Genomic DNA, 283762 nt, shown 5'->3' with positions numbered 1-283762 from the left:
TTGATATATAAGACCTTGCATCATGTGGTGTGGGAGGTATTGCTATAGAATAGCCTTGCCCAACCAAGTTCCTTCCAGAGGTGTTGGACTGCCTCTTGGTATTTCCTAGCCAGCTCATATCTCACATGGGGGATACTGGAAGTTGCAGTCCCACATAACAGGGTGGGCAAGGCAGTCCTAGAGGGATAAATGAAAGAATACACTCCAGAGGACTCATTCTTTAGCACAGGGTACACAAACTATGGACACTGACTGTCAGCATGGTATAGTGTTTTGGGTTGTTGACTACAACTCTGGAGACCAGGGTTCGAATCCCAGCTCAGCCATGACCTTGGGCAAGTCACATGCTCTCAGCCTGAAGAGGTGATGGCAAACCTTCTCTGAACAAATCTTGCCAAGAAAACCCCATGATAGGTCTACATAAGTCGGGAAGGCATACATCAAACACAAACTACAGCTTCCAAGGCACATTGTGTGGCTCAACTCCTCCAACCTTCCCTCCCCTTCTTCTTTATTATATAAAACCAAAAGAGTAATTCATATCCAGAGCACTAATTCATCATTTTAGGTTTTTTCCTGCCTCTGTCTCACTCACATACCTCATTGTTTGACATTAAATAATAATAATAATGATAATAATGATAATAATGATAATGATAATAATAATAATAATAATAATAATAATAATAATAATAATAATGGGAGAGGACTATTAGCTAGTTCCATCAGTTTCATTTGGAAATGGATTGACATTTTTGGTGGCTCTTGGCCGAAGCTACAGATATACATGTTGTGCATCCCTGCTCTTTTGAGTTTTTCAAAGGCTGGGGTAAGTCACACTGTTTCTTGGCTGATTTTATTGCTGAAACATTGCAAAGGCAATATAGTGTTGTAAATGCATGGCAGGATAGGATATTTCAAGGGCCCTGATCTACGGAAAGTTGTCAGAATAATACCTCCAGCCAGAAATAAAGATGTAGCTTGGTTTCTTTTTACACATTCCACTACCATGCTAAATAAACTATGACAAATTGCAGTTTGTTACCATATTTTAAGTAGTTAGCAAACAGAACAGATTTTACACAATTACTGTTTCAGCAAATGCCCTTTCCCAGCTTGGATGGACATTAGATCCTTTATAAATTAACTTCATTAAATTTCAGGGGACAGTAGATTGTTAGTCTGTTGCAGCAAAAACAACGGAGAACAATGGCACAATAGAGACACAGATATTACTTGACATAATTTTTTGCAGAATGCAACACTCTGCCTGACATATACTGCAGTAATGTTTCCACTAACTAAACTTTGTTAATCTTTAAGGTGTCACTACTCTATTGTTTATGATTTAAGTGACATTACATTTGCGATAGAATATGTTCCTCATTACTTTGTTTCAGTGGCCCTACCTCTAAAGAGGCAAACATTGAAAAGCTCTCATCTAGTTCCGTAAGAGAAAAAACAAACAAATCCTAAAACAAATTAGAACCTTAGAAGGAACTGCTTAAGAGTGATTCAGCAATGGAGGTGCGGAGGGTTCTTTCTTTGGACATCTTCAAAAAGAGGCTGGACAGTCCCTGCTTAGGAAGCTTTAGCTGGAGATCCTGCATTGAGCAGTAAGTTCGATTTGATGGCCCATGAGGCCCCTTCCAACTCTGTTTCTGTGAGTCTATGCTTTTTATGTTTTGGAAATCTGTTTCAAAGTCAGAAGCCACAGTTAGAGAAATTTCTGAGTCAACCCTTTGCAAGACAAGGGAGCATGCTAATCCTTTGCATTTTTATTGTTTAATCTTTATTCTATTGTGTTATGACTTGAAGTCACGCATGAAATGGGGGTAGGTTTATGACAACCCTGCAGACATGAAAGAGCAGTCACTGTAAAATATTGGCAGAATGGGGAGAGCTGCAGCTCCTGTTAATCCTGCCCTACTGTCGCAGCAATCTGTTGGAACAAGCGAGAAGCCACATCTGGCTGCGCCTCCTCCAGCTGCCTCACAAACTCGTTGCGCTCCTCCTGCGACCATCCGCGGAACCACTGGTCCCAGAGGCGCATCTGGCACTCAAAGATGGATGGGGGCTTCCCAGGTTCCATGCTGAGTCCTGCCAGCCCTTCCAAGAGGGGAAGCACCTTCCAGGGCACAGCTTTGTCCGCAAGGTCATGAACGAAACACTCGCGTTGCGCTGGGGACCAGCCTGAGAGCCAGTGGAGGAGGCAGCGCATTTCCTGTGAAGTCACATAAGACAGGGGTAGTGGCTCAGACATCCTGCAACAAAAGAAACATGCATGAGAGACCAGTGACAGGCTCCAGACAGACAGAAGAGCCTTCTGCCTTGGTCAAAGGGACAAGGAAAGGAACTGGAACTGAGACCAAGGTGCACAGGGTAGCATTTGAATTCAGAGCATCCTTTGACGGGGAGGACAAAAGATTGTCTGAAAAAAGGGAGGATATTACAGTCAGCCCTCCACATTTGTAGCTTTGACATTTGCAGCTTTGATTAATATGTTCTCTCTAGGTCCTCCAGCACCATTTTGTCAGAAGCTGACCACAGAGCTGCAAAGGAGGACCTAGAGATTTCTAGAGAAAACACTTCTCTGGGCATTTGTAGGTCTGCCGGCATGATTCTGTGGTCAATGTCTGGCAGAAATTGACTGCAGAGTTGCACTGGAGAACCTAAAGATTCCTAGAGAGGTCTTCTCTCAGTAAAAAAATAAAACATTAATTTAAAAATAGTGGTTGTTGTGTGTGCAGTTTTTTCACTTTCATGGGGGTCCTGTGCCCCTAACCTTAGGAAACATGGAGGGCCCACTGCATTTTCTGTCAAGCTCATTACTTTCTACTTTCCCAAATCTAGAAGCCAACCCTCAATCCTAACCTGCAACCTATAGGATTTTCTACCATCTAGATCTTCCTTCCCTCCCTCTCATTTTACTTCTTTCTAGACCCTGAAAACAGAATTTTTCTACGTATATTCTATGCAGTTATCAAGCCTATGGATATGTGTGTGTGTGTTTTAGAACAAAAATGATGGACAAATAACTAACAATGTGATTAATTACCCTTTGCAACATTGTTATGGCAGTGAATTATTTTACATATACTTGGAATATTAAAGGGATATTCCAAGTTCAACATCTACTTTTCTTTATAATACAAAAAACAGAAACAGGCAACAGATTATGTCTCAAGGAGTTGACACGATAGCTGGAAACCACTCATCTATTTCCAAAGTTTTCAAGCACAGCCATAGTCTCTATGATCTTTTATTGGGAGGCACCAATACTCTATACTTGCAAAGCATTTGTGCCATCCGTTACTGGGCCACAGCTATGGAAAAGACAGAACCTATTAAAAATCTTTGGAAATCTTTAAACTGAGGCTAGGAGGGCATCTTTTAGGGATGCTTTAGTTGTATATTCCAGCATGGATGGGGTTGAACTTTTGTTTGTTGTTGTTGTGTGCCTTCAAGTCATTTCCAATTTATGGCAAGAGCTTGGGATTACTTAATTAATAAGACAAGAGCACTTCCTTCACGCCTTATAAGTAAATAATGTCTGATCAAACGGAATACAGCGTTTAGTAATAGCAAAATGACAAATTGATATCCTCCAGTAAGAACATGATAATTCAAAACATGCAAATACATTAAAAAATTGCTTACACTAACTAAGGGGTGAGGCAGAAGTGAGAATGTGTTTGAATTCTATCTGAGCACCTCCAAGCTATATTTGTGCTACTGACTGGGGGAGCATCTACACTGTTTTAGATGTAGATTGTTTTAATCTGTGTACATCTTATTTGTCCTTGGCTGGGGCTTCTGCGAGTTGAAGTCCAACACTTCAAGTTTAGGAACTGCTGCTTTAAATTTATGTGTGCTTTAACTGATGTGTTTTAACTTACGCTGTTTGCTGTTTAATTATGGTTGTCCCCCCACCTTGATCCATGGGGAGAGGCGGGTAAGAAATAAATATTATTATTATTATTAGAAATAATGCAGTATGACACTACTTTAAGTACTGCAGCTCCTATGGCATCTTGGGATTTGCGTTTAGACAAGCTCTTTTGCTTTCTCTGCCAAAAGAGTGTTTGGTGGTGCCTCACAAAACTACAAATCACAGGAATTTTGTAATATATAGGATATTCTGTTCCAGTATCATATGCACAGAATATTAGCCTGGAGAAGAGACAGTTAAGGGTTGATATGATAGCCTTGTTTAAGTATTTGAAGATGGAGCAAGCTTGTTTTCTGCTGCTCCAGAGAATAGGACCTGGAATAACAACAACAACAATAACATTTTATGTATATGCCGCCTCTCCTTGTAGGATCGAAGCAGCTTACAACATCGGGTAAAACACAGTAATGGATGCAAGCTAAAACACACAATGGGTGCAAGCTACAGGAAAAGAGATTCCACCTTAACATTAGGAGGAACCTCTTGATAGTAAGAGCTGTTCAACAGTGTTTGGAATATGCTGCATATGATGGAGTCTCCACCTTTGGAGGTTTTTAAAGACAGGCTGGATGGCCATCTGTCAGAGGTGCTTTGATTGTGAGTTCCTGCATGGCAGAATGGGGATGGACTGGATCAGGACCCTTGCGGTCTCTTCCAACTCTATGGTTCTATAGAGCCATGGCAGTTCAAGTGGTGTCAAACTTCACTATTTCTACAGCGTAGACTGTACCCAATGTCTCTTTCTTTAATGTACTATCTTTGTTGTGAGCTGCCTTGAGTCCCGGTTTTGGGAAAAGGATGGGGATATAAATATAATCATAATTTAAAAGATCTATGGAGTCATCCAAGAGGGCACCCCAGAGCATGCACAGAGTGCCCTTCCAACAGCAAGGAGTCTATAGAATCATAGAGTTGGAAGATACCCCAAGGGGCCATCCAGTCCAACCCCATTCTGCCATGCAGGAACTCTCAATCAAAGCACCTACGATGGATGGCCATCCAGCCTCTGTTTAAAAACCTCCAAAGAAGGAGACTCCATCATATGCAGCATATTCCACTGTTGAATAGCCCTTACTGTCAGGAAGTTCTTCCTAACGTTGAGCTGGAATCTCTTTTCCTGGAGCTTGCATCCATTGCTCCATTGTGCCCTATTCTCTGGAGCAGCAGAAAACAAGCTTGCTTCCTCCTCAATATGACACCCCTTCAAGTATTTAAACAGGGCTATCATATCCCTTCTTGACCTAATCTTCTCCAGGCTAAACATCCCCAGCTCCCTAAGTCTCTCTTCATAAAGCATGGTTTTGCGGACCCTTCACCATTTTAGTCGCCCTCCTTTGGACATGATCCAGTTTCTCCACATCCTTTTTGAATTGTGGTGCCCAGAACTGGACACAGTATTCCTCATGAGGCCTGACCAGAGCAGAATAGAGTGGGACTATTACTTCCCTTGATCTAGAAACTATACTTCGATTGATGCAGCCTGGAATCGTATTAGCCTTTTTAGCTGCCGCATCACACTCTTGACTCATGTTCAACTGGTGACCTACTGGCCCGGAAACCCCACAAAGTGGAGAAACCCCATTTTAGTCCAATGCAGACAGAGAGAGAAGAGCTGCCTCTCCCCCCTCCCTTTTTCTTCCTACATATAAATTCTACAATGGGCTACTATTATTACCAATTATTGGTGTTATTACCAGACCTGGGCCACCTATTTAACAGTCGCAACAAGCTCCCAAGAGCCAAAATAAATAAAAACAAATTAAACATTTAAAAACCTATGGAGGCTGTTTGTGAGTCCTCACCTGGGTCCGCTCAGTGAGCGCTGCCTCCATTTCCAGACACAGAATTGCTGGAAGCTGGCTGGGAGGGGAGTTTATATAAGGAGAGGCGGAAAGAGCCGAAGAGATCCGGAAAGACCCGAACTTGGAGCGCTCCAATGGCCACAGCCAGGAAGACGCGTTCCTTCCGCTCGGCGGAAATGGACGAAGGCTGCCAAGTTTTCATTTTTTCCGAACGTTTCCGGAAATTGCCGAACCTTGGTCGGAATTTACTTCCGGTTTCCGAAGTAGGCCGGAGACTGGAGACGACTGGCGCCTCGGCCATAGTCCCTCGTTTCCGGAAATTACCGAGTGTTGACGGAGATTGTCGAGCATCCCCGAACGCCGTGTCGGAGGTCTCCTCAGAGCGCCGAATCCGTCTCCGGAAGTTCCCGAGCGTTGGGGAGGGCAGGCAGCGGCGCCACACAAGATGGCGGACGGGGAGGAGGTTACTCTGGACGGGAGGCCGCTCCAGGAGCTGAGGGTCGCCGACTTGAAGGCGGCTCTGGAGCAACGCGGCCTGGCGAAGAGCGGGCAGAAGAGCGCTTTAATTAAGCGCCTCCGCGGGGTGAGAAGGAAAGGGTCCCGTTGAAATGGGGGGGCAGGGCCCCCGGCCTCCGCCGCACGCATGCGCAGACGAAGGCGGGCAGTTTTGGCCTCTCGGCCAAGGGGCCCTTGGCCCTGGGGTGCGGGTCGGCAGTGCGCATGCGCAGGGGCAGTGGCCCACTGCTGCCACCAAGTGGAAGGGGAGGGAAGGACTATATGGGGCTTCACTAGTTGAACAGGGAGACGTCCTCCTATTCATCCCATTGGCCTCCACTTTGGCCCCACTTTTGGGTTAAGAGAGAGGAGGAAAAGGGGGGGAGGCCTCATGGGAGTTGGGGCTCTGGTTGCTGCACCATGGGTAGTGTGGCCTCTGGAGAGGGCCCCCACTTTGGCCCCACTTTTGGGTAAAGTAAGAGGAGTAGAAAGGGAGGATTCCCTTCTTTGAAGTAAGAAACTAAGCCTGATGGGAGATGGGATTGTAGTTGCTGCACCATGGGTAGTGTGGTCTCTGGAGAGGGCCTCCACTTTGGCCCCACTTTTGGGTAAAGTAAGAGGAGGGAAATGGGGGGATTCTCTTCTTTTGACTCATGGGAGTCAGGACTCTGGTTTCTGCACCATGCGCAATGTGATCTCCTTGCTCATGCTAGTTTATGGGCTAGAATCATAGAGTTGGAAGAGACCCCAAGAATGGCCATCCAGTCCAACCCCATTCTGCCATGCAGGAAATCTCAATCAAAGCATCCCTGATGAAATCCATGATCTTGTGAATCTGCTTCACTACCACTTTGGGTCTCACTTTTCAGTTTCCAGGGAGGATGTTTTTTGCCCTGTTTAACTTTTCCATGAGTATTTATTTATTTATTTGTCACCACATGAAATGGAGAGAACTAGTTGCAAGTGGGGTTGGGAGGAGAGGAGAGATCCTATCCATACCATTATGCAAAGAGATCTTGTAGCACCTTTGAGTCTAACTGAAAGGTAGAAGTTGGTAGTATGAGTTTTCTTAGACTTGAGTCTACTTCCTTAGATGCATTTGGCTCAAGTCTACATATTTATTTTTATTTATTTACTACTAACTTATGTCTTTTTTAGTTAGACCCAAAGGCACTGCAAGATCCCTTTGCGTACTGATTTTCTAAACTAACACGGCTATGTCTTTGAATTCTGTCCATATCATTGGTGGGGAGAGGGCCTCCATTTTGACGCCACTTTTGGGTTAACTAAGAGGAGAAGAAACAGGAGGAAAGGGATTTAAAATGCTTTTCAATAAGAAGGTAAACATCATGGGAGTTGGGACTTTGGTTGCTGCACCATGGGTAATGTCATCTCTTTGCTCATGCCAGTTTATTGGATGAAACCAGTGATCTGATGAATCTACTTCACTACCACTTTGGGGTTTCGCTTTTCAACTTTTGTGGGAGGTGTTTTGCCTTGTTTAACATTTCCATAAGTGTTTATTTCTCCTGTCAGCACTTCCTTGTACCCACTATAGGCATTTAAGACATATGGGATCAGCATGGCAAGAGATGGGGTGCCGTGTCAGAGAGCTCTGCTGTTCCAGTTTAACACCTATCTATTGCTGTTAAAAGTATCTGGAAGATCTCTTAGCCTGCAAAGTGCTTTGCAGCCCTTTCTCTGACCAGCTTTGTGACTTACCTTGGACAAATAAGTCAAGATTAGAATTGTACACAGCGAGGAGAATGGGTAGTTCTGTTCTCTGACCAGATATCAAAGCATTAAACAGCAGCGTCTTTGCTTTTTAAAATAGTTAAAGGGTTTGAGAACAAGTCAGAAATGTAACAGGGGAGTTTGAAGGCCTAGTACCATGGAGTGATTGAGGTTGGTGCCTCATAATGGTGTCGTGAGGTGAGTAGTTGAAAAGGAAATTGCAGCCTTTGGTGGCAAAAAGTTTATTATATTTTTTGGAACAGAGATGTATGGATAAGGAGTGGCATGATGTTATCTGTTTCTATATCCTGCTGTTATGTCTGAACACAGAGTGCCTACGTGTGCATATTGGATGTTCAGAGCATACTTCAATTACTTTTTGGATTGCATCTCACAGACTCCCCAAGCCATTGTGGCCACTGGGAAATGTAGTCCACAAAAGCACCTTTTCTGCAGACTGCTCCACATCTTTCTTCTTCAATAACTTGTGGCTTGGCTTAAAATACTATGAGCATTGTAATACGGCTTAGCATTTATGGTGTGCCAAGTGTGACACGTGACCCAGTAATCCTTATACAAGTTCCTGTCAGGTAAGTCAGTGTTAATTTCTGCAAACGGCAGGCGGGCTGAAATTGTCAGTGCGTCTTTCTCCTCAGGACACTTTGCTTGTTACATGACAGGAAGGTGCTCAGGACTTGCTGTTTCAGTCACTTCTTAGGCTTCTGTAGGTCTCAGTGATCTTGGTGTTAATGCTTTGCTGTGCATGTTGTCTCTGAAATAATATTTGTCTTTGCATCTTGCACGTTGGTCGGTTTGAACAGTTAGTGTTTGTGTCTCTAAAAAACCTTTAAATTGAAATAAAAAAAATTCCTACTTCACTCAGTTGGGCACAATCCCTAATAAGTATATTGCCAAAGTATATTATATAATAAGTATATTTCATGGTGTGTTGCTTTTTGCTGATGACATACAGATTTGGATTATTGAGTAGCTGGAATGCCTAGAGCAGGAAAAACAGCCTAGTCCCTTCCAGATGTTGTTAGTTTACAGGTTTTATCATCTTTAATTATTAACTGTTTTGTCAGTGGTTTGAGGTGTTGCACCTTCCAGGAAACTGGGAGACTGGGGTTCGAATCCCTGCTCAGCCACAGAAACCTACTGGGTGACCCTGGGCAAAGCACGCTCTCGGCCTCCGAGGAAGGCAAAAGCAATCACCCTCTGAACAAATATTGCCAGGATGACCCTGTAATAGGCTCATCGTAAGTCAGAATACACAACAATACACCATCACTCATACACATACATCAACAACTCTAGAATGCCAATCCTTGGCCTCAGATCTCAGACTAAGGTTGCATCTCCACTGTAGAAATAGTGCTTCCTGACACCACTTTTAAGTGCTGTAGTTCCATCTTGTGGAATCTTGGGATTTGTACAAAGCCTTCTTTGCCAAAGAGTTCTGGTGCCTCGCAAAACTACAAAACCTAGCATTCTATAGGATTGAGCCATGGCAGTTAAAGTGGTGTCAAACTGCATTACTTCTACTGTGTAGATGCACCCTAAGACCAGGAGATTCAGGTTCCAGTGTGTTTATCCTTAAACATGCTCTAGGTAAACTTGGACCTTTGGCACTCTCTGCCTAGTTCATGGGGTTGTTGTGAAGGCAAAGTAGGTGAGAGCCATTTACGTTCTCCTAAAGGACAGAATAGTACTGTACAACATTACTAATTTGGGGCTGACAGGATTGGGTTAGTTTTGTGGAGGATTTTCCTTGGAGCAAGGAAAGTGGAATGTGGCCACTTAATTCCTTGTATAGCTGTGGTTCAGCCTACATAAATAGCATAGATTTGGGTGGGAACACTGTCTCGATTGAAGGTGCCATTCACCCGGAATCACACCTGGACACCAAAAGAGGGGATCTCTTGCCAGTGACAGCCAGCTCCCCAACTTTCTGATTCTGGTTCCAGCCTGAGCCATGGAGTCTCCTGTTGTAGAAATCAACCATCAGTGGAAATGTCAGTTAAGAGACAGTGTGTGGAAAAGGTACTTTTGCTACATATGCTACATAAAAATTAAGTGCTTGGATAGACATATGGTGACTAGCATTTGTGTTTTGTTCCATGCTACATCCCTGGCTGCTACCACAAACCTTACATTCAAGGGGGAACTTCCATTTTCCTCTGTTCTGTTGTGTATTTTCTGTTGCTCTACTCACATTTGGCAATCTTCGAGCTAGATTTGGGCACTGATTTTTTTTAAAGATTTAGCCAGTTGCCCAGTCCAATATTTTTGAAGCACTTCCATTATGCAATTAACCAGGAAGATCATCATCAGGAAGCTTGGTGCTACTGCTGACAACCAATTTAAAAAACCCTAACTGAAACGCTTGTTATTAATGAGCTAACATCATTTTAAAAGTTACAGAGCATTTATTTCAGTAGCCTTTATCCTTGCAGCAACCCTGTGAGTTAGGTTCAGGCTGTGTGACTGACACTGCCTTGTGGAATTTGCTTTGTGATTCAAAGAGAATTTTGACCTGTGTCTTTCTTCTCTAGTCCAGCCTTCCCCAGCCAGGTGTCCTTAAAATCTGTTGGCTACGTTTGCTATCATTGGTGTCAACATTGACCATCCAGCTACTCAAAGGGTACAGAATTGGGAAGCATTCCCAGAATTTATCATCTTATTCCTCAAAATATTCCTCAAATAGGCTCTGAGGTAACCATCTTGCCAATGTTTTACTCACAGCAAATCTGCCTGGGAGGTTCTAGAGTTATTATCCAAATAAATAACTTTTCCAAGATCTGACCAGGTATTAATTTTTAATGCTGATGACTTCTTCCATCCTTGTTTGGAAATGAGACAAACCTAGTCCTCTTTGAACCAAGAGCTAGTAGGTGGAAGTCCATTAGAGACACTTTGCTGCACCCCAATCCAGGGCTAGGGAGCAAGCCACCTCATTAGCTCAAAATGCCCTACTGGAATGAAAATGGTAGACTATCACCCACACAGTTGTTTTCTAGGCTTCCTGGAATATTTGAATAAGTGGTCAGCTGTCCATTGACCAGTCTTCTAACCCCAGCCTTCATGGCACTGAGGTAGATGTCACATTCTGTGTTTTAAACACATGTATAAATATTTCTTCCTTTTTAGACATATCTATCAATGTGGCATCATGAAATTATGTTGATAACTGACTTTGGCTTTTTATGTATGCATAATACATTATCATTGCTTTGGACTGGATACATATCAGGGCACAGTTGCTTTGGGCAAGTAGAATTTTTTATTATTGATCTGTTGGGTGAGATCAAGTGTGGCCATACTGATGCTTTGAGGCTACAGCTTCCATGATCTTTTTACCATTGACTGTCCTGGTGAGGACTGTAGGCAAAAAACATCTGGACAGCCATTGCTGTCTGCCTTTCAGCTAAAGTACACCATGATCCTGGGAGAGGCCATTGCATGGGAGCTTGGCATTCAGTCAGAGTTGAGTACCATATAGATCATAAAGCTATGGATCAGTGACTAATAAATAAATTGGCTGTATGATATTTGATTTGTTCAGCAGACACATAAATCCCTTAAATTACTGGTAACTGCAACATCTTTGCTTTTGTTTCTTTTCATTCAAATACAATTATTGCCACATGCCCAGGTGGGATGTACAGGATAAAAAATGTCATCATCTTTTGTTATAAAGGCTAAGCTGTCGCAGAGGCTTTTTCTACGGTGCATTGGGCAGAGTGCTGTATTGAGAGAAAGCGTGTTTGTTTGATCTCACACAGATGTGTGGTTCACTTTGCTGTCACCAGATTGTTTGGTGGACAACATATTGAGAGATCTAATGAGATTTCTTTATGAAGAGTGCATAAGCAAACTATTCACCTAGGGTTCCAGGTTTCCGTTGTGGAATGGGGGGAAGTCAATTCAGGGAAATACAATGGAACAATCAAGCTAATATCCACATGTTGGCTTTAATTGTTTCAGCGGGATAAGATTAGGTGATGAAGTCATAGTGAGAGGTGAAAAAAATACATTAAGTAACAGCCTTTAGCCATTGCATGTTAACATGCAACTGTATAATAGGTATTATATAATAGACCCATGTATTAAAAAGATAAAGCCAAGTCAGAGCCATCATGGAAGATGTGAAAGACAATCTGTCATAAATTATGGACCAGAATGATTTGGATTTCTGTTCTTGGGTGAGATGGCCATTGAAGAATTTGGTTAAAGATTTTGGGGGAAATAGAGGTAGGTTAAATGGTTCATCTTCCCTTGGAGATGAGAAAAGGAGGGTTTGATTTGATCACTGTTTTTACCTTAAGGACCTAAGTGTGGATTGAGAGGCTCGTGCTGAATTGTAGAGACGTTATCTTGACTTTTTAATTTCATTGACCAACCTGGGCACTAAATGTCAATTTTATTCACCAGACAACCTTTGGACCTCTGGATTCAGTCATTAGCAGATGAGCCACCACAAAATCCAAACTGCCAAAATGGAAATCCAGTTACCATTTTGATACCAGAGTGATTCCAGGAAGTTTGTATTGTAATGGTGAATGTATTTCTCCATTACTCTGCTTGTTCATCAGCAGAGGGAGGCATGTATTGATGGACTTTGTGTTGGGGTTTCTACCATGATTGGTCAATGGATTGGGAGCGTGATCTTTCCATGTGTTGTGGGATCCTCTCATTTGATCTCCTTTTTTGTTGCAGGCCCTGATGCTTGAAAACCTCCAGAAGCATTCAACCCCCCACACCACCTTCCAACCCAATTCCCAGGTAAGAGGTGCCTGCCCCCCTGCTAAGGTGTGATTGAGGCTACAAGGAGCATAGTCAAGGCTGCAATAGGCCCCCAGAATCATTTCAAGAATGTGTGTACTCTGATGCATTCCTGTCCTTCAACTGGGACCTGAACTCAGGAACCCTCAACTTCCTCTTTCCTGGCTCCCTTCCCAGAATTCTGTTTAGAATCCTGGAGAATCCTAATCCCTGTTCTAAGTATTCCTGCAGGTTGCTTTGTGTCAGGTTTAAAACCATGGTGTGTTGCTCCTCGAGACACACTTTTCTTTCTCGTGTTCTGTCAGATTGGTGAGGAGATGAGCCAAAACAGCTTCATCAAGCAGTACCTGGAAAAGCAGCAGGAACTGCTGAGGCAGCGTATGGAACGAGAGGCACGAGAAGCTGCAGACCCAGAGAGTGAGTAGGATAATGTTCTTTCTTGTGTTTATTTTCAATCTCCCCCCCCCCTCTCTCTCTCACACACACACACACACAAATCTTTTTCTCCTGTCCTCACCCATAAGCTTTTGGGAAAGTTTGTCTTTCAGAAAGAATTAATTAAATCACATTCCAATTTGCTGGCTTGGGGTAGGATGGCAGAATCTTGGAGTTGTAGTCCAAAAATCAGTTTTTTCAAGTTCTGATTCCACTTGGGCAGCCTGGATTCTGTAACTCAAGCACTGGCAAGAACAGCTCACTTCTGAAGAAGAACAAGACAAACCTATAGCCCAAAGTGTTTGCTTTATACTGGACTGTGTGGCAATTTTCCATGGAAAAATAAAAATGGTACCAATTTTTCACCCTCTTAGAAGAAATGAAGGTTCTATCCATTCAGCCAGGGGTAAGGAAAGACTCTGAAGGTACAGATAATGCTGATGATTTGAGAGATCAAAGAGCTAAAAAACAATCTGTTAACTGCAGAATTCAAAGAATTGGTGGGGGAAAAACATTGTTAGGAACTGTGAAATTATACGCAGAAAAATGAAGGAACGGATACTGTTGTTTTTGTCAGCTGGTACTACTGTTTGCACCCTCCTGGTTTTATTGCTGTTTTTTGGCTACTTGTATTCTTCTACTTTTATTGATTGCTGTAGGTTGCCTGAAGGGTGTTTTGAATCAGAAGGCAGGGTATAAATTCCATAAATAAAACAAATAAATGTCTAGCTCAGAAGAGAAAGTAGATAACTTGGCAAATAAAACGAGCATTTGCCCAAAAATAAAATAATTAAAAAACAGTGCTCAACAGGAATGAGTAGGAAAGGAAGGGATCCTGAGTAAAAGATGAGCTAGAGAATAGAGTGTAAGGAAAAATAATTTACAGATGCAGTCCTATAGCTTGTTTGCTCAGAAACGAGTCCCATTGGATTCAGTAATGTTTGTTCTGAAAGAAAGGTAATTAAGATGCAGTTGGGCAGAGCAATCCTAACTCCCAGATTTGCACTTTGGAAGGGAATCGTAGGATAGGATGGAACAGAGGACCCTTGCTGTGAGAGAGGAGCTCTGACCACCCTTTTGGCCTACGTCTGGAAGGCTATCTCTGGCTGAGAATCTGCCTCTTCCCACCCACCATCCCACTTTAGGATTCCTTTTCCAATCTTGGAGAGAATACCTGAGAAAACTGAGGGGTAGATTGCTTGGTGAACAAGGGTGAAATTATAACTCTGACAAGGTACTGGAGCAATGATGACAGACCCTATGAGGCTTCTGGATATTTTTTTATGATGCTAATGTGAGCAATAGAGGTTGAGGTTTTGTATCTTGATACTCAGGTTTCAGATACATTGTGAAAAGAAATCTGTGAAAATGTGTTCTTCTGGTTTTGCAACAAGATACCATCAGTCATTAGTCACTGCTTGTTTTCTAGAAAATGATTATTTATTAACAAGTTTATGAAGCTGGATAACATTGTGTGTTTGTTTATGAAAAACCTCTGTAAAATATGCTTTGCCGGGGTGCACTGGCCCTCAAAAGGTTTGGTCTTTACATGGTCTAAAACACATCAAAGTGTGATAATCTACCATTTCAATAATTAACCCCTAATCTGAAAAGAGCTGCATCTGTTCTCCCTTGCCTGCACCCGTGTACAATCCAGTTCAAATGCAGATGAGAAGGAAAACCCTTTAAATCTTTTTTTAAAAGACAGTGGTAAGGTTCTATGTATTCCTCCCAAGAATGGGAGTTCCAGAGCTGTGTGGTCACCAATGAGATAGCTCCGTTCTTTGTACCTGATAGCTTTACTCAATAAGCATGGCATCCTGGTGCAGAACTTAACACTCAGGTAACCTCGTGGTCCTTCAAATTACCTGATCCCAAACAACTGACAGTTTTAAAGTCTACAATCAGTGTCTTGAAATAAGCCGGGAAATGAATATGGAGCTCATACAATTTACAGAATAAGTACCTGGTTCCCACAAGCTTCCGGCTGCTGAATTCTGTACCAGTCCTCCTGGGATATAACTGTGTAGAAACTTTGATCAAATTCAGTTAGTAGGTGAAGTCAGCTTTCCATACCTGTGATAGGTGCTGTGAAATTTTCATTCACTAATTTGGGGGATACATGGGTTGTGATAAAAGGCATATAAAGAGTACCTGAATGGTTTTGAGCTGATCATCTTTAATTCTTCTGCAACTATTGAGAGTCCAGTAGGCCTGATGATTGTGTGTTCCTAATTCTGCTGGGTGAAAACTGCCTTTATACATCTTTTTAGACATATGATTTAAAGATAGGGATATTGTATGTTCGGTTGGAAAAACATGCTTGCTGAGGGATTCAGGGAATTTAAATCTATAAGAATAATTTCTCCAAGCTTTGGTTTGAACATAGCTATACAATCCCACAGTGGTGATAACGGCCCATTATGCAGGGCCTCCTTGTGCAGAACCTAATACTAAGGTACCAAACACACTGCAGAAATAATCCAGTTTGAGACTGCTTTAACTACCCTGGTTCGATGCTGGGGAATTCTGAGGACTATAGTTTTCTCAGACATTTCATTTTCTCTGTCAGAGAGATCTGGTGCTCTGATAAACAATTCCCAGGATTCGCTAGCACTGAGCCAGGGCAGTTAAAGCAGTCTCAAACTGGATTATTTCCATAGTGTGTTTTGGACCAAAGTAAACCTTTTGGTCCTTTAGATTACTGGTGTTATTCAGCCTTGGTCACCTTTCCACAGCAGGGATAGCCCAAGACATACTACCTGAGGTACAACCACAAATGGTGTCCTTATCTCACCCAGGTTAAGGTGTGTAATGTTCAAAATCAGGCAGATTATTTTGGCACATGAGCCAGGAAAGCCATAATTCCTCTTCCCATCCCTGGTGATAAAAATAAAAATAACAAACTATCTGCTGTCCTTTCCTGATATCTGAAATGTACTGCATGAGGCCTTCACCTCCTGTTGCCTAATAGTGGAGCTGGTGCCATTCTGTGTTGGTAAGAAACATAAACATGTGAACCTCCCACATTTGAAACCAGAATCCCTTTGCTGCCCTCTCAGAAACAGGTGTACGTCTTACCTAGCATGCTACCTACCTGAATTGCAAAAAATAGAGGGAAGGTGTTCCAAATGAGCAGGCACCATGGTTGGCTGGTTTAAACCAAATGACTTTTAAAAACCTACACACACACTAATAGATTTATAAATCAATTATTCATTTACAAAAAGTCTGGCCATTATTACTATTTTCCAACCTTCTTACTGGAACAACAGTATGACAGTTTAAATTTAAACATTTTAATTTTTAACAGTTCATTGGTAGTTGTTTGTTGTTAGACCAATATCCAGTGTTGGTTGCTTCTTTTTAATCACTTTATTTCATAGAGCAAGAAATGCTGTTCAGAAACAAATCTTTCAGTGAACATAAGTTCAACTTGCTTTAAAAGAGCATATTAATAAGAACAATTGTTATTTAAGCTAGTGGCCGTAACATTTGACCTGCATGTTGCTGCTTAATTTTCTGAATTAGTCCTGTATTTGTCTAGACCTACATATTAATGCAAAAAAGAGGTGGGGGGGGGGGCTGGTGTTTTGTTTTTTTAAAAAACAACCCTTGGCTTTTTTTAAAAACTTGGCTTTTTTCCAATCCTGGCAGACACATTTGCATCCCTCCTGATACTCATCTAGCTTCTTCATTCAGAAGACATATTTACCCACAGTTCTACTGCTGAGATGTTTTGTTGACTGGGAGAGGGGAGGTGTTTCCACAGAATACCCAGGAGGCATTCCAGATGCTATATTGCTGTGAATAGGGCTAAGATGCTAGCTTGTTAACTACTGCTGTTCATATGTGCTGATTTTTGTGGCTTTGTGAAGATCAAAGCTTGCGTGACCACAGCTTTCTGTGACCTGTTGGGCTGTTACTTCTAGAATCCCCCAGCCAGCTGTCCTTTCTGGCCATCATCCCTATCATCCCAGGACAACTTAGATGCAAGCCTGCATCTGAATCTGAATGATAAGTCAGGGTGTTAGCATGCACACCATGCACACGCTCCCTAACCCAAGGAGGAAGCACACACTGGAGAGGAGGAGATCCTCTACTGGGTCTCTAACAGATTGGAGTTCATCCGTCTTCTGTCTCCTCCTCCCACTAGTCAGACAGCAAAGTGAGAGGAACAAGGATGATGTCAAATCCATTGGCAGGATTGTATGCTTCAGGCCCCCATTAGGTATCTTACGCCTGATTCTTTCAAACGTCATTTGCTTGCTTCTGTATACAAGGGACCTTGTAATACTTGTGTCTCCACTTGAGTTTCCCTTACAGCAGCCTGCTGCCATGTAAATTGAGAAATAATGTCTACCCCCCTCCTGATGGCTGTCCTATTCCTTTGCTAGGCAAAAGGTGTATCACGTCGCGGGAGAGGGAAGAGTCTGATGAAGAAGAGCCCAGGAGACAAGAGCAACATCCCTCTCGGGTTAGGCAGGTAAATAGCAGCAGAGGTGTAGGGGGAGTTGGGTTAGGGTAAGGTACTCTAAAGTGGAGACCCAAATATGTGGGCTTTGCCCCATGAAATCTGGAGGTGTTTGGAGAGCCACTCAGAGCAGGCTATGTGATTCACTTATTCCTTTAGGCCAGAGTCATAAAGCCCCCTCCACTGGGCAGTGAAGAACAGGAAACATCTCTTAAGAGTCGGCGGGCTGCCCAACGGGCACCTATAAAAGATGAAGAGGAGGAGGAGGAGGAAGAGGAGGAGGAGGAAGAAGAAGAGGAAGCTTTGCCTGTGCTGCCAAAAGTGTCTTTGCCAGCTGAGCCGGTAGCACCAGCTCCCTTGGATGAAGCTCCACCACCTGTTACCCCAGAAGCACAGAAAAAGGAGGTCTCGGCCAAGAATCCAGATACCCAAGGCTGCGAAGCGGCTATGCCGCTTCTTTCCCCCTTGAAGGGGTCTGCTGAAGGAGAGATTGAGCCCATGGTGCCAGCAGACAGGGAAGAGCAGCAAACAGATGTACTGCAAGAACCGCAGGAGGAGAAAGAGGAACCCAGAGAATCAGGCCCTCAGGAAAAGGAGCCAGTTGATGCCATGGAATCGGAGGCCACAGCCCAGTTACCAGAAACCGTTAAGGAGGAGAGGGCAGATGGAGACCTGGGGTGTCAGGAGCAGCAAGGGGTGACTGGCATCCATGCGATACCTGAAGTGCAGGTGGCCAGCCTGGGTGAAGCTAGTCCTGCTCCTCTTCAGCCTGACCAGACAATGGAGGAGCCACCAAGAGATGAAGATCAGGAGGAAGCAGCAGATACCCTACGGTCCTTGGAGGAAGCTGCAACGGCAGCAGCTGCGGCCCTGATCCAGGCGTCCCCCTCACCCCCACAGCTGACCGAAGCACAGCAAGCCCAACAGGATCACGGGGGAGAGGAGCCCCCTCTGCCCCTGTTGACAAAGGAGGCCCCAGCTGGGCCCAGTCCTTTGGAAGAAGAGGCCCCACCTCACCTCTCCTGCCCCTCTCCCCCCACTCAGGAACCACCGGGCACAGTGAGTCCCAGTATCCCTGAGGACAGGCCCAGCCACTTGCCATCTCCCTTGCCTCTCCCCCAGCAGCAGCAGGAAAGGCCCAGGGGCGCCGGCTCATCCCGCTCCTCTTCCTCAGCATCCAGTTCCTCCAGATCTCGATCGCGCTCCCGGGGCAGCTCACAAACCCAGACCCACACCAGAAGGCCCCGCTCTGGCTCATCAGAGTCACCTGTGAGGAAGCGGCGGGCTTCCGGCTCCCCATCCCGTTCTGGCTCTGAGCGGCACTCCAGTTCGTGCTCCAGGTCTCGTTCCAGATCTCGTTCAAGATCACGCTCCAGCAGCGAGAGCAGCAGAAAGGTGAGTGGGAACTCTGCATTGCTTGGCTCCTTCCAGGGCCTCTGGGCAGCTGCTGCCATCATGGCAAAAACTTTTTTAAAAAACAATTTAGCTAATCTCAAGATCCTTGTATTGGAATCTTGAGTCAGTTTACTCTTACTGGGAATTATCCCATTCCCCAAACAGCCTAAACTTTTCTAGATGTATTTCCAACACTTTTCTTCTTCCTGGTGCCACCAGTGTAGTTGCTGTTCATTCCAGTTCCTTCCCTGACTTGTGGACAGCAAACCTATTCAAGCAAAGCTCAGAAGAACCCACGGCTAGTAATACACTGCTTGAACTTGGTGTTTCTGTCAAGATGGCAGGAGTCTTGTTTGAAGCAGCAGCAGGGGGCTGAAAGAATTTCTGGCCCAAGGCAAGTTCCACCTTCAAAAGCAAACAGGCGTTTCCAACTGGGGCAAATCAATCTCAGGCCGATCAGGAGGGAACTTAGCCCTTTAGATTCTTCTAGGCCTCAGAGGTTCCTCACTTGCCTCTGGCCAAACTTTTCAACTCCTGATGTGTGGAAGGGAACAAGGAATGCTTTCTTTGAGCAACATAAAAAAATAAGCATCCCAAGGGCTGTATTAGAAAGGAAATTATATTTAAACAGGATTAGTAGGGTGGGAGCAGAAGTCATTTTAAAGCAGGGCTGGACATAGGGCAACCCTGGGACTCCCGTTAAGGTATTTTCATGGCCCCAACTCACTCATACTCAGTCTGATCATCCTTTTTCTGATTAAAAAGGTGGGTGAATTGCCTTTCCTAGAAACCTCCAGGAATTGTTGATTTCCTGTTAAAACAGAATGCAACACACACACATAATAATTTTTATTTAGACCCCGCCTCTCTGTCAGTGACAATTGAGGCAGCTTACAGTCAAAACATCCATACAAACCCCATGTCCCAATAATTCCCACCCTCCCCATAAACATTAAACAAGTAACTATTAAAATCATACATTAAAATATACAAAAAATAAGCAAATACAGTTACAGCATATTCAATGAGGGAGTAATTCAGTTGGTGGCCAGGTTGCTATTCAGGACACACAGAACACACACAAAGTTTAAGGTAAAAATAGGCATTTGTCAAAGCCAGAAGTGGACTTACAGCACAATCTGGGTTCTGTTCTGTGTTTATTTTTAAATTTTGTGTAGTCCATGGAAAATTTCTGGAAAATTCCAAGGAAGAAAACGGTACCCGGAGTTACCCACCTTTTGTAGTTGTTGTTCCTGTTGTTATGTGCCTTCAAATCAACTCCTTATGGTGACTCTGTGCTAGGGTTTTCTTGGCAAGATTTTTCCAGAGGAGGTTTGCCACTGCCTTTCTCTGAGACTGAGAGAATGTGATTTGCCCAGTCTCTCATGGGGTTCCACAACTGAGCAGGAATTTGAACCCACTGTTTTCCAGAGTCCTACTCCAACACTTACACCACTACACCACACTGGAATGCCTTTTTAAAAAGTGCCTGTTCTATTGCATAGACATTAAAGTTCCTATGCAGACTTTTAGATGTCATTCTTTAGATAGGGAGTAGGAATTATTAAGCCCTCCAGAGGTGGTTGAACTACCCAGTTACCTTAACCAGTGAAGCCTGAGGTGAGGAATGTTGGGAATCGCAATAATGTCATCTGAATGGCACACAGTTCCAACACCTGCTGGAAATGAACATATCACGGGTAAATACCAACGTTCGTATTTCCAAATTAATCAGGTTTTTAAAAAAAGTTCAAGTGTATATAAAATTGCAGATGGTGAAACCAACGCAAGAGGTACATTCCATCCTGCATGAGAAAATCAGGGAGAAAGGGAATACAGTACCTTTTCAAGAATCATGATTGGTCTATATCAGCAAACCTTTTGAAAACAAACAAAATAAGCTTTCCCCCCAGCTTTGGAGTCTTTTCTTGGACACACACTTATGTAGATTTAATCATCCAGTTGATTGACAAGCTCACTTAGTTAATGAACTAAAATAGATTTATTTTGATGCCTTCCCCACATCTTGCTTCCACCCATTTCCGGTTTCTGATTTCTTGAGTGGCCATCCCCAAGCAGGTATGCTTGAGCTTTCTGTCTCTAAGATTCTCTCCTTCTGATTCCAGTCTCGCAGCCCTGAAGTATCAAGAGACAGTACCAGCTATGCTCACACCAAAGAGCCCTCTCCGCTGCAGGAGACTCTCTCTCGTAGCAGCCCCCCGGCCCAGCAAGACAAGTCATCAAGTCCCCAGGAAGAGGAAAAAGTAGCCACTCATTCTCCACTTTCGGACCCCCTGAAACACCCCAGCCATGTCCAAGAGCAGCAGCACCATGACATGGAGTTGGAGAGCACAGTTCCAGAGCGAGTACGGAATAGAGGGGATGGAAATGGGGGAGGGTTTCTTCTGTCAGGGTGTCATCTCCACTTTAGCTCCTCTTTGGAGTAGGAGGAGGTCAGAGATAGAATATTTATTTATTTATTTATGGTATTTATACCCCGCCCTTCAGCCCTTATGGCTATCAGAGCGGCTTACAATTATTATTTTTAATTATACGGTTCCCTGCCCTCAGGCTTACAATTTAAAATACATGACACAAAAGGAGAAGGGAATGGTGGTGGGAAAGGGGATGAGGTCCAGTGGTTCTTTTCTCCCTGTGAGGCCTGGACCAAGGCAGATGGACTAGAGGGCGGACTCTTCTTCTTCAGGCTAGCCCTGATGGAGCTGGGCCTGCCTGGTCACTCCCTCATAGGCCGAAGGATGACAGTTATGGAGGGAGGAGTCTCTTCCTTCAGGCTAGCCCTGATGGAGGGAACTTGCTTTGGGCTTTAGCTTCCCAAATCCCCAGCCAGCATGGCCAGTGGAGGATTCAGGGAGTTGTAATTCCTCCAGACCTTTTTCAGAGCTCTTGGTGGGTGCTTGCAGGGGAGTTGCCTACAAAAAGTGGAGATTGTGAAACCCTGTGTGGTCTCTTCCTGCTAAACTAGGCCTTTCCCTCCACAGGACAGTCCAGAGCCTCCCTCTCCCATGGAGGTTTCTGGCCCAGACAGCGAGGTGCCAGCCTGGGAGCCCCAGCACCCTCCTGAGCAACAGCAGCCCAGCAAAAGGTAAGTATCAAGGCTAAGAAGAGGTCTGGGTGGTAGGTGCAAGTGAGAGTCTGGGCAAGTCTCGACACCGTACACTACTTTTGAACAAAGCACCCGACAAGTGAGTGGAGGTCAGCTCCAGACCCAGACGTGACAGAGATGTTAAATAACACCACAGTACTCAACACACAAAGCCTTTTTTGAAAACTAGTTTAAATTGGCCATTGGACAAAGATCCAAAACACAGTGCAAAAATAATCTAGTTTGAGACCGCTTTAACTGCCCTGGCTCAATGCTAGGGAATTCTGAGAACTAGTTTTGTTAGACACTGAACCTTCTCTGTCAGAGAGCTCTGGTGCCACAACAAACTACAGTTCCCAGGATTTCCTAGCACTGAGCCAGGGTAGTTAAAGCAGTCTCAAACTGGATTATTTCTGCAGTGTGTTTTGGACCAGTGGCAGCATGGCTTAAATTACAGTATCTGAAGTGAGGGACTGGCTGGGCTCCCCTCCCTCATATGCCAAGTACTGATACCATATTTATGCTCATAGACAACTGTCCTGACAACTTGCTGTGAACCGTGGCACCAGTGCACAGGCCACCATTTTGGACAACAAAGGCATGTGCACAGTGCGCTGTGTAAGAGTTTCTGTGACCAAAGACTGATGATGTTCAGATTAACATGAACTCCTGCATCACTTGATTTAGAAATTTAACACTGCATGTTACTCCTTGAACCAAACTACAGTGAGGTTCCCCCCCCCCCCCCCACGCCTTGAATTGTATCTGATCTTTTTTAATGTAATCAGAGTGGACCTTTCTCCATTTCTACTGTCACATCCAGGATCCCAAAATGATTCCGTTTTGGTGACGGCATCCTATTATTAACAGGTTCTTTTAAGAAGATAGTGTCCTGAATAGCCCAAGATACTTAACTAAGGTGTAGTTGGAAATAGGTAGATGAACAGCTTTGTCTTAAAGGTCCCCGCATGAGGAAGGGGGATAGCAGCTCTGGATCTTCTGGAGTAACCCCTTTGGTCAAACTAGCCAGTTCCAATAGGAAAATATGGTGTTTACACAGTGCTTACTCTGTGCTTGGTGTTCTAATCTGTCTAGGAGATAGGGCTTTGCCCCAACTTGCCTGCAGGGACCTACTTTAACAACTCCTTTTGCTTGGACATATTTCATTTCCAGGGGGCTAATTTGACGGGGAGGGTAGTTTCAAGGCAGAAGGGACCTGATTTGGTTGAGAATCATCTACTCCAGCGTACACTAGGATGGGCATGGGGAAAGGAATGGAAATTTCCAATTGCAGGGCAAAAAAATAATTTAGTGTGGTCTTAGGGTGCATCTGCACTGCAGAAAAGAAGTGGAAACTTTGAAAGGGGAAATCCTTTGCACACCAAAGGCTGCATCTGCACTGCAGAAATAATGTAGTTTGACACCACTATAGCGAAGTGCTGTGGAATTCTGGGATTTGTGGTTTTCTGAGATATTTAGCCCAGTGATTCTGAAACAGTGAGGTGGGAGAGTTGCTCAGGGGGGGGGGGGTGAAACTTGGAGGCCCTTCCTCTTCCCTCCTTCCCAAACTTTTCTGTGTGTAAAATGTACACAAACGTTGTTAAATATTGAATCTCCTTAAATAAATCTGCTCTAATTTTATTGTTATTTTCTTACAAAATATTAAAATGTGAATATACATAAACATGGGAATGAAAGTACACACACTAAAGAAAGCAAATATTTTAATTCATATGCAACAGTGAATGGGTTTGTGTGTGACATCCCCATGTAGAGGAGGGGTCCCAGGGGTAAATAATTTGAGTGCCACTGATTTAGCTGTGCCAGAGAACTCTGATACCTCAACAAACTACAAGTCCCAGGCTCCCATAGCACAGAGCTGTAGCAGTTAAAAGTGGTGTCAAGACTGCATTATTTTTGGTTTCTAGTGGTTTTTTCGGGCTATGTGGCCATGTTCTAGCAGATTTTCTTCTAGAACATGGCCACATAGCCCAAAAAACCCACTAAAAACCATGGATGCCGGCCATGAAAGCCTTCGACTTCACATTGCATTATTTTTGTAGTGCAGGCGCTACCCTAGAACAGTTGTCATCCTGAAATGAACAGTGACCAGTAGCCTTCACAGCAAAGGAGGAGGAGGCACTGCAAAACGTAGGGCATTCAAAGAAAATGTTGGACATGACCGAATAAAAGCTAAAAATACTCATATAAAGATAAATCCATACTTCTTAGCCATTTGGCTCAAAATGGAGATTGTTATGGAATTCAGGAGGGATTCCAAAGCATTCTTCACTTTGAGCTAAATGGAAGGATGAAAGAGAGGACATGTCCTGGAAAAAGGAGGACATCCAATCACCCTGGGAATGAATGAATTAATCCACTGCTGAAAGTAGTTGCTTGGGGCTCTGCTGATGTATATAAACTGGGCCACCCTGCTTTTTCAGAGCCTGAAAAGCCCCCTTTCCCCTCCATAGGGGCTGCTCCTGTTGGATTTCTGCCTGCCCCCCCCCCCATCCCTCCATTTCACCTATCTGACCAGGAGGAATGTCCAAAGTATCCTCCATTCCAAGCATGACTCAGGCTGCATCCACACTGCAGAAACAATCTGGTTTGAGACCATTTTAACTGCCATGGCTCAGTGCTGTGGAATTCTGTGGATTCCATAGCATTGAGCCAAGGCAGTTAAAGTGGTCTCAAACTGGATTATAATTTCTGCAGTTGTGGTGCAGTTTAAGAAGCGTGGCTTTATCTCTGTGATCCAAAACATATTGCAGAAATAGTCCAGTTTGAGACCACTTTAACTGCCCAGACTCAGTGCTAGGGAATCCTGGGAACTTGAGCTCTAGGACAGAGAAGGCTTAATGTTTCCCAAAGGTCCAAAACACTTGTAGAAATAATCCAGTTTGAGACTGCTTTAACTGCCCTGGTTCAGTGCAGGGGAATTGTGGGAACTACTCTTGTGAGACATTTTTATATATACATACATACATACATGGGCTACCTCTTCCAGAGGATCGAGGCGGGTTACAATCACAAAATACATTAGCAACAATAACCATATAAAATGTACAAAAGATAAAACAACACAATCCCCTTAAACTCCATAGCATTGAGCCAAGGCAGTTAAAGTGCTCTCAAACGGGGTTCTTTCTGCAGTGTGTACAGTTCCCAGGATGCCTTAGCACTGAGCCAGGGCCGTAGTTCTCCAAAGTGGACCATTGCAGCCTAAGGAGCATGGCTGTGTCTCCAGATGAGTGGCTTTTCTTGGGCCATGCCCTCCATTTCCCTGAGAGTCCAGGTGGGGCTGGGATGCTGCTGCAGAGGGCCCTTCTTCCTCCCTCCATCCCTCCTCTTTGGCGCCTTCTTCCTCTCCTCCTCCTCCTCCCCCCAAAGTCCATCCTCCCGGGGGCTGCTGGGAAGGAAGGCAGGCAGCGGCAAGATGGCTCCGCCGCCCCTCGGTGGCTCTGGAGCTGTGTCCTCGGCGCCTCTCCTTCGTCCTCCTCCTGGCGGCCCTTGGTCCTCTGCTCCCTGCGGCGCTTCCTAGGCGAGAGGAGGAGGAGGAGGAGGAGGAGGAAGAAGCCAGGCCCGGCCATGCTGCTCTCCGAGAGCAAGGGAGGGTGAGACCGGGAGGCCAGGCCTGGACGCCTCCGTCCCTCCATTCATTCATTCCTCTTTCCTTCCCTTCCTTTGCGCCATCCTCACTTTCTCCCCCCTCCTCCTTCCATACTGGTATTTTTCCTCCCATCCCCCCTTTCTCTTTCCCTCCTTTCTCTCCATCCATTCATTCGCCTGCTCCACCCCTCCCCCGGTTGCTCGCTTGCCTGCTGCTTTCTTTCCTTCCTTCCTTCCTCTCCCTGCCTCGCTGCTCCCTTCCTCCCCCTTTCTTTCTGCCTCCTCCACCATCACCTCCTCCTCCAGGAGCCCCTCTGCCATCCATTTTCTTTCCCAGCCCTTGCTTTCCTTCTCTTCCCCATCCATCCCCTGCTGTGACAGGGTCACTCTCCTTCTTCACCTTGCTTCCCTTCCCTCTTCTCTCTCTCTCTCTCTCTCTTTTTCTTTCCATTCTTCCAGACCTGAATTTGCTGCATTTTTGGTTCATTTTCCCTCACCCCTCCCCTATCTGTATGCCCTCCAATGTTCAGCATCAGCATCTTCCCCCCCCCCCCCACATCCTTCTGCAGATATTTCTCTGATGGTTGTGTCTTTCCTGCTCCTCTTTCTCTTTCCCATTCTTCCAGGTTCTCTCCCCTGCATTTTCCTGGGTCAGGACCCCACATGTCTTCTCCCCTCTTTCCCGCATGCGTCTCTTCTGCCTTTCTAGCCTGCCTCAGTTGTCCATCTTTTTTCTCCTTGCCCGACAGGGTTAACTTCCCCTGGGTTTTGTCGGCCATTCTGTGGCCTTTGGTAGGCTGGTGCCCCGGCCGACCCTGGGGCAACCCTGGGTGGCACCTATGAGTGCAGCCTTGTGGTGTGGAAGATGCAGCCTGAGGCAACATTTTGGGGAAGGGAATATCCAGATCTTGAAGCATTCTTTTTGTTTTTTACTACAGCTCCCAGAATTCCCAACCAGCATGACTAGTAGCCTTTTGACTGGGGATTCTGGGAACTGTAGTAAAACACACAAGAATGGGGAAATGACCAGTGGTAGTGAAGTCAAGAGGAGGGTTTCTGTAGTTCTAGAAACCTGCTGTTATTTTAGAAGCTGTGGCTGTTGCCTTAAAAGTAGGATGAGTGGAGATAGACCCAGTTTAGGTCTCTTATGCCAGCTGCAGTTTTCTGATTCCACCCCCCTCCCCCCCAACGCAGCCGCCCCCAACTCCAGATGTGTGGAAACAGGCTGTGATTGACACTTTGGATAACAGAAAAACACTTTTCACATGTTTAAGAGCACTGTTTGGAGCGGGTTAAGCTTGGCTGAGGTGCAGGTGGAAGGATCCCAGATGGAGTTTGTGGAAGGCAAAGATGGCAGTGGGGGAAAGTGGGTTGGAAGAAATATTTTTCTTTGGAGGGGTAGAAGAGGAGGCAAGGAGACAGAAATGCTGTTTAACTGAAAAGGAGCACTTCCACAGGGTGGAGATTTAGTGTGTGAATATGGGGACCAGTTTCATAGGGTGGTCTAAAGTGGGGAGGGAGGCTGAGTTGCCTTAGCCCTGGGGATCACCTGCCCACCTGACTAGAGAAGGGGGGGGCAATCCTTGAAAGCCCCCTCCCACCAGCCAGCAGTGACTGCCTCTCCCTCTCTCCATACAGTGAGGAGAAGCAAGAGGTGTCCATGGAGCCATCTGATCCCCGTCCTGAGAGCGAGGGCCCCGAGCCCGGCCCCGACGAACACCCATCTGCAGAGCCCCCTGGCCCTGACGCAGGCCCTGAAGATGAGGAAAAGAAAGAGGTAGTGTGTTGGGGCTCTCCTTGGCACATGCGTGAGGGGACCCCAGGGTGCAGAGGGGTAGCCAGTAGCAGGAAATGGGGGAAGTGAAAAGGTGCATAAGGGCATGCCTGGGGAGGGCACCCTTAGGAGCAGTGGGCCGTGAACCTTTCCAGTCCTGCTGTGGGAATAGGAGGAGTTTGTGAGTCATAGATTTCCTCAAATGAGGGCTGGATGCTTGGCTAGCCCATAGTTTCCTTACAAACTGAAAGTGAGAAAGAGCTGCCCTGTTGTCTGACACCCTCCCCAAAGCCTCCCCTCATCTTTTATCCCCTTTAGCACCAGGAAGTGTTAAGCCAGGGCTCTGTGTGTTTGTGTGTGCTGCAATTTTGCAATGAATTGGGGAGGGGGTGTGAGAGTCCACTGGTGATGGCTTCTGAAGAAGCTCAGCTTTTGTTTTTGTTTGGAAAACAGAAGCAAGTTTCTAGCTCTGTCTTGGCTGTGACAAGAAATGTGTGAATGTGTGTGGGTAATAAATGCCAGAGAAATGGCTGAGCAAACCTTCTGGCCAGGTGGAGGGATGGGGCAAGATTTAAGTACTCTGCAACATTTCTGGCCCCTTCCTGTGGCTAATAAAAGGCAGAACAAATTATGCACAGGAGAATGGACTGAGTTGTACAAAGTAAAAAAAAATTGTGCAGACTTGCTCAGCTTGCATAATTTATATTCAGAGTTTGCTTTGGAGATCAGCTTTACTTGGTGGACAGTTTGGTTTTCTTGGGCACAGAATTCTGAATTTGAGCACTTCCCTCTGCCTTAAGCCAAGGGTTGGTATAAATGTAAATTATGTTGGCTGCATGAATTTACAAGATAGTGATAACCCAAGCCCATCCTACCCTTAAGCCTGGCTCTTGGTGTTAATGAGCAAACCCCTGAATTTTGGGAGGTTTAGATACTTGTTTGCTGAAAGTCACTTTATGGACAATTTTCTTCTGCCCACACTCCTCCCAGCCCTATATTTCCCACCAAATAACTTTTCTCACCCTGAGCTAGGGTGAAAAGCTGGTCCTTTCCATCTGTTCCATCAAAGGGAGGGCTCATGACCAGGGTATGGGCAGGGCTGTTTGGGGAGTCATATGTGGGGGCACGCGCACACACAAGCACACACACACCCCTATGAGACCCTGCTTTCCTTGCCGCTGAGAAGAGGGGAGGGTGGGGACAGACCTTGCTTCCTCCTCACCCTAAAGCTAGCTTCCCCCCACAATCCCGTTGACATTCTCCTCTGGACTCGTTTGTTCTGATCCCCGTTTTAAAGAGGCACCAATCCACCGGGAGTGCGAAAGACAGAGAGAGAGAGAGAGAGAACCGGAGAGAGAGAGCGCGAACATACTTGAACAGGCTGCATGCAGGTACACACAGAGGTGGATGAGAAATTTGGAGACTCGTCTTTTTGTCTGCCCAGCTTAGGCCTTTCCTGCCACTGATTTTTGCTCTACGGCAAACTCCTTGGCTCCAGAACTAGAGAGCTCTGCAAAGGAACATGCCTCTGAGAGACCCATACGCCCTGTGGGTCTCTCACGCTCCATGATCCTGCTTCCAGTTACCAAGTGGAGTTCTGTTGACCCACAGAACAGTGCTTGCATTCATTTCATTCCTAGTTGATCTCCAGAGCAGAAGAGTGCTGCTATAAACCCTTTCTGGCTGAAAATTTCACAGGCCTAAGTGTCCAAGAACCAGAGAACTTGGCCTAGTACTTCTCAACCTCCTACTGTCTACTTGATGCTGATCTCTGTCTCTGCCATGTGTTTGAAATACCTGTATCTCCTGTCAACAAGGTTTCCACAAGAGCATCTGTAAAGTCTTCATGCATTCTAAACTATTGTCTGAGAAAGCCAAGTCTCCTCCCATGAAATGGTTGCTGTGATTTTTCTGGTCCATTCCGCAGCAAGCAGAAGACTTGGAGAACTTCCCTTGCTACCTTGGGAGCTTGAGACAGCATTTGGAGGCCACAGCATTCGTAGGACTTCTCCATCGTGTTCAGTCCCACATGAAGGAGGGTCCCATTCAGTGATCTCCAACTCCTGGGAGCCTGATTTCTCCAACAGTTCCTTCGCTGATTATGGGACTGGACTCTGGCGGCTTTCTGAAGGAGGGATTGGCCATCTCCTCTGTCCTGGTGAGCAGAATGGCAAGTTTTTGTGGACTTTGTTGCCCAACTGCAGGGTTTTCTTTCACAAGTCCTGGGTTTTCTCTGCCAGATGTTGAGAACTTGCACGTCCACCGAGTTCTCTGGAACTGCAAAGTATTGCCTAAGAGGACTTAGTTTGCCTGGGGTCCTCCGAATATGGAACTCTCCCAGTCGTTGGCTTCTGTTGTTGCCTTACCTGGACTCTCAGTTTTCAGTTATCCCGCTTCCACCTGTTGTTCGGACTCTGCCCAATTTGTGATTCATTCCTCCACTGTGCTTGCTGGCGTTTTCCATTGGTTGTAGCCCCCCACCATGTATGGGACTTCTGCCATGTGGCGGTGCTTCACTCTCCATTGGTCCCAGTCTCTGCCTGCCAAGAACTGCTGCCTTGAGCCTCCCCTTCCACCTTGCCAGTTGCGGGAGGTGCTTCTGTCTCGCCCTCTCTCTTCCGGGACACTTGACTCCGACCACCAGCCAAGCGCTAGGTTCCTACCTACCACCAACCAGCCAACCACCACCTCCTCTCTTGTCACCCAACCCAACCAAGCACGCACCTTTCAGGCCAGGGAGGGCTCATTCCGATTGGACCAGCCGTTGCCTAGATACAGCGCACACACTGAGGTGCGATTGGCTGAACAGAAGACCCTGCCCCAGGTGTGAGAGGGTACCTGGAGCGCTTGTCCTAAGTTGTTATCTATATCTATTTTTCTGTTGTTTTAATATAATTTTTAAAGGAAAAAAATCAGTTGCACTATCTCCTGGGGGTGGGTGGTTCTTGCTGTAGCTTAAACAGAGGGGTTTCTCCCTACATTTTCATTTATTGATGAGAGGGGCATGGAATCTGTTGGGGGGGGGGAAACCTAGTTTGTGTACAAACCTGGTTCAGTCCAGCCCCCAGCCTTGCTCAGACTGAGGGGTACGTTGATATAGGGGTTTGGGAGTCTACCCCACCTGCCCCCTCATTTCCAGTGGAACCTGCTGTTCAGGAATAAAGTGGATCTATTGGGACTGAGTCATTGAACACCATGGAGAAAAGAGAGAGGGTTCTTAGGCTCTTAGAGAGAACATCTTAGGCTCACCTAGCAGGGGGTTCTTCCCAGATCAGCTTACCTCAACCTAAGGGATGGGGAAAGTGCAGCATGCAAACCTCAAATGATTCCTCCCTGGCTTTTGCAAAATAAAAATAAGTTTTTAAAAGAAATCTCATCGTGCCCCCATATGTCCTCAAGAGAAGACCTTCACGACTTGGCAATAGGAAGGGGCCAAAATTCAAATAGGGTAACTTCTTCAGGCTGCAGATAGGTTTAAATTAAATATTAATAATTATTCATTATTTTCCTAAAAGAGAAGGCCGAGCAGCTAAGGAGCATTGCAAGTGTCCACCCATCATCACTCACCCGGCCTTCTACTCAGGAGAAAGCCTGACAACTGAGGACCCTTGTAAGGCAGGTATTTGTCCATCTTCCTCCGCTGCCAGCACCCGGCCTCCTTCTCAGGAAAAAGCCAGATGGTGGAAGAGCCTTGCTCGCAACCATTTGCCCATCCTCCTCCTCTGCTGCCTGGCCTTCTCCTCAGGAGAAGGCCAAGCAGTGGAGCAGCCTTGAAGTCATTCCACATCCTTGCGGGCCACCTGAAATCCTTTGGTGGGCCACATGCGGCCTCTGGCCCATATGTTGTGCAAGCCTGCTCTACACAATCCAGGAAGGACCTTTTTAGGTCTTTGAGAGGCCCTTTTCCCCCCAACAGGAAGTGACCTGCAATTAATTTCCTGGTCACTTCCTGTTGGAGAGAATATTTCTCCTGGCCCTAACTTTTCCCAAAGGTGGCTGAAAACACTGCAGGTGCTTCCCTGGAAGCACGTATATGTGTGTGTGTGTGTGTGTGTGTGTGTGTGTGTGTGTGTACACACACACATGCTATTAGTGTGGTGAAGTGGTTTCAGCATTGGACTAGGAACTGGGAGACCAGGGTTTGAATCCCATCTCGGCCATGAAAATCCACACTCTTTCACCCTCTGCCTCAGAGGATGGCAATGGGAAACCTCCTCTGAAGAAACTTGCCAAGAAAATCCCGTGATAGGCTTGCCTTACAATCACCATTAGTTGGAAACAACTTGAAGGCACACAACAACAACAACACACAGTGTGCCCACGCCAACTGCAGGCTTGCTATCAGCAGTTTGAGCTTCCGCAGATGGCAAACCCCAGCTTTTTTAATGGACGGTTGTGCACATGGCGTTGTGAATGGGCACACATGCCCAATGACTTAAGGTCTCACTTTTTTGCTATGCATGGGGGATTCTGGAACAGATCCCCCACAGATAGCAAGGGATAACTGTGTGTGTGTACTTTTCAAGGGGGTACAGCCCTCCAGAGTCTCCTGGGAGGCAATGCAACCCCATAACCCCTGATAATTGTTCATCCCTGTTTAATCTGATGTGCTCTGCATGTGACTCAACTCCCAGCATCTCCAGATGATATAGTCAGTGACCACACTGGCTGAGGATCATGGAATTTGTAGTCTGATGCATCTGGAGGGCCCCATGTTGAACAAGGGTAACTTAAGCCTTGGAACAGTTTAATGTCCTCTTAACTGATAAAATCCTATTTGCTCCCCTTGAGTACTAATTAATTTATCACTGAAGTCAAGAAGGATCCCTCAGTTGCCTCAAGTGACTTAGCATGGTCCCACATTGCTTCTGTAACCTGTGGCTCTCCTCACAGAGTGAGGCTAATGGTGGAGTTCCTTTCTGCACCAGCATCAGCAGTCAAATGGGAGAGAGTCATGCTGGCCTGGGCGGGAACTATGCAGTCAGTGTTCCTGGAGCAATGTATTACTGCGGATCCAAGAATGAAGCAAAATTCTGTGTAGCAGGGAAGCATGGCTCCCACATTGCTAGCAAAATAGAGGTCCTTGCTTCTGAACTCCTCGCTCATGCAAATGTTGCCAGAGTCTGGTCTGAGTTGTTTCCTTCCAGCCTTGCCTTCTTTTAACTGTGGAATGGAGAGCTGTTTCCTGACTAGAAAGCAAAGCCATAGAGCGATGAAGTGTGCTCCTCCCAATCTGACACAGTAGGATCCTTTTTGGAGAAAAGGAATATCTGCAAGAAGTCAGGCATTTTAAGATATTTCACAGTGATACCTAACACTTCTGGCCTTTCTTCTTGTAAACACAGGCTTGTAATGCTGATTTTCCTATTTGAGTAGTGGTTAAAAACACATAAACACACTTGCCTGAGCCATGCAGCCTGATGGTGGTGGTGCTGATTAACTTTATTTTTATCCCTTCTTTTCCCCACCACCGAGACTCAAGGCAACCTAACAATTACAGTGATAACAGTATAGTTAAAGGCTCAACTTTAAAATAGGGTTTAAACTGTTAAAGAAAGTTAAAACAATTTGAAAGAGTTAACAGGCAATGTAAAAATAATACAAAGATGTCACTTTGGCTGAAAGTCCTTACAGTTGGATTAGTCACCACTGTCACACCAACAGTGATCTGTTGTTGTGTGCCTTCACGTTGTTTAATAATAATAATAATTAATAAAGTTTATTTCTATCCCGCTTTTCCAATTTGATCAAAGCGGCGTACAAATTCATATAAAATACATAATCAGTACAGTCAATAAAACAATATATAAAAACAGCATATAAAAAACTAATACTCAGCCAGCTGAGTTGGGGAATCCAGAAATATGTCACAGTCGATACCAAGATAGAGGGGAAAATAACCAAAGTTACATCTCATGGGGGGAAAGCTTGGGAAAAGAAGAAGGTTTTGAGATTCTTGTTAAAAAGATCTAAAGACGTGGTGGAGCGGAGCTCATCAAGGAGATTGTTCCATATTCTTGGGGCTGAGATGGAAAAGGCCAGTTGCAAGGTCCTCACATATCGCACAGTTGGGACCTCCAGCAAATTTTTCCCTGCTGAACTGAGTGTGTGGGGTGGATTATATGGGGAGAGGCGGTCCTCTAAGTACCCTGGGCCCAAGCCATTTAGGGCTTTGTAGGTGATTGCCAACACCTTGTATTGAGCCCGGAAGCAAATAGCCAGCCAATGAAGGTCTTTTAAGATAGGTGATATATGGTCTGACCTGGAACCACCAGCGACCAATCTCGCTGCCATATTTTGCACTAACTGAAGCTTCCGGGTTTGGTACAAGGGTTGCCCCATGTAGAGCGCATTACAGAAATCCAATCGAGAGGTTACCAGAGCATGTACTACAGTTTCAAGGTCCCCCTGGTCCAGGTAGGGTCGCAGCTGTCGTATCAGCCGAAGCTGATAACAAGCGCCTCTGACCATCGCATCCACCTGAGATGTCAGTTGGAGCGATGAGTCCAGAAGCACTCCCAAGCTGCGAACTGAGTCCTTCAGGGGGAGCGTGACCCCATTCAGGACAGGTGGACAAATTCCACTATCCGGACCCGGGGAGCCTATCACCAGTACTTCCATTTTCTCTGGATTCAGGCTGAGTTTGCTTTCCCTCATCCAGCCCATTACCAACTCCAAGCAGGCATTTAGAGGAGAGATGTCATCCCTAGTCACTAGTCACTGCATCAGTTGGAGACATAGAGAAATATATTTGGGTGTCATCAGCGTACTGATAACACCGCGCCTCGTGTCTCCGGATGTTCTCTCCCAGTGGTTTCATGTAAATGTTGAATAGCATGGGGGATAGAATAGCTCCTTGAGGGACACCAGATGTAAGTTCCCTCTTATCGGAGCAAACGTCCCCCAGCTGCACCATCTGGAATCTACCCGAGAGGTAGGAACGGAATCACTGAAGCGCAGTGCCCCCGATACCTAACTCCCTCAGGCGATCCAGAAGGATACCATGGTCTATGGTATCGAAAGCCGCTGAGATGTCCAAAAGCACTAACAGGGACACGCTACCCCTGTCCTTGCCCAGATGGAGATCATCGACTAAGGCGACCATGGCAGTCTCAACTCCATAGCCCGCCCGGAAGCCAGTTTGAAATGGGTCTAGAAAATCCGTTTCATCCAAGAGCCCCTGGAACTGGATGGCAACCGCTCTCTCGATCACCTTCCCCAAAAAAGGCAGCAGTGACACAGGCCAATAGTTGTTATGAATCAGGGGGTCTAAGAAGGGTTTTTTCAGCAGAGGTTTCACAACTGCTAATTTCAACTTACGGTAACCCTAAGGCAAACTTATCACCAGGGTTTTCTTAACAAGTTTGAGGGGGTTTGCCATCACCATCCTCTGAGGCTGAGAGGATGTGACTTGCCTAAGGCCATCCAGTGGGTTTACATGGCTGAGCTGGGATTGAAACCCTTGTCTCCAGAGTATAGTCCAGTATGCAAACCACTACACTATGCTGGCTCACCACTCTAATCTTTTACTTGTTTGGATACCTGCCTCTCAATAAATGCTGATTGCTCTTGGGGGTCAGTTGTGTTTTCGAAACTTACAGGCGTACTAGGTCCCTGCTAGCTGGACTCACTGCTGTGGCTGAGCCCAAATAAGTTGAAAAATGTGTGTGGCTATGCCGTCACATTACCTGTTGACATATGACAATCCTATGGCTTTCCTAGGGTTTCCTTTGTCAAGGAATCCTCAGATCTCCTTTTGCCAGTTCTTTCCTCTGAAATATAGCCTAGATCACCTTGCGATTTGTTGGCAGTCTCCCATGTAAGTACTAACCATTGGTGACCCTACTTAGCTGCCAAGATCAGATAGGATCTGGTGTGGAAAAAATGACTTCATAAAAAAACCTACCCATTGAGGATTTGAAGCATTCTTAGTGCTGTGATAGCTAAAATTCACAAGTGCAACCTGAAATGTTCTCCACCCCTTAATAAATGCTGATTCTTCGTGGCTTTTAACATTAACAATCTAACAGATAATCAAGATCATTATAAGACAGTCGCCCCTCCCTTTTTGTAGTTATCTGTTCTGAACCCCTCTGCAAAAATGAAAATCCGCCAATATTCAAGCCCTATTGCTTTGAATGGTGGTGCACCTCTGTGGGCAGCTGCAGGGACGCATCCCATTTTAAGTCCCTCCGTTTACCCCTGGCGAATAAGCAAGGGACATGGATTCGAAGTCCACACAAATGGAGGGGCGATGCATATATTCAGAAAATACAGTTTAAATACATTTAATACATTTAAAGTGTACTTTCAAAAATAAAGAGACAAAGAAAAGAGAGAAAATAAAATAAAGGAAAAAAGAACATATAATGAAGAGATAATAGGACGTTGAGCCTCCAATCCTAATTCTAATGAAAAGGAAAATAAAAAGGGGAGAATCTATTATTCTATCATTACAGATCCAACTGACTTAATCCTACAGTAAAGAAAGGTTTCTCACTATTTATCTTTTTGTACTATACTTTAGTCCTTGGATTGAAGAGTATGTTGTTTTTGTATGCTGTTTACTAGTGCAATGATAATTACTTGCTTTTTCATTTAAAAGACAACCTAAAGCTACTTTCATAATATAAAAATAATCAAATGCAAAACCAGTCAGTTAGAAACAAAGCAATAAAACAACACAATAAAAACAGCAATATTAAGGCATCATAGCAATATTTTGTAAAAAGAAGATTTAAAAGTATCAGATATTAACAGTTTTCATAAAGCCAGAACACTACATGTTAAAAAGTCATCTTAAAAAAAACATTCATCTTCAGAAAGGAAGATGTGGCCAGTTGTGACTCCATGGGGTGGGTGTTTGATAATCTGGCACAGCCCAAGAAAGGCTCTGGCTCCCTTATCAATGTACCTGATGTCATATAGAGACCAGATAGAGAGGGACAGGCCATTCAGGACAAATTTTAGAGGGAAGGCAAGTTCATAACAGAGCAAAGTTTTCACATCCTCCAAATGTTTGTGGTACAGTTGGCCTGCCATATCTGTAAAATCTGCCTCCACAGATTCAACCAATATTTTTTAAGAAAAATAAATTCCAAAAAGCAAACCTTGATTTTACCATTTTCTATAAGGGACACTAATTTTTCTGTGCCATAATGGGACTAGAACATCCACAGATTTTGATATCCAAGCTGGAACAAACCCCAACAGATACCAAGGGCCTACTGTACTTTATGCTCATGAGGACTCGAAACTTCATTCAGGATTCCACTCTTAAATTTATTTAGATCTGAGAGATTCAAGTACTTTCTCTTAAAAGTAAATTGCTGGGAAGAAGGAAATAAGGCCTGAGGAACATAGAGAGGGCGTGAGCTGGGGAAGATATTAGATGCCCTGAAGTCAGGCTGTGCTTTCTGTACCATAAGCCAGGAGGCAGGGAGACGAAACTGGGATTCTGCCATCTTCACTTTATTCCTGAACCAGCAGAGAAACCCATGCCCAACTTCCTATCTCCTCATCTGGGCCCCTGCATCCTTGTATATATATGCCCTCTCCTCTTTCCCTGGCCCCCAACTTTCCTCAGGTGTGGCAGCCAATTTCCAAGCCATAGGTGCTGACTTAACTATCCCTCCATGCGGGGCTTTTTTTCCCCCCTTTTCTTTTTCTCTTTCATCCCTTCCCCTCTTTTCTTCCTGCCATTCCTTCTTCCCTTTCTCTGTAGGGTTCAACTCAGCCCAAGGCCTTCAAAAGGAAGATATCTGTTGTATGTAAGTAAAAGAGACATTTTTGCATCTGCTAAGTTTGAATACTCCTGAACATGTTTGGGAAGGGAGGGGAGTTATGTACCTTAAATTGCCATGTTGGCATTGTTATGTGTGTGTTTTAGGGGCCTATCATGGGATTTGCTTAACAAGATTTGTTCCAAGAGGAGTTGGCTTTGTCTTCTGACTCTAAAGAGAGTAATTTGCTCAGGGTCACTCAGTGGTTTTTTGTGTCCAAACAGATTTAATTAATGGTCTCCCAGAGTTGTAATACAACAGTCAAACTCTTTACTTTTGTGGCCAAAAAAGTGGGGTTTTCCCCCCCAAGATCTGGTACAGGCAACAAGTGAGGTAGGCCCCTCTCTTGCCTGGGTTTTAGGAAGAAGTGTTCCAAGCCAGGTTTCAACTACCAACATCTCTTTGCAAGATGAATCGCTCAAGGGTTGATGAACTTGGAAGAGATTTTACTAACCTCTGATGTATGAACTGGGGCAGAGGCGAGGAGTAGAGACTTTGTCTCTCTTTCTTTGAGGCAGCCCCATACCTATAAGACTGGTCTCAGCACAGGGTCTGCTCTCTGTTGCAGCTTCATCTGTGGCCAAGAGCCCCGCAGCAACAAACAGTGATACAGAGGGAAGCCAGCCGGGAGGCCGGAAACGGCGCTGGGGAGCTAGCACGGCTGCTACGCAGAAGAAGCCTTCCATCAGCATCACCACAGAGTCCCTCAAGGTAGTGGGGTGGGCTCTTAACAGTAGCAGTGGGAGAAGAGTAGATTTTGGCCATCATTGCTGCCTGACCCACAATCTCTGCTTTGTATCCCAGAGCCTAATCCCTGAGATCAAGCCACCACCAGGAGGGCAAGAAGCGGTGGTGGATCTCCATGCAGATGATTCACGCATCTCTGAAGATGAAGCTGAGCGCCACACGGAAGAGCCCCCCCATGAGAAAGCTCTCAAGATCTGCCGCACTGTTACACAGGTTAGTGTCTGTGTCTGTCATGGGTGACATTCTTAATGGGTTCAGCAGTAAACATAATGTTACAATGAGTGTTCAGAGGAAACCATACCTATAAGAAGTGTGAGAATCGGTTGTGAGCATTTTTAGTGATTTCCATAGATACAGTTCCATACAGGCCTTCCTCAGTTAACAAAGTTTGATAATGAAGGTCCTTTTTATAGAGGATCTTCTCTGTAAGGTCCTTCTTTACACCCCCAGCCCCCTCCCCCATTTTATTCCTTTGTCCTCTGAGTAACTGGAAGTTCTTCGTGGTCTCTGTGAAGCACACAAATGGGTTGTTTTGCACCTGCGCAGCATTTCTGGATCCTGGAATTCCGGCTTCCCAAAAGCCTTCCACTCAGCGCTCCTACGCCCTCAGATGGACTAAATGTTTGGCTTCCTTGTCCTCAGCAGGACTCACCTCCTCGGAGGTCAATGTCTCTGTTGTTGGTTTTTTTTTCTCCATTACCTGTCAGCATCTGGACTCTATTTCATCCTTAAAATGCTACCTCGCAGCCATCTGTGCCCACTTCCAATTTTCCGGCCGCCCATCCTTCACTGACCCGCTCGTGAATAAATTTTTCAAGGGCCTAGCCAACTTAAGACTGGCGACAGTGATCCCAATCCCCGTTTGGGACCTCCAGCTCATCTTGGCAGCACTCGCTACCTTATCATTTGAACCTCTGGCTTCCTGTGACCTCAGGCTCCTCACCTGCAAGACATCCTTCTTGGTAGCCATCACCTCAGCACGCCGGGCCAGTGAACTTTGTGCCCTCTGTACGGACTCTCTGTACTTGAAATTTTTCAGGGACAAGGTCTTCCTCCGTCTAGACATTTCCTTTCTACCAAAGGTTGTGTCCACCTTTCATTTTAGTTAAGATGTCATTCTCCCAACACTAGCCCCGAACCCGACCACTGACACCGAGCGCAGGCTCCATCCTCTTGATGTCAGGAGGGCGCTAGCCTTCTACCTTGACAGGACTGCATCCTCTTGTCGTTCTCCCAGACTTTTTGTCTGCTACTCAAACCCCAAAATAGGGCTTCCAGTCACAACTCAACATTTCTCCAAATGGGTGACTTCCACAATCCTCTTCTCTTATGAGATTTTTGGGAAGACCCCACCTGCTCGAATTCGAGCCCATTCCACCAGGGCGGTAGCTTCATTTTCAGCCTTCCTCTCCGGAATTCCCTTGGAGGACATTTGCAAGGCTGCAGTATGGTCACAACCTCTGACCTTTATCAAGCACTACAGACTTGATACCAGACACCGATGTAAAGCAGCCTTTGGCAGAGCTGTTCTCCTTTCTGGAATGCACTAAGGTTATTGGCACCTTTCAGATAACTGACACTCACACTGTTTTTCTGGTTTAATAATTTAATTATTGCCAGGACACTCCCTCCTCCACAGAGGAACAAGCTTGCTAGTCTAACCCATTTGTGTGCTTCGCAGAGACCACGAAGAAGAAGGACAGGTTGCTTACCTGAGCTGTAGTTCTTCGCGTGGTTATCTTCGAGTCCACACAAATCCCACCCATCCTCCCCTCCGTCATGTCCTTCTCTCTTCCTTGTCTTCTCTTACGGGGGGACCTTTTGGAACCGAGAAAGGGCGGGAAGACATCCTGCCTATATAGAGGGTGGGCGGAGCTACCACCAAGTCTTCTCTAGCGCTTCCAGTAGGATCCGGAAATGCTGCGCAGGCGCAGAATAACCCATTTATGTGGATTCGCAGATGACCACTCAACTACAGTTACAGGTAAGCAACCTGTCCTTTTTTAGCAGCAGCGTCACTGGAAGGATGGTGAAAATTATTGTTGTTTTCCTTCAAGTCGTTTTTGACTTATAGCAACCCTAAGGGGAACCTTTCATGGGGTTTCTATGCATCTTTTTTGTGGTGAAGAAAACTATTCCTGTTGTTTCCACGTTATTTCTGCTTCTGCTACTTTTCCACTACAGAAGTAATATCCGGGAACTCATCTACTTTGTTAACTGCGATACACCTGTACATAGATTGTAGTTCCATGAATAGCATAAAGTAAAATATAAAGCCACATAATTTTTACTAAAGTAAGGCACTACCTGAAAAACAGGCTCAGATTCTCAAATTAAAAACCTGGGAAAATAAAAATGCCTTAAAAAGGCATGGAAAAGAATGTCATATAAGAAAGATGTTCTTTATGTAGAGTGCCCCCACTGCAGAAACCCTGTATTCCCTTTTGCTTTGCCTCTTTCTGGCCAGGACGATCTTGGATCTTTTAGATGTCTTATCTGAGATTTAAAATAATAATTTATTAAGCAGAAATTGAGCATAGCTACACAGATACACACACACACCTCCTGCCTGACATTCATTCATATCCTAACTAACTCTTACCATGACTCTCTCTTCTATCTCTGACCCTAACTCATTTAACTACCCAAACTCCTAAACCCCACTAACTCTGACAGACTCCCTCTCATCCCTGACCATCTGTCATATACCAGCCTTATTTAAATCCCTCAGATGTTTCACCAATCACCAGTCACTCCCAACATACCATTCTCTTGCCCTCTCCCCACAAATCCTTACCTTATAACATCTAATACACAGCACATACATAACTATGCTTTACCATGCTTTGTCTGATAAATGCAACAAGACTCTTCCCCCTCCCCCAGCCCATCACATCACAGATCTAACCGCTTTGTATATGGAGGCAGAATTGCAAGGGAAGCTTCCTTGCAGCCTCCATATTTGGCTGTTCAGGATGGGAGGAAGCTAGCTGCAAAAAGGAAGCTTTCTAAAGAAAGGAAATAGAACAGCTTAACCTGTGGCTAAATGCATTTCAGTGGGACCAAATGCCATTTTTGCAGCTGTTTCATTTGATTGAGACCCTCTGTGTTTCTTGTTTCCCTCACTACAAAAAAACACCCACTGTCCTCCATGATCCTATTTTCTGCAGGTAGTGCCAGCTGAAGGCCAGGAGAATGGCCAGGAAGAGGAAGAGGAGGAAGAGGAGAAGATCCGTGAGGAAGAGCAGCCTGAGCCTCCTCCAGTTGTTGCTGTGGAGGCTGTGGTGTTACCACCCCCTGTGGAGCACGAAGTGAAAAAGGGTGCGGTGGGGGGCCAGGAAGGTGGACTTTGGAAACACAGGAAGGGGTGAGATTTTCAGGGTGCATATATTTGGAGAGGTCACTTTGGCATTTATTTTCTTCCTTCATCCCACAGTCACATTGAGCGATACACTGACCCGACGCTCCATAAGCCAGCAACGTTCTGGTGTCTCCATCACCATTGATGATCCTGTCCGCATTGCCCAGGTTCCCTCCCCACCACGTGGTAAGGTCAGCAACATCGTCCACATCTGCAACCTGGTAAGTCCTGAGGGGGTGCAGCAGTCATTTAACAAGCGACTGGGGATGGTACCAGTGCCTTCCTAAACCCAGAGTGTCTTTCAACACAGGTGAGACCCTTCACTTTGGGGCAGCTGAAGGAGTTGCTGGGTCGGACAGGCACATTGGTGGAAGAGGCATTCTGGATTGACAAGATCAAGTCACACTGCTATGTCACAGTGAGTCACTGTTTGGGTGTTTTGTTTTTCCTCCTCCCTGTTGAGAGAAGTGAGTCCTTGTTTCAAATGTGCTTGTGTCTACTGTCACATCAGAACAAGGGAACATTGGTGGGTGGTTATGGAAACCTGACCTCTCTGTGTATGCATGAGAGCGTCTTTTCTCTCACAGAAAATCCTGTTTGTTCCTTCTCCTGGAAGGCAGAATAGCAGCCTTAATATCTTGACCCCTTGTTTTTGTTTTGTTTTTTTCAAACATAAAATGTCTAGGAAAAGTACTTGGGATACCAAACTGTCCAGAATTTTGTGTTCTGTGGCTATATACAGTATAAAACCCAGAGTATGGTGTGAAAGTCACCACTGAGTCTTGTTGGCAGAACATTTCATGACAATCCTCAGCTCCACGCATGATAGAAAATGGAGCTTCTAAAATTCAGCATTTTAAAAAGGTGTTTGTCAATCTCTTCTTCCTTTTTTTCCTCAGTATTCCACAGTGGAAGAAGCTGTAGCAACTCGTAATGCCCTCCATGGGGTCAGGTGGCCACAGTCGAACCCTAAATTCTTATCAGCAGACTTTGCTGAGCAGGATGAGGTATGAACATTGACATTTGAAGGATGGGAGGGTTACCCTTCTGTGTCAAGCCAGGGTGGCAATGCTGTCTTCAGCAGACAAAAGAGATAGGAGGATGTTTTATTTACTGTTTACGAATAGAATCTTCTTCTGGGTGCTCCATGTAGTATAACTAATGTTAAGAAAAAGAAAAGGGTAGAAGATCTCCCTGTTAGAGAGGACTTGAACACACCAAAAAAGGGAGGGGGGGCAAAGGTGCTGGAAAAGAAATGTCTGACAGTTCAAAATGGATGAAAGAGAAATGTGTTTCTCAGCGGAACACATTTTCTTGTGGAACTCTGTGACATTGGATGTCGTAATGGTTGGTAGTTATAATGAATGCTGTTATGGTTCATACTTTGTATGAAAATCCACTGGTAACCATGGGCAAATCCCATTCTCTCAGCCTTAGGAGGATGGCAGTAGCAAGTCTTTACATCTTGCCAAGAAAACCACATGATAGTCACCATGAGTCAGAGTCAACTTGGAGACATTTAATAACAACAACAAAATCTACCTTCAGCTATTACCCATTTTGGACAGAGTAGGAAGCTTTCTATTTGTTCAGGATGCTTCTGATTGCCCAGTGCATAGAGGCATCTAATGAACATCACCTGGCTTGCTTGGTAATCTTTCCAAGGCATGTATGTGACTCTCAGAGAGAGAGAAAGAGAAAAATAGTAAGGTAGAAGACTGTTGGGTTGAGGCCATAAGGTCATTTATCTGTATTTTCTTGTTTGATTATTGAGGAACCCCCAGGTGATTGAAAGCAGTAGCAAGACCAAGGATATATCTATATTGCTAATCAGTGAACTAACACTCCCTAAGCATTTATGTTCGGATTTTACCAACCTATGAAAGGATGGAAGGCTGAATGGACCCTGGAGCCCTGCCTGGGATCGAACTCACAACCTTGCGGCTGCAGTACAATTAAAACAATTAAAACCAATCATTAAAATCCAGTGAAACAAGTCAGAAAAACACCCTCATGGGAAATGTTTCAGCTGGTAGGCTGCATAGTAAGGAAAGCTACAGAGATATGCCAAATCTTCTTGTCCTCCTTTCCCAGTTGGATTTCCATCGGGGTCTGTTGGCCGAGCGCCCCGCAGAGGCCAAGGCAAATGAATCGCTGACTCTCCCAGGGGCGGGCCCAGCGGCACGAGGGGAGCGTGAATTGTCCCGGCGCTCGGAGGCACGGGAGCGAGAAGCAGCTGTGCGGGAGCAGTGGGCTGAGCGGGAGCGGGAGATGGAGCGCCGGGAGCGGACACGGGCTGAGCGAGAGTGGGACCGGGACAAAGTACGCGAGGGGCCTCGTTCTCGCTCCCGTTCCCGAGAGAGACGCCGCAAGGAGCGGCCCAAGTCCAAGGAGAAGAAAGCAGAGAAGAAAGGTAGGTTTTGCTGGTTTAAGACAAGAGTGAGGAGCCATAGTGGCAACAGCGAATGCTATTTTCCACCCTTTTGGGCCAGATGTGGCCTTTGCCAGGCACTTCTGGTGAAAGCGAAAGGTCACTCTCACTTTTATAAGATGGCCTTGCAGAAGTAAAACAAAGCTCTGTGAGGGTGGCTTGCTTTAGAGCAGTGGTTCTGAGTCTTTGAGCTCTCAGATATTTTGGACTTCAGCTCCCACAATCCCACAATTTTGACTCTGGGAATTGGAAGTCCAGAAGAACTGGACCTGTGTTTGAGAATCTTGGGACTTGCTCTAGAAGAGAAGTGTGCCCCACAGTGAGACATTTCTCCACACATACATCATGTGCATACATTCAGCAATGTAGAGGGGCTCTGGAGGCTTCAGAAGTACGATTCCCACCACTGGCATCAAAGGGGGTGAGGGAAGTCCCTTCTAGTTGTGTTGGAAGGGAAGCTGATCAGTTGTCCTTGAAGTTGTCCCTGTTCAGATGTAATCAACTCTTTTTCTTTGAAAGTCTTGAAACAGAGGCTGGATGGTCCTCTTTCAGGAGTGGTTTAGCGATGGATTCCTGCATGGCAGAATGAAGTTGGATTAGGTTGCATTCGTGGTCCGTTTCACTTGTAAGATATTCTCCTCTTTTGTGGGAGGGTCTGCAAAGAACTCCACACCCTTCCAACCCATCTGGCCCTGCAGTTCATCAGGCTAACACAGATGTGAGCATCCATGCAACAGAGAAAGTGTGTATTTTCAAAAACATCTCTCCATTCTTCCAGAAGCTCTCATTTTGATCAGCCAGGTCCATTTGAAGGAGGGGGTAGGCTTGGCCCTCCAAGGTTGAACATGGGTTGAGCAAGAAAAGAGTATGAGGCTCGCACTTAACACTCTAGTTTTGACAACCAAAATCCTGATTAGGCTTTAGAATGCAGCTGCCCTGTTGACATTTTCCCTCCTTTCTTTTGCTCCCCAATAGAGAAGGCTCAAGAGGAGCCACCAGCTAAACTACTGGACGATTTGTTCCGCAAAACCAAGGCAGCCCCCTGCATTTACTGGCTGCCCCTCACGGACACACAGGTGAGATAATCTACTCCCTCAAAGGCTCTGGGAACAGGTTCCAGTGTCAGTTGGCATAACCTAGGTAGACAGGGAGTTCCTCTGATTTGTTGGACAGTCATGTTCAGTGCTTGAGTAGACTCACCTCCAGACTACCAGTTCAGCAACTTGTCATCTCTGTTCCTTAGGATTTTTATTGTTGGGTGAAATGGTGAGAAGATAGAGGGTGCAGAAGTTACATTTCTCTCTTCTTTTTTGCCCCACCCCAGCTCTCTTTGTCCACGAGGGTCGGAAACCTATTTTCCTGTTTGTTTTGCCCTCCTGTCTGTTTGTCACGGAGAGCAGTGAGCCATACAGTTAGCCTTATACATCCACAGATTGTTTATCAAGTATGAACACATTTTAAGCATACATAAATCCTCAAAAGTAACCTTTGATTTTGCCATTTTCTATAAGGGACACCATATTACTCTGCCATTGTGTTTAGTGGGACTTGAGCATCCACAGATTTTGATATCCATGAGGGGTCCTGGAACCCAACCCCACTAGATACCAAGGACCCACTGTACATGCTAATGACAGTGGATAGCATTTTTAAATTAAAACTTGTGAAGAAAACTCACTTAAAACATGCCTGGATTCATTCTGCCTTCATTTTAGGCTCAGTCCACAGTTCTAGGTGTATACCTGGCTCCTCCTTTTCTCAAGTCAGTGAGGTGCTTTGTCTATTTAGCTTTCTAACAGCCCTCCAACTCTTTTTATGTTTTTCTCTTGGTTTCCAGTATGTTCAGAAGCAAGCCGAGCGGGCTGCCCGAGCCCGGGAACGGGAGCGCCGGCGCAAGGAACAGGAAGCAGAGGAAGCCCGCCAACGGGAGCGCAGCCGTCAAGCTGAACGGGAGAAGAGGCGGGAGCACAGCCGAGAACGGGAGCGGGAGCGCCCCAGCGCCACAGGAGGTGGGGCCAGCAGGGGAGGCGAGCGCAGCAGTGGCAGGGAGCGGGAACGGGAGCGGCGTGAGGCGAAGACCCGACACAGCAGAAGTCGGAGTCGCAGTACGCCTGTACAGGACAGAGGGGGGCGCCGTTGAACTATTCCAACTTCTTTACTTTGACCTTCTAGGGAAGGGGGAGGACGGTGGCGGTGATGGCCCTTTCCCCTTCTCTCTAACCCCCTAACCCTCATTTGTGGGGGAAAGGAACAAGACAGCCGTGGGTTGGCTTTCCTTTATCAGCAGCTACAAGAGGAGAAGGAGTAGGAGGTGAGCACCAAGATGAAGTAGCTGCAAGACCCTTCTTCCTTTTTGGGATAATTGTATCCCTGGCCCCTCCGCTCTTCTCCTCTCCCCAGGGCCATTTCCCTCCCCATTAATTTGTATTTTATTTTGGGAAGATTTTTTTTATTATTATTCTTGATGATACAGGAAAAGAGAGCATAATAAAGAGATGGCGTTAGTTTTATACCTGCTGTGCGTCTTTCTTGGAGGCTGAATGGGACAACCGCTAGGGCTTATTGCAAGTGGTACAGTCGGCCCTTCTTATACACAGATTTTTTATACACGGATTCAAGCATCCACGGTTTGAAAAGTTCAAAAAATGTATACATTTCAAATATCAAACCTTGATTTTCCATTTTTTATAAGGGACACCATTTTGCTATGTCATATTTGATGGGACTTGAGCATCCACGGTTTTTTTATCCACGGGGGATCTTGGAACCAAACCCCAGTGTATAACAAGGGTCCACTGTATACAGTTGGCCCTCCGCATTTACATCTTTGAGTTTTGCAGATATGATTACGGTATTTGTGGTTTTGATTAATATGTTCTCTCTAAGAATCCTTAGGTCCTCCAGCACAAGTCTGCCAGAAGTTGAACATATGGAGAACCTAGAAGTTCCTAGAGAAAACACTTCTCTAGGCATTTGTAGGTCCTCCAGCATGAACAACTTTTGGCAGATGTTAACCATCGAGTTGCACTGGACGACTTGGAGATTCCTAGAGAGGTGTTGTCTCAGGTAAAAAGAATACTGTGGTTTTTTAATGGTTTTTCAACATTCACAGGGGTCCTTCACCCTTAACCCCAGTGAATGTGGAGGGACCTCTGTATTTTTGTATTTCTTTGGGTGATTTGAATTCTCTTATGACGCCCAGGCATCCACATCTGAGCAATCTTGTTATTTTACAGCAGTGGCTTCTTTGGAAGGAGTAGAGCTTGAGCTTTCTCATCTTCAGTGACTCTAGCCACCTGTTAGAGAAAATGTACTTCTGGCAAAGGGGGGAAAGAATCCCAAGAATTTTGCACCAGGAACCTTATTAAAAGTACTAGAGAGAGAGATACTCTTTGGTTCAATGTACCATTCCCTGCAGAGCAAGTGTGGCATAATGGTTTGAGCGTTGGACTATGACTCTGGAGACAGGGTTTCAATCTTGGCTCAGCCGTGGAAGCCCCTTGGGTGACCTTGGGCAAGTCACACTCTCTCAGTCTCAGAAAGGCAATGGCAACCCCCCTCTGAACAAATCTTGCCAAGAAAACCCCATGATAGGGTCGCCATAAGTCGGAAACTACACCACAACAACAGCTGATTCACTGCACAGCCACTATGGGGCAGACTGACGAAAAACAGCAAGCTTTCAGAATCCAGTAACAGCTCTCCATAATGGGCATGGATCTTCTGTCATATCATTGAATGTCTCATTTAATTTGGAAGTCCTCAAATGGCTTCTTACTCAGGTATTAAGTGTCCCCACATGCTGGGATTTTGCAAGAAGCGATGCATCAGAGAGAGAGAGAACTGGTCAGCAAAAACCTAGCTCTGTTTTGCTTTGTTAAATTACCAGATGTACTTTTATGCATGTATAAGCGCAAGCATGCGAGAGGCGTCACTTGGTTCTCCAATTAGTTCTGCCCCTGCCCAAGAATTGAACGTGATGCAGAAACTTATATTCTTAGAATATCAAGCTTAAATGTGTGTGCGCCATCATAAATTGCCTGTTAACTTACAGTGACCCTATATATTTCATAGGGTTTTAGCAAGCAAGGGCTGTTCAAAGATGGTTTGCCATTGCTGTCCTCCGAAATGCAGCCGACAGCACATAGTATTCCTTGATGGTCTCTCATCCAAGTACTAACAGGCTGCAGACCTTGCTTAGCTTCCAAAATCAGAGGATCTGGAGCCTTCAGGCTGAGGTGGTGAAAATAGACGTGAAAATAGAAAATGTACAGACGGCGTATGTTTATACACTGTACAGTGCACATTTCTGTTTTCACAATGAGGTGAAAATAGAAAATGTACAAACAGTCTCTACCTAGCAGTGTCTTAGAAAGAGGCAGCACCTGCTCTTTTTTTACACAGTTGAAAAATCCCTGTAAAATGGTGCTTGGTATCCGTAGTTCAGTCACTTTCAGAAACTGGCAAATGCATTGTGTAGAGGTGATAAGATTAAATCGCCTGCTGTTGTGCAAAGTGTGTTACAGAGTTTTCTCATTGATGGAGGATAGAGTTACTATTTCTTTCTTAGCATGGTTATTCCATAGAGCTTGTAGTTCTATCGCTTGTTTTAGGCTTAATCTTATCAAGCAGGGCTAGGCTGAGACAAGGACTTTCTCAAGATTGCCCAAACAGCGTCATGACAATGGGTTAAGGAGCAGCTTGTTAGACTATGATTCTGGAGGCCTGGGTTCAATTTATCACTCGGTCCTGAAACCCAGTGGATAACCTTGGGCAAGTCACATGCTCTCAGCCTCAGTGTAAAGCAATGGTAAACCTCTTCAGACCAAATCTTGCAGATAAAACCATAAGTCCCCATTAGCCGGAAACAACTTGAAGGCACACAACAACAAAAACCCTTTAAAAGGTTTGGATGGATGATCCCAGGATTTGTAGGTTTGTATGTCCCACCTTAGGACCTTTTGTTATTTGGCAGGAGTGCAGTTGCCTTCTTGGTCGATAGGTGGAGACAGTATTCCACAGCTAAATCACAGGTCAAAAGAAGGACCTAAGTCAACCATAACAGGAGCTCTCTCTGTGTTGTCTGTGTTGTGTTCCTTCAAGTCTTTTTCGACAAATGACAACCCTAAGGCAAGCCTATCGGGGTTTTCTTGGCAGGTTTCATCAGAGGGAGTTTGCCATTGCCATCCTCTGAGGCTAAGAGAATGTGACCTGCTCAAGGACGCCCAGTGGGTCTTCATGGCTGAGCAGGGATTCGAACCCTGGTGTCCAGAGTCATAATCCCACACTCAAACCATTATATCACACTGGCTGTCATACAGTTTGGGTAACTTAGGGCAGTTATACATTAGAACTGACTTGAAGGCTCACAACAACAGTGTTAAGTAGTGAGTCCTTTAACCCTGGTCCAAACTGAACAACAACTTCTCCCCTATCAAACCATAAGGAGCTTAAAAATACTTTGTTTATTGTTGCAGATCCTTGCATTTACAGTAGCTGTCTCTCTTGTCTCCTCTGTTAACATTATGGTTCACATCCTTACCTTCCCACCAGAAGACGCTGATTGCACTTCTTGGAGCATACATGGTTGAACTTTGAGGGATATGGTTTCTTCTAGCCAGCCATGGGGCTGACAGTGCTCCCCTTTGCTTCTCTGGTTCCTTGTTGCTGCTTTTAATTTCTTGCCTGCTGTGAATTGTTCCCACTCTTCTCCACTCTTGCTCTCCCACGCGTCATTTCCCTGCCACTTTTCTCCATTTCCCTTTACAGTGGTCCCTCCACATTTGCTGGGGTTAGGGGTGATGGACCACTGTGAATGTGGAAAAGCCACAAATAAAAAATCCCACTATTCTTTTAACCTGCGCAAACACCTCTCTAGGAATCGCCAAGTCCTCCAGTCAACATCTGCCAGAGGTTGATCATCGAATCAACCATGTTGGAGTACCTACAAATGCCTAGTGAAGTGTTTTCTCTGGGAACTTCTAGGTTCTCCAGCACAACTCTATGGTCAACATCTGCCAGAAGTTGATCATAGAATTATGTTGGAGGATCTAAAAATGCCTAGGGAAGTGTTTTCTCTAGGGACATCTAGGTTCTCCACCGCAACTCTGTGGTTAACCTCTGGCAGAGTTGCGCTGGAGGACCTAGAGATTCCTAGAGAGAACATACTGTATTAATAAAAGCTGCAAGTAAAGCTAAAAAGTCAAAGCCGCAAATGTGGGGGGCCAGCTGTATATCATTTCTTCTAGATTCCCCTACAGCATTCCCAACCTCCTTTTCCTTTACCTGTTTGCAGCAAAACTATTCCACATCTGAGCAATAAATGTTTAGCTTGTGGCGATGCTCAGTGTGCTAAAATGAGCCTTCGTTGCCCCGCAGGGATCCCATCTTATGTGCCTGTCTACCAGGTGCATAGAGTCGTCTTTTTCTGGCCGGAAACCCAGGAGCTCAGCAATTTGTGTGCATGTGTGGTGGGGGTGGGAGTAGACATTGCAAACAGCTTTTAAAACACTCTGCACACACATTCCCACACCCACGCAGCCCTCTCTGCCTCCGTCTCCTATCTGTGGCAGATTTCACGGCTTGATCTACCAGATTTCCTCTTTCGATCCTCCTAACTCAGGGGCTCAAACTAGAGGGATTACAGCACCTAACTGGATTGTGAAGTGGTGAAGGGGAAGGAAAGGGCCCAGCTGGAAAAGCAGCTAATCCCCACTCCGGGACACTAGTTGCTTTCCCTCTGTGGCTGGTGTCAAAGGTTTTCCTCTGCTTCTTCTCCAGGGAGAGAGCACATAGGAACCCCACATGAGGCTTGGAGGTTTTTCACTGTTTTTCCTCCAGATAGCATCACTTGCCTTTGATTTCCTGGCCCAATATCCTTTGTGTAGACAGCTTCATCTCTTGCAGAAGCCAGTTTGGAAATGTGATTTCTTTTGGACCACACATCCCAGGATGATGATGATGATGATGATGATGATGATGATGATGATGATGATGATGATGATGATGATAGCAACAACAACATATTTCTTACCCACCTGTCCCAATGGATTGAGGTGAGGAACGACAACAACGAACAGCGTCACTGAAAACACATCAGTTAAAGAGATAAATGAGACAAATTGACAGCAAGGTTGACTGATCAAGATACGAATATTCCAGATAAAGAATGAACTCCAATCGCAGGATATTATAAAAAGGGATAGGAAGTTTAAACATTCAATAATATTGACCACTACACTTGGTTCAAGAAATACTGTCTGAGATCAATAAAATATTTGCATATCTGAAGTCTAGAACAATGAGCTGAAAAAAGTATTTTTCACACCTAAATCAGAGGAATGTAAGTGTGCATAGATGGTTTAGTAATGGGTTTCATTGTCTGCCCACATTGTCTGTTTCCAGTCCCTGATCAAAAACAGGTGAGATGGAGACATAAAATGGCAAAGCATCGACTCTTTCTCAGATAAAATCAATTAATTTAACTTAATTTATATGAAATATGTACATTGCCTTTCTCCCAGCAAGGAAGGGCTCGATGCATCTTTCTTGCTCTGTGCCTTTGAGACATTTACTTTCAGCAACCCTAAGGTGAACACTTTCTTTGCGAGGATTGTTCAGGGAGGGTTTGACATTGCCTTCCTCTGAGGCTGAGAGTATGTGACTTGCTGTCGCTAGAAACGTGGACTACAACGCTGGAGATCAGGGTTCTCCAGGACATTGAACAACATTTAAAACAAAACATTGAAAGGTATTTTCACACTCTCTCAGCCTCAAAGGATGGCAATGGCAACCACCCTCTGAAGAAACTTGCCAAGAAAACCCCATGATAGGGTGGCCATAAGCTGGAAGGCACACAACAACAACAATAATAACAAGGTATTTTCAAAGGCAAAACTGCATCTGAATATGGAGGCTCCCCATGGGGTATCTCAAACCTTCCCCAACTTGGTCTCCTCCACCAGAGTTGGACTATACCTTCCATCGTCCTAACCAGAATGGCTTTGGTCTTTGCAATCCTGACTGGAGGGATGATGTGTGTTGTAGTTAAACCCTTCTGCAGGGCACCAAACTAGGACATTTGTCAATAGGCCACAAAGGTATCCAAAGCTAGTCTTTAAACCCACTGAAACAATATTGATTCCGTGTCCTGTAAGGGGCTATAATAATTACAGCTACCGCTTAGCTTTATTATCCGTTATTAGTTAAATGCCATCTTGTTTTATTTATTTTGGGGGGCTCATGGTATAGTGGTTCGAATGTTAGACTGCGACTCTGAAGACCAGGGTTCAAATCCCCACTCGGCCATGAAACCCATTGGGTGACTTTGGGCAAGTCACACTCTCTCAGCCTCAGGGGAAGGCAATGGCAAACCTCCTCTGAACAAATCTTGCCAAGAAAACCCCATTATAGGTGCATTTTAGGGTCGCTATAAATCAAAAACAACCTGAAGGTGCACAAGTGGATGCTGTTTTTTTGTGAATAAAACCACAGAATTTAGTATCGGATGAGGCAGAAGTCAGTCGGGAAATTCAGCTTTGCTTTGAAGAAATTTCTAGTCCTCATATTAGCAAACTAAAACACCAGCAAGAAAATGGCAAAATCTAGGAGCTGCAAGTTGAGGAAAGGCTTCCTTTTGGCTTCTCCGGTTGGCAAATTCAGATTTATTTATTTTTAACCATATGTGTATGTGTATGTATATGTATATATTTGCCTCCATCCCGGGAGGCTTCTAGCTATAAAAACACTCCCATAAAACAAAACTCACTATAAAAACACTATTAGAAATCAATAGCTGTCTTGTTAAGATATACCTTATACCACAACTCACTTCTGGAGTTGATGCTCAATTTGTTTTGGGTTTATGCTTGTCTGTTTCTCCTTTGCTTAACAAGTGTGTGGGGAGGGGATAGGCTTGAGCTTGTCCTAAATGCAGTGGTGATTGGATCCAACCCCACCTTTGGACCCCAAGAGGTCTGTGTGCGAATGTTGACACTGGACTCGATGCAATAGGTGCCCAGGTCAAGACTGGGGGTTATGGCTTTGCTATGGGCTGCATCAAGACATTGAGAGAGAGACCTTGCTACAAATCAGCCTGAACATGGGTTTGTATGGGTTTGTTGTGCATCTGGCTGTGTGTGTGTATGTGTTTATGTGTGTGTGTGTGTTTTGAAAGGGCGGGAGAAATGGTGAATGACAGCCAAAAGGATGGATGGGGCGAGGATTCTGCCTTTCCCACGCGAATCCCCCGGGTCTTCTTTCTCCTCGCGGGTCTATTTTTATCTCTCCTCTGCTTTTGCCTTTCTCCTTCACCTCTTTCTCTGGTTGTGTTGTTGTGTATAAGGCAGCTCTAAAAGGAGGAGGGATCCGGGAGTGGATTATGTTTTGCCACAAGAGCCAGGACACAGCCTGGCACTGACCTTTGACCCTTCACTCCAGTGGTCACTCAAGAAGAGCATCTCTGTCCAACTTTGCCTTCGGCCAACTGCAAATCCTGGCTGAGGTCTAATCCCACTCTGTGTTGTTGCCCTTTGCATAGGAGAGTGGTCAGTGGTCCCTTGAACCTTGACCTTAGACCTGACCTATGGTTGCCACACTTTCTTATTGTGATCCACATTTTTTGCTCAAGCATCCTTTCCCATTCTGTTCTATATTACCTAGTCTTGCTCCTACAAGTCATCCACTAATGCCTCTTTTTTTGTGGAGGTTGTGACTTTTAAGCCCAGCGTCCTGGGGTAGTATTGAGCAAGCATTGCATTGTGATTTCAATGTTCGACTAGGACTCTGGAGACCAGGGTTCAAATCACGGTTCAGCCATGGAAACCCAATGGGTGACCATGAGTAAGTCACACTCTCTCAGCCTCAGAGGATGACCATGGTAAACTCCCCCCCAAACAAATCTTGCCAAGAAAACTCCTTGATAGGGTCTCCATAAGTTAAACATGAACTGAAGGCACACAACAACAATCACAACCTGGTGTAGTGGTTTGAGTACTGGACTATAAATCTGGAACTCAAGGTTCAAATTCCCACTCAGTCATGGAAACCCACTCGGTGCTTTGGAGAGTCACATTCTCTCAGCTTCAGAGGAGCCTCAGAGGAGAGCAAAAGCAATGCCCCTCTGAGCAAATCTTGCCAACCATGATAGGATCTCCATGGGTCTAAAGCAAGGCACACAACAACAATCTTTGTGCACCAATCACAACCATGGTTAAGAAATGCTCATCACCAACACCATGTTTAAGTTCCGGCCTTTAAATGAACATGGTTGACTTCTCATTCCCCCTTTCTCCTGGATCCACTTATGAGGAAGGGAGACCTAGATCATAACCCCCCTCTCCCCCCCCCCCCCCCACACACACAAAATAGATGATCTGGCACTGAAATGGGAGGCGAATGTGAATGACCCTCGTTCTTGCACAAGAAATGGCTTGACCCTACAAGGCCCTGTCCAGTTCCCCTTCTCTAAGCCCCACAAATCTCCCCCTTCCACCCCCAGATCCAAAATGCTGCCTCCTCTTCTTCCCTCCTCCGCAGCAGAGAGGCTTCCTTCTCCCGCCGGGTTAATTACGCTATTTAAATTCCTTCAAATAATCGCAGCCAGTTAATTAAACCTCAATCGATCGTTAAAAGCAGACCAATAATGAATATGCCAGCAGCCTCGCTGGGCCTTTGCGAGAGAGCGTGACTCACTAACTGTCCTCCCCTCCCAGCTAGTGTGGGACCCCCAAATCCCCAGATGCTTGCGGGACTGACCCACAGCATTGCCACCTCCAGAGAGACCCCTTAGCTTCTCCCATCTCCACAGCATAGCCTGACCCATAGCATAATATTATCTTCCACCTCCATTTTCCTGACCCCACTTCCCTGTTTCCAGGTGGGACCATCACTCTCTTCTTTCCCCATCCTTTTGTTCTTCCTTTCTGCCATTTTTAATCCTCTTGACCCCTAGCACCCCACATTTATATTTATTTATTTATTTATTTCAAGGATTTATATCCCACTTTTCTCCCACAATGGGGGGATTCGCATCCCTTCCAATCACCTTTCTTCCCCCGTACCCCACCCTAGATTTCGATCAAGGGGGAAGGCGAGAGACCCACACACACAATTTCTTCTTCTTTTTTTGCCTGTTGGTCCGCAGGAGCACAATCCCCGCTATCAATTTTTTAAAATGAGCCCTCATTATGAATTCACAAAGTTTCTTTCTCATGAATAATTCAAGAAACAAGAGGATCAGTCGGGGAGAGACGGGGGAGACGGGGAGCCCCCAACCCTGCGTGGTTTCCCCCATTTTCTGTTTGTGGTGGAGAATGCGGACGAGGGAGAAGGGGACGAGATGTACCCCACAAACGCACAACACTTTTCATGCCTCTGCTGCTCTTTCTTGGCGCACACACGCACACACCCTGCTTCCAAATAGGCCAATTTTCAGTCTCCCTCACCTCTTCCTGTCCCTTAAAATATTCAGGAGCTCATTAAAATGCAATTGCAGCCAAACAATTCATTTTGGGGGGTGGCTGGCTGGGGGTGTTTGCACACAGCAAGTGGAGGAGGCTGGGCATGGAGGCTGAGAGGATGTTGCAAAGCACTGCAGAGCTGAGAGGGAGGCAGGGCTAGTGGTCCGGGTGCGAGAAGCCTCCCGTTTTATTTTAATTTTTTCAGAGTGCTTAAATCCTAAAGTTAGATGAATTATAGTCTCAGACCATTGCCCTCTGAAGTGGATGCTTTCTATTTTATTCCTAATGTGTTATGGCTGGTAGTGGTGGTTGCTTTGGGAATGAGATGGAATGCACTCTGCACATGCCCAGGGGTGTGCAAATCTTTACCCTTCATTTGTTCTTTATTTTCACAGATATTGACATAAGGCTCTGGGACTAGGATATTTTTGCTGGCTGCTTTGGGGAGAAGATGGAATGCACTCTGCACATGCCCAGGGACTGTGCAAACATATACCCTTTCTCTTCTTTCTTTTGCTTCCTATTTTCACTGATATTGATAACAGGCTCTGGGACTAAGCTATTATTGGACTAAGCTTTGGGAAGAAGATAGAATGCACTCTGCACATGCCAGGGCTGTGCAAAATTTTAACCTTTGTTGGGTCCTTATTTTCTCTGATATTGACCTCAGGCTCTGGACTAAGCTATTTTTGCTGGCTGCTTTGGGAAGAAGATGGAATGCACTCTGCTCATGTTCAGAGATGTGCAAATCTTTTCTTTTCTTTTCTTTTGGTTTTCTTATTCACTGATATGGATAACAGGCTCTGGGACTAAGCTATTATTGCTGCTTGCTTTGGGGAGAAGATGAAATGCACTCTGCACATGACCAGAAATGTGCAAACATTTGCCCTTTCTTTCTTTCTCTTTTGGTTCTCATTTTCACTGATATTGATAACAGGCTCTGGGACTATGCTATTATTGGTGGTTGCTTTGTGAAGAAGATGGAATGCGCTCTGCACATGCTCAGAAATGTGTAAATCTTTTCCCCTTTGTTTGGTCCTCATATTCACTAATATTGATAACAGGCTCTGAGACTAAGCTATTGTTATAATCTTAATTATTTCATTCATTTATATCCCACTTGTTTCCCTGTATTTGGACTCAAGGCATTTCCAGAGCATTAAAACCAGAAGAAATTAAAACATACAAAAACATCAGAAATGTATAAATGTGTTGTTGCTGCTAACTGCCTTTGAGTCAATTTTGACTCATATATATGTTATTATTTAAGTTATTTTTAAAAAGCAAATAAGATACAGAATTAAAACCTTTTTTAATAAATTAATTAAATACACACTATAAAACAACAACAAATTACTATTAAATGCTCATTGGAATCAATTCCTAACATCTCGATTTGATGAATGGAATTTGCATATTGGATCACCAAGATGGCGGATCAGATTTTGAGTTGGGTTTGAAGAGCATCAACACAAAACTGGACCCCAATTGTCTGATTTTATTTGGAGGGGGGTGTCTTTAAATAGAATTTACATTCTGTTGGAAAGAGGGCTGTATTACTCCAGCATGGTAAAGTGGTCAAGCCTACTGAGAAGAGCAACATGGATCCCCTTTTAATATTGGTTGGGATTCTGTGGGTCAGAATTGTGGGGGGCATCGGTTATGGGTCAGGTCTCTGAAAGTGAAAGGGAGCCAAGACTATGGGATCAGACTTGAGGGCCAGTGAGTAGGAACCTGGGTTATGAGAGGAAGGTCTGGGACAAAATTGGATTCAGCAACAAAGCTGATGTGGATCCAGCTATGACCTTGGGGTGGGTGGGGGAGATCTTCAAGACTTAGAGATTAAGATTGGGGGGGGGAGTGATAACAAGAAAGAAAAGAAAACAAGGGGGTCTGCACAGGACTTGGAAGGAATTCCTTGCAATGTGTATGGAAAATGTGGGCAACATTAATAAAGTTGCAAATCTGGGGAGGGTACTACAAAACAGGAGGGGGTCCTTCTGTTTTTGGGTGGGAGCAAGCCTAGAACTTGGAGGGAGAACTCCAGAAGGGAAGATGGGTTCAAGGAGACATTTAAAAGTACTTGCTAGGAGGGTTATGGGTCCAGGAGTGGGATAGTGCCCCAATGAAGGAGGAGGGAACCCTGTGGGTCAGGTTTTGGGAGGGGGCACCAAAGGTGAGGTAGACATTGTTGCAGTGCCAAGAAGACAGAAGGGGGGACCTTTTCCTTTTTGTGGGGGTATGAGCCTAGGACCTGGAATTAGATCTCTAGGAGTAAGATGAGGTTCGGGGGGGGGGGAATGGAGAGTGCCAAGTCCTTGCTAGGAAGGTTATGGGTCCAGGAGTAGGATAATGGCACTGATGAAGGTGGGGAAGCCCTGTGGGTCAGACTGGGGGGGGGGGGGCAACAGAGGAGAGACAGAAACTGTTGCAGAGCCAGGAAAGTGGGGGGGACCTTTTTTGGTGGGGGAACAACCCTAAGGCTTGGAAGGAGAACTCCAGGAAATAAGATGGGTCCAGGGGCAAAAAAGGTGGAGAGAGTTAGGTGTCCTTGCTAGTATGGGTCCAGGAGTGGGATAGGGGGCCTGATGAAGGGGAGGGGAGCCCTGTGGGTCAGGGTTTGGGGGCAATAAGAAGAGTTAGACACTGTTGCAGAGCCAAGAAGACAGAGAGGGGCTGCTGCTCCTCAGTTGGGGTCTTCCCCCCAATGCTCTATTATGGATCCAGGAGTTATGGGTCCAGGAGTGGCTCTGATGAAGGGGGGAGTCCTGGGGGGGGGTCAGGGCTGGGGGCAATAGAGGAGAGACAGATACTGTTGCAGAGCCAGGAAGACAGGGGGGGCTGCTGCTCCTCAGTGGGGGTCTGACCCCCTATGCTCTATTATGGGTCCAGGAGTTATTATGGGTCTAGGAGTTATAGATCCAGGAGTGGCTCTGATGAGGGGGGGGCTGGGGTCAGGGTTGGGGGGGACAATAGAAGAGAGACAGACTGTTGCATAGCTAAGAATGTGGGGAGGGGGAATCTGTGGCTTCTCAGTGGGGGCCTTTCCCCCCTATGCTCTATTGTGGGTCCAGGAGTTATGGGTCCAGGAGTGGCTCTGATGAAGGGGGGGAGTCCAGGGGGGTCAGGGTTGGGGGGCAACAGAGGAGAGACAAACAGTGTTGCAGAGCCAAGAAGGCAGAGGGGGGGTCTGTTGCTGCTGGCTGTGGGGTCTCTGTCCCCGCTCTTCTTGTGCACCCCAGCCCCCCTTTCCTGGCCTCCTGGGGGGGCGGTGGGGGGAAGAGCGCTGTGGCTGAAGAAGGCGAGGGAGGGAGGGAGGGAGCGAGGAGCCTCATCAGACGAGCATCTCTGCAGAAGAAGGAGGCACCTCTGCATCCCTCCGTCGCTGGTCCTGCTGCGCTCCCTTCTTCCTCCTCCTCCTCTGCCCTTTGCCTCCATCTCCCACCTTCCTTCCTCCTCTGTCTCTTTCGGTCTCTCTCTCTTTCTCTTTCTCCATCTCCCCTGCACATTCCTTCCTTCCTGGCCCCTTCCTCACAGTCCCAGCGACCCAGGTAAGGTCCCTTCACTTTGGATGGAACGCTGGAGGAGGAAGGGAGGAAGGAAGGAGAGGGGATGATGGAGGGTGGAGTCCCCAGAGGGGATGGAGGGGAGGGGGGCAAGGTCTGGGGGAGGGGGAGGAGAAGCCCACATCCCAGCTCCCATCCCTCAGAAGGGCTCCTTGCCTTCCTCCATCCCTCCTTCCCAGCTTTCTGGGAGACAGACCGATTTCTCTATATTTGGGAATATATTGGGGGGGGGGGGGAATCTCGTTCTCTCGGTTGTTTTGAGCCCAGGGAATTTGGGTGTTTTTTTTTTTGGGGGGGGGGAGAGAAGAGGAATCCCTACTCGACCATAAAAAGCAAAGTAGATGTACTGTCGGAATTGGGGGGAGGCGGTTCTTGCATTTCTCCGTCCCTCCCACTTTCTCATTCTTTCTTTCCAGCCCCAGATGTGGGTCTCTTTGCTTTCTTTCTACATCCATCTCTTTTCCTTGGGGGAGGTTTTTTTGTGGGGTGGGTGGGGGAGGTGAGATCAAAGTTGGAGGAGGGACGTGACCCAGGAGGAGGGGTGGGGGAAGGGGGTGTCTGCGCCTGCACTCCTCCCTCCGCGGGGCTTTCGCGTTCCTTCCTTCCCGGAGAGGACGCCCGATGGATGGATGGATGGATGGATGGATGGTGACAAATGGGGTGTCTGGAGGGATTCCCGTCTGGAAGAGACTCAGGGGGAGGGAGGGAGGGGGGTCCCTTGTCATCTGCCAGGCGTCCCATCCCTCTTTCAGACTGCCCCTTCTCTCTCTCTTTCTTTCTCTCTTTCTTTCTGTCTGCTGCCTCCTTCCCCGATTCCGAGGCGAGAGAAAGAGAGAGGCTCATTAGGCATGTGGCGCACGCAGCCCCTGCCTCCAAATCTGCCCCGAGAGTCTGGAGGCTGCAGCCCAGAGGGAGCCCTTGGAGGCAAGGCAAGGGAAGGGAGGGGAAGGGGGCACCCCTGAGGGATCTGGGGCAGAAGGGGCTCAGGGCAGGGAAGGAGCACCACCTCCACCTCCCCCTCCCCCTCCCCTCACCCAGGAGGTCTTGGGGGGATGTTATACCTGAGCCACACACTCCCCTCCAATATCCCAGCATCTTCCCCCCATGATCCCCCCCAATTAGCATCTTCCCCCCAATATTCCAGCATCCCCCCAATGTCCTAGCATTTCTCCTCCAGATATCCCTCCTCCATCATCCCCCCAAATAACCCAGCACCCTTCCCCCCAAATACCCTCCCCCAAAATATTCCAGCATCCCCCCAAATATCCTAGCATCTTTCCCCCTAAACATCCCAGCATCTCCCATCAAATATCCTTTCTCCCAAATATTTCAGCATCTCTCCCTCAAATATCCCTCTCCCAGTATCCCCCCAAATATCCCAGCATCTCCTCCCAAATATCCCAGCATCTTTCCCCCAGATATCCCTCCCACAAATATTCCAGCATCCTCCCAAAAGTCCTAGCACCTCTCCCCCTAAATATCCCAGCATCTCCCTCCCCCAAATATCCCTTATCCCAAATATCCCAGCATCTCTTCTCCCAATGCCCCAGCTTCCCTCCTCTTTCCCAGCATCTTCCCCCCACAAACATCCCAGCATCCCTTCCCTCAGTTTTGGGGAGACCCCTAATTTCCATTCTGCATCCTCCTATCTGATCCCTGCTCTCTGCCCCCCCTCCAGGGATAAATGGACCTCCCCTCACTCTGGGTGCTCCCCCCTCTGAGTCCAGATTTGGGGTCATATCTCCCCCAATTATCCCAGTTTTCCTCCTCCCCCCCAAATATCTCACCTTCCCCCATCCCAAATACCCCAGCTTCTCTTCCCCAAATATCCAGCATCCCCAGACATCCCAGCATCTTTCCCCTCAAAATACCCCAGCTTCCCTCCCCTAAATATCCCAGCACCTTTCCCCTAAATATCCCAACTTCACTCCCCCTAAACACCCCAGCATCTCTCCAAATCTCCTAGCATCTTTCCCCATAGATATCCCAGCATCTCTTCCCCAAATATCCAGCATCCCCAAACATCCCAGCATCTTTGCCCCTCAAACATCCCAGCATCTTTCTCCATAGATATCCCATAGATATCCCAGATATCCCCCAAATCTCCCAGCATCTTTCCCCTAAATCTCCCAGCTTCCATTCCCCTAATTTTGGGGAGACTCCTAATTCCCCTCCTGCACCCTCCTGTTTGATCCCCCCCAGTGACATATGAACCTCTCATCCCTCTGGGTGCCCCCCTATCAGTCCAAATTTGGGGTCACCCCACAGATCTTTTCTCTCTCCTTGGATCCTCCCTTCAGGCCCTGTTCCCTGTCCTCTCCATCAGTGCCACTTTCCCCTAAGTCTCATGGAAGGACCAAACATTATCATCTCAGCCCCACTGTTCCAGTCCTCTCCCCGCCTCTATAAATCCCCCCAAAATCCTGGCCTTGCCCTTGCACTGTCTCTACACACCTCCACCTCTCCAAACACTGAGTCCTTTCCTTTTGGATGCTGGTGGATCAGGTTTGGGATTGATAAAATTGGGGGCCACAAGGCCATCTAGATGCACCCCTGCTTTTGACAGTGCAGAGCCCACTGTCCTCTAGATTTCACCCCCAAATAAATCATATTAGGATCTGTTCTTCTCCAAAGACCCCTCTGGCTTCTTTCTGTCTTTCTTGGGCTTTATTTTCATGGAGATTTTCTCCACCCCACAAATATGCCTTCCTCCCCCCTTTCCTCAGTCAAAGGCTGTCTCTCCCCCCCCCCCCCCCTTCATCTCTTTTCCTGGAGTCAATTTTCCAACGAGGCGAAATAAGATTTGCTGGGTTTATTCTCCCAGGGTCTGGGAATAACTAATCCTAAAAAATCCGCTTAGATTTGGGCAGGAGGGGAGGGAGGGAGGAAAGAGACAGAGCAGCCTGGAGGGGAGAAAGAATAAATGAAGGAAGGGATGAGTGGAGGGATGGGGAGAAAAGAAGAATGAATGCAAGGGGGGAAAAGAAAGGAAGAAATGAATTAAAACAAAGAAAAACATGATCAGGGTTCCAATCTGGAACAGACTTCACTGGGAACCCACTAATTTGTTGTAATGGCATCTGGGAGATGGAAGGGACAAGCTCTTTTGTTTATGGTTTACTGACTTATCCCAAAAGAATGCCATTTAAATAGCAAAGTTTTAAAATATTAAATATATGTGCAGGCTGTCCTTTTGAATCTTCTCTCTTTCTTGGCATTTCCAAAGGGGAGACGCTCATTCTTTGGGCCAGAGTCTCTAAGAATGGTTGGCTTATCTTTCCCTGTGTAGAGAATAGAAAGATTCTTATATAAAAATTGTGTGTGTGTGTGTGATATTTTGCTGTATAAATTGGTGGATGAATAGATGGGCCAAGGATGCCATCTTTAGACAGTATTGCTGTGTTTGCTCCTGTGCATTCAGCAGCAGACCCAGGAGAAACTGACTAGCCGAAATGTTCCCCCTCATCTCATAATTCCCATGCCAGGAAATAAAAATTTAGCTGCATTTCTGAGCATCAGGCTAAATTTGGAAGCACAGGCACAGGGTCGGTAAAGACAGTTGGCAATCCCGTGATGGATCAGCACTCAGGGAGATCATGGCATCGATGGGTGTGCGACCTCAAAACCACTTAATGCAGATGCCAGTGTAGATGGACGTGAGCAGCCTTTCAGTGCGTGGATTAATTAATCCAGAGTAAGTCCCTACTCCTTCATTCTGTAATCACAGATTAGAATCTACACTTCCACGGGAAGCCTGCATTAACAAGCCAACCATCTTCTTAACACTTTCCAAGATCTGTAGTATGTTAAGTGAAAAAAAACAACAACACATCAACAAGAATGCCTATCGATTTTGTAGGGTTTTTATCTCCCCAAAAAATAAAATGGCCCACTTTTTGCTTTCGGAAGCATATTCACAACATTTGCAAGTGACACTTTCCAGGCTAAAAAGAAAGTGTTGTTAGCACTGCTGACTGAATATGCTGTTAAGTCAGAATCAAAACTCGGTCCTTAAAATGGTTTAGGGTGCAACACCCAAAAAATATAACAATCCGAAAGCAAGGGCTCTCGGCATAAGCAGAGCATTTTTCTCTTCAATGCTGAATAACTGCAACTAGCAACTACTACTGGTACAGTATTAGGAATCTGCTTTCCAAGGTGTAAACCTCTGGCAAGTTTAAGGACTAGCACCTTGCTTTGCACAGAAAGGGAAATGTTCGAGTTGAGTGTCAGTGTACATATTTTGCTTGCAGAAGCTCACAGGTTCGATACCAGGCTTCCCAAGGGGATCTAGTAGCGCCTTTGAGACTAACAGGCAGTTAATTAACAAATGAAATCAAATAATGGGGAAGACCTCTTCCTGCCTGAGACCATGGAGACCACGGAACGAGAAGGACAAATAGTTTGATCAAGGCAGTTTGCTACATACAAATTTCCTCTTTTTTATGCTGTATGGAGTAATCTATGATAACAGTAAATGCTTCTATGCGTTAGAAACCTTCGACACAAATAACAGTCACTCCTCCACACATAAAAGTGTGTAGAAAGAGGGGTGTTTTTCACCCACCCAGAAAGAAGGGTGCTTATCACCCCAATTGTGTGAATGGAAAGGATGGTTTGTGTGGGTTAAAGCATTGCATGCCACCCCAAGAGATGACCCATGGATCAGTTCTGGACCAGGAAAGAAAAAGGGCAGTGGGCACAAATGGACACAAATGTGATACCAGTCCTTGGCACAGTAAGAAAAATAAATGCCAGTCCTTTGCATCAAATAGCTTCAAATAAGCTGGGTTAAAGGATAGACAGCAGATGCCTTCTCTGTTTGCTCTTAGGGCCGGTTTTTGAGATAATACTTGTCCTGGCAGCACCTATATCTTCAGCAAACCTGATCCATTCAGGAGGCAAATCAAAATTCTTGCCTCAGGCAGCAGATCGGCTGCCATTTTTGAACTAATTTGGTCAAAACTTTACAGCCGAAAAGGTACCGTGGCCTACATTTGCCATCTCCGTAACAGTGGGCAAGGGCCATTTTGGATTTGCCTCAGGTGGCAAAATATCTGAGGCTGGCTCTGGATTTCACCCCACGTCTTGGGCAGCATCCCAGCATTCATGAAACAGGACCTTTACAAGAGTCTGTCTCCAAGGTGGTTTAACTGCCCAGATTTGTGCTTGGCTAGCCAGCTTTTTTGGCTCAAGGAAAGAGAGAAAGAGAGAGAGTTCATTGGAGATGTGTCTGAGCTGACCCACTTGCAAGCTAACCCTGTTATGCAGCTATGGGCAGCTTTCGGACTTCTATCTTTGCGAGGCAGGTCTGGGGAATGTGGAGTTGGCATATGAGCATCTCTCTGGATTAACCACCTTTCTCCTTGCACTAGCTTGAAATATTAAAAGAGTGGGAAATGTGTGGTTTCCCAGCTCGGCACTGTGTGCACCCGCACAGTTTTCAATGTATGCTTTGCCAGGGTTAATTCGAACCTGTCTCAATGACCCTGCGAACGATAATTAATTTGGGGTTGATTAGTCTGGGAACAAATGAATAAGTGGCGCCCGTCATGCGCCTTTTCACCAAAGACAATGCTTCTGAGCCCCTTGAGTGCTATTTCTAAGCATGAGTAAATGCTGCTAAGATGGGATGGAAAAGGGATGAGAGCCAAGTCGTACGTGTGCAATCCAGCCAATGTAGGTGCTTGCCTTTGAGGCAAAAACCCAACCCAAATTTATGTATTACACAGAGGGAAAAAAAGGGAGGTTTAGACTTAATATGGGTTTTTGCCAATTGTTCTGTTCATGTCTAAGGCAGGGAGATACCTGAGGCTAGTAGTCAGCAACTCCTGGGATGAAGCACGTCTGTCCCAATTGGCTTTTCGGGAACTAAAGTGAAGGAAGATATGTTGTACGGACAACTTGCCAACTGGCTCCGATTTGTTGTAGGTGCAAGAGCCAGGCAAGCTTTTTTTTTGGCCTACTCTTTCTTCCCAAAATTGCCCTCCTAGGAAAAAGAAACCCTTTGCCAGAAAGTCAAATCTAACATCTGTGCCCACTTTCCTCTTTTGAAACCTGTGAAGTCAGAAATCCCGTCACTTCCTCAGACTGGGTTGTTCCACATTTGTTTGCTTTTAAAAGTATTAAGTGGTGGTTTCCCCCTTCCTTTTTCTTCTTCTTTTGCTGCCTTCAGATCTCTCCAATCTTAAATGTACCTTCTCACAATTTAAATGTATTTCTTCTTATCCTTATTCCCAGAAGATATGGCAAGCTATAGCTCTTCTTCTTCTTCTTCTTCTTCTTGCTTTCTGATATCCTTTTAAATATATGGGAACTGTCAGTTCTTCACTTAGATTGGGAGGTGGTGGTGGAGAAATGTGGGCTCTCCAGATGTTGGACTACAACCTCCATTGTCCTCAAGAGGAATGGGGGTTGTAGTCCAGCCAGATCTGGAGGGCCACATGTTCCCTGCTTCTGGCAAAAGGAAAAGAAATCATAAGATGGTCTGTTTTCATGAGAGCCGTGCCTCAAAGTACTGGGGCCGTACTATTTGAGAACATGATCCCGATGGCACACAGCTGTTAGCTGGGAAAACAGAAGTTAAGAAAGGACAGGCAGGCAATGCCTGTGAGGCGCTTGATGGAAAGATGTGTCGATGCATGAAAGGCAAGAGAGATTCAGGACTCACTCCGAGGCAAGCTTTGCCAGACTATAACCCCAGGACCTATTTTTAGTCAAAAGGGCTCCTTCAAGGCAGGGTGAGATGCTTCCCCTACAAGTTACATTTTCCTCCTGGAACGATTTCCCTCATGCCTGACATTTGGAAACCAACTTGTGGCTACTACATTGGTGAGAGGAAAGCCCTCTGCACATTTTCAGAGGCACTCAGGAATGTTCTTTCTCAGCCCCACTTACGCAAGGGAGTGATTGTTGTTAACTCATTGGGCCCTTGGTATCCGCTGGGGATTGGTTGCAGGACCTTCCGTGGATTCCAAAATATATGGCTGCTGAAGTCCCATTAAATACAGTGGGGTAGTAAAATGGTGCCCCATATATAAAAGGGCAAAATCAAGGTTTGCTTTTTAGAATGTACATTTTTAAAAGTATGAACCCATGGTTAAAGAAAATATTTTCAAGCTGTGGGAAGGGGAAGGGAGAAAAGTTGGTGCCTCGGGGCCCATGCGACCATGCATGCAACACATTTCGGAGCTAAAGTATGAGGGATATAGCAAATCCTATATATCCCTGCCCCACTGTAATCTCAGATTAAATCCAAGGCTGGTGGAGGGAAGTGGGAGGGAAATGCACCTGCCAGCCAGGCACTCTTAACCTCCTTTTCTTCCCTCTCTTTCCCTCCCCTCTTTTTGCTCATTTCCTCACTGTTTATCTTCATTTCCGATCAATAAGAAGAAGCCAAGTGACTGAAGCAGTTGTCGCTCTGAATGAATTACAGCGATTACGGCTCATTCCCCTTGTCTGGCCGGTGGGAGGGTGGCAAAATCCCGGAGAGGTGCTTTTCTTGCCACTTTCCATAGAGGGCACCATTTTGAGGGCAAGGGTTTCATTAGCCAAATTTCAGGATCACGCTGCAAAGGTGGCGGCAGGTCAGGCCGCAGTTGGGCCTGGCTGCCCTTCGGGTTAATTGGGTTGAACATCAGCCTCGGAGGGAAATCGTTAACAAGGAAAAGTGAGCGAGAGAGAGAAAGACTACAAGAGGCAATGAATATAGACACTGGTGGAGCCGCAGAAGCCCAAAGAGGGCACAGGAGATGAAGAGAGATATAATGGCTGTGCCAAAGAGCATCCACAGAAGATGCGGGCAAGGGATGATGTTGAATCTGGACCAAGGTTCAACACTAGTCCCAAAGGGGAATATTGCAGCATCTACACTGCAGAATTAATGCAGTTTGACACTGCCTTTGCTGCCATGGCTCAGTGTTACTGAATCTGGGGATTTGTAGTTTGGTTTAGAGAGTGCTGGTTCCATACGAAACTGCAAATCCTAGGTTTTCATAGGATGGAGCTATTGCAGTTCAAGTGGTGTCAAACTGCATTAATTCTGCAGCGTGACAGCCGCCTAAGGAATTAGGAATGGACCAAGTGGTCTTCTGGTCAAGTGCCCAGTTCTTTTCTCTTTCTCTTGACCAGGATGTAGACAAATTACTTTTTTGGATATCGTTTTCCAAATCCGCTATGCTCCCAGCATACCCTCCCATTTTCCTGATGTGATAGGGACAGTCCTGATTAATCATTTGCTGTTCCACTTTTTCAGCTGCATTTAAAATGTCTGAGTTTCTTTCTCTCCTCCCACTTCAACCTTTTACCCTCAGCATATTTCAGATGCTGCAAATTACAGAAGTAAATTGCACTCAAATAATTCAGCTGAAGAGAAAGAAGCCTTGCCTTTCCCAGTAAACAGGCAAAAACAAACTGCTACAACATCTTCTGCCGTGACCATTCTTCCTTGGGAATAACTTTTGCCATATTGAGGACACACTGTTTGGATGCACATGTCCTGTTTTTTTGTCTGCGAAATGGTGGACAATATTTGCTTTGGTAGATTCTGGGAGATTAAAATGGGTTTTTGGACTATGCTAGCTGGGGGGATTCTGCAGTCTAAAAAGTAACTTTTCCAGACTCTCTCTCTGAATTGAGTGACTGCAGAGCTTCCTGATCTCAGATAACAATTCCAAGTCAGAGTCAGATGTTTCCAGACAGATTTTAGAGCTCCAGCATTCTGTTTTCTCTGATACAAAGCACCGGGAGGCAGAATATTTTGGAGGGATAAGTGCAAGGACAAGAGGGTACTCCAGGTGCTGAGCTATTTAACCCAGTGATGCAGTCAAGGGTCCTAGAATGAGGATTATGGGGCTTCAAGGCTTCCTCTGTGACCTAAATCAGCAATGGCTGAGGCCTGACATATTTCGCCAATGCTCTAAGCACAGAGATGAATATAGTTGGATTTTATTTATTTAGTTTTGCTCAAAACTCCATCTTTTTCTTTTTGGTTTTCTTGTGTCTTTCTTTCGTCCTTTCTTTTTGGCTTGGTTCATCTGTATCTCCCTGTTCCCATTTTGGATAGTTTGGGGTGCAAATTGCAAAAACAAAACCCTACATGTCTAGAACAAAATAAGCGCAAATGGAGCCTGTATCTCTATTTCTCTCTCGTTCTGGCCTTTCTTGTGACTGCTCCTATCTCTCTGTCTGTCCATTTCGCACTCCATCCATCATCTTTTCCTTTCTTGTCTCTAGGGCAGCCTGGGGAGCCGGACCTGAGGGGAATGTAGAAGAGAGAGAGAGAGAGAAATGAGACAGGAGAAAGTGAGAGCGAGAAAGGAGGAGAGATGCAGGATTCAGGAAGAAGAAGAAGAGATGGGAGCGAGGGAGGGAGGAACCGCTGGATGGATAGATAAATAATCTGCACGGATGGATGGACGGATGGGCAGATGGCTTAGATGAATGGTTAAACGCTGTCTGTCGACAGGTTGGTGATAGGCAGGTGGCGGGAGCGATGGGCATATTGAAGATTTCTCTGGACGGATGGATGAGTACCAGGTGGGTGTTTAAGGAGATGGATGGATGGTTTAAAGCAGACGGCGTGAGGAAAGAAGGATGAAGGAAGGGGAAATGTGAAAAAATGCAGACTTTGGGATGGGTGGATGGTGAAGGAACATCATGCATATATGAGCAGCAAGTGAGTGTTAGGTTATCAATGGGGGATGACCAGGGTGATCAGATATCCTCCTTTTCCAGGACATATCCTACATTTCAGCCTTCTGTCCAGGAAGAATTCCAAAATGTCCTCCATTTTGAGCATGACTAAGAAGCATGAGTTTATATGTGTAGAGTGGGCCCTTGGTATCTGCTGCGGTTTGGCTCCAGGATGTAGTGAAATGGTGCCCCTTATATAAAATAGCAAATTCAACGTTTGCCTTTTGGAATTTATATCTTTTGGGAATATTTACAGGCCATGGATATGGAGGGCCAACTGTATTAGTGCTTTTAGCTTTTATTTTGTAATGCTTTACATTTTTCTCAGATGTCTTGCATTTTACAGTGGTTTGTCCTCCTTTGCGGTTAGAACGTCTGGGGATGAACAGGCAAACCATAAGAGCTAGCGGCTTTTTTGTTAGGACGGACATACCCAAGGTGCAAAATTGGGAAGAATGGCATGCTAAGGTTTTCCATATGGGAAGAGGACAGAATGCTGCAGATCTATTTTGTTCCTATATAACCATTTTGTTCTTTGAAAAATGCCCATGCTGAGCAAGACGTTGCAGGGGTGGAGTTGCAAGCACACAGACAGCAGTGGTCCTCAAACGACACCAAGTCAGCCATCACATCAAATCTCAGACAGCTCTCTGTGCAACAAAAATCCAAAAACCCGTTCCACTCCATTAATGCCCTCTTCCCCCCGGTTTCTGAGTTGGAACAAACATCTCCAGGCCTACATTTTTAAAGATGGGACAGTCACTCCAGTATAGCTCACCTTGATCAAGACAAAGAGGCTCAGATCCTGAATTTAATCATCCTTATAACTGCAACTACTGTAAGAAAGGTGACCAACTAGGCAAAGGATGGGCTCTCATCCTTTCCTGCATAGCTATACCATACAGGGATATACAGTATGGGGCCATATATCTTATCTCCAAATAAGAAATTCTGCCCTTCCCATGAAATTTTTCTTCATTCCCCAAATTTCTAGCATTGCAGAGAGCCAGACACTGAAAATGGTTCGCAGCTAGAACTTTCATATTTACTGTGTTTCACATTTCCTTGGAAACTGTACCTGCTTGTTTTATTTTGTCTGCTTAAACTGTTTTTCCAAATGCTCACCTGATGTTTTATGGTCCACGCTAGAAATTTGGGGACTGAAGGAAAATGTCATGTGTGTGAGTGTGTTAACATTATTATCTGGAGGGAGCAATACGCTCATTTTGTGCACCCTTCATCCCCTGACAACAATTTTTTCTAGTAAAAAGAGCAAAAGAAAAATGAATTGCTTCACCTGGGAGTCCACAGGAGCAGCAGTTCACCTTTTAAATAGTTGGCAGGGGGTCCCCTGCACTGTTTAATCTCAAGAAATCATCTAGTTCTTCTCCAAAACTACAATAGAACGTCCAGATCCTTCTGTTTGTTTGGCATTTTCAGCAATCCTTGGCCCTGAAAAGTGCCTCCAAACCTTCTGCTGTTGCCCAGCTCATGGTTGGGGGCCTTGGAGCCATGAGCTGAACAGAGAAAGAAGAGTCAAGCTGCGGCATGGCAGTCATTATCACCTCCAATGGGCCCAAGCTACCCAGTGTTGCATGGATTTCTGGATACCTCCACTAACTTAAATCTTAGGATGGCCAGATGTCATTACCGCAAAGGAGCACAAGGCACTGCAAAATGTAGAAATTTCAAGAAAAATACAGGACATTACAAAATAAAAGCTAAAAACACTCCTATAAATATAAATTCATGCTTCTTAGCCCTGCTCAGAATGGAGGGCATTTTGGAATTCCTCCTGGACAGGAGGCTGAAATGTAGGACATGTCCTGGAAAAGGAGGCCACCAGATTGCCCTGTTAAATCTCCCTCTGACAAAAGCATCTGTTCGTTTGTCTACAGCAGTGGTTCCCAAACTTTGGTCCTCTAGATGTTTTGGACTTCAGCTCCCAGGTTTCCTCATTGTTGGCCAAATTGACTAGGGTTTTTGGGAGTTGAAGCACAAAACACCTGAAGGAACAAAGTCTGTGAAACACTGATCTACACTGTAGAAATAAAGCAGCTTGACATCATTTTAATGGCCATGGCTCAATGCTACAGAATTCTGGGATTTGTAGAGAAGGCTAAACATCTCACAAAACCACAGATCCCAGAATTCTATTAGCCTTGAGCCGTGGCAGTTGAGCAATGTCAAACTGCATTATTTCTGCAGTGCAGATGCAGCCCAAGTGATGTCAAACTGCATTAGAGTAGATGCAGCGCATGCGCATGTTGTATTTTCCAAGAGTAGCTGAATCTTGCCTGGGCAAGATCCCAACAAGTTGAGCCCTATGCACACAGACACACATATACACAGACACATTTCCCTGTGATGAACACAGTTCTCAGACTGCATTTGTGTAGGTCATAGACCATGAGCCCAAAGAGAGCATTTGGACTCAGTCCTGGCCCTTGCCATTTGGACTCAGTCCTGGCTTTTGGGAGCCCAAAGGGCATGCAGGTGCAATCCTGGCAGACTCTTACTCTTGTTGCATCTCCTCTGCCTGCTCTCTCTGGAACTCAGGTCCTGCCAGATGAGAGGCAGAGAGGAGAAAGCCAAATGACAAGAAGCGGGGCTTCATTCCACACAGACGACCCACATGATTTGAGTATGGAAATAATTTGTTAAAATGAACTTGTTACTCCTAAAAAATACTTTATAAATTATTTAAATTGCTAAACAACAGATCAATGGAGTAACAGGTAACATTTCTCATTACTCATTACATTTGGCAATTTGTTTGTTTGTTTGTTTGTTTTATTTTGGGCCTTGTGTAGTCATTTTAATTCATAATTTAATGATTTCATGTTTTTTTTTAAAAAACGTGTGTTGTGCATCATTAGTGCTTAACGCAGCAAATCAATGGTGTAATTTCCACTAAAATGATTAACATTTACAAATCCGTTTCCGAAGCAGCGTCAGATGATTGCCTGTAACAGAGGTGTTTCCTATTAAATTCAGAATTCATTGCAGACAGAAGCATACCTTCCAGCTGTCCCAATCTGGAAGAGACAGTGTCGATTAATCCTCTGTCATCCCATTTTTTCTGCTGTTTTCAAAATGTCTCAGTTTCTCTCTCTTCCTCCCACTTTACCCCTTCGTTCTCAGCTTGCTACAGTCGCTGAAAACTGAGTTCAAAGCAAAAAAGTAGTTTGTACTCCATTAACTCAGGGAGAGGAAAAGAAAGAGCAGAATCTTGCCCTTCCCAGTAGGCTTGGACAAAAGCAAACTGCTACAGCCTTTTCTAGCTTGTGTATTTGTCCGTGTGAATAATTTTTACCGTCTTGACCATACTCTTCTGTTGCTTGGCCACAAGTATCCTGATTTTCATCTCTGAAATGTTTGGAGTATGCAATGAAACGTTGGGCATGCAAAAGTGAGTTCAGGGGACAGGTACTTGATCAGTTGGATATGGTCAACTGGCTTATGGCTAATCTCCATTCTTTCCTTCTATTTCCAGAGCCACCCAGATGGGGTAGCCAATCCCTATGGGCAACAACACGGATGAGTGGCACCCTGCGCCAGAAGAGAAGAAGGACTGAACGGTGGGGCTGAGCCATGGCCAGCTTTCTGCAACTCCTGCTGGCCTGGTTGGGAGGCTGCGGCTGTGCGGGACGCCTTGTGCCCTCCGTCCAGGGAACCAAGGCCGGAGCCTTCCGGGGAAACATGTCTCAGCGTTGGGAGAGGCCCCTCTTGAGGTCCCGTCGCAGCTGGGTCTGGAACCAGTTCTTTGTCATTGAGGAGTATGCCGGACCAGAGCCTGTCCTCATTGGGAGGGTGAGTCAAATAATCCTAGAATGGCAACCCCACATGTTTAGCATGGGCACACGGGGCCTAATGGGAATAGATTTTGGAGTTGTTCCATTTTGCATGAAAACTCCCTGGAGTCCCCAACCAGCATGGCCAACAGATGAGATCTCCTAGCATGAGTGAGATGAGAACTCTGAGCATGGGATTCTGGGGTTTCTCATCCAAAAGTTACAACTCCAAAATTTTGATAGGAAAGTCTAGGCCAGTGAGTCCTAAAGTTTGATCCTCCAGAAGTTTGAGACTTCAGCTCCCAGAACTCCTGAATGTTGGCCAAGTTGTCTAGGGCTTCAGGTGTTGAAGTCCAAAACACCTGTAGGATCAAATTTTGGGAATCACTGGTCTAGGCACTTGGATTTGTGGGATGTATAGTAAGGAAGTGTCACATTTGCTAAGGAGGTGTTATATTTTCCATTATAGAATGGATTGTGGATATTCCTTCTTTGGAAGTCCTTAACTGGGGTTGGATGACCATCTTTTTGGGACAGCTTTAGTTGTGTATGCCTGCATACCAAGAGGTTGGACTGAGGGGCGTCAATAGGGGTGTGCGGGGAGTTCGGGCCACACCAGGTAACACCTCAGAGGCAGGTGAACATCCAGTGATGTGGTCACTCCCATCTGTCCCAAGACCCCCTTGGCTGCCTTAGCAAGGGTGCCTCTGCTGTCCATCAGCTGTGGTCACTGGTGGGATGTAGTGCTGCTGGTGTCCAACAGCTCCTTCCAGATCTGGTGGGCTGCTGGCCGAGCCGAAAGAAGGCTCCTGGGCAGTGACAGCCTACTCCTATCAGTGGCTGCTGGTGGGAAGAGGTTGCCTCCCAGGTGTGGTGGGGCTTCTGGCTAGGTGGGAAGGCAAGTTGCCTTCCCTTCCTGCTTGCCCATCAGCTCCACCAGAGGCGGCTACCAGGAGGCAGAAGCATCACACTCCACCATGACAGGGGTCAACCCCAGGAAGCCTGGGGGTGACAGCATGGACAACCATATGGGCAGGGTGACCACGTGTCATAACCTCACAGGAAGACAAGACACCACAAAACGTAGGACTTTCAAGAAAAAACAGAGCACATTACAAAAGAAAAGCTAAAAACACTCATATAAAGATAAATTCATGCTTCTTAGCCCCTGGACAGAAGGGTGAAAGGTAGGAAGTGTTGTGGAAAGGAGGATATCTGGTTAGCTGGCACACAAGTGACACCAATCCTAGTGATGCCACTGGGTCGGGTGATTCCTAAACTCTCGCCTTCCAAGTGTTTTGGACTTCGGCTCCCAGAATCCCAGAGCACTGGTCAAGATGGCTGGGGCTTCTGAGAGCTGAAGTTCAAAAAACCTGGAGGGTTGTGAATTTTGTGAAGCACTACAGATGGATCTTGCAGCCCCTTCCAATTCTATGATCCTATAATTTTTAGGATTTATTATTCATCCCTCTTGACCTTCTTCACTCCATTCTTCCTTCCACAAATCCCTTTTCTTTGGCCCTTACTGCTACATTTTGCATTTGGAAATCCTTGAGGCCTTTCTCAGAAGTCTTTTTTTTAATGCAGTATCTTCCTGGAATTTACTAAGGGAACAGAAATTTGTTTTAAACCCCATACAACCTAAGACCCAGTTTGAATGCAACCAAAAGCCATTTCTTTACACTGAATACATAAAGGACATAATAGATAATAGTCATTTCAAACTGGCATTCACTCAAAAAGTTCCTGGCTCAAATCTCACCTGAGCTGTGAACTCATTTAGAGAGAAGCCATCCATTATCAACCTCAGTGTGCGATGCGTCCCAGTTTAGTAATTTAATGAGTCCGTTGACCAAGGAGACAGGGCTGGGAGAAGTCAAATTCTCACCAAAAAAAGAAAAGCATGAGCTTGGGACCTTGAAAAGGTTACCTTTGGGGACTACAATCTCCAGAACCCCCAGGCAGTGGCCATGATGGCTAGGGAATTCTGGCAGCTGTAGCCCCAAAAGGTCACCTTTGCAAGCTCTAACAAGAGCACAGTAGATCTTCTACCTCGAATCCTTGTACCTGAGTCAGCATACCTTTCTATTAACAAAGCTGGACCTACCTATGATCACAGCAAGTCAACCAATGGTGATTAGACGCATTTGGGTAGTTTGGACAATCACTGCTCATGTTTTTCTCTATATTTCTACAATCACCCAACTTTTTAATCCAGCAGTTCTCAACCTGTGGGTCACAACCCCTTTGGGGGGGGGGGGGGTCAAACGAGCCTTTCACAGGGGTTGCCTAAGACAATCAGAAAACACATATTTCCAGTGGTCTTAGGAACTGAGACAAAAATAATTTTATAGTTGGGGGTCACTACAAATGAGGAACTGTGTTAAAGGGTGGTGACATTAGGAAGGTTAAGAACCACTACTTTAAGAGTCCCCTTGGCAAGGATACAAGAGTCATCCTCTTTCCCTTTGGCCTTCCACTTTACCAACCCTATTCTGTATCTCTCCCCCTTTTTGGTGACAGCTTCACACAGACGCGGACAGGGGCGAAGGCCGCATCAAGTATGTGTTGACCGGAGAAGGGGCGGGCACTGTCTTTGTCATTGACGAGAAGACGGGCAACATCCATGTCACCAAAACATTGGACAGAGAGGAGAAAGCCCAATATACATTGCTTGCCCAGGCAGTGGATCGGGCCTCCAACCGTCCTCTGGAACCACCCTCTGAATTCATCATCAAAGTCCAAGATATCAATGACAACCCACCGGTTTTCTTGCATGGACCCTACCATGCCACTGTGCCTGAGATGAGCAACGTGGGTGAGTTTGGTGGCTTACAGCTAGGGCAGGGGGACCAGGTGTCTTCCTTTTTCAAGACATGCCTTACATTTCAATCTTCTGTTCTAGAGGAATTCCAAAATGTCCTCCATTTTGAGCATGACTAAGAAGCATGCTTATATCAGTGTTTTGAGCTTTTATTTTATAATGTCCTACATTTTTCTTGAATCTCTTACATTTTGTGGTGCCTTGTCCTCCTTTGCAGTTAGGACATCTAAGGAGGGGAATGTCCTTTGCTGACTCTACCTCTTCTTGGTGGGTTTGGGACGTAGGGCTGAAATATAATGCCTCCTATTAAATTTTCTTTCAACCTCCAAATTTTCTAGCATTGGAAAGAGTGATATGTTGAGAAATCGTTCACATTAAATACTGTGTTCAGATTGCCTTTGTTACTTTGCCCCCCACATTTCTTTAGATGATCTTGTTGCTGTTGTGTGCCTTCAAGTCATTTCTGACTTACGACAACTCTATCATGGGGTTTTCTTGGCAAGATTAGTTCAGAGGAGGTTTGCCATTGCCTTCCTCTGAGGCTGAGAGAGTGTGACTTGCCCAAGGTCACCCAATGTGTTTTATGGCTGAGTTGGGAACCAAACCCTGGTCTCCATAGTCCAACACTCAACCACTACGCCATGCTGTCTCTCTTTCCTTTCTGTCATTGTAAACAGGATCTAGCACTACAAAAACAAAAAACTGGCAGAGCATTTAAAAATAGAGTTTAGGTGTCTTTATAAAGATCTTTATAAAGACTGCATTGCTGCACTGCTAGAAATTTGAGAATGAAAGAGAAATTTCATTTGCAGTCAGAACCTTATTTGGAAGAAATGTTCTTCCCACCACCTATAGATACACCCTTGATGGGATATCCCATATGTTACAGTTAAAGTGTATTCAATACTATTTAGAAATGGAAAGGGTGGAACCACAGAGTGCAAAGCAGTTGAGGGGTTTCTCTTCTTTGAAGGAAATGTTTAGAGGTGGAGGAGTGGGTCTGGACCATGTTCAATGCTTGCATCTCAATGCAGGAGCAAAGAGATACTGGAGGAGAAACTAAAACTCTCTTGGGGGCTTCGGTTAAGATGGTTGCCCCAATTTCTCCCCTTCCTGTCTCCTGCTTTAAGGAGAAAACCATTTTAGGCCAGACAAGGTGTAAATCAGGATGTGTTTAGATTCTTCCTGTCTTCTGCTCCAAATCATAGCTCAAGGAGTCGAGGTGTCTGACTTCTTTTCAGATTGCTTGCTGTGTGTCTGTTTGCCGTCAAATCGTCTGTCGACTTATGGTGGCCCCATGAATTTTTCACAGGGTTTTCTTCGGCAAGGAATCCTCAGAGATTGTTTTGCCAGTTTCTTCCTCTGAAATATAGCCTGCGGCACATGATATTTGTTGGCTGTCTCCTGTCCAAGTTCTAACCAGGGTTGACCCTGCTTAGCTTCCAAGATCAGATGCGATCTGGTGCCTTAAGGGTATTCAGCCAGGATGAAATGTTAGCATGTTTTTGTTGAAGCTGCAAAAATGACCCAGCTTGATGCCACTTTAATTGCCCTGGTTCAGTGTTATGGAATTTCGAGATTTGTAGGTTTGTGAGATATTTAGCTTTCTCTGTCAAAGACCTCTGGTGCCACCACAAACTACAAATCCCAAGATTCCATAGCATTGAGCTATGGCAGTTAAAGAGGTGTCAAACTGCATTGTTTCTGCAGTGCGGATGCAGCCCTAGAAAGGGTTGCCCTCCTGAAGCTAACTGTTGGGTCCAAGAGTGTAAACGTTTCAGATTAGACAATAGTGGAGTTTGGTTAGGTATTTCATGTAAAATTATCTATCCATTAATGTTTCCTACCATTTAGGTGCTAGATTCTTGCTGTGAGTTTAATTTTTTTAAAGTAGTAGTTGTTGTTAAGGGAGAGCATGGTATAGTGGTCTGAGTGCTGCACCTGGGTCTTGGGTGACCAGGGCTCAAATCCCCACTCACCCAAGGGAACCTTCTGAATGATCTTGAGCAAGTCATACTCTCTCAGCCTCAAAGAAAGGCAATGGCATACCCTCTCTGAACAAATCTTGTCAAGAAAACTCTGTGATAAATTTGCCTTAGGGTCGTAAGTCAGAAACAACCTGAAGGCAGAGAAGAACAAGAAATTGTTAAGGGTCCTTTCAAACTATACAATTGAAGTGCTATGGTTCCACTTTAACTGACCTGTTTCCATCCTATGGAATTCTAGGATTTGCATTTTAGTGTGAAATTGTCTAGTGTGAAAGGGCACTGTGTCATTAGCCATTTAGTTTAGAGCAAAGTGATAAAAAATAATAATATTGCTAGCAATAGTTTTCCTCTGTCTACAACACACTGCAGAAATGATCCAGTTTGAGACCACTTTAACTGCCCTTGCTCTGTGCTAAGGGATTCCAGGAACGGTAGTTTTGTGAGCCATTTAGCCTCCTCTGTCAGAGAGCTCTAGTGCCACAATAAACTACAATTCTCAGGATTCCCTAGCACTGAGCCAGGGCAGTTAAAGTGGTGCCAAACTGGATTATTTCTGCACTGTGTTTTGGACCCTAGTGAATGTTGCAGTATTAAATTTGCACCCAGGACCATCCCTACCTATTAAGCAGAGTGAGCCAGTTGCCTCAGTAAGCAGAGTGTTAGTGTCAAGAAAGGGCACTGATCCTGGAGTATTCTGGCCTGTGCAGACAAGACTTTCAAGATACTTCACGTACATAAGACTGATTCATTCAAACCCACAAACCAAGCTGGGCCATGTAATATGACATTCTAAGACCCTTTCGAGAATTAGGGCTTTGCTTCTTTCAAGAATGAAAGCTTAGAAGCACCTGCCGACTCTGACAGTGCAGAAAATTGATCTGTGGCCCTTAACCTCTCCATATTTTCCATTGTGACCTTTTCTTCCTTCTCTGAAAAAGTATATTACTTCTCCTGGAAGGATCTGGGAGTAGCAATTCACCTTTTATATAGGCTGCAGGGTGCACCTGGTCATCAAAAACTACCCATTTTGAAAACCAGAAGAGGACATCCAGCTACCTCTGTAAATGTGTTTGTGTGTTTCTGTCTGTTTGCATTTTCTGGCCATGTGTGATGCTTCCAAGAACTTCTAGAAGCTGAAAGTTGACTCTTGAACCTATTGCTTTTGCCTCTTCTTCATGTGAAAGGATCCATTCTGACTCGAACGAGACAACAACACAGCCACAATTCATGCAATGGCATTGCATATATCCTCCTATGAGGGTAGATAATCCCATTTTCCTTTTGCGTTGGGTGTAACTGCTTGATTCATAGCAGAGATTCCCTATTGTCCACCTGTTAAATGTTATTGAAAGGAGGCAAAGCTAGATTGGGAAATTGTACAGAGATACAACAGAGAGAATCCTTGGTAGAGTACTTTGGGAGTGTGAACATAAACTCTTTGAATATTTTGGGGGCATTTTTCCTGGCAGGTCAACAATGGTCTCAAAGCAACATGCTTCAGTCTCTGGGGAACTGAGTTATGGGGAATTCTACATCTCTTCAAGATTCTGTTGTTTACTTGAACATTTTTTCTTAATGGAAATTATGTATTGGATTTTTAAAAATGGATTTTAGTTGTTGTTTCCTATTCCACAAACGCTTTTGAAAAATGTTTTTGACTATAAGCTTGTGGGCAGGAGAGAAAATGTGTCCCGTCCCTCCCTGTTACCTACAGATTTTGCAAAAGATTTTATTTATTTATTTATTTATATGCCACCTTTCTCCCAGAATAGGGCACAGAATGACCTACAGATAAAATTGGTCCAAAACTTAACAATTTAAAAAATTAAAAGAATTAAAATCAATTAAAACAGTATAAAATTACGTTAAAGAAAAAACAAACAATGCAGAAATAGAACCTCTCTGACAATTATTACATACCGAAAGCCTGCTTGGACAAAAACAGCTTTGTCTGCTGGCGAAAAGAAAGCAGTTGATGGACAAATAATGTGGCAAGGTATTAGTTGCAAATATAAAATGTAAATAAGAATTATTCCACATTAAATGACAAGACCCTTTGATCTTTTGGTCTTTGTGAGTTTTCTTCTTTTTTCACTTTCTCACTATATTGCTAATCGGTGGCTCAGCAACCCAAAATGAAAGGTTTACATGTCACTCAACTTGCCACACACATTCCTACAGCCTTTTATGACTGTTAGCTTACACTTTGTGAACTGCTTAGGGAGTGCTTAAGTGCACCGATAAGCAGTATAGAGATGTATTTGCTATTAATATGATGGCACCCATTTCACTCTGCCCCAATCCTGCAGGTACGTCCGTGATCCAGGTGACGGCCCATGATGCAGATGATCCGCTCTATGGGAACAGCGCCAAGCTGGTCTATACGGTACTCGAAGGGTTGCCGTTCTTCTCCGTCGACCCACAGACGGGTACACAATGTGGAGGAGGGGATACATTTGGGGCGGTGGGCAGTTGTACAAATGTGATCCATTGTAGAGAAAAGGAATGACTGGGATGGGAGGCAATTATCACATGTTTCCCGTTGTCCACCTTGGGAAACGGTGGTGGAATTGTGTCTTATTGTGGGGTGGCAGACTGGCACAGAAAGATAAGAGCTGTTGGGTCTCATACAGATTAGGACAACAATAGGTCTCAAAGTCACTCCATTCAGCCCCCAGCATCCCTAGGGAAAATCTTCCGTCCATGATGGTTCTGTGTCTGTGTACAGACAGCAGCACATGCAAAAGGGATCTAGGACCACTGGCTAAAGATGAGTCAGTAATATGATGCAGCAGCTAAGAAAGCCAATGCGATTCTAGGGTACATGAGTAGGAGTACAGTGTCAAGACTGAGGGAAGTAAAAGTACCACTCTATTCTGCTTTGGTCAGATCTCACTTGAAATGCTGTGTCCAGTTCTGGGCACCACAATTCAAGAAGAATGTTGATAAGCTGGAGCATGTCCAAAGGAGGGTGGCCAAAATGGTGAAAGGTCTGGAAATCATCAAGCCCTATGAGGAGTAGTTTAGAGAGCTGAGTATGTTTAACCTGGAGAAGAGAGGGTGAAGAGACTTCATGAAAGCCATGTTTAAATATTAGAAAGGATACCATGTTGAGGATGGACCAAGCTTGTTTTTTTTGCTGCTCCAGAGACTAGGACATGGAGCAATGGGTTCAAACTACAGGAAAAGAGATTCCACCTAAATTTTAGGAAGAGCTTCCTGACCGTAAGAGCTGTTCAACAGTGGAAGATGCTGCTTTGAAGAGTGGTGGAGTCTCCTTCTTTGGAGGTTTTTAAACAGAGGCTGGATGGCCATCTGATGGGAGTGCTTTGATTGTGTACTCCTGCATGGCCAAATGGGTTGGACTGAATGGTCCTTGAGGTTTTCTTCCAACTCTGTGATTCTGTGATCCTATCCATGCTCTCAGAAAATGGAACTGAGATGGTCCAGTAAGTCTTTATTCATCATAGGGTTTTTCATAAACCTTAAAAGACATTCAGAAGTGGTCTACCAGTATCTCCTACCTAGTACTAATAAGTGTTAGGTACTGGGCCAGTGCCATGGTCAACCTTCCAACACACACACACCTACAACTGCCCAGTACCTTTTTGGCATTTCTGCCCGATGTGAGATCCTACCAGTAGCAATGGCACCATTAGCATAGCATCTTGCCTTGCAAGACCAATCCCACCACCACAGAAAGTTTGGCCATATTATGAGATGACATGACTCATTAGAAAAGAGGATGGTGCTTGGTAAAAGGGGAAGTAATAGGAAAAAGGGGGAAAGGGATGCAGTGGCTTAGTGGTTAAGCTGCCAATTCTGATGATCATAAATTTGGAAGGTTGGTAGTTTGAGGCCCAAGTGCTGCATGATGGGGGTGAGCTCCCATCACTAGTCCCAACCTAGCAGTTTGAAAGCATGCAAATGAAAGTAGCTAAATAGGTACCACTTTGGTGGGAAAGTAACAGCGTTCGGTGCAGTCATGCTAGCCACATGGCCACCAGAGTCATCTTCAAACAACTCTGGCTATTTGGCTTAGTAATGGAGCCCCTACAGTTGGTTACGACTAGATATTCATGTCAATGGGAAACCTTTACCTTCATCTTTAGGAAAGGGGGAAGAGGGCATTACAAATGGATGGACTCAATTAAAGGAGTTACAGCCCTAAATTTGTCAAATCTGAGCAGGAGATCTTGGAAGTCTCTCATACAAAGGGTCACCATAAGTCAAAGCTGACTTGATGGCAAGTAGCATCAACAAAAGTCTTTTCTCAAATGAAGCTCCAGGAGGGAGATAATAGAGAAACTGGTTTGTGGGGTGAAGACAAGCTGCCCTTTTTTCAGGAGAATAGGAGCCCTCCCATGCTTGCAGTTTGAAACAGCTAATGTCACTGACCAAGCTCTGATGAACTTGGGAATGTTAAATGGGCAAGCTAATGGCCTTTAAGAAAATCTTGAATGAATAAGCACTATTCGAGCGTGGATGTGCTTGTACTGTAGAGGAGGTTTAAAAGTGGTTGGAGAAGATCATCCATCCTTGGAATCACTTGTCCTTTTCCAGCTAACTCAAACCAATTCACCCATCATTGGCTAATCTCATTAAGCCAAACCTCAATCTCTGTCCATTTATTCATCTTTATTGCCATGTAGTAAACCTTCAGACCATAGGCTCTACTGATCCCAGTGATGTATGTGGGGTTTCCTGGGAAAAGTAGACTTGATCTAAATTCTGCTATCTGATGTAGCACATTTGGTTTAAATGTTATATTTAAACACAATTCAAATATGTTATGTGGAAATTATTTTATTGTAATATTGTAAAGAGAATAATGTGTATTTCCTCTATATTTCACCCCAAAAAAAGGACTACACCTGAAATATCATATCTGAATCTGATGTATCTTATAAAAGCAGTTTAACTTGCTTTTGCTGAGATATAAATGTAGTGACTTCAGTGTCACTCAATCACTCTCTGCACGATTTATGACGATTTATTATTATTTATGTACAGGCAACCTGTCACATTTTGTCTTGCCTACTTGTACTTGTGACCGATTGGGAAGCAATAGATTTTGTGAAACAGAAGCACGATTAGCATCGCATTTGTTTGTTAGTCTAGTCATCTGAACATTATAGTTTGTCAGTGCTTAGAAGAATAACTAGAATTTCACATGCTGCATTTGGCTCATCTAACGTGATTGAGTGCAAGTACAACAGCCTAGACAACTCTTTTGTATCTGTGTCTCTGAGTGCAATGAACCATCATTGTACAGTGGCTTGAGGGTTGGACTTGGCCTCTGGGAGTCCAGGGTTTGAATTCCTGCTCAGCCATGGAAATCCAACAGGTGACCTTAGCCAAGTCACACTCTCTCAGCTATGAGAAAGGCAATAGCAACATGGCTCAGAACAAATCTTGTTAAGAAAACCCCTGTACAAGGATAACTTAGGGTTGCCATAAATTAGAAATAACTGTAAGGCACACAGCAACAACAAAATCCTACTCTCCAACTGACCAGGTTTGGCAGGGACAGTCCCAGTTAATCCTCTGTCCTCCCACTGTTTCAGCTGCTTTGAAGATGTCCCAGTTTTTCCCTCCTCCTCCCACTTTTTCCCTTTATATTACTTTAACTGCTGCTGAGATCAAAATGTAAAAATGGTTTGCACTCAGTTAACTCAGCAGGAGGGAGAGGAGAGGAGATGGAGAAATCTCATCCTTCCTAGTAGGCTCAGGCAAAAGCACACTTCTGCAGCCTCTCCTAGCTTGCCTGTTCTTCCCCATTCACAACTTTGGCCTTCTTGACCACACTTTGATATTGCTTGGCCAAATGTGTCCAATTTTCACCTGTGAAATGTTGGAGGGTATGATTGATATCATATGGTATATGACATACAATATGATATAAATGATGTGGACAATTTTCCATGGAGAAATAGAGCATTAGAATCCCCCCAATAAAACTCTATTTTGGAAAATCTTCTACAGACATTTTCCCACCCCATATCTCTAGTTGGATCAACTGTTTGTCTTCCATTTATCCATTCCAACTTCATGACCCCCAGCTGGGTGTCTGGCTGGCCATTCCATGCTCATAGTTTCTCCCTTGGTTTCCCTGTCCCCTTGAGGTGGGGCAAACTATAGGTGCATCTACACTGGAGAAATAGTGCTCTCTGACACCACTTTAGCTTCTATGGGTTCACACTTACAGAATCCTGGGATTTTTAGTTTGGTGAGGCACCAACCCTCTTTGGCAGAGAAGGTTAAAGACCTTGTACAAAGCCCATGATTCGATAGGATGAAGGTACAGCACTTCAAGTGGTCTCAAACTGCATTAGTTCTACATGTAGATGCTCACTTTGACTATGGAAAGGGAATATAACAGAGGGTGGTAATGGAAGAATCCATCTCTTCCAGTTCATTTTCCAGCCCTTTTGCCATTCTCAATCTTTCTCTTTTCCTCTCTGATGATCCTTTTGCTCTCCCCACAATGAGCAGGTGTGATCCGGACTGCAACCCCCAACATGGACCGGGAAACACAACAGGAATTCCTGGTTGTGGTGCAAGCCAAGGACATGGGGGGCCACGCTGGGGGGCTTTCTGGAAGCACGACTGTTACCGTCACCCTGAGCGATGTCAATGACAACCCACCCCGCTTCCCACAGAGTAAGTTGGAAAGGGTTGGCTAGCCGTGGGGAGGACTCTCCTTGTGGGTAGGATGATGGGTCCTATTTTTGTGTAAGAGAGAAGGAAGAGGCACTTCCAGCCAGTTCAGATTTAAACAAGGCCTGTGGTCTAAGGTCGTCTTGTTGCATCAAGGCAAGACTTAAAACAAAGGGGGAAAACTCCCAATGTCTTGCCTAATTTTGCATGTTAATTCAAGATATAGCCGTGTTAGTCTGTAGAATCAGTATGTAGAGAGATCTTGTAGCACCTTTAAGACTAACTAAAGAAAGAAGTTGGCAGCATGAGCTTTTGTAGACTTTAGTCTACTTCCTCAGATGCATTTTGCATGTTAATGTTTTAAACTGAAGCTACGGTTGAGCTTCCCACTTTGGGACCAGAAGTGTTTTGGATTTCATGGTTTTAGGATTTTGGAATACATGTATTTGCACATACGCATATAATGGGATATTGTGGACATGATGCCCAAGTCTAAACGCAAAATTCATTTATGTTACGTATAAAAACCTACTGGTTGGCCTTGGGCAAATCACATTTTCTCGACCTTAGAGTATGGCAATGGTAAACTCCCTTTAAATAAACTGCCAAGAAAACGGTAATAGTTTCACTTTAGGATCACCATAAGTTTAAAATGACTTGGAGGCACACAACAACAACAACATAGACCTTATACATATAGCCTAAAGGCACCATTAGAAATAGCGGAGGTCGCCCCTCCGCGGATATTTGAGGGCGTGGATCCCAGATCCGTGAGTTAGGAGGGGTAACTATATATCTATTTTAAAATGAAACTAGAAGTAGGTTTCTAGCTTGGGATGTATATGTGATCTCCAACAGACCCCCCCAAAATTGATCCCGAGACCTTGAATACACCTGGTAAATCCATAAAATATAAATCCATAAGAGCTACAAGTTTACTCAAGTTCAACCAAACCCTTACAGCTCAGTCCTATAAAGTCTACTCAGACGTAAGTCTCATTGAGTTCAGTATGGTTTACTCCGAAGAAAATGCCAGTCGCTTTAAATGGTTCTTAAAATGGTATTCCTAACAAGAGGGAGATGCAAGCAGTACTGAGGACAGATTTTACCTTCTAATCTGATTTTTCAATTTATAGTTCCGCTGTACAGCCTGACATTATGAAACATTTTAAATTTAATAATATATACGAAATCACAAAGCTCATAAATAGACAGCATGCAGTATCCTGACAGTATTGATGTTACCATTCTTAGCAAATCTATATCACAGGCAAACAAATAACCCCAAATAAGCATCCAAGCCAAATACTTTAATACCTTAAGCCAACAGTGAAAAGATCTTGGAAGAATTAATGTCCATTCTGAAATGTTATATAAGCATTGTCACCCTGTAAATGTTTTAGAAACGTTGGTTATGAATTAATACATATTCACCTCCTATAAGACCCAGTCAGCATAGCCAATCATGAGAGATCAAGGATGTTGCAGTCCATAAAACAATTGGCCATGGTTTGCTAAGGTGATACTGTGATTTGAACAATAAATTTTGTTCTTCTCTGTATTAACACCCCCACCACCACCACCAAGTTATAGTTCAAAAGTGCCCTTTTGGTATAACGACAAAAAAAACCAGCAACCCACAAACAAAACCAATAATAAGGAGAAGAGAAGATATTGTTCCCATATGTCTCAGAGTTTAAAAGAAACCCTCTTGAGGGTGGGAATAAATGTTGCAGCTGGTGCCAGGATTTGTCAGAAAACAATCCAGGGAAACAGAAACATCATTGGGTTGTTTTAAAACAGAGGACTACGGCAACAAATACTGCAATTTCTTAACACACTTGCCTCATCTGGAGGAGCACTCATTTTGTACCTAAATCCAGAATGAAGGGCAAATAAAGGACCAGGGGCTTTGACATCTTGGGATGGAGGCTAACATAGCCACTCTTTTGTGTGTTGATGTTCGGCCATAAGGCACATGGATCTCCACTCAGCCCCCAAGGGATTTCCACATCATGCAAGGAAGAGTCCTAAGGACAAGAGTCGATGGTAGGAGATGCTCCCGAAATTAGAGGTCACCATGGCATAGTGGGTACAGGTGTGGGTGCAGCATTGGTAAGGGCAGAGTTGTCACACCGTCATTCTCTCACATGTGCATGCATGCTTCCTATGTGAGTCCTAACTCCTATTCCCACTCTCTTAGGCTCCTACCAGTTTTCTGTGGTGGAGACGGCACCTCCTGGCTCTGCGGTGGGACGGTTACGGGCACATGACCCAGATGAAGGGGAGAATGCCCTGATGGCTTATAGCATCCTGGATGGAGGAGACGGAGCCGAGGCCTTTGCCATTCATACGGACTCGCTAGGGCAGGATGGGATCATCACAGTCAAAAAGGTGGGTGGAAAGGACTCCTTTCTCACTAAAGCCAGGGATTAATTAGACATTTGTGATTCCTGTCTTTGTTACTCTCATGGTTTTCTCCTGTCTGTCCCAAGGACCGGGGCATCACTAGGGGGATGCAGGGATGCAGACCACACCAGGTGATTGATACCCTAAAGTTGGGTGACACCACTGCTTCCCAAACATCTGCCTTTTGGCAGAAACAGGCTGTGGCATTTGCCTGCTCCCCTTTAAAACTCTGGAGCTCAGCGGAAGAGATGGTATGTGGGGGGTGAGGCTCAGGTTTTTTAAAAGTATATATTTTTCAATTATTCTTTAATTTTTTAAAAAATCACATCTTACCAAATGTTCACTTTAACCACATGGAACTATGTATAGTGGACCCTTGTTATATGCTGGGGTTCGGTTCCAAGATCCCCCGTGGATAACAAAATCTGTGGATGCTCAAGTCCCATTAAATATAATGACATAGTAAAATGGTGTCCCTTATAAACAATGGAAAATCAAGGTTTGGTATTTGAAATGTATACTTTTTTTGAACATTTTCAAACCGTGGATGCTTGCATCTGTGTATAAGAAATCCGTGTATAAGAAGGGCCGACTGTAATGGTTTGGGACCTTGTTTTTGTACGTTTTTGTACTTTGCTATATGGCAACATGGCTATCCCTGGATATATTACTATAAAAACATACGGATTCTGTATGTTGTGGTATGGGAGGAGGCCAATGGAGAGGTGACACCATGATTTACTATACCAAGTGAGGCCAACCCTAGTGGTGCCACTGCCCAAGGACAACAGAAGTTGGGAGCTGAGGCTGATAAAGATGGTCCAAGCAAAGGGGGTGGAAAAACTCCTGGCAGGAAGCAGTGGTCCCTAACAAAATACTTAGGAAATGGGGCTTGGGGGTACCTTAACTGCCAGGCTTATATAGTGGACCAACCGGTTAGGCCTTACAATCATGGACTTTAGTTATGGCCTCTTCAGGAGCTGTCACTTGATTCCTTTTTTCTCTTGACAAGAAGTCTCCAAGACATTGTCCTGTCATTTGCTGTCATTCTGATCTCCTCCCAAAATAACACATGCCCCTGCCTTGTCCAAACACTGACCACCTGGGATATCATTTTCTTATTCATATCCTCCTTTTCTTCTCCTGAACCACCACCCCAGCCCCTCGATTTTGAATCCCGCCGCTCTTACACCTTCCGAGTGGAAGCCACCAACACCCTCATCGACCCCCAGTACATCCGCAAGGGCCCCTTCAAGGACGTTGCTACTGTCCGTATTACGGTGGAGGACGCTGATGAACCTCCGGCCTTCTCCCGCCCTGAGTACCATCTCGCCGTTTACGAGAATAGCCCTCCAGGAACCCTTGTGGGCAAGGTGACGGCTGTGGATCTAGATTCTCCTAGCAGTGTCATCCGGTAATGGCAGAGGGCACTGCAGGAGCGGGGTGGGAGTGCCATGGTTGGGGGATCTGAGCTTTGTTGTTGTTGTGTGCGTGGTGTCCGTGAAGTTACAGTTACTCCATTTATACCTGGTTGCCACGACAACCTGATACCCCAGGTTCCCCCCCATCTTCTAGATACTCCATCCTGCCACCCACGGATCCCGAGCGGTATTTCAGCATCAACCCCCAGGATGGGACGATTCTCACCTCGGTGCCTCTTGACCGGGAGGTGTTGCCCTGGCATAACATGACTGTAGTGGCGACTGAACTTGGTAAGGGACAGGTGGGTTTGGTTCTGTGGAGCAGATGGGAAGTGCCAGGGGGTGGGTGGGCACAAGTGGCTCAGGCTTCCCCATTGTGTGTGTTTGTGTGTTGTCTGCCTTCAAGTCGTTTCTGACTTATAGCGACCCTAAGGCAACCCTATCATGGGGTTTTCTTGGCAAGATTTCATCAAAGGAGGTTTGCCTTTGCTATCCTCTGAAGCTGAGGAAGAGTGACTTGGTGAAGGTCACCCACTGGATTTCACGGCCAAGCTGGGAATCGGACTCTGGTCTCCAGAGTCATAAAATTTACCTATAAGCAAATATTTACTCATTCTTTTTTTCTCTTTCTCTCCCTGCCCTCCAACACCTCCTTGATGCAACACTGTGTAATTCTCCACATTTGGTGTATTTCTTTCTCGCTTTGGCTTTGTACTTACTGACTTCCTTGCATCCTTCTGCCATATTGGTCATATGTCTCGCCATCACCTCCCACTTGTCATGACCGTACACGATATGTGTGTGGGTTGCTCACCAATTCTGTATTGTGGGGTGGATGGTTTGTGTATTTTGTTATGGCTTTGCAATTTTGCATGTGTCTGATGGTTGGGTGTTGGGTCATTGCATTGTGGCTGGGCTGGACACAAATATGGTTCACGTGCTATTGTCTTGAATCTTATGGGTATGTGTCTGTGCACATATGTTGTATACATACATGTGTGTTCTGAATGGCTGAAATGTTTCTATACCTTTCATTTTTATTTCTGTACCACTTCTTGGTTGCAATTATTTTCTGCCTGGGTGTTATTTATCCTTTTCTCTCTCTCACATTCTTTTTCTCTCATGTAAATCTTTGCAACTGGATTTTGTGTTTGTCACATGGAAATGCATGGTCTGTGATGCATAACCTGTACGGTTCTCCTACGTGGATGGATTTCTTTCTCCTCTGGGCCTTGGTTAATCATGCATCGCCTCACTGTTAAACGCACGCTGGCTGTGTATTGTTTGTATATCATTCCCCTGTGGGATTACGGTGCATCACACATGGCTTTGCCTTTATTGGATTGTGATGCGTGCGGGCTACATGTCACTCCCCCACTCCTGCTCTTGCTCTCAGACAGCCCTACGCAGGCCTCTCATGTCCAAGTGGCCATCCAGATCCTGGATGTTAATGATAATCCGCCCCAACTGGAGCACAGCTACGAGCCCTTCGTCTGCGATAATACTGCACCTGGCCAGGTCAGTAAGCCCCAGAACCTTTGATCTGGGAAGGCAGTGGTCTATAGTGAGATAGACCAAAGTCACTCTTGTTCATCTTTTGTTTTCCCCTCTTTGGCCAGTTGGTACAGCTGATCCGGGCAGTGGATCGAGATGAAGATGGGAATGTGAGCCGCATCATCATTCGCTCCCCGGCTGGGACAAGGGAACCCAATGTCACTGTGAGAGACAACAAGGGTGAGGGGTTTAAATATCTTTTTTATACATATGGTGGTGTGCTTGGCCTGTACAGTTTCAAACAAATTTCGATATGGACTTGTCCTTTAGAAAGAAAGGAAAAGTAGACTTTGTCAAGAATTTGAGAGATGCTGAAATCTGTACCAAGAATTGTACACGATACTCAGGGCTTGCTCTTTTGTGTGTTTGCCCAACTGAGGCCATTTGCTTAGTCACTAAAGAATGAGAGTTACATTGCATTAAGCAGTGGTTCCCAAACCTTTGTCTTCCAGATGCTTTGGACTTCAGCTTCCACAATTCCTGACTGTTGACCAAACTGGCTGGGGCTCCTGGGAGATGATGTCCAAAACACCTGGAGGATCAAAGTTTGGGAATCACTGCTTTAAAGGGTCATTAAACTGTCCATGTGAACACAGAGCCATGTAAATTCTGGGTCACATGTATACTGGTAAAATATTTGGGGTGATGCTGGTACATTTTTTTTTTCATACTTAAACTCCAAGGCTGGGCTATAATTTGATTATGACCTATACTCACTCTTCTCTCTTGAATCTTCTTTCCAGATAACTCTGCCTCCTTGCTACTCCGGGCTGGCCGTCTGCTTGCACAGGGGACATTCCTGTTGGTACCACTGGAACTAGTGGATGGTGGTTCCCCCACTCGCACAGGTTCCCCAACGCTGACTGTGAGCATTTGCCGGTGTCGCCGGGACGGGGCTATGCACTCCTGTGGGCCTGAGGCCCTGGGATCACCTGCTGGCCTCAGCACCGGCGCCTTGCTTGCCATCCTTGCCTGCGTGGGCACCCTGCTTGGTGAGAAAGGACACAGAAGGGCTATGTATTGGTGGCAGAGGTAGGAGCTTGAGAGTCTGGGGAAGGTTTGCAGAATGATGGTGGAGAAGGATCAGCAAATGTAGGAGAGGTGTGCACATCCTTGGATGGCTCTCCACCAACACCTTTGAATTGTCAAGGTGGTTTTCCAGAAACTGTGTGAGGGGATGAGATTTTTCAGGGTGAGAATCATAAAGTGTGTGCCTCTGTGCCATGGTCGTAAGAATTCTTGCGGTATTGAGTTTCTGAGTCAGGGTGATGGACAACTTCTGGCATGGGGCACACATCCTCTCCCCTGCTTAGGGACATTCCCCCTTGCCCTTGCAGCAGTGCATTTGCTGCTGGACTACTGAAACTAAATGGTATGGTGGCCGGGGGTTGGGGGAAGCCTTTTACTTTAAAATAAATAGTTTTAGGACTGTGTGCTTTGCTTTACCTTTAAAATGTGGGATTTTTTGTTGCTGCCATAGCTGCTGGGCCACTGAAATTTCACACAGGAACAGCAAATTCATCTATGGATGAAAGCCGCAAAAAAATTACAGTACCCTCTCATAGGGCCCATGGATTGTAGTTTGTCTGCCCCATTGTAAGTCATAAGCTTGAAAAGGAGAGCCCACAATTAGGGGAGGGTATAAGAGGGGTGTCAAAATTGAGTGGGAGGCTTAGAGAAAGGCAGGTTTGAGCCACTGAGGTTTTGGGAATTGCCATGCCAGCACTGGCCTCCCCAAGAAACATCCAAAAAGGATATAGAGAAGCAACTGGGGCATGTCAAATGGGTGCCCAGCAGCTGTCCCATCATGGTAATGTTTGTCCTTCTGCATCCATTTTCTCTTCCTTCTGTACTCATACATGCCCGTCCAGCCCTGGTGTTGCTGTTTGTCGCCCTCCGGAGGCAAAAGCAGGCTGCGCTGCTACCCTTTGAGGAAGAGGATGTCCGTGAGAACATCATCACTTATGACGACGAGGGTGGAGGCGAAGAGGACACAGAGGCCTTCGACATGGCCGCCTTGCAGAACCCGGACGCTGCTCCACCACCACCGCAGCATCGGCGTCTCCTCCGGCGGGACGTCCTGCCCCGCCCGCACTTCCCACCTTCCCTGTCCACCCGGGTGCCCCCTCAGCCCCATGACGTGGCCAGCTTTTTGGCGGCCCGCTTGAGCGAGGTGGATGCCGACCCTTCTGTCCCTCCATATGACTCCATCCAGGTGTACGGCTATGAGGGGCAAGGCTCCTCCGCAGGCTCTCTCAGTTCCCCCGGCTCCTCATGTGCTGGGGACAGTGATGCAGGCGGATATGAGTACCTGGAAGAATGGGGCCCGCTGTTCCGAACACTTGCTGAGCTCTACGGTGCCCCGGAAGGGCCACCTCCTACCTGAGAGATCTGACAGAAGGAGGGGACATCCATGGAAGAGTGCAGCCTTCTGATTCCTCTTGGTCCTTTATGTGTTGCTTGCAGAGCTTGGGAAGAATTACTAGGAGGAATGCAATTCCCAGAATCCCCAAGCCAACATGGCCCCTGGTCATGCTAGCTAGGGGATCTGGGAGTTGCAATCCCCCCAAAAAATTTCCCCCAAGCTCCAATTTGTTTTTTATTTTTATTTTTCCTTTTCAGTTGACTTATCCATTCTCTATTAGAACTTGTCCTTCAGTGTGCTCTTCTTGTTTGCCTCAACTCATTCTCTCCAAATGCCTTCCTGCGTACCTGCCTATTGTTGTTTTGCGATATTGTTTTCAGTCAAACTAATTTCTTCCATTTTGCCTTTAAATTGTTTTGGTTATATTTCCCTTCCTTTCCCTCCCTTTTATCTCAGAGTCTTGATCTGTCTCTTGCCTACCCTCTGCACTTTCTTTCCATTTTTTATTTTCTTCCATTCCATTAAGGCTCTCTGAATGATTTTCTGTAATACTACCTCCGCATCTCTGAATCTTCATCTTTTTCTTTTCAAGGCATTTTCTTCCTCCTTCCCCACTTATTGTTCATATCATTTGGTTTCATAGCCTGAGTTCTTGGTTGTTGTTTTTTTTACTGTATTTGTGCCGTGTTATGTTATTATGTTTAGTTTTCTCCCTTTCCCCCGTCTCCTGTATAAAATACGCTATGCATTCATTCTTTCCCAGAAACCTTTGGTACCAAACTCCCTGCCTACCCAGACCCTAACAATTCAGTCTTGCCAGCATGGATTTACCTCTCATTCAACTTGCAGACCACCCCAGGCCCTGACAGTGGAACTGGTCAGCCAAGGCGGGGGATCTGACCTCACCCTCCCATTTGGGCTCCCAGGATCTTCATGGAAGTGGCAACGCAGGTGGAGGTTTGGACCTGGACTCTGCCCTCTGGATAGAAAGCCCTCCTCTTCTGATACCACACTGGGACTTTACATATCCAGGACAATTTTATTCTAGGGAGCTAAGGCATAATCGGTGTCAGGTGGGGACATCCATGTTATAATTTCATAATAAACAATTTATTTTCTAAAAAAACCAAAAAAAATTAAGGAGTTTAGAAGTTGTATGTATGTGTGTCAGCTTGTAAGAGCTCTTACCAGCAAGTCTCTAGTCCAGTCTGGAAGGAAAGCAGGGTTGTGAATGACATAGAGACTATAATGGACAGGATCTGGAGTTATTTGCTCATGTAGGGTGATGGGTTCAACTACCAAGCCTAAAAAATTCAGCGTATCTGCTATTGAGGGTCTGAATAGGGTAGACTCATCCTTATGCAATTCTCCTTCCCATCTGTGGGCCGTGGACAAGCAAGCATTGCTGTCCCCTTCCTTGATGCATTAAATCTTCAGTCACTGGAGTTTAAGAAGGAAATTGACATGCTGGGGAGTATTTAGAGGAGGGTCAACCAAGATGGTAAAGGGCCTGGAAACCGAGTCCTATGAGTAATGGTTGAGGGAGCTGGGCATGTTTAGCCTACAGAAGAGAAGACAGAGTGGTGATATGATAACCATCTTGAAACATCTAAGGGCTGTCATGTGGAAAATGGAGCAAGCTTGTTACCTGCAGCTCCAGAGAATAGGACTGGAACCAGTAGATTTAAATGACAAGAAAGGAGATTCCAAGTAAACATTAGGAAAAACCTGACAGAAAGAGCTTTTTGACAATGAAATAGGCTGGCTCGGAGGGTGGAGAGCTCTTCTTTGTCGGAGTTTTTTTTAGCAGAGTTGGATGCCCCCATCTTGAGGATGCTTTAACTGTGGACTCTTGCTTGGTTTGCCAGGTGAAATGCAAAACAGGGCTCCTGTACCTTAAATAGTTATGCAGAAGGGGGAAATTTCAGCACATGTTGTTTCAACTCCTGTTGAAACCCCATCTTTCACACAACCATTGAAAAATCCCTGTCCTGTATTTCACCTAGCAACCTTAATTCCTGCATTTGTGGGTGGTGGGTTGGATCAGATGACCCTTGGAGACTCTTTCAATTCTATAATCATATTATTATAAAATATCTTTTAAAAGCAAGTATGTGACATATGCATATGGGATGAGTGGGACACAATTTGACAGATTAAAAGATACAGAAAAAGCGAAGTTGATTCTACTTGGTACCAAAAACTGAATTCTGCTATTAGAACTGTGGTATACAGTGATCTCCGAAGGATCGTTTTCGGTGGAAGAAGGGAAGGAAATTATCCAAATGTTGGTGGAAAAAGGGAGCACAGCCCTTTAAATGTTCAAGAGGTAGCACTGCCATCTGTTGCCCTTCAAAATTCTGGTACCTAGGTTGAACATAATAGAGGAAGAGAGCACTAAGCCCTCTGATATTATCTAGATGAAAAGAGAGCTGTGCTGTTAACACCAACAATTTCTCACCACGGAAGGATTGCTTTGCAGCCTTCCACCTTAGAGATCATGGCTGTTTTGTTGCTTGACTCTGCCTTGAAGGAGAACATACCTAGCAAATCTAACACGATTTTTAAAATGAGGATAGTTCAGCTCTCCATGTTTACCAGAAATTAGGGATCATTGCTTATCAAGGAGGGACAGCTAGAACATAGAGATTTGGGAGCGACAACAAGATAGAGTAGATTTGCAGGCAAAGTCTGGCGTTTGCTTAGTGTCCAGTGCAAAAATGTCTTTCCATCTAAGCCAGAGGGGCAGGCAGGGAGGAAAAGGCAGTGTGTGTGTTGTCAAGGGACATCTTTGCTCCTCTGTTTTCCTTGCCAACTGCCCTGAAAACAAAATTCCCAGCCTTTTTCCCAACTGCGGCTCAGCGGTGGACTGACTGGCAATCCTATCAAGACAAGGAAGACCGCAAGGGCTTATTGCTGCCTGCGTTTCATCTTTTGTTCCTGCCTGGTTCACAGACTCTTAGTCTTGGTGCTGTCTCTGATGCCAAAAGAGATGGCGGCCGCTAAGAACACCGCCAGCTACCTGAATTCTGTTAACTCCTACACAGCAGGATGCCACTCTGAAAAAAGATCTGAAATATTCCTGGGCATGCCAGGGTCTCCTGTCTTATCTCTACTGTAGCACAGAGGACTGTAGGGCCTCAACACTTGCCTCCTGCCTATGGAAATGGCTCATTCCTAAAGGATGGGAACTCAGTATCAAGAGGAGAGCAGTTTGCACATGCTACAGAGACACTCTATGGACCTTATCGCACTAGAGGAATCCTGCTCAGAAATGGGATTTAAAGTAGATTTAAAGTAGGAAAAACCTGCAAATGAAGGGGTGTGTGTGTTTTCACATGACGTTTCTGCAAAACAGAAACAGAAAGTTAATGTAAAGGGGACAAAAACGACACCTTTTTACTTTCAGGAAGTTTCAAAAGTAAAAAGGTGTCGTTCCTCCCCTTTATGTTTGCTTTATTTTTGTGTTATTTTCTGTTCTGCGGAAACATCATATGAAAAACCTCCTGCATTTTCAGGTTTTTTCTACTTCTAAAATCCCGTTTCTGAGCGGGATTTATTTAGTGTGATAAGGTCCTTTGTTGGGCTCATGCCTTCCTTAATATCAAAACAAAACAAATAGCCCATTAAAAAGTAGATCCCGGCCTTGTTGCATTGAAGTTGATGCAACTTTCATCACTCTTTTCTTGCCACTGTCCTTGTTCCTCACACTTTTGCCACAATCTGTTCTAATGCAAATTTATTTTTGTATCTGTGTAGCTGCTGACCAGACATGGTGAGATTTGCTGGATTCACTCAAAAGCAGTATTAGAAATACTTGAATTCCTGGCCGGCCCAAGCCTTCCACAAGAGAAAGGGGGGACAAAATGTGGCTGGTGGGAAACATGTGCCTCCCTGCCTCCCAGTGCCAGTTTTCTCCACAAATTTCCCCTAGTGCTGAGTTGGCAGGGACAGTCCAAATTAATCCTCTGTCATCCCATTTCTCCCTCTGTTTTAAAAATACCCCTGTTTCTCTCTTCTGTCTTCAGCTTACTTCAGTTGCTGCAAACTGTGCTCAAAGTGCAAAAGTAGTTTACACTCAGTTCACTCAGAAGGAAGAGAGGAGAGGAGGATGCAGAATCTTGCCCTTCCCAGTAGGCTCACGCAAAAGCAAACCACTGTAGCCTCTCGTGGCATGTGTTATATTCCTTGCAAATAACTTTGCCATATTGACCACACTCTGATGATACCTGGCCACACGTCCCAAGTTTCATCTGTGAAATGTTAGAGGGTACGCTAATTGTGTTGCTGTTGTCCTCTGCCAGCCATTTTAGGTCCAAGAAAGAGGTGTCCGGGGAGGGAGGCCTAATGGTGCCTAAACCAGCCGAGAGAGAGGCCCAAAGTGGAGGGATTACCCCCACGCTCTCTGGGGAGTTTATTACATAGAGGCAAATTGCTGAATGCAGAAATGGGATTTAAAAGTCTGAAGGGAAAAAACCCACAAAAGCAGGTTGTTTTTCAGACGTGTTTGTGTAAAGGCAAAATAATGCAACATTAACTCGAACGGAAAGTCGCCAAAACCCACTCCTTTTTACTTTTGGAAGTTCCCGAAAGTAAAAAGGAGCTGGTTTTGGCGACTTTCCATTCGGGTTAATGTCGCATTATTTCGTCTTCACACAAGCGTCGTCTGAAAATCTACCCACTTTTGCGGGGTTTTTTTCTAGTTTAAATACAGTTTCTGCACGGGATCCGTTCCATGAGATAAACTGCTAGGAGTCATTGGGAGGTGTGGCCCTCCCAAAATCTCCTGGGGTGGCAAGACAGCCCCCTAAATCCCAACATTGACCCTCCTCTATTCTAGAGTATGTTCTTTATAATATGTTGCACCAAGTTGTTTCTTTTTTAAACGTTCCAGTATACTTTTGCAAAAAGGAACACAGACTATCCCAGTTCATTTTACTAAATTAGATTTAAAAAACGAATCTGATTTTTTTCTGAGAAGTGTGTACTGTTACCAGTTATTTTATACTTCACTAGTAACCATAATAGAAACTAGGAAAAGTTTTAGCAAACTGGCAGTCACAAAAAATGGCAGATGTTCTTCTATAAGACATAAAAATATAAAATGTTTGTACACAATATACTCCCATTGATTAATGGCTCCAGCACACCTAGAATACCCACCCAAGAAATCCTTTCTCTCAACCCCAAATGTGTGTGGACTGACTATCACTCAGCACATGCCCAGACATAACATTTTCTTATTGCTTCATCTTTTCCAGGATTGAGAACTGATGTTCTCAGGCTTTCTAAGGCTGACCCCCACTGCCATGTGGCTGCATCCGCATTGCAGGAATAATCCAGTTTGACACCACTTTAACTGCCATGGCTCAATGCTATGGACTTCTGGGAATTGTGGTTTGTTGAAAAAACAGAGAACCCTGACAGAGAAGGCTAGATCCTAGAATTTCATAGCATAGGGCTATGGCAGTTAAAGCGGTGTCAAACTGGGTTATTTCTGCAGTATGGATGCAGCCATTCTTCCTTCCATTGTTAAATTTCCTATCACCCCATACCTTTCCTCCTCCACAATTCCACTTAGGAAAAATGGTACTCAACATAGCCAGGCTAGCAAAATGTCTTTCTAACTCTTTCTTCTCCCTATCATTACTTATGGGAGGTGTTCATGCTCAGGGGTTGACATTTCTCCCTGCCGCTTGAACATCAAAATGCCACAAAGGTGCAAATGAGGCAAAATTGTGCCCCTTCAGAAAGTTCTGGAATTGCATGACACCTTGGAGCAAAAGTGCTGTAAAGGCACTTTGGCAGCAGCATTTCGCCACTTTGGTGCTGGAGGCGGAGCAGGTGAAAATAATATTTTCTTGAAAATAACCCAAAAAAACATTTATTTCCCCAAATGTCTCCTGTAATACATAAAGCCCAGCAGGTCAAACTGGAAGGAGGGAGGAAAGAGAAGGTATGCATCATTCCCATCCCTAGAAACATCTTGTGATATTATTGAGGCAAGATAGAAATGGAAAACATGCTCACGCACCCTAAATAAGTACCCATCCTCTAAGCTCCATAATCAATCCATCTGGATACCTCCGTCTGGCCGGCAGAGAAAAACAGAAAAGAACAAATGTAAGTTTTGGTTCTTTGCAGCAACCAGGGCACTCAGTACCACTACATTACAATGAAAGGAGTGGATGTTTTGCAGGATTTGTCCTTCTGTTTGTAATGCTACACCAGCTCCAAGGAAAAAAGACGCATTCCTGCCCTTGTACAAAACAAAACTCCCCCTCCCTGCCCCCTTTGAGATTGCTGATGTTGTTGTTAGTCAACCACAGTTCCCATCACTGCAACTAATATAGTGAATGGGCATGCTGGCTGGGGATGATGGAAGGTTTAAATTCAAACCTGTTGGCCGCCATGCTTTAGCAAAACGTTGGCTATGACTTACTAGGATTTCTGGGTTCGCTCGTCCCCCAAATTAATTGGACTTGGGAATCTTGCCATTTTTCTTTCCATTCCCCTCTGTAAAATGGGAGCAGCTATGATCCTCTTCAAAGCTGCTTTGTGCAGAGGGAAAACAAAAACCTCAGGAAAAAAAGGCAGCAAACATGATAGCAATTTATAATATTACGGATGGTGTGGGGAAAATGGATTTTCCCCCTTCCTCTCTCATAATGTTGGACCTCGGGGTCACCCAGTGATTGGCAGCCGACTCAAGAGATACGAAATAAAATATTTCTTTACAGAAGACAGAATTAATTTATGGAACTCGCTGCTAGTTCTAGCCGCTGGCTTAAGTGGTTTTAAAAGGGAGATTAGACCCAGTTATTTATTTATGTATTTATTTAAAGCATTTCTTTTTTCACCATACTATTTAACCAACAAGGCTTCCAAAGCAGCTTACAAATATCAGCAGTAGGACAGTTCCTGCCCTTGGGCTTACAACCAAAAAGGCATGACACACAAGGAAAAGGGAAAAGGAAGGGAAAGGGGAAAGAAGAAGGAGAAGGAGAAGCAAACTCAGGAGACAGTTCTAAAATCAGCATTCTTGTAAAGAGCAGTTGGACTCAAGGCTGGATTTGAGACATGTTGAGGCATGAGGTGTATCAGGTTTAAGAAGCCTACAGCAGCCCTATTTTAGCGGCTTGAGCATTGGACTTTAGAGGCCAGGGTTCAAAATCCCTGATCAGCCATGGAAACCCACTCTCAGATATGAGGAAGGTAACAGCAATTCCCCTCTGAACAAATCTTGCCCCCCAAAAAAACCCTGTGACAGGTTTGCCATAAATTGGAAATGACTTGCAGGTAAACAACATCAGCAACGAGCATCATCTCAAACATTGGCCCTCCTTATGTTTTGGGCTTCAGTTTCCAGAAACTCCAGCCAGCTTGGACTGTGGTTAAGAATTCGGCAGCTGATGTTCAAAACACCTGGAAAACCATTGATTTAAAGCCTCCCCAAATAATTCTTCCCCCGCATGAATTTTTCCTCTAGATCCCAAATTGCTAGCATTAAAATTACTTAAAATTTCACTTAAGCATTTTAAAATACAGCTCAGGCATTGAAAGAAAAAGGGCCGACAAAGTTACCAAGGAAATGCGAGTGCAGCAAACATAAAGGCATTGTTCCTTCCAAATAAGATAAGAACATTGCTCCTTCCAAAATAGGATTCTACCCCCCCACACACACTAAATTTTCCTTCAGTCCCCAGATTTCTAGCATGACAGTTACTTAAAACTTCAGGTGAGCATTTAGAAAAACATTTAGGCATCCAGGGAAAAGAGGCAGGCAACATTACCGAGGGACTGTGAAGAGAGCAAATATAAGAGTTTGAAGTGTGAACCGTTTTCAGCATCTCCTTCTCTGCAACGTTAGAACTGAGGGGACTGAAGGAACATTTAATCACAGAATCACAGAGTTGGAAGAGGCCCCAAGGGCCATCCAATCCAAGCGCTTGCCATGCAGGAATACACAATCAAAACACTCTCAACAGATGGCCATGCAGCTTCTGGTAAAAAAACCTCCAAAGGAGGAGATTCATTCCACTCTTGAAGAGTTCTTACTGTTAGGAAGCTGCTCCGAATGTTTAAGTGGGATCTCTTTTCTGGTAGCACCGATGTGGGGAAGGATTCTTATTTGGAATTCACATGCTCTCAGCCTCAGGGGAAAGCAATGGCAAACCTTCTCTGCCATGAAAACCTCATGATAGGTTCGCCTTAGAGTCACCCTAAGTTGGAAATGACTTGAAGGCACACAACAACAAAAAGTCCTCATTTTGCCCCCCTAGCTTCCTGCGATCTGTTTGAAAGGTCAATTGACATTTCTGGTGACTTCCAGGAGTGTTCATTCTCTCTTTTTTTAATAAAAATAACATGGTGTGGGTAGGGCACAAGTAACCCGAGGGCATTCCTGGTACAGCTGGTCCTATAGTCATTTAATGAACTTTATGGCAGTGGATGGTACAAAAGCAAACCAATGTCTGTTTCTCTTAAGAGAGGGGCCAGCAGAGATTTCAGCAGGTTTCAATACATCTCAATCTGCAGAAGTTTCACACAGAAAGTTGAGCAAAAAGGGTGCACAGCTCCTGGGTTCTCAGTCTGACAGGTGCAGAAGGAATTTGGGTACAGGTCCATGCAGGACGTGGCTCTGCCTCACCACGTTTCTGCACAGGGCCAACCGCCATTCTGCAAACCCCTGGCTTTTGTCTGGGGCAGCAGGCCTGGAGGGGGTGGCATCACGGCCTGCGCTGGCGGGAGCTGGGGCTATGATTGCTTTTGCTGGCTGCAGTGTCTTTGTTGGTAGTTTAATTTATATGCAAATGAGGAGGGCGGGTCTGCCCCCTCTGTGCCCAGCACTACACGAATATTAATTACTTTTGGAGAGGAGCGTGGAGCGCATTGCGAACACACATGCTCCTCCTTCCTTTCATCCCCGGATCTCTCCATGGTGGGCTCTTTCCCCCCTTCTTTCCTTTGGCCTGGCACTGGTTCATCATCACACTCCCTTTCTCCTTCCTGCATCCTTCTCCTTGCTGCAGCCACCCACCATCCCCTTTTTTAAAAAATAAAATCACTTTGATCATTCTCTTGTTCCCATATTAATCTCTTCATCTGTTTCCCTTGATCTCACTCTTCCTACACTCATCCACTGTCCCTTCTCATTACCTCCTTCCTCGTTTCCTTCCCCCTTCTCACCCCTCCTTGTGTTAACTTCACAATGTTCTTCTCAATCAACCAGCCATTCGTGTTTCCTTTGACCTCTTTGGCCTTCGCTTTCTCACTCTGCTGCTAGTCTTCCTCTCTCCCTTCTTTTCTTCACAGGCCTCAGTCCCTGCCGTCTTCACTCATTCTTGGTTTCTCTGAAAAATGCCACCAAATCATTTCTATTATTACTTGCATTCTTTCTCTTGCTCCCTTTCTCCGCGTTCATTCCATGATCCTTTCTCAATTCCTTGCTTCCTTTTCGGCTTTTACATTGCTATTTCTTGTCCTTTCTTTTTGCCCCATCCTGCACTCACCTCCTCCTATTCCTTCGCACACCATGCAAAGAGATCTTGAAGTATCTTCTGAGACTGTAATCATCCAGGGATAGCCGTCTTGGCCATACAGCAAATCCAGTCAAAAACTCAACAAACAGTAATATCTTTGTGAAATCCAAGGTTTTAATGGCCAGCATCCATAGTTTTTTGTGGGTTTTTTTTAACTATGCGGCCATGTTCTAGAAGAGTTTATTCCTGACGTTTTTCTGGCATCTGTTCTCTGAAGATGCCAGACACAGATGCCAACAAAAAGTCTGGAATAAACTCTTCTAGAACATGGCCACATAGCCCCAAAAAACCCACAAAAAACTAGTGATACCTTTATTGGTTAACGAAAAATGCACAATATACTTTTTGAGACTGTGTGAAAGAAGTTGTAGCATAATCTTTCTTAGACTTAGACCAAGTCTATGACAGCTTATGCGACAACTTCTTCCACACAGTTAGTCTCAAAGGTGCAACAAAATCCCTTTGCATACTGATTTTCCAGACTAACAGGGCTAAGACTCTGAATTCTTCACCCACCACACCTTTTCATTCTCATTCCTTGCACATTCTTTGCTCCTTGCTCTTTGCCCTTTTAAAAAGACATGTCTTTCCTTTCCTCGTAGTCATGTACTTTCTTCTTTTCCTCTGAGCTTCTCCCTCCACCACCACATGCTTGCAGACCTCTGCTGCATCACTTGCCATCTGCACTCCTTCACTGCCACTTTTTCATTCTTTTGCTTTCTCTCTCCCTCCTCTCTCTTTCTCCGCCTCAAGGTGCAGCCTCCACCCAAGCGTGAAACAGCTAAAGTGCTGATAATTGGCGCCCCTTTCCCCTGCGGTGCCTGCTAATGGACTGACACCCCGTGGCGCAGGAGCTGTGACAGACAGGCCCAGGCACCCCCCTTGGCAAAGGGTGCCATGATGTGCAGAAAGAAAGAGGGATGAGAAACTAAAGGGCAAAAAGAGGAGGGGAAGAAAGGAAAACAAGATGGCGGAGACAAAAGGAGCAAAACACAGAGCCGGCTCTTCCATTGGGCAGAGTGAGGCGGATGTCTCAGGCAACAGGGGCTTGGGTTGGCAGACTCCAGCTATTCCTCCTGAGTCGGGCTGGATTGACCATTCAGCAAAATAACCTTAGGGCAATAAGGGAAGGAAAGTGAAACAGTCATACACACACACACACACACACACACACACACACACGTACCTCTTTATCCATGGATTTTTAATCCACAGATTCAAGCATCCACGGCTTGAAAATATTCCAAAAAACTGCGAATTCCAAATAGCAAACCTTGATTTTCCATTTTATATAGGAGACACCATTTTGCTCTGCCATTATATTTAGTGGGACTTGAACATCCATGGATTTTGTTATCCATGGGGAATCCTGGAACCAAACCCCAGCAGATAACAAGGGCCCACTAGTCAGCCCTCCACTTCCACATATTTTTTATCCACAGATTCAAGCATCCATGGCTTGAAAATATTTTGAAAAATATATGAATTCCAAAAAGCAAACCTTGATTATGACATTTTATATAAGGGACACTCTTTTACCATGCATTGTATTCAATGGGATTTGAACATACACCAATTTTGTTAAGAACGGGGCTCCTGGAACCAAAACACACTGTATACCAAGGACCCACTGTGTGTGTATGTGTATACACACACACACACGTATATACACATATAGACAGACAACAACAATAACAACAATTTGTTGTTGTTGTGTGCCTTCAAGTTGTTTCCAACTTATGGCAACCCTATCATAGGGTTTCCTTGGCAAGTTTCTTCAGAGGAGGTTTGCCATTGCCATCCTAATAAATAATATAGTAATAACAACAGTTGAGAACCAGTGTAGTGTAGTGGCTTGAGTGCTGGACTATGACTGTGGAGATCAAGGTTCGAGTCCCTGCTTGAGCTATAAACTGATTCTACAGACTAACACGGCTATATCTTTGAACTGTCACCCAGCGGGTTTCCATAGCTGAGCCAGGATTTGAACCCTGGTCTCCCAACATCCTAGTCCAGGCATGCCAAACCTATGGCACGGGTGCCAGAGGGGGCACTCGGAGCCCTCTCTGTGGGCACATGTGCCATTGCCCCGGCACAGAATTAATTACTAGAAACCTAGTACTTATTGCACTTTGCGATAAATAAGTGGGTTTTGGCAGGGACATAGCCAGTGGGGGGGGTCCGGGGGGGTCTGGATCCCCCCCTTCCGTTAGATACAATGAATGGTATGTGCTGCTGTGCCACCGCACCCAAGTCCCATTATAATGGTGGCAATTAGTCTGGACCCCCCTTCCCAAAATTCTGGCTATGTCCCTGGTTTTGGGTTGCAGTTTGGTCTCTAAAAGGTTTGCCATCACTGTCCTAGTCCCAACGCTGAAACCATTGCACCACGGTGGCCCTTACAGGGGTCTCTTTCCCCTCAATATTCGCTCCCATTTTCTCTCTTTTTCTTCTTCCTTTCATGGCCCAGTGTCGGAGATGAGAGGCTGAGATAGAGGCGAACGAGGCAGCAAACAATGCCAGCGAGGAAGGGACAGCGGGCATGAGGCGTAATTACTTGACGGACGGTGAGGCGGGCGAGATGGAGGCCCAGATAGTCAGGCGGCAGCGGTGATGGCGGCGGCTGACGGGGAGCGAGAGATAAACGGATATTTATCACCGCCGCTTCTCCCTGACATGTTTTGGAGACGGGGAATTTAGGAAAGAAAAGCCCTGGCCAAGCTCCTATTTATTTCTCAGACAATGGGTCTCGTTAAACAATGGGTCCCTCAGCTTCCGCCATTTACTGGCCAAAAGTGATAATAAGGTGCTCGCCGCCATTCTTGCCAGGCACAAAACAGAAGAGTCCAGGCCTGGCTCTGTTGCTCCATAAGGGTTTTATTGTTTGTTGTTGTGTGCCTTGAAGTCGTTTCTGGCTTATGGCGACCCTGTCACAGGGTTTTCTTGGCACATCTCTTCACAGATGGTTTGCCACTGCCATCCTCTAAGGCTGAGAGAGTGTCACTTGCCCAAGGTCACCCCTTCAGTTTCCATGGCCGAGTTGGAATTTGAACCCAAGTCCCCAGAGTCATAGTCCAACACTTGAAGCACTGCTGGCTCTGTTTTGCTGGGCCTGAGCCATGTAAAAGTCTCTGTTTGACTTCAACTGAGAAGCTCCATTTGTCAGAGGAGAACAACCAGCAGTGTGGCCCCTGCCGTACTGGTTTGTACTGGTCCAAAGGTGCCCCCCACCTCTGTTGCTGTTGTGTGCCTTCCAGTTGTTTCCGACTTATGGCAACCCTAAGGTGACACTACCATGAGGTTTTCTTGGCATGTTTATTCAGAGGGGGTTTGCCATTGTGGGTTTGTATGTCCAAGCTGGGATTTGAACCCTGGTCTCCAGAGTTCAATGCTCCAACTATGACACTGGGCTGGTCCCTGCTGTAATAATGTGTGCTGCATTACCATCTGTTCCAGGCCAGCATAATTTGTCCCATGCTGCTTTATGTGGACTCAAGCTGGCTTCTTATAAACCATTTTCATTGTTTTTCCCTCCAAACTGGCGAATTATTTTGTCTTTCCGTTCATTCAGTTTTATGTCTTCTCCTCCCTCCATGCTAAACGCAGTGCTGCTAGAGTGTGGACAGTGCTGGTGTAAATTATTTTGTACCAAAGATCTCCCCATTCCACTCTAAAACCCATACCTTGTGCTCTCTCGGTTGATTAAAATTAATGTTTTCTAAATATGGACGACTGTTGCTTTGGTCTGGATGTGTTAATCCACACTGGTCTCCCCTTGCTGGTTTTCTTCATCATCCACGATGTCTTCTACCATCGGCCTTAAGCCTCGGTAAACATTGCCCAGATCTTCCCGTGAGATACAGACCCAGCCGCTGGGCCGGACATGGTACAGATCCACATTGCCTCCGGAATAGGCATCTCGGTGGGCAGCGTGAGCCACAGCCTCGCGAGCTAGCAGGAAGGCCTCATCGCACGGCATATCATAGGAGTAGCTACCATCCATCGCGCCATAGGCATAGGGGGAGCCAGAGCCGACAGAGAAAATATCCCCAGAAAGACACGTACCATCACTGTAGACGTAATACAAGCCGGGTCCTTTGTGGTCCCAACCACACAGCAGGGTGGCCACGCACAGATCTTTGCTGTGGCATCCTCGTAACAGAAGGGCCAGCAGCTTGGCTGCACCTGCGACACTGGGCTGCCGGCCCTCATTCAGATGCCTCAGGCGCAAGGAAGAACGAAGGAGACGGAGCCAGGTAGCACAGTCAGCCGAGGTTCCAGATGTGGTTGCCAAGAGGTGGCGATGGAGCGTGATGACCTTGCGGGAGGACGGATCGGACACAAGGCTGCCGCAGGAGGAGCGGGTATCAGCAGCCACCACCACCCCATGGCTGCAGCGGAAGGCTAGTGTGGTGGTGCCATGGGGCAGCAAGAACGGTGGGGGTACCACCTTCCCCTCAGGTGGTGGCAAAGGCCAACAGGAGCCCTGTGAAGGTTGATTCCCCAGACCCACTATGTCCTGGAGAGCCATTTCAGAAGAATGCTGGGGGAAAGACTGGAAGACAGGACTTAAAATATACAGTGGGATGGATTGCATTCTGGGTGGAGAATCAAGCAGAATTAAGGGGGTGGTGAGGGAAGCATCATTCATGTGGTAAGAAATATGACCCAGGGGACTAAGAGTTGAGAATTAGAAGGATGAGCAGATAACCTTTGGATAGGTCTTCGCTCGGTGACAAGTTCTGATCTGTTTTTACCACCGATTGCCAGCTTTCTTTCTTTCAAATGTAAAGGCAGCTGAAAGGAGTGCACAGAGGTTGCACATTTACTCAGAGGAGTAAATTTCGTTAGCCGAGATCGGACGCTGTGTTTGTGTAGTATGAGTCCAGTTACACGATGGTTGCCCTGCACCTCCCTACTGCTGAATACAAACTGTGCAACTGCCAGTTTGCCTGCTTATTGCTTCATTGTGGTGGGGAATGCACAGTGGCTGTTTCTCCAATCCCAATGAATAAAGTGGCAAACAGAAGCCGTTGGTGGGTAGGCAACATCCAAGAATCCTCAACCACATGGTATTGTCAAAAAAAAAAAAAAAAAGGTGTGGAGACTGGGGAGTTGCACCAACTGTGTCAGCATCCTTAAATTTTGGGAAACTGTTTAGCTCAAGCAATTGGGAAATTGCTTAGCTCAAGTTTTGCAAGAGGCTGGTAACTTGAGGACTGATTCCATCTCTATATACCAGAACTAATGTGAGAGAACTCCAGGTTTGGGGTGAATAAAGGTGTCTTTATTGTGAAATTAACACTCACATATGTGATACTAATTCAAAGAGACCCAGCATTAAGAGATAACAGAAAGTGAGCTTGGAATTTGGATAGTGGAGTTTGAGGAATGCAGAAAGTGATAATTACTTATCTAAAGACTAGAACACAGAAAACAAATGGCTCAGATGTCTGGGAGACACAGGGAGCAAGGAAGACTGTGCAGACTCAAAAATATTAGGTTTGGGACCAATATTTATACCTGATAACTAGCCTTGGGGGTGTGCTTGATGATCTCTAGCAATGTAACAAAAACCTGATGGCTTTCCCAGAAATCAACAATGGGATTCTGGTCTGACTAATAGCTTTAACTTTAGGGTAATAAAACAGCGTGTGAGGATGACCCCAGGGTGGATGGGTAGGAAAGTGGGCTGAGAGAGAACCAACCTGCACCCTCCTCAATTCGTTAGACCTTTCAGTATTTAAAGAGTGCAGATATGTAGCCCCTAGTCTTCTTTTCAACAAGTTGAACATGTCCAGCCCCCACAATCTTTCCTTGCGGGTTTTGTTTCCATAGCTTGGATCATCCTTGTTGCCCTTCTTTGAACCTGCTCCTCCAACTTGTCTATATCCTTAAAATGAGGTTTCCAGAACTGAATGCTGTACTCCAGATGAGGCCTGACTAGTGCAGAATATAGTGGGACTATTACTTCCCTTGACTTGGAAACTATGGCTATATTAATGAGGGTTAAAACATCATTTGCCATTTGTGCTGCAGCATCACACTGGTGGGTCAAGTTCAACTTAATGATCATGTTGACAGTGTGGCCTAGTTGCATTATACAGACACAGCTTCATATTGCTGCCCTTACACCCCAAATCTCAGAGGATGATTCTCATAAGATGATTTTGCATCAAAGGTATTGTGTAAACCTTAGTTTTCACTGGAACCCAAAAATCACGCTACAGTGCTGTCTCAACATCTCTAGGTATAAACCTCATTACACTCAGCAAGTCTTACTTCTTATTGTGCCGTTAAGATGTGTTTGTTGTTACTTGTCCTTACTGAGCGATAGGGTCAAGGTCTGAGTGGAACTCCAGATGAACAAATAATAAATGTTTTCTTCAAGCCATCCCACAGTGCCTGCCGCACAAAAGACAGAAACGACAAGCATCCCTTCTCAGTGGAGACTGCAATCCACTTTTATGTCTGGACTCCTGGGAAGCTGCTTTAGGACAATCAGAGAACAAACTGGCAGCTGGAGTTATACTGCTAGTCATGTCAAATATGCTTTTGCTGCATGCAAGTGAGCTCATAATAAATATTGCTTAGTTTACTCATCTTAGTGTCTATCGTTTATTGGCAAAGAAAGGCCCATCGTTGCAGAATGGGAGTACTGTAACTTCTGCTTGACTTTGCCTGTAGCGGAAACATTGCTGCCTAGTGCAAGGAGCACATTGAACTGATTCTGTCCCCAGCACTGAGGGGGTTTCTCTCCCCTCTCATGCCTAAAAGAGATGCTGCCTTGTCAGCAGTTGTCACCCTCAACTGCCTTTTACCGCTGGGACTCCGAGTCCCCCAGCAGCGTACCTCCAACATTTAGGAGGCTTAGGTGAGGGGAGGAGAGTGTGATGAGGTGAGCAAGGAGATGAGTGTGACGATCTGATCTGACCGGGTGACAGAGGGCAGTTCAATTGCACTGAAGTGTGAGGATTTTACACACTCTGGTGGCCTTCCAGATTCTCTTCTGTTTGACCTTTTATCTCTGCTTGACCTCACAAAGTATTTTTCCCACGGCAGGGGTTGCATTAGATCAGTGGCATCAAATTCACTTGAGAGCCCTCTCGACTGCAGACATCTCAGGAGACTCAGCGTTGAAGGGAAAGTGCAGGTGGTCCGTGGACTTTGAAGAAATCACTTTAGCCCTCTGGACAGAAATAGTTGACCAGAGAATCATCAAAGAAGCACCTCTTAGCCATTAAACGGAGAATGAAATACATAAATACATGCTGTTCACAGTAAAAAGAGCAGAACAGGGGAAAGGACAATTTTATAGGAAACAGGAACATCTTACAGACAGCATTTAGGACTTCTGCATGAACAAGAAGCAAAAACTACTACAGGCAAAGAATCAGATGTACTTGCTCCATAGCAAAATAGGTAGGTGTGAAGGGCTTAGACAGCATAAAATAGGGTGGCTTCCTTATTAAATTGGTAAATGGCATATTGGGTGTAGCTGGGGAGGGTCGCTTTTCCTGTAGTTTGAATCCATTGTTTTCAAAATAAGGGCATTGCCTCCCCCCCAAAAAATTGTTTCTGCCTCATAATGATAATTTCCTTCAATACCCAAATTTCTAGCATTGAAGAGAGCAAGACACTGGAACCTGTCAACACCTTTTAGGACTCTTATATTTGCTGTCTATTTATTATCTTGGTATATTTGTTTACCCGTTTTTTGTTTTTTCCCCCAGTGCCAAAAACTCACCTGAAGTTTTAAATTACTGCAAGGCTAGAAACTGTTGGGAGCTCATCACACAGGAGGGAAGCCCCCAAATCCCACTGATAAATGGGACTGAAATCCAGGAAGATCCCACAAAAGCGGGATTGTTTTCAGATGACATCAGGCAAACTGAACATTAATCTGGCATTAATTCATGCAGACAGTGGGCAAAATCGGCTGCTTTTTACTTTTGGGATTTTCCTGCAAGTAAAAAGTGGCCAATTTTGCCCACTTTCTGCACAGGTTAATGTTGGGTTAATGCTCAATTATTAGCCCAACATGTCTGAAAACAATCCCCTTTTGTGGGATATTTCTGAGATCTAAACCCTGTTTATCCACAGAATTTGGGCACTTTGCCTCCAGTGTGATAAGGTCCTTGGAGTAGGCAGCTGGGAATCAGGCTGTTAGTTCAGGGGCAGGGTTTCACAGTTTTGTTGCCCGAAATAATAATTCAAGCCTACACCATTGACCCACTGAGGTTGGCAAACACCAGAGGCTTCAAGATGGCAGAGGAGCAGCTTTCTCTATGTACCTGTCATCACCCTTCTTTGACTGTTGTCCAGTGAAAGGAATGAGGAGAGTTCGGATGGGCCCTCAAGAGTATCAGTATGCTAGCATTTAGCATAAGCATTGTATACACTGACAAAACATAGAGTACAGACTTAGAAAAGTTACTCCACAACTCCCAGAGGGATAGCTGAGCCACTGGAAGATAGCAACAGAATTCAAAAGCATCTTAATCAACTAGAAAATTGGCTGAAACTAATTGTATTAAATTCAACTAATGCACAATTCTACATTTTGTCTAAAAACAAAATAAATAAACACATGCAAGGTTATAGACTGGGGGATACTTGCTTTAGCAGCAGTAAATCTGAAAAGGGCATTGAGGTTGTTGTTGATCCTAGACTGAACATAACTCAGGAGTGTGATGCTGCAGCAAAGAAAGGAAATAATCTTTTAGCCTTCATTAATAGAATCATAGTTCCCAAGTCAAGGGAAGTAATAGTTCCATGATATTCTGAGCTAGCCAGGCCATATCTGGAATACTTTATTAAGTTCTAAGTGCCTCATTTTAAGAAGGATTTTCTGTAAACAAGTCATAGAAGAACAAGAGCATGTTTAGCCTGGAGAAGAGATGGTTATGATAGCCCTGTTTAAGTATTTGAAGGGATGTCGTATTGAGGATGGAGCAAGCTTGTTTTCTGCTGCTCTGGATAATAAGACATGGAATAATGGATGCAAGCTATAGTAAAAGAGATTGCACTTCAACATTAGGAAAACTGTCTTAACAGTGAGAGCTGTTGGACAGTGGAACACACTCCCTCCGAGGGTGGCAGAGTCTCCTTCTTTGGAGGTTTTTAAACAGAGACAGGATGGCCATTTGTCAAGGGGCTTTGATTGTGAGTTCCTGCATGGCAGAATGGGGTTGGGCTATATGGCCCTTGAGGTCTCTTAAGGATGAGAAAAGGTACAGAGAACAAATCATTTAAGGAAAGGATGAGAAAGCTGGGCATGTACAGCTTGGTGAAAAAACTGAGAGGTGACATGATTACACTCTTTACATATCTAAAGGACTGTCAGAGAGAGGAGGGTGCAGGTTTGGTCTCTGCTGCCCCAGACTAGGGTAGTAAGGCCAGGTCTAAGTCTTAAGTTATAGGAAAGTACATTTTGATGTAACATTGGAGAGAACATCTTGACTGTATGCGCAGTTGGGCAAAGGAACCAATTCTCCAGGGAGGTGGTGGGGTCTTTTTCTCTGGGCATATCCAAAGAGTCTGGACAAGCTTGGCCTTGGAGATGCTTTAGATGGACTTCCTGCAGGGAGCAGAAGGGTTGGACTGACTAAGGCACCCCTTCCAACTTTCATAATTACTTGTATATGAATCTGTAGCTGCATCCGCACTGCAGAAATAATCCAATTTGACACCACTTGAACTGCCACGGCTCAATGCTATGGAATTCTGGGAACTGTAGTTTGTTGTGGCACCAGAGCTCATTGTCACAGAAGGCGAAGTGTCTCACACAGCACTGAACCATGGCAGTTAAAGTGATGTCAAACTGGATTATTTCTGCAGTGCAGATGCAGCCTATGTGTTGCCTGTGTGAGGAAAATACACATTCCTCCATTTGTTTGGCTTTTCTTTAACTTCAGAGGCTGATTCAGGAAGAGAACCACTCCTCCCCTTCCCTTTCCAATTGGAGATTCCCTTGAGGAAATGAAGAACTGTCCCAAAGGACCTAACTGCCCCTTTCCCAGTATGGAGTTGCCCGAACACAAGATGGCGGTACAAAGCGGCGCTTGCTCTCACTAAAAATGGCGGCGCTAGGGTCTGCGCATGCCTGGAATACAAAACGAAGCCAAACCAAGATGGCGCCTGCCGTGTACTAGGCCGACGCCTTGCCCTCATCCAACATGGCGTCCGAAGCCTATATAGGAGCCAGGCCATGAAGCTTCCCTGAGTCACGGTGAGCCACCCTTAATCAAGATGGCGCTGGCCAGTCTCCTGGAGCCTCACCAGCCTGTGAACCGGGCCGGATTCTTCGGCTTGGGCGCCGGTACCGAGTTCCGGGGCCCCGGGCTCGGCGCTTACGGCGAAGGGGGAAATGTGGGCGAGGTGCCGCTGGCCTTGGCCGCCCCTTGCGCCTCCCTGAGCCGAGAGAGCGCCGCCGGGCAGAAGGCGGAGATCGAGCTGCTGCATGGCACCACCACTTTGGCCTTCAAGGTGGGTGCCAGGGAGCCCTTGCGACCCTTCCAGCGCTGGGGCTCTAGGGGCTTATGGCCAAATGGTTCTATGAAATGCTGTGGCTCCACTGCATGGAACCCTGGGATGTGTAGTTTTTATGCATTTGTCTTTAGGGCTGCATCCACACTGCAGGAATAATAAACCGGTTTGGCACCGCTTTAAGGGCCCTGGCTCAAGGCTGTGGAATTCTGGGAGTTGGAGCTTGTTGTGGAGCCCAGAGCCTAGCTCTCTCTGCCAAAGAGGGCTGGTGCCTCACAAAACTACAGAGGCCAGGATTCATTACTACTACTACTACTACTACTATTATTATTATTATTATATCTTTATTAATTTTGATAAATAAATGACATAGAAGATACAGTCTTTAAAAAAAAGCTACAACTAATAAACAATAAGCAACACACACTGTGAGATGGAGCCATGGCAGTTACAAGTAAGTGCGGAAATAATCTGGTTTGACACTGCTTTAACTGCCACGGCTCCATGCTATGGACTTTTGAGGATTGTATTTTTGTTGTGGTCAAAGCAAGTGTGGTGCCACAAGAAACTACTGTTCCCAGAATTCCATAGCATAGAGCCATAGCAGTTAAAATAGTGTGCCATAACAAATTACACCTCCTAGAAGTCCATAGGATGGAGCCATGGCAGTTAAAGTGCTGTCAAACGAGATTATTTCTGCAGTGCGGCTGCAGCCATAGATGCACCCTGTCAGAGAGATGTGGGAAGCAGGGGAGGTGTGGAATAGATAGGGACAGTAGGTACTTAGAGGCTGGGTGGGCAATGCGGGTCTTGGGAACAAAGCTGGGATATCTTCGATTTTTTAATGCTCAATTTGGTGTGCAACTTTGGTTGTGTACCTTCAGTTCCTTTCCGATTTATGGCGACCCTAAAGCAAACCTTTCACACGGTTTTATTGGTAAGTTTCTTCAGAGGGGGTTTGCCATTGCCATCCTCTGAGGCTGAGAGTGTGTGACTTGCCCAAGGTCACCAAATGGATTTACACAGCTCTGGTCTCCTGAGTCATAATCTAATGCTCAAACCACTATAGCAGGAGCATATATGGACGGTGTGGTTGGCAAAAAAGGGGGGTTTAGGTGAGGTATTACAGCTTTACCATTGGAAGGTGAGTAGAATGCAGTTTATTGAAAGAAAGGAAAAAGATAGCCCTCATGGATATAGGAGAATTGAGGAGGTGGGCAGCTTAAAATATAGGACTCAAGGTAGCACTCAGCACAAATTACACAAAATACAACTGAACAAAAAAATACAATAAAATGAGCTTTTAAGAAAATTAAGGAGCAATCTAGACCTCCCCAAAGGGACGGACTGGAGACGCCCAGTTTCTTTCCAGAGGGTCGCCACAGCAGAGAAACTGTGCGGTGTCCCTCCGGACCAAAAAGAATCCAGTGTGCCATTGGCGCACTGTGATGCATACAAGGCACGGTGCCCAGTAGTGCGGGTGCAGCACTGTGCTTACATCACGCACGTGCACCATGTATGGACGGCGTCACGTAAAGATGGTGCCATCCATACGTATTAGGGTTCCAGAGCATGAAGTTGCTGAGAGCTCTGGAACCCTAATTTTGGCACCAGCATGGTGCTTTCGGCACATCTGTTTTGGACCTAAGTAAGCTTTCCTATTAAAATAGCAATAATTGAAAACAAATGAAAAACACTTAAATCATAACTGTGAGAGTAAGCATAGAAAGCCTCCCATTTAAAGTACCTTCTGCAACAACCACTTATATAAATTCTAGAAAGCAAACTTGGATTTTGCCATTTTATATAAGGGACACCATTTCACTATGCCACTGTGTATAATGGCACTTGAGCATCCATGGATTTTGGTATCCACAGGGGCTCCTGGAACCAAACCCCATTGGATACCAAGGGCCCATTGTACTAGTAAAAAGCCTGTGTAAACAAGGGTTTTTACTTGCAGGTGAACGGAGTGCACAGAGGTAATTTGCCTAACTTTTTGTGGGCATGGGTTCCACACTCTGGGAGTCACCACAGGAAATGCCCTTTCTAGTGTCCTCAACAAATGTCCCTGTGATGGAAATGGGACTGAGAATCTTAAAACTACCTCTGAGAATCTTAAATCTTGGGTAGACTCAAATGGGGCCTAAATACCCTAGAGACACCAAATCCCTTGTCAGCTTGGAAGCTAAGCAGGGTCACCTCTAGTTAGTACTGAGATGGGAGACTGGCAGCCAATACCAAGTGCTATTGGCTGTATTTCAGAGGAAGGGACTGTCAAAAATCACGTGTGAGTATTCCTTGCCTAAGTAAATCTGATAAAATTCATGGGGTTACTATAAGTCCGCAGATGACTTGAAGGCATACACAGAGAGAGAGACTAACTCATATAAAGAGGCCCAGGACTCAAGCCATATAATGCTTTAGATAGTAGCCTGCACTTTAAATTGTACTGCGAAACTGAGCGAAGCTGTTGTAACAAGTGAGTTATATGTTCTATTAAGACATGCTTTGGATTACAAGCAACTCAGACTGTGGGTATCTTTTGTGGGTGATGTGTGATCTCGATCTCTCTTTACTTCCTTTCTTCTCCAGTTTCAACATGGTGTGATTGTAGCAGTGGATTCTCGGGCAACAGCAGGTGTCTACATTGCTTCACAAACAGTAAAGAAGGTCATTGAAATCAACCCTTACCTGCTGGGGACCATGGCTGGTGGTGCAGCTGACTGCAGCTTTTGGGAGCGGCTGCTGGCAAGGCAGTGCCGCATCTATGAACTCCGCAACAAGGAGCGGATCTCAGTAGCGGCCGCCTCCAAGCTCTTGGCCAACATGGTGTACCAGTATAAGGGAATGGGTCTCTCAATGGGTACCATGATCTGTGGCTGGGACAAGCGAGGGCCAGGTGAGGACACCACATTTTCTAAGGGCTTTTTGGAAGGCATAATTTGCTATTTATTGTGACATCTCACAAAATCCTAGCTGCATTGATGCTTCACACATTTTTATTATTTATTTATTTCAAACCTTAATATTCAGGGTGGTTGAAAAAGAATGGGGCACAAGTAAAGCTGTTCTTATTTGGTTTTGCACCATTCTTTTTTAATCATCCGATAATAATGTATCATTCTATACCTGCCTTTTCCCAAGATGTTCTAAGTAGCTTTCAAAAAAAGTTAATAATCAATAAAAATATTAAGCAGAGACTGATTAAAACAATATATTAGGATTGTACAGCCACACCTTTCTATCTGTGTTGGAATCTGTTCTGGACCCACCCCCCTGGAGATATGAAAAAATACAGGACCTCAAGTCCCATTGTCCCTAATGGTGGTGCACACAGCCACTAGTGTGGGTGCATGCACACGCCACAATTTGGGATGGGGGTTGCTGTCCACAGATGCTGAAATCTGCAAGTGCCAAGCCTGTGAATGACGAGGTCCCACTTCCTTAAAAGAAAAATATTTTATTAGCTTCCAGAAGCTTGTTAATTTATTTTTATTTCTTAACTTATTATAATTCCAAAACTAGGACTCAATGCAGCTATAAAATGTATATATAAATTATTTTTTTACCATTAGGGCCTGCAAGCAATGTAGAATATTAGAATATAAAAAAACATGTCAGGGGAAACTATTTAAAATCAGATTAAAGCATTTTAAATGCTACAGTTCTGACAGACTGCAACTGCTCAGTAGAAACTCATTAAAAATGAGGCTGGTCTGCATTCCCTTTTGAGAGTTCCTCAATTGAAGTTCTGCTGCAGAAAGAGCCTTTTCTTGCCTTCTCACTCATTATTGAGGAGTTGTGGCAGATATTCTTTGGCAGGGACTTCCATAGCATAGGCAGATGATTGCACAATTTCCTTTCCATGCCTACACCTGCTCAGCATTCCTCTGACACTGCTGAAATCCTTGGCTACATTTGTGTGGGCACTTGCTGTTTAGCTGGAGAGAAACCATTCTGTGAATGTTGTAGTTGCATGTATTGTCTTACCTGTTCCTCAGAATTCCCTGCCTGAGGGCTCAGTATCACTGATTTTCCTCTGGTTATTTGAGACTACCTTCCCAGAAATGTGTGTGTTTGTTTTTGAGGTTTTTTTTGGCTATTCAGCCTCTGCCCCATTTCACATACTCTTTAAGGTTTGTGGTACTGGTGCTTAGAACGGGATTCTGTTTTATAAAATCCCGTTTTCACCCCATCCACACTTCACAGGAAGTAATGATGTGGCTTGTTCAAGTCTGGCTGGTTGTGGTCTGATAACTCACAAGACTTTGCTAAAAGGTGGGATTATTAAGCAGCCACAAACTACTACCTGGACCCATGGTTCATTATTAGTGGACACAATATAGCATGTTTAAATTGTGTCTTGTGATATCTGAACTTGAAACAGTGGTTTGGCTCTCATTTGTTTCCCCAGAAGCCCACTCTAAAGAAAGAGCTGATAAAAAAGACGAAACAAACAGACAAGAAAAGCCTTTGTTTGTTTGCTTGCTCTGCACTTGATAGCTTAAGCAACAAACCATAGTTAAAGCAAACCACAGTGTATCGTGGTGTAACTCCCTTAGGGTGTCTTTTCTGATTATTGTAGCAACAAGTTGGTTTCTTCCCCAATACTGCTCCATTTCACAGGCCTACTTGATATGTTATAATTTATCTTCTGTTAAATTTATAGCTTGGCTTTCTTCCATCTTAGACCTTAAGGTAGTGTCCTTAGGGTTCCCAAGTGATTTTTGGGACTCTGGATCTAGAGATTCTTACTTTTCCAAGGTTGTTCTATTATGCAGTTCAGCTTGGCTGTGCGCTCACTGTGCAAAGGATGCTTCTAGAGGCAGAGGGCATGCCTTCTTCTTAAGGACTTGGAATTGACAGCTTGGTATTGCCATTGCTACTTTGACATAACTGCATACTGAGTTGATTCTCCTAGTTTGTTTAGGCCACCTGTGATCAGCAAGGGGCTACCCAAAATCTTCACATAGATTGTTGGTAGTCTATATTAATCACAGAACCCTTCTTCTAGAACAGGGGGGCAGCTGTGGTTTTCCAGAAGTTTTTGGACCTCAACACCCATAATCCTTTACCATTGTCTGGGTTAGCTATGTCTGATGGAAGCTGTAGGCTAAAAACATTTAGAGGATCACAGTTGTTCACCAGTACTGTAGAAACACCCTGAGCATTCTTTTGTGTCAGTATAGCACCATAATGTGGCAAAGCACTGATACAGTGGCCAGTATATCCAATTTTACTGATTCTGTTTTTCTTATTTGTTTAGCAGACCATTGGGTCTGTTGGACTAGAGAATTTGCATGGACTGTAAAAAAAAGTACTAATTGCAGTTTCTTTGATATGTACCAATCATGTTTATTTGTTGTTGTTCCAAAATGTTTATTTGCTAAAATTCTTTGTTTTACTATTTATTGGTCTTGGGATACAACGGTCGGTTGCTGTCATAAAATGCACAGTTCTGGGATTGAATTCCACTGAAGCCAGGGAATGTGTTTGGAAATGGAATAGAAGCCTTATGTATCCTTCTGTCTTCCTTTTCCCTTTTTGACATTGCCATGGGGCTCCTTTTCCATTTTCTATGATCCATGCTTTCATTATCCAAGCTGTGTTCTCAGTGTGCTCCTCTCCCCATTCAAGATTTCATACATCAGATATACTAATTTCAATATAAATCAGGGCCGACCGTTTCAGGATCCCCTATACCTTTTCTAACGTTTCCAAAGGGTTTCTTCTGAGTTCCTAAAAGCACATCGTTTACTGCTTGTATAGGATTATGTGATTTGGACCTGTGTATTGTGGCAATTTTTGCAGAAAACAAACCCCCAAATATTCTGATTTTTAAGGTTTTTGAGCTTGTTCCAGAACTATACAAGGGCAGAAGGCCAAAAAACCAAATGATTTTGGAAGGTCAGTCCTCTTGGGTATGTCAACAGTTATAGAAGGTAGATTAGATATGGGAACATTGGGAACAAAGACACCTAGTCCTGTGTCCAAATTTATCCTAGAATTCAGTAAAAAATGTGTCTCCGTAGATCCATCAAAACCAAACTCTCCAGTCTCAGTTGCCACATTTCCTTGTGTTGTTGCACAGTTGCTTATTTAGATATGGATGCACTATTACAGGGAACTGTAGTGCTGAGAAAGTAATGCTTGCAGAGAATTTAAAAACTCAAAGGACTCCATAAGTCCTCTAGACAGCCTTTTGAAAAACATGGTCCTGCGTGATGGTATAGATGTTCTGACCATTTCTCTTCCCATCTGGGGAAGAGTGAAGAGCAAGCATCTCTGGAGAGAAGGTGATTGTAAGGAGGTACCTCCATTAACTCATCCTCATCTGTCCTACCTTTCAGGCCTATACTATGTTGACAGTGAAGGGAACCGTATCTCAGGCACAGTTTTCTCAGTTGGCTCTGGCTCTGTCTACGCCTATGGGGTGATGGACCGTGGCTACTCCCATGATCTCTCCGTTGAAGAAGCTTATGATCTGGCCCGCCGTGCAATCTACCAAGCTACCTACCGTGATGCCTACTCTGGCGGCACAGTCAACCTCTACCATGTACGCCAGGATGGCTGGATCCGTGTCTCCAGCGACGATGTGTCCAAACTCCACGAAATGTATCGTGACAAAGCCACAGAGCCAGTGGCTTGAGATTCTGGATTCTGGGGGAAGGGGTAGCATTGAACTTGGGTCTGTAGGCATGGTTTTCTATAGCAGATTCATAAAAATATAGAGAAATGGGATTGTAGAGCCATAAGGCCTAAGAGGAATGCTTGGCCAAAATGTTGGGCTGTACATTGGCCATGGGGAGTGGGAGATACTGTTTTATGCTTGTGACCCATGTAATAAAATTGTTTTGCTTCTGAATTAAACCTCTTCTGTCCAAACAGTTTTTGTGTCCTCACTTGAAGAGAAAGGGTGAACAAGATAAGTCTTGGCTACTCCGATCCTATCAGAGGTGTATTGTTGGTTTTGGAGTCTTGCCAATACAAGGATGCCCTGGAGGGGCAAGCAGACTGCGTGGGTTTGCGTGATTCGGCCTAGGCGCTCAGGAGATAAATGTCTCTTGAAAGTTTGGTTTTTAGGCAAAAAACTAAATAAAAAAATTAAAAAGCAGAAGGTCGGTTGTTCCCACAGGCACCAAAGCATATGTGGCTGCAATGCCAAGGGAGGGAGTCAAATGACTTAAATAGTTTCCTCCTTTTCCTGATGGTTGCCACTGTTTATCATTTTGTAGCACCCTGTTCTCCATCCGTTTTCAGCGTTCTTTTGGTAGCACCAATCTCCACTTCTTACAGGGATCGATCCCATCTGTGCTTCTCTTTGATTTTTACAATAGTATGTGTTGACATTAACCCTTCCCAGCCCTTTCATCTGGCATACACCCCCTGCTCACTTTTACGCACTGTTGCATTCTCTGGTTGCCACCCAATTGACGCGAAGGCTGTGTGTGCAGCTTATGGAAACTAATGTGAACAGAAAAGGTTATTGCCAGCTGCAGGGCAGCAGAGAGAGAAGGAACAAGGGAGGCCAAGATGGAGGTGTGGTTGAGGAGAAGAATGTGCTTCTGGTAGAGAGAGCTGAGGAAATGTCCTTTGTTTTTGTGTTTTTTGTTCAAGAGCTGTTCTCTGTGCTCACTGAAGAGGTGGAAAGGAATGAAAAAGGGCCAACTATTTGGTGGGGGAAATGGATTTAGTACATCTGGGAAAGAACAGTAAACAGAAAGGGAAAGGGGGAAGAGAAGTAAAAAGGGGGGCTGTGTGTGCATCAAACGCAGTACATGAACCAAGGTGATGGATGCAGCATGAGAAAAACTGGGCCGGGTTGAAGACAATATGGATAAACGCGTAACACGAGGAACAAAACATGAGTATGCAAGCAAACGGTGACAAGGACCCAAAGACTGGCTGGAGCAGCAGGAGGAGGCATTTCTTAAAAAAGCAGTCCCCTTGTATATGTCCAAAATGGGCAGTGCCCAGCCACCCTAGGTGTCCCCTGCTGGGGCCCTGCTCAGGAATGCGTGTGCAGCTTTGGTGTGTGTTTGTGTGCGTGCAGGAGATTGGCCAATCAGGGCAGAAGGGGGGAGGCACGGGGGTGTGGCGGTTGGCAGCAGGGTGCACATCCTCCCACTTTGCACACACGCGAATACAAAGAGCTGCACGACCTTCCAGTATCCTTTTTTTCCCAGGGAGGCATGGGAGTGGGATGGAATGGGGTGGTGCGGGGAAAGCTTGGGGTGGCAGGGGCAGGGATGGAAAAAGCAGGGGCACCCCAGTCTCCCCTTGTCTGCTAGGCCTTGCCAGGGAAAATATACGACAAGGTGGAGGATTATATGTGACAGGATGAGGGAGGGAAGGAGGAGGAGAAAGAGAGCAGAATATACTTGACTGAAAAGAGATGTACATGCCGGGTAGAGCTTTATGTACACAGATTAGTGAAGACAGAGCGGAAAGGTATATATGGCAAGTACTGTATACAGGAACAGAGTGAATCTTGATCAGATATCAGGGATTCATTACCCTGCGAAGCACTGTAATTACTTCTTGTGGCTTTAAAGAATAGGGGAAATAAATATGTTTTATTGTGGGTGAGATTATAGAGTAACTGGAATAAGTAGCAGTAGGTAACAATGTTGGTAGTCATTCCAGGTTACTTCATTAACCCTGTGTAAAATACTGCCATGATCTGTATATGATACGATAGAGGTGAAGAGGGCATTGCGGAAAAGTGTATGCAGAGAAATAAACAGGGAAGTTGAAGATGTGAGTATACCAATTAGGTACACGGGTGTGTGTGTATATATGCTTGGGCTTGTAGAGGTGTATTGTGTGTGCATTTGCGTGGGAAGTTTAATCAAGTATACCTTCTCTCTCAGCTCCCTTCTTGCTTTTGTTTGCACAAGATGATGGTAAGAGACTTAACAGGGGCTTACTCAATATCATGCCAGGCGACATCTGCACTAACATGCATTAATCATTCTTTTGTTCACCATCAGGATGGCTAAATCGCAAATGGAAAAGGGTGGGTTTCTTTTGCTCCGGTTTTTTCCTTCCAATCTGCATCGGTGAATAGGAGGAGTACAAATGCAGGTTGTAGTAGTCATCCCAAACTTAAATTAACCTGGCCGCGAAAGGTTACTCCGTGTAACCTACAAGTGTAATAACACCGGTGTAGCCATGGGAACAGGTTCAGAGAAGTGCAGACTTAACAAACTGGAGGATCTGTTTATCATTATTTACTATTTGGGCCAGTAAGCCTTTTTTGTTTTTTAAGGGTCTGGGAACAGATTGAGGCCTGCAGGGTTTTGGGTTTTTTAAAAAGCAATAAATGAACCTTGACAGTGAGTTTGGTTTGTCAAGTTCCAGCAGTGCAGCCCTTAGCTTGTTGCAGCATCAACAATGCAGAAAGACATTAAATTGGAGCATACGGTTTAGTGAACTAGGGTCAATGTTATCAGTTGCATGAAATGTTGTTCATAATTAGTTTTTTGTGGGTTTTTTGGGCTGTGTGCCCATGTTCTAGAGGAGTTTATTCCTGATGTTTCGCCTGCATCTGTGGCTGGCATCTTCAGTGCAATGCGCTCTTTGTTTTTACCAAGTCTGAAAGGTAAAATTTAGAATGGATGATCAGATATATATGTCTTTAAAGGTATGATTGACATGCATGGGCCTGTAAGGGGATTTTTATGGGACACTGTGGGTATCAGTGGGAAGGTTATCCAGGAAAGATTTGAAAACATGGGTTGAAATGTGATGGTTGTCATCCCAGGCAAAGGTGGGCAGCCATTTTGGTTGGTGCCACACTGCATTACTAATTCAGTATGACACCGCTTTAACCATCATGGTGCCATCCAATGGGATCCTGGGATTTGTAGTTTGTTGTGGCACCTGGAAGGCTAAATGTCTCACATAAGTATGAATCCTAGAACACCATAGCATTGAGCCATGGCCGTTAAAGCGGCGTTAAACCTCATTAATTCTGCAGCGTAGATGCTGCCAGAGCATGGCATAGCGGTTTGAATGTTGGTACTATGACTCTGGGGCTCATGATTCGATTCCCTGCCGGAGCATAAGAACCCACTGGGTGACTTTGGGCAAGTCACACTCTCTCAGCCTCAGAGGATGGCAATGGCTAACCCCTTCTGAAGAAACTTGCCAAGAAAATGTGAAGCCGAAGGTTTTCATGGCCGGCACCCATAGATTTTTGAGGTGTTTTTGGGCTACATGGCCAAGAATAAACTCTTCTAGAACATGACCACATAGCCCAAAAAACCCACAAAAACCTATTGCCAAGAAAACCCTGCGACATCTTTTCCCATTGTGTCGCCACAGGTCAGAAACAACTTGGAGCCACACAATGAGGCGACACTGCCTTTGTCTTTGGGGTAAGCGTTGGGAGTCCAGAGGTCACCTTGGCCCTGGTCAGCCATTTTGAAGCGTCCTGACACACAACGTCGAGTCGTGGCCGTCTGTGTGTGTGTGTGTGAACGTTGTGTTGACGTGTTGGTGGCTTAATTTTGTAATAATGAATATTTGGGGTGACCTTTGTGTCTAGAGGGAAGCACTGGGTTTGAACTCAAGCCACAATGGACTATATGTTTGGCGGGAACATTAAAACAAAGAAAAAACATTGGTTGGCGAGGCGGCCATGGAAAAAAAACAGCTGGCCTCACAAATCTCCTCACAGAGCCCCCTTTGCCTCGCTCTCCTTTGCCCCGCCCCTTCTCCTCATCCCCGAGCCAAGGCTTCGCGGCGGGCAACCAATCAGGTGCGTTCGGCTCCTCTGGCTCAGCCAATCACCGAGAGGCGGAGAGGAGACTGAGGGCCGCTCTGTTCGTATACGATGACTGCGGCGCTCGCGCCTCTCCTCCTCCTCCCTCCCCCATCTGCACACGCGGCGTGGAACGTTGGGGAGCGCAGCGTTCGAAACCGTTGGGGCCCGGCGCTATTCTTCACAGAGAGAGATTTTCCCGCCTTGGGCGCGCGCGATTTAAATATGCAAATCCAGAGTGGCTGCCTTTTTTGCATAACCTCTGAGAAACGAAATGTTTTTTAATGGCGCGTTTTAAGATGTTTATTCCTTCAAGGAATAATAGGGGTTTTAAATAAATAAAAAAAGCACGCCTCTTTATGTGTAAACACACACAAACAAACAAACAAACAAACACACACACTGCAAGGACTAGATTCCTCTTGTTATTAATCATCTTTATTAATAAATATTTTTATTTATCAATAGTTTATCCCCTCTTAATGTGTAAAAAACACACACAGCAAAGAATAGGTTCATGTTGTTATTAATAATTATTTATGAATAATTAATAATTGGTAATTAAAATTATTAATAAATAATTTTAATTATCAATGGTTTGATTTATTTAATTAATTTAGTAAACATTTAATTTGTGTAATTTATACAATTTATTAATTTATATTTTTAATTATCAATAGTTTATCGCTTCTTAATGTGCAAAACCACACATGCTGTAAGGACTAGGTTTCTCTTGTAATTAATCATCTTTATTAATAAGTATTTTTAATTATCAATAGTTTAATTTATTTAATTATTTTAGTAAACAATTTATGTAATTTATATAATTTATAAATTTATATTTTTTAGTTATCAATAGCTTATTGCTTCTTAATGTGCAAAAACACAGCAAAGAATAGGTTCCTCTTGTTATTAATCATTTGTATTTATTAATAAATATTTTTATTTATCAATAGTTTATCACCTCTTAATGTGCAAAAATACACACACACTGCAAGGACTAGGTTCCTCTTGTTATTAATCATTGTTCTTTATTAATAAATATTTTAATTATCAATAGTTTAATTTATTTAATTATTTTAGTAAATGTTCAATTTATATAATTTATTAATTTATCATAAATATATTAATTTATATTTTTAATTATCAATAGTTTATTTAATTATTTTATTAAATGTTTAATTTCTCCAACTAAAATTTATATTTTACTGTAATTATCAATAATTTATCGCCTCTTAATGTACAAACACACACACTGCAAGTACTAGGTTCCTCTTGTTATTAATCGTTTTTATTTATTAATAATTATTTTTAATTATAAATAGTTTAATTTATTTAATTATTTTAATAAATATTTGATTTATCCAATTAAAATTGTATTTATTTGTTTATTTATAGATTAATTATTCTGTGAATGAAGCAGAACGTTGTGCGCCTTTGTTTTGTTTCCAGTTCATGGCAACACTATAATGGAGTTTTCAGGGGCTGAAAGTTTGGCTTGCCCAAGGTCACCCAGTGGGTTTCCAAGTCCAGATTCATTCCAACCCTGCACTTCAGAAAGAATGTAGCTTGACTCCACTTTAACTGCTGTGGCTCAGTGCTATGGAATCATGGGATTTGTAGCCAATTGTGGCACCAGAGTGCTCTGACAGAGAAGGCTAAATAGCTCATAAAACTACAAACTCCACAGTTCTGTTGCATTGAGCCATGGCAGTTAAAGCAATGTCAAAACTGCTTTATTTCTGCAGTGCAGATGCAGCCCTGGCCTCCAAAGCCGTAGTCCAGCACTCTCGCATCACACGTGGTTGTTGTTGTTGTGTGCCTTCAAATCATTCCTGACTTATGGCCACCATAAGGGGAGCGTTTTCTTGCAAGTTTCTTCAGTGTGGGGTTGCCATTGCTGTTGCGGTCCTCTGAGGATAGATAATAATAATAATAATAATAATAATAATAATAATAATAATATAATTTATTGATATGTATTTATATTCCGCCTTTTCCTAAAGGAATCAAGGCGGATTACAAGCATGTGACTTGCCTAAGGTCACCCAATGGGTTTACATGGCCAAGCTGGGATTCAGATCTTGGTTTCCAGTCAGAGCTCAAACACTGGCTCTCATTTTAAACATATACAGTGGGCCCTTGCTATCCGCTGGGGTTTGGTTCCAGGACCCTCCGTGGACAATAAAATCCGTGGATGCTCAAGTCCCATTAAATACAATGGCACAGCAAAATGGTGTCCTTTATATAAAATGGAAAATCAAGTTTTGCTACTTGGAATTTATAATTTTTAAAAATATTTTCAAGCCGTGGATGCTTGAATCCGTGGATTAAAAAATCCGTGGATAAGGAGGGCTCACTGTAGACTTGACTATAAATCGACCTCATGTATATCAAGGGCAAGTTTTGGGACCAAAATTATGTTTTTTTGCTATGACCTGTAGATAAGTTGAAGGTAAAATTTAGGGGCATATAGCAAAGGATCTAAAGGATGAAGCAAAGCAAAACAATGTCAAAGAACTTACAAAATTCCAGCAGACATAACTCTTTGTGCTTACTCTTAAGACTGTATGGATGAGAGAGTAGAGGTATTCAGTTTTTCACATATTATGCTCTTGCTTTTCACCAGGAGATGGCTCCTTTTAAATAATTATTAAGATTAAATTGACCTGTCGATAAATTGACTCAGAGACTGAACAGACAGGCCTAAGGCCTGTTACAGACTGCCAAAATAAAGCTGCTTCGGGTCTCTTTGGAGGTATGCTGTTTAAATGATGCATGGGTCCTAAGAGTCCGGAGGACGTGCCAAAGCCACACTCCATTCCTAAGCACTGGAGTGCAGCTTTGGTGCAGCTTCCGGATTCTTCAGATGCATGCATCATTTAAACAGCATACCTCCAAAGAGACCCGAAGCAGCTTTATTTTGGCAGTCTGTAACAGGCCAAAATAAAGCTGCTTCGAGTCACTTTGGAAGTATGCTGTTTAGATGATGCATGTGTTCTAAGAGACCGGAAGCCGCATCAAAGCCATGCTCCAGTCCTGAGGACTGGAGCGCAGCTTTGGTGCACCTTCTGGCCTCTTAAGATGTGTGTGTCATTTAAACAGCATACCTCCAAAGTGACCCGAAGCAGCTTTATTTTGGCAGTCTGTAACAGGCCAAAATAAAGCTGCTTCGAGTCACTTTGGAAGTATGCTGTTTAGATGATGCATGTGTTCTAAGAGACCGGAAGCCGCATCAAAGCCATGCTCCAGTCCTGAGGACTGGAGCGCAGCTTTGGTGCACCTTCTGGCCTCTTAAGATGTGTGTGTCATTTAAACAGCATACCTCCAAAGTGACCCGGAGCAGCTTTATTTTGGCCTGTCTGTTTGGGCCCTTGGCTTTTTTGGGTCAATTTCTTTGACCTAAATTTCTAGACCTATAAATGAGTATATACAGTAAACTGTGATTTCCCTTAATTACTATTTTACTTCAGTATATCTGTCCCTAGTGCTACTATGCATGAACACTTGAAAGAAGAGAGGCCTTCTTGACGACTCTAGCTGAGAAACACACAGGCTTGTGCATAAGGTCCTGGACTGTCATGTCCTTCAGTGCCACTATCTTGTTTTCCCCTCCCAATGCCAAAGACGGAAAATGTTGCTGCTGTACTTGCAAGCAAGAGCCAGGAGCTCAAACAACAGCACCGCCGCCACCACCTCCACCACCGCCATCCCCACCATGTACCCCCATAACAGTTACAGGAACTGGGTTGGCGGTACAGTCTTCGGACCAGCTCCTCCACATTATCTACCAACGCGTGGAAAAAGCGGTGAGCCTTGCAGAGGTGGCGCTGGGTTTGGCGAAGGCCAACAACGAAGCCTTGAAACGCCTGGAGGAGGACGTGGGAGCCCTACGCCGGGGGACACCCCCTACCCTCAAAACCAGCCCTCAGTGCCCTCCTGAAGAGCGCCAAGAGGATGAGGAAGGTGAAGACGAGGAGGAACAAGAGGCGGAAGGCTTCCAAAATGGTGTCCAGGTGGTCATTGAAGAACTGAGACAACTGGGAGCAGCGGCGGCGGCAGGGCCACTGGGACACTCGGGTTTTTCGCCTGTGCAGCTGGGAACTGGCGGGCTTGGCGGGGTGCGTAGGTTGAAGATTTAGGGCCTTCTTTGCCCTCCCACCCCACAAAACTCACACAATTCCCAGGTCCCTCCGGTCAGGCGCAGATGGCATCATGAATATTTGATGGCATCTCTCGCCTTCCCTGCCAACGACCTGCTCAAGAGAGAGGCATTCTGGGAGTCATGCCAAGCTTTGCGCCGCTGTTGTGGCCTGGGGTTGAGGGGCCATGGCAAGAGCTAAAAAGTATATGCGTCTGTGTCTATATTATCCCAAGGCTGGTATGGGATTCAGGCTGGAATGGCTGAGGGTGATTTAAGTGGCATTGGCAAGGTTTGGATTGGAAGGACGTTCCAGCGATAGTGCTAGAATGTTTTCAGCAATGAGGCCTTTAAAAAAATATGCCTTTGAGCCTCTTGTGCAATTTGAGCCCAGTTTGAATTTTGTCAATGAGAGATAAAAAGAGGCTTTAACATCAAATATATCTCCTGGCCGTTGTAGGCTTTACATTTGCAATGCAGATCAATTTCATTTTTTTAAAAAAAACTGTCTCCTTTACCAGGCTTTTGTGAAAATTACCTGGGACGATTAGGGGGACTTTAGGGATAGTAGCAGGGCAGGGATGAGTTAGTTCATGTTTTAAGATATGGTGGTTACAGATTGAGGGGGTATCTACACTGTAGAAATAATGCAGTTTGGCACCACTTTAACTGCCATGTCTCCAGTGTACAGAATCCTTGAATGTGTAGTTTTGTGACTACAAAGCTTTATTTGACAGAGAAGGCCAAAGTCTTTGTAAAACTACAAATCCCAGTATTCCATGGGATGGAGCTACAGCACTTAAAGTGGCGTCAAACTGCATTATTTCTACAGATTAGATGCACCCTGAAACAGAGATACAGAAATGGGGAGGAGAATGTTGCCGTCAAACTGCCTGAGGACTTATGGCAATCCCATGAGTTTCATAGGATTTTCTTAGGCAAATAATACTCAGAGGTGGATTTGCTGCCATGGGGTCAATTAGAAGGAGATGGTAAAGTCTTTGTCTCCTTCTCAGGTAGCAGAAGAGTCTCCCTCTGGGGAAGCCTCCATGCAACGGGTCTATGCTGCACCTACTTCTCCTACCCCTCACCAGTCAGCCCTACAGTCACTGGATGATTCTCTCTCCTGTGCAGAGGTGTCCCCCAACAGCACCACATTGGAGGAGTCCATGCATGGGGAGCCACGGTTCTCTTTGGGCTTTGCGAGTCTTCCTTCTAGAAGCCGAAGCAGCGGACAGAAGAACGCGAGACGCAAGAGAGATCTAGTGCTTTCAGTGAGTTGCCTTGCATAGTTTACTCATGGGAGTAGTTTGTGTCCTGCAAGGAATTTGGCACAGAATCAGTATTTCAGACACTCTGGGCTAATTTTAATTAACGTTGTAGAGCCGGGGCTGCTTTGTTTGAATATTTTTAGGGGTTATAGAAATTAATGCTGAGGATCATTGATCTATTCTGTCATGTTTTTGTTAACTCTTTCAGAAACTGGTCCACAACGTTCACAACCATGTCACCAATGATAAGAGATTTGATGGCTCTGAGAGGTGAGTTCTGGTCCAGATTATTTGACTTGATAAGGAATAAATTTCTCACATTTCCAAGAATAGTACAGAAAGGAGGACTGCAATAGGTATGACTTCTTCATTTTGTTGTAGTGGGAAGAGAGGCTAAATGGTTCAAAATTGTCTTTTCTGCTTAAGCAGTAAAAGTATAGCATACCTCTCCTCTCTTAATCAGGAGAACTAGGTTCTTACTAAAAGGAATCCCAGTAGCCTACACTCCAGCTTTCCACATTATTATCATTCACAAAGGGCATTACATTACAGTTCTACAGATGTCTACTCATAAGTAAGCCCAGCTAAGTTAAATGGCATTTATCTCTGGGCAGGTATGTAGTACAACATCAGTCAGGTTCACTTTATTGTTTTTATTTACTGCTACTGTTAATATGCAAAAGGGTCTTGTAGTACCTTTGAGACTAACTGCTCAAAAGAAGGTATAGCATAAGCTTTCATCATAGAAATGATCTACTTCCTATGAAAGCTTATGTTACAACTTCTTTCACACAGTTAGTCTCAAAGGTGCTACAAGATCCCCTCTGCATGAAAACTACCATTAATGTTTATTTAGTATTTATTACTATTACTCCTACTGTATATATAGCACCTTCATACCTTCTAATATTTCACAATAGAAAATGGATATATATGGCTAAGCAACATCAGAGTGTGGTCAATACGGCAAAAAATATCAATGAAGAAGAACAGACAAGTTAGGAAAGACTTTAGCTGTTTGCTTTTGCCTGAGTCTACTGGGAAGTGCAAGATCCCTGTTCTCATCTTCCACCTGTTGAATTAACAGTGCAAAATACAGCAATTGAAGTAAGGTGAGGTCAAAGTGGGAAAGCAGAAGGAGGAGACAGAAACAGGGACATTTTAAAAGTAACTGAAAAAGTGGACTGAGGGGTCATTCAGATGTCGTTTTTTAGCACAAGGATGCAAATCAACTCACACATTCTGGGTCTGTAATTCACACTATGGAATCACATCAGTGTGCATCTCTGCAAGTACGGTTGCTCACACTTGCAAGCATTCGAATAAAGATGGAGTCGATGATGCGAATGCATTTGGAACACGTTCAAGACATGCAGCATTTTATCTTGGATCTATTCAGGTCTATTCGCATCAGTTAGTCACACTACTGACAATGTAGATCTTTTTAAAAAACTCTGGGGGAAACCTGATATCAATTATCCCGATTAAGTGTTTTTTAGGCAGCTCCCCCCTCCCCCCCAAAAAAAACTTAATCAGGTGCATTCGGTATGTGTGTGAACAATGGAGATTCAACGCGGATTCATCCTGGATTATTTTCACAGTGTGAATAACTCCTAACAGAGCATTCATGGGGACTCTCCCTGCAAACTGGGACAGTTGGAGGTATGCACCTTCTATGCTCATAACACTTTATAAACTAAAAGAGGACACATCTCTGTCTTCTGAGGTGTACAGTCTGTAATGTAACACAGGAAAGACAGAAAAGAATGGAGAAGAACGGGGTTGGGGTAACATTTCAATTGCACAGATGTATGCAGAGTTATGGTAACACAGTCTTTCTAGCCTACTGATCTCCAGGTGTGTTGGATAACATCTCCCACCATCCTCACCCAGGATGGCTATACTGGGTGGGGAGATGAGACTTGTAGTCTGTTATTCTGACACTGGGAAAGGCCACAGTAGAACATTGGGACCAGGAGGTTGTGCCAAAGGCATTGTGAAAATGTTAGGTTTCAAAATGAGAGGTAGCATTATGTTCTGCAAGGCAATTGTAGACATAAAGAGGAGAGGGTAGCTATTTGGAGGGCGGGACAAGAGCCCTTTGGACAGCTCAGGAAGGTAAAGTGAGGGTTACAATTATTAATAGGACAGTTGGGATGGAGGGAGGGACTTTCATCTGCTTCTGGGCCTAGGAATGATGGAACTACGCCTGCTTCTTCTCCCCTCTCTCTGAGATCAGGGCATGGCAGTTAGGATGGCAGGAGGACCTTAACATTAATAACTCCAAAGCCAAGAAGTCATAGTTATAATGGATAATCCTATGCAGACCTACTTGCAAGTAAGGGCCTTTTTACACTACACAGTGATAGCAGTATGATTCTGCTTAAACTGCCATGGCAACATCCTATGCAATTTTGAGATCTGTAGTTTGGTGAGGCACTGGAGCTGTCTGGCTGAGAACTCTAAATGCCTCTCCCTAAACTGCAAATCCTGGGATTCTTTAGGATGTTGCCATAGTTTTTATTCTTTAGGATGTTGCCATTCCAGTTACAGTGGAATCATAATGCTATAGTTGTGCAGTGTGAAAGGGTCATTAGTCTGATTTAGATGGGATTCAGAAAGGCCTACTCCGACATAAATAGGCACAAGTGTATGCTGTGATTGCACCCTAAACAAAATTAGTAAGCTCCGTTTGAACCAGTAGGATTAACTTCTGGATAAACACGTGTACAAAATGGATTGTGATATTCTATAATTGAAAACTGGGAAATCTGGTATGCTGTCTTTACATTCCTTAGTTTAACCTGTCAGAAATATTGCTGGAGAGAATGTGACATTTCCAGGGTGTGCCAGGTACTGACAGCTGTTCTTGTGCTTATCTTTCTCTTGTAGCATCAAATCTTCATGGAATATCTCTGTAGTGAAATTCTTGCTGGAAAAACTGAAGCAGGAATTGGTATCAAATCAGCATAATTATACTGACAAAGAACTAAAAGGTACAGTGGAGAGGAACATATATGCTTTACCTATTTCAGTTCTGGATTTTATTGATATAGTATTTTAAAATATAGAAGCATTTCCCCAACATGTTCCCCCCTTCTTTTAAAGACAGATTTTCATTTTGCTGGTGGGGAGGGGGACATTATTTTGAAGGGAAAAATTTCTCTAGCTTTGAAAAGAGCTGTATCTCTTGACATTTTCTGTGGATCTTATAGATGACAACTGATAAATTGGTTGTTTATATATGCATATATATCATATCCTGTGTTCATTAATCTGTGTCCTGGTTTGAGTGCTTGTGATCACCCTCACGTCCACTTTTTGTTCCATTAGGTGCTTGTGTGGCCTACTTTCTGACCAAGCGACGTGAATATCGCAATTCTCTCAACCCCTTCAAAGGGCTCAAGGAGAAGGAAGAGAAGAAACTCCGCAGCAGACGCTATCGGGTAAGGCACAACTTGACAACACTGAAGAGCATTTCTCCATGCTTGTTACCTCAAGAGGAACACAGGCTTCAAAATCTGCAGAAAAGCTGTTTTTATGGGGGGTTTCCTGACATCCCTCCCTCAGTTTTACTGCAGGACATTTGGGAACAAATAAAAAAATTAAAAATCACACTGATGGAGAAGAGGAAATTGCATCTATTTTCTCACTCTGTCATACAAAGAAACATCACTCTCTTTACCAGATGAAGGAATAACCTGAATGCAATAAGTATGCTTACAAGAAACCATTCCTCTGTCAAACACCTGCTGTTGGAATTACAAATGTCATGAAATTATAACAAAGCACTACAAATATATTCCATCAATTTCTTCACACAAAATGTAATTTAAACGAAGCTTAGATATTAAATAACTCAAGGATTCTAATTAATACACACAGAATTTACTCCTTAGCTATGAATTCCATAACATTTGATTTTTGACTGATCTTAACTATTCTTATTTGGACTAGTCTGAATCATACATATTCAGATTAATCTCTTCCTGGTTTTAACCATACCGCTTCAAACTAGATGCAGTCTCATTGCACTTCTGTTGCTAGCTCATGGGTCTTAACCTTTGGCCTGCCAGATGTTTTGGACTTCAGCTCCCAGAATCCCTGATCACTGGCTGAGCCTTCTGTTGAAGTCAAAACATCTGTAAGATCAACAGTTGAGAATTACTGTTACCGCTTTAACGCTCCTGACTCAGTGCTAGTAAATGGTGGGAATTGTAGTACATTTGGCATGACAGTTCTCTGACAGAGACGGCTAAATGTCTCACAAAACTATAGTTGCTAGAATTCCTTAGCATTGAGCCAGGGCAGTTCAAGCAATCTCAAACTGGACTATTTCTGCAGTGTGTTGATTCCACCTTATCTTTAATGATTTAATCCTATGGAATACTAAGGTCTGTAGTTTATGGAAGGATATTAAGAATTCTGAGCAGAAGAGCTCGTCTAGTGCATCACCAAACTACAAATTCCAAGATTGCATAGAATTAAGCCATGGCAATTCAGGTGGAATAATAGCACTATAATTGTATTGCATAAGGGGTCTAACTTGTATATTTTTGCATAGGCTTTCATAGACTTCTACCCACTTTCCTTTTCAGGCTGAAACAGACTAACATAGCAATCTTCTTTAAAACTGTTATTTGGGATAATAGAATTCAAAGGAATTTATTTTAGCTAAAATTTATTTATTTATTCGTTCATTCTTTATTTATTTATTCATTTTAGCTAAAATTTATTCAAATTAAAGGTTTTAATTGTGATTAATTTGTTTAATGAATAGAATAAAGTAAAAAAAAAATTGACAGAAAGAGAATCCAGTCACCTCTGGATCACTCATGCATCAAAAGACCATAGTAGTTCACTTATAGAAAGTCCATAAATGCAAATAGGGATGCTAGTACAAAATCAAGCATGCTTTATGGGTGGTTTAACAAGGAAGGTCCTTAATCACTAAATGCCCATTTTTAAAGGCTACAATTAAGATGTATAAGTCATCTTGAAGAGAACTGAACTGACTTCTGAGTAAATAGCAATGGAAGAAAGAAAAATGTGATGGGAACAAGATTCTGTTGATGAAAATGATGTTATTTGATAACCCTTACATCTAATTAGCTTCTCACGTAGCTATCACATCCGATCCAGTGAATATATGCATGGAAGTAAGTCCCACTGAATTTAGTAGGGTTCTCTCCAGCCTAAAAGGAAAGGGGGAAAACTGGGGAGGGGGGGAGAATAAACTGATGTAATAACAAGAAACTGGATCATTATGTGTGTATCCCACTTGTTTTGCCGTCTCATTTATCAAATCACTCCTAGTCTTGCTTTAAAGGGAAAGAAAAATGAAACCTGTCTTATACTAAAGCCTCACTATTTCAGATCTCCCTACAGCAGCAGTAGGGATTCTCCTTCACAAAAGGGAGCAAAATGGAGGTTTAAGGGGGGAGCAGTCTGAGCAAGTGAGTCTTCAGTGCTTGGCTGCCAAGAAGGGTTTGCATTATAAACTCTTATTTGTGGAGTATGTGCTTATTCTCTACTACTTCAAAATTGGCTCCTCAGGTAACCTGTCAAATGCTAGCCTGTTTATACACATGCATGGTGCAGGTTCTGGTTTTTAAGACAGGGCAGTATGCAACTACTTAATAGGAACCTTGGAATCTGCCCACAGAATGTATGTTCTCTAGGCCTGAGAGCGGGCAAGATTCTGTAGTCCTTCAGTGTTAGGGGAAGAGAAAATGACAAAGCATGATAGAGGAGTTGTTGAAAGGACAAAGTGAGAGCAGTGAGGATAGACAGGGTGAGTAATTGCAAGGGTGAAGGCAAAGATAATATTCTTAGGATAACTAATTAACCTCCTCTTTTGTCTTACCATTAGCTTTTCGCAAACCGTTCCGGTATGGCACGCATGCTAAGCCCTGAAGATCAGTGTATGTGGCAAAGTGTAACTGAGGAGCTCATGTCAGACGAGGAAGACAGCATGAGTGAGCCAGGTGTGTGGGTAGCACGGCCCCCACGATTCCGTGCGGCACCTCTCACCCGACTCTGTTACCGACTGGATGCCAACTCAAAGCATGGTACCAAAGCTAACCGGGTTTATGGGACACCTTCGGATCGTCTGCCCTCTGCTGAAGTCCAGCTCCTGCCTCATCATCTCTATAACCCTCATTTTCAAGAGGACGAATCTAGGGCTGGCACATCTCCTCACCCTCCCAGTCACAAAAGCTTCTGCCCTGACCTCAATTCTTTTGTGGAGATCAAAGTGGAAAAGGATGAATGACCGCAAATGGTTAACCTTGTCTCATATGGCAGCCAGAGTAATGAGGGAGTGACAAGAGGGTCAGCGGAGACACTGTTGCTATCAGCTGAGCTCAGCTCCTTCCTTCAGATGAATAGGGAAACAAAAGGGTCTTCCATGCCCCAAATGGCTTTTATAGACAGACACCTCTTTATAGGGAACCCCTATGGACAACACTGAAAAAGGGATCCCTTTACCATTAAAATGGCTGGTCTATACACAACATGAACCTGAGTGGTATAGGATCGTGAAAGGGAAATTATCTCCTCTGAGCTGGAATTAAGGCATTTGAAAGTAAGGATTGCCATAAAAACTAATTGCATGATGGGATGTTTGAATCAGAAACTTGAGAGAACTCTTCTAACCTCACAATTACTTTGTTTTGCCCTTGAGTTTCTGATAACAGAAAACCAACTGGAGGAGTTGCTGGAAGGATGGGGAGTGCTCTCTACTTGGTGGAGCTGTTCTTTGGACCAGGAATTAACCTCCTAACCTTTAGGAGAATAGTGGAGGGTCTCTTCCTAGACTTCATAAATGTTAATGACATTAAAGAACCAACATAAACAGTCCTTACTGATATTGAACTTGACTACTCTTACCTGCATCTGTGTTAGATGGGTGGGAGATTATGTTTCCTTAATTTTCTCTTGGGTTCAAAGGAATAAAGAATAAAGCAACTTGGCTTGAGGGAAATTGTTGGGCTACACTTTATAAAACTGAGATGGCCTGAAGAAATGGTGTTTAACCATAACCTCTTAGGATCTGAATATCCATTGAGTGAGGGGAGATGGCCATGAAAGGAAACACCTCCTGAAGTAACAGGCTGATTTTTCTGATTCTTTTTTAAGTTTCTTCTTCTTCCTCATCTTTGCAAGCCTGGGTTTTCCTTGGAAATGCTTAAGAAAACTATCTTGAAATCCAGGACTTGTGGGTCTTAATTATTTTTACTGGCAGGAAGATTAAAGATTTTACATGTAGAATAAAGAACAGCTGATAAAAGACAACCATCCTGGGTTTAGTGTTTTGCTGGCATCGGGAATTAAGCCCCTAGAAAGGCTGTCTCATTGCCAGGTTCTTGGGACCCTAATGCAGAAGAAAACACAAGCCTGGGTTTCATGCAGGAAAGAAAACATCAGTTTATTGTTTTTTTGCAGAAAATAATTAACTTAAAATGTACACTACTTTAAAATGACAGAGTCCTGTGATACCATTAAGACAAATGGAATATTGTAGCCTGAGCTTTTCTGGATTACAGCCTGTTTCCTCAAATGCATTGAGTAAAACGGTCCATTGACTAGTATTCTGGCTGAAGGTTTACAAAAAGGCTTTGTTTAAAACTGGCCACATATCAGCCCTGTCACTGATCATTCATAGGATGCAATCAGGTGTGGAGATGCTGGGGACTCAAATGTTTGAAGAAGAGAACCCAGTATGATGCTGATGTCTTACTGTATCAGGAGCTTCTTAGCTGGGTAGTTTTTATGAACCTTCACTGCCCTCTAGTGGCTTTTCTCAGTAGCAGAAAAAGATGGCTGGTGCTTTGGGCACATATCAGTTGCACTTTGTTTTTTTATTTAGTACAAAGCAATGAAAGAAAGGGTAGAAGCATAATCTAATTTATACAATCCTCTATCCTCTCCCTGCATTCTGTATGACCCTGTATCTTCCTGTTTCAGTACTACAGAGAAGAACTTTATTTACTACCATCTATCCATGTGTTCTTACTGTATTTACATTCACCAGCAAGAATGGGATGTGTTGAATTATTGGGACAATAGCCCACCACTGGGACATATTTAGGATACCGGTCTCAGCCCTTTCCTTCCCCAGTTGAAACTACCAGGTAGCAGAGAATGGGTAAGATCTCAGAGATGCCACTAGGCAGAAATAGTAGTGGGTTAGGTGTCAATTACTCTGACCTGGCATAAGACAACATCCTATTTTGCAATTCTTTTAATTAACAGATGAACTGCTGCCCTCTGGTTGTCTTGACTTGACCCACTTTGAATCCTGAAATTAATGTGTATCAAACCCTATGGGCCATCACTTGGCTGTATGATCTGTGGCTGCTAAATGGAGTCTTCTATATATGTAGTAAGCCAGGTGCTGGGGGCAGATGGCAAGGTGTGTAGTTGGCTTTGGCTGGAAATATAGTAGGCCTTTTGATTAGACTACTTGTTCCATCAAAGCTGCAATCCTATTAATGTCTGCTTGAAAGTAAGTTGTATTGGGTTCCTGGAATTAGTTCCCAGGAAAGACTATATGGGAATGCAGCTCTGTACAAGTACAACTCAATAATAATAATAATAATAATAATAATAATAATAATAATAATTTATATATCCCGCCTCTCCCTATGGATTGAGGCGGGATTACAATAGGAAATAAAATACAAATAGAACATCAGCAATATAACACAGTTCCCCAAACCCTCCACCGTACATAAATAACAATTACAATATAAAATCAACTGCTTGATTTATCAAACTTCTTATTGTATAAGCAGAGCCTTTTTGCTTTCTGACCAACTGGAAACTAAAGATGACCTACAAAATTCCACAGAGCAGTTCAAAAGAGATCTTTCATTTTAGCAACTTGGTGTGGTAAATTAAAATGCACCCATTTTACAAATAGGATAAACTGGAGACCAAGAGACAGTGACAACTGCTGGTCTGATTCAGCAACAGTTAATTTGGTTCCAAGCAGACCATCAACTTTCCGGCCCTTGTAATGGGGGAAAATGGGAGTTTGTTACAGGTTTTAAGATATTTTGATATGAGAAAGGTGCAAACGTTGGCAGGTTTTTTGTCCTTTTCTTTTGTAGGAAGCTTTACAGTTTCCCCCCAAATAATACTTCTGCAGCACTGAGATGTGACCAGGGCTGGTCCTACTGTTTAATGTACCAGACTTTTGGTGTAATAAAAAGGGCAGCGAAAACATTCATTTGATGTGGTGCTATAAGTAGTTCTATAAGTATCATAGAATCGTAGAGTTGGAAGAGACCCCAAGGGCCTTGATCCAGTCCAACCCCCTTCTGCCATGCAGGAACTCTAAATGAAAGCATCCCTGACAGATGACTCCACTACACTCCGAGGAAGGAGTGTCTTCCACTGTCAAACAGCAACTACCATCAGGAAGTTCTTCCTAATGTTGAGGTGGAATCTCTTTTCCTGGAGCTTGCATCCATTGCTCCGGGTCCTGTTCTCTGGAACAGCAGAAAACAAGCTTGCTCCCTCCTCAGTATGACATCCCTTCAAGTATTTAAACAGGGCTATCATATCACCTCTTAACCTTCTCTTCTCCAGGCGAAACATCCCCAGCTCCCTAAGTCTCTCTTCATAAGGCATGGTTTTGCAGACAATTCACCATTTTGGTCGTCTTCCTTTGGACATGATACAGTTTCTCAACATCCTTTTTGAATTGTTTTGCCCAAAACTGGACACAGTATTCCTGTTGAGGCCTGACCAGAGCAGAATAATTAATTAATAATAATAATAATTTGTTTTATTTATATACCGCTATTCCAAAGATCATAGCGGTGAACAGCAAGTAAGCTAATTAGCAAGTAAGCTAATTTGCCCCCAACAGTCTGGGTACTCATTTTAGCTCCCTCCTCGGAAGGATGCAAGCCTGAGTCAAGCTTGGGCCCTTTTGCTGGTCTTGAACTCGCAACCTTGTGGTTTTGAGTGAATGGCTGCAGTACAGGCATTTAACCACTGCGCCACCAGGGGGAGTGGGACTATTACTTCCCTTGATCTAGACACTATACTTCGATTGATGCAGCCTAGGATTGTATTGGCCTTTTTTGCTGCTGCATTGCACTGTTGCCTCATGTTCAACTTGTGTCCTGCTTGTGAAGCCAGGTGTCCTACTGCAAAATCCTGTTGCAAAAAGTGTCTTGGCAAGCCCTGGATCATGTGACAGATGCACCATCTGAAAGAACCACTTCATTGTATCTCTTAAAAGATACAAGACAGAGCACCATCTCTTTTATTTGTTTGTTTATTTATTTTGCAGGGCCCCATCCCATAATTTCCCCTTCCTCCCAAAATTTCCTGGTGGCAAGCAAGCGGTTAAGGCTGCGGGGAGGATCCTTGAAGCAGGAAAAAAGAATTCATTAAAAATGGGCCTAAGTCCTTCCATATGCTTTTAACTACAACTCCCAGAATCCTTTACCATAGCCCAGGCTGCAAGGGCTTCTGGGAGTTGGAGTTCAAACTAGAGCGGAAGATTCCACACGCAGCTGAGCCAGAGTTTAAACAGCGCCCCGCCCACTTAGGGTTCTGAATATTAATGAGCGTGGTGGTTAAGACTGACCAATGAGGAGATGAAAAGCGGACGAAGGCCCGCCTCCACCGGTCATCCCTTCTTTCTATTGGTCCTGATTCCTGAACGTTTATGTTGAGCTCCGCCTTCTTCCTCCCAGGTTCTTATTGCCTCGCTGTCTCTCGGAGGAGGCGGGTCTCTCTTGGTCCTTTGCTTGCTGTACCTGAGCGGGCGGGCGAAGAAGAAGAAGAAGAAGAAGAAGAGATGAGCGGAAATTGTGCGCGGGCGGGCGCGCTCAAATCCGAACTTTGAGAAAGAGGAAAGGCGGGAAAACGAAGAACGGAGAAAGGAGAGTGAAAAAAGGCGGGAAAGGTGCGCTGCCTTTATTCTGACGTCACTGGCTCCCCCTCAGCAGCTTATTATAGGGCTTCCTTGGCAGAATTTCTTCAGAGGGGGGCTGCCTTGCCTTCGCTCCTCTCTGAGGCTGAGAGAGTGTGACTTCAGGGGACTCCAAGGTGAACCAGTCATAGGGTTTCCATCGCAAGATACGCTCAGGGAACTTGCATTTTGCCTTCCTCTGAGGCTGAGAGAGTGTGACTTATGAGGCTTCCTCTGAGGCTGAGAGAGTGTGACTTATGAGGCTTCCTCTGAGGCTGAGAAAGTGTGAGGAGTCAGAAACAGACGTTCTTAGAAACATCTGAGGAAGTGGAACTGGCAAAGTCTCTGCCAAATAGGACAGTTGTGGCGTATCCTGTTTCCCTGCAAGTGCTGTCCGCTCTGTTTTAAAGGAAAGCTGCACCGGTTGAACGTCAGCCTGCCTTGAAGCTTCTCTTACACGGAAGATGGCTGAACATGCGATGAGGAAGGATGTCATGTGAAAGCGCATGGCTTTGTGGCTTTGACTTTTATGGCTTTGATTATTCATGGATTTTATTAATATGGTCTCTCTAGGAATATCTAGGTCCTCCAGCACAACTCTATGGTCAACTTTAACCAAAAGTGTCACTGAAGGACCTAGAAGAGGTTCCTAGAGGGAACACTCCGCTAGGCCTTTGTAGCTCCTTCAGTGCAGTTCTGTGGTCAATGTCTGGCAGATGTTGACCATAGAGTTGCATTGGAGGACCTAGAGAGATGTACTCTAGTAGTTTGAGTGTTGGACTACGACTGGAGAACAGAGTTCGAATCCCTTCTTGGCCGTGGAAACCGACTAGTTGACCTCAGGCGAGTCGTACTCTCTCAGCCTCAGAGGAAGGTAAAAGCAAACCACCGCTGAACAAAACTTGCCAAGAAAATCCCATGATGGGTTTGTCTCAATTTCGCTTTAGGGGAACAACTATAAATGATTACATTTCGCTTGTTGTGGTCCATTGCCAGCTGGGAAATGCGATGCAGATTTGGCAGGGCTGCCTGCAGCGGGATGCAGAGATGTCTTTCTTCAAGCTGACACAGTCATTGAAAGAGAGAGAATGGGTTGTCAATGGGAAATACAGATGATCTGGCATAAGGGAGATCTGTTTTGCCTTGTATAGGGATGAGAATGTATTGGAAAGCTTTACAGAGTTTGGTGTAAAGGTAACTTCCTTAGGTTGCAGTAAGTCTCACATTGGAGACTAGCCTGAATTTTCTTTCTCAGATGAGTGTGCTTTTTGTGCCATAGGAGATAAGAGAGGATTTTGGCCAAATGTGGTCCTACAGTAGGAAACCTGACCCTTTATTTTGTATTCCTGTCTTCAAGGAGTTTAGCCGATGCAGGTCATTAAGTCTGATACATCTTGGGGCCTTCTCCAGTGAGAAACAAAGTGTACTCTTTTAACTATCCCTTCAGCTTGCATGAACGATCTTCATACCTCCATCAAAGCCCTGGTTCGGTTCTAGGGAATCCTGGGAACTGTAGTTGGTGATGGCACCAGAGCGCTCTGGCAGAGAAGGCTAAACAACGTCTTACAAAACTACAGTTCCCAGGATTCCCTCGCATTGAGCCAGGGCAGTTAAAGCAGTCTCAAACTGGATCTTTTCCTGCGGTTTGTTTTGGTGCTCATTGATGAAACTGGTGTAAATTATTATTATTATTAACCTTTATTTATAAAACGCTGTAAATTTACACGCTGTAAATGTAAGCATACCAAAAGCTAGCTAGCTAGCTGTTGCCCAGTATCTACACAAGATGATTTGGACTTCATCCAGAATATAAAAAACTTAGTTTCTGTGTTTCCTGTGGCCTCTGTTTATCTTACTATTGCTCCTGTTAAAAAGGAAACAAAATATTGATATCTCCTTTTGTCTTTTGCAGGTGGTTTCCCTGCTAAAGGGCCCATGGCATCTGCTTCAAGAACCATTGCTACCAAACTGCTGCAACAAGGTAATTTCAGTGGGGTTATGTCAATTAAGACTAAGGTGTCCAAAGGGAAGAGCTTCATTCTCTACCTTTGTTTTCTGTCCACCAGATCATGGCAGCCGCCTGCCCCCCTGTTCGCTCACTGATGACGATCTGGCTGCCCATCCTAGCTTGGCTAATCTTCTTATGGGTCTGACTAAACATATGGACTCCAGTGGGCTGAGTGTCAACTTGGCGCAGCAAATGGAAGAGGTAGGATGAGGGCTATCATCCAGACTACTCTGCACTTCATGGTTATAATGCACTTGTGTGGATGGAAAGTTCTTGGGCAGAAAGGCTCCATTCTGAAACCATGCTTGCTTGCTTGCTTGCTTTCTCCCCTCCCCTTTTTTTATGTTGGTGGAAGAAGCAAAGTAATAGATCATAAGGCTGCAAAAATGTATCTCGAAAGCAATGGGTGGTGTGCTGCAGGATCTCAGAAGACAAATGGGAAGGCTTGCTGTAGCACAGCATGCCCCACATTTATTTACCTTCACCTGTTGCTAGCAAAAAATGGAATAAACTGTGTAAGGTAGATATAATTCAAGTTCAGGTTGAGAAATGTGCCATTCCTTGTTGTAGATTTGCTGCAAAATGCAGAGGACAGTGGATTGTTTTAACCATTGATTGAGTTAGATGTACACCCCTTTTCTCTTCTTCTTCCCTTATAGGCAAAGAAAGAACTGCAGCTACAAAGAGCAAACTGGCTGAAATGGGAGGCGCTGCAGCGGCTTCTGAGGGAGGCAATAAGAGAATTGGGAACCGGCCCTCTCACACAGGACAGAAAAGTAATGCTAGGAGAGAAACTTTGGAGAACTGGTGTATGAACAATGGGTCCAACTGGTCCATGAGAATTTGGAAAGTCTAGAAAATCTAAGTGAGACTAGCTGAGGAATTTAGTACAGGGGTGGGAACAGTGTAAGGTGCAGGGTGTGTCCAACCTCTGAAGCCCCTGTGAAAGCCCCATCCCCATTTGTTTTAACTTGGGGGTGGAACATATTGCCTCAAAAGGGCAGCTTGAAGCCGCCCCTGCGAAAGCCAGATCGGGGCTGCAGTAAGTGGACGCTGCAGCCTCAATCCGCCTTTTTCCTGCCCAAAAGGAAGGGGCAAATTCCCACTCATTTTTGCAGCAGCAAGAAGCCATCTTTTCCTTCTCCACTGCAGCTTTATGGTGCTTGTGCAGTGTGTAAATGCCACGTTGCTGGAGTGCCCAGAAGCCGGCTCACGTCTGGGCAGTTAAGCAGCTCACGGATGTGCGCCATCTAAACACCATGCCCCCAAGCCACCGGGAAGCTGGCGTTTAGTGCTGGTCTGTTTCATCCCTTTGGGGATTTTTTCCCAAACATCTGAAATGGTAAAAGGCTATCCCAAAATTTGAGAATTTGTGGTATAGTAGATTTTACGATCCCTCAGAAAATGAAAAAGAAAGAAAAACCTGGAAATAAAGCAATGCCAGAAGTGATGTGATTGTAGTTTTGGTGTTCTGAAATCACACTGGTGGCAAAAATGGGCTCTTTCCCTCAGTGCAGTAGCCTAACCCTGGCTTAACATAATGTAGTATAAAAAACGGTGCTAGAGCATTAAAATTAAACCATGAAGAGTTCTAACAAGGTTCACAGGCAACACATGGGATCTTAATTGGAAAAATGAAGACATTTATCCCCCCAAAATCAGGTTAAAAATGAATTCTGAGAAGTAAATGCGGAGGAAGCATGGCAATAGTGATATAGGATGATGTAAAAGTTTATAAAGCTCAAAGAAAACTTATCAGTCTTGATGGAATGGGAAGTCTGTTGGGGCTGAGGAAAAATTTAAGACAGAAGTTTGTCTCTGTCCTTAATCTTTCCTGTTCTTATCCTCAGTTCCTGGAAGTCTTGGAACAGCGGCTTTTAATAGCTGAACTGAAACGAATGCTTGATGTTGATCCTTCTCTGCAAGGAACACAACAATCTCTCTTAGGTCTGGAGGCCTCTCATGTACTGGAACTTCTTCCCCCAAAACAAGTAAGGAGGACATCATCTGCACCGTCCCTGATTTATACTCTGCTGTTCCTCATAAGAGATCAGGGTGACATATTTGTTTGCTAAAAGTATTGTTGTTGAAAGGGCAAAGCACATAGCCAAACAAAAACTGGGGAGCAACCAGGGTAATCGGAGAAAACAAAAGACATCTTTCAAGTCATTCTGTGGATGAATGATTTATTAATAAAAAGCCCAATCTGTTTTTTCGATTTTGTGTAGCCTCTGAAGAAAGCCTTTGAGATTATAAAAAGGCTGAAATGTGAATTGTAGTTTTAGACTGCAAATAGGACTTTAGGCTGCTTTGTTAAAATGTTCCTTTACCATGAGTATCTGTGGAATATTATTCTATGATTGAAGATTCTTTATTTTCTGGGTGTTCCAGTATCTGTGTTGTTGTTATTATTATTATTATTATTATTATTAACTTTTTTTATAAAGCGCCGTAAATCTACATGGCGCTGTACAAAACCAAGTAAAATCAAGAATATAAAAGCCTGCCTATGGCGTACAGTCTAAAAGTTAAGGCAACAAATTAAAAACATCATATGAAATAAGTGAGTGCATCTGTGAGGATGGGGATCATTTGTGATAAATTCTGCCCTAGCATATATAGGGCTGGATTAAATTATGTTCAGGCTTCATCACCAGCCCCAGAAAAATTTGTGTGTATTTGGTTGGTCCTTGATTTTTGGATGGTTCATTTACCAATTCGGTGTGTACAGCACTATCTTGAAAGTTAATCTGAAGTGTTTTCTTGTGTATGTTAGTGAATAGTGCTGATTTGGCCTCTGCTTACATTTTGCTACAGGAGCTGGAGCAAATGCAAAAGCAGCTCCCCATGGAGCTGGAAAAACGTCTTAAGTCCAAATGCTTGGCTCTGCTCAGCTACTACCGTCCTGAAAGTGGTAAGGTACACTTTAAATGGGGTGGAAGCCCCTACAAGTGGGAGAAGGAGTGCGAGAGCTGAGGAGAGTTAAGTGTATAGCAAGGGCCGAGGCTGGATATTGAGTGACTTGGATCTTCTCCACTTGCAGATAGTGCTGGGGAGACGGCTCGAGCTGCTATGTTTGGGACCCTCCCAGAAAGTCTGGCTGTAGAGAAGCAGCATCTTCAGGAGACCCAGGATCGACACAAAGAACTCGTGGGGTTGCTGGAGCAGCAGAAAGCTGCATATCCACAGGTAAGGGGTGGAGGAGAAATTTTCTGACACTGACCTGCACCTCTGACATGTGTCTTGTTTTGTAAGGAACTTTGTCTAGAATTGTATGTTACTGTAGGTGAAGAAAGGCAGATGTGAGTTGGGTGTGTGTGTCTGGGCTTTATGGGTCTCTTGGGAGGCCCGAGGAGCTGAAAAATGGCATTTGGTTGGAACTGAGTGAAGTCTGTGGGGCACACTTTTCTGACCCCTGCTCTACCCACAGGATTTAGGAATAATCCTGGGTATTATGTGTTGATGCAGAAGGAAGAGTAATTTTGTATGAGTGTATTGTGCTTGTACCTTATTACTCGTTCCACAGGACTGGTTAGATAAGGACCTATGCCTTAATAGTCTAAAGAGGTTGGTTGTCTGGTTTTAAGAGGCAGGGATGGGAGCTCATTAACTTCTTGCCCTTACGTTAAAACATTTTCTGAGGCATGCATCGTATTGAAAATTCCTCCAGTGGCTCTGAGGGTTTTATTTAAGCCACCCTTGGAATCCTTTTGCTCTGAAACACTTGAACTGAAAGGTGCTTTTCTGGTGACTATTTTATCAGCCAAGAGTGTGAGGGAGTTGAGAACTCTGTCAGCCAGACCTGAATTCTGCATTTTGTGCCTAGATACTGAGCAGTTTGGATCCATTCCTTATTCCTAAGGTTACTACTACTTTTCATCAGACACAGAATACTACCTTGACTTCATTTTGCTTTTTCCTTGGTTAAGAAGTGGAATACGTTGAGTGTTCAGTGGGTGGTTAACATCTGTCTGAAACATCAGGTCCTTTCTTTGTTTCACTCCAGCTAGATATGATGGACCATTGTGAGTAGAAAGCCACTCTTTCATGGTGGATAAAGGCATGTGTTCTGCTCTGCTATGTTTGTCTTTTGGGAAGTGGGAGAGATCATATCTCATCCCACTAGGATTTTGATACTGGGCTCCACTGGCAGATATTTGTAGAACTATCACGTGGAAGGCCATTTCAACATTTATCAAATATTATACATCTACTAGATATGTTTGCCTCAGCTGTAAGGTCTCATTTGGCAGAGGGTCCTTCAGAAAGTAATTAATTACTAAGTAGTCATTTTTTTTTTCATATACATCATGGTTGATCTCAGAATGATTAGAAGCTTTGAGATGTCTGATCCAGAGGATGTCTTCCTCTGCTACAGGAAGGAGAATTGTTAGTACTTAGCATGATATGGTTGTTTTTTCTACTGACAGAAAGTCATTCCCCTATTCCTCTGTGGCGCCTATGTGCTCCTGATGGATTGGCTGAGGGTTTTTTTTAATTTGCTTTTTTTCTTCTCTCTTTTAAATCTTCTGTTGGTCCTCATTTTATCATTCTGAGAGCTCCATTGTTGTGTTCATGTCCTGCTGCTCCTCTTTCAGCTGTATCATGAGATTAATTTATGGAAGTTGCTCTCCCACACTAAAAATAGCTCCATGGTTGAAGAATCTGCCTGTCAGAATGAATGGAGAGGAGCAACTTATCCAGAGGTTTCCTTTCTGCCATAACAGTAAATGACCAAGTACCATCAATCGCTTCATTCTCATAACCCTTTCTCCACACATTGCAGGTGCTGTTACGTTGTTTAGCCATGCTGAAACGTCTGGCTCGTGAGTATCGTCTTGGCACCCAGTCTGAACTGGACCAACTCAACACCCAGTACCTAGAATTGAAGTGCAGTGCCATGTTTCTTAAGATACGGTGAGCCCTTGTTTTTCTCTAGCATAGGGATCCAAACTTGGCAGTACATGTCAATTGTGTTTGTGTGGCAGGAATCAGCTCTCTCCCCACATAATTCTAGCGAGTGTTAGTGTTTGTATTTAATCATGGAAGGTGGTCAGAGGTTGCCACTGAGGAGAGAGAACCACAGTGAATCACTGGCATTATAATTTTAAGAGTTTGGTTAAGACTCTTCTGGACACTTAGGTGCTAGAACTGATTAATCATCTGTCACTGAAGGGCAGGGCAGTTAAGAAGCTGAGGATCTGAAGTGTGATAGAAATGGACAGAATCTGTTAACTCTGTTCCTTCAAATAACTCTGTCATAGGCTTGAGGAACTGAGCATCCTTTTAGAGACATACACTCCTGAGAAAGTGGATGTACACCGAAAGATGAGGTAAGCTGGTGTTTGTATGTATTTAGGGGGTTGTGGAGCAGCTTTTGTACAACAACAACAAAAAGAAATAGCCAGCTCTGTTTTGGATTTATTTTCATGGATCACACAGCTAATAGTGACCACTAAAATACCATTAAAAATGGGAGCTTTCTAGTCTTCCAGGAGTCCTCATCCAGCTGTGGGGCAGGTGAGGCAGAAATGACCCAAACAAATGGTGTCATTCAAAATAATTAACAAGCAGTTCCCAATCCTGACTCTACCCTGCAGCTCCAGAGGCTCTAGTCCTTCATTCCTCTGACCTTTCTGCCTCTTAGTGCTCCTTGTCTGTTCTGGTCCCTTCCTCCTCCTCCCCTTTGCTATGCCTGGCTCCCTTTTTAACCTCCCCAGCTTCTGCATCTTTTAACAATTTAAACAACTTATTCTAGCGAACCAGTGCAAACCAGCTGAATGACACCACTGTCCCAGACTAAATCCCAGCTAAATGTTGAAGTCACATCTTCAACTAGGATCTCTGGTTAGATAGAGTTTGCAGGCTTGAAGAATCAACCTGAGGTATACTATTATCCAGTTTTACCTCAGCAGATGGGAAACAAATGGCTCTATCTGTTTCTCTAGAACACAAGTGGAGCACTGGGGGGAGGGGGGGGCAGCTGTGGCCAGTTTTAAGTCCGATAACGGCCCCCACACGTCATGCCCTGACATCCTAGGCTTACCGCAATGGACGTGATTTCAGTTCCACACACCATTTTTGGCTGATCTCAGCTTTTTTTCCTCATTCGTGATTTCTGGAGTTTGGGGGACTTTTTGTGGCGGTGGATATGTTAAAGTTCTGCTTTTATGGGCAGTTTTTGGATATTTTAGCTGTTTGCAGTTGGAAAATTGTCTGAAAATTGGCCTGGGAAATGAAAAAAAAAAACTTGGGGGGATGTTGGGGGGCTTTGGGGAGCCTCCAGAGGGTCTTCAATAGGCTGCATGCAGCCCATGGGTTGCGTTTTCCCTGCCTCTGCTCTAGACAAAGGGCTGGCAGTCACACAGTGAACAACCCATTGTGTTTATTCAAAGAAAACAGCTCCTGTGTTGGATGGAAGCAAAAGCATCAAGGAATATGGCTATCCTCATATCAGAGCAGCTGGAGATTAAATATAGCTGGTGCCCTGGGAGAGGCAGTCAATTAAAGGCAAACTATGATTATTACTTAGTGATCCTTTAACCACTGGATAATACTTATAATTTGGTAGACTTTGAAAGCTTGTCTTTTAGGGATGTTGTATTTGTCCAGTAGATGTATTACTCAAACCTGCTTTTGGATTTTGCTCATGGTGATAAAACTGTGCAGCAAGAGCGGCGGTCTCATGGGTCCTAATGTTGTGGCAGGTGTGAATACTGATAGCAGCTGGAAGGTGATTAGCAGTAAATGGTGTTTTGTTGTCAAGGCAGTCCTTTCTTTAAAAAAAATAAATCTCTGAGGTACCTTAAGTCAGGGAGAGTCAGCTTTCATAGAGCTTTCTGGTGACTCACATCCTCACTAGAGGCAAGTCAAAGGAAAATGGAAGCCCTGTATTGAATTTTGAGGTCCAGTACACCTCACTTTTAAACCCATTTGTTTGTTGTTTTTGCGCAGCCCTGCATTTCGTCTTTGTTCTTGAGGCTATGATGTGGTATGTGGAGGTGACTGTAAAATGACTCCTTCTGGCTAACTGCAGCTACTCTGACAGATTAAAGGGAAAGAAGTATGTGCTTCTTTGGTGCCCACTCAGTGGTACGATTCTAGAATTTGTAAGCTAAAGGTTTGTGCATGGAAGCAGTTCACTAGCAACCCACTCATTCTGCAGTCTCTTGAGAAGATAACTCAGGAAAGGCAGTGAAAAGGAGTCAAGTGTGCAGAGTTGAACAGGATGGGAAAGAAGGGCCATTTTCATGGTGATTGCTTTTCCAAATGCTTATCCTGCAACCTGGTCATGCAGCCTTTCCTTTTCCAGGGACAACTTGCAGGCAACTCTAAGCCAAGAAGAGCAACACCTTGCCACTTCTCGCAAGATCCTTTCTAACTATGAGACTCTGGGCCCAGACTTTGAAGAACTGGTGAAAGAGTATGCCCGACTGCAAGCCATCATTGAGAACAGGCGATGGGCGCTGACTGAATTCAACAAAGACTGAGGTTGCTATGGTGTTAAGTTGTGCCTTGGGTCAAATTCTGAACAGTTCAGGACTGGCCAGTTTATGTATAATGGTCACTTTATACAATAAAACTTGAAGATGAGCGATCATTATGCCCTTATTTCCTTCTTCCTACTGTCCCAAGGTCTAGTTTCCTGCCTTCCATTAATGCGCCAATACTCTTTCTTCTTTTGGTCCAAAAGTGGAACCTAAAAGGCCTTCTACACATACCATATATACTTGATTATAAGTCAACCTCATGTATAAGTCAAGGGTAGGTTTTGGGGCGAAAATTATGGATTTTGATATGACCCATGGATAAGTCAAGGGCAAAATGTAAGGACATGTGACAAAGAATGTAAAGAATGAAGCAAGGAAAATAATGCCAATCAATAGCTTTTGTGGGTTTTTCGGGCTCTGTGGCCATGTTCTAGAAGAGTTTCTTCCTGACGTTTCACAAGCATCTGTGGCTGGCATCTTCAGAGAATGCTGGCATGGAAAAAGTTAGGTGTATATATTGTGTGACCTGGAAAGGCAGGAGTGATTTGCATGTGGATTGTTCCGAAGATGCCAGCCACAGAAGCTGGCGAACTGTCAGAAAGAAACTCTTCTAGAACATGGCCACAGAGCCCGAAAAACCCACAAAAAACCCCATGGATGCCAGCCATGAAAGCCTTTGACTTCACAATGGCAAACAACTTACAAAATTCTATCAGGCACAACTGTTTGTGCTTGTCCTAAAGGCTGAGTGATGAATGAGAGTGTAGAGGGAGGCCAATGCTTCCAGGACTGATTATGCTCTTGCTTTTCGCCAGGGCGTGGTTCCTTTTTAAGTTCAAGTACAGTACTTACCTTCGCCCATGGATTTGTCGACTCAGGCTTTTGGGGTCAATTTTTGACTAAAATTTCTAGACTTACACATGAGTATATACAGTACATTTCCTTAATAGTAGAATTTGGGTAATGCCGTCAAGCTTGCTGCTAATTGGAGTGATTAAACGGTGCTGGCACTTGCGGTGATCTTGGTGGCCTTTCCTGCCTTGCTGTTTGTCCAAGAGCTAAAACACATCGCAGGAATCCAGTGTCCCTGCTGCTTTTTGTTTGGTGTAATTCATTGCGCAACAAAAGGAGGATTGCGTTGCTTCTGTGGGTTTGTATCTTTGACCATCAGCCAAAAAGCCTGAGTTTGTTTGTGGCTCCTGCTAAATTTTAGAGCGTGGCGTTCGCTGCCAAGGATCGGAAACGTGACACGAGCAGCTCTGCTTATCCTTGTATTGTCACGTTGCATGGCTTGTAATTTTAGGCTTCTTTGGCTTGAGAAGTAGGGTGTGTGTGTATACGAAATCCTCAGTGAAACAATGGATTAATATCCAGTACTTTGGTTCCAGACCTGTGCAGTGTCACTCATGTCTCTGTAGTTTGCATGTTAACAACCATACATTCACAAAATGTCCAGAGATAAAACACGTTTTGTACAAATTTGCAGCAAGCACACACTTGATAACAAAAAGAAAGGAAGGAGGCTGCTATTGTACTTAGCAATGGATACTTGCCATCTAGTGCTAACTGGCTTGGCAGAGTCAATGTGTTTCATAGACTTGTGACTTCTTCATTCCTTTATTTTTGCTTTTAAAGAAAACATAAATAAAATGGCTTTAATGCATATTGATGAGGCTTCTTAAAAATATCCCTTGGAGGAGGGGAGGATGAAGGGAAAGGATGCTTTTCTCAAAGATAACATTTAGAAGCTGCTGCATAATGGAGGGAAAAAATAAATAAGGATATTCTGCCAGCATTACTTAAGTATGAATTCTTGTGGGATCAAAGAAATGTAGCTTTCTGTCTCAAGCTTTTACAATTGCTAAAGGGTTTCTTCCACTTGCGATCAAATATTCATTGGCTGGGACTCTGAATTACGATCCTGACCCTGGAAGGGAAGGTTGAGATGTTTAATTGAAATGCGGAAAACTTGGGGGAGTTTTTAAAAGGTTGTTCGGATATAATTGGCCCAGGCAGAAAATCTTTGGATCTATATACTTTTAGAACAAGTATACAAACCGAGAGATTCAAATGACATTAGGAAGATATTTTTTAATAATATAAGAATTGTACCAATAGCAGAATAGATTGGAAGGCGATGGTCTATCCATCTTTGGAGGGCTTTAAACAGACGTTGGATGGACATCTTTCCAGAGGGATTTGTACAGTCGGCCCTTCTTATACACGGATTTTTTATACACGGATTTAAGCATCCATGGTTTGAAAATATTCAAAAAAAGTATAAATTTCAAATATCAAACCTTGATTTTCCATTTTTTATAAGAGACACCATTTTGCAATGTCATTATATTTAATGGGACTTGAGCATACACAGATTTTGTTATACACGGGGGATCTTGGAACCAAACCCCAGCGTATAACAAGGGTCCACTGTATATTCCTGCATGGAATATCATCAATATTTATATTGCCTAGATATATGGATTAGCAAATGAATATGAGCAAACAGCATGTTTTTATTTCCACTTTATTTGGAATGTGTTCTTTATAGTTTTAATTTTATTTCCATGCGTTGCGTCAGACTCTAAATCAATGCTTATGGGGGTTTTTGCCCAATATTTTTATTAGTTATTTATACATAAAACATATTTCTAACATAACGAGTAATGTGAAATAAAATAGTACATGTTCCACACTTAGATTACACTTACGGGCATATATTGAACATATATACTGTTTTAAATCATTCATTTAAATTATTGGACACATACTGTTATAAATTATTTATTTAAATTATTATTTCTAACAACACAAAATATAAAATAAAACAGAACATTTTCCCCATACATTTCACTTATGGGCCAATTGGACATATATACTGTGTATGTGTGTGTGTGTGTGTGTACACACACACACACATACATACATACATACAGAGAGAGAGTTTTAAAAACATATGTTCAATTTAAAAACATACTGTATATATGCATATATACTGTATATCAAACTGTTTTAACATATACATATATATGTGTCTGTGTGTGTGTTTTAAAAAACTATATGTTCAAGTTAAAAACACTATACATACAACAAAACAAAATTATATACATATATATAGTTTTAAAAACAGTATATATGTTCTGTTAATGTATATACTGTATTGTGTATATACATTAAAACATATATATATATAAGTTTAAAAATAGTATATAAGTTCAATTTAAAAACATACTGTTTATATGCATACATATAGTATATGTGGTATATCAAAACTGTTTTTAACATACATACATATATATATATATATATATATATATATATATATACACAAACAGGAACCCAGTCTGTCCTTATAGCAATTCCTTCAAGGCCTGTGTGAACAGGTAGGTCTTCACCTGCCGCCGGAAGGCCATCAAGGAGGGAGCCGTCCTGATCTCTTCCCTGGGAGATCAGGGAGTCCCAGAGCCTAGGAAGGGCAGCCACCAAGAAGGCCCTCCTTCGCCTCCCCACCAACCGAGTTTGTGATGATGTTGGGACAGAGAGAAGGGCTTCTGCAGAGGATCTCAGAGTCCAGGCTGGTTCATGCCAGGAGAAACGGTCTGCCAAATAGTGTGGACCTGAGCCATGGAGGGCTTTGTAGGTAATAACCAGGACCTGGAATTGTGCCCGGAAACAGACTGGCAGCCAATGAAGCTGTTTCAACAGGGGCCTTGTATGGTCTCTGTAATCTGCCCCGTTAGCAGCCTGGCAGTGGCTCTTTGAGCCAGCTGAATTTTCCAAACACTTTTCAAAGGCAGCCCCATGTAGAGCCCCTTACAGCAGTCCAAACGGGATGTAAGCAAGCCATGCACCACTGTGGCCAAATCTGGCTTCTCAAGGAACGGGTGCAGCTGGCGTACAAGTTTTAAATGTGTGAAAACATTGCTGGGCCTCCAGGGTCAAAGCTGAGTCCAAGAGTACCCCAAACTGCAAACCTGTGTCTTCAGGGGAGTGTGACCCCATCTAACACAGGCTGGATCCCTATTCCCTGACCTGCCTTCTGACTGACCAGGAGCACCTCTGTCTTGTCTGGATTAAGTTTCAACTTGTTTGCCCTCATCCAGTCCATTACTGAAGACAGGCAATGGTTTAGAACCAGGACTGCCTCCTTGGATTGAGGTGGGAAGGAGGAGAGTTGAGTGTCATCTGCATATTGATGACATCGCACCCCAAAACTCTGGACAACCTCTCCCAGCGGTTTCATGTATATGTTAAACAGCATAGGGGACAACACAGGACCCTGAGGGACCCCACAGGTCAATGGCCAGGGGGCCGAACAGGAGTCCCCCAGGACCACCTTCTGGGTTCGCCCCTCCAGGAAGGAGCAGTACCTCCAAGCCCCATCCCAGAGAGGCGGTCCAGAAGGATGCCATGATCCCTGCGTGGATCATCCACCAAGGCAGTCTGTTCCAGAGCCAGGTCTGAAACCAGATTGAAATGGATCTAGATCATCCGTTTCATACATACATATATACATATACATACACACACACACACATATATATACACACATACACTTTATATATACATCGGAACATAGTTTTTTAAACATATATACATATATATGGTTTTAACAACATATGTTCAATTTAAAAACACACTGTACTGTGTGTGTGTATATATATATATACGGTATATATATTAAAACATATATATATATATGTGTACTATAGTGTTTTTAAATTGAACATATATACATATGTAGTTTAAAAAGTATATATGTTCAATTTAAAAACACTATAGTACATATATATATCAAAACAATTTTAATTATATATATAGTTTTAAAAACGTATATATGTTCAATTTAAAAACACTATATATATATATATATATATATATATGTATACACACACACAGTATATATATATATATATATATACACATACAAAAACATAGTTTTTAAAATTATACTATATATATATGTATATAATATATATAAAGGTAGACTTGGTGGAGTGCACAGTAATTCAATGCAGGGAAGGACCCTTAAGAGAAGCCCAGTGGCCTTATGGCCTTCCATTGAGGAAAAGGGAAGTCTGTTCCGAGCCAGCCAGGAGTCGAACCTAGAATCTTCTGATCCGTAGTCAGACGCGTTATCCATTGCGCCACTGGCCCTCAGACACAGGCTCAGCGTTCTGTCGCCTCCCTCATAAGGCATTCTATAGCGTCGCACGCTTAAGAATCACTAGTATTGCGAGGTATGCTGGGAAACTGAGTTCTTCCCTTCTTAAATCGCTTTGAGAAAGCAATGCATGCCGGTTCTTGTAGTACAAATATGCGACAGACCAAATGCAGGATGGGAAATGGAGTTTTTGCCTCACGTTGCTACTGTCACCGCCTCCGGATTGGATTTTCATTGGTTGGACTAGGACGACGCTAGCGCCACCCCCTCCACTCCGCGATGAAAGACGCCCTATGATTGGCTGCGGCATTTAAAACGCGGACGCTGATTGGTCCAAGCGAAGAAGTGGGCGTGGGAGCCCCGGCCCTGGCTCCTCTGTGTGGCAGGCTATGAAAGGCGACCTATGATTGGCTGCGGAGTTTGAAACGCGGACGCTGATTGGTCCAAAAGACAAAGTGGGCGTGGACACCCCGGCTCTGGATCCTCTGTGTGGCGGGACATGGCGGCGGCGATGGCGGCAGCAGCAGCAGCGGCGGCCTCAGCGGTCGGACCCGGACCGGGAGCGGCGGCCGCTCGCGTCTCTTGCGGCAGGGACCTGAGTTGTGTCCCGGAAGTGGCTGGCACTCTCGGAGCGGTGGCGCGACAGGGGTGAGGGAAACCACGTGGCCCCCCGTGACCTATGACCCCTGACCTCTGCCTCAGGAGGGTTCGAGTCGCCTTTATTTAGGCCCCTTTCGCGCATTTTAGGCCCTTTCTCAAATTTCAGTGAGTCTCGCGGTGACCTCTGACCCTCAGGGGAGGTTATAACCCCTGAACTTTGACCTCAGGTGAGGGCAGTAGTAGGACTGGGCTGCTGGGAAAACGTCGCTCTGCCTCTTAAGGACTCAAAAGGCTCCACAAGGAAGGCTCAGGAGGGATGTGTGTTTGGTGCATCTGCACTGCAGAAATAATGCGGCTTGACACCCCTTTAACTGGGGCAAGTCCAAAGGAGGGCGACTGAGATGGTGAAGGGCCTGGAAACCATGAAGCCCTATGAGGGGAGACTGAGGGAGCTGGGGATGTTAAGCCTGGAGAAGAGAAGGTTAAGAGGTGATATGAGAGCCCTGTTTAAATACTTGAAGGGAAGTCATACTGAGGAGGGAGCAAGCTTGTTTTCTGCTGCTCCAGAGAACAGGACCCAATGGAGCAATGGATGCAAGCTCCAGGAAAAGAGATTCCACCTCAACTTTAGGAGGAGCTTCCTGGCAACAGTGGAACACGCTCCTTCCTGGGAGGCAGAGGCTGGATGGCCATCTGTCGATGGGATGCTTTGATGGAGAGTTCCTGCATGGCAGAAGGGGGCTGGACTGGATCAGGGCCCTTCTTGGGGTCTCTTCCAACTCTGTGATTCTTTGAGCCGCGTCAGTTCAAGTGGTGTCAAACTGTATTAACTCTTCAGTGTAGATGCCATACAATTTGCTTGTCATCTGAAGGCAGCGACCGCACAAATTTCACAGGGTTTTCTTAGGCAAGGAATCCTTAGAGTGGGTTTGCCAGTTCCTTCCTCTGACGTTTGTTTTGTTGCTGTTTGGAAGGCTGACTAATCCTCACCTCTATTCTACGATATTTCACTGATGTGCCGACTGTTTTTCCACTCAGAATGACCAGTTCAGATGCCCTCGTTGTTTGTGGTCAAGTGCCCTCAGGTTGATCCTGACCCGTGGTGACCGTATGGATGAGGCATCTCTAAGACTCTCTGTCCTCCTCTGCTTTGCTTAGGTCCTGCAAATTCAAACCTGTGAGCGTCTTAATAGAGTCCATCTATCTAGCATGCGGCCTTCCTCTCTTTCTACTTCCTTCCACTTTTGCTAGCATTATTGTCTTTTCCAGCAATCTACACCTTCCCATTATGTGACCAAAGTACGACGTGAAGTCAAAGGAAGGTTTTCACGGCCAGCGTCCATAGCTTTCTGTGGGGTTTTTTTGGCTGTATAGCCACGTTCCCAACGTTTTGCCTGCATCTGTGGCTGGCGTCTTCAGAGGGCGGTGTAAACCCCTTCCTCCCAAACAAGGGCTCCACAGGTATACATACCCCACACATTTCCATGGCACCACCCTCTGAAGATGCCAGCCACAGATGCAGGCAAACGTCAGGCATAAATTCTTCCAGAACGTGGCCACATAGCTCAAAAAACCCACAGAAAACTTTGACCAAAGCACAACAGCCCCAGTTTTATCATCTTTGCTTCCAGGGAAATTTTGAGGTTGATATGTTCTAGGATCCATTTATTTGTCTTCTCCAGCACCACATCTCAAATGAATTGGTTTTCTTCCTATCCACTTTCTTCGCTGTCCAGCTCCCACATCTGGAGGTGGGGAATACATTGGCTGACATACTGAATACAACGGCTGATATACTAATGGAGAAATGTGCCTTATTCTGTGGAAGAACTTTCCTGCAAACTATGGGCCCAAACAGAGGCTAAAATAAAGTTGCTTCAGGTCACTTTGGACATATGCTATTTAAATGATGCATCAGTCCTAAGAGGCTGGATGCCATGCCAAAGCCACACTCTAGTCTTAAGGACTGGAGCGCAGCTTTGGTGCAGCTTCTGGCCTCTTAAGATGCGTGTGTCATTTAAACAGCATACCTCCAAAGTGAACCGAAGCAGTTTTATTTTGACCTGTCTGTTTGGGCCCTATGCTGACAACTCTGCTTGATTTCTCCTGTTACCGCTCTCTCACAAAGGAGCATGAACAGCAATGACGCCAGGGTAGGAAGGATCCTCAGGGGAAGGCAATGGCAAACATCCTCTAAATAAATGTTACCAAGACAACCCCTTGATAGGTTCACCTTAGGATCATTGTAAGTCAGAAATGACTTGAAGACACACTACAACAACAAAAGCATCTGCTAAAATGTGGGCTGATCCAACCTTGCTAGATCAGCACAAAGGCCAATATATTCCTGCATCTGTTCCCAAAAGTGGCTGTTCAGATTACTGTGAAGAGACCTGCAAGCCGACTGTGAGTTCACTGACACCTTCCTGCTTCTCTCTCTCCAGCAAGAGATGCATGGCTGCCTCTGGGGAAGTGCCTCAAGAGTCTTAGTTTATGAATCTTGGTGCCAGCAAGAGCAAACTGGGTTGAGACTGTGTAACCTTTCTATGTATTTTCAAAAACATTCATGATGGAAGTAGCTACCTTGTGTTTTGAGCTTTGTTGGAGTGATGATAACCAGAAGAAGAGTCCTACAATCTGCAATGGAATTTTGAAAATAGAATACTTGACTAGTCTGCCAAACACAATTATGCATGTCGATGTGATAGACCTTTTCTGTTACATGTGCTTGCCTTTTCCTCTCATTCTAGGACAAGGTTAGTGGTCTCAGAATCAAATTGGTCCTTTTCCCATTGCACCCCTTTGCTTTTAAAGAAAACGTGTTTTAGGTTCCTTGGAGAGACAACGTTATAAGATGGCAATGTTGCTGAAACTCTGCTCCACCAACAGGAATAACTATTTCTGCTCCTGTTTGTAGTCACATAACTCATAGAAAACACCAAGTAGGCATGGCTGGCAGGTGCATGTTTGTACAGGGGCAGAGAACTTTTTTTCCCTGATTTTATTACTGCTCCTCTTGTAGCTGTTCAAAGATGAATGAGAGCTTGGCTGGTACTGAAATTCTAAAGGGATAGGGACCAGTTCTGAGAATCTCCCATTCATTTGAGAACAACTTTGACTGCATCTGCAATGCAGAATAGTGCAGTATGACACTGCTTTAACTGCCATGGTTCAGTGCTATGGAATTCTGTTGTGACAGCAGAGCTCTTTGACAGAAGGCTAAATATCTCAAAAAACCATAAAACCTCCAAATCCCACAGCTTTCAGCATGGCATTTAAAGCCATGGCAGTGCAGATGCAGTGTTTGAAAGAACTACTGCAAAATCCCTTCTGGGTTGTAGAAGAGGCCCATCACTACGTCAGCCTTGCAAAGTAGGCACCCAGAGTTACTAGACTGCTCACTAAATCCAGTTGTTAGCCTCATGTGGAGTAGATCAATGTGATAAATGGAATTTACAAAACTGTTGACTTCCCCATTTCCCATTAATCTAATGGGTTTATGGTAGAATAGAATAGAATTGTAGAGTTGGAAGAGACCACTAGGGCCATCCAGTCCAACCCCCTGCCATGCAGGAAATCCAAATCAAAGCATCCCTGACAGATGGCCATCCAGCCTCTGTTTAAAGACCTCCAAGGAAGGAGACTCTCTCACCCTCCAAGGGAGTTTGTTCCACTGTCAAACAGCCCTTACTGTCAGGAAGTTCCTCCTAATGTTGAGGTGGAATCTCTTTTCCTGCAGCTTGCATCCATTGTTCCGGATTCTATTCTCTGGAGCAGCAGAAAACAAGCTTGTTCCCTCCTCAATATGACATCCCTTCAAATATTTAAACAGGGCTATCATATCACCTCTTAACCTTCTTTTCTCCAGGCTAAACATCCCCAGCTCCCTAAGTCGTTCCTCATAGGGCATGGTTTCCAGACCCTTCACCATTTTTGTCGCCCTCCTTTGGACACGCTCCAGTTTCTCAATGTCCTTTTTGAATTGTGGTGCCCAGAACTGGACACAATATTCTAGGTGGGGCCTGACCAAAGCAGAATACAGTGGCACTACTACTTCTCTTGATCTAGACACTATTATTGATGCAGCCTAAAATTGCATTGGCCTTTTTAGCTGCCGCATCACACTCATGTTCAACTTGTGGTCTACTTGGACTCCTAGATCCCTTTCACACGTAGTTTCATTCAGCCAGGTGTCCCCCATCCTATATTTGTGCATTTTATTTTTCCGCCCTAAGTGCAATACCTTACATTTCTCCGTGTTGAATTTCATTTTGTTAGCTTTGGCCCAGCTTTCTAGTCTATTCAGGTCATTTTGAATCTTGATCCTGTCCTCTGGGGTATTAGCTATTCCTCCTAATTTGGTGTCATCTGCTAATTTGATAAGTATGCCCCCAATTCTGTCATCCAGGTCACTGATAAAGATGTTGAATAGCACTGGCCCCAGGACAGAGCCCTGTGGGACCCCACTGGTCACTTCTCTCCAGGATGAAAAGGAGCCATTGTTGAGCACCCTTTGGCTTCGGCCGGTCAACCAGTTACAAATCCATGTAACAGTTACCTTGTCTAGTCCACATTTTACAAGCTTGTTTGCAAGAATGTTTGCAAGAATGTCATGGGAAAACATGGTAGTTGGGATTCATAATGGAGTTAGACCAGAAATGTATGGTAAGAGTTTTCAGAAGATTAGTTGTATTAGTCTGGTACAGTGAAAACAATCAAGAGTCTTTTGGTGTGTTAAAGACTGATTTATTATGGCATGTGCTATCTTGGTGTGTATCAGATGCATGAAGTGTTATTGTATAATGATGGCTTGGATGGGGGGGGGGGGGGGGGGGAGAAAAGCAGAAATTAACTTTACCAGCAGGTGAAAATTTCCATAGATCTCTGGAGGTAATTCTTGCTTAAGCTAGTAGCCATTTACAAAAAAAAAAAATTATCTGTAGAAATCCTTAAGAATTCAGCAGAGATCATCTTGACTATTATCCCAATGAAGATCATTGAATGGGGGCGTGGGGAATAAAGGGACATCCGCATAATCTGTACTGATAAATTCTATTTTTTTACTTGATTGATTGTTTAATTAACTGATGAGTAGTTAAACATTAAAAAAAACCCTACCAGCAGATTATTTTATTGATTCAAAGTATTTTTATCTCATCTTTCCACTATTAGAAGTGGTCAGGGTGGATTACCATTTAATCAGCCTATTAAATAATAACACACAAAGTATTTAGTGACAAAAGAGAGGAGAGACAACCAGTGAAAAACATAATCTGATGTATTGGAGGTTTCACAACCCAATAAGTCAAATATATATTGAAAATAAATGGCCTTAAATAGAGAAGAAGGCCATCACAGAGTAGGTGAGGTAGGCTTCCTTTACAGAATCCACATGGAATTACAGAGAAACCCCTTTTGTGTATGCCAAACAAACACAGCTCATGATATTGTTGGGACTCAATGACATATCCTCTCACTGTCCTGATTGGGTAGGGACTGTCATGATCAATCCTCTGTCATCCCATCTTTTCACCTGCTTTTAAATTGTCCAGGCTTCTCTTTTCTCCTCCCACTTTCTTGCTTTGACCTTGGCTTACTTCAGGTGCTGCACACTTAATTCAAAGTACAAAAGGAATTTGCACTGAATTAACTTACCAGGGAGGGTAGGAGGGGGGCACAACCTTGCCCTTCCCAGTCAGCCCAGGCAGAAGTAAACTGCTTCAGCCTCTCCTGGCTTGTGTGTTCTTCCTCAGTTGCTTGGCCACATCTGTCCTGGTTTTCATCTCTGAAATGTTGGAGAGTATGCAGTATTCGCTTTTAATATTGTCACAAAAGGATCTTAATCCATCCTTTTTCTTCCTACTTTCTCTTATATCTTTTTAACAGGTTTGATTTCCTCTGCATGCCCATTTTCCATCCCCGGTATAAGAGGGAGTTTTTCCAGGAACCAGCTAAAAAAAGGCCAGGTCCACAAACCCGTTCTGACTTGCTTCTCTCAGGGAGAGGTGAGAACCCACTGCTTTTACTGATCCCAGAACAAGAATTTATGGATTAATTTACTTGTAAAAAGCACGGTGGTGTTTTCTCTTCCATTCTCAGAGGCTTGGAAAGAAGGAATACACGGAAAATAAAATAAGACACTCCTGCTTAATCCTGGCAAGGGAATGCTAGCCAAACAAATTCTCCCCACTACAAAGAGTGGAGCTGGATCAATATCTGTGGAGAATGGAATTTCTCAGTTGTGTGGGTGTAACCCAGGGTGCCAGAAATAAACTGCAGAAATAATGCCGGTTGCCCCTTCTGTAACTGCTATGGCTACATCCTAATTTCTCATCTACAATGGGATCAAACGCTAGAATTGTCAACTGAGCAGAATCCCTTCCTGGTTCTAATTCTTTGCTATTGAGGTTGTGCCAGGAGATGCAAAAGAAATCCTTCAAAAATATACACATGTTGATTTTCAGTCCTGGGATTTGTAATTTTGTGAGGCACCATAACTCTGCCAGAGAAAGCCACAGACCTTGTAAAGCTACAAAACCCATGATTCCATAGGATGGAGCTACAACACTTAAAGTGATGTCAAAACTGTATTATTACTACAGTGTAGATACACCTTTAGAATCTTTTTGCATACATTCTTATTTTCTTGTCCAAAACATAAACGATAAATTTTTTTTAAATGACTACTGTTTTGATTGAAAGGCCATGCCATATTTTCAGCCTAGCTCTGGGCTGTAACTGCTTTGCCCCAAATGAAGTTTTGCTTTTTCTAATCCATCAACATCTTTCCCTCGATAGACTGGAACACACTGATTGTAGGCAAACTGTCCCCATGGATCCGAGCTGATTCCAATGTGGAGAATGTTCGCAGGAATTCAGAGGCGGTAAGTGAACTTGGCAAGTGAAGGGTTGTAAAATCTTGATCTTGCATGATGGACATATTTGGTTATGTTGCTTATGAGAGGAGGAAATTGTGTCCTTGCTGTATTTGACCTGTGGACATTGCTTTGGTAGTGACCAGCTGGGTGCATTTACAAAGAGGAAAGTGCTAATGAAGGCAAAAAAAAAATACTTGCCACACTGTTTATAATCTTCTTAGTCTGTATCCTATTATCCTTGGTGGTATAGAAATATAGAAGCTGTAACATCTTCATCCTTTCTAAACATTGTCCTGCTTTGTTTAGGCAGATCCAGACTTAGCAGTACTCTAACTAAACAAGGGGTCTGAAGTTTGTCCCGATTAACTGAGATCCAACTGGTATTGGTGAATTTCCTTGGGGTATGGATGAGTCTGGATCCAATCTGGCTATAATGCTCAGCTGAAATTTTCAAAAATGTCTCAGATGAAATAAAAGTTGGGTTTTATTATTTGTGCATTTATATATCAATACCTGTATTTCTCTGTTTTTTGCAGGCCATGTTGGAGGAACTGAATTTTGGGGCATACTTGGGGCTCCCAGCATTCCTCCTCCCCCTGACACAGGCAGACAACCCTAACCTGGCACGTGTTCTGTGTAACCACATCAACACTGGGCATCATACATCAATGGTATGTCTGACAAAATGTTTCTAACCCCACCCATGTTGAGCATCACAGAATATGCACAAAACCTCTTGCTCTGAATAGACACCATATTCCATGTAATTGTTCCCAAACCACGAATGTACAGATAGGTTCATCAAGTAGATGGGAGCATCAGGTTACAGAGTAATGGGTTCTGCAATTTTGTACAAGATACTGTAGGTCTTGTAACATTAACAAAACTCTGCAGTCTTTCCTGTTTGGTTTATTAGGCAAATTGATTAAGAGAAAAATATTCCAAAATCCATACAAAGCTTAATACAAATTCAGAATTCCTCCACTTAAGTTAGCTTGTTGTAGGATTATGGGTATTGTAGTCCAACCTATCTAGAGCCCACCAGGCAGAGTCACCTGAAATAAATTTTATTGGGTATTCCATCATGTCCAGGACCCTTTCTTTCTGTGGTCAGCCCTTAATTTCTCATCTACAATGGGATCAAACGCTAGAATCGTCAACTGAGCAGAATCCCTTCCTCGTTCTAATTCTTTGCTATTGAGGTTGTGCCAGGAGATGCAAAAGAAATCCTTCAAAAATATACACAGGTTAATTTTCAGTCCAGTGCAGGGTCCAGCTTCAGATGCATACTAAAAGTTCCTCCTTTGCCTTACCCTCTGTGTTCCTTTTCTCTGTTTCCTCTTCCACAGTTCTGGATACGAGTGCCATTGCTGGCCCCGGAAGATTTGCGGGATGATGTGATTGAAAATGAGACCATACAGGGGGTGGAAGAAGAGTGTGCAGGCGAGGAGAAGACCTGGCAGTGGTGAGTGATGGCAGCTGGGACCTGGGCAGACTTTTAGATCATAGGAACCGTTGGGTAGTAGAGTCAGGCTCTTTAGGTTGTCTGGGTAGTTGCAATGAGCAGACAGCATTTGTTGAGTCCATAAATGTACCTCTGCCTCGTCCAGCTCCAAGCTTAAAACACTGACAGAAGAAATGGCATTTAGTAAATTAGGGTTGGCCAATGTGTGCAGCCTCCTTAGGACTGGAGCGTGGCTTTGGTGACGGTTCCAGCCTCTTAGGATGCATGCATAATTTAAACAGCATACCTCCAAAGTGACCTGAAGCAGCTTTATTTTGGCCTGTCTGTATGGGCCCCTTGTGTCCGGTATTTCCTGTCTTCCAGTGTGTCCAAATTAGCTTCTTATTTTCATAGGTGGCATAACTTCCGGACACTGTGTGACTACAACAAGCGTGTTGCTGTAGGTGAGTGCTGCTAGGCCAAAACTGAGAACACCAAGATCAGGGCCGGGGGACTCACACTTCCATAACAGCCTTGTTGTGGGTAGACTGGCCCCTCTCCTTTCCTTTTGACAACTCTTTTTTCTTTTGTCCTTTTTCGTCAGCCCTAGAAGTGGGCCCTGACCTACCATCCAATCACGTCATTGACCGTTGGCTGGGAGAACCCATCAAAGCTGCCATACTACCCACCAACATCTTCTTGACCAATAAGAAAGGTTTCCCTGTTCTTTCCAAAATGCATCAGCGCCTGATCTTTCGCCTCCTTAAGGTCAGCCTCTTCCTTGCCTTGCACCTTGAGCCTTGTCTCTTGAGCCATCTTGTCTACGAGGAGCCCAGTCACAGTATTATTTCACTTTAACTGCCATGGTTCGATCCTATGGAAACCTGGGGCTTGCAGTTTGGTGAGACACTAGCACTCTCTGGCTCAGATTTTTAAATATTCCAGGATTCCATAGGATGTTACCATGACAGTTAAAGTGAAATGTAACAATATAATTGTGTAGTATAAATGGGCCTCTGCTTTTCATGGTTTTTAATTTGGAACGACAGTAAGACCCACCACATCTGCAGGACTGATAACCTGCATCTGAGATAATATATTCTCTCTTGACATTTTCTAAGTCATCCAGCGTGATTTTATGATATACAGTGGTCCCCCGGGTTACGAAATTAATTCGTTCCGCTGCCCTTTTCGTAACCCGGAAGACTTTCGCAAGCCGAATTGCCATAGGCGCTAATGGGGAAAAGCCGCGATTTGGTGTGAAATCGCGCCGAAAAGCACCAAAAGTTTTTTCGTAACCCGAAAAAACTTTCGTAACGCGGAACAGTTTTTTTAAATTATTTTTTTTCGTAACCCGGGAATTTCGTAAGGCGGTGCATTCGTATCCCGGGGTACCACTGTACTTCTGCTGGAAGGTGACCATAGAGTTGTGTTGGAGGACTTAGAGATTCCTAGAGAGAATTCTAGTTCCTCCAGCACGATTCTATGATATGCTTCCACTGGAAATCATTCATTTCAGCTGTGTAAATCTACAGCTCTATATAAATAAACTATAATAATAATTCATTTCAACAGAGTTTGGTACTATCTGTGGTTTTGTACTAACATGATAATTCCTGCAGATATAGGGATTGTGCCATAATTCTTTGTGTGACAGTTGTTGTCGCACAAAAATGAATTAGGATATTTGCTTATCTGGATGATGGTTTACAGTTAGTGCCAGATAAAGGTTGCATGCTCCCTGAAGATATGCCATTTGGGAATGCTTCTTGATTCTGCGCTTTCTGTGGAGACATTATGGGGCATCTATGGTTAGGGGCTAGGTACAAGCCCTTTGTATCTGTGGTGGTTCTGTTCCAGATGCCCCGCCCCCATGGATGGCAAATTCTGTGGGACCTCAAGTCCCATTCTTTTCAACAGTGGTGCAACATGCGCATGATCATATCGGTGCAGCTGTGTGCATGCACTGCCAACGAGGAAAACAGGGTGGGCTTATCCACAGATGCTCCAGTTCGCAGATGGCAAGCCCACAGATGGGAAGAGCCCACTTTATTTATACATCTTATATCCATTCCGTACTAGTTACGTTGGTGGCCTGTTTGATTCAATGCAACCATTAAAGGCTTAAATCAGGGTAGACAACCGTGGGATGTTTGGGGATAATTTTATGCCTTGGGACCCTCTGACGGCCACATGGACTACCAAAAATGAAAGAAAAAACTGAAGTAGCCAAATGTCCATTTCTAGTTCTCAAAAATGGGATTGGCAGCACAACCTATTGTGCTTGCAGTCTATTGAAAAGGTAAATTGTTGCCCCTGGAACCATGCAACAATAACACAGCCAGAAAGGGCTTGATCTGAGGATTCTAGAGGTGTTGAGGGCCATAAAAATGTCCTTGAAGGGCCACATAAAGTACCACCCCTGGCCTGAATAGTTCAGGAAGAGCCCGTCTGAAGGACAACCTATACTCAGTTGCTCCTGCCTGAAGCTTGTGGTCATATCCATCATTGAGGATGATTGTACTGATGAGGACCAGTGGCATGACTTCTTCAGTGATGTCCTTCCCTGGGATATAGGAACTAACACTGGCCTCATTTGGGTGCTGAGTAAAAATGTCTGTTTACTAAAGTCTTTGTGGTCTCATTCATTCATTTGGAAATCCTTATGCGCATGGTTCTATGTTGTTTTAACTTCTTTAATCTATTTTAATTTACTGATGTGTTTCATATATTTTAATCCATTTAAATGATTTCTGTTGCTCTAAATTGTTTCAGTCTATTTATATACAATTTAGTGCTACACTGTCCTATGATCTCATGATATAGGGCTGGATATAAATACGTTATAAATGAGAACATTGACTTGTACAGTATTTTAATAATGTTTTACCCAGTGGTTTGTAAGACACATTGAGAGGGAGAGTAATTACAGAGACAGAATATCTTGTTTTTATTTAATTTCTCTTTTTATTTATTATCCCACTTTCCCCCCAATATGGGACTCCAGGTGGCTTACAATAAGAAACCAAATATATCTGAAAACTATTAAATAGTTAAAAACACTACATTGAAACAACTTCAAAACACATTGAAATGTAGTAAAAGAATAAAAGCATAACATAATCCATTAAAATATCCTTTTGCCACATTAAGGCTGCATCTTCACTGCAGATATAATCAGTTTGACACCACTTTAACTGCCATGGCTCAGTGTTATGGAATTCTGGGAACTGTAGTGTTGTGAGATACTTAGCCTTCTCTGTCAAGAGCTCTGGTGCCACAACAAACTACAGTTCCCAGAATTCCATGGCATTGAGCCATGGCAGTTAAAATAGTGTCAAACTGGATTATATCTGCAGTGTGGATGCAGCCTAAGTTAAGAGCAAAATGCCTGGCTAAATAAAAAGGCTGTTTCCTGTTGATGGAAAGAGAATAGAGAAGAAGCCAACCAAGCCTCCCATGAAGGTCAGCACAATGTTCCTGTATCCTCACCAAATGCACCCGTGACACTGGGAGAATGGAATGAAGGCCCTCCCCAAGGATATTCGAAGTTGGACAGAAATGTTTAAAATAAATAAGTACATGGATTCTTCCCCTCTTTTTCTGGAACATCTCTGGCTATCATAGAGAGCAGGAATCTCCCCTTCTAGGAAGTTATTACCCATGTCTGGAAAGAAATGTATTTTTTCCTAAAAGGCAGAACAGTGCTGGAGAAGTCTGGGCTACGGCCCAAAGTGATTTTAATAAATTAAATCCTCTTAAAAAGAGGGAGTTATATCTGTCTGTCAAAAAAAGAAGCATGAATAGAACAGCTGCCTGGCAACTAACACCCGAATAACTTGTGATCTGTGAGGTTGAGGCAAGGAACCATGAAATACATCAGAGAGATTTGCCCTAGTACAGTATTGTAAGGTGTAAATATGTTAAAGTACGTGTAATTCAGCTAATCTTGTAGTCTTTGCTTGTTTATTCCTGCCTCTGTTTTCCTCTCCATTTTTAGTTGTTTCCATGTGTCTGCTTTTAGCTTGTAAGCCCCTTGGGCAGGACCTGTCGGACTGGTTCTTTGTTCAGCACAATGGAAGCAGGGGATTGCCCTTGTGGTGTAGTGGTTTGAATGTTGAACTACAAGTGTGGAAGCCAGGATTTGAATCCCTGCTTGGCCATGGAAACCCACTGGGTGGCCTTGGACAAGTCACTCTCTCCATCTCCAGAGGAGGGCAGGATCAAACCCCTATGAACAAATCTCGCCAAGAAAGCCCTGTGATAGATTTACCTTGGGATCACCATAGGTTAGAAATGACTTAAAGGCACACAATAACATGGTGTCATGAAAGTAAAAATAATAATAATACTATTGGTAGTGGGTCACAGGGGAGAATCTTAGCTTGGGTTGATCTCTTTTCTTCTGCCACTTCCCAGCTTGAGGTACAGTTCATCATCACAGGTGCCCATCATCACCCAGAGAAGGAGTTCTGCTCCTACCTACAGTACCTAGAATATCTCAGCCAGAATCGCCCACCTCCTTCTGCTTATGAGCTCTTTGCAAAGGGCTATGAAGACTACCTCCAGTCACCTTTGCAGGTAAGTCTACTTTCTGTTGAGGTTTGGGTTTGAGGCCATCTTCTGTTATGAACATGCAGAACTTGGCCAACTCACTTCGTTCAGCCTTTCTTTCCCATCTGTGAAATGGGAATAATATTCGATCAATTTTGAGCATGAGATCAGGCAAGGTGGATTCTAACATTGCAGTGTGTTATGCAAATTCCTCACAATATTTTTCCCTCAGGCCTTCCTACCTCCAGCCCTTTCTTTGCCACATATCCTTCTTGATGTTCTCTCTTTGTAGCCCTTGATGGACAACTTGGAGTCCCAGACTTATGAAGTATTTGAGAAGGATCCCATTAAATACTCCCAGTACCAACAGGTGAGTGTGTATTGGCAAAAGGGCAGATCAGGCTTGCTGTGGCGAATCTAGGGTCTCTGAGAGAGGGGCAGGAAGCATCAGTTGTGGGTGTATGAGGAGAGGGGCATAGGTCAGCTAAGGGTTGTGGGTGCATTACAAAAAAAGCATAGGCCAAGTAAGCATGAGTAGAGAGGATACAAGGGGGAAAGCAAGGAGTGTGTGTGTGTGTGGAGAAGGAGATACTAGACAGATGGGGCTGATACTTTTTTAATTCGATGGATATTTGAAGGAAATTGAAAATACAGGCTGAATCTCCCTTATCCAAAATGCTGTGACCAGAAGTGTTTTGGATTTTGGTATAGTTTTATTTGCATATACATACATAATGAAATATATTGGAGATGAGACCTGAGTCTAAACGGGAAATTTATCTGTGTTTCATATATATCTTATACATATAGACTGAAGGTAGTTTTGTACAATATTTTTAATAATCTTGTGCATGAAACAAAGTTTGCGTACATTGAACTATCAGAAAGCAAAGCTGTCACTATCTTAGCCACCAATTAAAAAAAGATTTATGTTTTTTCTTAGTATTTTTGATTTTGTAACTCCAGATAAAAGAGACCCAATCTGCATTACCCAGGAATAGAAAAGGGGGAAATTTAAAGAGGCTGTTGTTCCATTCCAAAAATGGATGTAGTTCCAGGTCTCCCCAGGAGTTCATTCAGTGCCAAAGGCTGCCATGTTATTGCTATAGCATAAGCTTTCTTGGTGGTAAATGCTGCAGCAGATGGTACCCAGCAGAGAAGCATTCCAGCCCTTTTGCTGATGGGGTCCAGCATCCCCTTACAACCAATGGCAGAAATATGGGCCAAAACAACTAATTCTACCCATATCCCCCCCCAAAGCTGGTAATCAAATTCCCCATAGCTGGCTGTTTGGGTTCCTTGAACTGGGTTGCACCCCGTCCAGGTCAAGGCTAGTAGAAAAATGGGCTTCCTGGGATTATATCATGCACAAGCAAAGAAAATCAAAGTGTGCAAATGTGACCCATCTTCCCTCAATAGCTATGAGAACTGTGCAAGCTGGTTAATAATAGAGAAAATTCACCTCTCCTCCAAGGTTCCATACCTTTTCCCAGCCTCAAACTGCAAACTGATACAAAGAGTATCAAAAGAAAGTTGCTGGTACAAATTAACTCTTTCAGCTGCTACCATTTGGCCAACATACTGACAAGGATTCCAAATCCCATCTGACTGTGGCAGATGCCAGCTCACTGTAGCTACCCAAGCCAGTCACCACTGCTCCCAGTTCTCCAGTCCTAGCAAGGCTGGTTTTCAAACTCAGTCACGAACCTGAAACGGAGTTGCACTACTACTGTCTTTTTCTTATCCAATTTGGTCTGAGTCAGGGGACACCCAGATCTTATGAGATGACCAGGGTGCAAAGGAACAAGGAAACAACCCAAATCCTTATTGCGCCCCCCCGCCCCGGTCCAGTCAAGCTTCAAGTAGCAGTGAGCCAAGATGCCAGGAAAGTATTAGATTTAGTTTTAAGGCTTATTAGAATAACCAGCACATGCATTGCTTCCAAGGTAGTAGGATTATTATATACAAAGACACAGAGAACAGTTTGAGAGCAGCGTGTCAGAGGAAAATAGCAACGTGTAGCTAAACGCCTATCCTATTGCATATCAAAGCATGAATTTCTCACAAGATAGAGTCCATGAAGACAGAACTGTGCAAATAGAAAATAAGCTTCAGAGAAGAAAGAGAAACCAAGGCTGCTTCTGCACTGCAGAATTACCACAGTTTGGCACTGCTTTAACTGCCATGGGTCAGTACTCTGGAATTCTGGAAATTGTAGTTTTGTGAGAGATTTAGTCTTCTCTTGTCAGAGAACTCTGTTGCCACAACAAACTACAAATACCAGGATTCTATAGGATGGAGCTATGACAGTTAAAGCAGTGTCAAACTGCAGTAATTCTGCAGTGTGGCAGCAGTCCAGAAGACACCTAAAGACTCCATGCTTCCCATTCCCATTTATACCTTTAATCTGGGAAAATGCAATTCCGTTTTAACCCAGGTATCACAGCAGCCCATGTGCTGCTCACTCTCACAGGGAATGAGACATTTCCCAGAACTCCTTTGGAACACCAAGCCTAACAAGACAGTCCTTTTGGATTTCTTTGCAGGGATTATTAAAACATGTAGATGGCTCGGAAAAGCCACATTCTGCAAACATACTCCAACCTGCTCTTTTTTCCCCTTCAGGCTATATACAAGTGCCTGCTAGACCGTGTGCCTGAGGAAGAAAAAGAAACCAATGTCCAGTGAGTACATATTGCCTTGTAACCCTGACTGGCTGCTTTCAAAGGATCCTGGGAAATGGATTACAAGATTTCAGAAACATCTTTTGGCATCTGCTTTTTTGCTTGCCAAATTAGTATGGTACTTCGTGCTTCTGCACCTTGTAATGTAACCCTAATGAGAACTAAATGACTGCTGTTTAGTTGCCTCTTAACTAATAAAATGGACACTCTCTATCATTCATATTTACTCAGGAAAATGTAGAATACTAATTTCCCAGACTGTTTTACACTGTCTTTTTCCAGGAACTGCTGTTGAGCCCATCCAGCAAAACACTTTTATTGATAAAAGTATTCCAATTTTCCTGTTTTTAATTATGTAATTTGTTTTACTTTTAAATGCATGTGCCTTTTAATATATGAAAATAACTAGAACAAATAATGAAGGTGCAGGGAATGCACGTTGTCATGTTAAGAGGAGTCTGTAGTCTTCCATCTCCTCTCATTGAGAAGATGTGGATTCTTCCTCCTGTACACACTTTAATTGAAATTAGCTCTCTTGAATACAGTGGGACTTTTCTTTAAGTAAACCTTTTAGTAAGACTGAAAAGGTATGTAAGACTACTGACTCCTCTTAACATGGCAAAGCACATTCCTTACACCTTCATTATTTGTTCTAGTTATTTTCATATATTAAAAGGCACATGCATTTAAAAGTAAAACAAATTACTGTACATAATAGTGTGTGATTGCTAAAATGAAATAACTCTAGCCTGTGGTTAAGTACAGCCTAGGTGGAATGGTTACAGATTTGAAGTAAGTAATCACCTTCCTTTATGATGCACATTAAGCACATCAGCATTTGCAATAAACTGGGGCCCATCTGCATATGGTGAGGCAACCCATTATCAGTACTTTTTGTTTGCAATATGTAGATGAGCTTAGTTTATGGCAAGTGCTGATATATTTTCTGGGTACACAGCTATAACTCTCCAGCTGGGTTGTGAATTTTAGCAGTGTTGCTCTCAGCAGGTTCCAGCTCAGCTTGAAAACAAGCTTTCAAAAACGCCATGTTGATTTTATCCCCTTCAGTGTCTTCTTCCTTTCTCTCCTTGTTTTCCCCTCACTCCCTTGGTCTTCAGGGTTGTGATGGTTCTGGGGGCAGGCCGGGGGCCCCTTGTGAATGCTTCTCTGCGAGCTGCCCGACAGGCCAACCGGCACATCAAGATTTACGCCGTAGAGAAAAACCCCAATGCTGTAGTGACGTGAGTAATTTCTGGCCCTCATAGTTCTTTTCCCTCATGCATAGCTTTCTAAGTAGGAAAGAAATGAAAGGAACGTTCTGTGGGTACTGCTTTGTGACAAGATGGTTGGAAATCCACTCAAAGCCTTTGTCTGTCTCTGTGAGCAAAGGTAGCTGAAAATGGCATAGGTGAGGAAATGTCTAGGATTTGTGCCAAATGGAAACATATTTATTCACAGGCATACCCCAGTTAACAAAACCTCAGCCAAAGAAGGCCCTCTTTACAAAGTGTTTTTATTCTCACCCCAGCCCTTCCTTTCCCCTCCTCCTCATCTGCCTAGTTGGAAGTATTTTTTAGCAGCAGCTACATGGCAAGGATGAAAAAGGAGGGTTGCAGAAGAGGGTCTGCAGTGAACAATGCAATAAAGCTTAAGTTGGGAAAGAATGGGGTTCTCTTTTAACTGATCCTGATGTAGCTGTATGTGCCTGCTGGCAAGAGGCAAGGTAAACAGCAACAGCCTGCAGAATTCCTTACTGAATTCCTTACTTGAGCAGCAAGAGAGAAAAGAGGAGAGCAGGTATCTTTTTTCGCTAGCTACCGCCAGCATATAAAAAAACATAGCCTCCAAAATGGTAATCATAAGAAGAGGGGGGCTGGTGAAAAAGAAGCCATCCCTGCATTCATTTTGGAAGAAGCTTTCAAATGGTCTAGAATCTTCAAAATTGTCTTCCTTACTTATGCAAGGCTTACCTGACCTAGTTGTCACTATTCACATGCGCATATTGTACATTTTTGAATAACAAGTTTACTGAAACATATTGAACTACTTTTAACCTCTTTATTCATTCCATGTTATTTCTGCCTCTGTATAAAATATTCTGTTAAATAAGGAACATATCTGTTCTGTTAACTGAGGTATCCCTGTATTTATAGCATTTTTACCTGTCTTTAACCCATTTTGCCTCAATTTAGCACCTACCATGTATGCTGGTCTACAGTCCCCATCATCTGGAAAGCTGAGAATCGTAGTCCATCATATCAGGAGGGTACTGGACTGGAGAAGCTTGATTTACTCCAAAGAGGGGGAAAGTTTCTCATAGTAGCTTCCGGGCATCAATAGCAAGATAGCCCCTACTCTCAGGCTTACAATTAGATTTTCAAGATGTGACACATAAGGAGGAAAGGAAGAACAGGGGCGAGGAAGAAAAAAGCACATTCAGGTTTCAGTTATGGTTATCTTGATCAGCTGGGCTAGAAACAATTCACAGGGGCTGCATCCACACTGGAGAAATAACGTGGTTTGGCACCGCTTTAACTGCCCTGGCTCAAGGCTATGGCATTCTGGGAGTTGGAGTTTGTTGTGGGCCCAGAGTGGAGCTCCGCTCTGGGCCCCACAACAAACTCCAACTCCCAGAACGCCATAGCCTTGAGCCAGGGCAGTTAAAGCAGTGCCATTTCTCCAGCTCTTTCAGCCTGGCAGAATGGCTGCTGCTAGGCGACAGCCCCAGGAGAGCCAACTATTGAATCTTAAGGATAAAAGTTCACACCTTTGAAGTAACTGCGTGATCTCCATGGTTACCAGCTGATAACCAGAAAGTATGGGATGGCATCACTGCGGGTCATTGCATCTTGCCACCTCAGAGAAAACACTCCCCAAGGAAGAAACAAAATGGGAGATGGCAGGGGAATCTCTGATGTTTCGCTGATTAGGTTAGATATTTTTAACGTGTGAATATGCCATTCCTGCCACTTTTATTTAACTTGGGAAGTATAAATATCCTTTAGTAGCAAAGCAGGAGACGCAAAAGGTAGGCTTTGGGATTCCATTAGGTTCTTGTCCATTCTCTTTCCCCTTGTATTTCACATTAGTTTAAACTGGACATAAACATGCATATTTTTTTACAAGTCTTCCTTGTTTTGGAGCCAAAGAGGCAGCAGTGAGGGTGGGTAGGCACCTGAAATGTCCCTGACTGCTTTTGGGAACTGATGCCCAGCAATGCATCTTTTCACTCCTGTGTAGATGTTCCTTCAGTTCCTAGCTGCTTTTCCCAAGGTTTGTTTGGGATGAAACAGCTGGTAGAGAGTTGGATGCCTCTTTTTTAAAAGGAACAGGGGTATTTCAAACAGTCATGTTACCCATTCCCACCTGGCCTGTCTCTCAGGAAATGCAGACACTAGGGATTGGATGGGAGGTATCTGCAAAGAGAAAGAGAAGGAAAAGTATAGAAATAGTTGCATCCTTGGTTGTCATTGCCTTTGTCCTTATGTCTCAGTAATGTTTTTTGCTAGATTGAAATGAGGGCATAAACTGCTCCAGACATTACAATGTGTTAAAACCCAACACAGGAAGACTGATTGATGAAGATGTTGAACTTGCTGAAATTGACAATGTTGATCTAAGAAAAATCTATGAACAATTTTAAGAAAGATTGGGACTTGGGGATATAAATCAGCTCTAGGTTTTCTAAAATAAACAGTTTGTATATTGTAAAAATATATATTATATAAGGAAGTATAATAATAGTGGTATATAGCCATCAAGAAGGGGGAGTCAGTAGTGTCTGTTTTTGTTTAGTAATTTAGCTAAGTTTGTTTTGTTGTTATTTGTATATATGCATGTTTTAGATATAAGTATAAAATCTGTTTGTGGTTGTGTTTAGGGTTAATCTAATTTTTTTTAAGTGCATTAAAACCTTTGGAGGGAAAAGCCTTGCTCAAGATGGAGAGATTGGCCCCTGGATCCTGACTGCTGTCTCCCTCTGTTTCCCTGCAGGCTGGAGAGCTGGCAGTATGAGGAGTGGGGTTCCCAGGTGACAGTGGTTTCCTGTGACATGAGGGAATGGGAGGCTCCGGAGAAAGCCGACCTCATGGTGTCAGAACTGTTAGGGTCATTTGCCGACAATGAGCTCTCCCCCGAATGTCTGGATGGGGCAGAGCACTGTCTCAAAGGTGAGGGCAGAGCAAGACGCACAGCAGAGGGAGCCCTTACACAGGACAGAGTAGAGATGTGTAATTTCTGGGACTTCTGAACCGATGGCAGGGGAGGGAACTAGTGTTTTTTGGGGAAAACAAATTTTTGAAAAAAATACAAAAAATTTGATACCTTTAATAGTATACTTTATAGATTGAAATGCATGTTGTTACACTAGAAACCTAAAATGTGCATGACTAATTTGGAGTGGCATAAAATGATCTTCTTTGGAATATTACAGGTACTGCTTATTTAGACAATGATTACAAATAGAATTTTCTTCTTCAAATATTTAAATGTCTTACAAATGGAGCTACAAAGTCCTGGACTCTAAAGCTGAGCTCATACAATTCTAACTGCCTGGTCCCTTTTCCCCTTACACAGAGGGGGGTGTCAGCATTCCCTGTGGATATACCTCCTTCCTGGGCCCAATCTCATCCTCAAAGCTCTACAACGAAGTTCGTGCCTGTCGGGAGAAAGACCGTGATCCTGAGGTGAGGTTTCCACTGCGCACTGTTTATTGCATGACATCCCCACAACTCTGTGGAGCAAGGCTAAAGAGAAATCATGGTTGTTTGCTCAGGAAAAGCAGGATCCCATATGATCCCTAAAAATAACAGATGGAAAAGGAAACTATTCCCAGTTACAAATACTGAATAAAAATGATGCATATCACAGTTTTTAAAATCCTTAAAATAGTGTGTTTTCAGATATATATAAAACTTGGTTTGCAAGGCTGGGAGATCCAGCATTTAAATTCAGGGAAAGCAACATTTGAAACACTAATCCAGTTACTGCTGCAAACTTGTACAAAGAAAATTCTAATCCACCAAAAGTGTTCTGTCTGTTTTTGTTGCTGTTTTTCTTTCTCAGGTTGTTTTTGATTTATGGCAACCCTAAGATGAATGCGTCACGGGGTTTTCTTGGCAAGATTTATTCGGAGGGGTTTTTTGTCTTTGCCTTCCTCTGAGGCTGAGAAAGTGGGACTTGCCCAAGGTTACCCAGTGGATTTCCATGGCTGAGTGGCAGTTCAAACCCTGATCTCCATAGTCGTTGTCCAGCGCTCAAACCACTACACCACACCGACTCATTGTTAATTTTTTACAAAAACAAATATTGGTTTTAACTCAGATTTTAAATGTCTCAACTCTATAAAAGTTTTCCCCAAAATAATGGATTCTTGTCATAAATTCACTCAGACAGACCTTTAGGTTCTAATAAGCAGAAGAGCTACTGTATGCAGTTTTAAAGTTTTTTCTTAGTCCTGCCCTTATTCATAGAACTACGCAGCACACAGTCAGATTGTGACTGTTTGGTTTTAGGTAACTGCCGAGGACAGTGAAGTTGAAATGCTGGGATGGATTTATCTGACAGATTTTCTGTCTACTGAATTCACTTTAAAACCACTTATGACTCATAAGGTTGCTTATTAACATGTTAAAAAGAGTAGATTCTGTCATGTTTATTTTATTTTTTTTACTTTTGATTGGCAAATTATTTTGAGACAATTTGTACTTTACCTTCAGTCCCCGAATTTCTTGCATTGCAAAAACTTAAAATTTCAGCTGAGTGTTTAGTCTGTACTTTGTTACCCTGGTTTTTATCATCTCTATCTATAAATTGGCTTTTTGAGCCAGATACCTGTCGTACATGCATTGGACTGCAGTGGCTATGCAGTCCAAAACATCTGTAGGCCATCGGGTTGGCAAAGACTGATATGAATCATGCAAATGAAGTAAATATGTTGCTGTTATCACTTATGTGTTATAGCACCATCAGTGTACTTGGTGTTGTTGAAAACTAAAGCAAACCCATCAAAGGAGAACAATGTAATTATACATTGCAAAACTGATCCTCTTTCGGAAAGATCTGTGCATGCCAATTGCTGGTCCTTGGCCCAACTTGCCCTTTCCTCTCACTGATTACAATTCTGATGCTTCACCAGGCATTGCTTATATGCTGTCAAGACTATTTGAAGCCTAGATGTGCAGCTCTAAGATCTATGAAGCGTGTTTTTCAACAAGCAAAATGAAAGATGATTAGAATGGGCTGTTCTTCATCCAAATTCCACACGGTACCCAGCTTGGGAGTACTTGCAGATCAATAGCTTGTACGAAAACCTTGGCATTAATGCGTTTGTAAAGGAGTCAGAATGAAGACCTTGAGTGTGAAGTGAAACAGACCATAACAATAGATCAGCGAATTGAATCACACTGCTCCAAATTCACCAGTTCCAGTCTGTGAATCAGTGGTTGAAAAAAAGATAGGCTTCTTTTAAATTATTCTATAAGCAGGTATTGTTGTGCTATATTTTCCCACACTAGTGGAATCTTAAGGGAAGAAAAGAATTGTAAACCTTTAACCTGATGTTCTTTGTCATTAGAGGTTTTTCCCTAAGTGAGAAAAGTGGATTTTAGAATTATGTCTTTATTATGTTTTCTTTTGTTCCTGTCATTCTCTTCTCCAGGCTCAGTTCGAAATGCCTTACGTTGTTCGGCTTCACAACTTCCACCAGTTAGCACCTCCGAAAGCCTGCTTCACCTTTAGACACCCCAGCCTAGGTAGGAAAAGCACTGTGGTGGAGCCAACCACATGTACAATTCTATGAGGGTAGGATTTGGAATAACTACATCTTTGGGTAGGGCAGACTTCCAGCTGCTCCTTTGAAAGCCACTGCCTTCACCACAAAACCTGTGTTTACACACCTTACAGAAAGTAGGAACATCCTCCAGTCCTCCAAAGAGGAAGGGTTTTTCCCCCCCATTGATATGTCTCCTTGCCATCCTTAGAGGATCATGTATTGGCTGATCACTCCCTTTCATGCCTTTTCCCTCATCCAGGTCCTGTTAAAGACAACAACCGCTACCAGACGCTAGAGTTCCAAGTCGATGTGAACACAGTGCTTCATGGTTTTGCTGGCTACTTTGAGACCACATTATATGGTGACATCACTCTCAGTAAGTTGAATGGGAAGAAATGAAGCTTTCAGGTTGAGGAAGAAGAGCAGAGGAAATAGTTCTGATGGTGCAAAATGGGCCCTTCATGTTTTCTTCCTTTTCCTCTTCTAGGTATTCGGCCTGAGACTCACTCACCAGGCATGTTTTCGTGGTTCCCTATTTTTTTCCCCATCAAGGTGAGGGCTTTCTTAAATCCTTCTTGCTGTACACTCTGTTTTGCATTGGTAGTTATATTCTGGGAAGTAAGGATTTTTCACCCAGCAAACGAAAGCAACTGCAGTGTGCCTTTGTATTCCCCTGCCTTCAGAGGGTTGGGAAGAGTATTCCAGGTTCATGATATTCTCTTCTAAGTCAATGGCAGCTATGTTTGTTCCCCTCATCCCAACTGTTGCCATGTCTTTCCCTTCCATTCCTCCTGCTATGTCTTCTGCATATCTGTCTTTTGTTTTTGGCTTTTTATTGTGCTTCCCCCGCCTCCGTTTCTACTGAGTCAGTTGTTTGGAATGTTCGGGTTCTTCTTATAAACTAGTTTTCACATGGGTGATAAAAACAAGGCAGGCTGGGGCAGAAAAAGCAGAACAAAATAACAATTGTATAATTATAATTGTCTTTTTAATTTTTTTTAATTTATAAAATGTCAAGGGCAAGGAAAGGTCTGCTTAGTTCGATCCCAGGGCTCTCAGGTTGACTCAGCCTTCCATCCTTTCATAGGTCGGTAAAATGAGTACCCAGATTGTTGGGGACAGTTGGCTTCCAGATTGTAAACTGCTTAGAGAGTGCTGAGTTAAGAAATGTAATTGCTATTGCTATTGCTAAGATGTCTCTGGGATGCAGCTATTTTTATTTATTTATTTTTATTTTATTTAAAACATTTTTTTAAGTACATTAAAAAGAATTTTTAAACTGGTCCAACATCCCAGTCTGTCCTTATAGCAATTCCTTCAAGGCCTGTGTGAACAGGTAGGTCTTCACCTGCCGCCGGAAGGCCATCAAGGAGGGAGCCGTCCTGATCTCTTCCCTGGGAGATCAGGGAGTCCCAGAGCCTAGGAAGGGCAGCCACCAAGAAGGCCCTCCTTCGCCTCCCCACCAACCGAGTTTGTGATGATGTTGGGACAGAGAGAAGGGCTTCTGCAGAGGATCTCAGAGTCCAGGCTGGTTCATGCCAGGAGAAACGGTCTGCCAAATAGTGTGGACCTGAGCCATGGAGGGCTTTGTAGGTAATAACCAGGACCTGGAATTGTGCCCGGAAACAGACTGGCAGCCAATGAAGCTGTTTCAACAGGGGCCTTGTATGGTCTCTGTAATCTGCCCCGTTAGCAGCCTGGCAGTGGCTCTTTGAGCCAGCTGAATTTTCCAAACACTTTTCAAAGGCAGCCCCATGTAGAGCCCCTTACAGCAGTCCAAACGGGATGTAAGCAAGGCATGCACCACTGTGGCCAAATCTGGCTTCTCAAGGAACGGGTGCAGCTGGCGTACAAGTTTTAAATGTGTGAAAACATTGCTGGGCCTCCAGGGTCAAAGCTGAGTCCAAGAGTACCCCAAACTGCAAACCTGTGTCTTCAGGGGAGTGTGACCCCATCCTTGTGGGAACACTATTACTAGGGTTTCTGCTATTAATAGGAAAGAAGCTTGTGGCTCATCAGGTGTGTTGGGTTGGTTTATTCTTGGCCAGTGAATAGTCTCTCTACTAATAACAGTCTTCTTCCCACAGCAACCCATGAATATCCAGGCAGGTGAACGCATCCAGGTGGCCTTCTGGCGTTGCAGCACCTCCAAGAAAGTGTGGTATGAGTGGGCTGTCGTCTCCCCCATGTGTTCGGTCATCCACAACTCCACAGGACGCTCCTACACCATTGGGCTCTGAGCAGGAGTCCAGTCTCTTTCCTTTTAATGGGATTCCCGTTGCTCCAGTGCTGAGATGCAGGGGAGCCTCTTCCACTCCAGAGTAGCATGAAAGACTTGCTTTTTTCTACACAGAGGCAAAAGCTCTCCCAACTTTTGTTGGGTGTAGGTCAGAGGAAGGTCCTTTGCTTGGATTCCTCCTCCTACATTGATCATGTTTTTCTGGTCTGTGAAATTTCAATAAATTCATTGAAATGTGTATTTGGACCTGCTGTTGATGAAGAAGTAAGGATTTGGTTGCAGATGTGTATGGAAAGGAATGCAGTGTTTTCTGGAGTTCACTGACATACGACGTTCTCTGTTGTAGGTCACTTAAGGAATAATGGAACGCTCCGTTGGGAGATTTATGTCTTAGCAGTGAGAGATAAATCTAAGTTTCATGTCCTGGGGCAAGCGAGATGCTTGCGGGTGAGATTCCCTGAGGCACAGGCCCAAGCCACCTGAACTGTTCCTGCTTAATGTTTTCTGAGCCATCCAGGTCCTCCACTTCACAGCTTGAATATTTTGTGCTCCTTGCTCAAACCTTTAATGGGATTTTTAAAGGCATGGCAGCGAAACAAATTGCAAACCAGTTTAAAAAGTGTATTGTTGCACTGCTGTATCTAGAGGCTGGCTGAAAGCAATATATATGTAAAAGAGACACAGTCCCCGGCTGTGGCTGAAGGATAGCCTCACAAGAAGCGTAGCAAATGGAAGGTTACATGAACACCCCTCCCAATAACCACTATCTATGTGGGTTACTATATATACAGTGGACCCTTGTTATACGCTGAGGTTTGGTTCCAAGATCCCCCGTGTATAACAAAATCCGTGTATGCTCAAGTCCCATTAAACATAATGACAGAGCAAAATGATGTCCCTTATAAAAAAATGGAAAATCAAGGTAAATTTATACTTTTTTGGAACATTTTCAAACCGTGGATGCTTGAATCCGTGTATAAAAAATCAGTGTATAAGAAGGGCCAACTGTATCTTTATCTATACATACATCTGTTGTTGCTATTGCGCATTCAGGTAGTTTCTGACTTACGGCGACCCTTTTGTGGGGTATTCTTGGGAAGCTTTGTTCAGGGGAGGTTTGTCCTTGTCTTCCCCTCCGGCCGAGAGACTGTGACTTGCCCAAAGCCACTTTGGGCGACTCTTAAGGCAAACCTATCATGGGGTTTTCTTGGCAGGTTTCTTCAGAGGGGGTTTGCCATTGCCATCCTCTGAGGCTGAGAGTTGTTACCAATGGGCGACCCTGGGCAAGTCACACTCTCTCAGCCTCAGAGGATGGCAATGGCAAACCCCCTCTGAAGAAACCTGCCAAGAAAACCCCATGATAGGTTTGCCTTAAGAGTTGCCCAAAGTCAGAAACGACTTGCAGTGCCTTTGGGCAAGTTTTCCATTGTTGTTGTGTGCCTTCAAGTCACTCTCTCTCTATACACACACACACACACATCCCTCCATATTTGTGGATTTGATTATTCACGGATTTAATATGTTCTCTCTAGGAATATCTCAGTCCTCCAGAGCAAGTCTATGGTCAACTTTAATGAAGTTTAACGGAAGGACCGAGAAGAGATTCCTGGAGAGAACACTCCGCTAGGCCTTTGTAGCTGCTCCAGTACAATTCTATGGTCAGTGTCTATCGGACGTTGTCCACAGAGTTGCCCTGGAGGACCGAGAGATTCCTAGAGAGGTTTCCTCTCAGGTAAAAACGTGCTGTTTATGTTATTAGTGGATTTTCCTGTGCCCCTAAGTCTAGCGAATCCGGAGGGACGAGTGTGTGCCTTGAAGCCGTTCCCCATGGCATCCCTCAGCATCTGCCAGGCTTTTCTTGGGAAGATTTGTCCAGAGGAGGGTCTCCTCTCTCCCTCTGAGGAAACTGAGGACTTAAAAGGCAGAACAACATTATATAGATATATATATATGTTTAGTGTATATAATATGTATACATTTATGTGTATATTTTATACATGTGTGTATATATAAAAGCGTTTGAAGCGGAGGGACAGGCGGCCCTTGCGGCGCAGTCTCCGCTGCCGCAGCCATTTCGGAGCAGAGGAGGGCGCGAGGCCTTGAAGGCCGGGCCTAGCGGTAATCCTAGGAGCCTGTCCGCTGTTGCCATGGCAACTGCGCCTCGTAGGGCCGCCTCCTTTTCCACAGGCCTTCGTTGACCTTCGACCTCTCGCCGGGAGAAAAAAAAGCCTTCCCAACAGCAATGCGACCAATCAGGGCTCCTCTTCCACCTCGAGACGGACTGGCCAATCAGCGCAGGCGTCAACCGCAGTGTGACAAAAAGACAAGCTAGGTTGAGACGCTTCGCATTAACCTCCCTCCCCCACCTCGATCTTCAACCAATAATAATCGCCGTAGGGAACGGTACAGCCTTTATTTTTCCTCACCCAATCAGTTCCCACCTTACCATTCTTCTCTCGGATTGTCCCATCAGCTTCCAGGAGGTCCCGCCTCCGCGTTTCATCGATTGGGTCCACCTGGGGAGGGGCGGGGCAAGGAAGGAGGCGGCACCTCCGAATACCTGAACCACCGTCGAATCAGCGTCGACGTCGCAGACCTCCGTCCGGCGCTGAACCAATCACCGTCGGGCTTTGGCCTTCAGCCCCTCCTCCACAGGTGTCACTCTTCCACCTCTTAGCCAACCAATACTGAGGAAGCTATTGCGCAGGCGCGGTACGGCCCAAGGAGAAAGGAGGGGGGTGGAAGGAGAAGGGAGGGAGAAGAGCCCGCCGCCATCTTAGCGTCGCTACTAGTGCTACTGCTGAGGAGAGAACGGGAAAGCCTCGGAGGCGCCCAGCCGGGGCTCTAACGGCCAAAAGGGAGGGGGAGGTGGGTGAGTGTCTTTTTTGAGGCGCTAGGGAAGGGGAGGAGGAGGGGGCGGCGACGTCACTGCCGCGGCGGTGACGTCTGCGGCCCCACATTCTTTTACGGGGGGGAAAACCGGGGGGGAGAGCGCGGGTCTGGGAAGAGCAGAGTATCAAGGGGCGTGGCTTTGGGGCTGAGGGGGCGTGGCCTCGGCGTCTTCCTTGTCTGTTCTCCTCTCTGCGCCCCCTCCCTCTGTTGTGGCTGGGAAACAGAGGAGAACCAAGAGGCCCAGGTAAAGAGAGGCAGAGCTATATCTATGTCTGTGGTTTGTGTTTGCATCAGGTGGGTCCTTTTCCATGGATAGAGAGGCCTATTGGGGCTTCAGAAGCAGGGGACAAAATGGTGCCTGGGAGGCTGGAACATGGCGGTGGTGGCCTGCCTTCCACTCTTCGTTGTGGGAGGCAAGAGTGTCGGGAAAGGGGGCTTTATTCCTCCTCTGGAGGGTCCAAGACTCACTGCAGGAACAGGGGACGTACTAAGACAAAGGACAGCACTTGCCCATAGGGAAACGTGGGGATTGCTTGCCCATAGGGAATCATGGGGATTACTCAGTGTTTCCCTATGGAGAAGTATTCCCCATGATTCAATGGGCAAGTATTCTCCAATCATTCTCTATGAACAAGTATGGTGTCCCCTGTGGGCAAGTACTGACCTTTGTTTTAGTACATCCCAGAAATGGTCCACTTTGAGACCGCTTTAACTGCCCCCCCCCCGATCATAGAGTTGGAAGAGACCCCCCCCCCCCGGGGTCCATCCAGTCCAACTCCATTCTGCTCCTAATACAGTGGTTCTCAACTTTTGGGCCTCCAGATGTCTTGGACTTTGATTTCCCAGAAGTCCCAGTCAATATACTCATTGTCCAGGGATTCTGGGAGTTGAAGTCTCAAAATGTCTAGAGGACCAAAGGTTGAGAACCGCTGCTCTAATAGATGCCTGTCCAGCCTCTGTTTAAAGACCTCCAGAGAAGGAGACTCAACCACTTTCCACAGAATCATAGTTGGAACAGACCGCAAGGGTCCACCCAGTCTAACCCCATTCTGCCATGCAGGAATTCACAGTCAAAGAACCTCTATCCAGCCTCTGCTTAAAGACCTCCAAGGAAGGAGTGTGTTCCACTGTCAAACAGCTCCTGCTGTCAGGAAGTTCCTCCTAATGTTGACCTGAAATCTCTTTTCCTGTGGTTTGAATCCCTTACTCAGTGTCCTAGTTTCTGGAGCAGCAGAAAACATGCTTGTTTCATTCTCAATATGACATCCCTTCAAATATTTAAAAAGCTACAATTCCCAGGATTCCTTAGCACTTATTCAGGGCAGTGAAAGCGGTCTGAAACTGAATTATTTCTGCAATCTGTGTTGGACCGGTTTCAAGGGAGATGCAGACAACTCCAGGAGAGGGGCCACCTTTGTCTGCGAACAGAGTAAAAATGTGCTAGAGTTGTTGCTGCTGCTGTTATAAACTGCCTTTGAGATGACCCAAAACATAGCCTTTATGGTCCAAAACAGACTACAAAAATAATCCAGTTTGACATCGCTTTAACTGCCCTGGCTCAGTGCTAGGGAATTCTGGGAACTGTAGTTTGTTGTGGCACCAGTGTTCTTTCACAGAAGTCTCACAGAACTATAGTTCCCAGAATTCCCTAACACTGAACCAGGGCAGTTAAAGCAGTTTCAAACCGGATTATTTCTGCAGTGTGGGTTGGACCTATCTCTTTGCTGGGGTGCTCAGGCCCTGTGTAATAATATCCTAAAGTTGGAAGAGATCCCCCAAGGGCCATTCAGTCTCTGCTGCCATGCAGGAAAACACCATCAAAGCATATCCCCAACAGATGGCCATCCATCCTCTGTTTAAATACCTCCAAAGGACACAGGGAGAGACCCCACCACTCTCCAAAGCAGCATGTTACATTGTCAAAGAGCTCTTCCTCTCAAGAACTTCTTCCTAATGTTTAAGTGGAATCTCTTTTCCTATAGTTTGCATCCATTGCTCTCTATTCTCTGGAGCAGCAGAAGACAAACTTGCTGCATCTTCAGTATGACATCTTTCCATATATCCTCAGCCACTCCAGGACCTGTCTTCCACTTCTCTGCTCAGGTCTTGGAAGCCCAGGCTCATGTCCTCCCTGATCGAATCCATCCGTCTGGCCTATGGTCGTCTTCTCTCTCTCCTGCCCTCCTACCTTTCCTAGCATCATTGTCTTTTCTAATGATTCATGCCTTCTCATGACATGGTCAAAGTACAACAGCCTCAATTTGGTCATCTTAGCTTCCAGGGAAAATTGGGGCTTGATCTGTTCTAGAATCCCTTTATTTGTCTTCTTGACCCTCTGTGGTCTCCTCAGCCCTCTTCTCCAGCACCACGTCTCACATGAGTTGATGATTCTATGATTCTCACATCCATACATGGTAATTGGGAATACTATGCCTTGAACAATCCTCACTTTAGGGTTCAGAGTTATATCTTTGTACAGTACTTTAGGATCTTACTTAGTTTTTCCATAGCTGTTCTTCCCAATCCTTCCCAATTCTTGACTGCAATCTTTGTTCTGATCAGTGTATGATCCAAAGTATGGGAAATCTTTGACTAATTCAGCTTCCTTGGTATCTCAGATGAATCTTCTGTGGTCATTATTTTTGTTGGTTAAAGCCACAATAGGTGCAAAACAAGAGGCCTCAATGGCCACAAAGATCAATATGGCATACTGTTGGGCTCCCTTCTTCTTACAGTGTCATTCAGTCCCTGTTTCCTCAGACCATGAGCCTGCTCTGTTTGCTTCCACACCAGTCTGGGTAGGATTAAGGTCTGAAGTGTGAAAGAAAGCTGCCTTTTCTTTCTCCCTTTGTGTTTGCAACCAAAGAAGTGGGAAATCCCTGTTTCACACCCTTTGTGATTTATAATTCTTGGTCACTTTTTATTATATCTCAATGAGAGGAGCTCCAAAGCCTCACTATGCATTAAGTGACCTGTGAAAAGAGGGAGGTGTTAGAAAGTAAACCATTATGAACAAGGAGGAAGTTGTAAGAGAAAACTTGGGCAGGGAAGGATTTAGAGTTCTGGAGTTTGGTTACATGGGGATTTAGAAAGCTGCTGGGTTGTATCAGGAAACATCTGGTGCTGAGGCCATCCTGAACTAGAGGTTTTCCAGGTGTGTTGGGACTACATTACCCACCATCCCCAACTACAGTACTATGTAAATGGCTGGTTGTGAATGTTGTGATCCTAATTGTCAGGAGAGCACAAGGCAGGGGAGGATGCTCTAGAATTACTAATAGCCAAGGAGACACATGACTTCCCTGATCAAAGTCTAGTGAACAAGGAAGTTGAATGTTTTTCAGTGTTAAGGAGACCTCCAGCCTTTTGGGTGAGGATTGGTGCAGAAATAAAATAGGAGCGTTGAAACTCCAGTTAAAGTGATTTGGGCAGGGGCAGGTGGCCTGAAATCTTGAAATGGTAGCTGTCAGGAAAGGATTGAATCCTTAACACTCAAACATAGCAGGATTGTTAGAGACTTGGAATACTTCATTGGTCTTCAGTTCCCATCAGCCATAGCTACTACAGTTGCTGGGCTGGTCATAGATCTGGAAACATTTGGCAGGGCACCAGTCCCCCCCCCCCTTCCTTCCCTAAAGTGTGAAGTTTGGAAGCACTTTTGCTCCAGTTGACTTATTGATCAGATTTGGTTGGACCTGTCTTCTGGTTTTAACAAGGCTGTCTGACTCAAGTGCTATCCGTAGTGTCTTGAAAGCATGTAGCTTGGCAGCTCTTTTTCTGCCTGTAGAATAAGTGTAAACATTGGTGGTGTGGCTGGCTAGAAGAGCAATCTCTTTGTATTTTTTGGTGTGTTGTATAAGGCACGAAATTGTTGGCGTGTCAAGAGTACTGCTGTATCTGCATCATAAGATCTTGCTAAGCCTGGACATATTTCAAAAGGCCATTTATGTCAAGGAAGCCAAAGTTTGGGCAAATATTCATGCATACTTACATTGCATGGCCTATTTAACATTTGTCTCATTTTTCTAGCATCTGGTTTATTTAAGCAGATAGAAACTTAAGGATGAAGGGTTCTATTTGGGAAGTCTAATGAAGAAGGGCAGAGAACACTTTTGTTTGGGAGCTTGTAGGAATTATGGACTGAGAGTTATGAACTAATGGCCTGAATACCTAAAGGCGCCATATCCTGTGTCTGCTAAATGGGCTCAGCCCTGTTTAGTACTTGGATGAGAGACCACCAACAAATACCAGGTGCTGTAAACTGTATTTCAGAGAAAGGAACTGGCAAAACCACATAAGAAAACCTTATTAAATTGATAGGTTCACCATAAACTGACAGGTAGCTTGAAGGCACATGCACACAGAGTTATGGAGAGGTTTGTGCAAACTATGCCTAGCTATTTTGTGTCCTTCTGAATTCCACCTTCACTAGAACGTGCGTCCTTACAAATACGTTTTTATTCTAAAACACTTAGGAGCTGATCAAGAGAAATTAAGGCATCCCCTGTGCTGCCTTCTCCATTATTCTTTTGAGTCTAGATGCTATCTCTTGATCTTTCTGCCTGAATAAATCACTGAAAGGTGGGAAAATTTCCCACTGTGTCCCAAGAAAGTTTCATTTTTTGTCCTGAAATGAGGATTGGTTGGTGGCTCACTCCTTTTGTTGGAGACACAAAGCCAGAGACATTTCAGGTAGTGTGTGAGGCATGGGGGCCTCTGGGGAGGATGTTCATGATTGCAAAATTAATTGCTTAGAGACAAGGGCCAGCACTCTTAAGACAGCTTTTTTTAAAAAAAAATTGCATTAGTTGAAATCTTCAGTTGTAGAGCTCTGTAAAGGTTTCCATTTCATATGTCTTACTATTGTAAGCAGTTCATAAAACTCTCATGTGTCCACTGGCTGTGCCTTGCTATCCAGGCATCTTTGTGGCTGTGTGCAAATGGTATTAATTGTCCTTATCCCAAATAAGCAGATTCTTCTTATTTGCCTGATTGCCTGATCCTATTTTGACATCTGCCTTTTGCGGTGGTTCACGGGGCGGAGGGGGGAGTGAATTCCTGAAGGGAAAAGTATAGCACTTGTTCCTCTCAGCAACAGAGGTTTAGTGTTGTAGCATCTAACAGAGAACGCTTCAGAAGGAAAGGAAACATAGCACCGATTTTGGCTTCAGCAACTCCTCTCTTTCCTGCCCCATCCCTTGACCGAATAATTGGCTGCTGACTTTAGGCAAGAGTCAGAGATGCCCAGTTCTGGTCCTTCTAGAGCCATTGTTGGCTTGATGTGCCAGTTTTCAGACCTGTGCACTTGGAGCATACATAAGATTGTGGATAGTGTTTCCGCATGCTGTATTGCTTAAGAAGGGATTACTGGCAGCTCACATAGGTAGAGTAAATTTGGAAGTAGGCCAGTGTTTCAAATGTTTAGGAAGATTCTTCAGGAGGGAGTCTAAAACCAATATCACCTGGGAGGTCTTCCTTAAGAAGGCCCCATTTGTTAAGGACTTGCATTTCTGCTAAATGCATGTTTACATGGAAATAAATCCTGCTGAATTTGGGGAGCCTTCCTCCAAAGAAGGGCATTAAAAGTGCACTCCCTAGGCTGCCTTCTTAAGCATGCAGACAGTCCTCAGAAATAAATGCAAGTGAATTTATAATAAAGTTCTCTAGGATTGTGAGGTTGAGCTTCTCATATCCAGAAGATGGGTTTTAACTTGAGAGGCAGTGAATGAGGCATTTTTCCAGTGCCCTTTCTCTGTTTCAATGATGTTTCCTAATTGGTTGATTTAAAAATTAGAAGAGTGCTTCTGTTTTCCTCTTCTTCCTCTCCCTCACCCCAAATTATACTGTGACCAATATTTTGCAAGTATATCTAAGAGGCATACTGAAACCTAGTAGAAGAGGTACAAATACTTTAATTCTGAATTCTCTGAGGTATTTTTCTAGAGTGTAAAGTTCCTAGAGATGATATGAAATGTGAACCCAATGGGAAAAGGGATTTCTTGCATGTACAAAGTTTTCTCTAGATTAGAAAAGGGAGGCCAGGCAGGTTGTGAATGTTTGGTAGACAAGGGATCTTCCATGTTTGTGTTTTGCTGTTCCAGAATCCCAGAGGTCAGTGCTTGGACTTCAGTTGGTTTCCAGATCAGCAAAGTTCTAGAACACAATTCTGTTCTGGGATTTAGAATGTACTGTATCCAAGCAACATGCCTGGTCTTACCCCTTCTGCATAGCCCACTCCTCAATTTCACTCATGCCTCCATCTTCTCCAGGCTGTGATCAGATTCTTTACCTGCTAGACGCCCTTCTCCACTAGCAGCTCCTGTGTCTCGGGGTGGTGGGGAGCCCACCCATTTGGGCCAGCCATGGATCCGGCGTTCCCCAATCCATCCCAGGACCCAGTGAGTAGCCACTGTTACCCCTTTTTCCTTACTTTTGGGAAGGTAGGGTTGTGGGTTTTCATTTGAGAAACTCCTTTTTTCAAACACTTGTTCCTTCTCTTCCTATTTGCAGAGCCAAGAAGACGGCATGGCTGCAGACGACTTCGATATTGTTATAGAGGCCATGCTGGAGGCCCCATACAAGAAAGAAGAGGTGAGGTTAGGATACTGAAATGACAACAGCCCAACATGTGGGGGAAAGTTCAGTCATGCAGTCAAGAGTGTGGTGTAATTCATAATGCACTATTTAGCTTAGACTTAACTCCCACTGACTCCATTGATTTGGAGGCATATCCTTTCTGAAGTCTCTGTATGCAAGCATAAGCACAGTTTCCCATTTTCTAGTAGAAAGCTTTCTCTCTTGCAATTGTGTGGGTCACATAAACCCATCAGTAGTTGTGACCATGGCAGAGGGTTTCATAGAGTTGTAAACCAAACACAAAGCAAAACAATAACATAAAAAAATTAATAAGAACTTGCTGTTGCTAGAACCTAATCAATATTAAGCAGAGAAAAATTCTCTATATTTTTATATTTTTGTAAATTGTGACATTCTTGCAGGGTTGGTTCTGATTTAATATCTTCTTCCTTAGGAACTTGGAATATTTTCCAAGTCAGTGTGTTTAAAGATATTTTTTTTAAGCAGTAAGGGAGAACTCAGTTTTTTGACTCACTAGTATTAAGGAGGATGTACAAATTGACTTGCTTCGGTATATATGTTTGTGCATATTTAGAGAAAATAATTCATAGTACTGGAATGGTGTGAAGGGTCTTTCATATCTGTCATGTCATGGTTTTGGTGTCATTCATTGTATTGACCAGCCTGGCATTCATCATCTTTTGCCAAACATACTTCTGAAAGTATATTTGCAAACATAACAGTTTCAGGGTGCTCTCTTTTTTTCATAATACCAAGTGACTAATCTCCATGTGAAGGAGCCCAGGTCTCTGCCTGTAGATGGCACTGTGTCTCTTCTAGCCTAAAATATGTTTAGGTTCATGTTATGCTGCTTGGTGGCTTTAGTGCTAAAACCTAGCTGCTGCTTCACCCAAGGTATTAAACATATGGTCAGAAAAGCCCATGTCATAGAGGTTGAGGTTTTCTTTGATTTGAATGGGGTAGGGAGTTGTGGAGTATGTGTGTGGTCCCCTCTCCCTGTCTCAGTGAACCTTTCCTGCTGGGCCCACCCCTCCTGTGTTTGCTCCAGGCCCAGCCAGGACCCTCAAAGCCACCAGCCGATCCCCCTACAGCACAGGTAATGTATGAAAGCGATCGGGAGCTGGGGGACCAGGAACGTGGGCTGATCCTTAGGAGAGGGCTGCAGTGTGGGAGATTGCATGCTGACTCTTTTTCTCTGAACTGGCCTTTTTTCCCCTAGCCACCTCAAGAGGAGCAAGGAAAGGAGACAAAGAAAGACAGTGCCCCCAGCAGCAGTGGAGAAAGCAGCAGGTGAGTTGATGGGTTTCCTTTGGCCCTCTGTTCCTTCCCTCCCTCCCACAGCCCACTTCTTATCTGTCTCCTTCCTGATTGCAGCAAAAAGAAGAAAAGCAGGAGCCGAAGCAGGAGCCGTGACCACAGACACAGGTAGGAGTGGGTCTGGAGAAAGCCTGGGCACAGAAAGTAAGGCAGGGCTGCTGGGTGGGAGTATATGCGAGTTGTAGTCTTAGCATCCACAGAATACACCAAGTTAGGAAAACTAGCTTCAGAACATTTAATCAGTATGCTGTTTTTAAAACGATATCTATGCGGCAGGCCTGTTAGCAAATCTTCACAGGCCATGGACAAGAATTCCCTCTGCTTTGCATTTTTATTGTTTCTTCATTTTCCCTCCATTTGGGCAAATGCCAACCTGGTGCCCCCAGCATGCTTACTTTGTGTCTCCCCCCACTTTGTAATGCTAACTCATTTTCTGAATCTTCTCTAGCCGTAGCCGGGACCGAGACCGCCACCGCAGGCGCAGCCGGAGCCGGGATCGCCGCAGCCGTCACCGGAGCAGAAGCCGCCATCGAAGCCGCAGCCGGGATCGGAGACGGGGAAGCAGGTCTCGCAGCAGAGAGCGCCGGCGGGATGAGAGAGTGCGTTATCGCAGCCCTCCACCCCCTGGGTAAGGGACACAGTGGTCACAGCATCATTATGTACTTCTCACACAGCAGGGGAAATACTGATGATCAGCAGCTATCTTGGTGATCACTTCTTGAACTTCCAATTTTTTTCCTCTTAAAAACACTTTTTGTTACTTTCTCACATGAGTCTGACAGTATTGATGCATGACTGTTTAGTACAACAGCTGTGCAGAGGCACCCATTCTGTCACCTGAGATGAGAGTGTTCATACTGGTTTTAGTCTTAAATGGCTGACTTAGGTCTGGTCTTCCATTCTCTGGGTTGATAAGAAAGGAGGAATCTCACAGTATGGGATTCTCTCTGTCTCCACTCAGAGAAACGACGTGGTAGAAGTTTGAATTTCATTAGTGCCTAAGGTGTCGCTGTTCAGTATTACTTGTTGCACCAGTGTTGAAATGGGTTGTTATACACTATATTCCTCTTCCTTCGCTATAGGCGGCGCTTTGGACACAGCAAGAGTCCCCTCTACAGAGAGAAGAGCCCTCTCCGGTAAGTGTTCTCATTACATTGGGAGTGGTTGTTTGACCAAGAAGATGTAACATACCTTCTCCTGGGTTTAAGCTCCCTCCATCTGATTAACCTCTGCTTTCTCCCACAGAGAGCCCTTGGGCAGCTTGAGCCCAGAAGAACGTGATGCCCGCACAGTGTTCTGCATGCAGTTGGCTGCCCGTATTCGCCCACGTGACCTTGAGGACTTTTTCTCTGCCGTTGGGAAGGTAATGCTTCTTGGTTCATTTGTTTGTTGCAGTTTTTATCCCGCCTTCCTACCAAAAAAAGCATTTAAGGCGGCTTACAAACATCATTAAAACAATTTAAAACAGTAGAACCATTAAAGTCATTATAATAAACAAAACAGTTTGAAAGGCCAAATTGAAAAGATGCATCTTCACACCCTTCCTAAAGGCAGCGAGAGTGGGAAGTGATCCACAACTCCAAGGGGAGTGCATTCCACAGTCTGGGAGCAACACAGGAGAAAGCCCTCTCCCCGTGCCCGTCAAGTGGGTCTCCACAGGTAAATGGTATCCTCAAGAGGGCCTCTCCTGAAGCTCTTATTTAACATCCAGGCAGTCCCATAATGAGTCGGGCAGTCCCTTTGATAGACAGACCCTGGCCTTTTTAGAGGTTTAAAAGTTGAAACTCAACACTTTGAACTGCCTCCTCCCCCAAAAAACCCTGGGAACCACTGCAGATCTGCTTGGGTCAGTGCTAGGATCTCAGTACAGTGCATTTGTCGTGCCAGCTGCTGTAATTTGCACCAGCTGAACCTTCTGGAAATTCAGCAAGGTTAGCCCCCGTAAAGCATATTGTAGTAGCCTAGACATTATGTATCTAATAGTGGCCAAGTCAGAACAAATTACAAAAGGCTGCCCTAAAATGTGGTTCAAAAGCACTACTGCCACCTGAGAATCCTCAGTAATATTCCCCCTCCCTTCCTCAGGCTTTGGCATGTGCCTACTTACATTACCCAAGAAGTGGGCAACCTGTGTGGACCTTCAGAATTTGTTGGACTATGGCTTCCATTCTCTTCAACTGGTATCCCCAGTTTCTAGCAATGGTGGGCGCTGCAGAAAGACCTGGAGACCCACAGGTTCCCCATCCCTATTTTATTGCTTCAGACCTAAAGCTCTGATTTCACTTTTATGTTGTGTTCATTGTTCACCTCTAATAAGAAACAAAGAATAGCATTTAGCTGTTGACAAGAGTTTTTTTCAGTTGCCCAGTCTCTCACTTGTTTTGTCTTCTACTCTTACAGGTGCGTGATGTCCGAATCATCTCTGACCGAAACTCCCGCCGCTCCAAGGGCATTGCCTATGTGGAGTTCTGCGAAATCCAGTCAGTACCATTGGCCATTGGGCTGACTGGGCAGCGCCTCCTTGGTGTGCCTATCATCGTCCAGGCCTCCCAGGTGCGAGTCAGGATGTAAACCAGCTAACCATTGAGGCGCCAGGGGGGAATAAATAAAGAGGGGTTCTTGACAGGAAGGAGTGTTGGTTTAAGGTAGGATGTGAAATTGAATAAGAGACGATGTGGAACATAGGCATATTGCAGAGAAAATGGAAGTTGGGTTTTAGGGAAGGGATGGAAGTCATTTAATATCAAAACTGAGGGTTAGAAATACATGCGTGTATATATTTAGGCACATTTATATTGTTTTGTGCCTTTAAGTCATTTCTGGCTTAAGATGAGTCTAAGGCAAACTTATCATGGGGTTTTCTTGGCAAGTTTAATCAGAAGCGGTTTGCTTCTGAGGCTGAGATTGTGTGACTTGCCCACAGTCACCCAGTGGGTTAATATGGAAAGGAAAAATGGCTCAAAGATGTGTAAAGTAACTTCCCTGGATTCCAGCTGATTTACAGATGTGGAAAGAATAACTTGTTATTGGAAGCTGCAGGAGCAACTTTGGTAGAGCAGTCATTGGTCAGTTGCTGTAAGTTTCAAAACCCATACAGTTTACTTGTCGCTGTCCCTGATCTCTCACCTGTTCCTCTCACCCTCCATCCTGTGTCTGTGGCGTTAGGCGGAAAAGAACCGGCTGGCTGCAATGGCAAACAACCTTCAAAAAGGCAGCGGGGGGCCCATGAGACTCTACGTTGGCTCTCTTCACTGCAACATCACCAAAGAGATGCTGCGTGGGATCTTTGAGCCCTTTGGCAAGGTTGGGGTTGACCTTGGGGGAGAAGGGATTGGGTGAGTGATCCTGGAGGAGATGGGATTGGGTGAGGTGGGGTGGGGCACATTTCTAATCTTTTGTCTCTCTTTCTCTGCCTGCAGATTGACAGCATTGTTCTGATGCGTGACCAAGATACTGGGCAGTCCAAGGGCTACGGCTTCATCACAGTATGTATTGGAAGAGGTCAGCAGGTGTTTATGATACTCCCTTCTTAAGGTACATCATTGATGACACACAATCTTTGTCCCTCAGTTTGCAGAGTCAGAATGCGCCCGGCGTGCCCTGGAGCAGCTGAATGGTTTCGAACTAGCTGGCCGGCCCATGCGTGTTGGGCAAGTCACTGAACGTCTGGACGGCACCACTGATATCACCTTCCCTGACGGAGACAACGAACCGGACCGATCAGCCCTGAATCTTGGTGCCACTGGCTCCCAGCTGCAGCTCATGGCCAAACTGGCTGAAGGTGAGTGGTATGCTAGAAGCTGGAGGGAAGGGAAAACTAGAAATGATTATTTGTGCTATCTAGAGGAACTCCCTGAGGAAACTAATTGTTTTGTTCCATTAATAAGGAGTGCTGTTTAACTTTTCAACTCCCCAAGTGGCAACTGAATCTTTAAAAGTCCTGGGAATAATAAGGGTCTGTATAATAAAACCACCCAGGAGAAGAATGTGAACAGCATGCACCTGGAGATGAAAGGCATCAAGGGAAGTGTTCTGGGAGTTAAAGGAAGGGAGTTACAGAATGGAAGTATTGCCACAAAGGCACAGCTGCTAACAGATGTCAATGCAGCCTGCAGTAGATCCTTGTCCTTGGATCTTGATTCTCAAGAAGTCATCCAGGAGGAGACCTTTGTGTGCCTTAGAACTTTGATCCTTAAACTCTATAAATTGGGTGAATTAATTATGAGAAAAATAACTTGAGTAAAACACACCTGAGCCATCTCAAATGATTCAGATCCCCTCTCTCCATGTGTCTCTTTAACACAAGAGATGTACCTCCTTTCAGAAGCTCTGTGTGTTCTCTGCCTTGGCCATGCTGCACTCATGCTTCATCATGTTATAAAGATAAATTAGAGAAAGTGTGTGATTTTCCCTGGGCTTGCCTACAAAGAAAGAAAAAGAGCAGTTTGGCTTATGTTGAACTGTTTGAAATTACAGTAATTCATTTTTGTGGTGCAGGGCAAAGGAAAGTTTTCCTGCTTTAGATAATTATTATTATTTTACATTTTTAATGTTACTACATGAGAGATCCTTCTGGGTTCTTTGGCTGCTTCGGGCACTCTGAGAGACTTTCGGTTTGTGCTTGGTCTTCTATAGCAGACGGTGTGGAAACTTTGGGCTAGTTTCAGGCATTACCTGAAAGCAGAGGAAGGGAGATGTTTGATGCCATTCATTTCTGAGCTTTTTCTCTCTTTTCCCCTGTCCTTTGTCTTTGTGGTCTGGGTAGTTCGAAAGCGTTCAGAAACTATGCTGAAGAAAGCTACCATAGTTTGTGGCTCTGATATGCTCCTGCAGTATGAGGTGGAAATTAGGACAGCTAATTGAAGAATGATTGTGGATGAAAAGCATCCACCTGTGCCTGAAGTAATTTGTCTTGTGTTTTCCCCACTCCAGCAGGTTCTGGGATCCCCCTCTCGACTACAGCAGCAGCTCAGGCTGCCCTACAACTCAATGGAGCGATACCCCTGGGAGCACTGAACCCAGCAGCCCTGACAGGTATGACAAGAGAGGGGTTGGGTTGGATTTTGGGATATACCTGATTAGACTTCTAGTGATGGAAAGGTTTGTATATGTGAAAATAAGCTCCAGACCTGTGGAAACCACATGAATCTTTTTAAAGTGTTTGCAGCAAGCAGAGAATTCTTTTCCATTTTCACATATATCAAGTAATAGAATGCCATCTAAACTGCATCAGAAGATGAGCAAAATGGTTACGTTTCAAGAAAGGGTATTATACAGAATCAGAAACTGACTTGTCTGGCCATCATTGTCATCGTCTGACAATATTTGAAACGGACTGGCTGCTTTTTTCCAGGTTCTTGGGTAGAGCAGTGGGTTTTTTCAGACTCTGCTGTCCGAGCTCTTCCTTTTAAGCTGGCAATGGAGCATGGGCTGCTCTGTATGCAAAACATAAATTCTGCCAACGTGCTGAGGATCATGTTTCCAGGGCTGCTCAACCTGCAGCTTTTAGCTGCTCCCTGTGTGCCCTGGTGGACCCCCCATTCGCTTTTCTCTGTATCCTAGGTAATCCACTAGACTGCAGAGGCAACACTTTACCTGGCTTCTGGGTTGCCATTTTCCTGCTGTCACTAGAGGCATAGAAAATAAGGACTTTTGACAATCACTGGAAATGGGGGAGGCTCTCTCTCTCGCACACGCACACAGCTGCAGTTTCTAGATGCTAACAGTTTACTCATCAACTATCAGATACTGCCCTTCAGGCTGAGAATTTTTGGCCCTTCTACTTTAAACTAATCTGACCCAATATTGTTCATCCTGCTTTTTGTAATCCCTGGTAAGAAGTATGTATATTGCTCCAGGTCAGCTCTTTAGCACTGTGATCATATATTTAAAAGAAGAATCCTACAGTTCTTCCCTCCTTTTCTATTTTCCAGCTCTCAGCCCGGCACTGAACCTGGCTTCACAGACATTGGCCTCCCAGTGCTTCCAGCTTTCGGGTCTCTTCACTCCCCAAACAATGTGAGTGTGTGAACCACAATGAAGGAAACCAGTGCCATGTGCTGGAAAATTTAATTGTGCATGACTTGATTTCCTAAGTAAAGGCTAGTAAGTAGATGGAATCACTCTCAAATGAATGTGTGGAAACCCCCCCCCCCCCCCCCCAGTCATGGCACCAAATTTCAGTCCAGCATATATCTCCCTGATTCTGAAGCTGCACATCTAGCCCACTCTGTTCCCGGCATATGTGAAAATGCCCACAATTTTTTTGTTCCCAACAATCTCTTTTTAAACTTTACTCTTCTGTATTCATAGACACAAGCTTGTTAGTTTGTTTTAGTATAAGAAGAAACAAATAAATGCTTTTGAGACTATTTTATGTAAGCAGGTTCAGTTATCAGGCTACAGTAGTCCACACTTGTCTGTGATTTGTTACCCTTAAAGTCTGAAAATAAAATGTACAGGTGGCCTCCGTATCAGCGGTGGTTCCGTTCCGGACACACACCCTGCAGATACTGAAAAGATTGGGCCCGCAAGTCCCATTATTGCCAATGGACACGCAACGTGTGCAAGACCATGTTGGTGCAGCTGCTTGGGTGTGCTGCCATTGACAATAATGGGATGGGACCATCTGCAGATGGCTAGCCTGCTGATACGGAGGCCTGAGTATAGTCCCACCTTGTGATTTTGCTCTCCACAGTTTCAGTTATCTATGGTCAAGTGTGGTCTGAATACATTACATTACATACATTACAGGTATATAGTTCAGGACTATCTAGGGTTTCAGCCATCGACTGAGGGATGGAATGCAGATAAGGGGAGACTAGTGTACTTCAATAATTTCAAAGACAGACTAAAAAAAACAAATGTCTAGTCTTCTCTGTAACTTTGTGGGTTAGAAAATTCTAAATAGAAATAGAAATGAATTCTGATGTTCTGAGTGTGTTCCTTTGATAGTATTGTGTCCCTGCTTGTACAGAAAGGGTTCAGCTGGAGGTGACTGGTGCAGAGAAGGAAGCAGCTGTATTTTCCTTTTTGACCCTCTCTCTTCCATTTTTTTCAGGTAACACCACCCGGTTCCCTCCCTGCCCTCCCTCTCCCAAGGAGCCAGGAGGGGAATGATCATCTCCACGCCATCACCTCACCACCCTCATTGAGTACAAGGCAAGGGGGATGGACTCTGAAGGAACCCCCTCTTCCTGGGGGACCTTGTTAACACGAACTGATTTTACTCTGATTTCCCTCCCACCAGGTGCTGGGGAGGGGTCTTTGTTCTTTCCCTTGGTTGTGGAATCAGAATTGGAGGGGGTGCTTTATTCCCCATGTGGGAGCCTCAGAGGGACCGGGGGACTCCTTTCCTCCCCCTCCCTAGTGTGGGATTTCAGCATCTCTTACATTTTTTTTCCTCTGGCAAGAGCCTAACAGGGCTGCCATGTCAGGATGTACATTTGCCATTCCTCTTTCCTTCTCTCTGCTCTCTGGGGGTATTTGCTGGATGGTGTTCAGAAGGGGCTTAATCATAGGAGGAGGGCGTATGCTGTACATAGAAGGAAGTGTCCTGAGCCAGCATTTGAGTGGGAGGCCTGGTCCTGGGGAGGATACCCCCTCTCCTTCCCAAGCAGTGTTTTGTTATTCCTCTCCCCATCTGTAAAGAGATTGCATACAGTGTGGGAATGTCATCCCATTCCTTTCCCCATCCCTCCTTTTTCTTGGGTCTGTATCCTGTTCTTGGTGTTCCCATTTTTCTGCTGCACCTTCCCTCAGAGTCCCTCAGACCATCTCTCCCCTCCCCCCATTCCCAACTTTCAAAGGTGTATTTTGGGTTTTTTTTTTCTTTTTATCTCTCTCAATTTTGTTTCCTTTTTTTCTTTTTTTTTTTGCTTATAAATGAATAATAAAAGTCACCAAATGTAGTCAGGTGTCTGTCTCATTTTCCTCCCACCCAGTTCTCTAAAATAGTTGTGGTTGGTGGTGCAGGATGAAATGGCTCTTTCCCGCTTTCCCCAGATTAGTGATACAGATGTCAGGCTCCATTGGCTGGAGAAAAGGAAAGGATGCCATGGATGTTACAAATAGTTAAGGTTTCCAATGCGTCAGTTAGCTGATGCATACCTCTGTCTTACTACCTCCCCATTCCAAATATATAGAGTGTACGAATGAACCATTGCAATTGTCTGAGCAGTTCTTGAAGGCCAGACCCTGACAATTTTCACCCCGTGCCATGAAGATTTTGAAGGATGCAAAGCTGGAAGAAGGAGGTAACTTAAAAAGAGGAAACTGCCTTCTCCTGAGGTTGGGTTGTGTGAGTATGCTACACTTGTAGGAATTTAGTTGCGTTTTTTATAGCTCATTGACAATCCTCCCATGGTCTGGACTTCATGATTGAGATGGAAAGATACAAACAGTTTTCTGGACAGGATGAATGCCATGAACTATTCAAGTCAACAGTAGTATAACAGCTTGCTGTTCAAAGGCCATCGTAATCCCACTGACGCCTTCTTGCTGGTGTACCGTCCTAGTGACTCAAACTGGCTTCTGGCAGGGAACAGCCCCAACACTTGGGTTCCCCCACCCACAGGCTTTCCATCAGATTTCTTTCATGTACCTGCCAGGGAAATGGCATATTCTGGCACTTTTAAATCTTGCTCAGTAAGGAGGATATGAACAGAGAGGATAGCACCTCAGTCCACAGTCTGCCCTGTTTCTGTAGGGTGTGCGTCACCTTTTTGCTGAGATAATATTTATAGAGAATTGGAAAACTCAGAACATCTGCTGAAAAATGGGTCATTTGCTGACTATAGTATCGTATACAGTAGGTCTTCCACATTGGCTGGGGTTAGGGGCACAGGACCCCTATGAAAGTGGAAAACCCACAAATAAAATACCTACTTTAATCTGAGAGAACACCTCTAGGAATCTGTAGGTCCTCCAGTGCAGCTCTGTGGTCAACATCTGCCACAAGCTGAGCATAGAATCATGCTGTAGGACCTACAAATGCCTACAGACCTGTTTTCTCTAGGAATTTCTAGCTGTGCTATGGGTCAACGTCCAGCAAAATTTCTTTGGAGGACCTAGTGATTCTTGGAGAGAACATATTAATATGCCTCAAAAGTCAAAACCACAAATGTGGAGGGCCAGCTACCTTTTAGCCACAAGAGCACTTAACAAATGTGTATGTTTGCTTGTCTTTACATTGAATGCCAACTTCCAAGTGTGGAGTGGAAGAGGGTCAGATCCTGTACCATAGGTCTACTGTTGACATGTTTAGTTATAGCTGTTGGCTTATGACATGAAAACCTGGAGGCTACAGCTGGTGTGGGAAAGCTTGTGGGGAGTTAGTTTCTGTATGTCATTTCTGTAACCGAATAGCTGTGCGTGGGGTGTGAGATTCCCTCCCTCTCGTGTTGGTTTTGCTTGCTGCTGCTTTGGCACATTGGAAAGAGAAGGAAGCACACAGCCATCTTTGTGCCATTCCCTCATCCCCACCTCTTGATTTTGCTGCCTCTGCTTTTAAACTGAGGAGCCATCACACTTCTTGCTCTCCTGGGTGAGTCTCAGGTGATGCTTCAGCCTGAGCAGCAGATGGCTCTGAATTTAGTCCTGTCAGCAAATTTCACTCTCCCCCCTCCCCAAACAAAACCCTCCATGCAACCTCTGATCATGGCCAACCCCCATCTATGGCTTTGGGCTTTCCCTGAGGATCCACAGCCTGATGTCATCCAATCATAAATAAACCTCAATTGCCCCAGTTTTCCACTTTGTGTTACTTCCTTCTGCTTGCAAACCTGGGATATCACATTGCCCCCCCCCCCCCCACCAGCCATCTTTGCTTTCTGTTACAGAAGGGCTTTGATGGAAAAGTTAAATGCTCGGCTTGCTCTGATAACCAATAGTTGATTGCTATGGCAATAGGAAACATCTTGTCTCCATGGCAACTCCCAGCTGTGGACCACAAGGACGTTTCCATGGCAAGGAGATGCACATCTCCTTCCCATCACCCCCCACCCCACCCCTTTTCCCAGCTCATCCAATTTCTGGATGCTTGAGCCATGGGGAGCAGCGGCGAGGGAAGACATTTTGTGCTTCACTGCTTTCTCAAGTGCCTGCGGTGGCAAAAGGGAAGGAAAAGGGCTCTAAAATGAGTCTTGATTGCTGGGCCATAGAGACCTAGAATAAGATGAAGCCAAAGCCCTGCTTGCCCCTTTCTACCAAAAAATCCCCCAAACCACACAAATGAGGAGTATTTTGCATTTTCTTTATATGCAGATGAAGAGTCTTGTGCATTATTTCAGCTAGCATGTGTTTCTGCTGGAAAAACAAGGGAGGGAAGAACAATGAATTTAAAAAATTGTGATTGTATGCCTTCAAGTCATTTCTGACTTAAGCTAGCCCTATCATGGGGTTTTCTTGGCAGATTTTGTTTGCAGGGGGTTTGCCCTTGACATCCTTTGAGGCTGAGAGAGTGAGGCTTGTCCAAGACCACCAAGTAGGCTTTCATAACCAAGTAGGGATTCAAACCCTGGTCACCCAGTGTCCTAGTCCAACATTGAAACCCGTTCTCCATGCTAATTTTCCAAAAGAGCATTGCCCTCTTATTCAAAATTGAGACTGATTTCTTGGGCAATGTATCACCGTCCAGATGCTATAGGACTCTGATTCCCATCAGGCCTAACCAACAGCACATTGGGGCATATTGGGAACTGTAGTTCTACGGGGAGCTGGATTTCTGTACCAGACAGATGGTTTTTAGCCTCCTTGTTAACATCATGGTCAAACAACCACTGCCCAAGGGTAGATAAAAGGTTAATTTGCATTAGTACCTAGATGCCTTTTTGGGTTACCTTGGTGGTTTGAGGCTTGGAAAAGGTATGAAGGCTGAGAATTGATTGGAAAAGTGAATTTTCCATTATAACTAGCCTGCTTGCATGGTTCTCATAGCTACAGAAGGAGGAATGGATCACACATACACTTTTTAGAAAACGTATTCAGGGGTTGCCAGGTTGGCTATATATCAAAGTATGATGACATCCGACATCCACAAAACACAGATATTTTTATTGGGCCAACCAAAATGTATATTATATGCGTTGTGAGCTTTCAAAGTTCCATTAGTTTCTTCATCAAGCAAAAGTGTTTTTAAAAGCCTTTTAAAAACCTTAAATGTCATCTGAACCGAGGACAACAACCACAACATCTTGTCAAAATTCAGGCCTATTGCTAACATTGTCATTTTTTCCCTCCTGCATGATTTTTTAACACACTTGCCTGATGCAGAAGCCAGTGGAGCTTCAAAAGCTAGTAACATGTATAATGTACATTTTTGTTGTTTTAATAAAGGTATCACTGTGTTGTGGATTTTGGATGATACAGTGAGCCCTTGGTATCCACTGGGGTTTGGATCCAGGACCCCTCGTCAATACCAAAATCTGTGGATGTTCAAGTCCCATTAAATACAATGGAAGGTAAAATGGTGTCCCTTATATAAAATGAAAAATCAAAGTTTCCTTTTTGGAATGTATAAATATTTTGAACATTTTCAAGCTGTGGATGCTTGAATCCATGGATGAAGAATCTGGGTATGAAGGATCAATTGTACTACACTTTAATTTTGTTTGCTTCTGCACAATATAACCCTTGGGAGCCGGGAAACGTCAGCCGAGGTGTGCCATACAGCCAGCTCTGGGAAAGTGGATCACCAGCTAGGGCCAATCTTGGTAAAATTATTTAGTTATTTAGGAGCCCATTTCTACCATTTGCTGTGAGTAGATTGTGGACACAATCGGCAAAAGGGCTGGGATGCCTCTGTGCTGTAGACCATCTGCTGCATCATTGACCACCAATAGAGCTTTTAGCAGTAACGTGTCAATGTTTGGCACCAAATGAACTCTTGGGGAGGCCTGGAATTACACATAAATAATAAATAAAAGTTTTATTTTTATCCCGCTTTTTGTTAAGGCACAGAAGTCATCCCACTTCTAGAGACCAACAAGTTGCCCACCTGTTTTGAGAGAACAGCTGGCTCTGAAAACAGCTCCTTTGGGAAACCGTGTGGCCTCAAAATCTTAAATATCTTTTCCTTTTCTCTCCCTGCCTCCTCAGTCCTTCTTGACTGAAGAGATGGCTGTGTGGGTAAGAAGGAGGGGGGAAACACATGTCTTGCAAGGATGCGTGCCCTCAGTTTTTAAAGGCGGCAATGGGGGAAAAGGCTGAGGATCTGTGCAAAGGTAAGGTTGCAGAAAGCTTGTCAGTCCTAGGAGGAAAAAAAGGGAGTTCTTTGTTGCAGGTGCGGCTTTTGAGAGCAAGCGTAGGAGGCCCCCCCTGAAAAGCACTGACAGCTTGAGCCATCAGCCTGTCGCCCCCGCTGACAAGGGGAGGCATGGCTTGCATCTTAAGCAGGCTCCTTGCACTGTCTCTTACTCCCAGACCTATTTCATGTTCTCTGTCAAACCCCCTCATTGCTGTCAGCCTTCCCCAACCCACTGCCCTCCAGAAGAGTTGAACTACATCTCCCATCAGCACAAACAGATTAGATTCAGGCGGTGACGTCCTTGCGCATGGTGTCACACAGCGTGCGGGCTGCTGACCGCTGCTCGAGGGGACCGTGCCATGGCCTCTGACATCCGTTTCGGATCCAGCATGGCTGCTCCAGGGAGCATCTGTGCCAGACCTCAAATGAAAGGCTCCACACAGCCATTCTGGGTCTTGTGTGGCTGCTGGGCATGCAAGAAAGGGACACAATGCCCTTTTCTTACTCACCTAGCTGCCACACCAGCCCCACACAGGTGTACCACCTTACCAAGTGTACCTCCCCCTCTGGGGTGTACATCCCCTTCTGGGGTGTCACTTGGTGCAGTTCACATTCCTTGCATGCACCTAATGATGCAACTGGGCTCAGCTTTGAAATGGGCTAGAGAGAGGCTTTGAAGGACAGGAGAAAGAGCATACCTGAGCACGTTAAAAAGGCTTTTCTCTCTTGGCACTGAGGCATCACAGCCAGTTTCTCCTACTTTCAGTATTTAGAAGCTCTTAAACAAGGCAATTGGGTGGATTTTATAACTCCCTCTGAATCTGCCCGGACCCTGAGATGCCCAGGACCAGCCCTTCTTTCATTCCCACCATTTTCACAGGAACATTTGGTGGGAACATCAAATAGGACCTGCTTGCTGGCTACCCCTAGACTTTGGAACCCTCCATAGGGAGGCTAGAAAATGGCCCCTACCTTGCTGGCATTCTGCCATCAAGACAAAGACTTATTATATTCCGAAAGTCTTTTCAGGAAAGGGTCTGCAAAAGAGTACTGCACTGTTTAAAATTGTGCTATTTTAACTGCTTTTTAAATCCTTTTAAAGTGTGTCTTTTAAATTCTTAGTTTAATTCTATTTTACTGTTGACTTGTACATTAACCATACTGCAATTATTCTAATCTGTAAGTTCCCTTAAGCCACAGTCCTTCGACACTTGCAAAAAGTTCAGAACACACAAGGTTCATAAAGACGGCTGAGATCCTATATCACAGTCTTGTGTTTCGTAACTTTATAAGTCCATAGCTACATTGCAGAAAAACAACAAAACCCTGTTGGCAAATTACAAAGATGCACATCTAGGAACCAGCAAGAGCACTCTGCTCTAGATCAAGGGAAGCAATAATGCCACTCTGGTCAGACATCATTATACTGTGCCCAGACCTGGGCACCACAATTCAAATTCATCACAACCCTTCTCTGTTTCCCACACTATATCCCAATAATCCTTCAATATGGTTATCTATTCTCCTAGGCCTTAGGCAACAGCCTTCCTCCTGCCTTTGTCCCCCAACAACCATAATTAAAACTGCACTTGTCACCTCATCGCCATACCCATACAAGGTTTTGAATTTCAATTCTCACATGCAACCAACTTATATAGACCCATCTCTGGACTTTCCATTCCATTCTTTGCATCTGAAGAAGTAGACTCAAGTCTAGGAAAGCTCATGCTGCCAGCCTCTTTCTTTCAGTTAGTCTCAAAGGTGCTACAAAATCCCTCTGCATACTTACAATTCAAGAAGTATGTTGAGAAGCTGGAGCATGTCCAGAGGAAGGTGACCAAAACAGTAAAAGGTCTGGAAGCCATACTCTATGAGGGACGGCTTAGGGAACTGGGTATTTTTAGCCTGGGGAAGAGAAGATTAAAAGGTGACAGGATAGCCATGTTCAAATATTGGAATGGCTATCATACTGAGAATAGAGTAAACTTGTTTTCTGCTGCTCCAGAGACTGGGGCACAAAGCGATGGATTCAAACTACAGGAAAAAAAGATTCCACCATATTAGTAAGAAAGTCCTGTGGGTAAGAGTTGTCCAACAGTGCAATAGGCTGCCTTGGAGTGTGATACTCTGGAGGTTATTAAACAAAGGCTGGATGGCCATATGTCAAGAGTATTTTGATTGTATATTCATGTATGTCAGGGTGTGTGGCTTGGATGGCCTTTGGGATCTCATTCAAATATATGGTTCTATGTGTATTGGGCATTTCTGATGCACATCAGATGCTTCTGTTGAGCTCTGGCACTTCCTAGCTGGTGCCCAGATGCATATTAGTCACTCCATTGGTTACCATTGTGCAATGGAGACCCTTCTATTGTAACATCATGACAACCCCTAGGTATATAACCACACTGCAAAACTACTCAATTCAATTTTGCACATGTGAAAGGCTATTTACAAAGCAGAATGCTAGCCAACAATCCTAATTCAGAGAGGGCATTGCATTGCTATGGTCCAAGTCCCTGCTTCTGGGGATCATCTGTGCAGTTGTGGAATTATAGAAATGCACACAGTGCTAAAATATTGGCTAGACTGATTCGCATTGCTGCCATATTCTTCCTGATGCTTTTGCCTCCTTCTCCCATCCATCCCCTTTCTTCTTCGCTGCCCTCTGCAAACGTATGTCAAACAGTCCTTGGCACAACAGGTGATAGCTGCAGACACGGTGTAATAGAAAATGGCTTTAATTGAAAATAAGCACACAGCATTGTTAGTCACTCAGCCTCACTGGGTTTTCCCCTTTTCTTCTGGGGGTGGAGAGATGCAGTAGATACAGTAAGCTACATCTTAAAAATCCCTGTCATTTTGAAATGTACAGCGCTGTGTAAATTTACAGCGCTTCATAAATAAAGGTTAATAATAATAATAAATGTGAAGGCAATCTTCTGTAAGGAATGAGAGTCTTGCCCCGTTAAGCACTTCTTGTAATAAGAGGCAGGGCCAAAGCTGGCTCATCCTTCAAGGTTCAAGTTCACAGGTGGCTGCAGCCTTTAAAGCAGAAAGATTTGAGGACATCAGGCACTGAATACCTCCATCCCTTCCAAGACCCTTCCAGGTCCATGCCTTTAAAGGAGAAACTATTCACAGCTAATGTGAAGACTGTGATTGTATCTGAATTAACAGACTACTGCTGCTGCTGCATGGCTTTAAAAACTCTTTAAAACATGATGCCCCAGATGTGGAAATCTAGTGATAACTATAAATAATAACAATAATCACAAATACAAAAAGCCTTTTCTAGAGCAACCTAAGACAGAAGAATGTTCTGCTTGTGGTTTGTGCCTTTAAAGCAAAGAAGAAGTGCCTGGATTTAGCATATAAAATGGCAATTTCCTTTAAAAAGAGTTAAAAGATCAGCACTGACAAAAAGCATAAAGAAGCAAATGAAATAAGCTTTCCAGGGCAGTAATTAGTTGGTTGAAACGGGTACCTTAAAAGGGAGGTACACAAAGCAAGAAAAATATTAATTCATTCTGTTATGCAAAAGTGTAAAATGCAATTGTTTTCCCCAGCTGGTGCGTTCAACACGCTTGTTAAAGCTAAGTTCAAACACAATGCATTTCTCTATTGTTCAATTGTGTAGAGACCCATTTGCAGGTCATTGCCTCCTAAAAAATATGATGCACAAACAGAGGAAATAAAAAATTCTTGTAGTGCAAGCCCATTAAATATTACATCCTTCCTGTTCAAGTGGTTGTGATGGAATTGGAAATGGTGTCTCTTAAAAACACACACATACACACACACAACGAATTAAGATAATAGCAAAAGAGCACAACAACTAACAGCTGTGGGCAAAAGTCTAGACCATTTGCTCACAACCAGAACAGTCGACAAACACTTCACTTCACCTCTAGTGCCTTGGGAAAAAACGACACTCCACAAAGGGAGTGAGGGCACCTGAGTGTGGCAGACAAATGAAACACAAATTGAGAAGAAAATCCTGAGTCTCTTGATAGAAGCATTTTGTTTGGGTCTGGTGCCTTTAAGACATTCTTAAAGGTGACATTGAAAAGTACAATGGACAATAAAAGAAAATCTCTCAACAGCGCCAGGAGGGAAAAGGAAAATATGAAAGGGAAAGACAGGCACCTTGAGTCCAGAGAACATGTGATTTCTAACTTCCCATGAGGAACATTGAAATAAAACTGGGTGGTTATTTTAAAGGGTCCTTTTAGCCACCGGAGATGGTAAAGAGGGCAAAAGCGCGTAAAGCTTGTCAAATAATGCATTGTCACTGAACCCAGGAGGATCCCGGGAATCTTGTTATGCTCAAGAACAGCCCCATCTTGGGTTGTTATGGCCACTATCCCGTCCACAGTGCAGTCAGGATCAGAGATAGTATTGGTCTGTTCTTTCAGAGACTGCCTGGGTCTTGAGGAAGGAGAAGATGACGCTCATAGCACTGAAAGGTCATTGCAGGATTTCGACCTTTGCTTGAAGAAGCGTCCATTACGGGGCACAAGGCTGGAGAGGAAGCGTTTGGCTTTCTTGGTGATGCTCTCACGACGGCCCACGGCCCCTTCCTTGCGGAAGCCCTCACCCTCGCGCCGATGGTGGCGCAGCCGGATCTGGCGCACGACACCTTCAAAGAGCTCCTCTGTGTTGTGATGTAATGCGGCCGATGTTTCAATATGCTTGCAGTTCATCATGACAGCCAGGCTGCGGCCCTCTGGGTATGGAAGCAAGAAACAGAAAATTAAGAGACCAAGGGCCTGAACAGACAGGCCAAAATAAAGCTGCTTTGGGTTACTTTGAAGGTATGCTGTTTAAATGACACACACATCTTAAGAGGCGAGAAGTTGCACCGAAGCTGTGCTCCAGTCCTTAGGCTTGGAGTGTGGCTTTGGCACAGCTTCCGACTTCTTAGAACACATGGATCATTTAAAGAGCATATCTCCAAAGAGACCCGAAGCAGCTTTATTTTGACCTGTCTGTTTGGACCCAAAGAGAGTCTTTCTCATGCCACTTCAACAGTGCTCCCAAAGAAACATTCCTCCCAACAGCTCCTAAAATGGCTGCAGAATCCACACATAGAACCATAGAGTGGGAAGGGATCGGAAGGACCATCTGGTCCAGTAGTTCCAAAACTTTGGTCCTCCAGGTGTTTTGGACTTCACCTCCCAGAAACCGCAGCCAGCTTGGTCAATAGTCAGGAATTCTGGGAGCTAAAGTCCAAAACATCCAGAGGACCAAAATTTGGGAATCACTGATCTAGTCCAACCTCCTGCCATGCATGAATACACACCTGCAGCCCTCCTCTGGGAGACTCCTGTCCAACCTCTGTTTGAAAACCTCTAAAAAAGGAGAGTCTATCCTCTTTACTGCTAGAGAAGTCTATTCCACTGTCAAACAGCTCTTACAGTAAAGAAGATGGCCAGTGTTCTTTATGAGCTTTTAGTTAAGTATCCTCCATCCATAAGCGTTCCTTTCGTATTCACAATTGCTACTCAGTTGTGATGGTGGCACAATTATAACTCCCCCCTTCCACCAACTTTACCAGGCATCAATTGCATGGGGAGAAGGAGATCCATCCTGCCGACAATTGGAGCAATTGCAGTGTGCTCTTGCCATCCGCAGGCTTGACATTTGTGGATTTAAGCATCTGCAGATGGCAGGCCCTATTGTTCCAATGACCATGTGCATGTCACACTGCCATTGGCGACAGCAGAACTTGAGGTCCCACATTTTTTCTTATCCACGGATGAGTCTGCAATGGATCCCCCGCAGATACAAAGGACAGACTGTACAGTTCCCACAGGTTCAGGGGAGAGGCTACATAGTTAAGTATGCTTAAAAGCATGGAGGCATCTTGAGAAATTGTGTTCTCTACATAACACGGGGGTTTATAGCCTCACAAAGGACAGAGACAACCTTCATCTCAAAGGAAGTTTATTTTTGTGTTGCTAATGGAATTTAAGTTTTATTTCCTGGACTTTAAGATGCATTGTCTTCCAATACCCACATGGCTAGAAGTGGCCTGTCTGCATAGATATCCCTCCACACCATCCTAACTTAGAACAACAACTTGACAAAATGCAGGCCTATGACTAACATTGTCATATATATTTTTCTCCTGTATGATTTTTAACACCTTTGCTTGATAAAAAAGCCGGTGGAGCTATGAAAGCTTGCAACACGTATTTTGTGTATTTTGGTTAGTCCAATAAAAGTATCACTGCTTTTATGGATTTTGGATGTTATTTTACTTTGCTATATGGCCAACGCAACTACCCCTGGATATGCTAAATTAAGTACAGTGGGCCCTTGATATCTGCTGGGTTTTGATTCCAGGAGCATCTGTCTTGTGGATGATAGCAGAATCTGTGGATGCTCAAGTCTCATTAAAGTGGGGTAGTAAAATGGTGTCTCTTATATAAAAGGACAAAATCAAGGTTTGGTTTTTGGATTTGTTTTGAATATTTTAAAGCAATAGGTGATTGAATCCTTAGATAAAGAATCCATGGATACAGAGGGCTGACTGTATGCTTAACTAAGCAGATGATAGCTGATAGACAATACTGGCTGCTCTTCCTAATGTCTGGGTGGAATCTTTTTCTTGTCATTTGCATCCATTTGTTCATGTTCTAGTCTCTGGAGAATAAAAAAAGCAAGCTTGCCTCTCTTTTCTATGCAACATCATTTCTGATATTTAAAGATGGCTGTCATGTTACCAGGGAGCCAGTGTGTTACAGTGAGCTGAGCATTGGACTAGGACTCTAGAGACGAGGGTTCAAACCCTTGTTTGGCCATGGAAATCCACTGGATGATCTTGGGCATCACAGCCCCTCAGCCTCACAGGAAAACCCCTCCAAACAAATCTTGCATTGAAAACCCTGTGATAGGTTCACCTTATGGTTGCAGTAAGTCGGAAAATGAACTGAAGGCACACAACAACGAAAAGTCATGTCACCTCTCAGTCTTCGTCTCTTCAAGCTAAGCATACCCATTTCCCCAAGCCATTCCTCATACAACTTAGTTTCCAGACCTTTAACCATGTCCACTGCCCATGTTCCAGCTTGCCAATACTGTTCTTGAATTGTGATGTCCAGAACTGGACACAGAATTCCAGCTGAGGTTTGACCAAAGCTGAATAGAGTGTTACTACAACTTCCCTGGCTCTGGACACTGTACTCCTGTTGAGGTGTCTAGGCAGGGCTAATCCACTCCCAGTAGTAATTTAATAGTATTTAGTAGACAACTCACCCTCACGAGAGACCTCCCGGGATCGGGCCAAGTCGCTCTTGTTCCCCACCAGGATAATGGGAGGATCAGTCCTGGGGCTCCCTGCTCGCAGGCGCAAAAGTGTAGGTGGCACCCGCGTGAAGCTACGGCGATCCGTCACCGAGAAAACCACCAAGAAGGCATCTCCTGTCTGCAAGCAGGACTCCTGCATCCATCCACCAGGATCTCCCTGCAGAAAGATTTGTGAACCAGAAAAAGGTCAAAGACCATCGAGGTGAGAGTGTTTGTTTGTGTGTGTATGTGTGTGATTTTCATAAGGCTGCTCACAACCATACTTCAGTCCCACATGTCGTCATTGTTAAGGATTGTCGTTATGTACAGTGGCGTCACTAGGGTTGGCATCACCTGGTGTGGTAACTCATGGTGTCACCCCTTCCTTTGACCCCCTCTCATACCACACTATGCAGAAACTTTAGTAAGGTTTTTGTACTAATGTTACTCATAAATCATAATTTCCATATATCACTGGATGTAAAGGCAGGGCTTGTGACATAAACAACTAGCAAAATTAAAATCGTACCTTCAAATTACAATATTATACGCACAGCCTAAATAGATTTACACATGCATAGTTTCATTGGGTTAAAGTAAAAATTTGGTAAAATGTCATGTTTTAAAAGAAAATTTAAAGGAATAATTTTTTTTAAAAAAATAAAATTAAATTGTTTAAGGAATCTTGGGGGCTCTCCTTTCTCCTCCCACTGAGCCTCACCCCACTCACCCCATCTCTTCAACCTTTTAAAGGGACACAGGCAAATGCCACAGGCCATTTCTGACCCTGTTTGAGGAACAGGGGTGACACCCCACCTTAGGATGCCACCTGCACCCCATGCACCCCGCCAATGAAGCCAGTGGTTATGTGTTTTCAAGCCAACTCCAACTTATGGTGTCCCTCTCTTAGTTTTACTTTGGAAGATTCGTTCAGAAGAGGTTTGCCATTGCATTATTTTGAGATTGAGCAGGGTTTTGAACCCTGGTCTTCCAGAGTTCTGGTCCAACATTGTGGTGGTTTGCAAATATTTTCTTAGCAAGAACACAACCAATACTTCAGCTGAGTAACAGTTTCTCTTAAGAGCTGGGAAAGGGAAAGGATGTCTCTTCTAAGGAACGCCAGACACTGGAATTATGTATTGTGTGCAACTGAAAAGAATATAAATACAATTGCCAACTTTGAATGAAAAGTTAATCTATGGTAAATTTTAGTGGAGTAATCTAAAACAATAGCTCAGCTGAACATGGCATTGCCCTATTAACCATGGCCAGTAGAACCAGTTCCATTAGAGTGTTTGAACGATGCAAAGTATAGTTCAGCATCTTTGTTCACAATATTGTATCGGTTATAAATGTTATACTTGATTATACACTATATTCAATATTATTTATTATATTTATATCCAGGCTTTTAGATGAAGTGGGGCAGGAACGGCAATTTACTTTATAAGTTATAGCCTCCCTCGCCTGTACTGTTTAACATTTTAAAATAGCAGTTTTTCAAAACCCGAAGTGGACTTTCAGCCATTTCTTCCTTTGTTTTATTTAATTTTTTTGGCAGTTTTGGCCGTCCAAATGGCCCCTGAGAGTCTCAGAAACAGAACATGGGTCCCTTGGAGATGCCTTCCCAAGCTTTAAAGAGACAAATGCTTCTAGGGCAGCAAAGGGCAACAACAAAACAGGTTTCCATTATATTGTCTAGCTACATGTTTAAACTGATTCAGTCTATATACATCCACATATATATAAATCAATAGTTTTTCAAAACATGATTTGAAGAGAATGTGTCACAAAACAGACAGCATCGTGGAGTAGACCTGCCTTTGGATGTGTATAAAACGGAGAGATACTTATCAAATAGTACCTGCCATCTCTGGGTGATGCAATTACTTATATTAAATTAAGTAAAACATAAGTAAATTGCCAGATTCAACAGGTGGGGAGCCTTCAAAGTCAATTGCAACCAGTTTATCTAGTCCATTGAACAATGGAAAGAGTGCAAACCTAGATGGTTCTACTCAGAGGTAGAACCTCTGAATGAGGCTAACACTCAAATAACTGGGTCTAAGACTATAGCCCTGCAGCCTCTCACCAGATTAAAAAAAATTGGTCTCAAGTACTATTCTAAAAAATATACTAAAAACATATACGAAAATTGGTCTCAAATACTATTCACACCCTGGTCTCCCAGCATCCTAGTCCAACACTCAAATCACTACATCTTGCTGTCTCCATCTCTCTGAGACAAAAGGACCTAAAAATGACCCTACAACCCTCCTAAGTGTAGAATGTATACAATAAAAATATTCCTTAATATCTGTACCACTGTAATTTACCAAAGGAATGATAAGAGAAGTGCATCTACCTGGTCCCAGATGTCATATAAAATTAGGATGACCTCTTCCTCGTCTACACAGAACCTTCGTTCGTAGGAATCCTCTGGGAGACAAAAGTGAAAATTTGTGTCAGGAGAGAACAACAATTACATTATTGAACTTATGCCATTTCTTGCAGACATTTTTCAGAGCAAAGGACTTTTCCTCATTTAAGGAGGAGGTTCATTGGAAGCCTACCTGAACACAGCCTTTGCTGACAAACTGTTCCCGGCTGAACATTTCAACTGTATTTTATTTTTCACAAGCCGCCTAAGGAAAGGTCTAAGCGGCAACAGAAACCAGGCAAATCAAACTATTTTTGTGGTGCACAGTCTACCAAGATTAAGGTCATGTCTCTCTCCAATTTCCAGACTGTAACAGAACAGAAGTGTTTGGTGTTTTCAAGGCACTGTTTTTGAAAAGCTGGTTCCCAGCCATTTCTAATTCCTTTCCCTTTGGAATAAAGAAAGCAGGGCAACCATGATCCAGTTCCCTCTTTTCGTTTTGAAACTCTGGTCTCACAAAATAAGTTTCCCACAAAACCCCTCTTAAATTATATATCACAAAATAACTGAGAGCTACTACAATTCCCATCCACTAAATACCATGATGCATGGTAGGCAAATTTTCAGCAGTTGCTTTTGTTTTCACTCAGGAAAAGTGAAAACTCACTCACTCCAAGTAGCAGCAGAAATTAGGCAAATTAAACTCTTTTTGACTGTATTTAATTCTGTGACAAGAAAAGCAGGAGAAGTTGACATTATAGTGGACCCTCCACATTCACTGGGGTCAGGGACACAGAAACTCCGCAAACTGGAAAACCCACAAATAAAAATCACTCTTTTTTAATCTGAAAGAACACCTCTCTAGGAACATTTAGGTCCTCCAGTGCAACTCTGTGGTCAACATCAGCCAGAGGTTGACTATAGAATTGCACTGGAGGACCTACAAATGCCCAGAGAAGTGTTTTCTCTAGGAATCTATAGGTCTTCCTGTGGAACTCTATTGTCAATTTCCCTCAAAATCATGCTGGAGGATCTAGAGATTCCTAGACAGAATATAGAAATCAAATCCGTGAATAATCAAATCCATAAGTGTCAGAACTACAAATGTGGAGGGCCAACTGTAGTCCTTCTGAACAGTTCTTAGAAAGGTAAGAGGTCTGCTTGAGAAAAGAGGATGGCATGCTGCCAAGGGGCCTGCGCGCATCTCCTTAGCCCCATTTTTGCTCACCTGTATGCTCCTCCTCATGATGAACGCCACCTTTCAGGCCTCCAAAGATGGCTGCCAAAGTAGTCTTCCCCACGCCACTCTCGCCAAGCAGCATGACTTTGTATGGGCCTCGTCCTCCAGGCGGGCTGGGCCCCGCATTGCTGCCCACCTCTGGGGAGCTTGGCGGAGAATCCAGTTCATCCACTGCCGAGGCTCTCACTAACTGGTGTTTAATGGGCAAGGGCATGCTGCCACGCCGTGGACCAGCACCTGGTAAGGTTGGGGGCAACGCCATAATGGACCAAGGATCTGTAGGAATAAGAGTGATGCACACAAGAGACGAGCGGGTGAGGGTTCACAGCATGAAAATGGCATTCATGTGAACAAAGGTTTCCAGATCCAATCTGGAATACTAGTGCCAATATGAGTCTACACATAAATGTACAGTGGGTCCTTGGTGTCTGTTGGGGTTTGGTTCCAGGACTCCTGTGGATAAATCCCATTATATACAATGATATAGTGAAATGGTGTCCCCTCTATAAAATTACAAAATCGAGGTTTGCTTTTTGGAATATAACTGTGGATAGTTGAATCCATGGACAAGGAGGGCTGACTGTACAATGCAAATTGTTGTGGATTTTTGCACAATGACACTTAATTGTCTTCAATTTCTGCGCAAATTTGCATCTATTTGCCTCCCTCTGCTGAAAATGTGCAGCCATGCAAATCCATGCACGGGGATGGCCAGCCACACGTTTGATAATGTACATCTTTGCAGATACTCCAGTAAAAACTGCAATTCCTTTTTCTGTAGAATTTCAAGAGTTATTCATCCCCCCAAAAGTTCAAATTCCTCTGAATTTCCTGTGGAAAGATCGCATTCTATTCAAACAGAATGAGGAGTATTTATATTGTCTAGACAAGTCCCAATGTAAAATAGAATGATGGTTACATATAAAACAATATGTTCCCCAAATGCCTGTTGGTATAGAAAAGTTTTGTTTTTGTTGTTGTTGGATGGCAACCCTAAGGCAAAGCTATCATAGGGTTTTCTTGTCAAGATCTGTTTGGAGGTTTACCATTGCCTTCCCCTGAGAGCCTGCAATTTGCCTTGGATCATCTAGTAGTTTCTTTACCTATTGGCAAATGCACAGCAAGGAAGGTGATAGCAAGCTTTCTCTTGTATTCCTGCCAAATACATCTCTATAAGCTCTGGTAGGCTTGTAGAGGAAGATAGGATCCTTCACATAGTTTGGAACCAAGCTATATATAGGGCTCTATAGGTCATAACCAGTATCTTAAATTGTGCTTGGAAAAAGAGTGGCAGCCAGTGGAGCAGTTGTTATCACAGAACTATGTGCTTCTGATAACCAGTTAACAATCTGGTTGTAGCTCTTTGTACCTCTGGAACAATCTGAATGTTCTTCAATCCTAGGATTGAGTATCGTGTCTACATCGAAAAAAGTAATAGTGCTGCTATTCTGCTTTGGTCAGACCTCACCTGGACTATTGTGTCCCATTCTGGGCACCACAATTCAAATGGGATTTTGGAAAACTGGAGCGCGTTCAGAGAAGGAAGACCAAAATGGTGAATAGCCTGGAAGAGTGGTTTAGGGAGCTTGGTAAGTTTAGCCTTGGGAAAGAAGGCTATGAGCTGCTGTGATTGCCAAGTTTAAATATTTGAAGGAATGGCATATTGAGGCCGGAGCAAGCTTGTTTTCTGCTGCTCCACAGACTAGGACAAGGAACAATGGATTCAGATTACAGGATAAGAGATTCCACTTAAACATTAGGAAGACGTTTGTGATGGTAAGAGATGTTCAACAGTGGAACACACTGCCTTGGAGTGTGGTAGGGTCTCCTTCTTTGGAGGTTTTTACACAGAGGCCATATGTCAGGAATGCTTTCACTGTGTATTGTTGCATGGCAGAGGCCTTGAGGTCTCTTCCAGTTCTAGGATTCTATGATTCAATGGCAGCCCTGCATAGAGTGCATTACACCAGTCCAAACTGGATGCAACAAAGGCATAGATTGCCGTGAACATGTTTGACATCCCTGGGAATGGACATAGCAGGCACACTAACTTTAATTGTGCAAATGAACTCCTAGCCACTACCAAAACTTGAATATTCAGGTCCAAGGCTAAACCCAGGAACACACACGTACAACGAATCTGCATTTTCAGAGGAAGCATAATCCCATCCAGTACAGATTGAATCCCTCTCCCCTGATCTGCATTGTGACTGACCAGGAGCACCTCTGGATTAAACTTCAATTTGCTTATCCTCATGCAGACCATTACTGTCGGCACACATGCACATGGCTATGGATGAACAGAAGAACACATCATCCATGTACACCTCTCACACACATTTTCTTTTCCTCTGATTCTCTCGGTGTTTCTAACACATTTTCTCTTCCTCTGACTTTCTCACTGTCTCTAACACATTAATTTTTCTCACTAAACAGCGCAGTCCAAAGACAGATGGGCAGCTCCTCCCCTCACCTCAAATTGCCTTGTCTCCTTGTTTGCTCTGCAGAACAAATTATTATGGTGAGCAAATCCTGGTAGATGGGTTTTGGTTTGCTTAGGTGTTTAGATTGCTCTGGCCAGAATTTATCTCTAGCCCCCTTGTCTGCCCTTATAGAGTTTGACATTCTGGTTGCTTGGATGACTGAGTGAGTTTGGCTTGCTTTCTTGAGGGACCACCAAGTGCTTTCAGTGACCTGGATGTGAAGCAAGACGTCAATTTTTGTAATCTTGAATGGACATCTTGCATTGGGGCTTTGCTATTGTTGTTTGTGTGCCTTCAAGATTTCTGATTTATGGTGATCATAAGGTGAATCTATCACAGGATTTTCTTGGCATATTTCTTCAGAGGGGGTTTGCCATTGGCATCCTCTGAGACTGAGAGAGTGTGACTTGCCCAAGGACATTTAGTGGGTTTCATGGCTCAGTGGAGATCTGAACCCTGATCTCCAGTCATAGTCCAGTGCTCCAACCATTACACCATGCTTGCATGTGTCTTATTTGGAGAGACAGCAGGACAGGGAAGACTGAGAAAACAGACATCTGTATCTTCCCTGCTCCCTACAACCTGTTCCCTTAACATTTCCACAACATACAAACAATCTACAGGCGAAACTACTCCCAGCCCAGAGGAACAAGACTGCTTTCCTTGTTGAATTTCTGCCTCATAGCAACTTGCAACAAGGCCCAGGAGCTTTGCTAGGAGATGTCCATCTTTGACATACCATCTTCAAGAAAAAGGAATAATGGGGGTGACATCCTTTGGGGGAGAGGATGGACAGCACTTCCAGTACTAAAATCCTGCTCATGGTTGCTAAAAGGACACAATAGATCTCCCCTTTTCATCCACAACCCCCTACACTAACACAGTAAACACACATGGCAATACACACACACACTATTAGGTAATTAAACAGGTGGTGAATACATAAAAGATTCAATAGGGAAAAAACAGCAGGTTCCTTTTGCACTCACTCCCCCCCAGCATGACCCCAAAGCATTTAAAAACAACAACACATTAATAAGAGTAGGACAGGTAGCCCTTCGGTTCACAGAAGACCACAGACACACCCACCTGTTTTCACATAGCATTCACACAAAACCAACTGAGATGCTCAGTGTGAGGAGACAGTTTGGCTGCACAACAGCTCATTATTAGAATTAATCTTGTCTTGTAGAATTGAATCCCTGGATACACACTCACCTACACACACACACAGAGTGACATGCAGTTGAGATGCTGATATATGATATACACACACAGTGCTTCCTTTGTTATTTGCCTGCTAGTATCACATATTGCTTGGGATACAATCATGCTCTCTTTTCATCCCTCTGATCAGTATCTTTCTCAGCAACTCACAGGTTTGTCTGTATTTATATAAACACACACACACACACACACACACACACACACAGAGACAATAGACTTGTGCATGCACACAAACTCAAAAACATATGAAGGCTATAGGGGCACTCTAGTCACCTCTCCTAAAGACACACTGCTGCAATATGGAGGCACTAACAGAACACACAGTGGTATAATACAATTTCCCACTGCATGTGTGTTTGCATACACAAAAACAGTGCTCACAGACATTAATATTCCTCTGAACCCAAATACACAAAAACAGAGATTGCAAACATTAAAATCTCCCTGAATCCAAATACCTTCTGTTCCACTGACTGCTGGAGTGGCACACATTCACACACAACCCCATGAGAGCAAGCAGCCAACCCAGACACAACTGTGTGACCAGTAGCACACATCCCGCAACAACTTCTCCATGAGAACACACATCACAGACATATACTGGGTGCACAAAAATCTCACAAATGCCACAAAGACACGTGAGCCTAGCATTTACACCAGTGTGATCACACTTACAACCTGTAGAGATCGATTGCGGGTTAGGTTATATGTGAACATAACCAGTGGCCAAAGTGTGCATGCATTCAACAGCTGCTATAAATGTTAACACACATTCCTCACATAGTTACTAATTTGCTCCTAGATGGTAGGAACACAGTGGAAATAGGGTTGTCTAAAGGAATCTAGCATGAACCTTACAGTGGGGACAGTTTTTAAAATGCAAACCTGCCATTCACATGCTACTAGTGCCAGTAAGCACCATCCATAGACATCCACAGCAAGGCACATCTGGATCCACTAGATTCTCAGCCACTTCAGTGCAAAAGCCATTGTGCCCTGTAAAGGCACCCAAAAGCAAGACATGTTGTCTGAATTAGATTCTCAGTGTCCAAAACAGTTGGCCATGAGACGGATTCAATCTCCCCCACTCCTGTTTTCTCAAAATCCACCTTTCGCTGCAAGGCTAATGCTTCTCAGAGTCCTCTTCGGAGCACTTTCTGCTGGATGCTGTCACTGGGATGGCGTGAGTCGAAATGTTATCATGCATTATTGGCTGCGGGGGAATGTGGAGGAAATCGTGCCAATTGTTTCCTGCAGATCCCCAGCAGAACAATCCAGTTAAGTCTCCAAGAGAGGAAGAAATTGTTCTGGTGCCTCTCTGATACAAAGAGTTTGGACTAGGAGGGTGAGCATCCAAGGTAGACAAGAACCTACTTTGTCAGATGCCAAAAATCTGGCCTTTCGTGTCAGCATTGTTGTCTCCTGGGCACCAGAAACTCCATTCATACCCTGGCACACCTGCTCTGTCCTGTTCTTCTCATACCCACGCTGGCTGGCACACTCTTTCTGGCTAACCCTGCCAGCTTGGCAGGCTCTGTCTCTCACAAAGACATCTGTTGGAGACATGTCGGCAAAGACACAATAGCCTGCTGGGGTAACAGCCGCCCACCCAAAGAGTGAACCCCCATATCACACATTTCCAACCGCCTCCTTGGCCCTCTTTCCCCACTCCCACCTCACCACCTGCTTTCTATGAGAGGGAGGCAAAACAGGGGCAGCTTTCCCCCCTCATCTTTTTCAGATCTATCTGCTCCTTCCTCCGCTTCTTCTCTGGCTTTAAAGTAATCAGTCATGTCCTTTTTAAAATGCCTCCCTCCCAATTGTCAAAGGGATGGATATATATATATATATATATATATATATATATATATATTTCTGAAAATGCCCCACCCTGGCAAGATCACACATGTTTGGGAACTGGGAGTCCACTGGGCCCCCCCTGCCCACACACACATGCTAAAAAAAACCACATACACAAAACCCATCACACACCCAACCCACCTGTTTGAGGCACACCAGGATCCAAAGAGAGGATGGCAGGATTGGAAGAGATCCTAGGCTATGCCCACGGCTCCCTGCAGTCCAAATGAGGAGAAAGGAAGGGATGCATTTGGATGATAGACAGGTAGACCTAGGCAGGGGGTGTGTTTCTGGAGAGGATGGAGGGATGGAGGGAGACAGAGGAGGCTGGAAATGATTGGAGGATGGAGGAGGAGGGGGAGAGAGAGAGACAGATGGGGAGATAGATTAGGGCTTGTATAGGGAGGATTAAGAAAGCATATAAAGGCATGGGTTGGTAAATAGCTGGACAGGACATTGGCACTGAGAAGGATCAATAGGCTGATTAATTATAGGGATAGAGGATAGGAATGAATGAAAAGACACGAAAAGGAGAAAAGGAAAGGAGGGGTAGATCAGAGCTGCTAGGTTCTTTGGCCCAAACAATTGCTCCCTCTCCAAGACAGTTTGCAACTCAGCATCACGACAATAGCTAAAAAGATAACAAGAAAATCCTCTTGCACCTTTGAGAGTTTGAAGAATTAAAAAAAGAAATTGGAGATCAGCTGTAGCATGTTGGAAAGAAAAGTGATCGAGCTTAAAAAACATTGAATGGAGAATATAGGATTATCCTCCACTGGGAAACGTAAGTTAAGGAGGTGATCAGCTTCTTGTTAATAAGAATAGAAATGACTTACTGAATGTGAGCAAACAGAATGGCAGGAGGTATCCTTTTATTAGGTATATCGATGTATGGACAGGATAATTATAAATGGAACAACTGGGTTATAGAAAATGGGAGAGTTACAAAACTCTCCCAGTTGCATCCATTGCTCCCAGAGCAATGGATGCAAGCTGCAGGAAAAGAGATTCCACTTCAATATTAGGAGGAACTTCCTGGCAGTAAGGGCTGTTCGACAGTGGAACACACTCCCTCGGAGAGTCGTGGAGTCTCCTTCCTTGGAAGTCTTTAAACAGAGGCTGGATGGCCATCTGTTGCGGATGCTTTGATTGGAATTTCCTGCATGGCAGAATAGGGTTGGACTGGATGGCTCTTGTGGTCTCTTCCAACTCTATGATTCTATGATTCTATGAAAATGTAAAATGTAGGCGAAATTATGAGAGAGGAGAAGGAGAGGAGCTGCTTGGCAGCCATTTTGAGACCGTGTGCTTGAGACCGTGTGCTCGTTGCTGAAGGGGAGGAGCTTCTGTGAGTCACATCTGTGAGTCACAAGGGGGCGGAGCTAGCAGACTAGCTTTATATACCAACTTCCAGAGCCTTCCAGAACAGTCCGGCCAGAGAGAGGAGAAGGAGAGGAGCTGCTTGGCAGCCATTTTGAGACCGTGTGCTTGAGACCGTGTGCTCGTTGCTGAAGGGGAGGAGCTTCTGTGAGTCACATCTGTGAGTCACAAGGGGGCGGAGCTAGCAGACTAGCTTTATATACCAACTTCCAGAGCCTTCCAGAACAGTCCGGCCAGAGAGAGGAGAAGGAGAGGAGCTGCTTGGCAGCCATTTTGAGACCGTGTGCTTGAGACCGTGTGCTCGTTGCTGAAGGGGAGGAGCTTCTGTGAGTCACATCTGTGAGTCACAAAGGGGCGGAGCTAGCAGACTAGCTTTATATACCAACTTCCAGAGCCTTCCAGAACAGTCCGGCCAGAGAGAGGAGAAGGAGAGGAGCTGCTTGGCAGCCATTTTGAGACCGTGTGCTTGAGACCGTGTGCTCGTTGCTGAAGGGGAGGAGCTTCTGTGAGTCACATCTGTGAGTCACAAGGGGGCGGAGCTAGCAGACTAGCTTTATATACCAACTTCCTGAACAACTCTGCTCAAGTGGCATCAGGTTAGAATCGGATATTGAAACAGAACCTTCCCTTTAAGTGTAAGATAGCAGCCAGTACATTCCTTTAAAGAAGTATTCCCAGTAGATTGACTGTTATATTCATTACTAAAGACTTTGCAGTATGGACAACGAGGGATCTGCTGCAGTCACCTGCAACTCTTGTGGGATGTTTCTCTTCTTGCCTACAGAAGTGGAGAACTTCACATGCACCAAGTGCAAGTTGGTAGCACTCTTGGAGGAGAAAGTGCAGCAGCTGGAGTCCAGAGTAGCTACACTTCAGCAGATTAGGGAACAAGAGGATTTCCTGGACACAATAGAACTAACCATCTTGGATGAGTACCACGCAGAGGAAGATGCTAGGGTGGAAGAGGTCACTTGCCAAACAGAGGAGGCAGACAGCTGGAGGAATGTCACAAAGAGAAGTAAGCCAAGAAGGAATTGTTCGGGGAGCTTGCAGCTAGAGAATCGATTCGAAGCTCTTTCCCTTATCAAGGAGGATGAAGAAGAGCAGCATGGACAGACTTCAGGGACGGAGCAGGGGAGCCTGAGAGTCCCACCCGAGGGAACAGTTGCTGCTAAGCCTCGGAGGAGGCGTGTGGTCGTAGTGGGGGACTCCTTGCTGAGGGGTACAGAAGCAGTGATTTGTAGGCCTGACAAGATGTCTCTAGAGGTGTGTTGTCTTCCAGGTGCAAAGATCCGTGATGTGACAGAGAGGCTGACAAGACTGGTCAAGCCTACTGACCAATACCCCTTCCTTTTGGTCCACGTGGGAACTAATGATACTGCAAGACACAGCATTCAGAACATCAAAAGGGATTACGAGGCGCTTGGTAGGAAGCTGAAAGGAATGGATGTACAGGTTGTCATCTCGTCTCTTCTGCCAGTTGAAGGGCATGGTCCAGGAAGGGAGAGGAAAATAGCAGATGTGAACAACTGGCTTCGCAGATGGTGCCGCCGAGAAGGATTTGGATTCTTTGATCATGGCCTGCGGTTCCATGAGGAGGGACTTCTTGCAACAGACGGGTTGCATCTCACGCCAGTTGGAAGAAATGTTTTTGCCAACAGTCTCAAGAACTTGATCAGGAGAGCTTTAAACTGAGTTCCGAGGGGAAGGGAGACAATATTAAGGAAGGCGAAAGGGATGGCGAAAATAGTCAAACTGACACAGAGGAAACAAGGCAAACAGTGCAAGGACCCAACAGTGGGAGGCAAAAAAACTTGCACAGGCAGCAAGTAAAAGGGAACCATGGTCTGCGATGTCTCTACACTAATGCACAGAGCATGGGAAATAAGCAGGATGAACTCGAACTCCTAGTACAACAAAGCAAATATGATATAATAGGCATCACTGAAACCTGGTGGGATGAGTCTCATGATTGGAATGTGGAAATAGAGGGGTATAACCTTTTTAAGAGAAATAGGCCAAACAAGAAAGGAGGAGGAATAGCACTATATGTCAGAGATATTTACACCAGTGAAGAGATCCTGGACATCAATCATGGAAGCCAGGTGGAGAGCATCTGGATAAGAATCAAAGGGGAGGGAAACAACAAGGATGTTACAGTGGGAGTCTACTACAGACCCCCAAGTCAGACTGAGGAATTGGATGATGCCTTTCTAGAACAGATGACCACACACTCAGAAAGGAGAGATGTAGTAGTGATGGGCGACTTCAACTACCCTGATATTTGCTGGAAGTCAAACTCAGCAAAATCCTCAAGGTCTAGCAAATTCCTCACTTGCCTGGAAGACAATTTCATGGTCCAAAAGGTGGAAGAGGCAACAAGGGGGTCAGCTATTTTAGATCTGATCCTAACCAACAAGGATGACTTGGTTAATGGGGTGCAAGTGGTGGGATCATTAGGTGGAAGCGACCATGTTCTCCTGGAGTTTGTAATACAGTGGAAAGGAGAAGCCAGGCATAGTCAGACACGCATCCTAGACTTTAGGAGAGCGAATTTCAGTAAACTTAGAGAAGTATTGAGGGTGATTCCATGGTCAGAAATACTAAAAGATAAAGGAGTTCAGGATGGATGGGAGTTTCTCAAAAGAGAGATACTGAAGGCACAATTTCAAACAGTTCCAGTGAGAAAGAAAAACGGGAGGTGTCTCAAGAAACCAGGATGGATGACTAAGGAACTTTCAACTGAGCTAAGTTTGAAACGGAACATGTATAAGAAATGGAAAAAGGGGGAAATCACAAAAAAGGAATTCAAAGAAATAGCAGGCATGTGTAGGGGTAAAGTCAGAAAAGCTAAAGCGCAGAATGAACTCAGGCTTGCTAGAGAGGTTAAGAACAATAAAAAGGGCTTTTTTGGATATGTCCGCAGCAAAAGGAAGAAGAAGGAAACGGTAGGGTCACTGCGTGGAGAAGATGGCAAAATGCTAACAGAAGACAGAGAAAAGGCAGAATTACTCAACACCTTCTTTGCCTCAGTCTTCTCAGAAAAGGCAAAGGGTGCTCAACCTGAGGATAATGGAGCAGAGGACAGAATAGGGGAATTTCAGCACAGAATAAGTAAAGAGATAGTAGAGGAACACCTTATTAATCTAAATGAATTTAAGTCTCCGGGACCAGATGAACTCCATCCAAGGGTATTAAAAGAACTGGCAAATGTAATATCGGAGCCATTGGCAATAATCTTTGAAAACTCCTGGAGAACAGGAGAGATCCCAGCTGACTGGAGGAGGGCAAACGTTGTCCCCATCTTCAAAAAGGGGAAAAAAGAGGATCCCAACAATTATCGTCCAGTTAGTCTGACATCAATACCAGGAAAGATTCTGGAGCAGATCATTAAACAGAGAGTCTGTGAACATCTAGAAGGCAATGCCATAATCACAAAAAGTCAACATGGGTTTCAGAGAAACAAGTCATGCCAGACAAACCTAATCTCTTTCTTTGATAAAATTACCAGCTTGGTAGATGAAGGGAATGCTGTGGATATAGTATATCTTGATTTCAGTAAGGCCTTTGACAAGGTTTCCCATGACATTCTTGCAAACAAGCTTGTAAAATGTGGGATAGACAAAGGAACTGTTAAATGGATCTGTAATTGGTTGACCGGCCGAACCCAAAGGGTGCTCAACAATGGCTCCTTTTCATCCTGGAGAGAAGTGACCAGTGGGGTCCCACAGGGCTCTGTCCTGGGCCCAGTGCTATTCAACATCTTTATCAATGACCTGGATGACAGAATTGGGAGCATACTTATCAAATTTGCAGATGACACCAAATTAGGAGGAATAGCTAATACCCCAGAGGACAGGATCAAGATTCAAAATGACCTGAATAGACTAGAAAGCTGGGCCAAAGCTAACAAAATGAAATTCAACACAGAGAAATGTAAGGTATTGCACTTAAGGCGGAAAAATAAAATGCACAGATATAGGATGGGTGACACCTGGCTGAATGAAACTACGTGTGAAAGGGATCTAGGAGTCCAAGTAGACCACAAGTTGAACATGAGTGAACAGTGTGATGCGGCAGCTAAAAAGGCCAATGCTATTTTAGGCTGCATCAATAGAAGTATAGTGTCTAGATCAAGAGAAGTAATAGTGCCACTGTATTCTGCTCTGGTCAGGCCCCACCTAGAATATTGTGTCCAGTTCTGGGCACCACAATTCAGAAAGGACATTGAGAAACTGGAGCGTGTCCAAAGGAGGGCGACAAAAATGGTGAAGGGTCTGGAAACCATGCCCTATGAGGAACGACTTAGGGAGCTGGGGATGTTTAGCCTGGAGAAAAGAAGGTTAAGAGGTGATATGATAGCCCTGTTTAAATATTTGAAAGGATGTCATATTGAAGAGGGAGCAAGCTTGTTCTCTGCTGCTCCAGAGAACAGGACCCGGAACAATGGATGCAAGCTACAGGAAAAGAGATTCCACCTGAACATTAGGAGGAACTTCCTGACAGTAAGGGCTGTTCGACAGTGGAATGCACTCCCTCGGAGGGTGATAGAGTCTCCTTCCTTGGAGGTCTTTAAACAGAGGCTGGATGGCCATCTGTCAGGGATGCTTTGAATTGGATTTCCTGCATGGCAGGGGGTTGGACTGGATGGCCCTAGTGGTCTCTTCCAACTCTATGATTCTATGATTCTATGATTCTATGAACGATTATATTTTTACTGTTTTAGGAAGATCATGGAAATTGAGCGAAAGACTGTCAAGGCTAGATGGAAAGTATGTAAAGGTTTTAATTAAACTGGAAACTACAAAGACAAGTGGGCTACATGTATAATTAGGAGTCATGTAGCTTACAGACGTGTCCATTGATGTATTTGTTTGTATTATTCATGCATAAATTTTGGTTAATAAAAATAATCTTTAAAAAAAAATCTATCATGAGCTTTCATTTTATGGATTCCAAGAGTCTATAAGAAAACTTATGCTAGACATTTATTTTTTTCAGTCTCAAAAGCACTACAGGGTTTCCTATATCTTTCAATGATGAAATAGACCAACATGGCTTTGAAAATAACTAAAAACATCTTTGAAGACTAGCGCTAGAGGCAAACTGGGCACATTTTCTCTGCTGCAGCCACCAGACCCTGCATCCACCCACCAGACCCTCTTCCCTTTCAGACTAGATATCATCTGGGCAACAGGCCACCAAGGGCCCCAGGAAAAAGATGTCTGCAGGTGACTCAAGGAAATGAGACAAGATGCGTAGTGTGGATAGAGGCATGGAGGCACAGTGTAGGCATATAGGAAAACACTGAGATTTCCAGCAAGGAGAGGACAAAAGAGGAGGTATATATGTAAATGGAAGAATGAAGATATGAGGAACATGGAAGTGAATGCTGCCAACATACACTCACACAGCTGATAAGAGCCTGCTCGGCAAAAGTAAACCACAAACCATGTCCAAATAGAATAAGCCACAAGCCAGTCCAAAGTTCAGGATTACAGAGAGCACTACTACCAGTCCAGTCTGAGGTCAAGAGTGCCAACTTCCCTCTCAAGGTGTCCGGTCCGAGGTCAAGGATTCAAAGGCAGTCAAAGATCTAGGAAGCAAGGAGTCAGATCAAGCAGCATTAACTAATGAGAAACAATAGATTCTGACAAAGGAGCTCAGTGTCCGCCAGGTGCCTTATATCTAGCTCCCTTATCACAGCTGCCGAGTGGCTAATAAGCATTTCTCAACAAGCCTTTTGGAATGCCAAAGGCATGCCCTTTCTGGTCTCCTCTGGCTAAATATAAGAACCTCAATGCTCTGCTGCTCTATGTCTCCCAAGTCTGGCACTTCTACTGGGGCAAGGCTGGGCTGCTGAGCCCCAGGCTCCATTGGAGAAGATTCCACAGAGCTAGGGTCTGGCTGAGCCAAATCCTCTGGGGCTGGGAAAGCAGAGCTGGGACCTGGCACAGCTTCAGGTTCCTCCTGTACCTGAGGAGCCAAGTCCTCCTCGTTGTCTTCTGAGTCCTCCTTGTGGCTGGCCATGACAAAATCCTGTAATAGGGTCACTTTAGGGTCCCTTCATTAACCTCTTATATGTTTCATTAACCATGTATATGCAGGTGAAGGGAAGGATGTTGTTGTTAACCACCTTTAAGTTGATCTCAACTTGTAGCAACCCCATGGGTGAGACACCTCCAAGCCCTTCTGTCCTCAACTGCTCTGCTCTGGGACATTTCTGTCCATTCCTCTCTTTCTACTATGCTCCACCTTCTTGTCTTTTCTAATAAGTCTTGTCTTTTCATGATCTGTCTTAAGTATGACATCTCAATTTATGCATCTTGGCTTCCAGGGAGAGTTCAGGCTTGATCTGTTCAAGGACTGTCCACAGTATTCGCAGCACTCTTCTCTGGCAGCACATCTCACATAAGTTGATTTTCTTCCTGTCTACTTTCTTTATTGTACAGCTCTCACATCCACATCCATACGTAGTTAATGGCTTGGACAATCCTCACTTTAATGCTCAGTTGCATATCTTTACAGTTCAGGATCTAGTCTAGTCCTTTCATAGTTGCCCTTCTCAATCCTAGCCTTCTTTTGATATCTTGACTGCAATCTCTGTTCTGATCAATGATTGATCCAGGATATGGGAACTCTTTATATCAATTTCTTTGTCATCTAGATAGACTTTATGCAAATTTTCCATGGTCAACATTTTTGTTTTCTTAATGTTCCACATTAAACCTGTCTTAGCACTTTCCTCTTTGACTTTCTTTAGTAGTTGTTCCAAGTCTTTGTTGTTTACAGCTAGTAGTATGGTGTCGTCGGCATATTTTAGATTGTTGATATTATTTCCTCTGATCTTCACGCTTCCTTCCTCTGAGTATAAACCTGCTCTTTGCATGATTTTTCTGCATACAAGTTGAGAAGTCGGGTGTTAGAATACCCTCTATATTTGCAGCTTTATTTGTGACTTTGATTAATACGTTATCTCTAGGAATCTCTAAGTCCCCCAATGCAACTCTTCCAGATATTGATCATAGAGTTGTGCTGGTGAACCTAGAAGCTCTTAGAGAAAACACTCCTCTAGGCATCTGTACATCCTCCAGCATGATTCTATGATCAACTTGTGGCAGATGTTGGCCATTGAGTTGCACTGGAGGACCTGGAGATTCCTAGGGAAAGAATAGTGTTTTTTTAATTTGCGTTTTCCCCACATTCACGGGGGTCCTTTACCCCGAACCCCAGCGCATGTAGGGGGACCTCTGTACAGCCTTGCCTGACCCCTCTGTAAGGGATGGATGCTGCTGAGAATGTAGGAAGACAGTGAACGCAAGAGGAATACAAATGAACAACCGAACAGGCATGTAAGGAAGAGACAGTAAATTAAGTAATGTAATGGAAGAACAAAACAGAGAGTAAGCACATGGTTCACTTTCATTGATGGACGGTTTTGTATGGGAAGGGCTGGCCATAGATGTGAGTCTCTCCCTCCCTCCCTCTTGAAAGATGCTGAATTGGCTGCTGGGTCTAATTAGGGAGTGGGGAGGGGGAATTATCCTATTAGTCATGGGTGGGAGGATGCTAATGAGGCATAATTAATACTTGCCAGAGAAAGAGAGAGAGGTCCCCCCTCCCTGGAGACATAGCAAACTAGACTGAGGCTAGCCAGGCTGTGGAAAAACCCTTGGGGACTATGTGGAGTGTATGTACACATATACCCCTATTTTAGCAAACTACGATTTTGAAATGAAGAATCCAAATGAAAAACAAAAACCAAAGAGTAGCCCCTAGTCCTTATGGCGTAGCTGGTGACCTGGCTTGCCCTCCCAAGCCCAGCTTACCTTGCATGCAAAGGGATCTTGTATCACCTCTGAAGCTAACTGTGCAAATGAACTCGTAGCATAAGGTTCCGTAGAATTGGTCTATTTCCTCAGATACTGGGAGATGTATGCATCTGAGGAAGGAGACCTTAGGTTGCATCTGCACTGCAGAAACAATGCTGTTTGACACCGCTTTATTAACTACCATGGCTTTATGCCAGTGGTTACCAAACATTGGTCCACCAGATGTTTTGGACTTCATCTCCCATAATTCTAGACTGCTGGCTAAGCTGGCTGGAGTTTCCAGAAATTGTAGTCTAAAACTTCTGGAGGACAAAAGTTTGGAAACCATTGCTCCAGAACAAATTCTGAAGTTTGTAGGTCTGTGAGATATTTCATCTTCTCTGTCAGAGAGCTCTGGTGCCACAACAAACTATAAATCTCAGGACTCCATAGGCTTCATAGCACTTAAAGAGGCATCAAACTGCATTATTTCTGCAGTGCCAATACAGCTCAAGTCTACGAGAGCTTATGGTACAGCTTCTTCCAGGACATTTTCTGCAGCCGCTCCCAACTTATGGAATGGCCTGCCAGACGAGATCCGTCTAATTACCAATCTAGAGAGCTTCAAAAAAGCCATTAAGACGGATCTCTTCCGTCAGGCCTTCCCGGAATAAAATACTTGGCCACGAATAAGACTTCCCATCTATCGAACTCTGCCCATGGTTATTATTTGGATTAATTGGATTTTAGCATGTTAGTTTTAATCTTATATTGTTTAATCTTGTTTTAAGGGGGGGTACTACGTATATATGGATGTATTTTAGCTTGTTGTACGCTACTTTGATTGCCTGGCAAAAAGCGGGATAGAAATAAAAAATATATTTTTATTATTATTTATTCTCAAAGGTGCTACTCGATCCCTTTGCATACTGATATTCCAGGCTAACATGGCTATGTCTCTGAATTCTTATCTTGCATGATGTCCTCCTCAGCTACAGTCAAAAATGTGGAAGCAATGTAAGGTTCTCCCAATCCATGACTTCAGAGATTTGAATTCATGATTATTTTCTTTCTGGAAAGACAATTACCAGACTGTTGGCAGCGTAGCAAGCTGGAGATGTCCATCAAGATGGTTAAGCTCTTTCCTACGGCATTATTGCAACCACTTTTCATTATTCATTAATCCAGAATGATCCCTCCTTCCCCTTTCTGTACTGGCTGTGAATGTTGCCACACCAACGTGGGCATTTCATTGCATAGGAAACCTGAGTTGTTTGAACTATGCAAACAAAGTCATCCTCACCAGGTCCCTAAAGATTAGCAGCTGCATTGAAGTGATTAACCTCTCCTGAATAAAATTGCTGTTGTCATCTTCCCATAAGGTTGCACCTCCCAGTTTCAGTGGCAGCCATGGCAGTGAAAGTGATGCCCAGAGTGGGACTGCATGCTTTTTGTTCTGGATTATGGGACTTGTAGTCCCCCAAGTAGTTTGTCCAAACCATGGCATGGCAAAAGTGCATTAAGGGGTAATTAATCTGTTCAAAGTAGGCAACGTGGTGCAGTGGTTTGAGTGTAAGACTAGAACTCTGGGGACCAGGTTGGAATGCCCACTCAGCCATGGAAACCCACTGGTTGTTCTTGGGCAAGCCACTCTCTCTCAGGTATGAAGAACGTAATAGCAAACCTCCTCTGCATAAATCTTAAGTCAGTTGATTTGAAGGCAAATAATAACAATGAATCCCTATAAAGGTGTTTGCAAGAGAAAGGCTGCAGTCTCCAAATGAGCATCCAGACTGACCCATTATCTAAAGGCAACTCCATACACTAAATGCTCCTTTGCAGTCTTTACAGATGAGGCTTACTACTGTGCAATGAGCAAAGCACAAGAGGCTACCTATATATGCTTGTTTTGAATACAACAGCCAATAGGTACCACAATAGATCTGACAACCGCAGATTTATCTTTTTCCCTTATAAAATTGCATGTCTCCATTTATATGACTCATGCTCTCAAAAACTCTGTAATGTTCTTATTATTGCCTCCATCTTACATGCAGCAAACTGAGATGCTAAGTCACAACAACCAATACACACCAATTTTGTTGTTTCCATAATGAAGATGTAGGGACTGTTGTATTGTTTCTACATGATGGAAACCATTTCATATGAAGAAGAGATGCCAGGGTATTTTGCCTACAAGGCTTTTAGTAACTGTCCTGGGATAAATGCAAGCAATTCCATCTCTTTATAGCTCTCCAACTCTATACAACAGAGTTAATTTAGCTGCTAGCACCGCCAATCAGGTACCCGCCAGATGTGTCCAACCACAACAACCATAATTTAAGCCAACATAGTTGTTGACCAAGATGGCTGAGGATCATGGGAGTTGTAGTCCAACACATCTGGGAGGCATCTGGGCTCAGGAAGGCTAGAACATCTGGAGTTGGGAGGTTTCATTCCAGTGATTGTAAATATATCCAGTTTGGTGGAAATCAATCAACAGGTTGTTACTACTAGACCACTGTTTTCCAAATTTCAGTCTTCTGGGTGTTTTGAGTTCCAGTTTCCAGAAGTCCCATCCAGAACAATCAGGAATTCTGGGCGCTGAAGTCCAAAACATCTGGAGGACCGAAGTTTGGGAATCAAAGCTCTAGACAATTGACCATAGAAATGGGTCCACCAAGAATTGGTGAGAACTCAAATTAGGTCTCCTAGATTATATTCCAAACTCCATGAAGCTTCCATTGACTCTCAGTATATTGGTTGACTCAGAAATACAAAGGAAGAAAACTCGCCTTAGCATTATATTTCAAAATGTATTTTTTTTTTAATTTTTAGCAAAACTTTTAAAGGCAACAGAAGGTGAAATCACAAACAGAATGGCACCAGTTAGTGGTCACAGCTCAATCACAAAAAAAATACACAGTGCAAATATTTGCTCATCTAAATCGACGCTACCATTGCTTTCGGCACTCATACCCAGGGGAAAAAAATACAGAACGACAAGAAAACATGAACTCCTGGCTCCCATTAAATGTCACCACTGATTCACTGGTATCTTGAGAAGAAACTCTGCGAGAAAAGAGGGGAGGGAAAGATACTTAATTTTATATAACACACACACACTTGCCCCATTGGTAAACCAAGCAAAGGGGCCCAATCCACCATGGATGATTGTCGATGGGGCTTACACTGGAGAAAATATTGCTGATTTGGGCTATTTATCTTTCAGTGTCTTAGCGCTGGTTTGAGAGCTGCCTTCTACGAAGATCCAATATCACTTCAATGAAACTTCTCAGTTTGTCTGATTAAGAAGGCACTAGTTTAATAACTTCTTATGAGGAGGTTTCTTTTTAAACTGTCAAATAGGTAACATGATTCCCAAACCAGTCATTTTGATCCAGTGTGTATCTATGGATTTTCTAATCTTCTGATTCTTCTCCATTTGTGCATTTTACAATAAGATCAGTAACTCTCAACATTTCCCCATCGGGACTGTTGCTTTTAAGACTACTGCTGCAAAAAGGGATTTCTGAAGAGAAAATTGTGGCAGACAGAAAAATGAATGTGGGCTAGACTTATTCCTTTCAGAAACGAAATCCTTCATCAAAAGCCTGTATTCATAGTTCAGTCTGGCTGCTGGCTTTTACAAGCATAACTACCCAACTCTGAGCACCACAATCTACACCCACAAGTTTCTTTTCATATCATTTTTTCAAAATATTTTCAACTGGGTTGCCTTTTGTGCTTTGTAAAACAGACACAAAGGGTTGGGCAGTGGTTTCAAAACTATTTTATCCTCCTCTCTTTCTTTTCACCAGCTAAGAAACATGCTTGAAACTGAACCTTTGTCTCTAATTGTTATTTTTTTAATGAGATAGTTTAAAAAGAATTATTGGATTGCAGCCCTATTTAGTCATACTTGCATACATACAGACCCAGTGGAACCAATGGGACTTTAGTTTTAAATTTAAACTTACTTTATTTCAGTGGATCTACATCAAGTATGTCCAAACCAGGATCCAACCCATGGTTAAAACGTTAGCCCAAATATGATTTGAAAACAGCTAACAATAGTTTGGATTTTGGCATGGCCATACTTCACATTCTCACTGGTTTGAGTCAAACCTGCAATTCACTTCATCTTAAAAACAATTTTTAAATTTAAGTGGGCAAAGATAATATTCATTTTTTAATATCTTTTAAGTCAGACATTAACACTCACACACACAAGAACAAGCTCATACTGAATCATTAATTTTCTAGATAATCTGGATGTGCGTTATCAATTTTCCTGCTTCCTGTCATCGTAAAAACAATAAAGAGCAATGAACACTACAAAACTCTTAAATGATCATTGCCCTTGAGATATTTCTCTTATTCATTGTACAATTTTTTCCTTATTTACAACCTAATTGGATATCCCCTGTGCAAAATTTCACTTCTTTCATCAGCTGCTTTAAAAAATAATGTACAAAATATTTTATCAATAGAAAGTCAAAATATCTTCCATCTTTTTTGTTTTTAAAGTAGCAATCCTTTGCACTCACCTAGGAGCAAGTTCCACTGAACACAGTGGCATTTACCTCTGAATAAACATGCCTAGGATTGCCCTGTTAAAATTTCATTTTACCACAGAAGTATTTCCAGTGGAATCACTGAGTTTATATAATTTTCACCCTTCTTCCCCTTTTAATAATTCTATAATTGCAATAAATATGTCTAGTTCAAGCATACAGCGCTGCTTTTCTGTGTCCCAGCATCACACCATAATATTGGGATTTAGCCAATTCCATTATTGCCTTTAAGGGTTAGTCCCATTTATGTGCTACACAGATATATTTGCTTCCTTCAAGCTTTCAAGCAGACAAATATCTGTAATGTCTCCACCCAGAACATATTTCATCTCCATCCCCTCCTCCTCACTTTATAAGAACATTTTTTAAAATGTCAAGTGCATGTACTTCTATCACTTCCCATACAAGCCGGAATCTCAGTGCCAAATGAACCAAAAACCTGTCAGAGGCAGCTCTCAAGAAGAAGAGGATGATGATGATGATTACTGGGTGGACCCAAGGACCTCTTCTTCTTGTCTTACTACACGGAATTAAGGCGCAAATCCAGATGTGAAACATCCTTTTTTTGAAAAAAACATTATTTCACTGTCACAACAATGATATTTACGTATTTGGCCAAGTAATACAGTATTTGTCATCCCTTGTAGTGGTGATCAGGGAGGCGTCATCATGCCCTCAACTAGACGACTGCCTTGCTCAAATGGAACAGCATCTCTAAGAACTGCTCTTCTTACTCCCTTAAATGCCAGGCAACTATGGTTTGAATTTGCCAGTGTATTCCTGACAGTCATCTGGTAGGGTGAAGGCTGCTGCTTCTTTCTTTGGGTGTGCAGCATTGGCCTGAGGCTTCCTAGGGCTGTTTGTCCCCTTGTGCTGATGCACTGCAGAAGCGTGCCCAGGAATATTCTAGTTTCCTTGCACATGTGGAAAGAAGAACCAGCCAGCACACTCACGACAAGATGGCACCGCCTTCTTCGCCAAGCATTCAGGGCTGTCTGGACCACATTTTGGCACACTTCTGCAGCCAACCAGTGGCAGGGGTACAAAGGTGCATCACAGCTGTTACTGAGAAGGCACTATGCAAGCAGGTAATAGATACCTCCTTCCACAATGCCCCAAAAACTATATATACAGTTGGCCCTTGGAACTTGCAGGGTATCCGTTGCGGACTCCCCCATGAGTTCCAAAACCCATGCATATTCAAGCCCCATGGCTTGAATGGAGTGCATGTATGTGGGGCGTGCACCATGGGTGGGCGCCCCATTTATGTTAATGGTGGTCGCCCCTCCATGGATTTTCAAGTCCGTGGCTCTCAAATCCATGGACTTGGAGGGGCAACTGTACTGCCATAACCAGATATTACATCAACTTAGGTCACCAACAGGATTCAATCTTATTTCTTTCTTTTCCCGTTTGTGGCAATTGGGACTCTTTTGGAGAAAGACGATGGGAATTGGTACTGGAAGCAGGTCCATTCTTCTCGTTGTTGTTGTGCACTTGTAGCTTGGTGGGAAGTTCTTAAAAGGCATCATCCAGTGTTGTAAAGAAGGGCCACGCCAGCTCAGCTGGTGTGGATGGCTTCTCATGTCAAAAGGGGTTCATCATCAGCGTCCCAGTTCGCAGTGGCGTTAATGGTCTCGAGCCACGGTTCAGTGAGAGGCACCAGAAGGACATCATCCTCATCCACAGGAGACGGTGGTATGCTCAGGGGATCCCTTCCCTCCTCAGAGCATGGGGGCATGGGGGAGAAGAGACGAGCCCGGAGGGTGTGCATCATTCCTGAGAGGCGCGGTGTGGGAGGGTGAGGGACCTGGGGCTCTGGCGCAGATTCAGCAGGGAGAGGCAGGACCTTCTGAGGAAGAGGTGGGGCTTGTTCGTCAGGCTGGCCAGAAATTTCAGCTCCAGATAATGGCTCGGATGGGTTTTCAGGAACAGAGTGTGATGATGAAGTGGTGGTGGTGGTTGTAGAGGAAGATGGGGCAGGCTGAGGTAGCAATCCCATCCTGCGCATGCGCCTCACCACACGACGCAGAAAGCGATTCCGATGTGAATGGCGGCTTCCGTTGGTGGCGGCAGGGGAAGTCGTAGTTGGGTCACGACGCAACAAGTGCAGTAGAGATCGCAGGTTCCCCAGCATCGAATTCTGTAATGAGATTGAAGGGGGGAAATGAGCAGAGACTTAAACCAAATACAAGTGTGTTTTAACAGCCAGAGCTTCCTTCTTAGTATAAAGATATATATATATATATATATATATATATATATAGTTTTATACTAAAAAACAAATGACACAATAACAATGACAATAGACCAAAAAAGAGACTTACATACATATATCAACTGCAACATAATCTAATAACTTCCTTCTCCTACGAAAATTATTGTTTATTTATTGTTCATAATCTTTCTGTACATCCCAATAAAAATTGTTTCTATACTATTCCTGAATTTACATTCCTGTCCTCCCTATTCTGTCCCATTTGCTAAACTAATCTTCAACTGTATAACGCTTCAAACTTTATTAATATATCTTACTGCTTTTTTTAGCCTCATTTCTCAACCCATCTATAAAGAAATCCAACCCTAATCATCATCAGTCACCAAATCTATTCTTTAAAACTTGATTTTACTAGATTCCCTCATTTCTCTTCCTATAAGGGTTTTACACACTTCCAATCATCTTCATGACTTTTCAAAGTCTTATCACTAAGGAGAGTTGTTGCTTGTCCATTTCTGACATATCAAATCATTTTAAAAGCCACTCTTCTATTGTTGGTGCTTCATTATATTTCCATATCCTATTGTAAATTATTCTAGCAGCTGTAATCACCTACAATATATTTTTTCTATACTTCTCTATTTGTCTGTCTAATCCATCTAGCATTTTTAATAAACAGAATTTCGACATCAACAAGACATTGAACCTCAGTGTCTCTGTTATTTTAATATGAACATTTCTCCAGAATTTCTTTGCTTTGATGTACTACGACCGCATATGATGGAAGATACCATTGTCTTTCCCTTATTTCCAATGGTTATTTTTCATATTTCTATAAGTTTACTTGGTGTTAGAATGCCATTTCATAAAACATTTTATAATAGTTCTCCTTGAGATCATTACGCCTTGTAAATTTTAATTTTTGTTCCATACTATTGTTCCCATAATATTAGGTGTCGAAGATTTTGGGTTCATCTGACCATATTATCCTTCACTGTCTCTTCCTCCATTTTGAGAGTCATAGGTGCTGGATAGACAGGCGTTTGAGGCTCCCTTGTCATGTGCGAGGGCTGCCTGGTGGGTGGAGCGCCCACACGCCTGGCAACCCTTTCACGTGACGAGGGCGCCACAACTGTAGCGCACCTGCCAGATGCGGCACGTTACGGTTACGTCACAGCTGCACAGGAAGATGAGAGCGAACTGGCTAGTCATTAACACACATTCATGCCATTACACAACACGTGAACTCCTTGCCAGCTGCCCTCAAAGCTGCTGACCTCAAGACCTTCCCCTGGCACCTTTAACTGGCACAGTGGGGGCAACTGTGAGGGGGGGGGCAGCTGGCCATTTTCCTCTCCAGAACTCCCACAGGAAACCCAAATCCCCCCCCCCCCCACGTTTTCCTCTACAGTCCTTCCCAAAATGGCAACAAGGCAATGTTGCATCTCTTCCGGTCACCAGTTTGTGAGGAACTGCTGAGGCAAATAGTGGTCTTGGAGGGGGGTAGTATGGGGAGGGTGACATTTTTGCAAGCTTTCATACCTTTCGTTGGCTTTTTGTGTAGTTGGGAGCAAAAACAGTTTGAAAATCAAACCAAATTTTTAAAGGGAGGCTGGAGGGCTTCAAAGATCACAACAATGGGGTCCAGGGGCTACATAGGATGCAGTATGCCTTCCCCTGCTTTAAGCTCTTTGCTGTCTTTGGACGAACCCAGGCTGAGTTTTGAATGTGGTTTCGCAGGCATATTTATAACAGATCCAGCTATTGTACCAGCAGCTAACCACATCCCTATAGTAGCCATGTGACCGAATATTAGATGTTGTTCTTGCATGCCTTCAAGTCGTTTCCGATTTATGGCGACTATATCATGGGATTTTCATGGAAATATTTGTTCAGAGGGGTTTTTCCTTTGTCTTCCTCTGAGGCTGAGAATATGTGACTTGCCCAAGATCACCCAGTGGGTTTCTATGGCCAAGTGGGTATCCAGAGTCCTAGTCCAATGCTCAAACCACTACCCCACACTGGCTCTGGTACACCACATTATATACATCTGGATATACCCCAGAGACCATCTGATGAATTTTGCCCCACTGAGAATAATCTAAAAGGACGTAGTGAGTACCATGGGGAAAATGGTACAGCTGAACATAAGGGAAATGGAGAGATGGACAATCCTTTTCCTAAGCCAACAAGGAACATCCTTTTGAGGGAAGACATACACAACCGATCTGTCTTACCTGATTTGGATGCTCAGTAGGGAAGCCATCCACAGGAGGAATGACCCCACGGGCGATGAGCTGCCCGTAAGATGGCGGAGCCTGGCGCTGTACCAGCTGGGCCTCCATGCGGGACATTGGAGTTAAGACCCTGCAAGGAGAAAGGGAGCCAGTGAGAAGTACAGTCCTTACCCATCCTATGCCTTCCAGAACACACATACCTCAGTTAACAAGGCCTCTGACAAAGAAGCTCATTTTTACAAAGTGCTTTCCTCCTTATCCCTTATCTAGCTGAAATTTTTACCAGCATTAGCATGGACAGTATGATCAAGGAGGGCTGCAGTAACAACAACAAAAAAATTCACTATTCGGTTGCAGCCACATGCCTGCGGAAAACAACGCAATAAAACATGAGCTGGGAAATGATTCTCTTCTAGCTGATCCATTTCCAAAATGAAAATTCAAAGGGGAAGCGGGTGAAAGAAAAAGCCATCCACTGATGCATTTTGAAAGAAGTCTACAGAAGGCCTAAATGTTTTTCTTGACCTATGCAAGGCTTACCAGAACTGGTTATTTCATTTCACATGTGCACAGTGAATTTAAAAAATTGCTACAGCATGCTGAATTCCTCTTCTTTGTTGTGTAGAAACCTACCTCTATTCTTTCCCTGTTATTTCTACCTCTGGTACCAAATTTTCTTTTAAAGAAGTAATGCTGGGGAAGACATACTTAAACCATTACACCAAAATGGCTCCCTGCTCCCTATTTGTACAGTTGGCCCTCCGTATCCATGGATTATTTTATCCACGGATTCAACCATCTATGGCTTGAAAATATTAAAAAATATATACATTCCAGTAAGGAAACACCATTTTATTATGCCACTGTATTTCATGGGATTTGAGTATCCATGGATTCTGGTATCCACAGGGGCTCCTGGAACCAAACCCCAGTGGATACCAATGGCCCACTGTATGCCTCATTTCCAACACTGTCCTGTTCTGTCTGTGTAGTGAAATACCTATGTACTGTCCCTCCATATGCCCCTTCTACCCAAAAGTACTCCTCACCCAAACTCATGGTTGCGGAGGGCATAAAGACGGCAGGTACACCCCAGTGCTATCACCAGGAGAAGGCCGCACACCAGGCTGCCAATGACGGCGGCTGTCACGACTTTGCGTGGGAGGACGTAGGTACAATCTGCCTCATCGGAAGCATCAATGCAGTCCGCCTGCCCGTCACACATCCAGCTCTCATAGATGCAGCGCCCATCATGGCAACGGAAGTTGCCTGGCTGGCAGCTGTAGCAGTGGCGCTCGTCTGCAGCATCAGCGCAAAAGGTCTGGTAATTGCAGCGGTCAGCAAGTCCATAGCAAACGGCGCCACCCATCCCTTGCCCTCCGCAAGCATACTGTCCCAGCGGGCATCCACGGCAACCTTCTTCATCAGCACCATTAGCACAGTCCCAGGTCCCATCACAGCGTTCGGCAGCACTGTAGCAAGTCGCACCTTCACCGTCTCCTCCGCCACAGGGGAAATCCCACGGCACGCAGAAACCTCGCACATGGTAGGTGGCATTGAAACCACGGTAGGTTGTTCCTGCCGCTTGGTATGTGACCCAGGCACGGCTGGAAGGCGAATCCACTGTGACCACCTTGTTGTTACTGGTGTAGTCCAAATTGCGCAGCAAATGGGGGTGAAGGGTGGTCCCAGGTACCCCTTCATAGACCCGCAGGGAGTCCCCAATGTCTAATTCAAGGAGGGTGAAGCGGATGCTCAGCGGCCGGCTGTCGTGAGCGTCGAGGGCCCACTGGCAACTGGCAGCCCCCAGGTAAGAGTCAGATGCAAAGCCTGGTGAAAAGAGGACCCCATAGAAATTGTCCAAGGTAAGGTTGCATGGGTAGGCAGGCCAGGTTTTGGATTCTGTACCACAGAGAGAGATAAGAATTATCATTTATTTTCTGTTACAATATTTACATCCCATCCTCTACCTAATGATTGCAAGCCGGCATACAATAAAACTAACCAGGGTAGAGAGGCCCTTGAAAAAGCATGTCTGTCCCACCATCCTCATAGGTACATCTGGTGGGGACACAGGAGAAGGCCTGTTTGGTGGCTGCTCCCAGGCTCCTTCCTGGGCTGCATCCATACTGCAGAAACAATCCAGTTTCACACCACTTTAACTCCCATGGCCTATGTGGTGGAATGCTGGGAACTGTAGTTTTGTGAGACATTTAGACTTCTCAGTTAGAGCTCTGGTGCTACAAGAAATTACAATTCCAAAAATTCCATAGTGTTGAGCCGTGACAGTTAAAGTGGTTTCAAACTGGATTATTTCTGCAGTGTGAATGCAGTCCTAGAGAGGTTAAACTCACACACTTTCTAATATGCTTTTATTGGCAAGCCTTTGATGGCTGAGTGCTTGTGAGGAAAAGGTCATTTCAGAATGTGCTGAACTGTATATTTGTTCTCTTCCTAACAGTCCGACTTTTAAATGTTTTAAATTCTATTGTTAGTTTAACTGCATATTTCATTTTCATATGATCTGGATTTTAAAATGGCATTTGTTTTAACCTCTGCAAACTGCCTCGAGTCCTGAATTGGAAAAAAAAATAGACAGGCTATTAATAGAGATGATGTTTCTAGTTAGGGAGGCAAGTCGATGGAAAAAGAAGTATCCTTTCCCCCTTCCTCTAATTCTGTCTTTGGGTCTAGCCATATTACAGAATCAATGCAGTGTGACACTACTTTAACTGCCATGACTCTGTTCAACAGAATCCTGGGATTTGTAGTTTGGTGAGGTATTTAGCTTGGTCTGTCAGAGAGCTTTGGGGCTTCACCAAGCCACAAATCCCAGGATTCTGGAGGATGGCAGGTCAAGTGGTGTCAAACCACTTTAATTCTGCAGTATGGATGCATCTGTGAGCTCTACTACGCATTGGTACCTCTCTGGTACTTCAGCTGAAACCCATCTCCTGTCAGAAACTTCCAGCTGTAGGTCAGGGTCACGTTGCCTCCTTTTATCCGGAGGGGCTCGGGATTTTTGGAGCCACAGATTTTCCATGGAGGTTGAAAGGATGAACGAACGATCAGCATCTCTGAGTTGCAGGAGAGAGAGAAGTGCTGGAACCTGTGGAAGAGAAAGGGGAAACTGATGAGTGTTGGGTTTGGTTTCAATGCGATCCTCCCTGAGAAACTTTCCAGAATGCATTTGGAAGCAGAAGAGGTTGGGAAGTGACAACTTTATCTCCAGAAAATTCCACCTGCAAATATCTTGGAAGATTCTCTCAGAGAGAAAATCCACATTTTGTGTTTGTGCGTGTCTCCAATTCTCTTGTTGACTTATGGTGACCCCATGAATTCCATAGGGTTTTCTTAGGCAAAGAATACTCAGAGGTAGTTTCCCAATTCCTTCCTCCGAAATCTAGCCTACAGCGCCTGGTATTCGTTGGTCTCCCATCCAAGTAGTAACCAGAGCTGACCCTGATCAGACAGGGTGTATTAGCACCCAAAGGAACAGGGAAAATGGGCAATGGGAATTGGCATGACACAACAGTACAGTACTAAGTCTGTGGGGTATACGTTCTCAGGCTTACCGTAGCTAGCGAACATCACGGTTAATGGTGAATGCTAAATGTTAAATTTCCAGTGGAAATTGACCAAAGAGTTGTGCCAAAGGACCTCCAGATGCCTAGAAAAAACTTTTTTTTTCCAGATGTGGGTACCAGATGCATGGATATAGGACATACTGTACTGATTGGCCCATGATGGAAAATAGGCACTGGGATTGGGAATGGTGACGTTCTCCCAGTAGTAAGGTAGAGCAGGTGCACATGTTTTCATCTCACCTGATATAGATGACATCCTCAGGCCCGCCCAGAATAACCCAGCTACAGCTACTATATGACATCTCCTGCACAGAAGGACTACGGATCAGGCCTTGCGGTTCTTTCCGGATGTCAGGGTAGCCTTGGCAGATGCCTGCTGGGAGAGAGAAAGTCAGTAACATAAGTAGATCTTCCACATTGTTGCAGCTTCCCTTGCAGAGGAATCATCTTAATAATGCAGCCAGCCCTCCACTTTTGCCAGTGTTATTATTTGAAGGTTTGATTGATTTGTTCTCTCTAGGAACCTCTAGGTCCTCCGGCGCAACTCTGATGGAAATTGACCATAGAGTTGCACTGGAGCAGTTGCTAGAGAAAACACTTCTCTAGGCATTTGTAGTTCTATGGTCAACTTCTGATTGAGTTGAGTGGGAGGACTTAAGAGATTCCTAGAAAGATGTTCTTTCAGGTTAAAAACATAGCGCTTTTTTATCTGCGTTTTCCGCAACTTTCACAGCAATCCTGTGCCACTATCCCCAACGAATGTGGAGTGGCCACTATATATCCCAAGACACCAGCCCTTTTTGGCAGAGAAGGCGACAGACCTTGTGAAACCGCAGATCCCAGGATTCCATGCAACACTTAAAATGGTGTCAAACTGTATTACTACTACAGTGCAGATGCACCTTTAGGCTTCTTTTGCTTGCTGCTCAGAACTGCTTTCTAGAATATGTCTAGGTCTCTTATTTGCTTCAAATCCTTCCTCAAAGGTCACACGCTAAATAAATAAAATGGAGGAAAAGAGGCCCACTCCTCTGTCTCCCCCCCCCCCGATCCCTCAAAGTCCAATGCCCTCTCTTCACTTACCCATATATGAAGAGTAGCTTTCAATGGGCTCAATGACACCTATGGAATAGAAAGTACGATAAATCAAATTCCAGGAAGGTCCAAAAAGCCATTTAGAGGGGAAATATAGCAAAGGATCCCACAGACTTAACTGCATTATTTCTGCCGCGCAGATAGAGCCTTGGTCTATAAATTTGTTATGTGACTTGATCTCTATGGCTGAGCAGGGATTTTTAATAAGTCATTTATTAATGTTACACTTCCACCATACTTTTGAAGTAACAGGAAAAGGTGACTTCTTCCACCCAGAAGTGCTGCCACTGTTATTCATAATTTCACTTTCGAAATATACCTTCATGCCAGCGTGTTATAGTGGTCTGGGCATCGGACTAGGAGACCAGGATTCAAATCCTGGCTCGGCCATGGAAACCCACTCGGTGGCCTTGGGCAAGTCACATTCTCTCAGCCTCAGAGAACGGCAATGGCAAACCCCCTCTGAAGAAACTTCCCAAGGTTTGCCTTAGGTTTGCCATAAGTTAAAAATGACTTAAAGCCACACAACGACAACAGCCTTATTATATAAAAAGGAATGAGCTGCAGGATCTTTATTGTGTTTATTTTTGTAGACCAGCATCCGTTTTCTGAGAACACACGAAATGGCATTCTTATAAAATATGCACAGGAAAAGAAAATGAGCTAAAAAATAATCTTTATCAATAGTAAAAACCAATAGGTTACCAAATACAATGAGCAACAGCTGGACTGGGCCAGTATAAAAAGTCTGTGTGTGATAATAGATGTTCTCTTTTACCCAAAATACTTGGGACCAGAAGCATTTTGGATTTCAGAGTTTTTCAGATACATAATGAGAGACCTTGAAGATGGGACCCGAATCTAAACACTGACATTTATTTATGTTTCATATACATCTTATACACATAACCTGAAGGTAGGTTTATACACAACATCTGTAAATGTTTTGTGCATGAAACAAAATTTATGCACACTGAACCATCAGAAAGCAAAGGTGTCACTATCTGAGCCGCCCATCTGGACAATTTTGGATTCTGGGATTCCAGACAAAGGAGATTCAATCTGTACAAGAGCAGAAAGATCCCTTCCATCCTGCAGGATAATGGGAGTTGTAGTCCAATACCATCTGGAAGACCCAGCCAGGTAGGTAAAGACAGGATTCCAACAATGAGTCAGGCACACCATCAACCGGAAGTTTCAACCCAAGTTTATAATGACAACAACACTTGTGTCAACTCTTAACTATGCAGCTGTGTGTTCAAAGCAGGCATCGCTTGGGGCTGCCAAGGCGGATTATTTTAGATCTTGAATTGTAGTGGAAAAATCAATGTTGTAATTGTTGTTGTGTGCCTTCAAGTCATTTTGGACTTATGGCAACCCTAAGGCGACCTTATCACAGGGTTTTATTGACAAGATTTGTTCAGAGGAGATTTGCCATTGACTTTGCTGAGGCTGAGAGAGTGTGACATGATCAAGGTCAGACAGTGGGTTGCATGGCGGAGCTTGGAATTAAGCCCTGGCCTCCAGGGTGAAGTGGTTTGAGTGTTGGACGACCCTGGAGACCAGGGTTTGAATCCCAGCTTGGTCATGAGTGTCCTTGGGCAAGACACACTCTCTCAGCCTCAGGGGAAGGCAAAAGACAAACCCCCTGTGAACAAATCTTGCCAAGAAAACCCCATAAGAGTAGCCTTAGGGTCGTCACGCTTGAAAGCACACAATAACAAACCTGCAGCCAAGAAGCTCTAGTACATCAGTTCCTAAACTCTGGTCCTCCAAGGGTTTTGGACTTTAGTTCCCAGAATCCCTGAACATCAGCCAAGATGGCCAGACTTCTGGGACTGAAGTCCAAAAAACTGGAGCGCCAAGGTTTGGGAGCCACTGCTCTAGTGCCTCAGTGAACTACAAATCCCAAGAGTCTATAGGATGCAGCTACCCACCCCTAATTTGGCACCATTCGCACGTGGTGTGTTTCCCCAGGGCATTTTCACCGCTTCCCGCATCATCCTCTCAAGAACAAGGGCGGCCAGCGTGGTGTAGTGGTTTGTGCCTTTGGTTACGACTCTGGAGACCAGGGTTCGAATCCCTGCTCATCCATGGAAACCCACTGGGTGACTTTGGGGCAAGTCACACTCTCTCAGCCTCTGAGAAAAGCAAGAACAAAACTCTGAATAAATCTTGAGATCTCACATGGTGGCGTAGTGGTTCAAGCCTTGGGCTATGACTCTGGAGATCTGGATTCGAATCCCTGCTCATCCATGGAAATCCACTGGGTGACTTTGGGGCAAGTCACACTCTCTCAGCCTCTGGGAAGGACAACTGCAAACCACAGGGAGCGTGGTGCAGTGGTCAGACCCTTGGACCACGACTCTGGAGACCAGGCTTCGGATCCCTGCTTGGCCCTGGGAACCAAGGTGGCCTTGGGTGAGTCACACACTCTCAGCCCCAGGAAGAAACAAACAAACATGATAGGCTCACTTGAGGAAATGAAGGCACAGAACAACAACAACAACGACAAGGGAAGGTTCAAGGAAGAGATTGTGTTTCTCTTTCTCTTACCTAAGAGCAGTCCCAGGAGGAAGGTCCATTTGACTCCAAGGGACCCCAGCATCTTTGGCCTTGGATTCTGGGCTGGAACTGGGCAGAACTTGCACCGGGATCCAAGGGCCATCTTGGCCTTCACTGAACTGGGGGGGGGGGGGGGGGGGAGGGTTTCAAGCCTTCCCTTTGGAAAGGGGGGGGGGTCCCTCTTGCTTTTGGGGGGGGAGTGCTGCTGCTCCGATCTCAGGATCTGGGTGCGAAAGGTGCGCCTCCAAAGCAGAAAGCCCTCTCCTCCTGATGGGGAAGTGGGGGCGCTTTCTCAGCCCCTTCTCTGCCCCCGACCTTCCAAGCCTCGGATCGGGCCTTCAGCCCCCCAGGGCTGACCCCATCAGGCCTGCTCTGGGCTCCCCTTCCGCCTCGGAGGCTTCCTCCTTTCGCAAAGAGGAGGAGGAGGAGGAGGAAGCGAAGCCAGCAGCAGCCAGGTCTCCTCCCTCTCGCCTCCTCCTCCTCCTCCTCCTCGGCTGCCTCCTCCTCCTTTTGGAAACTTTGTTTTCCTGCCACTTCCTGCCTCTTTGCAACTTTCCTCCCCGCCTCTCCTGCGTTCACACGCGACACGTGTCATCCTGCGGGGAATTAACCCCTGCCTCCTCTCCTGGAGGAAGCAGCAGAGCCCAAGGCAGCTGGCAGGGAAGGCAGGGAGGGCCATTTGGAGATGATATCGATGATGATGATGATGATGATGATGATGATGATGATGATGATGATGATGATGGTGCACCTTTGAGACCCACTGAAAGAAACAAGTTGGCAGCAGGAACTTTGCTAGACTTCAGTCTACTTCCTCAGACGCAATTGAATTGAATATAATAAAAATGATGATGATGATGATGATGATGATGATGATAATAATAATAATAATGTAGAGATCTTGTAGCATCTTTGAGACTCACTACAAGATCTCTCTGCATTAAACCCATGCCACCACCAGCTTCTTTTGTTTCACTTCCTCTCAAAGGGCCTTCAAGATCTCTCAGCCTCAGAGGATGCCAATGGCAAACCACTCGGGAGAAACTTGCCAACAAAAATCTGTGATAGTTTCTCCTTTTGTTGTTGTTAACTGTCCTCAAGTCGATCTGGACCCATGGCGACCCTATGGATGAGTCTCCAAGACCCTCTGTCCTGCGCTGCTCTGCTCAGCTCCTGCAAACTCAAAGTGATCTCTTGAATAGAGTCCATCCATCTTGCATGCGGCCTCCCTCTCTTTCCACTCCCCTCTACCTTTCCTAGCATTACTGCTTTTTGCAGTGATTCATGTCTTCTCAGGATATGTCCAAAGTACGGCAGCCTCAGTCTTGTCATCTTGGCTTCTAGGGTTATTTCTGGCTTGATCTGCTCCAGGACCCATTGGTTGGTCCTTTTGGCTGTCCATGGCATCCTCAGCACTCTTCTCCAGCATCACATTTCCAATGAGTTGGTTTTCCTCCTATCTTCTTTCTTAACTGTCCAGCTCTCAGGTCCATCCATGGTAACAGGGAATGCAATGGCTTGTACGATTCTAACCTTTGCGATCAGTTGTATATCCTTGCATTTTAGGATCCTCTCTCATTCTTTCATAGCTGTCCTTCCGCAGTCTCCATTTCTATCAGTGTTTGATCCCAGGTATGAGAACTCTTTTAACTAATTCAATTTTGTGTCAGTTCTCTGTGGTCATTATTTGTGTGTTGTTTATGTTCAGCAATAGACCTGCCTTGGCACTTTCTTCCTTGATCTTCCTTAGTAGTTGTTCCAGGTCTTTGAGGTTCTCTGCTAGTATTATGGGGTCATCTGCGTATCTCGGATTGTTGATGTTCCTTCCTCCTATTTTCATTCCTTCTTCTTCTTTGTCCAAGCCTGCTTTCCTTACAATATGTCCTCCTTATAAACTGAATAAGTAGGGTGATAGGATGCAGCCTTGTCTGATGCCATTGCCATTGGGACCATTTGTCCTGAGTGCAGACTCCTCATTAGGACTATCAGATGTGTTGGCACTCCCATGGCTTTAAGGGCATCGCTACAAATCGGAAACAACTTGAAGGTGCACAATAATAGTGGTTTGAGCAATGGACTATGACTCTGGAGAGCAGAGTTCAAATCTTTGCTCAGCCATGACAACTCACTGGGTAACCTTGGGCAAGTCACACTCTCTCAGCCTCAGAGGATGGCAATGGCAAACCCCTTCTGAAGAAGCTTGCCAAGAAACCTTCATGATAGGGTTGCCTTAGGGTTGACTTCATGACCTGAAGGCACACAACACATATCATTTTTGCATCTTCTTGTTTTATTGGGGGGGGGGGGATTCAAAAACAAGTGAGGCTGTTCCCCCAAATGAAAAAGGACCTTCCGCTGCCACATAGGAAGGGTGTTAAGACCCATTGGTCTGGATTAAATCAGAATGACACCAGTTTGGACATGGGAGTGGAAACAACTTGGTTACACTTTTCTGAATTCTCTGGGTGCCTCTGTCTACCTACAGAATCCTATGAGTTGCGCTTGGGTTGCATCTACATTGTTGGAGAAATGCAGTTTGACACCGCTTTAACTGTCATGGCTCCATCCTACAGAATCGTAGGATTTGCAGTTTGGTGGGGCACCAGCCCTCTTTGGTGGAGAAGGCTAAGGACTTTGTAAAACTACAGATCCCAGGATCCTTTAGGATAGAGCTGCAGCACTTAAAGTGGTGCCAAACTACATTATTACTACAGTATCCTTAGTATCAAGGATCAGCAGCAGGGGACAGAGGAGCCAGAACCTTTTGATCCTCTTGTTATTGCATGTGAATACCTCCTGTTTTCATAAAACTCTCCCCAAAGAATTGTGGGTCGCTGGCCCTTTAAGAGGGTGATTGCAGTCCCCCCGAAGACTTCACCATTGACCGGGGCTTGGCGCCACCTACTGGCTGCGGCGGGATCCTGCAACCCGAGCCAAGAAGGAAACCATCCTAAAGCCTCAAATTGCAGCTTTAAAAAGTGCTTGCTCAGGCTGCAAAATGCCATTCCTTGCAGGGTGGTGCTATGGAGCTCCTGCTTCCCAATGCTAGCTTTTATCCATCAGAACTCCAATGAGGATGAGAATTGTAAAGCCCTCCACCAGGGATTTTGGACTGCACCTCCCAGCATTCCTATGCTGGCTAGGACTGATGGGAGTTGTAGTCCAACAACATTTGGAGGGCCTGGTTGCTCTCTCCCTCCAAGAACTTTTTCTTTTTTCCTTTCTGGTAGCCGTGCATTCCCTCACTTCTTTCTCTGAAACACCACTCTCTCCATTTGTCTATAAGTGTTTAAAATACATTCTCCCATCAAACTTATTGCAGTGGGTTTTGTTGTTGTTGTTGTTGTTGTTGTGTGCCTTCAATTCGTTACTGACTTATGGAGACCCTAAGCATTTTCTTAGTTATCAAAGGGTTTTCTTAGTTCATCACTGCCATCCTCTGAGGCCGAGAGAGTGTGACTTGCCCAAGGTCACCCAGTGGGTTTCCATGGCTGAGACAAACCCTTGCTTATATTGGTAGGTAAAGATACAACTAGAGTTGTGAGGGTTTTTTTTGGATCAAAATAACATAGGGTATGTTGTAGTACTGCCCATCATATGAATACTCTAGGTTCTCCATAATATTGTCCTTGTAGTTCACAAATGTGCAGAAAAATCAGAGGGACTGTATCTAGCAATAAAGTAGAATGATAAGTATGAAATATGAGAGGAAGCATTCATCCTAAATACTACAGAGCTTAATAGGATCATGGCTCGGTCATTATACGCCTCTGGAACTAGGGCTGCCAATGTGAAAATTGGAGGGGGCTCCTGTACCTGTCATGGTTGTGTAAAAGAGAGGATTTGGGCAGGTATTGGTTATTTGGTTGCATGGCAAGCAACACCTGCTAGAATTCTTGCTTCTACAAAGCTGCAGGAGCCCTCTCCAACCTTACCTCCTAAGTCTGTTGTAAAGATAAAATGGATGAAGGAGGAACCCTTGCTCTTTGGAAGATGCATGAGTTTTAACTCAAATAACAAGATCTGAATTCTAGGACTTTAGCTAGGGCCATACAAAGTCATTACAGCTGGCCCTCCAGATCCAACGATTCTGTATCCATGGATTCAACCAACCATGGTTTAAAAATATTCACTAAAAATAATAATCCAAAAAAGCAAACTTTGATTTTGGCATTTTATATAAGGGTTGCCATTTGACTACATCACTGTAAATAATGGGACTTGGGCATCCATTTATTTTAGTATCCACAGGGTGCCCTGGAAACAAACCCCATTGGATACTGAAGGCCCACAGTACAGAGTTAAGAAAAGCTCTGGGCATGGGCAGAGTGAACTTTTAATTTTCCAATTTAGCAACCACTAGTTGCTCTCACATCTCTTGGATTAGCTTCAAATCTGAAGCCTTGTCACCTCACAGTTAAAGAGTGAGTTGTTGTCGTGATTTCAGGAGCAGAAATCATGTCTGTACGCACGTCTTTAGCAGAAGAGCCCAAAAGACTTCCTTTAATCACTTCAAACAGATTTGAGGAAGTAGACCAAGGCACTGAGCAGATGGAGGGGGAAAAGTGGCTTACCTCTGGGGGTTTCCCAATTGGTGGAGAGAATCCACTGACCGCACCACTGGCTCCCAGGATGGGCTGAACACCAACAGGCAGCCTAGGCTGGCTCCTTCTTCTCCAAAGATGGACAGGCCAAAACGGGGCATTCATGGGTGTAAACTGCCGTGCCATTCTTTTTTCTGTTCTGTCTCCAACAAATGTGCCTAAATGCATGGACATGCCATCATGGACACCAATCGCCTCCCTCATCCTGCCCAGCTGCCAGCTTATTCGATGCCCCATGCAACTGGCTGTGCAACCACCCACTTGATTGCACAAGCGATCGACTGCCCCTATGACGCATTGATGCATCCAATTACACATTGGCACAGCATGATTATGGAGGCCCCTGTACATGTTCCTTTCCCCTGCTTTCCCTATCTTGAAATAGGCCACTTTGTTCTTAGTAAATCCACTGTCTTGTTGGCAACCTGCCATGTTTGTCATCATTCTACTTCATAGGTTGTGCAATGGGTTGATGGTACAGCTGACCATGTGTGTGCATGTGCAATTGATTCATGGGCTGATGATATATATGTATATGGGGCAACAATTTTACTGGTGGCTTTCCGGCCTTCTCCCCCACCTCTGCACTGGCATAAAGTCCGCATGAAGGTGCACATTTTCCAGCTTGATTTGGAGTAAACCAGAGGTTATTTTGCTCTGGTGTTTACCCTTGACTTCATTCTGGTTCCCTCCCATTTTGGCCTGTGTGCCGTTTGAACAGACAGGGTTCAAAATGGGGTGAAACTGCTCCTTTTCGTTCATGCTGACAACCCTCAAGGCTACGAAAGCATGTGCTAAAGTCTTTTGCTCAGTTAATCTCAAAGGTGCTACAAGATCCCTTTGCATACTGATATTCCAGACTAACATGGCTGTTATGTCTCTGAACTCAAACAGACCCATACTTAAACACACAACTGAAGATTATTAAAAGGTTGGGCTGGGAGTATGGGGCTGGAGGCTTCCCCCCTCTGTGCTCGCTTATGGAAATTCCAACCCGTATCAGTAAACGTAAGAATAAGGCTGTTAAATGTTTTGAATGGATTAATTTAAAACACCAGGGTGTGTTTGCAGCCTTTTCTTTTTTCTTCTTTCAAACCCACCCCCATTCCATGGAACTTGGATCTCTGGCCATCCGACTCCAGACGTGGTTCTTGGCGTTTCAGTTTTGCTGATCCTAGAATTTTTTGAAGGTTTCCCACTTCCTCTTTCCCCATCTCTCTCTCTCTCTCTCTCTCTTTTTCTTCTTCTCTCTTTTCTCAGGATGGCTTGAATCCAGAACTGCTGGATCTTCTCAGGAAAACATGCTCCAGTGATCACAGATCTACATTTCTGCTACCTGGAGAAAGGGATTTTGTGTATATATATATATATATATATATATGGGAGGAGAATGGCTTCAAGAAGTCTAGAATTATTATTGTTATTATTATTTTTGCAAGGGCATGGCTTAGAAGTGTGTAATGTTAAGTATAGCTTCTTTTTCCACTGGAGGAGGGAGCATTCTAGGACTTGAAGGATGGACCTTGTGGGTTTCTGAAAGAAGAGCTGGAGGAGAGGTCCAACCCACTAGGCCTTCCCACCCTCCATTCCCATCTCAAATGTCTGAGACTTTGGCTGGAGAGGCCAAAAGGGGGGAAAGGAGCATGGCTTCTAGCTCAGCAAAATGCAACCTTGCTGACTCAACTAGAGAAGCCAGTGTCCCCTCACAGTGGGAGGCGGAGGAGTGTAGACAAGGATCAAAAAGACACAGGATGGAAAGGGGGAGGCAAAAAAAAGCAGATGGGGAAAAATCTGCTGAGAAAGAAAGCCCACATCCTTCCCCCAAATCCTCGCCTCCCCACCTTATATTTCCATCTGACATTCATCCTTTTCTCAACCTTTCAAGGCAGCAAGTTGTGAAAACATGTTTCGAGGAATCCTTCTACTTCATGGGTTGTGCAATGGGTTGGGGGTGCAACCCATTGCACAAGAGATGGGTTTGATCATCCTGACCCTGGCAACTCACCAGGCCTGTTGTACTACAGATTCCATGGTCCCCAGTTACACTGGCTAGGGTGATGGGAGGTGTGGTCCAACAAGCCCAGAAGGGGCTGGCTTGAGGAATCATAGAGTTGGAAGAGACCGCAAGCGCCATCCAGTCCAACCCCCTTCTGCCATGCAGGAAATCTAAATCAAAGCATCCCTGATAAATGGCCACCCGTCCTCTGTTTAAAGACCTCCTAGGAGGGAGACTCCAGCATCATCCGAGGAAGGAGTGTGTTCCACTGTCGAACAGCCCTTACTGTCAGGAAGTTCTTCCTAATTTAGAGGTGGAATCTCTTTTCCTGTAAGTGATCATCTAGATCCAAAGGGAGCTCAATAGCAGCATCCTCCTTCAGCCAAGGATCCCAGCAACTTGCCCAAAGACATATTTTTAATAGGAGTGAACTCTTGTGTTGCTAAAACAGTGGTCCTTTTAGAAGTGCATGCGAGAGAGAGTCATACAGCAAGTAAGCTATTCTAGGAGCAGTGGAAGAGAAGTTAAATAAGTGCAAAGGGTAAAACATATTTTTTCACACGGTTACAGACAGGCATGCCACCCCATATGATCCTCCTTACAGTGCATAGCCATCTTGGTTGTTGTTGTGTGCCTTCAAGTCATTTCTGACTTATTGCAACCCTATGCAGACCCTATCATGGGTTGGTGCCCTGTGCCATTCAAAACCTTCCCAGGCCCCATTCCCACTTACAAATAAATCGGTGTGTGATCCGAATCGATGGATCAATTTGACATCAGAGCGTGGTTCCCATTACATTTGCCTCAATCACATTTTCCCCCCTCTAAAATAATCCACTTGTGATCCCCATTCACAAATGAATTAATTCAAAATGATTTGGTTCCTGCCGGCCAAAGGGGAAATTTGAATCGATTCTGATCCGCATGTTGTTCTCACTTGCGCAGATTCAATTAATCGAAAAAGAAGAGGAAAAAAAATCAACATAAAAAGGACATGGGTTAAATGGATCTAGCGCATGCCCCCCTCTCGGAATCGCTTCAGCAATTTGGATTAAGTGGGAACCAGGTTCGTTTGAACCGGTTCAAATCGATTCACGATCCGATTTAAAATGTAGTGGGAATGAGGCCCCAATCCGCAAACCTGACCTCCCATCCCATGCAAAACCGTGGCAGTCTGCGAACCTACGTTATTCAAAATGCACCAGTTTGAGTTTATGTAATGTTAATGCAAAAGTTTCCAGGGCTATGGGCAGGAATTGTTCTGCAGCCAGAAAGAGCAACTTTGAAGTTAGATAGAGAAAGAAGTGCCAGAAAATGCTCTCAAGGCTCCCAAATACAGATTCCTCCATCTGGCCTTCAGTCTGTCCACTGCTATTAACTTTGCATTATGATGTGCAGCGGGAGTGTGTGGGTCAGGATCATAAAAACCTAGTGACAGAAGTAATGGTATCAGCATTTCGAGCCTTTTACAAACATTTTCAGTCCTCTAGTCCTACCATTTATCTTTGACTCACATCCATTTAGCACCACCTCTTTGGCTGCATGCCTTTTTTGACAAGAGCAGAGGTGGAAATAAATGCATGTACATTAAAAGACCTCTAAACATGCCCAGAGTGCCATTCCTTTTGTCCAGAGGTGAGGGACATTTGGCTCTCCAGTTATTTTGTACTACAGCGCCCAACATTCCTTACAACTGGCCATGGCGACTGGGGCTTCTGGGAGTTGAAATCCAAAACATCCAGAGGTCCAAGGCTTTCCCTTAAGCCAGAGTAGGATTTCCTTGTAAGGAAGATATGGGGCTCATGCCCAGGTCTCCCTTTTCCCCATTTTATTTTCCCATTTTGAGAAACTAATCTCTGACCACTGACAATTTCCCATGAAAGCAATCCAAGAACACAGTTCAGTTTAGTGATAGGGGAATATTGAATGCTTGCAGCAGTATTACTTATTCAGACCTGACTATACTTGTCTGTTTCTTTTACTGTTCTTTGCACCGATAATGCTCAGTTCAAAGTCCTGATTGTGGGCCTGGAAGGTGTTAAGTACACAAAACACATACAGGTTGAGTTTCCCTGATCCAAAATGCTTGGGATCAGAAACGCTTTGGATTTTGGATTGTCTCCCCCAGATTTTGGAACATTTTCATATACATAATGAGATTCTTGGCCATGGAACCCAAGTCTTAACATGACATTCATTTGTATGTTGTATACACTTTATACACACAGCCTGAAGATCATTGTGTACATGTTTTTAATAATTTTGTGCATGAAACAAAGTTTGTGGACAGTGAACCATCAGAAAGCAAAGGTATCACTGTCCCAGCCACCCCTGTGAACAATTGGCTTGATGGGAACAGCTGCAGAAGGGATCTAGGGATCTTACACCGCATCCACATTGCAGAAATAATCCAGTTTGGCACAGCTTTAACTCCTATGACTCAATGCTATGGGATTCTGGGAATGGTAGTTTGTTGTGGTAGCTTTGTTTGGGTTCCACAACAAACGGCCATTCCCATAATTCCATAGAATTGAGCCATGGCAGTTAAATTGGTGTCAGACCGGATTATTTCTGCCGTGAGAATGCAGCCTGAGTGGACCACGGGCTGAACCTGAGTCAGCGATGTGATGCAGCAGCTAAGAAGGCCAATCCAAGTCTAGTCTGCCTTAATAGGAGTATATAGTGTCTGGATCAAGGGGAGTAATAGTACCCCTCTATTCTGGTCACCACAATTCAAGAAGGATCTTGACAAGTCGAGCATGTCCAGAAGAGAGTGACCAAAATGGGGAAAGGTCAGGAACGATGTTTAGCCTGGAGAAGAGAAGGGGAAGAGGCTGGGATCTGAACCTTGGTCTCCCAGGATCCTAGTCCAAGACTTGCAACCTTTGGGTTTGTTGTAATCTCTCTCGCGCGCGCTCTCTCCGTCCATCCTATATATCTAGTCCATCGATCTAATCTAACCTTTGTAACTATCTGTCCATCCTCTCTCTCTCTATTCTATGTAATCTATCAATCTAATCTATCTATCTATCCATCTATCCTATCCATCCATCCATCCATCTAATCCATTCACTAATGTAATATATCCATCCTTTCTATTCTCTCTCTCTCTTTACCTACTTATCTGTCCTGTCTACTTACCTCCCTCCCTCCCTTCCTTCCTCCCTTCTCTTTCTTTCTCTCTCCTCCCCCAGTCCCTCCTCCTTCCCTCCTGCTGCTGCTGCTTCTCTCCGCTGGCCCTCCTCACTCACTCCCTCACTCTTCTTCTTCTTCTTCTTCTTCCTAATTGGAGCCAGACCCTCCGCCTCCGCCGCCGGAGGAGAGCCCCTGCCTGCTGCCCGCTGCCCGCTGCCTTGCTGCCGGTCTCTCCTCGGGGCCCCGGCGCAGCCAGAGGCGCACAGCCCGAGCCCGGAGGAGCCCGGAGCAGGAGCCCGGAGCAGGAGCCCGGAGCAGGAGCGGCGGCGGCCAGCGGCAGAGGCAGGGCAGCCCCGCTCCGGAGGAGCAGCAGAGCAGAGCAGCATCAGCCGAGGCTCCGGAGGCGGCATGGCTCCCTGGGCGGCCCTCCTGCGCCTGCTGGCCCTGGCCCTGGCCCTCCTGGCCGCCCTGCTGCCCCCCGGCTTCTCCGCCTCCAGCTTCAGCCCCGAGGTGAGTCCCTGCCTTCCCTGGGGGCATCCGCACTGCGGGGCTAACCCGGCTTGGCCCCGCTTTCCCTGCCCTGCTGCCCCAACCCAGACCACTCCCAGAATCCCCTCGCCTGGGGCCAGGCCAGGGAAAGCGGGGCCAAGCCGGATTAGCCCTGCAGTGCGGACGCAGCCTCTCTCTCTCTGCCCTGAGAACCTCTCGCTCCCTTCCTGCCCTTGCATCCCTCCCTCTCTCCCTCCCTCCGCCTCTCGGCTCCACTCTTCCCTTCTGAAGCAGAAGCCTTTGGGGGCATTGCTTCCTCTGGTTTGCAATGGATCCCCTTTTCTTTCTCAACTAGAATTCACTCCCTCTTTCTTTCTTTCTTTCTTTCTTTCTTTCTTTCTTTCTTCCTCAACCAGAATTCGGACATTTGTTTCCTCTGTCTTTGCAAAAGGATCCCCTTCCTTTCTTCCTGGACCGGAATTCATGCCCACCTTCAGTGAATTTGGCTTCCTTTGGCTTTTCGGTGGATCCCCTTTCTTTCTTCCTTAGCCAGAATCCATGCCCACACTTTGGGAACTTCTTTCCTTTTGCTTTGCAATAGATCCCCTTTCTTTCTTAGCCAGAACACACTGGGCATTTCTTCCTTTGCAAATGGATCCCCTTTCTTTCTTTCTTTCTTTCTTTCTTTCTTTCTTTCTCAACCAGAATCCATGCCCACACTTGGGGCACTTTTTCCTTTGGAAGGATCTCGAGTTCCTCCTCTTCAAAACTCCTCCGCTGGCTAACTTTTCCATTCCCTTCTTCCCGTCCTCCAAACTTGGTGCTCTTGTAGCTTTTCAATTCTCTCTCTCTCCCTCCTGTTTCAATCTCCTGCTTTCTTTCCCCCTGATTTTCATGCCACCCTCCTCCTCCAGCCTGGCTTTCTCATTCCTTTTTTCCCATTCCTCTCTCTCCAAAAGCGAGTTCCCTTCTTTGCTTGACTTGTCTCCACTTGTCTGATGCAGGGCTGGCTCCTCTCCTTCTGCCTCATTGCCTTCTTTCCTCCCCTGCATCCATTTAACATTGGCCTTTGCAGCACTCTTTTGCTTCAGACCCTAACCACTGGTCTTCATCCATTGATCGGGTATCATTTCTGATCAGCCGGGTGCCATCTTAGCCTCACCTTTCCATGCCTCTTCCATCCTTCACTTTGCACATCTCATACTTTCCCCTCCAAGTTCTCATCTCTTCCTTCCTTGACACATATCTCTTTGTATGTATTCTCTCTTCCTCAAGGCTTACAGTACTTCTTGAGGAGTGTATTTTCACACCGTAGATTCAATGTGATCTTCCTTTCTTACCTCACCTCTATTTTCCTCCCTTTCCCCCTCTATTCCTCTTTTCTTTTTTGCTCAACATCCAACACATTCTGACACTTTCCCCTCCTGTTTCGCTTTTTCTGCCAAACTTCCCATCACCTTTGCTGCTATTCCTTGATGTACATTCCTTCTCCATCTGCTCTATCCATCCACTTCTCCTCCTTTGCGCTTTCTTTTACTATCCTTTCTTTTAAAAAAGTGTCTTTTCTTGGATGTGTTCTGCAGCTGGACAGGGAGCTGGAGTTTTCTGTGCCAAGGCATTTTCTGTTCCATTCCTTCTTTGCCAACCTTTCCCCTTCCCTAACTTGCACTTATGTGCTCCAATTTTGGATGGCCATTTCTCTGGCTCTAACTCTTTCTTTTCTGCACTAGAAGGAGGGGAAAAAAGAAAAGAAAATACCCATCTTCTTTTCCCATAGCTATAATTTTTCCTTCTCCTGGATCTTCCTCATTCCCCAAATGTAGACTCTTAACACTTTCAGGGAGAGCCTTTCTTTTTTGTCATCCTTTGTTCTAAAACCTCCCTCCCTCCCTCCCTCCCTCCCTCCCTTTCTTCCTGTTTAATTTCTTTCAGCCTTATTCATCCTTTAGCCTTATCTGTCCATCAAAGTAGCTTTGGAGGATGTTTGAAAGAGAGATACTGTTTATGTTGTGTGCTCAGCAAGGGAAAAAAGATTTATTTACCAGAACAAGTCAAGCTTTTTCGAAACCACTGCTGCCTCTTTTAAGTTGCAGTCCCTAGGCACCTTTAACTGCAAATCCTATTGAGCTTAATGGTATGAACCTTTGGGGCTGCATGCACACTGCAGAAATAATCTAGTTTGACACCACTTGAACTGCAATGGCTCCATCCTATGGAATTCTAGGAACTGTAGTTTTGGGAGCATTTAGCCTTCTCTGTCAGAGAGCTCTGATGCCACAACAAAGTACAGTTCCCAGAATTCCACAGCACTGAGCCATGGCAGTTAAAGCGGTATCAACATGCATTACTTCTGCAGTGCAGACACAACCTAAGATTGCACTTTGTCCTGTCCATCCATCTTGTTTGTCCAACTACATATTGTCTCTGGGACAATAGAGAAGATGTGGTCCCATCCAATCATAGAATCATAGGGCTGGAAGAGACCACAAGGGCCATCCAGTCCAACCCCCTTCTGCCATGCAGGAAATCTAAATCAAAGCATCCCTGACAGATGGCCACCCAGCCTCTGCTAAAGACCTCTAAGGAAGGAGACTCCACTACACTCCGAGGGAGTTTGTTCCACTGTCAAACAGCCCTTACTGTCAGGAAGTTCCTCCTAATATTGAGGTGCAATCTCTTTTCCTGTAGCTTGCATCCATTGCTCCGGGTCCTAGTCTCTGGCGCAGAAGAAAACAAGCTTGCACTATCCTCAATATGACAAAAAATATTTAAACAAGAGCCTGGTATAGATGGGCGGATGCATGCCGCCCATCTTTCTCCCTCGTTGGTGCTACAGCAAGCCACACTGCGCAGTACCAACGCACTGCCATAAAGGGGAAAGGGCGCTGCCATGCCGCCACTTCCTGGAAGTGATGTCCAGACACTGTGCAGCGGCGACGTCATCATGGCAGCCACCGTGTAGACAGGAGGCCACCATGATGACAGAGTCCGTAGGACTAGGGTTCCAGAGCGTGTGGTTGGTGTGCGCTCCAGAACCCTAGAATTGGCACAGGCATGCCGCTCCCTGCCCAACTGTACTGGCCCAAGGCTATCATATCCCCTCTTAACCTTCTCTTCTCCAGACTAAACATCCCTTGCTGTCTAAGTATCTTCTCATAAGGCATGGTTTCTAGACTCTTCACCATTTTAGTCTCCCTTCTTTGGACAAGCTCCAGTTTTTCAACATCCTTTTTGAATTGTGGTGCCCAGAACGGGACACAGGATTCCAGGTGGGGCTTGACCAAAGCAGAATAGAGTGGCACTATTACTACCCTTGATCACATCAACCTCCTTCCTCATCTTCTTCCTTCAAGTTCCCATTCAGCTGAACTTAACTCTGGTTCCTCATCCGTCTTTCCCACTTCTGATAAATCTGCTCCCAGAGGATCATAGAGTTGGAAGAGACCATGAGGGTCACCCAGTCCAACCTGGCGCCATGCAGAAATACACAGTCAAAAGCTTCCCGTTTCGCAACCATTCCTTGAAGGAGAAAAACAAACCACCTTGGTCTTCTTCCAGCTCTTTTCTTGGCTCTGAGCAATGGGGTGTCTGTTATTGTTACATTCTCTCCCTCTCGCTCTTTCTTTCTCCTCCTTCTCTTTTCCTGCCTAGTCCAAGAATTTCATCTTTTGCTACTGTGCAAAGTATTGTAACCATGAAGGAGGAACAGAAGGGAGAGGGGTTGGAAAATGGCAGAGATATTACACTCAGTCCTCTGAATCCACCGATTCCTTAGCCATGGATTCAAGCATCCATGGCTATTGGAAACACTCAAATATATATATATATACACACACACACACACACACACACACACACACACACACACACACACCTTAAAGCAAACCTTTATTTTGCCATTTTATATAAGGGACACCATTTTCCTGTACCATTGTATTTAATGGGACTTGAGCATCTACAGATTTTGGTATCCACAGGAGGTCCTGGAACCAAACCCCAAACCAAGGGCCCACTGTGTGTGTGTGTGTGTGTGTGTGTGTGTGTGTATTCCAAAAAGCAAACCTTGAGTTTGCCATTTTATATAAAGGACACCATTTTGTGATGCCGCTGTATATAATGGGACTTGAGCATCCACGGATTTTGGTATCCAAAATACCAAAATTCAAGCCACTGTATATAATGGGACTTGAGCATCCACGGATTTTGGTATCCAAAAGACCAAAATTTTAGTTTTGGGAGGTCCTGGAACCAATCCCCGGCCAGATACAAAGGGGCCACTGTATATGCAGGGGAAGAATATGATTCCATACAAAATTGTTTTGGAGGAACCAAGAAATCTTGAGTTTTGGAGGGCCTCAAGGAAGATCCTAAAGCCCACCTGTGGTCTATGGGATGCATTTTCTCCACCTGTGGTCCAGAGGATCTGACAATGCCAGAAAGACATTTCGCAACCTAGTTTTTGTGGAAGAAATAAGGGAGGCTATGTAAGCCTGGAAGGAAGAAAGCAGCTTTTGATGTGGGTGTTCCCTGCTCAATTTTCCATTGGAAAAAGAGAAAGAGAAGGAAATGGTCCCAGTAACAGAAAGGCAGAGCAAGGAACAGTTGACGGATGTGGCAGCAGCACCCAGCTCTGCAAAGGGGGGGATGGCATTTGTGACCTTAGGAAGTCTGGAAAAGAATGACCGAAGGAGGACATTTTCAGCGAATGCCAGGAATGGGGACGTGGAGGAGAAGAGACAAAAGAGGGCCTTGTCTTTCCTCTCTGACAAGATGCAGGACCAAAGATTTCACTCGAGGAAAGGCTTTGGCCTGTGATGAAACAAGAGGAGGGCAGGGACTGTTAACCGTATGCCTGCATGCTGCGTGGGCGATGGGTTGTTTGCGTCTCTTTCTCTTCCAAGGGATATTTTTGGGACCTCCTGGATGAGACAAGGCCACTTTTTTAGGGATTGTTCCATCTGAGCAAAAGGCAGGACCCGGGGACGGGGGTGGGAAGAGAGCGGAAAAAAGCGGGGGCACAGGGTCCTTTTTTATACCTGACGTTGGCGAAATGGCAAGAGCAGAGGAGGGGGAAAAATAGAAAGGAAAGAAATAACTAGTGGCTCCTGAAGTTGTCTTTCTAAACTCCCTTTGTAACCCTAAGGAACTGTTGCCCCTCCAGATGTTGTGGACTGCAGTTCCCATATTGCTTACTGTTGGAATCACTGGCTGGGACTTTGGGGAATTGTTGCTTTACCAAAAAGTAACCACTCCCCAAAGTCCCAGCCAGTGATTCCAATAGTAAGCAATATGGGAACTGCAGTCCACAACATCTGGAGGGACAACACTTCTTGGTGTTTGGTGGTCTTTTTGTACAGAGTCTGAGGTCCAGTCCACACTGCAGAAATAATCCAATTTGAGATCAATGCTAGGGAATCCTGGGAACTGTAGTTTCTTGTGGCACCAGAGCTCTCTGACAGAGAAGGCTAAATGTTTCACCAGATTACAGTTCCCAGAATTTTCTAGCGCTGAGCCAGGGCAGTTAAAAGTGGTCTCAAACTGGATTATTTCTGCAGTGTGTTTTGGACCTGAAACATGTATTTGTATAGTTGCATTCCTGCTAAAGTCTGAACATTCAGATCCTCTCTAAATTCCTATGGCCTGCACCCATTTTGTTGGTTTATTCCCCAAAGCAAGGTCAAAGAAATTAAGTAAGAAATTAAGTCTGCAGTTTTTACTCCTTATCATGGAGTAAGCCCCAGTAGTATTTACTTCTGGTACAACATGTGTAGGATTGTTCAGGAGAGCCAAGGACACTCCTGTTGATTTGGGGGGGAATATTTTGTCCAGGGTGTGTTGCATTCATGGAAAAGAAAAGACAATAAGCTCAAGGTTACATCTTAGGCTGCTCCCACACTGCAGAAATAAAGCAGTTTGAAACCACTTTAACTTCCATGGCTTAATGTTGTGGGATGCTGGGAGTTGTAATTTGGTGGGCCACCAGAGCTCACTGAGAGGGAAGACTAAATAGCTCATGAAACTACAAATCCCAGTCTTCCATAGCATACAGTCATGGCAGTTAAAGTGATGTCAAACTGCTTTGTTTCTGCAGTACTGTAGCAGCCTTGGCTCTGTCAGAATCTCAAAGGACATAGACATTTTAGTAATGTTATTAAAAACATAGGGTGCCATCATATGTGTTTCTTGATGTAAGTCTTCCAAACAGGTGTGTGTAGTCTTGCAGCATTAATCCATTGATCATTTGGTTAAAAGGAAGATGGTTAATCCACTAAGAAACCTTGAATTGATTTGAGTTATAAATAAAACTTGCAAGGAGAAGAAAAACAGCTGTCTTGTATCATCCATAGTATGAGAAGCCAAAATCAGGATTTGCCAAGGACAGCATTACTAATGTTTATTAGCCATGATGATAGAAGGAGAACCCTACCGGATTAGACAGGGAGTTCATCTATTCTAGAGCCCGGAAAAGTTATTTTTGCACTACAATGCCCAGAATCCCCCATGCTGGCTGGCAGTGGCAGGTTTCTGAGAATAGTAGTTCAAGAATAAGTTTTCAAACTCTGTTTTTTTGGCCAAACTGATCTTTTTTGGAAACCGTTAGAGAAAAACATGACTTTTTTTTTCCTGTGGTTTGCCCTGTAGCCTGGAAACTTAAATTTAATGGTGCTTTGCTTCTAAACCTTGAGGCCCTATTTAGCAAAAATGGCTAATATCCATTAACCAACCTCTCCACCTCTTCTGTGAATTTCTATCATTCTCTTTTAATGCCATTCTAGCCAGTAGCCAACAGCACTCTTAGTAGTTGCAGATTCATACCTTATTTTTGCAGAAATGGTTTTGCCTTCCTTCTGCCCTGAAGCTGTTACTGGTGACTCTGAATTTTAGTGTTATAAGAGAGGAGCTAAACATCTTTTCTCTATACTTTAATGGAACTTCCACTTGCAGAAGCAGTATAGCCTGGAGTGAAAAACAATAAATTTGAAAGACTACCAATAGGAAAAGGGCCCGGTTGGAATAGAAGGATAGGTAGATAATATTTTTTCGGGCAAGAGACCCATCAAATTCTGTTTGCAAGATTCCCAGGAACATCTGACTGGCTTCTGGCAGAAGGACATTGCTGGGTTGGAAGTTCCTAAGAAATTCTCCAACCTGCAGTTTGTGTGTGTTTCTGACACACAAGAAAAAGAGTGTGCGTTGTGTTTGTCTGCAAAATCTCTTGACTGCAAGGAGTTAATGCTGCTTGCTCCCTTTTCTGGCTCCCCTCTCCACCACACCTTTAATCCATTGGTGCTTGTTTCTTAGGTTTCTGCCTTCTGAGCAATATACCCATTAAATCACCTGATGTTACGCAAGGCGAGAGCCTGGGAGACATGTTTCATGTGTGTTTTTCCTGAACTGCATTTCTTTGCAGACCTAGTCTGTTCCTTTTCCATCTCCAAAGCTTCCTTGCCTCTATTAAGTCTGACCCCAACACAACAGGCCGTCCCACATCTTATCCTAGGCAAGTCGGATGTTGGAGGAATCTTGCCTAATTCCTCCCTTCTCCCCCCATTCCTTTGACCAGGGTCACCAGGCCCGGAAACCATTGCAGACGGAGTGAATCACAAGAAAGATCAAGAGAAAAGGGGGCAGGGAGGAAACTGAGACAGCCACCAGGCATGGGTGCCTGGCAGGGATGACGTAGGAATGGGGAGATAATAGTGGCTTCGAAGGCAAGGAGCAGCTACAGAATTATCAGGATAAATGGAAGAGCAGGTAGAGAAATGGAAAAATTAAGATTAAGCACTCAAAATTGGTGCCCTCTCTCAAGAAGTGCTGGGTTACAGCTCCCATCATCCTCAGCCAGTGGGGCTTGGGGTGGCGGTGATGGAGGCTGTCCTCCAACACACTTGGAAAGTGTTAGATTTGGGAAGGCTAGATCCGTGCATGGAAGGAAAAGTGTTGTAGGTGGGAATGCATGAATACATGAATGAATCAGTAGTATTAGGGGTTTGTTGTTGTGTGCCTTCAAGTCATTTCCAATTTAAGGCAACCCTATCATGGGGTTTTCTTGGCAAAATTTGTTCAAAGGAGGTATGCCATTGCCTTCCCCCGAGGCTGAGAAACTGTGACTTGACCAAGGACACCCACTGTGTTTCATGGCTGAGCTGGGAATCAAACCTCGTAGTCCAGCACTCAAACCACTGTGCCCACTGGCTATCATACTATTTGGGATAGATGGTCTTAAAGAGAAAGTATGGAATGAGAGATGAAAGTGACATAGTTCTAACCTGGACAGCAGAAATAATGCAGTTTGACAATGCTTTAACTGCCATGGCTCCATCCTATGGAATGATGGGATTTGTAGTTTTGTGAGCTATTTTGCCTTCTCTGTTAGCTGGAAGTAATAGCAGGATTCAACTCTAGCCAATCCTTCTCTAGCAGTGTGTGCCTGAATGCAGCAAGCAAAGGAAACAGCAGCTGCCTCCAGAGTCCCTCACTCACTGAAGTAGTGTGAATACACTTGGCTCTCCTTATACACAGATTTTTTTTAATCCACAGATTCAAGCATCTAGGGCTTGAAAATACAGTGGACCCTTGTTATACGCTGGGGTTTGGTTCCAAGATCCCCCGTGTATAACAACATCCGTGTATGCTCAAGTCCCATTAAATATAATGACATTGCAAAATGGTGTCCCTTATAAAAAATGGAAAATCAAGGTAAATTTATACTTTTTTGGAACATTTTCAAACCATGTATGCTTGAATCCGTGTATAAAAAATCAGTGTATAAGAAGGGCCAACTGTATTCCAAAGAAGTATAAATTCCAAAAAGCAGACCTTGATTTTGCCATTTGGTATAAGGGACATCATTGTGCTATGTAATTATATTTAATGGGACTTGAGCATCCATGGATTTTGTTATCCTGGAACCAAACCCCAGTGGATAACAAGGTCCTGCTGTAAAATGGAGGAGGAAATAAGTCTGCCTTACCAGCAATCCCTTGCATATTCGTAAAAAGCACAGATCTTCCACTCAAGTGGAAATCATAAGAAAAGTGGAGACTCATGGATGAAAAATCCCTGAATGTGTTTTGAATTAATCCCTGAATGCATTTTGGAAGAAGCCTACAACTGGTCTTAAAGAAAGTTCAGAATGTTTTTGTTTTAGGCTTATCTGACCTGGTTGTTTCATTTCACATGCTGCATGCACGTATTGCTAGTTTCCTGAAACATGTGGAACTGCTCTTTTTTGTGGTATAGGAATTTAATACCTCTTTAAAAAAAAATTACTTCTGCCTCTGGTACCAAACTTTCTGCTCAAGTAGTGGTGAAGTGGTATGAGAGTTGGGCTAGGACTCTGGGAGACCAGGCTTCGAATCTCCACTTGGCCATAAAACCCACTGGATGACCCTGGGCAAGTCACACTCTCTCAGCCTCAGAGGATGGCAATGATAAACCCCCTTGGAATGAAACTTGCAAGAAAACCCTGTGATTGGGTTGCCATAAGACGGAAATGACTTGAAGACACACGACAAGTAATGCCTAATAACTCCTCCGCTTTGTTCACTGAGATATACTTGTTGGAGTGTTGCAGGGTGTCACTGAAGGGGTAATGCCACATCTCAAAGAGAAGGTATTAGGGAATCAGTGGCCAATTTATGGAGCAGGACAGATACATAAGCCGATATTTTTGGCAGTGGTGAACATCTAAGGTGCATCTACACATAGAAATAGTGTGGTTTGACACCATTTTAACTGCTGTGGCATCCTACAGAAACTTGGGTTTGTAATTTGGTGATGCGCCAGAACACTTTGGCAGAGAAGGCTAACGACCTTGTGAAACTACAGATCCCAGGATGCCATAGAGTGGAGCTACAGCACATCAAAATGGTGTTAAACTGTTTTATCTCTACAGTGTAGATGCACTCGTAGAAAGGTATGAATTGGAGGATGAGGGAATTAAATGAAGAAGGTGACTGCATCACAGGGATGGAGGATCAGTGCGATTGGGCAGGTGTTATGTGGAAAGAAGAAGCATATTCCAAACTATTCAAAGAAAAAACTATTCAAAGAAAAACATGCTGGGCAGTTAAGAATGGGGTGATTTGTCACTTTTCCCCCTTCCGGACTCTTTTCAGGTGGGAAGAGGAGCTAAGAGAAGGGATTGGAATTTGTTGAAAAAACTACCTTGAGGCCAGCGTTGAGCCATATAGAAATGCTGCCTTATAATGCTACCTTATACTGAGTCCAAAACATCAGTCTACCTAGATGAATATTGTCAACTATGATGGGCAGCAGCAGCGTTACAGGGTTTGGGGCAGGTAGCCTCAGTGGTATTTGGTGCCTTCAAACCCTATGATCTTGTAGTCTACCTCAGTGGTTCTTAATCTTGGGCCCTTAATATCTTTGGGACTTGGACTCCCAGAATTCTTGACCATCAGCCATATTGGTTTGGGCTGCTGGGAGTTGAAGTGGCCCAAACATGGCCTGATATTCCCCAGAGCGGTGAACCAGAGCATGGGCTATTCCCTTTTACGTATATGGTAGGAAGGAGCATGTGTGACTGAATGTTCCTCCATAGGAATATAAAAAGATTCTTCTGGATAGACAGCTAGTATATCAGGGAGGAATGACTCATCTAGTACTCTTAAAATGTCTCACAAAACTACAGTTCCCAGAATTTCATAGTACTGAGCCACACTGTTAAAGCACTGTCAAACTAGATTATTTCTACAGTGCGGATGCAGCCTTGGTAATTCCTGTGTCAACATGCTAGTGATAATTGACTGGCTCTGGTCATGTCTCTCTTTTTTTTCTGTTCTTCTTGCTGTTTCTCACGCTCTTGTTCTGGCTTCCCCACCAGGCTTGGCTACAACAATATGGCTACCTGCCCCCCGGAGACCTTCGCACGCACACCCAGCGCTCCCCTCAATCACTTTCAGCTGCCATCGCTGCCATGCAGCGGTTCTATGGGCTCCAGGTGACAGGCAAGGCCGACTCAGAGACCCTGAAGTAAGTAACTTTTGGCAGTCCCTTCAGCCTGTCGACTTCTCCTTTTTCAAGTCTAGTGACTGTTTGTCATTGTTTTCATCAATGATTAAAAACAAGAGTAGACCAGAAGTTGAAGATGAGTCAATAGTGTGATACAGCAGCTGAAAAAGCCAATGTGATTCTAGGCTGCTTCAATAGACATATAGTGCCTAGATTGAAGGAAGTTCTAGTACCACTCTATTCTGTTTTTGGTATGTTGAAGAAAATACTGTGTTCAGTTCTGGGCACTACAATTCAAAAAGGATGTTGAGAAGCTGGAGTGTGTCTAGAGGAAGGCCATCAAAATGGTGAAGGGTCTGGAAACCATGGCCTCTAAGGAGCGACTTAGGGAGCTGGATACGTTTAGCCTGGAGAAGGAAAGATTAAGAGGTGATATGATAGTCCTGTTTAAGTGTTTGAAGGGGAGTCATATTGAGGATGGAGTAAGCTTGTTTTCTGCTGCTCCAGAAGATAGGACCCGGAACAATGGATGCAAGCACAGGAAAAGAGATTCTACCTCAACATTAAGAAAAATGTCTTGACAGTAAAAAGTATTTAACAGCGGATCATTCTCTCTTGGAAAGTGGTGGGGTATCTTTCTTTGGAGGTATTTAAACAGAGGCTGGATTGCCATCTGTTGGAGGTGCTTTGATTGTGAGTTCCTGCATGCCAGGGGGTCAGACTGGATGGCCTTTGAGGTATTGTCCAACTCTAGGATTCTATGAAGGGTGGTGTCTGCACTGGCGAGAATACTCTAGGAACAGTCCAGAATATTCTGGCCTCAGAGCTGCCCCAATGTCCCTCCATTACCCATTGCAATAGTGGGCAGCTGTTTGTATGCACATCCTGCTATGCCACCTGGCACTGCCACTGCTGGTCTGGGTTGCTCGCTCTGAGGCCAGAATAAGATGCCCAGCCTCAAATCACATGGATGGGCACCTTGTTTTGACCTCAGAGCAAGCAGCTTGTGGTGGTGATGCCATGTGCCACAGCAGGCATTGTAAACACCTGCTCTACTTTGCAATGGAGGGCTCCAGATCTTTTGGCAAGATCTGGAACGAAAGGTGACTTTTTAAAAAAACCTTTCAAGGGCAGGAGTATATGGTGGATTTGGTGCTGAATTGGCTAGACTTCATCCAGACAGTTCACACCAAAACTAGAGATTGGGCCCAGAGTCATTGCTGTGGGAATGGTGGGAGGCATGTTTTATCTGGACCATGAAGATTGGGCCAAGGCTTCTTTTTTTATTATTTATTAATCTTTTTATTGAAAAAAGAAGATCAGAAAATAACATACGCAATGGTTTTTCAAAATATATAAAACAAAATATATAAATCGTGGACAACCAAGGTTAGTAATAGTAGTACAGCATTTATATTGTAGGTCCAATCCACATGGCAGAAATAATCCAGTTTGACACTAGTTTAACTACCCTGGCTCAGTGCTAGGGAGTCCTGAGAACTGTAGTTTATTGTGGCACCAGAGCTCTCTGACAGAAGGCTAAATATTTCACAAAACTACAGTTCCCAGAATTCCCCAGCATTGAGCCAGGTCAGTTAAAGTGGTGTCAAACTGAATTATTTCTGCAGTGTGGACCATATATCTTCAGTTCCTTTGATGCAGTCTTCTAGCAGTCATTGAAAGCAGTTGACTTCCTTCCACTTCAGTGTTGATTATTTCTTTATTCTTGATTATTATTATTTTATTTCCCCTTCCTATATTCTGTTCTTATCAGCTAATATCCTATTCATTTGTTATACAATTTTCTGTCTTTTATTGTGTGGTTCCCGAGTTTTATAATAAAATTGACTTAACCCAATGCACATAAAAACATGTAGATGTAATCTAATATACCAGACTTTTTGAATAGTTATAATTATCTATCTATCCACCTATCTATTTATTTGTCTGTATTCAAACGTTGAGTCTTACATTTTTTGGGTGTGGGAGGCAGATAAGAGCAGAACTCAAACATAAAAAGAAACAGAATTCAGAACTAAAACAGAACTTCAATTCTATCCAAAAAGAGAGTCTCAAAGAGAAGGATATAATTAAGTCTATAGGTAAATCTTAGCATAGATCAGAAACGAATTTCTGCTGTTTACAAACAGGGCCAAGGTGTGTTGAGGATTTTGCTTTCCCCTAAAGAAAAGATCTTTCAAGTTCTTTCCAAGCGAAGCAATTACTGGTACTGTTAAGTATTGTTATTTTTGTTTATTGCAAACAGTAAGAAAAGAAAGAAAGAAAAGATATTGCACTGATGTGTTTGATATTGCTTGGGTTGCATGAAGAAGCACAATCACTATGTTGCTGTTTGTATGTATCAGTTAGGCAGAGCTTGGAACCAGTTACCTTTTTATTTTTGGAGCACAGTCTCATCCGGCCAGCATGGCCAATAGCTATGCCAGCCCAATGATTCTGAGAACTGTAGTCTAAAAAAGTAACTTTCGAGGCTCTGCAGTTGGATCTTTTCTCCTTTGTAGGGGAAACGCAGCATAGAGGAATGCAAAGACAGATGCTTGTGGGTTGTTGTTTTCTTTGGTGTAAGCAACTGAAAATCTCTCACAACTGCATTCTGTGGGTGCAACTATCCTGTAGTAGTAATATGGTTTGTCAGCACTTTAAGTGCTGTAGTTCCATTCTATGGGATTTTTAATTTTACACAATTTTTAGCTGTCTTTGCCAAGGAGTGTTGGTGCCTCACCAAACTACAAAACTCAGGATTCTGTACGATGGAGCCATTACAGCTAAATCCGTGTCAAATTGCTTTATTTCTACAGTGTAGATGCACCCTGTAGTTGCAGTTCAGCCACAGGCTGAGCAACCATTTTGTTAACTGAGGAGTAGGGGAGAAAACTACCTGTCTTGGCTGTTTGCTAGCCTGCATTTGGTAGAGAGGAGAATAGAGAGGAAGCTGAACGATGAAGCCTCCATGATCAGACCACGCATTTAGCACTGGCCAGCCCAGACAAACCTTTCCTGGATTGAAGAAAAGTTTTCTGGATGCAAGAAGAATCATGCAAATGAAAAATCCCATCCTCAGGGCAGACAGGGCACCAGGAAATGGGAGAAGATTTAAGATGAGTGAGCACCTACAGGTAACTTCTCTTGAATGCGACAGAAAAATTCCTCAAGGAGTCTTGAGACGCTGGTGGCAGGAACGAGATGTTATAAAACCACCGAAAAGGCCATGATGTAACCTAAAGAAAGGATGGGTCTGTGGTTGTGGCTGGTGGTTGCCCGCCTGCCTTCAATTTCCAGTGTTGGCAAACAGACAGCATGGCTAAGCAACATCCTGTCCTGGGGTGGCCCTGGTACTGCATGAAGAGCAATCTGTGTCTGAGATAGTCATGGTTGACCCGCTGGAACTCCACACCACAAGATGATGGCAATGGTACAAGGAAAGGGGAATGGCGATTTTTAGCAGTTACTGGAAGCATTTTCAGAAGTAAAAGATGAGAGTTGGGGCAGAGAACAGTGCTGCACCTCTCTCATAATATTTGGGACAGAGCAAACTAACTAAAGGTAAACCAGTAGCCCTTGTCCTATATAAAGCTAACAAAACCACTATGTGAACCTCACAATTCCAGAACACATCCTTGACCGTCTTTTTGATCAAACAGCATCAGAAACAATTACGAACACGAAGTTGTGTGTGAAATGCTCAAAGCAAGATTCTTTGATTCATACAAAAGTCTCCTCTCAGCTTTGATGCTGAGAACGCTCAATCATCCATAAAATATCTATTTAAAATCCATCTCTCTCATCGCCTGTTTCTGAAGGACTAGAGAATCCCTGTAAGCTTCATCAATCTTTTAAAAATCCTGTGATCACCTCACTCCAAGATCAAAATTAGATATCATGACTACTGAATTGTGATCAGTGAGGTGATATAGTTTTAAATGTGTGTGTATTCAAAGAATCTTCAATTGGTTGCTTGTATGGGGTGTTCTCTGCCCCATAGGTCTTGCCATCTAGAAACAGATACAGGAGAAGAAAGAAAAAGAGAATGAATGGGAAATGAGGTGAAGCAAACAGGAGGCTTCAGAGACATAGCCATGTTAGTTTGGAATATCAGACGGCAGAGGGATCTTGCAATACCTTTGAGACTAACTGAGGTCTAATCTGCATTGCAGAATTAATGCAATTTGACACTGCTTCAACTGTCATGGCTCCATCCTATGAAATCTTGGAATTTGTAGTTTGTTGTGGCACCAGAACTCTCTAGCAGGGAAGGCCAAATATCTCACAAAATTACAAATCCTAGAATTCCATAGCATGAAACCATAGCAGTCAAAGAAGTGTCAAACTGCATTAATTCTTTAGTGCAGATTAGACCTGAGAGAAAGAAGCTGGGAGCAAAAGCTTTCTCAGATGGCATGAACGCCATGCATCTGAGGAAGTAGACCAAGTCTACGAGAATTTGTGCTGCAACTTATTTTACACAATGAGTGCTACAAGATCCCTCAGGAGAGTAAAGTGTAATGACAGCAGGGGATTGTGCCAGATCTTCACACAAAGGCTTCATGTTATGCAAAGAGTGTAAACATTGTGGATGAAGAATGAAGGAAACTTGAGAGATGGAGTGACTAGGTGACAGGGAACAGCAGGAGGGAGATGGCACAGAACTGAGGAAGACCTGTTCTGTCTTTACAAACCAGTAAATGTTTATTCTGGAGAAACATGTATGTCTGCAAGAGACAAGAGCATCCCTTCTCTTTGCACAAAGCCTCTGTCCAGTCACTGCATCATGTCATTGCCCCAACCTAGTCATTTCACAATCAGGAGCATCACCTTGGTTTTTGGGGAAGAAAACTCCAGGGATATCCTGCCATGTGAATTAAAGTGGGGCTCAATCTGTCTGGAAGTTCTCTTGCAAAAGCCTAATCAAAGTAGAATGAGAGACCATGACCAGAGCTTGCATGCTAACCAGGGCATTCTGGAGGTTGCAGTCCAAAACAAAGCAACTTTCTCTATCTCTGGCGTGAGTATAATTGGTCAGTTACTTTCCTGCTTCTCTCATTGGGTGCATCTACACTGTAGAAATAATGCAGTTTGACACCACTTTAAATGCTGCAGTGGCATCCTATGGAATCCTGGGACTGGTAGTTTTACAAGGACTTTAGCCTTCTCTGCCAGAATTCCATAGCATTGAGCCATGGCAGTTAAAGTGATGCCAAACTGCATTATTTCTGCAGTCTAGTTTAGATCTATATCGAATGAAAATTACAGGAATGCCGGTGTTTTCAGATCTGTTTGATTAACATAGACGTACCTGGTCATGTGCATAGTGTTTGGAGTGGTGCATTCTGAATTGCGTACAATGATAGAGTGGCACATTTTGAAATGTAGGTACCCATGATGACAATCCTTACAACTTTGTTCCCAAGGAGAGTCAAACATTTAGGTGCATCCATATCGGCAACCCAGTTCTAGCAGTTTTCGGCTCCACTAGAAACCAGTAGTTTGTAAAGCTAATGGATCTTGATTGCGTATACAGGACCAAGCAACTGCTGCAAGTCCATCCTTGCTTCCACACCTTTTGTAAGGACTGTATCTAAGCTCAGAACACCTAGGAAACTTTGAGCAAGATGACAGATTATGCCATTGTTTATAGATAGATAGATAGATAGATAGATAGATAGATAGATGTTGACCTTCTTAGTCTTGCCTCTACTCCACCACTATAGGTAGACCAGCAGAAAAATTGAGGTACTTGGAACACTATCCTCAGACACAGCTGGAAACTTACACATGTCTTCTTTTTTCCAGGGCTATGAAGAAACCTCGTTGTGGTGTTCCAGATAAGTTTGGCGCAGAGATCAAGGCCAATGTACGACGCAGGCGCTACGCCATCCAGGGGCTGAAGTGGTCACACTATGATCTGAGCTTTTGGTGAGGTTTGGAATAGTGCCAGTGCTGAGAGAAGGGAGGAACTGACCTGTGGGAATGGAGAGAAGATTAACATTGTGTTGGATGCATTATAGGGAGAGCAGGAGATGTAGAAATTAATGTGACTGGGGCTGGAGGGAGGGAACACTGATGAGAAAAAGGATGCAAACTGGACATATGTTTATACACACTTCATCCTGACCAGGAAATCAAAGTAAAATTTGGAGTTGTGTTTTTTGTTGTGAGAAGTGTGGGGGAAGGCAAGGAGAAGACAGATGAGTTATAGGAAACCTTGTGGTCTCTTGAGTAGGCCTTGCTAAAGGGGCCAAAAGCTGTATGAAATGTGATGTGATGCACTACCCCTAAAGGCCTTTCCTGGATTTCTCAAAAATACACAATGTGCACAGTTTAGATAACTGTAAAAAAAGGAAGAAATCTGAAACTCCAGATAAACCAATAGTCTTTGTACTACAAACCAGATTTGTGGGTTTCTAGAGAATAGATTCTTGCATCTCCCATGCTGACTTTTAGTGTTTGTCAAGGTCTTCAAAATGGCGGTCAAATAAAGGGAAAATGGTGTAATGATCCTTTGGTGACATTCTTGAATATGAAGTCATCTCCTAGGAGGGAAAGAAAATTTATGGGACTGAGAAAGGAGGGGGAATGTGGAAGATCATTTTTAGGGGGACAGATGGAAATATGAGGATGTGGAGAACATCTGAAGTTAGGTATATAGCAGGAGCTTGGGGTGAGTAGGGCAAAGTGTAGGGGTACAGAAGGTGGTCTTAAGTGGAAATATCCCATTAGACCTAAAATGCCCTGGGAATCTTAGATTTAAATCAGTGTTGGGGCAAGGTCATTTCTAGCACAGGGATGTAAACTTCTGCTTCTATTGTAGCATCCAGAATTATACACCCAAAGTGGGTGAGCATGCCACCTTCAGTGCCATCCGACGTGCCTTCAACGTATGGCAGTCAGTCACGCCGCTGCGTTTCCGCGAGGTTCCCTACTCGTCTGTGCGTGAAGGCCACGAACCCCAGGCCGACATCATGATCTTCTTTGCGGAAGGTTTCCATGGTGACAGCACCCCCTTTGATGGCGAAGGGGGCTTCCTGGCCCACGCCTATTTCCCCGGACCCCACATTGGTGGCGACACTCACTTTGATGCAGCTGAGCCCTGGACGTCTCGCAACGATGATCTGAGTGGTGAGCAAACATTTTGGGTGGTTGAGGAGAGAAATGGTGGGAATCAAAGATGTGTGAGAAGTGTGGAAGATGCAAATGATGTGTGAATGAGTCACCAAGAGAAGAAGCAGAAGGAACTGGTGGTTAGTCCCCATTGTTCCTACTCATCGGCTTGAGATCCGACAATATCACTTCCTTTTTCCAGTTCCTCAGACTTCCTTTACTTCATGATGTAACTGCTTCTAGATGTGGAATGGGAATTTCCTGGGGAGAAAAGTCCCATATTCAGTTCCTTCTACTATCCTGAACTGGCTTTTATTGGATCAGAGCTTTTATGCATGCATGAGAAATGGGGGTCCGTATTTTTCAGGTGCCCTCATGCAGCATGAAAACTTAGCCTTTCCCATGGGGGAAAGTTCCCCTGCACCAAGATTTTTGCACACTTTGATTCACTCATTGTCCTCCAAATTGCATAGAACTGGAATATCCTGAGGAATAGATGATGGCCTCTTGTTGACCCATTTTTAGGATTCATAGCCGTGTTAGTCTGCAGTATCAGTATGAAGGAACAACTCCTTCTGCTCAGTTAGTTAGTCGCAAAGAGGATACAAGATCCTGTTTCCAGGATATCATATCTGTCTCATTTTTCCCTTTGCAGGAAATGACATTTTCCTGGTTGCTGTGCATGAGCTGGGCCATGCGCTGGGCTTGGAGCACTCGAATGACCCATCTGCCATCATGGCACCTTTCTACCAGTGGATGGACACAGAGAACTTTGAGTTGCCTGAAGATGACCGGCGTGGCATACAGCAGCTATATGGTATGACCCTTTTACCACTGTGACCTTTTTGTCTGAACCACTTCTGCCACTCACAAGGCTTTCTTCCTTTGCTTCACCTCAGAGCTGCTTTTCCTATCTTTCATTTATTTAGACTCAGGACATTATGCACTTATTCATTCTGTAGCATTTGGTTATTGGAGGTATACTGTCCTTCAGTATAGAAGCTCTCTTGTAACAGGCAGTGCTGTTTTTTTCTTTTCTTTTAAAAAATCCCTTCTAGTTATAGCTATCATCATTGGGCTTAGTTGCCCAAATTCCTAGTTGTAATAATCTCCTCCCCAACCTGACCTGATACAGTTATCCATCATCCACAGCCAGGAGCACTCGAATGACCCATCTGCCATCATGGCACCTTTCTACCAATGGATGGACAGTCATACTTTTGAATTGCCCATTTCTCTCACCTCCTCTATCTCCTTCCTCTCGCTGATAATCCTGTCATAAACGGGATTAAGAGAAATCCTTTTCATTTTTGTCTTTAGGTTCTGAAATGGGACACCCCAGTAAACCTCCGCCAGTCCCTCGCACGACTGTGAAGCCCCGTGTCCCTGACCGGCCACCCAAAAACCCATCGTATGGTCCCAACATCTGTGATGGAAGATTTGACACTATTGCTATGCTAAGGGGAGAGATGTTTGTCTTCAAGGTGAGGCTGGAAGGAGGAACATTGGCGCTGCAGGCAATGCAGAGAGAAAGGAGAAGGAGCTGTGGACTGGAACAGAGGGAACAGTCATGCTTCAAAGTTATCTCTGTCTCCTTTGTCAGTCCTGGCCCCTGAACTAAAAGTTACACCAGATCAACCTTCTCAATTCTGCATCTTAAGCTGCAGAATTAATGCAGTTTGACACCGCTTTAACTGTCATGGCTCCATCCTATGGAATCCTGGGATTTGTAGCTTGCTGTGGCAGCAGAGCTCTCTGACAGAGAAAGCTAAATATCTCTCAATACTACAAATCCCAGAATTCCATAGCAGTGAGGCATGGCAATTAAAGCACTGTCAAACTGTATTCTATAGTGCAGATGCAGACTTATATGAAATATGGAAATATAACAGTTTATTTTGCATGATTATTTACCCTTCAGTTAGCATTGCAGATAAACTTTATATGAATCATGGAAGCCTGTTCCCCTGATTACCAGAAACCCTGCAAAGAACCTCATCCAGTTTAAGAGCCTTCCTATAGATTTTCAGTCTTGCTTACTCTGCATTATAGATTAGGAACTTAATTTTGGGTAGTTAGGTGGATGGGGCCAGGTGGAGGAAGCCTTTCTGTGTTGGTATATTTTGATTGCAGAATCATAGGATAAACATATCACTACACCACTTAGTAATATCAGCACTCATGCCCCCCCTTGTTGCTGTGTGTGTGTGTGTGTGTGTGTTTGTACCTTCAAATCGTCTTTTACTTATGGCAACCTTATGGATTTTTAATAGGGTTTTCATATGCAAGGAATACCCAGAGGTGGTTTTGCTATTTCCTTCCTCTAAAATGTATTCTGCAGCACCTGGTATTAATTGGCAGTCACCCATCCAAGTAATAACCAGGGCTGACCTTGTTTAGCTTCCAAGATCAGACAGGAGCTGATGCCTTTAGGGTATTTAGATATTTGCTTACTTTGAAAGGTCCAGAAAGTGCAGCCAGAAAAGGCGGTATACAACAAAAGTTAAGACCATAAAACAGAAAAAGCAAGTAGACCAACAGCAATAACACCAATGAAATCACAAAGAGCGGTTACAGTCAGTCCATACCATATACACTGTGGGCAAAACAGAATCCAACACCAATTAGAAGCTAAAGTAAACTGCTGGGACTTTATTACAGTGTAAAGAATACAAGGCCCTGCCATTCTTGATAAACTACAACTCCTCATGCTCAGTGTTGGCTGCGGCTGATAGGAGTTGCAGTCCAAAAACATTAGGAGGGCCACAATCTACCTGCTTCAGATTTACGACCCTGGAAATGTTAAATTTGTGTTCTAGCTTTGTGTTTTAAAAATTACATTTTAACTCTTGTAAAAGTTAAATTCTGCAAGTTAATTCTTATTTTGTATAATTTATTCTGCCAGACACACACACACACACACCACATGCATAATTTAACATGCTTGTATTGGTTCCTGATATTTTAATTTTCCAGGACAAATGGTTTTGGCGGGTCCGGAATAACCGTGTGATGGACGGGTACCCTCTCCCCATTGGTCAGTTCTGGGTTGGTCTTCCTTCCACAATCAACACAGCCTATGAGAGGAAAGATGGCAAATTTGTCTTCTTTAAAGGTTTGTGCATTATTACAGACTCCTTTACCTCTGAGGATGGTCACATTGTGCCAAGGCTGCCTGCATGAGCTCTTTGGAATGCTTATATACTGTTTAACCAAATGTATTATTTCCTTTCCCCAGATAGTTTTCTGCTTAGTGCAAACTGAGCAGTTTAAATACCATTGATACATGATAGTTTAAACTCTGCGAACCATCAGTCGTTGCAGATAATCTTGCAGCCAGTCAGCTTGGCTCCAGGCAAAATTTACAAGGCCGAGCCAAATTTGTGGCTTGGCTTTAGTTTTGCCATAGCTGTGTAAATTAGAGCAACATCAGGTACCTGTTTCCTGTGAGATCAGCCTGGGATTCCTGGCTGTCCAATCTCCTTGTCTGAATTTTTTATGCGCAATTTTGTTGCTGATGTTATTCAGATTGTGATTTCTCTTGTTATATTTTTGTTTTATATCCAAGAGTCTGTGTAAATACTTAGGGTTCCACTGACACTTTTCTGGCTTTCTTGTGGCCACGCTAATATGTGCATGTGCATGTATGCACACAAAATGTAAAGGGCTTTATGGACAAATGAGAGTTGAAAACCAAGTTTCAGCACCATGCTGCTTATCTTCCATTTGTCCAATTTTCCCTTGCAAGTGAAAATTGTTGTAAATTGCCATCAAGTCAACTTCGACTTGTGATGGCCATATGAACAAGAGACCTCCAAGTCTTCTGGTTATTAACAACTCTGCTCAGGTCTTGCAGATTCAGAGCTGTGGCTTCCTTTATTAGGTCTATCCACCGACAGTGTGGTCTTCTTCTTTCCTATTGTCTTCCAATAGGGATTTTTAGTTTGTTGTGGCATCAGAGCTCCCAGAGAAGACTGAGGGGCTATACAGATGGGCAACATGCAGCCGCCCCTTTTTGCCCTGTATTGGTGCCACAGCAATCGCATGCAGCAGCACAGATCGGCTCTCTGGAGGGAGCAAAAAGAAGCTGCCCCAAATGGTTCTCTGGAAGGGGCATAATAAGCGCCGCAGCTTGGCTTTATGACGCACCTTCCACGCTGCGTCATTTCGGCACTGTGGTGGAGGTGCGTAATCATGGCGTGCTCTGTCTAGAAGGCCGTGTGCCAAAATGGCCCCCGGGCATCGTCGTAAGGGCATGTGGATGCTCAGCCCTCACCCTGTGCACAGGCCAGCACAAAGTGTCGGTCTGGATAGCCCCTAAATATCTCACAAAACTAAAATCTAAGACTTACTCATTTGTTTTTTAGCAGCCCATGGTGTCCATAGAATTCTTCTCCAACACCGCATTTCAAATGAATCTCTTCCTATTACCTTTCTTCAGTGTCCAGCACAGGTGAAAGAGAGGAGGGGAAAGAGGGTCTAGTTAATTTTATTTCCCATTGCTTCAGAACTGTCTACATCCTCCCAACAGGATAAATGCCGCAGTGAATACTGTTCTTGGCAACCAAGATTGGCTCTTAGCCCACTGTCTAAGTGAAATGGGGGTGCAAATTGATCCTCCATTTCTAGGGAGTGCTGAACTAGTTTAGTTCTGCCACAGCATCCCGAGAAACCAGACTGCTCTTCTTCTCACAGGTGACAAGCATTGGGTCTTCAATGAAGCCACATTGGATCCAGGTTACCCCAAACACATTAAGGAACTGGGCAGAGGGCTTCCTACAGACCGGATTGATGCTGCACTCTTCTGGATGCCAAGCGGAAAGACCTACTTCTTCCGAGGAAATAAGTGAGTGACTGACAATTGTTGTCCATTTCTAGTTTCAGTTAACCATCTCCTCCATTCCAGTGATCTGGAACAAGGATCTAGGACAATGATGGGCAACTGCTGGTTGGTGGGGAAACATTTTGTTGCCCCAGGTTTCTTTGATGAGCTGCCTTGGCATCCCTGATGCTAAGGGAAATACGGTAGCATCATTTCCAGTTTCATTTTTTGGGCAAATTTCTGGCTGTATGCATGCATGCATGCATGTATGTATATTTATTTTGAGATTTTTAAAAGGCATGTGGGAATCTTGGGGGTGTTGGTGGGAGACAAAACTGTTCTGTTTTGCAGTAGTTTTTAACCATGAGATTGTTTGGAAAATGACCTGAACATATTTTTTTTAAAAAAATCTGGGGATGTAGGAGCTTTGGGGGGGCTCAATTTGAGGATCTGTGGCCCCATGGGCTGCACTTTACTCACCCTTGGGAAAATGAGACCTGGAATAGGTATGACTTTTCAAGCCAAAAGGAGGACATGTTTTGGGGGAAGTTGAAAGGTGAGACCTTCTCTTTGAATGTCAGGGGAAGAGTGCGATGGCATCATTGCTTCTGCTTTCAATGTGTGTATAACTATAAAGCTTTTTGTGACACACTTTGAACCTCCAGAATGAGATGGATGGATAGATATGGACCTATCTATCTAAGCAGATAATGCTTCAGTTAATTGTGTACCGTGTAGATGCTGGAAGGAAAGCTAAAGAGTGGGGCATTAAGGCACCCTTTTTCTCCAACAAACTGGGGATTTTCCCTTTATGTCCTTCTGGGTTCTCACCAAGTATTGCCCACAGATATTCATCCTACCTTCCCACTTTTAGGGGAGGTTAAACATGACATTTATTTTAAAAAACAAACAAACAAACAAACCAAAACTGTCAGGACACTGAACTCTGCCTAGTTTCAGAACCCTCATACTTTTGTCATATGGTTACGTGATACCAATTCTGATAAACAGTGATGTATATCTTGTACTTTTATTTATCCAAGGTTTTACTATTTTCCCCTATAGTTGCCTATTTGCTCTATATTGCTAGGCTTGTCGCCTCCTGGAAATCAAATCAGTGGGACCTTTTCCATTAGGGATTTTCTTGGTCTCATGCCTTGCTGGATGAGATCAAAGATTAATCTCTTCTCTCCAGCTCTGCTTAAATAGATATTCATTAGAAGCTCAGAAAACAGTGTGATAGTTAGCTATCTGTGACGTTACCTTAAACCTTTCTAATTGCCATTTGAACTAGCGGCTCACACCACATTGTGTTATGATGAATCCCAAGAGTTAATTAAGGCATCTTCTGACCATCACAAGGAACTGTGATTACCATCACTGTCATCTTCCAACCAACCATATTAGGAGCACTGCTGCAAATGGGAACCAAATTAATTACTTGCCATCCTCTTTAACCTCTGAAATCGAATGCAACTTTCCTTTTTCATTACTCAGATATTACCGCTTTAATGAAGAGAGCCGAACTGTTGAGGCCGACTACCCCAAAAACATTGATGTCTGGGGAGGGATCCCTGACTCACCCCGGGGGGCCTTTATGGCCAGCGATGAAGGTAAGAGGGATGTAAAGACTGGGATGTCACTGTGGTCTAATCTGCACTGCAGATATAGTAATGAAGTTTGACACTGCTTTAATTTCTGTGGGATTTGTAGCTTGTTGTGGCACCAGAGCTCACTGACAGAGAAGGCTAACTATCCCACAAAAGTATAAACTCCAGAATTTCATAGCACTGAGACATGTCAGTTAAAGTGGTATCAAACTGCATTATTTCTACAGTGCAGATTTAACCTACAGAAAGGGAAGAAAAGTGGAGAAAAAGAACCCACTTCCTAGCATGGACTTCTCTGTATATAACATCCAGTTCCTAACATTCTGTCACACAGCAGTGTCATCGGTGTAGGAAAGCCATTGTGTGAAAAAAGAACATTATCAGGTTTATCTTGGGTGATTAGTTATGCTGAGAGAGTGTGGACACACAGGAATCTTATGGCTGAGTGAGAGTTTAAATCTAAATTACTTTCTGTCCTACTTGGGTTTGCTTAGCATTGCAGTGAGGGTATGTTTTCCCTCTTGCCTGCCAATCTTTGCTATCCACAGGAATCTCATAAAGGAACGTAATGCTAAGGATGCAAAGAAGATCTATCACATCCCTTCAGATGGACTTGTTACGTCCAGTTATCTCTTCCATATAAATTTCAGTCAGTATAAAGATGGTCAAATTGCTAATTACTAATAATCAGGGTTAAAAAACAAACCAGTTTTTTAAAAGCAATCACTGTTAAAAACATTTTTTTTGACATTAATATGTAGAACTACACCAGTATAAGGCTTAAATCAGAAAATTAAGCAGCAAAATGCAGTTTAGATGTTATGGCTTCTAGCTTAATTAATAATTGTTCTTTAGAAAGTGCTCTTTGAAATCACTTTTTGGTTGAACTTATGTTAACTTCATTTTTAACCCCTTTATGTGAGATTTCTTGCACTATAAAAGAAAGTAATTCAAAAGAAGCAACTGACACTGGATAATGGTCTGGCAATGACCAGCTAACAATAAACTGTTAAAGTTAATTCAAACAGTCATTCTTGTTCCAGTAAGAGGGTTGGAAAATAGTAATAATAGCCAGACTTAAAAAAATATGAATAATTAAAAAAAACCAGAAGTGTTTTTTTTTAAAATAAGTCATTTAGTTTGCAATCCCTGATAATAATCCTTTGATATGTCATACGATTTAATTAGTGAACTGTTGTTGATTGTCATTGATGAGTAAGTGTGTGTTCATAAAATGATTCAGCAATGACAACTAGCAATAATTTATTAAAATGAATTGAGTTTTGATCATATGTGTATTTTTGAGAAGGACTTTTCCTATCTTGGATCAGAAAACTGTTTTGCCTAAATAAAATCTGAAATGCCTTTTCTAAAAAACAGAATTGGCATTGAAAAGCCAGCCTTAAATTTGCTGACCTGGAATCAAAGGCTACTCTTGGACATTTCTAATGTAAAATGAAAAGAAGAAGTCACGGTTTGCTTTCAAAAAATTGTATTCAAAATAATGGGTTTGATCCAGACTTAGTCATACTTAAGGTAGACCCACTGAAATAGTGGGAGTTAAGTTAGTAATGACTAACTGGACTGTCAGTGCTTTCATCAGAGTACAGTATAATTAAATGCTGATCTAACCCAAAGAAAATGCTCAGTGTGAAATAGATATTCTTTCTAAAAATGTTCCAAATGAAATCTGGTTTTAGCATAATAATTTACAGACGGAATGTGAGCTTCATGTCAGATTTCTTTTTTTAAAAGGGGGACTGAAATGAAAAACTGAGTTCATACTGAAAACACAATTGAGAAAATAACATTTGGATGTCAGAGTTTAAACCAATGTTTCCCAAACTTTGCTCCCCAAATGTTTTGGTCTTCCGTTCCTATAATTCCTGACTGTTGGCTACGCTAGCTGGGGCCTCTGGAAGTTGAAGTCTTAAACATTTGGAGAACCAAAGTTTGAGAAACACTGGTTTAAATCATGAAGCCCAGTCTTTGCAGTATTTGAATTCTACATTTGAACACGGAAAGAAGATTATCAGCCTGAAACTGAAAACCAGGGTTTTAAGTTGACATATGACAAATCCCACTTTCCTACAAAATGGGTTTTGGAATTTCACAATTCCCTCCTGAACTTCCTTGGACAAAGATATCTATTGTTCCTTTTGGGTTTCTTTCCTCTGCAGTTAATTCCTTTTCCTTTTCTTCCCCATCTTTCTTGCTTTGTCTGGCTTAACCTCCTGGCACAGTTTTCACCTACTTTTACAAGGGCGACCGTTATTGGAAATTCAATAATGAGAAGCTGAAGGTGGAGCCAGGATATCCCAAGTCAGTGCTCCGGGACTGGATGGGATGTAGTTCAGATGACCGACGCGAGGGAGAAGAAGTGATCATTATTGAGGTGGACAATGGCAGCGAAGGGGCGGTGAACGCGGCTGCTGTGGTTTTACCTATCCTGCTTCTCCTCACCATCTGCGCACTGGGCATCGCCATTCTTATCTTCAAGCGCTACGGGACACCCAAACGGTTGCTGTATTGCCAGCGTTCTCTGCTGGACAAGGTGTGACAGGGTGAGGAGCGTCCCACCTTGGCTGGGAGGGCAGGCCACTCCTCTCTACTCTTGTCTCCTGCCATTTGTCACCATCTCACCTCCTACTCTACTTTCTTGAACCCCCTTCCCTTTAGTTGGCTCATCTGTGTTTCTTCATTTTTTCTTGCCACCATCTGCTCCCTCCTTTCCTGACACATTCCCATCTTCTTTTCTCATCCACCTTCTGGTCCCTTCTGCCCTCCTCCTGTGCAGCTTTCTTAAACATGACTTCTCCTCCCCGTTCTCCCATTCCTTCATTTCCAAAATCTCCTCCTTTGCCTTTTCCTTCAGCATCAGTATATGTAGCTCTATGTCCACTTTCCATCTCCTCTACCCCCGTTTTCCTCCTCCCGCCATTGCTTAGCGTTCCCTCTCTTCCTCCTCTTCCTCCTCTTAATATCCCGCACGGTGGGTGTGCTGAGCATGCTCATTTATGTAACATTTGAGGAGGGAGGCGAAAGAGGACCTCTCTCCATGCTGGTTTTGGTTCCACCAACCCCACTGTGGCCACGATGGGGCATCCATTGGCCTCCTTAGGAAAAAAAAGAGACTTTGCAAAAGTCTTGCAAAAGTCTTGCAAAAAAGACTTGCAAAACCCAATATCAACCTAACAACAAACATCCACTAAGGTTCCCCTTCTAGAACCGGTGAGACAAAGGTTAAATTATCACCCCACGGTCCAAAATATGGGTCCCAAGATCTCTTTCTTCCTATCCCAGCTCTGGTCCTCCATAGATAATCTCTTTTATCCTCCCCTCCCTTCTTGCCCTTCTTTCCAAGGTTGGGTTGATGGTGGAACCATCCAAGGTTGATGGTTGATGGTGGAACCAAGGGTGATGTCCATTGTTGGGTTACTGAAGAATGAGGGAAGGGGGTCTTTAAACTAAATGGGCATGGCTTCAAATATTTGGGGAATTTTGGATTTGGCTAAATAGTGGGAGGAGCTATGCAAATGTTAGTGGGGAAGGGAAGCTGTAACATTCCAAGGGGAGGGGTTAAAAGTTGGTGGAATGGAATTAAGCATTCCAAAGGGAACAATATCATTCCATTGGGCGAGGACCAATAGATGTAGCGGTCCATATAGAAAATAGCAGGGAGGGCGCATGTTGGTACATAAGAGGGCGGAGTCAAAATATGGGGGCGTGGCACATCTGCCCATCCCTCTCAGGGTTGGGGAGGCATCTTAATGGGCCACATCTGGAAAGGGAATGGGCCATTGGTACATGAACACAACAGCAAATGAAGCATGTTTGAGAGTATGGGAGATGGGAGAATGGTTGCGGTGGTCTGGAGGAGGAGGAGGAGGAGGAGGAGGAAAGTAGTCATGGGAGATGGGATGGAGATGGAGATGGCGAGCCAGGTTTGCTAAAATGTTTACTCTCCGACACCTGACTATACTTGCACAAAGTTTACAATTGTCACTTCTTATCAATTCTGGATCCAACAAACAAACAAACGAACACCAAAGTGGAAGTTTGCAAAAGAAAGAAACAACAACAAAAAGGAGATCCAAAGAGGAAGAAAAATTGGTATTGCACCAGAGAACTCTGCCTTAACCTCCTGTCTTAGGGGAAAAATGTTAATTTTTTTTTGAAAAAAATGTTGAATATGTAATTTTAATTATTCTATAGAAATGCCTTTTTTAAAAAACAAAAGTTAAAAAATAGTGCATTAACAGGGTGGGTGAAAATAGAATGGGGTGGGAGGAGAACCCCCAAATTCCTGCAGGCCGGGATTGAGGATGTCTTAACTCTCTCCTGTTCAGACCATTTTTAACGGGGGCTTGGGGTTGTGTGTTTTTCAAATGGTCTCCAAACGGAATTAAACTGTGTTTAACGATACATTTTGTGTTTTGGGGTGGGCTTTTTAATAATATTTTTATGGTTCCACTTTAGTATTGTTATTATTGTTATTATTTTGCTATTAATAATAAACACCCATTCATTGGGAGGGAAATATACATATATTGCTGGGAGCCTGTAGGCTGTTCAATTCTGTTACTCCTTTCAACATTTAGCAATAAAGGTCCCATTTCTGGGTAGAAATGGATTTAAAATGCTGGAAGCTTTAGAAGAATTATTATTATTTTTGTCCCCTCACAAGTTGTTCACAACTATTTTGTTATTGAAAAAAGAATCACCAAATAATTTTTTTTTAAAAAAAACCAATAAATGCTGGAATTTCCCCCCTTTTAGTAGTATTTTGTATGAAAGTGTGATTTATTTTTCCTTTTGGGGGAAAATTACTCTGGGGAATGTGGATAGTTTTCTTAAATGTTTGTTCCCTCCCAGTTTTCGTTGGACCAAAATTTGGAAAGGCAGGCACAAAAATGAATAATATGGGATTGGTGCATTCACAGTTTAGTTCTGTGTCTATGTACTTAGAAGTATGTAAATCCCATTTAAGTCCAGTGCGATTTAGGCTGCATCTACACTACAGAATTAAGGCAGCTTGACACCGCTTTAACTGCTATGGCTCAGTGCTATGCAATTTTGAGGTTTATCATTTTGTGAGATAGTTAGCCTTTTCTGTCAGAGAGCTCTGGTGCCACAGAAAACTACAAATCCCAGGATTCCATAGCATTGAGCCATAGCATTAATTCTGCAGTGTGGCAGCAGCCTATCTCCCAGGTAACTGTCTCTATAAGATTTCAGCCTATTATTTTAGAGGAAAGCTTTACACCTACAGAATAAAAAAATACATCAGGATTTTTACAGCAATTGGGAGTGTTTTGCACTTGGATGAATCCTGTAGGCTGATATTATCTCCAAGTGGCCAAACCTTACCAATAGATAAAGCATGATAGTTGCCTATGATGGCTGGCCC

The 283762-nt window shown here is 44.2% G+C and overlaps 12 protein-coding genes and 1 non-coding gene across 34 annotated transcripts in view; 8 read left to right on the top strand and 5 right to left on the bottom strand.

Moving 5' to 3' along the window:
- CUNH14orf119 (chromosome unknown C14orf119 homolog) overlaps nucleotides 1-6177 on the bottom strand; it is a 9856-nt gene extending 3679 nt beyond the window's left edge. Inside the window, exons 1-2 of one of the 2 annotated variants that reach the window (XR_016271949.1) lie at nucleotides 5755-6177; nucleotides 1490-2264 (exon numbers count right to left, since the gene is read on the bottom strand). Coding sequence is in view for 1 of the 2 variants with exons in the window: in XM_089479852.1 (XP_089335978.1) it covers nucleotides 1916-2263 (348 nt within the window). In the remaining variant the exon portion in view is untranslated. Of the gene's footprint in view, nucleotides 1-1036; nucleotides 2265-5754 lie in introns of those variants that run through there. The other variant, XM_089479852.1, reaches the window with a different exon arrangement.
- Nucleotides 6169-46395, top strand: ACIN1 (apoptotic chromatin condensation inducer 1). Of its 3 annotated transcripts, XM_089479851.1 has the most exons (19): nucleotides 6169-6337; nucleotides 12703-12768; nucleotides 13074-13185; nucleotides 17601-17689; nucleotides 17837-19072; nucleotides 21199-21438; nucleotides 22075-22163; nucleotides 24318-24329; nucleotides 27429-27567; nucleotides 37289-37334; nucleotides 37915-38057; nucleotides 38151-38306; nucleotides 41264-41414; nucleotides 41530-41675; nucleotides 41765-41872; nucleotides 42354-42461; nucleotides 43549-43867; nucleotides 44861-44961; nucleotides 45723-46395. In XM_089479851.1, exons 1-19 carry the CDS (start codon nucleotides 6200-6202, stop codon nucleotides 46023-46025), a joined length of 3702 nt encoding a protein of 1233 aa, XP_089335977.1. In that variant the 5' UTR covers nucleotides 6169-6199; the 3' UTR covers nucleotides 46026-46395. The 3 variants fall into 3 exon arrangements, with proteins under 3 accessions (XP_089335977.1, XP_089335975.1, XP_089335976.1); XM_089479849.1 differs by lacking the exon at nucleotides 24318-24329 and having other exon boundaries at nucleotides 22075-22178; XM_089479850.1 differs by lacking the exons at nucleotides 21199-21438; nucleotides 24318-24329 and having other exon boundaries at nucleotides 22075-22178.
- Nucleotides 46396-58706: 12311 nt separating this feature from the next.
- LOC149304200 (cadherin-24-like) lies at nucleotides 58707-93692 on the top strand. Of its 3 annotated transcripts, none has more exons than XM_089479584.1 (12): nucleotides 58707-58895; nucleotides 72100-72416; nucleotides 74921-75215; nucleotides 79519-79638; nucleotides 83705-83872; nucleotides 86073-86263; nucleotides 87439-87692; nucleotides 87854-87990; nucleotides 89096-89217; nucleotides 89319-89433; nucleotides 89997-90245; nucleotides 91125-93692. In XM_089479584.1, the coding sequence occupies exons 2-12, from the start codon at nucleotides 72198-72200 to the stop codon at nucleotides 91637-91639; spliced, it is 2385 nt and encodes a 794-aa protein (XP_089335710.1). In that variant the 5' UTR covers nucleotides 58707-58895; nucleotides 72100-72197; the 3' UTR covers nucleotides 91640-93692. The 3 variants fall into 3 exon arrangements, with proteins under 3 accessions (XP_089335710.1, XP_089335711.1, XP_089335713.1); XM_089479585.1 differs by lacking the exon at nucleotides 58707-58895 and adding an exon at nucleotides 65688-65741; XM_089479587.1 differs by lacking the exon at nucleotides 58707-58895 and adding an exon at nucleotides 72004-72015.
- An 11222-nt stretch (nucleotides 93693-104914) lies between these two features.
- Nucleotides 104915-105691, bottom strand: PSMB11 (proteasome subunit beta 11). The gene has a single exon (XM_089481091.1). It carries the CDS (start codon nucleotides 105689-105691, stop codon nucleotides 104915-104917), a length of 777 nt encoding a protein of 258 aa, XP_089337217.1.
- Nucleotides 105692-111353: 5662 nt separating this feature from the next.
- PSMB5 (proteasome 20S subunit beta 5) lies at nucleotides 111354-118538 on the top strand. Its single transcript, XM_089480163.1, has 3 exons — nucleotides 111354-111648; nucleotides 114244-114550; nucleotides 118002-118538. Exons 1-3 carry the CDS (start codon nucleotides 111412-111414, stop codon nucleotides 118298-118300), a joined length of 843 nt encoding a protein of 280 aa, XP_089336289.1. The 5' UTR covers nucleotides 111354-111411; the 3' UTR covers nucleotides 118301-118538.
- A 1199-nt stretch (nucleotides 118539-119737) lies between these two features.
- Nucleotides 119738-137043, top strand: CUNH14orf93 (chromosome unknown C14orf93 homolog). 2 transcript variants are annotated; one of them, XM_089480430.1, is made up of 7 exons: nucleotides 119738-119819; nucleotides 125893-126540; nucleotides 127577-127834; nucleotides 128040-128101; nucleotides 130724-130827; nucleotides 131165-131277; nucleotides 133704-137043. In XM_089480430.1, the coding sequence occupies exons 2-7, from the start codon at nucleotides 126001-126003 to the stop codon at nucleotides 134103-134105; spliced, it is 1479 nt and encodes a 492-aa protein (XP_089336556.1). In that variant the 5' UTR covers nucleotides 119738-119819; nucleotides 125893-126000; the 3' UTR covers nucleotides 134106-137043. The 2 variants fall into 2 exon arrangements, with proteins under 2 accessions (XP_089336556.1, XP_089336558.1); XM_089480432.1 differs by lacking the exon at nucleotides 119738-119819 and adding an exon at nucleotides 124742-125007.
- Nucleotides 137044-138563: 1520 nt separating this feature from the next.
- Nucleotides 138564-148368, top strand: HAUS4 (HAUS augmin like complex subunit 4). 3 transcript variants are annotated; one of them, XM_089480028.1, is made up of 10 exons: nucleotides 138564-138761; nucleotides 140680-140748; nucleotides 140834-140976; nucleotides 141435-141551; nucleotides 142626-142766; nucleotides 143593-143689; nucleotides 143819-143964; nucleotides 145562-145692; nucleotides 146040-146108; nucleotides 148088-148368. In XM_089480028.1, exons 2-10 carry the CDS (start codon nucleotides 140703-140705, stop codon nucleotides 148263-148265), a joined length of 1068 nt encoding a protein of 355 aa, XP_089336154.1. In that variant the 5' UTR covers nucleotides 138564-138761; nucleotides 140680-140702; the 3' UTR covers nucleotides 148266-148368. The 3 variants fall into 3 exon arrangements, with proteins under 3 accessions (XP_089336154.1, XP_089336156.1, XP_089336155.1); XM_089480029.1 differs by lacking the exon at nucleotides 138564-138761 and adding an exon at nucleotides 138789-138904; XM_089480030.1 differs by lacking the exon at nucleotides 141435-141551.
- Nucleotides 148369-153349: 4981 nt separating this feature from the next.
- Nucleotides 153350-153422, bottom strand: TRNAR-ACG (transfer RNA arginine (anticodon ACG)). The gene has a single exon. It is a non-coding gene; the product is annotated as a tRNA-Arg (tRNA).
- Nucleotides 153423-153913: 491 nt separating this feature from the next.
- On the top strand, nucleotides 153914-178838 carry LOC149304194 (protein arginine N-methyltransferase 5-like). 2 transcript variants are annotated; one of them, XM_089479801.1, is made up of 17 exons: nucleotides 153914-154077; nucleotides 159916-160034; nucleotides 160828-160913; nucleotides 161444-161578; nucleotides 162257-162372; nucleotides 162766-162815; nucleotides 162956-163119; nucleotides 166771-166932; nucleotides 167198-167275; nucleotides 169531-169589; nucleotides 170708-170830; nucleotides 173583-173758; nucleotides 174165-174274; nucleotides 176248-176341; nucleotides 176621-176737; nucleotides 176849-176913; nucleotides 178449-178838. In XM_089479801.1, exons 1-17 carry the CDS (start codon nucleotides 153929-153931, stop codon nucleotides 178599-178601), a joined length of 1956 nt encoding a protein of 651 aa, XP_089335927.1. In that variant the 5' UTR covers nucleotides 153914-153928; the 3' UTR covers nucleotides 178602-178838. The 2 variants fall into 2 exon arrangements, with proteins under 2 accessions (XP_089335927.1, XP_089335928.1); XM_089479802.1 differs by lacking the exon at nucleotides 153914-154077 and adding an exon at nucleotides 154163-154256.
- Nucleotides 178839-181343: 2505 nt separating this feature from the next.
- LOC149304193 (putative RNA-binding protein 23) lies at nucleotides 181344-197316 on the top strand. Of its 9 annotated transcripts, none has more exons than XM_089481198.1 (16): nucleotides 181344-181468; nucleotides 187762-187890; nucleotides 188003-188083; nucleotides 189138-189185; nucleotides 189309-189379; nucleotides 189464-189514; nucleotides 189855-190034; nucleotides 190489-190542; nucleotides 190652-190769; nucleotides 191807-191959; nucleotides 192572-192709; nucleotides 192826-192891; nucleotides 192977-193187; nucleotides 194339-194440; nucleotides 195340-195424; nucleotides 196467-197316. In XM_089481198.1, exons 2-16 carry the CDS (start codon nucleotides 187855-187857, stop codon nucleotides 196468-196470), a joined length of 1398 nt encoding a protein of 465 aa, XP_089337324.1. In that variant the 5' UTR covers nucleotides 181344-181468; nucleotides 187762-187854; the 3' UTR covers nucleotides 196471-197316. The 9 variants fall into 9 exon arrangements, with proteins under 9 accessions (XP_089337324.1, XP_089337327.1, XP_089337323.1 ...); XM_089481201.1 differs by having other exon boundaries at nucleotides 181344-181472; nucleotides 194342-194440; XM_089481197.1 differs by having other exon boundaries at nucleotides 181344-181472.
- Nucleotides 197317-203852: 6536 nt separating this feature from the next.
- REM2 (RRAD and GEM like GTPase 2) lies at nucleotides 203853-218422 on the bottom strand. 2 transcript variants are annotated; one of them, XM_089479951.1, is made up of 5 exons: nucleotides 218275-218422; nucleotides 212552-212839; nucleotides 211309-211382; nucleotides 208914-209121; nucleotides 203853-206379 (listed from the first exon to the last, which is right to left on the bottom strand). In XM_089479951.1, the coding sequence occupies exons 2-5, from the start codon at nucleotides 212823-212825 to the stop codon at nucleotides 206105-206107; spliced, it is 831 nt and encodes a 276-aa protein (XP_089336077.1). In that variant the 5' UTR covers nucleotides 212826-212839; nucleotides 218275-218422; the 3' UTR covers nucleotides 203853-206104. The 2 variants fall into 2 exon arrangements, with proteins under 2 accessions (XP_089336077.1, XP_089336078.1); XM_089479952.1 differs by lacking the exon at nucleotides 218275-218422 and adding an exon at nucleotides 217383-217456.
- An 11704-nt stretch (nucleotides 218423-230126) lies between these two features.
- On the bottom strand, nucleotides 230127-243694 carry LRP10 (LDL receptor related protein 10). Of its 4 annotated transcripts, none has more exons than XM_089481171.1 (7): nucleotides 243595-243694; nucleotides 241027-241065; nucleotides 240184-240319; nucleotides 239281-239465; nucleotides 237406-238258; nucleotides 236357-236486; nucleotides 230127-234044 (listed from the first exon to the last, which is right to left on the bottom strand). In XM_089481171.1, exons 1-7 carry the CDS (start codon nucleotides 243644-243646, stop codon nucleotides 233484-233486), a joined length of 1956 nt encoding a protein of 651 aa, XP_089337297.1. In that variant the 5' UTR covers nucleotides 243647-243694; the 3' UTR covers nucleotides 230127-233483. The 4 variants fall into 4 exon arrangements, with proteins under 4 accessions (XP_089337297.1, XP_089337298.1, XP_089337299.1 ...); XM_089481172.1 differs by having other exon boundaries at nucleotides 240184-240316; XM_089481173.1 differs by lacking the exon at nucleotides 243595-243694 and adding an exon at nucleotides 243226-243349.
- A 9838-nt stretch (nucleotides 243695-253532) lies between these two features.
- On the top strand, nucleotides 253533-283108 carry LOC149304190 (matrix metalloproteinase-14-like). Its single transcript, XM_089481175.1, has 10 exons — nucleotides 253533-253848; nucleotides 264674-264822; nucleotides 270613-270735; nucleotides 271631-271938; nucleotides 272576-272737; nucleotides 273241-273404; nucleotides 274897-275035; nucleotides 276616-276766; nucleotides 278240-278355; nucleotides 280596-283108. The coding sequence occupies exons 1-10, from the start codon at nucleotides 253747-253749 to the stop codon at nucleotides 280910-280912; spliced, it is 1731 nt and encodes a 576-aa protein (XP_089337301.1). The 5' UTR covers nucleotides 253533-253746; the 3' UTR covers nucleotides 280913-283108.
- The last annotated feature ends 654 nt before the right edge of the window (nucleotides 283109-283762 follow it).

Source organism: Sceloporus occidentalis, unplaced genomic scaffold (assembly GCF_023333645.1).
Source record: "Sceloporus occidentalis isolate IW3139 unplaced genomic scaffold, rSceOcc1.0.p SCAF_14, whole genome shotgun sequence".
NCBI lineage: Eukaryota > Metazoa > Chordata > Lepidosauria > Squamata > Phrynosomatidae > Sceloporus > Sceloporus occidentalis.
This window is presented reverse-complemented; position numbering and strand designations above follow the sequence as displayed.

Excerpts from the sequence above, each read along its gene's own strand:
- ACIN1 (XM_089479849.1), top strand. The coding sequence starts at position 6,200 with ATGGCGGACGGGGAGGAGGTTACTCTGGACGGGAGGCCGCTCCAGGAG. Across the intron at positions 12,769-13,073 it reads CCTTCCAACCCAATTCCCAG|ATTGGTGAGGAGATGAGCCA; the intron begins GTAAGAGGTGCC and ends GTGTTCTGTCAG. Across the intron at positions 41,873-42,353 it reads AGTCACACTGCTATGTCACA|TATTCCACAGTGGAAGAAGC; the intron begins GTGAGTCACTGT and ends TTTTTTCCTCAG.
- LOC149304200 (XM_089479584.1), top strand. The coding sequence starts at position 72,198 with ATGGCCAGCTTTCTGCAACTCCTGCTGGCCTGGTTGGGAGGCTGCGGC. Across the intron at positions 75,216-79,518 it reads GCCTGAGATGAGCAACGTGG|GTACGTCCGTGATCCAGGTG; the intron begins GTGAGTTTGGTG and ends CCAATCCTGCAG. Across the intron at positions 89,434-89,996 it reads CACTGTGAGAGACAACAAGG|ATAACTCTGCCTCCTTGCTA; the intron begins GTGAGGGGTTTA and ends TCTTCTTTCCAG.
- PSMB11 (XM_089481091.1), bottom strand. The coding sequence starts at position 105,691 with ATGGCTCTCCAGGACATAGTGGGTCTGGGGAATCAACCTTCACAGGGC.
- PSMB5 (XM_089480163.1), top strand. The coding sequence starts at position 111,412 with ATGGCGCTGGCCAGTCTCCTGGAGCCTCACCAGCCTGTGAACCGGGCC. Across the intron at positions 111,649-114,243 it reads CCACCACTTTGGCCTTCAAG|TTTCAACATGGTGTGATTGT; the intron begins GTGGGTGCCAGG and ends TTTCTTCTCCAG. Across the intron at positions 114,551-118,001 it reads CTGGGACAAGCGAGGGCCAG|GCCTATACTATGTTGACAGT; the intron begins GTGAGGACACCA and ends CCTACCTTTCAG.
- CUNH14orf93 (XM_089480430.1), top strand. The coding sequence starts at position 126,001 with ATGTCCTTCAGTGCCACTATCTTGTTTTCCCCTCCCAATGCCAAAGAC. Across the intron at positions 126,541-127,576 it reads GAACTGGCGGGCTTGGCGGG|GTAGCAGAAGAGTCTCCCTC; the intron begins GTGCGTAGGTTG and ends TCTCCTTCTCAG. Across the intron at positions 130,828-131,164 it reads TACTGACAAAGAACTAAAAG|GTGCTTGTGTGGCCTACTTT; the intron begins GTACAGTGGAGA and ends TTGTTCCATTAG.
- HAUS4 (XM_089480028.1), top strand. The coding sequence starts at position 140,703 with ATGGCATCTGCTTCAAGAACCATTGCTACCAAACTGCTGCAACAAG. Across the intron at positions 141,552-142,625 it reads CTCTCACACAGGACAGAAAA|TTCCTGGAAGTCTTGGAACA; the intron begins GTAATGCTAGGA and ends TCTTATCCTCAG. Across the intron at positions 143,690-143,818 it reads CTACTACCGTCCTGAAAGTG|ATAGTGCTGGGGAGACGGCT; the intron begins GTAAGGTACACT and ends CTCCACTTGCAG.
- LOC149304194 (XM_089479801.1), top strand. The coding sequence starts at position 153,929 with ATGGCGGCGGCGATGGCGGCAGCAGCAGCAGCGGCGGCCTCAGCGGTC. Across the intron at positions 154,078-159,915 it reads GGAGCGGTGGCGCGACAGGG|GTTTGATTTCCTCTGCATGC; the intron begins GTGAGGGAAACC and ends TCTTTTTAACAG. Across the intron at positions 176,738-176,848 it reads ATATGGTGACATCACTCTCA|GTATTCGGCCTGAGACTCAC; the intron begins GTAAGTTGAATG and ends TTCCTCTTCTAG.
- LOC149304193 (XM_089481198.1), top strand. The coding sequence starts at position 187,855 with ATGGATCCGGCGTTCCCCAATCCATCCCAGGACCCA. Across the intron at positions 188,084-189,137 it reads CCCCATACAAGAAAGAAGAG|GCCCAGCCAGGACCCTCAAA; the intron begins GTGAGGTTAGGA and ends TGTTTGCTCCAG. Across the intron at positions 190,035-190,488 it reads CGCAGCCCTCCACCCCCTGG|GCGGCGCTTTGGACACAGCA; the intron begins GTAAGGGACACA and ends CCTTCGCTATAG.
- REM2 (XM_089479951.1), bottom strand. The coding sequence starts at position 212,825 with ATGGCGTTGCCCCCAACCTTACCAGGTGCTGGTCCACGGCGTGGCAGC. Across the intron at positions 211,383-212,551 it reads TCATGAGGAGGAGCATACAG|AGGATTCCTACGAACGAAGG; the intron begins GTGAGCAAAAAT and ends TTTGTCTCCCAG. Across the intron at positions 209,122-211,308 it reads TATATGACATCTGGGACCAG|GGAGATCCTGGTGGATGGAT; the intron begins GTAGATGCACTT and ends ATCTTTCTGCAG.
- LRP10 (XM_089481171.1), bottom strand. The coding sequence starts at position 243,646 with ATGCTGGGGTCCCTTGGAGTCAAATGGACCTTCCTCCTGGGACTGCTC. Across the intron at positions 239,466-240,183 it reads GAGGATGTCATCTATATCAG|GTTCCAGCACTTCTCTCTCT; the intron begins GTGAGATGAAAA and ends TCTCTTCCACAG. Across the intron at positions 234,045-236,356 it reads CTACTGAGCATCCAAATCAG|AATTCGATGCTGGGGAACCT; the intron begins GTAAGACAGATC and ends ATCTCATTACAG.
- LOC149304190 (XM_089481175.1), top strand. The coding sequence starts at position 253,747 with ATGGCTCCCTGGGCGGCCCTCCTGCGCCTGCTGGCCCTGGCCCTGGCC. Across the intron at positions 264,823-270,612 it reads GCCGACTCAGAGACCCTGAA|GGCTATGAAGAAACCTCGTT; the intron begins GTAAGTAACTTT and ends TCTTTTTTCCAG. Across the intron at positions 276,767-278,239 it reads TACTTCTTCCGAGGAAATAA|ATATTACCGCTTTAATGAAG; the intron begins GTGAGTGACTGA and ends TTCATTACTCAG.